This window comes from Pseudopodoces humilis, chromosome 7, assembly GCF_049639895.1.
Source record: "Pseudopodoces humilis isolate 2021_Gansu_Grassland_sample_001 chromosome 7, ASM4963989v1, whole genome shotgun sequence".
In the NCBI taxonomy this organism is placed as follows: Eukaryota; Metazoa; Chordata; class Aves; order Passeriformes; family Paridae; genus Pseudopodoces; species Pseudopodoces humilis.
This window is the reverse complement of record NC_142206.1, coordinates 36,209,861-36,479,764: the sequence shown is the minus strand read 5'-3', so window position 1 is coordinate 36,479,764 and position 269,904 is coordinate 36,209,861. Positions and strand designations below refer to the sequence as shown.

The 269,904-nt window shown below is 38.1% G+C and overlaps 3 protein-coding genes across 12 annotated transcripts; 2 read left to right on the top strand and 1 right to left on the bottom strand.

Moving 5' to 3' along the window:
• Positions 1–83,709: 83,709 nt before the first annotated feature.
• NUBPL (NUBP iron-sulfur cluster assembly factor, mitochondrial) lies at positions 83,710–160,015 on the bottom strand. Of its 7 annotated transcripts, XM_088058353.1 has the most exons (11): positions 159,875–160,015; positions 158,857–159,004; positions 153,356–153,390; positions 142,867–142,957; positions 131,295–131,334; positions 131,111–131,201; positions 111,786–111,879; positions 101,110–101,195; positions 95,458–95,578; positions 91,479–91,561; positions 83,710–84,311 (listed from the first exon to the last, which is right to left on the bottom strand). In XM_088058353.1, exons 1-11 carry the CDS (start codon positions 160,013–160,015, stop codon positions 84,249–84,251), a joined length of 993 nt encoding a protein of 330 aa, XP_087914479.1. In that variant the 3' UTR covers positions 83,710–84,248. The 7 variants fall into 7 exon arrangements, with proteins under 7 accessions (XP_087914479.1, XP_087914481.1, XP_014105202.1 ...); XM_088058355.1 differs by lacking the exons at positions 158,857–159,004; positions 159,875–160,015 and adding an exon at positions 142,262–142,392 and having other exon boundaries at positions 153,356–153,393; XM_014249727.2 differs by lacking the exons at positions 153,356–153,390; positions 159,875–160,015 and having other exon boundaries at positions 158,857–158,994.
• Positions 160,016–170,458: 10,443 nt separating this feature from the next.
• On the top strand, positions 170,459–179,356 carry DTD2 (D-aminoacyl-tRNA deacylase 2). Of its 2 annotated transcripts, none has more exons than XM_088058380.1 (3): positions 170,459–170,590; positions 175,964–176,033; positions 178,064–179,356. In XM_088058380.1, the coding sequence occupies exons 1-3, from the start codon at positions 170,483–170,485 to the stop codon at positions 178,315–178,317; spliced, it is 432 nt and encodes a 143-aa protein (XP_087914506.1). In that variant the 5' UTR covers positions 170,459–170,482; the 3' UTR covers positions 178,318–179,356. The 2 variants fall into 2 exon arrangements, with proteins under 2 accessions (XP_087914506.1, XP_005520366.2); XM_005520309.3 differs by having other exon boundaries at positions 177,992–179,356.
• Positions 179,357–187,219: 7,863 nt separating this feature from the next.
• Positions 187,220–252,042, top strand: HEATR5A (HEAT repeat containing 5A). Of its 3 annotated transcripts, none has more exons than XM_088057553.1 (38): positions 187,220–187,291; positions 196,283–196,359; positions 197,712–197,973; positions 198,980–199,191; positions 201,999–202,107; positions 202,629–202,778; positions 203,043–203,214; positions 205,208–205,368; positions 207,841–208,096; positions 209,204–209,359; positions 210,069–210,319; positions 212,674–212,785; positions 213,653–213,805; positions 215,078–215,177; positions 215,841–215,950; positions 220,086–220,249; positions 220,367–220,542; positions 221,901–222,006; positions 224,244–224,434; positions 224,886–225,045; positions 226,191–226,380; positions 226,959–227,128; positions 230,535–230,561; positions 232,411–232,549; positions 233,386–233,565; positions 234,388–234,627; positions 235,338–235,519; positions 237,191–237,259; positions 237,686–237,865; positions 239,776–240,010; positions 240,399–240,647; positions 242,230–242,357; positions 243,280–243,427; positions 244,089–244,361; positions 246,682–246,906; positions 248,362–248,513; positions 249,894–250,107; positions 250,385–252,042. In XM_088057553.1, exons 3-38 carry the CDS (start codon positions 197,848–197,850, stop codon positions 250,684–250,686), a joined length of 6,168 nt encoding a protein of 2,055 aa, XP_087913679.1. In that variant the 5' UTR covers positions 187,220–187,291; positions 196,283–196,359; positions 197,712–197,847; the 3' UTR covers positions 250,687–252,042. The 3 variants fall into 3 exon arrangements, with proteins under 3 accessions (XP_087913679.1, XP_014105404.2, XP_005520367.2); XM_014249929.2 differs by having other exon boundaries at positions 248,359–248,513; XM_005520310.3 differs by lacking the exon at positions 230,535–230,561 and having other exon boundaries at positions 248,359–248,513.
• Positions 252,043–269,904: the final 17,862 nt, after the last annotated feature.

Here is a 269,904-nt window from a genome sequence, read left to right as displayed (position 1 = left end):
GTAAGGGACCCCTTAGTCTAGCAATTAAGAGAATTCTCAAGTAATCAAGAGAATAGTGATTACAGGTTGATGATGTTTTTATTTTAGTAATCAATTCATTTGATGTGGTGTCTGTGCTATGAAAGGAGCTGAAACCAGATAATACTGTTCTCTGGTCTTAAAAAAGTCGATGAATCTGGCCAATACAATTCAACATCAGAAGATTCTCAGCAATCAGCCACAAGTGCTGAATCAGTTGCTGCAGGAGACTAGAGCAAGTGTTTCTCTGTTGTTGTTTTTACATCCAAAGTTCACCCTGTCAGAATCATATCTCAAGCTTTCATTTCCAGAAAAGAATGAAAATGGAACACAGTGCAGATAGGAAATCACCCAGAAGAATAACAGGTTCATTTTGTGACTAAGCACTAAAATAGTGGCAATAAATATTTACAACAGACTAGTCCTGCAAAGACTTGACAGGCCATGCCAGCTGGAGACTTTGCTTCACAGCAGAGTTATGGAATTTCACACTCTACTTCAATTTATTCATGCAAAAATGACTACCATTACCATTTCACCACAGGACTTCATTGTATTTTACTGCAGATATTTATATTCATTTAGCTTTGTTCATTATTGTGACAGTGTAATGTATACTTTTGAATATATTAATCACAGCTGTAATGGGACATAAAAGAAAGAGAATATGTTCCTGTAATAATGTATTGGAAGTTTAATTTCAATTTAATATGCTCTAAAATCAGACAAATTATAGATACAAAGCATTTAATTAAACTGATTACTCTGGCTATATCCATTCCATCTCTTTTAACAGCTCACAGATGCACATATCATTTGCCAGACTCAGTCCAGTGCCCTGGCCTTGGCAAAGCCCATAATGATGTCCATCTCATGCTTTGGAAGGAGCACCATGACCTATCCCACAGGTCCCTGCAATCTACAAACACAAGCTTTTATGCTACACAAGGTTCAGTAAACTGCTGCCACAGACATTGTTGTGTTAAGAGTAAGGATGACTTTTCTTTTGTGTTAAGAGGAAGAAAATTTGACAGAAAATAAACCCCCTTGCATTCCAGCTGGTCTGTAGATGTCAGAGTGGCTGGGCATCACTGGGCTTATGTTCTGTTCATGTATTCAATTCAACACTAAGCAACAGAAGTGGAGAGCCAGTGTGGCAATGTAAGTCTGGTCATGTTCAATAAGAACTACCCCGATTATGGATGCACAAATAATGTGATGTGCTCCAAGCCTGGTTGTGCCCAAAGGACCCTCACAGCCAGAATAAAAGTCCGGTCACATTCAATATCTCTCATGTCCAGGTGCGAAATAGTGTACTTTACTGAGCAACAGAAATGCAGGTTCTTACTGTATTGCTGATCATATAATCTCTGCAGAAGCTCACATGAATACATGAAATATAAAGAGCAGAGCCAGTGACAAATACATTGAATTGCAAGATGACTATATAGTACTGCAAGTTTGACCACAAACACAAGTTTGCCTTCTGAATTTCCTGAAGAAGCACTCAGTATAACCAAGTGTTCAGGTCCCAGCCAATGAGCACAGGCATTCCTGTGGGAAAGGAGACAGGTACAGCCTTTCAACTGTCCCAGGACACAAAGGTGGAGCCCCCTGTTCCCCCTCTCCACTGAAGCTATATTTATATTGTTTTCTTTGAGGGACGAGAAAATGTAAAAATTTGAAATTGATGTCATTTCATGTTTAAGCGGAATTTTAGTGACTTTAGTCACATATAAAAAACATGTACATGTTTTTACTTCATTAGCATATGCAGGGCATGAAAAGTAACATGTATTTTTGAGTTATTGAAGCAAAATTCAGCACTTGGTCATTCCTCTGATCCTACATTGTTTTAAACAGAACAGGTAAACTGCAACACCTCCATGCTGATCTACCCTTTATTTCATGCCTCTTTCAGAGTGGTACATCAGGCTCCTTCAGTGCTTCTGCCCCTAAAGTGTACAGACACTTTTTCCCTGGCAAACTATAGCCAACAAATGCACTACTTCTTGCCAAATTTCGTTATTTTGTATTGTCCCAACAGACAACTCTTGTGATCACCCCAGTGTGCTTTATATAATCTAGATCTCCTTTTTTGCTGTCCTTCAGGCTCCACCCTAAAACTGAGGGGCAGCCAACACGCATTAGGACCATCCTCCACCTCCATCAGATGTCTAGGCAAAGGGGAGGGATTCAGCATGCCCTACTGATCCATACCTTCTCACAGAGGAAGAGCAGACCTGCATCTCTCTGTGTACCAGGCTTTAGGTATAGCCCAAAGTAGTCCCACCTTTGCAGAGGGCCAGGCATGAGAAAAAAAGGTAGCATGAACCATACAGGGCTCCAGCCTTGCCACGGCCAGAAGTCTTTGTTAGCTAGTGCTGAGCCTGGACAAGGGTTAAACTTCCTCTCTATGGAAAAACTGAGGAATACACTCACATTTCACCACTTTAAAAGGCACATCTACAGCCAAGTTAGCAACCCAGTATAGGATGTCTGCACAGGGTGCTTCAGTATTTTCTCACTTTCAAGCGGCTCAAGTGCCATGAGCAGCTATACTAATCAAGTTCACCTTCTCCTGTCCAGGTATTCTGCTTGTTTTTACTGCACAAAGGTGACACTCCTTTCATGACAGCAGAGAAACATTCCTGATTTCAAGTTACCTGCCTGCCCTGCAGATAGTACAACTCTTGAACTACGGATCATGTGACCCTAACTAGTCAGTCAGGGTCCACACACCAAGTTACCAGCAACACTGCCTTCCCAAACTTTCTTATTCTCAGAGGATATACATTTGTGTGCTAATGGAGTGCTTTACCAAGGACCTGACAACATGAGGAGCTAGGAGATAAGTGGGGGGACATGGCCCTTATCTAAGCCTGGCACATAACCCTGCTGTTGTCCCTTTGCCTGAGATCCCTTTCACAGAAAAGGATGCAGCAGCTGCGAATTTGTCCTGCCGTCCCAATGAGTGTCAGGAAAACCCTTTTTCCTTCCTAGAGTTATTAGATATTGTGCAGAGCCATACCTTGTTTAACTATAAATCAGTCAATGCAGAGGAGAAGTGACCAGAATGTGACCAAAATCATGGGTAGATAATCCTCAGGGGGAGTGATACTGATTTGTGCCTCAACAAGTCCATGAGTTGAGCCAAATCCAGAAGGGGGAGGTGCCTGGGACATTGTCTGCTTAGGGTGGGGAGGGCCTGATCAGAACCAGATCACGCCATGTAATCATAACAGAGTTCTGCCAGGTAATTGTTTACCAATCTGAATGGTGTGTTTGCTTTCAGCAGTTATGTAGAACAACTTGAACATGCTGCCATGGCAGCTAATCCAGGCTGGTATAGGAAGGGGAAGGAAGGCTGTCTGTACAAGTCACTTGCAGATGCCTGGGAAGGTCTATGTCCCTGGAGAAAGAAATGCTTTCCAACAGTGTATTCATAAACTAGCTGGACACAGGACTCAGAAGTATGCTAAGTTTGCTGATGAAACAAAGTTAGGAGGAGCTGCTGACTCCCTCAAAGGCAGGGGGTCTCTGCAGTGAGATCCAAACAAATCAGAGGGCTGGGCAATCACCAACCATATGAAATTCAACAAGGGCAAGTGCTGGATTCTGCACCTGGGATGGGGCAATTCTGACAGTACAAACAAACTGGGAAATGACATGCTGGAGAGCAGATCTGCAGAAAGGAATCTGGAGGGTCCTGGTCAATGGCCAGTTCAATCTGAGCCAGCAGTGCCCTGGCAGCCAGGAGGGCCAACCCTGTCCTGGGGTACATCAGGCACAGCATGGCCAGCCGGGCAAGGGAGAGGATTGTCCTGCTCTGCTCTGGGCTGGGGCAGCCTCACCTTGAATACTGAGTGCACTTTTGGGTGCCACAGTATAAGAAGGACATTAGATAGGATAGGAGAAAAAGGATATTAGAGAGCATCTAAATGAGGGCTACAAAAATGGTGAAGTCTAGAGAGGAAGCATGCAACAAGCATTGTGAAGGTTATTTGGAAAAAATGTAAAATCACTGCTGCTAAAAATGTAGCATGGTTTTCACATGATTGCAAAAAAAAGTCTGACCACAAACTTCAGGTCAGATTTGTCTATCTCTTGCCATGTGCCTGCTGATACCTGTTCAAACTGGGCTTTAGGTTATGGATGTCAGCTGGACAGTAGGAAGAGAGCACATCTGATGCTGAGAAAGGACAGCTTATTTTGCTTTTCTGCTCTCATTCCTCATCATGGGAATGATTTGTGTTTGCCAGAAGGAACTTGCAGAGGTAATGAAATGTTAGCTTGAAGTGAAATAACACAGGAACCTATAGAAGAATGCTGCTCAATCACAATTGGAACCATAAGGACCTTCAGAATAACAGTATTTTGTTTGAAGAAAGCTATGTTAATTTCTTGTCTACATGATAGGCAGAGCTGCAGCAGAGCTGAAGGTAACAAATTGCTAGTCTCTGTTGATGTTATATACTCAAGGTATCAAAAACAACACCAAGAAAATCATGGTATTATGTGAAACCAATCCATATAAATCTTTTATATTGTCTATATCCTCCCCGGGATGAGTAAAAACCATATGTGGTATGTCTAATGTATTGCTGAATTGAATATTCTTTTATATTTATTCACTAGCAGACAGGTAGCGCATACTGAATTTATAAACTGAATTTTGCTTTTCAGACTTGTGAGCTCATAATATGTGTGTAAGATATGTCAGTGTAAAGATACTGGGGAAAAAATTGTAACATCTTAAAACATGGCTTTGAAGTGAAGAAAAGTATGGAATAAAACTGTACCTTTTTCAAGTTCATCACTATTGATTTTCACCAAAGTTTTTTTAAAAAGGATATGAATAATTTTCTGGACATTCAAAAAACTGATATGGCTCAGCTGTACAACATTCCAGTTAGTAACAGCTGTGGCTGAGGGGTGGGGGAGCTGGCTCTTCAGATACTGTTATAATCAGGTAACACATTTATAACAGTATAAGTAGCACTTTTTGTAGGCTAGCTCTAAATAGCTGTCAATTGACACAGTAAGCTCTTGAAGATGATCTTGAAATTTCCTTGAAGTTGGCTCTATCAGAGAGAAAAAAATTTCACAGAAAGACAGGGTTTCGAGAGGGGCTAGAGGTCAGAAACTGAATGAAAGTTGAGCAATGATTGGTGCAGGAATCCTCCAGAAAAGTTAAGTGCTGCATTCACTGGCCTGTTCCTCTGCTTGATTCTTACCTTTTCCCTGAAATGCCCGAGTCTTCCCATGTTTTCTATTGCAAAGACAAAAACCCCCTTAGCTTCTGCTTGCAGACTCTTCCTTAGTAACATCGTACTGCACTCGCAGTACTTTTGTTGTGATAGAAGGCAGCATGAAAATGAAATGCAGAAGAGAGACCAACCCTTTGGACAGGGCATTGTAGATTCAGGACATTAATTTTCTTTTTTCTAAGGAAAACATTTTGTTTTTCAGATGCAGCATTTAACCTTTCTACTGAAATAAACTCTCACAAATTTATGTATTAAAGTAATGTTGAACTTAGAGTTCTGTACAGGATAGTTTTTCTCTACCACATGCTTAATTTTATCATTATGTTCAACTGTTAGTGGTTGAGTTTTAATCTTGGGTCAAATTAGAAAGTTTGATACTATGTATTTTTGATTTAAATGGATTTGTATGACATTATAAAATTTTTTGCTCTAAGTGTTGATTGTGAAAGTCATAGCTATTTCCCTTGGGAAATTTTTAGTACCCTTCCAAATAATCTGTCAATAGGATGTTCTTAATAAACACAATAATTTATTCTCTTCTAGGGATTTCTTTCTAAGCTCTTCATTCAAGATGTTTCCAGAAGAGGAAGAAAGCTTTTAAAGTGTCTACTCCCCCAGCACAACATTTATTATGACTAATATGCATCTCATGCTCTGAATGATAAAGAGCACAGTGATTTGCTCTTTTCTTCTAAAAATATTTGCCATATTTTATTTCTAGTCACCTGTCTCTTTTGGCAATACTCAAACTAGTAACAGTGGTAACCAACTAACCCCACTCCACTAGATATATTTCTAGTGACAATAAAAATTATGCAGATTTCTAATTTAATATACATTTTTGCTCTCTCTACTGCGTAACCACAACACTTCTTTTATTCACATGAACCCTTTTTTATTGTAGTTTTTATTAGATTCTGATGCCCCCCTCCCCCATAAAGTAGAGTGCCACTGTATTTATATTCCAAAATGTATGTAAATTTACATGAAGAAGATAAATAGAATACATATCCCAGGGACTTCAGAAGATTGTATTCAAATAAACTTTTCTTCATTCCAGGATTAAAAAACCTATAATAATAAAATCATTAAAAGGTCCTTCAGGCAGAAGTGTCTTCTAATTACATTAATATATATATTTGAATTGTTTTACTCAAATGCAATCTACTTACATGAGATTAAGTTCCTTAGTTAATACAGGGTCTGTGAAAGATTGCATGTATCTCTTCAGTCCTATTTTACACATTTTCTTTCACAGAAAGAAAATACAAAATAGTACAGTTTGTTTCTGCCACCACACTGTAGACAGGAGAGGTACCCAGAGCTTGGATCTCCAGTGGGAGGGACATTCCCCTCCTTGCTGCCAAGGGTGGCCCACCGCAGGCTGTGTGACAGCTCTGCCACCTGTGCTGGCCAGCCCCTGGTAGTAGCCCCTGGGGCTACAGCTGGGTGGCCTGGCCTCACAGAAACAGCTGGAGATTCGGAATTCTGACCATGACAATACCGTCACACAGGCTGAAGCCAAAGCTCTCTTACTGCTCCCACCCTGGCTTGCCAAGAGGGACAACCCTTGGTTTGTCCTAACACGGGTGGGGAAGATTCCGAGCTCAAAACCAGTGCACCACACACCTGCTGCTACAGTCACAAGCACCAAGGAGCAGTGTACTTTGGTTTAGACACTGCTAATATCAAAAGTGAAGAACAGTGACTGAGACTGCTGTCACACCTTACCTGCATTGTGTAATGTCATTGCTTACCTCCAGCCTACTAGCTCAGTGGCTGTGGGGTGAGTTTGGCTGGCTTACTGCTTTAGCAGATGTCTGCCTCAACTAAAGCAAAACCTAAGCACAAAACAACTAAAATACTGGCAAACCAGTGAATTGTACTAAGTCACTTTTCTGCCTAGATTTCATATGAAGGATGGATTGGAAACATATGGGGCAGGGAGACAAAACAGGACTGTTGTTTCTAGCACGGGATTGTGAGGAGCCGCCTGGTGTGTAGCAGGCAGCAGCACTGCCCACTGAAGGGGCCGTGAGCCAACTGCAAGCAGCAGGTTTCCAAAGCACGGCTCTACAAAACCTCACCACCCACCCAAAATGAAATCCTCTGAGTTCAACATGACCAGAAGTGAAATAGCAGAAATTTAGAAAAGGTATTAGGTTGAAAAATAACAGTATTTACATGACAACAAAAGCAGAATCAGAATAATTCAACAGAGGCTCTTACTAAATAAATAAAGTGTATTTAAAGCCAAATAGTCACTCTTGGACAAAGCTGAAGTAAGCCTAGTAAATAATCTGGTAACACCATCTTCCATCTATGCTGAAATTTTCACAATCTGTTGCAACCTAGAGAGTGAACCAGTGAATTTGTATAGTGACATATACTTATTTACACAAACCACATTTTTGCCTCATTCTAATGTCTGTGAATCAATTTTAAAAAGAATGACCAAGAACAGCAATAAATGTTAAGTATGAGTAGAGCTTCTTTCAACATAGCATCACTTACACATGGCACTTACAGTGCAAGGTGCTCCTCTCTCAGTGTCCTTGAATACATAGGTAAGCTTTCAATCCCAAATACACACTTTGGGTCACATGTGTCCCATCATATTGCTCAGACTTTTGATTAAACACCTCAGTTTAGCAATAAAATCTGGTCACAGCCCTGGAGATGAAAGCAAAGTTCAGTTTTAAAAACAGACCTGGTAGAAGGTTGTTCTCTAGCTACCTTTTTTTCCTACTTTTTGGTTCTTCAGAGTATTTCTTGTAGAAGCGTAGAGTTGTTACAGAAAGGAGCTTGTAATAATTCAGAAGCTTTCAAAAAAGGAGGAAGTGCCTTTCTTCTAAAACTGACAAATTTGGATCATGCAACCTTTTAGCATTTGATATTATCCTTCAGAGCAGTCTTTGTTCTGGAGAAAATATTCCATGAACACTGAATAAGATACTTCTAAAACAAAATAAAAATAAGTAACTGTAGAAATTTGATACAAGCTCCAGAGCCACAGAAAAGCAAACAAAAACATTACTTCAATTCATGTTTACATCCTTCAGTGGCAGGATAAAGAAACTCTCTTAAACATGTGTGGTTTGCCTTTTATTTCTAAACACAGAAATCTTTAGATCCCAAAAATTACACCGTTTCAAAGATGTCCTTGTAATTTTTCACCACAGTGGCTGCCCCCTATGATTGTCAACAACATCAGAGACTGAGCACTAGACCCAGGAAAGCACCTCTGGCAGAAGGTCCTTGACTCACGTCCCACAGAAAGTCAGAGGTGACCTTCACCCATGAGTTCCCCTGTAGATGACTGCTCTTTGGGGCCATTCCATCAACTTTTACCTGGGCAAATCTCCCACAGCTTTCCAGCGGACTCTGTTTTATCTGCATAAGCACTTCAGGCCCAGGATCTGGATACCAATATAATGCTTCACAGTGGACAGTGACCAGTCATCCATTCACGAGTTCCCAGTGTGTCTTTCATTATGATGTCTAGTCAGAAAGTCCAAGATCAATGAAGGTATTTGCATGCCATTCAGTTTTACTGCTATCGTCCTATGAAATATTTACTCTAGTTCCACTAACCAAACACATCTTGAAGAAAAACTGTGTATAGTAAAAACTTCGCTGACATAAAGGATCAATTTATAGGTGTAGATAAAGTTTTAGTTAGTTACCAGAGCATGCAGCAAGGGTTTATGACTGTGGAAGATCTGATCCCAGGAGAAGGGCATGAATGCATTAGTGTGCTTTTGGGAATTACAATCCCAAACTCTTCAGGTTTATTCTGCGAGGCCAGGTGACGTGAGTGGAAATGATCCTGTGATTCAGAACTGCATAATGAGACTTGGGGTCTGTAAGAAGGTATTGCAGACTCTTACTAGCACAGCCTTGTGTTGTCCTGGCTTGGGGTTAGGCTGCCAAAGAGTTTGCTGCAGGTGTCCATACAGCCATGTGCCACAATTGATACAGTGATGAATGTCTTTGGTATTTACAGCCCTTATCTTACTGCCTCCCTTTTGTCCCCTACTCTGTTTGAGCCATGAGCTTTGCATTTTTGTCTTCATGAATACACTAAACATATAATAGATTGCAAATAGTCTGAGAGCCTTTTAAGGCTCAAATATAATTAAGATTGGGGTAAGGAATACCAAGTTTATTGGTGCAGACTATATTGTTAAATTAGCTCCATTTCAAAAAAGAGTGGCTATGCACACTCCTATTTCCTATACATATCATAATTTAAAAATCTGTAATATTTGTGAGCAATTCCTTGATGATTAGAACCATTGAAAAACAGATTGGGGGTGGGGGACTATCATAAGCCCAGATGGAGCTTCCCTTGTGACTGTGAGTATAGGCTCTAAGGACAGATTTTGGAGCCTCCTGAGAGGTGTGGCAACTCCTGTCCTGTGAAACCCCCACCACTGAGAAATTGCATACATTTTGTAGTGTTAGGTGTGCAGCAGCACAGGAAACAAAAATCACTATGGTTTTATGCCTGTATGCCTGCTTCCCCATAAAATAACAGTACCAGATATGCAAATGCTTTTTAAACTATAATAGTACACTCCACAGTAAACTATTTAAGGCTTAAGTACCTGTAAAATCTGTCCCTTCCTGCCCAATAATTTTTAGAAAACCTTTTAGCTACAGAGATGGATTTGACTCGATGTTGTAGCTGTCAGACCAGAGCTCATATTCCAGCCATATTCAGTAAATTTTCCTTAGTGTTAGTCTTCATACTGACACTTTGATAAACTAGAACTCCAGCTCTGATGAGAAGTAGTATGATAGTAATCTCTGGCAAACATTCACAAATGAAAAAGAGAAGTAGGAGCACAGGTGTACAGTATTGCTTCCCAGCATTACACAGAGCTGCTAGAGACAGCTGGGCAGTTCATCATACATCTCTCTCTTTTGCACTCTCTCTCTCTCCCCTACTCTGCTTCTCAAACACACTTTTAATTTTGGGAATCAGAAACGTAATGAGATGCAACCTGTAATTTAGCATAACATTAAAACAGGAAGTCTGAAATCAATGGTATACCTCATTCTTTGGCATAAATCAAGAGTATAAAGATGGGAAATCAGACCCTATAATCACAATGAACCAGGAACAGTGAGCATGATTAAATCAAGCCATATATGTTCAAATTAATCTTATCAGTGATTCACTTGATTTATTTTATTTTATTTATCTCTTAAAATGCCTCTTCTTGTCAAGTCACCTTCACTAATTATGTAGGATTTTTATTGAACCTATTGAACTGAGGACCAGATCTGAAGTTATTTCTTTGGTTGACCACTGGTAATATGTTTTATTAAAAAAATCTTTAGCTGTCCTTTCCTCAGTGTGTGATGCAATCAAGCTTCTCAGGTTGCTTGTAGCTCCAAGCATGCTGTTAATTATGGCATGTCACAGTGGTGACAAACACAGTTGTCCTGGGGTGACTTTATGATACTGGTATCCCCAATCGTCTGGTTTATGTTATATATTAAGTTCTGCACCTTTAAGACTGGCTTTGAGAGCAAGAGAGGGGGAAGAAGAAGCGCACAGTTTGTGTTAAGGAAAAACATCACTCCCACACATCTCGCTCCTGGACTGTGGTGTCTGCAGCACGGACAGACAGCGGGACAGAGCTTCTCTCTGGCTTTTAGTTAGTTTTAGCTAGCTGAGGCAGAGGAGTTCCCTGGACCTTTGTTTGTTTTTTTCCCAATTTTCTTGGATCTGTGCAAGCCTGCTCTGGACTGAACACCCAGCCAAACCCCGGGAGCTCACGCCTGTGGCCCACCGGGGCCTGGGCCTCGGCACTTTCCAGCGCCGGAGGGACTGATAAGAACCTGAGCGAGCCGAGCTACACCACATGAAAAGGACTTTTTTTTTTTTCCCTCCTAGATTTGCCATCTCATCGAACAGCAAGAGGTTTTATTATTTAATATTACTCAATTTCTGTTAAATAAACAGCTTTTTCCACTTCTCTCTAAGGAATTTTTTCTTTTCCCGGACCAGTTAGTGGGGAGGGGCATTTCCCTGGGGAAATCCCCATTTGGAGTTTTCCTTCCTAATTTGCCCTAAACTAAGACAAATACAGTTTTTTTGGCGCCTGAACAGGGGCAAGAGAAAGTGGAAAAACCTGTACTGAGTGTTGGTTGTATTTATTCTGTATTGGGATAAAGCAGTCAGTAGCCATGTTGTTTGGATACATAATGTCTCTTGGGGTGGAGGCCTTCATGTGGACCTGGTCCCTAAAAGTTTTTGAGGTTTTAATACCTGTCTTTGCCCTCTTTCACAGTAGAGGGGCACGGATTAGAATGGTTATTGTGCTGGGCTCGGTGATAATGATTTATAGGAAGTTTATAGAACTACTGAAGTTTCTGTCAGGTATGTTTGGTTTATGGTTTCTTCGCCCGACCCTGCCTCCCAGTCCCAGTAGCACATTTTGGGAGTTTATTGGTAATTGCACACAGTTTGTTAGAGGAAGACCAGGGGATGAGGCTTTTCAGCCTTTTCTTTCCTTCTTCTCCTTTGAATCTGTTATGTCCCTCTTTGAGAATATCCAGTTTCCCCTGAGTGTTAAGGATACCACATTCCTGGTCACTTTCCTGGTAGTTCAGCTGTTGAGCTTCCTCTATATGGTCTGCAACTTCTCTAGAGTGAGGGCTGAGATATCCAGAGGAGCCAACGAGACCCCTGCCCCAGAAGTAGACTCAGGTGTGGGAAATCCTGATTGGTGTAGAGAATGGGAGAGAATTGGCCGAACTCTGAAGGAATTTTCTGATCCCCCAGCCTGGGAATTTTCACGTGAACAAATTCAGAACCCAGATGAAGTAGGGAAATATCTGGAAGAGAATTGCTGTGATGATTCTAAGAAGAAAAATATCATTGCAATAAGCTGGGCCCTAGCGTATGCTTATCGCACGCTGCTAGATACTGTAGGGCAGGCAGATAAATCAGCAGCTACCCCAGTCACTCAGGCTGCAGCCAAGCCAGCAGCCAAACCAGACAGTGAGCCTAAGCCAGTGTCTGTTGCTCCTGCCACGAGAGGCATGAAATTCAAAACCAAAACCGATCGGCCAGTAGATGATGATAATGGTGATGCGGGGGAAGGACCCTCAAGACCAGCAACTGATCAAAAATCAGAAGGCACTGGTGAACCTTTCTCCCTGAAGGACCTTCGTGGCCTGAGAAAAGATTACACTCGACGAGCTGATGAATCTATAATTAGTTGGTTAGTCCGTCTGTGGGATGCTGCAGGTGAGGCTACAGTTCTGGATGGCACTGAAGCGAGGCATCTGGAGTCCCTGTCACACGATCCGGTTATTGACCAGGAAATGATGAGGGGGGCTGACCCTTATAGTCTCTGGGAACGGGTCCTAAGAAGTGTGGCACAAAGATATCTGTGCAGACGATCTCTATATACAGCAAACTCGTTGGAAAACCATAGAACAAGGGATTCAGCGTTTGAGAGAAATGGCAATAGTAGAGATTGTCTTTGTGGGTGACTTAGGTACTAGAAATCCAGACTTGGTGCCATGTACATCTGTGATGTGGCAAAAACTTGTTCGACTTGGGCCACAAGAATACGCTTCTGCTTTAGCAACAATGAAGCGGGATGACCGGGAGGAGACTGTGCTGGATATGGTGAAGAAGCTTCGAGCATATGCAGATACCGTGCATGGCCCCATGCAGGCAACAATTGCAACTGTGAGAACAGATATGCAAAACTTCCAAAACAAAATAGAGGAGAATCTCAAGAAACTCAGGGAGGACCTTCTCCCAGTCTCGGCAGTCCAGACCAGGAGCCCTGGTACTCAACGCAGAAGTTCCCCAGATAGAGAGAAAAAGCTACAAGCTGAGCTGTGGTTTTTCCTACGTGACTGTGGAGAAAACATGAAAAGATGGGATGGAAAATCTACTGCTGCTCTGGCAAAACAGGTGCATGAATTGGAAGACAGTAAGACTCAGGGGGGATACTCTACCAAAAAGAAAGCCGCTCCAGTAGCCTGTAGTCAAACTGACAAGTATGATGATGACATGTCTGACTCCCTTGAAGGAACCTCCAAGACATATACCCAAGGAAAGAAGGATAACCAGGCTTAGAGGGGCCCTGCCTCTAGCCAGGTAGAGGCTAGGGAAAACCGTGTCTTTTGGACTGTGTGGATTCGTTGGCCTGGCACATCAGAACCACGAAAATATGAGGCCTTGGTTGACACTGGTGCACAGTGCACCCTAATCCCATCAAGATATGTAGGGGCAGAATCTGTTTCTATTGCTGGTGTGACAGGGGGATCACAGGACTTTACTTTAGTGGAAGCTGATGTGAGCCTGACTGGGAATGAGTGGAAGAAACACCCCATTGTGACTGGCCCAGAGGCCCCATGCATTTTGGGCATACACTACCTCCGAAGTGGGTATTTTAAGGACCCAAAGGGGCTTAGGTGGGCATTTGGGATAGCAGCTGTAGAGACAGAGGGCATCAAGCAATTGAACACTTTGCCGGACTGTCAGAGAACCCATCTGCAGTAGGACTCCTAAAAGTGGAAGAACAGCGAGTACCAATTGCCACCTCAACGGTGCACCGCCGACAATATAGAACAACTCGAGATGCTGTGATTCCTGTCCACAAGATGATCCGAGAGCTGGAGAGCCAAGGGGTGGTCAGCAAAACCCACTCACCCTTCAACAGCCCCATCTGGCCTGTGCGTAAATCTGAAGGAGAATGGAGACTGACTGTGGACTATCGTGCATTAAATGAAGTGACTCCACCGCTGAGCGCTGCCGTGCCGGACATGCTGGAGCTCCAGTACGAGCTAGAGTCCAAGGCAGCGAAGTGGTACGCCACTATTGACATTGCCAATGCATTTTTCTCCATTCCCCTGGCAGCAGAATGCAGGCCTCAGTTTGCCTTCACGTGGAGGGGAGTGCAGTACACCTGGAACCGACTGCCCCAGGGGTGGAAGCACAGCCCCACCATCTGCCATGGACTGATCCAGGCTGCCCTGGAAAAGGGTGAGGCTCCAGAACATCTGCAGTACATTAATGACATCATTGTTTGGGGAAAGACGGCTGAAGAGGTCTTTGAGAAAGGAGAGAAAATCATCCAGGTTCTCCTGAAAGCCGGTTTTGCCATCAAGAAGAGCAAAGTTAAGAGACCAGCTCGTGAAATTCAGTTCCTGGGAGTAAAGTGGCAAGATGGACGGTGTCAGATCCCTACTGATGTCATCAACAAGATCACAGCAATGTCTCCACCAGCCAACAAGAAGGAAACACAAGCTTTCCTAGGTGTCATAGGTTTTTGGAGGATGCACATTCCTGAGTACAGCCAGATTGTGAGCCCTCTTTACCTGGTCACCCGCAAAAAGAACACTTTCCAGTGGGGCCCTGAACAACAACAAGCCTTTGCTCAGATCAAACAGGAGATCGCCCATGCAGTAGCCCTTGGCCCAGTCAGAACAGGACCAGACGTGAAGAACGTGCTCTACTCTGCAGCCGGGAGCCACGGTCTGTCCTGGAGCCTTTGGCAGAAAGTGCCTGGGGAGACTCGAGGCCGACCACTGGGATTCTGGAGCCGAAGCTACAGAGGGTCCGAAGCCAACTACACTCCCACAGAGAAGGAAATCTTAGCTGCCTATGAAGGAGTTCAAGCCGCCTCAGAAGTGATTGGCACAGAAGCACAACTCCTCCTGGCACCCCGACTGCCAGTGCTGGGGTGGATGTTCAAAGCAAAGGTTCCCTCTACCCACCACGCCACCGATGCTACATGGAGCAAGTGGATCGCCCTCATCACGCAGCGCGCCCGTATAGGAAACCCAAATCGCCCTGGGATTTTGGAGATAATTACAAACTGGCCGGAAGGTGAAAACTTTGGTCTCATTGATGAAGAGGAGCAGGAACAAGTGACACGAGCTGAAGAAGCTCCACCGTACAACCAACTGCCAGCAGAAGAAACACGCTATGCTCTGTTCACTGATGGTTCCTGTCGCATCGTAGGGATGAACCGGAAGTGGAAAGCAGCCGTATGGAGCACCACACGACAGGTCGCAGAGGCCACTGAAGGAGAAGGTGGATCAAGCCAACTTGCTGAACTCAAAGCTGTTCAACTGGCCCTGGACATTGCTGAAAGAGAGAAGTGGCCAAAACTCTACCTCTACACTGATTCATGGATGGGAGCCAATGCTCTGTGGGGATGGCTGGAAAGGTGGAAAAGGGCCAACTGGCAACGCAGAGGAAAGCCAATCTGGGCTGCTGATGAGTGGAGAGACATCGCCACCAGGGTAGAGAAACTGTCTGTGAGGGTCCGTCATGTAGATGCCCATGTCCCCAAGAGTAGGGCTAATGAAGAGCACCGAAACAATGAGCAGGTGGATGAGGCTGCAAAGACAGAGGTGTCAAAGACAGACTTACATTGGCAACACAAGGGAGAGTTGTTCCTAGCTCGATGAGCCCATGACGCCTCAGGCCATCAGGGTAGAGATGCCACCTATAAGTGAGCACGAGACCGAGGGGTGGATCTAAACATGGACAGTATTTCCCAGGTTATCCATGACTGCGAGACGTGTGCCACGATCAAGCAGGCCAAGAGGTTGAAGCCACTATGGTACGGTGGGCGGTGGTCCAAATATAGATATGGGGAAGCCTGGCAGATTGACTACATCACGCTGCCCCAAACCCGCCAAGGCAAGCACTACGTGCTCACAATGGTAGAAGCCACCACTGGATGGTTGGAAACCTACCCTGTGCCTCATGCCACTGCCCGGAACACCATCCTGGGACTTGAAAAGCAGGTCCTTTGGAGGCATGGCACCCCTGAGAGGATTGAGTCAGACAATGGGACTCATTTCAAGAATAACCTTATAAACAGCTGGGCTAGGGAACATGGCATTGAGTGGGTGTACCATATCCCCTACCATGCACCTGCTGCGGAAAAAGTGGAGAGGTACAATGGACTGTTAAAGACTACCTTGAAAGCGTTGAGTGGGAGATCTTTCAAAAATTGGGAGCAGCATCTAGCAAAGGCCACCTGGATAGTTAATACCCGAGGTTCCACCAATCGAGCAGGCCCAGCCCAATCCGAGCCCCTGCATAAAGTAGACGGAGACAAGGTCCCAGCAGTACATCTCAGAGGTTTGTTAGGAAAGACAGTTTGGATCAATTCTACTTCAAGTACAGACAAACCCATTCGTGGAGTTGTTTTTGCTCAAGGACCGGGTTGCACGTGGTGGATAATGCGGAAAGATGGAACAACACAATGTGTACCTCAGGGAGATATGATAGTTGGGTGAAGATCATGAATAAATGCCCTTGTCTGTATATAATGTATGTGTTGTAGGGTTAAAATATATATATTAATTTTGATAATAAGTTGACGATATGGGGATAAGGGGTGGAATGTCCTGGGGTGACTTTATGATACTGGTATCCCCAATTGTCTGGTTTATGTTATATATTAAGTTCTGCACCTTTAAGACTGGCTTTGAGAGCAAGAGAGGGGGAAGAAGAAGCGCGCAGTTTGTGTTAAGGAAAACATCACTCCCCCACATCTCGCTCCTGGACTGTGGTGTCTGCAGCACGGACAGACAGCGGGACAGAGCTTCTCTCTGGCTTCTAGTCAGTTCTAGCTAGCTGAGGCAGAGGAGTTCCCTGGACCTTTGTTTGTTTTTTTCCCAATTTTCTTGGATCTGTGCAAGCCTGCTCTGGACTGAACACCCAGCCAAACCCCGGGAGCTCACGCCTGTGGCCCACCGGGGCCTGGGCCTCGGCACTTTCCAGCGCCGGAGGGACTGATAAGAACCTGAGCAAGCCGAGCTACACCACATGAAAAGGACTTTTTTTTTTTTTCCCTCCTAGATTTGCCATCTCATCGAACAGCAAGAGGTTTTATTATTTAATATTACTCAATTTCTGTTAAATAAACAGCTTTTTCCACTTCTCTCTATGGAATTTTTTCTTTTCCCGGACCAGTTAGTGGGGAGGGGCATTTCCCTGGGGAAATCCCCATTTGGAGTTTTCCTTCCTAATTTGCCCTAAACTAAGACACAGTCCCAAGCATCTTCCCATCTTCCTCTCTAGTGATGCACACAGTTGAGGTACTGTGTCACTGACTGCTTCAAACACCAAAAAGAAAAAAAGAAGAAAAGAAAAAAAAAAAAGGGGGATAAATGCGCAAAGGATTGCCTGCAAAACTGTCCGTATAAGTGTACATTTTGTGTGCTTGTTCCTTCTACTCCACCTGGTAAAAGATGAGAATAAAACCCATGTACAGGTGATATAAGAATCAGTGTTAGTGGGACATAAGACTTATATTCTGAGTTTAGACTAATTTGTGTATTTATGTGTTCATTAAATCAATTTCTAACTGATAGAAGCAACACATCAAAACTGTTAAAAATGGCTGCAGAGTAAAACTTTATGAAAACAGCTGAATATTGACTCAGAGCTGAATTTCCAGCTCCCCAATGTTTAAAAAATGTTTAAACATAACTGAAGATGCATGAAGGCACCTATTATTGAGCTTTTAGCTATCTGCATCTGTTGAGTGTTTTTAAGTACCCCACTAGGGTCCAGATTTCCAAAAGGACCACAACTGTACCATTTCTAACAGAGGAAAAGCCCTACAAAAAAGAATGTTAGTCTGTACATGTGTGCATTCTCAGATGAAGGAATTCTGGAACTGATGTAAGTCTTTTAGAGTGTGTAAAGAAAATGCAGGCTAGTTACAACAGATCTTTACAACTGAAAGATTCACCATAGTTAACTTCACTTAGCCTGATACTTGATCTAAGTAACTTAACCATTCATCACTAAAACAATAAATGACACGAAAAACTACTTAAAAGCTAAGAAACATTTCATACTTACCTCCAGTAAAAAAAAAAGCATTAAAATAACTCAAATCTCCTCTATAATTCTTATGTAATCTTGCTCCATATCTTCCTTGATAGGAAGAAATAGGGGCCTTTATTAATACAACTCAGAAGAAATAAGACATCAAGATCTAAGATGCATGTCTCTCAATTTTGTTTCAAAACAGTTACTTTCCCCTGTCGAATCTCCAGGGTATAAAAGCAGGATTTTTAGACACCTACTGTGTCTCCAGGTTTCAGAAGGAATTGTGAGGATGCCAATGGAGGATAATAGGAAGAAAAGGAGCGTCTTTGCCCCATGTCTACTCTTGTTGCGCTGTTCCATCTCTTGTCAGAGATTCTGATTTTAGCGACGATTCAATCAGGTCACGGTAAGCTCACAATAACTTGTGAAGGGCATGGAGAGTTCCTCTGGATTGAGAATCAGACACACAGTGTGGCTCCTTGCTGGCTGGAGAGAAGGGAAACAAATGTTTGCCTGGCACTAAGAGGAATGGGAATACACCTGTGGAAGTGTCTTTTTGTTAGTGCAGCGACTCCTTGACTTTCTGCTTCCCTCTGAAACTGAGACAGAGAGACACAAGATAGAAAACAGAATAGAAAGGAAAACCATGAAAGTGTCCCCTGTTTTTTCTTTAATTGACTAGTGAAGTCCATTTTCTAATTTTCATTATCTATGTATTTCACTAATACAGGCTAGTGAAGAATTTTAAGAGTAAATGTACAAAATTAGTAAATTTAATTACTCACCAGCTTTCATTTACATTTAAATGCATAATTTTTATTATTTCTGAATAAATGCAGACAGGACTACATTATTTTCTTATTTTAATGTTCTGTTTTAAAAGCCAACAGAAATGCCTTTATTATTTTTAAAAAAATGTTACTATATAAAAAGTACCAAAAGTTATGCCTGTATCTGTGCTATGAAAGTATCTTTGATTGTTAAAGTAGAAACAAAATCTTTCCTGCTTCATTCAGAAGACCAAGGGTTTCTAGCACTTACATTTCTAGCACTGAGATATAGGTTATTAAAAAATTATCAACTTACAAGAATAAAGTGTAACAAAAATATTTATATTCTTTTTATGGCTGGGAAAGTCCTCTTAGCAGTCTACCCATTTACATACGTTTAATAACTTCTGATTTAAACTCAAACTACTTCTTCATTTGTCTTTACATTCCAATAGGTAGATCTGAGCACAGTGAAATAAATTTTTCATATTCTGAGCCTGCTGCAAGGAAGAACTCCACCTCACACTGCACCAGCTCCATGAAGGCTGCATGCTTGAGCAGCATCTTGCTGCAGTGCGTTGCAGCTCATCAGAAGTCCCCATCTCCCAGTCCTGCTAATATGTTAGCTTGGGAGAGACTGAAAACATTGTGAGAAGATCAGCAACTTTTCAGATGTGTGTATCCTAAGCCTTCTCTGAGTAATCTACCACCTCTGAGAAGACCACGCTCTTAACCCGCTGAGCTAACATGCAAAGAGCGCTCCTGTGTTGTTCAAAGGCTGTCAGATGTCCAGCCCTCAGTGACCTTCAGGAGGGTCATTCCTCAACATAAAACCTACTAAGTGCACCTGCTGCAAGAACAGTGTCAGTGTCTTGCCCCAGGAAGGAGCACCTTCCTGCATGGGCATCAGGCAGAGGTCACCCAGAGCTGGAGCCTGACCAGGGTGTGGGACAAGGGCTCCAACAAGAACAATCAGGTGAAGAGGTGGACATGCATTTGCATGTCTTTGATCACTGTGCCCTCTTCCAAAATGTCCATCCACTATATGAGTTTTCTTTAGAGTTTAGAGAGGCCCAGATTCAGAGATGCTTTTTATTTCCAAGCTCTTCCTTGACCTGTAGACTTTCGGCAGTGTTTTAAATGCAGAAATGTGGGAGTAGGGAATGATCTGGATTTTCCCTTCCTAAATACCCAGGATCCATCAAAAGGCCTTGCTGCACCAGTCAAATTAAATAGGTATGCAGTTCTCACTAATATCTTATTAACAGCCATTGTATTTTTGAAATGTGAAAGAATCAGACTAGTGAAACATACTTTCTATCCCTTTTGAAATTTTACTTAATCCTGCTTAAATTAAATTAATCTTGTTTAAATGCTGACGTAAAGGCTACAAAAGGAGCCCCCAAATGCATTTTTATATCATGGCAATTATTTGGAGCAAAATTATAATAATCCTTATTCCTTTTATCATCATGTTAGCAATTCATTATTGCTTTGCTCAAAAGGATTTTAATATAACATGTCGAAAGGGCCCTTCACTTCTACTAAAATCATATTTACTAAATCCACCAGTTACTTTCTCAATTTTATTTAATAGGTTGCATTTTTTTCTCCTGGTTTCAGAGTCCTATTTGCACATGTACTGTACATTGACATAAAACAGGAAAATAACAACTGACAGGCACTGTAGGATTGCAGTAATTATTTTAAAATAAGGCTGATTTGTTCTACTGCTTTTTTCCCTGAGGCCAATAACTAGAGGCTAGCTATACTGAAATTTAACAAGCCAAAGGAAAAACACCTGTTTCATATGATTATTCTCTATTAAGATACAATGAATAATTCAACATGGATATTTTAAAAATTAGCATCCTTATCATTCTTCTCTTTTTTTAGCTAAGTGTCTGTAGAGGAAGAGAGGGGGGGTCAGCCCAAAATATTTGCTGCATCCTACCAGGAATATTAGTCCACCCACTTTCTTACATTTACCAAACACACAATTGGGTTTTTCCTGATCATTGAGATAGCAATGATGCAGCTTCATTAGAACCATAGACTGGTTTGGGTTGGAAGAGACCTTTAAAGATCATCAAGTCCCACCCCTCTGTAAAGAGCAGACAAATTTCCAGCTAGGTCAGGTTGCTCAGAACCCCATCCAAGCTGACCTTGAATGCTCCCCAGGATAGCATTCTGCTGATTTTCTACATTGCATTATTATACACTGAGATGTAAGTGAGCTGAAAATACCCAACAGAGCATGGTGATGGATTTGTGCAGCAGTCATTCCAAATCAGCAATTCCAAAGCTAAGGCAGAGTGATTAAGGTGAATTTTATAGTGATATGATTAGTGTTTCATCTGAAATAATTTCCCATTTCACTAATGTCAACAGGTGGGTTCCTGTTGGGTGCAGTGGAACCTGAAGAGATATTATTTAGCAGGTCAGTGATTCAGCATGTCTTCCAATAATTCCTGTATTGCTAAAATTTCATGAAAGGTAAGGTAGGTCTTGTGCATCAGCACCCCTTTGGGATTACCAAAGCTCAAAAGATTTTAAAGAACTCAAATATGACAATTGACTAATAAAAAATTATGACCATACACCTTAAAGCTATATCAAGACTGCTTAGTAGGTTGCAGCACTGAGCTTCCATGAAATAAGAGAAAATTTCTTACCAGTACAAATATACATTTCTTATCAGTAAATATACATATTTAATTCTTCTCAAACAGCACGTGAGGCAAGTTGCATGCTTTCAGCCTCAAGGATCTACAGAAAGAGAGAAAGAGAAGCTCTATTCATTATTAGCGGCAACCATAACAGTAATTGTTTTACATCCTGTGACTCCTTGAGCATAAGTTAAGCCATCCAGACTCTGTCCTCATTCAATTTTACCAAGCATCCTCCTGAAATTCAAACTCGGCTGCCGTAAATATAAATTGCCAGAACTTCCATTTCTAAAAGCTCATTCACTCAGAATATGACTTACAGGGACAAGTTATAATATTCTTTCTATAGCTCAACACATTTACTGGAAAGACAATCAATAGTACTCATGATTCACAAGGGGAAATAACGCTTTTGTTCAGATCCTGCCTACTGGCAGATCAGGCAATGAACTCAGTAATATTTTCAGTGATTTTTAATATCCTTTCACAAACCAATCATTAAAGTCATAGCCCCAGAGGACGGTCTAATCCTGCTTAGACCTGTACAAAAAAGCTTGCATTTAGGGGAAAACAGACACATTATAGCACTGGGAGTGGTATTTCAAATGGTTTCTATGTTTTGCAGTACTTACAAAAAAATACTGTAAGGAACTAATTTATTTCTGCAAATCAAAATTTCTTTTCAATACCGTACACAAAACTTTCTGCCTTTACAGTTAGGTAGAAAAGATGTTATCAAAATTCTCACTGTGGATCAGCAAGGAAGCTCCTCTCCCCACACCTTCTTTACTCTTTTTCTACAAAACGCTCACAACTACTTAGTTTGCAGGCGGTGTCACAGCACTCCTAAAGTATTGTAGCAGGCTTTGCAATCATAAGTAACTTTAAACCACCTACTGATAGCATCTCTGGAAATGGAGAGTTCTGGTTTTTTTTTAGATTTAGGACTTTAAAAGTTTTCAACATTTCATTTGGGCTGGTGAGAAAGATTGTAGATGGTCTCTATTTTAATTTTCACAGTTTTCTCTAAGACATTTTTGAGCAATATTTTATGTTCATGAACATTGTTAACATGGTTCTTCCAGCAACTACAATTTTCATGTTATCAGCCTTCTCTCCACCTGAGAAATCCATATCAGGTCAAAGTCAAGTTGAATGAACTCTACCTAGGTCAGGAGTAAAAGGAGTTCCAACAATAGATGTTGGATTTACATAATCATGCTAAGAAGATTCCTTATTTTTCATAGATTATTCCAATCTTTTTCTGGATTAGACACCATCTTCAGTTCTACAGCTGAACTCGCACAATTGCACAAATTCCTCTGGTTTGTTTTAAAACCTTATGTCATCAGGATCCCCTTTATAATTACTTTATACTAACTGCTTACTTATTCACTAAGTGTTTCCCATTTTCTTTTCCCATATCATTTATGAAATCGTGGGCATCTATCGTCTCCTTAAAGTTGTCCTACTCTAGCCTCACTCAGAAGGTATGAAAAATATATGGTTTTATAGTCCTGTTCAGTTCTTCTTTTCTAATTCTTCTGCATTCATTTAGAGATGAAATAATCAAACTTAAAGCAATAATCAAGATGTGGGAATATCACATATCCACAAAGTGTTATAATAATGTTTTTGTTTTGCTCTCAACCCCTTTCCTAAATTTAATTAAATTCTCTTTGCACTGTTGTGTTGTTTTCACAGAGAACCCAAGAAATGTTTCAAGGTATTCTCCTGTGGCACTGCAGTTCTGTCCCTTGGATGTCTTTTAGCATCCATGCTTTGGCATCCAGCATCCAAGTCCTCACCATCACCACAGCATCTGCACTTCTGGTGAAGAAAAGCCACATAAAATAATCTTACTTCCCAGTTGTAATATCCTCCTCTGTAGTGACCTCCTCCACATCTCATGAGTTGGTTTTACTGTATGAGTTGATAGGAATATCACCATAATTACGTACGGAACTGTTACCGAGCCATCTTTTTCCACAATGCCATGTGATGGCTGTCTCTGAGTGCCCACCCAGAGCTTCTAATGATACACACACAGCCAGGTTTATTCCTCAGGATAATTCCTCTTACATACAGGAAATTATGTAATTTTTAATTATTTAATTCACCAAGAATCTTAAATTTTGATATTTTAAACAATAAGAAATCCCACTCTAAGTTTATACCTAAAAAAAATGGTATCCCTAAAAGTTCAATATGTTTGAACAGCTTTTTCATAGTGGGTTTCAGCTATCACCTGAATCACAAATTATTTCCATGGCATACAGATGAAATCATCTTATTTCTAGTACTATTACTTTTCCTAAAAAGTCTGACTGGCAAAATACTGCTGCAAGCTGTGAGTTACAAACATGTGAGAAATAAAAAATACACTACATCATTCTGTACTAATCTTACCCTTCCTTTATTAGTTTGTATTTTTATTGCACATTTTGTCATTAAATTATTTTAAAAAGAAACAAAATAATAACAGTCTACCAGAAGACAACATTATTATACAATAATACCAATTTTAAAATAATTTTGCCTTGAATCAGTTTATTTGGAAAAAATACTGGACAATATAAAATAGTGCTTTACGATGAACATTGAAAAATATATGTGGAAGCAGAATTTATCTCCCTAGCATCTGTGAGGTTTACCTTAACTTCCTAGCCACAAAATTCTACCACTTTCAGTGTTCCTCCTCCTTAGCTTAGTGAAATACTTTATCTCTTTTCTGCTCCTCCTTGGTTCTCCTCATTCAGAACATGGCACACATTGAGAACACCATTTGATTTCCTCACACAGTCCAAAGGAAGGGACCAGTCCAGCTTCTCTTAGGGCACCTCAGTGCCCCAGGCCAGAAGAAATGGCATGTGCTTCTTCTTATGCCTTACAAGAAGACAGTGACTACCACAAATTTATTTTGAGAGGGGTCAGTAGTGGTAAATGCATTCCAGAAATACCTACAGCATCAAGTCCTTGAGAAGGAAAATGTCTGCTCTCCAGTTTGTGATTTTGATTACATCTGATCACAAAACTGAGATAGTTTGGAGCTTGTACAAAAAAAAAAAAAAAAAAAAAAAAAACCCAACCAAAAACCTGAAAAGCTATAAATCAAAAGACAAGGATTCTGGTATCTTCAAGATCAGCTGGAAAATTAAGCAGAGATTTTAAGCACTAAAATGTTGGATATAGGCATCTAAAATCCACCAAAACTGTCTAGAAGTCCCTTCTTGTATCTGGCTCCAAACTTCTTTGATTATATGAACAGGAAGGAAGAAAATCAAAACTTCAGGTGCAAATGTATCTGGAAATAGAGCTAATCCATCATATGCACATTATGTCATACTGAAACAATATAAGAAGCCTTCTCTTTGAAGAAATCCCAGCTGCAACATTTTAGCTCTACTTTGCAGGCTTTTATCACAGTTTTAATGAAGTATAGTTGGTTTGGAAGCAAAAGTCTGTCATTTTTTATTAAAAGAATTATATTATATTCTTGCACCACCTGATCAGCTTTAAAATAGGACTTAGTTCTCATTATCCTCTGAACAATATATTTTACAGAAATTAATTGTAGTGATACATTTTAACCTGATGTCACGACAGGCTCATTATCAAGAGTAGTATGCTAGCAGGCAAAAATGGATTACCTAAAAAATAAGCTCATGGGAAGGAAGTTTCAAAGATTAGGATGTCTCCTGGGTAAAGGGTATTTTCACCAAAGTCAAGAGCATTTGGAAATGCTCTTCAGTTGCTTTTTAATAGAAAAGATACCTTATGGTTCTACAGAAATACCACAAGTGTAAATTCTTAGGCCATTATTTATTGGTAGGAGGTAAGCAAACATTGAAATAGAAGGCAATCCAAGAGGAAACTGCCTTGCCTTCTGTGGCCCCAGCACTCCAGCAAGCACCATGCCCTCAGAGTGGGAAGAGGTCAATATTTCCCTTGAAAATTTCACATTTTGATGAGATACATGGAACATATTAGGAGAAGATAAAGAGAAAATAATTAGGGTTTGCTGCCCCTAGTTAGAGCTCTACCACCTCCAGATGTCAGCCTACTGAATTCCTAACCATTCAATTTGCATCGAATCCCACCCTGCTTCATTTGGCAATTTGGCTACTGCATCCTATTCCCTGTCTTTGGCACTTTGTGGCAGAACTCTTTCCAGGGTCTTCTCCTGCAATGGAGATGATTCCTCAGGGATTCTGGCCCCATCCCTCGAGCAGCAGAATGCCTGCCCACCCTGTGCCCAACTGCCAAAGCAGCAGAGAGCACCAACTTGATGAAGTTGGAACTTGAAAAGGTCGTTCCTTAGAGAGAAAGACTACAGTGCCCGCTGTCATCGGTGTCTGTGCACCGACACCCGTGTTTTGTACAGTTCCACCAAACTTCATCTGAAAACTCAGAACCAGATTGAAGGCTGTGAATGAGGTTATTCTTGGCTGGTGAGGGAAAATTGATACCTCACAATACTGTGCAGCCAGCCCTGCAGTCTCTAGTAGCAGTGCTTCTCTAGAGGGGAAATAGGGAGAAACTTTAATGGGAAAATATAGTATTTGCTTTAAACAATCTTAACTGAGGAAGAATTACTGATGCAGTCTAGTGGCTTGACTAAATTGGAAATAGAACAGGCTTGAGAAAAATCTGTCTCAGACAGTTTTTCAGAGAGAGAAAGGAGCATGTCAATATTTTTGCAATCTTTCAAGCGCTGTGAGCCACTAGGAACCAGAAGACTGTTCTTATGAAGATGGAATTGCAGGGAAATCTAAAATCTAATCCTTAATAACACAAAGATTGTTAAATTCAAAAAAATTAAAGTCCTGAAGGAGACAAAAGAAACAAGAGAGAATATTTAAAACATTCTAAAGTATTGTTGAATATGTAGAGTTTTCATAGGAAAAGGAAAAAAAAAAAGCAAATTTAAAAAGCAGGCCACAGAAGAAGAAAGGGACTTTTCAGGAAGAATCTGGAGAATCCAAAACTTCTTATGAGAGGAAGACATGGAATGTCTTCTCTAGAGAAGATTTATATAACAGGGGAAACTCCCAGCAGGAGACCACCTCTATGATTAAAACCAGAAAAAAAACAGTATCAACAAATTCCACTAGTTGCCAAATGTTTTTCATTACTTCCGCAGTGGAGGCTTCTGCCTTGAACTACAAAAAAATGCTTTGACAAATAGCTTCCAAAAACTCAGCTTGAGGAAGCTACAAAGTTGTTTCATTTATAAGCAGAGACTACAAATTACTGGCAAAAAATGTGGCTTCCCAGCTGCAAGACAAAACACCCCAAAATAGCGCACTCAATTAGGTGGGATTTTTGAAGGAGTGGTTGCTGCCTAGCAAAAATAAGGGAGCTGATTAACATAATATATCAGGCAAAGCACACTGAAGAGCCAGCTGCAGATTTTGTAACAGAAAGAGGCAACAAATTTGAAAGGATGTCACTCTTTGAGATTATAAACCATTGAAATATTTTATTGATGGTGGTGGTTAAACCTCTCTACAAGCTCAATGAACACTAGTGGCTTCTGTAGAAAATATTTTATCAGCAATCAAAGCAGAGATTTCTCAACTTTCTGTCTCCCATTTCTCTTTCTCTTTTATTTTGCCTTTCCCTGTATACACATGAAGTGGAAAGAGGAATAAAAAAATCTGGATATGTAGGTAAATGCCCAAGCATGCACGTAAATAACTTGTATAAACTTTGAAGAACACTGCTCAAAAATAAACAATTTTATGGATATTTAGATTTTCTGAATGGATATTTTTCCATTGAAAATTTGTAATCAAACCTCGATTTAGATGAAAATGCATTAGGGTGAATCTTGAACTGTAATTTTTAGCTTCATTCAGAAACGAGTGATAAAAAGAACTAAAATTTTCACAGACATTGAAATAAAACTAGTATGAACATAAATCCTTGTGTTGTATGGTTAATATACTCAGTTACTTTTTAGTACTATGAAGTTCATTTAAACAGTGACTGAAGATCCACTATGTTTTCTAAAACTTAACCACAAACTGTCTGAGAATTTAGGCAAAAAATATCCTGAATAGAGTGACAAAATGTGGAATATTTATGCTATATGAATATGCAGGGAGAATTTCTATCTTCTTGCTTTGAATTTTCTCCAATTTTGCTCCCAGGCACCAATTTTGCACCCTTTCAGCAGAAATTTTGAGAATACTAAATAAATAAGTAAATACCAAACCAAATTCCATAAATAAAGCATGGTGTGCTCAAGATAGTAATTTTTTAATCAGATTTTCATTGAAGGGAAGTCAGTGGAGAAACAGTGCACAGGAACAAGAATGTTGCTTATTCTGTGACCATGAGAGAATTCTCCCCAACTTTCTTTGTTACACTTCACCTCAGCAGTACTTCAGAGCACATCCCTGAAATGCCTCTCTATTACAACTCAGTAACAATTACTCCTCACTTGCCTGCAGATGCTGCTACAGCCAGTATCTTTGCCAGATGCACAGAGAAGTGTTGCAAAGACTTGCTGCCTGTTAGGAGGACACAAAAGGAAATTTGCTCATTAGGATCAGGGCTGATGCTACACAAAGATAATGGTAGGATACCAACCTGCAGCAGAAAGTCCATCCAAAAAATTGCCATCTATTGTTTTCTTTTGGATCTGGGGCAAGAGATATAAATTTCACCAGAGGAGAAATTAAGATATTTAAGAGCAAGCATATCTGATAATTCATATGGTAGAAAAACCAGCAGCCAAAACAGAGACTACTGCTAAGGAACAAGTGACAGAATGAGATCTAGTCAAAACCACTTTTCATCTGACCAAGAATTATTTAGAGGAAATTCTGTGTACATAAAGAGAAATTTGTGGCTTTGGAAGGAGACAAATTGTAAGTGACATTAGCTTTCCAAGCAAAAAGATTGAGAGAAATGCCACTAATAATTCAGAGGCCTACTATTCCCCAGTACAATAACCAATTGATATTTTTACCAAATAACTCTTAAAACAGCTGGACAGAATTCTATTTTAAGCTTGGTTTTGTTATTAGTGAAGACATTCAGGAAAGAATTTGGTCACAGGAACCAGTGAATTGAATGGTCTGAAGCAGATGCCATTTAAATGGAATGGAACAACAAACAAGAAGCATAACTCAGTAAACTGTAATAAACTGGGGCATTAGCAGCGGTTGAAATAAAGCACCCTGGAGCTCAGGGCAGGCTGCAAAACCTACCTAAGAAATTGAGTAAGTTAGTCTAAGCAAAACTAACTGCTGCAGTTAGTGCAGTGCAAGAGTAACCTAAATCAAAGCTGCCACAGATGTTTACACTGCACCATTATTACTGCAAGTGTTGCAGTACTCATAATAGTGAAAGCTCCAGGCTTAGAAGAACAAACTTTAAGGAAGTGAGGGGACTGGTGAAGTCAGCCAGGCAAATCAGCTCATCTCTATCTTCAGGAAGGCGGGAGTGTCATTAAGTCAAAGGTGCCAATCTTATCTGGAATTTATACACTAAGGCAGAGGTTTGTAGGAAAAGGCTCAAAACATTACTGAAGATAAGGAAATGACAAAAAAAACCAAAACAACAAACCCCAACAGTCAGGCAAGAAGCAAATATTTTGCTGGTCAGGAGTCAATATATTCAATATTCAAAGGAAATTAAAACAATGCTCTTTAGTCATAAAACTGGAAAGCAGGGAAAGAGAAAATTAAGCTGATTATACATGAAGGGAGAGTTATTAAAGGACACATAGGTACATTCCTAAAATTAAGCAAGGACAGGTCAGAAAAAGGGTATGAAACTTGTCTTTGAAGTCAATGTCCACATCTGAAGGGCTCAATCATCTCTTTAACTGAATTTCAAAAGGAGAGACACAGAAAATTTTGGATTCAATACCAAATATTAGGAACAAATTTATTCAATTGAATGCTACTAATTAACCAGAAAATCATGTATATGATAGGTGTATGTGAAGTAGCAGGGAAGGAGAAAAAGGAGTGGCTGGGACTATGACAGGCCCATTGGACTGATCCTAAAATAATGAAAGCTGTAGAAAGAGTTTCAAAGGGGAAAACAATAAGACCTGAAGGTGCAATGAAAACAGAATGGAATATAACATGAGCTTACTCAATAGTTAAATACTACCAAAATCGTACCTTCCTTTCCCAAGACAGCCAGCTCTAGCCAAAGGTAATGCAGTACACCTATGCTGATTAGAGGTCAGTAAAGCACTTGATTCGAAAAATCAAATGAGAAATGGCTAGTGGTACTAGAGAAAATGTTTATTTCAACAAAACTAGTACTGTTGATGTGTAGCAATGTCATGTATGCCATAGTTATCACTCTGGCAAGAGCTAAGGAAAGACTGAGAATTTATTTTCTCTGCCCAATAATAATAAGAATTTCATTTATATTGTTTAATATTTTCTATATGCTTACCAATCCTGGAGCAATGTTTTGACCATTAGATGAGAAAGACGCTGAGAAAATGGAAGATCAGCTCATAATTCATGGCAAAGTAGAAAATTATTTTGAAAGCAATGCTCAGCCTGAATTTTCACCATCTTGCTACCTGAATTCCCAGACAGAGAGCAGTTGTCTTTAGCAAAGGCAGTATTTGTTGCTGTTTGCATACTTGTATATGACCACATAAGACACAAGAGGCGAAATCAGACTATTGTGCCAATTATAACAGAGGTTCTGTTTATTTGGCTTCTCCTTCCTCTTCCCATTGTTACCAGAATGCTGTTGAGGAAACTAGAATTTACTGCCAGTTGCTCCAGCTGTTTATTTTCTGTCAAACACTTTAGGGGAAATACATACCCTTTGTTAACACACTTGTTTGGTGCTCTACCCAGATGTACATGATGGCACAGCCTGGCAAAAAGTGGTCACCACTGCCCAGGATTTCTCCAGCTGAGGGAGCTGGCTCTTTGCCACACCATTTAGCCCACCTAGGGCTATGAGAGGAGTTAAGGGTGACTCGAGCTGTCATCCATACTTAGCAGAACACACACCTGTCTCTCACTGAGCTCCCTTTCTAAATGTCACTTACTTATTTACCATTCTGGAGGAGTAATGGAGTGAACTGTGTGAAAACCCTTCTAGAGACTGGCAAAATGTCTCTCTCACCCTTGTATATGTCTCTGTTTGACTTAACTTCTGTGTGAGAGCCACAAATAATGATCAATCCACCAGTGTGGGCACCTTAACAGATTACCAGGCAGGGGACTTCATGTTCAACCATCTACCATGGAGCAGCATATCCCTTTCACAGAGCTTTATGGCATCACATGACTCACTGGATCTTTTAATATAGAAAATGAGCTGGATTTTTTTCTTGAGAAGAAAATAGCTATTCTGCAAAGACAATAATGAATAAATGCTTTGCTAGGTTTTACAGAGTTTAGCTTTTGTTGCGCTATGAGTCTTACCAAGTACATACTTTTACAGTTACACACAAGTTACAATAGCATTCACAAGGGGGCCTTGCATACTGACATTGAGGTGATGCAGCCATTGCTGGCATGAATAAACCAAGTAAGTAAAAGAAACTGCAGATACTAACAAAAATGTAGCTTTTTTCCCCAAAGAAAACAAGAACATAAAATAATACTGGGAAAACCTGGAAGCAGAATATCTCTAAGATAGGAAAATCCTCATGAAAGTCAGCTTCCCATGCGAGCTAACCCTAAATTCAGAAATAACTCCCCAAAAGCAGGAGAATTTAAATTAAAGCCAGTGTAAGATAGAAAGCCTCCGGGATACATTGTCAAAGTGACTCATGAGGTTTAAAGTCAATAGAAGTTGACGAGTGAGACCGAAATTCTGTGTAGTACTTTAAAAATATACCCTAAGGTACTAAGCAAAGAAATCAGGAGCTAATCCTGCATACAAATACCATGCTGCAAACATTACTTCTGCTTTTTTTTAAGAAAAGGTCACAAGGATTAGATTTTTCTGCCTGTCCTGGAGGGCAGAAAATATTTGGAAAGAAGCCTGCCCTGCAGAGAGAGGCAGCCCAAATCTGATGGTTTAGGTGAAGTTTTGTTGATGGCCTTTATTCCTCTCCAATTCAGATTATGACAGCCATTACCACAATATGGTTATCTGTGAAGCACGTGCACACCTGCTGTGTAGGAACTTTCAACCTCTCAGTCCATGTACAAATCTAAGATGGCTTTTCTTCTCACTTCTCTCTTTACTTTTTGTCTTAAAGCAGGGACATGTAATAAAATGATCTGTGGCTGAAATCGTTCTGAAATCAGGACATTTCATTGTTAAACATATGCAAAAAATTATTTGACTTACAACTGATTTTTTAAAGTATTTAGTTTTTGGATTGTGGTACAATCAGGGAACCAAATGAAATTTCAAGTAATAAAAACCCCAGAATGCATGCAAGCATCTAACAAAACCTACTCAATTGTTTGTTCTTCTGAGTCATGCTGCAGTCGGGAATGAGGCAGAGAGAGAAAAATGACCTTTTTATTTACTGAACTCAGTGCTGCTGGTGCTTACTGGAATTTGTATCCTTTTAGTAACTATTTTACTTTAGTATCATTTCCTATGCTTAATTTCTCACACTTTTTATTTAACATGGACAGCAGTACGAAAATGTGACACTTCCCTGTGGACAACTTCACCTGCCTCAGTTCAAGTTTCTCATCTGGAGTCGCAGGACGCTGACTTTTGGCACAGGAATGGCTTTCTGGGCTGTGTTTGGAGATCCCCTGTGCGATAACTGAGCACAGCCATGAACAATGGCTGGCTGCCTCTGCTGGGTGGGACACACAAGTGGGCTCTCTCTTCCCTGCTGAGAGATCCTGACTTGTTTCTCTCCAAGAATGTACTGTGTGTTTAGAGAGCAATTGTTGCAGTGGATAAATAAATAACCACATGCTGTAGACTTTTGGGCAGCAACACCATAAATGGTCACTTCCTCAGTTACTTCCTATAAGCATGGCCATGTTATCCTCATCATAAGGACTACAGGCAATAATAAATTATACTGCCCTTCCAAAAAGCAGGAAAAATTCATTCATCTTCCTAAAATTCACGTCTTTAAACTTTGCCTGGTTATTTTAGCTGCAAATTATTGCTTAAGAGATTGTTCCAGCATGAGGAATCTCTGTGGTTTTGAAAAGCAACGTTTGAAGGACAAAGCCAAGCAAATTACTGCAGGACAGCACTCCTCTAATGGCAACATTTCCATATCTCTAGCTGCAAAGGCACTTCATGAACTGGACAGGTACTGAGAGGTTTTCCAAAGGAATATTTCTAGACAATATTTCTAGCAGTGCTTTAGGATAATGTTTCCTCATAAAGGAAAAGCTTCAGTTATTGTCTTTGTCCAAATTCCACTCAGCTGAGCAGCAGACGAAGCTATTAAGACAATGTCCTTGATTTAAGCTTATGATTTTAGCTGACAAGACTGCAGCATTAAAGTCACAAAGGAACTTCTCTGATATATAACACTCGCATAAAAGCCATTAGGAGTGGCAAATTAGTGAAGAGTAACAGAATATGCAGTTCTGCCCCAGCTCCTGTTGGACATAGCAGCGCATGGACACCCAGCCTCTCTGCTCTGTCATACACCAGGGGTCCCTGGCACAGGTGCTGCCTCCACTGAGGCAAGGGCTCCTGCCTAACACTTTGAACACAGTCCATCCACCTGGTCCCTCTGGAGGGCCACTTAGAGCTGGAGTGGGCAGCTCGTGCAGCGTGGAGCACTTTGATGGGAGCTGTGAGGAGCAGCCATGGGAATAAGCAGGTGCCAGCCGGGGCAGAGCCGTGCAGCTCAGCTCCCAGGGGATGGGCTAATTGAGGACTAGCAGGTGGCAAGCGACACAAAGCAGGAGTGGCCACAGTTAATGGAGTCCAAGCAGGCTCTAACAAACAAGTACTCTTAAGACCATTTTTATGCATGGCTCTCTTTTGGGCATGAGTTTGTTTTGCCCATGAGAAATGTTAAGTGTTGCACAGGAAATTCTACAAAATGCCCCCAAAAATCTATTAGGTAAGTTAAAACATTTTTCTACTACTAATCCAATTCACAAAATAGCATTCTTCCCAGAAGAAAAAGGTGTCTGTAAATTGATTTCACCATATACACTGCTCCTACTCCAACCTTGGTGAAGCTAATCTGCTCTCCCTGACAAGTCCTGTGTCTAGTCTGACTGGAACATGTGTAGCAAGGGGAATCAGAGGTTTGTTATTTGGACAGTAAAAGCTCTGCCCAGGCTGACAGACCAATGCCATGGAGTTCAGGCCTGGATGTGAACTCTGCAAGGCTCTGGGGCAGCAGGTTCACAGAGCCAGGAACCCAGACTCACTTAAACTGGAGTGCAGAGGCTGTTCCCTGTGCAAAGCAAAGCCTAGCCTTTAACAGCTAGAAAGTCTTTTTGTTGCGTCACTGATTAAATGGTAATTGCTGCAGACATGAACTTACAGGAAACCTGGAACTAACACAGTGAATATTGTTGCCTGGAATTAATGGTGAGATTCCTGATAGAAAGAAAAAAAAAATCTATTTTTATCCATATTCTAATCCATTATTTTGTTTCGAGCACTTTATCTTCCTACTTCATTGCCTATTATTAGTGACCCTTTTTCTTTCTGCTCCATTCAAAATGGAAAAATGTTTACACTGATTAAATTCTGCCAGCAAGATTTTGCATACAGGGAGTACTTGAGGCCAGCTTTCACTTATCACTTCAACAGAGCTGTTTCTCCTGTATTCAGGCAGACATTCAGCCTTTCCATACTACCTTTATGAATACTGTAATCATATATATATATATATATATATATATATATATATATATATATATATGTCTACATGCACATACATAACTTTTGTTTTACATGTAAAATGACTGAATGGAATTTTACTTTTAAACAACATTAGCTTTCATTCACAGTGAGGCCTTCTATCACGCCTGGTACATAGGAAAAGGAAAGAAAAGGAGACTTACAGAACAATCTGCAATATCTGCAAAGCTACGATAGATTACTCTATGCTAATGGATGTGCTGTGTGTATAGAGATATATATATTTATATGCTCATATAATGTATATGTATAAGAATATATAAATATATTAGAATAAATAAGTTTATGAATGCTAGTCACCAAGTTTTTACTTAGATATTCATGATTATGATGAGAATCTTTAAATAACATTTATGACAATTAACTGCCTAATTATACAAATTAATGTCTCTCTTTTCTCATCTCTAAGTGAATACCAGCTTTGTTTTCAGCTATCTTAGAGTTAAATTACACATTTCAAAAGTAGCTTTGTATACCTTTGTATTTATTTACTTAACGCATTTAAGAGTAGACTACATTTCTTCCCCTGCATTTGAAATGCAAACACTTTAGTGGCAGTCAAATATTATTGTGACTTTGTGATTAAAAATTGACATTAGTTTCCCCACAGACCGTTCTCCTCTATGAAAAAAGTTCATACAGTCGGTTTTTTCTTCCCTGCACAGTGATGCTCTTATTTTATCTGACATTCGCTAAAAATAAATGCGAGTGAATGAAGGATTTAGGTCACCTAGTGACATTACCGGTGCTAGAAGAATATTCAAGGAAAAAAAGTTTATGCTGGTGCACCCTGAGCAGTGTCGTTTTGTGCCATACAAGGGCAGGATGGGCACGGTGCTTGGCTCAGCGCTGGAGCACAGCAAGGGGTGCGCGGTCACCGGGGCCCGTCCATGCAGCTGGGCCTTGCTGCCGCGGCCTGCGGCACCCACCGAGGGCTCTTCACTCCCAGCAGCTTTCTGACACCAGCTTCCCTGTCACCCTGAGAATCAGGCCTTTAGATATTGTTTCCATCATTTCTAGCCACTTTCCCAGGAAAGTAACTATAAACATAGGTGTTTATACATTCCATTAAAGATATGCCTTTTGATGGTCATCTCTCACGGCCAGTGTGGTTGGGAAGGTGGTACCCCGACTATCTAATCCCTGGTCATTATCGAAAACCTACAAACACTGAAAGAACAAATAAACTTCTCCTTTCACCACACTTCGAGCTGCATCTGTGTGAATCATTTCGTGTCCGACAGTGACACTGCCCAGCTCCCTGCTGGATCTGCAGCTCCCTGCCAACAGCAGGGCCCTGTCAGAGCTCAGAAACCCCTTTGTACTGCCCCAGGTGCTTTACCTGGTGAGAGGAATGAGCCAAACCGGGAGCAGACATTGAGACAGCAGTAGCAGTGCACCTGCTTCTGTCATGTCACTTCACTCCCCAGGTTTTCAGCCAGCTCCATTCTCAATTTTAGAGCTTCCTGTGAAGTCGGGAGCTGTGCAAACCTGAACATCTTTTTATCAATAGACAAACCTGATATGGACATTTTACCTATTTGGGGAAGCAAAGGCTTCATCATAAAAAATAGCAAACTGTTAGCTATGACACTGAGCCCAGATGGGGGAATACTGATGAGCCTTGACCTTCGTATCTATGATGGCTGAGCAGTGTGTGAAGACGAGCCTGTTCCCTGAGTGCAATGTATTCTTTTTAATAATCCTTGCCTCCTTACCCAACTGGTCTTTTATCATGACAACATTCCCTGTGTTTGAGAAGAATCCTTATGTTTGGTGTTCCCTGTCTTGCACCTCTGACTCCAAAAGCACAGTGTTCTTGCTAAAAGACCAGTATGTTCTCTGTGTAAAACTCACACAAACTCTTCTGAGTTAGGGAACAAGTTCAACTAGATCCAAATCTAGTTTCCTGTACATACACTCCTGTCAGTGCTTTGAGGAAAACTTTTCCCAATTGTAATGCTTGCAATGCTTTCACAGACATCTCAGGATTTATACCATCGCATTCATCAAAGCTGCAGCACACTGAGTTTGTAGGTGTGGTGGTAAAACAGCACACACTAATATCTCACATTGCTAGAGCTGTCACGCCAGCCACAATCAGCCCAGCTCATATGAAGCATTATGCTGCCACAAAACAATCAGAGTGACCCAGAAAAACTGCACATACAGTAGTCTTTATATAGCCATTACACCGGATCTGAATTCAGCCTGTTTGATAAATGAGGAGCTTTATATTACAGTGTTTGATTCACTGGGATGAGAGTCATGCGCTGAAAAACTCTGTGAGTTAAGAATCTTTCAGTGCAGTGAGGAAACGCATCAATAATGAGAGAGCAAGGACAGGTCACTTGTAACAGCAATGTGGGACTTCAGAAACTGCAGCCAGGATGCAGAGCTTTTGCCATGGTATAGAAGGGGCAGGGATCCTGTGCGTGCTGTTTTGCACTGGTCCAGCAGTATGAGAGACCACATTTTCTTTAGATATGGAACTAAAGTGACTTGTGAAAAACTGGGAAGGGCAGGCATTCAGCAAGGAGTTTTCTTTCCTTCTACCTTTCACACTGTGGAAATCCAAGAAGGAATTAAATCCACTCACCATGGGAATCGTTTGTAGCTCTATGCCAGCCAAATTACTGTGAGCAAGACAAGTGAAAGCTACACATGCAGATCTGCTTACCTCGATCTGCTTAGTGGGCAAAGGTGAAGAACCCTCCTCATATCAGGGCTTTCCAGGACCCTTCCTCTTGAAAGCAACAAATTTCACTGAATATACACCAACAGGTTTGGTCTTCCCATACCCTTCTCAGGAATTTTACCAATGAAATGCAAAAGCAACCCCAGAGAGGGCCTCAAAGACAAGTTAAATCCACTGAAGTCTTTCCCCCTTGTTCCTGTTTGTGTGTTCCTAGCCTTGATCAGCTTGACCAGAAAGCAGATCTAACCATGAACTAATGACTTTTCCTGTAGGATGAGTTTTCATCATTTCTCTGGAACAATTTGTTCTGCAACCACATGAGCACCAGGGCAAACACAGGACTGGAAGTGAGGACAGGGACTCAGCAAGCTCAGTTTATCAACTGAGATGATCTGGATGGGCTTATTCAGCATCTTCAGTTTCCTAACACTGTGTAAAGCAAAGTCATAACCCATCTCAAAGAAATTATTCTCAGTTGTTGCAGTTGATCAGCGCTCATACACATGAATTATTCTGAGACTGTTCTCAAAAAGTGAGTCTATTTATGAGCTGGTTGTCTAATGAAGCTCACATGAAATTCCTAAAAACACAAAACATATACTCATCACAAAGTTGACTTACTTTTGCAGAAGAATCTAATTTCTTTGGCCATAGCAAACTTTGTGTGCTTCCTGGCCAGCTTTATTTGTGTCTCAGCTCTATGCACAGTGATCTTTTCATAGCACAGCAGCTGCCATGCTGACACGTGCAATACCCTGGCCACCAAAATGACTGTCTGTCCTACTAAAGTGCTCTCACTGCCCGTGAACGGTTCATTGAATTTTGATGACACAAGATTTTATTGTGATCCTGATGGACTGTGTTGATTGTTTTGTTTTTCACAGAGGTGGAATCTAAAACAGAAATTCTGTTCTGAACCTCAGATAGATAATAGCAAAAGATCTGTAGTAAGATGTTATATTTCACAAAACTGAAGGCTGTAAAAATGAATCTTTAGAATCCTTCTCTTAGGCATATAAATTCCTGCCTGCAGTTTTGTTTTCATTTTAGTGATCCAAACAAGGATCCTTATCCAAAATAAGGATAAAGCTGAAAACAGAGTGCTTCTGTTTCATACTGCAGGCACCTGCTAAAACAATGGCAAATATCATCCCTGCACATGATCAAGTTTCTGGACCTAACATTGCTTTAACTATCAATACTTTAACCATGAAAGTATTTGGTATGAGAAGAGAAAAGAGGAGAGACAGAGGGCATGAGGCCTTTCAGAGAAGAGACATTATACATGTTAATGTAACCTGGCTAAGGACATGGAAAGCTTCCCTGAGTGACAAAATTTTTTACAAAGTTCAACCTTTTGAAAATAAATTACTACTGTGCTTCTCTTTAAATGACATACTTTATACATAAAGTTTATAGGGATGATTTAAAGTACCTTGTTCTTTTTTCCTGTGGCAGTAAATGCCACTTCAAGAACCAGAAAGTAAAAAAAAAAATCTTGGCAATTTTGCCTAAGGAAACACTGCTTTTTATCCAGCACACCGCTAGAGATGAGTGTAGTCTTTTCTACTGTATTTTAATAGTGCACAGGCAGGAGCACATCTACGAGGGCTTTTTAAACCAGTTTATACATTTAGAACTAGGTGTGCTAAAAGTCTTCAAATGCAGGTATGTAAATGAAAATACCCAATGGCACATGGACATGAAGATCTTTGACAGGTCCAGCTAAAATGACATAGCCTTCTTACTGCTCAGCAGTGCTCTTCAAAACAAACTCTAAACCCCAGGCCCTAACAAAGCATCTACCTTGTGGCTAAGAAACCACAGCACCACGTCCCACAGCCCCTCAGTGTGTTGGTGTTGAGCAGAAGCTGCTTCTCACTTCCACATTCAGTGGAATTGAATTTCTGAATTTCTGAAACTCCCCTGCTAAAATTGCACCCATTTCTCTGTCCAGGGTAACAATTTGTGTTGCGTGTAACCCATTTTACTCTCTTCTTCTGTGTATGTGTCTGAAGCAAGGCCAGGCAAGTGGAAAGAAAATGTATCTTTCTCCTGACTGAATCCATTTACAGCACTGGAGAAAGCAGAAAGTAGTTTAGCATCTCAGCTATTTTCCAAACCCTGAAGAACAATTTCTGTGTTGGAAGCCCTGTTTGCTTTCTTTCTGTTCTTAGACTGCCATAGCTGCAGCAGCAGCATTACTACAGCAGGGCAGACATATCATGTACAACGTAAGCACACACATAGAACAACTAACTGCACTGAAAGGAGGCAGTCTGAGAGGCATCCATTAGGTCCAAATACCTCCCAATAATATTAATTATATTCAATAACAACATTCATACAGTTCTTCAGGGCCTGTGTGTGGGAAAGCATCTATAGAAACTCAGAAACCTGAATGTCTAAAATCAGGTATGTGGGGTAATATTTATTTGCAAGTTTGTTAGATTTCTTGCAAGTTTGGAGGGCCTGAAAGGACAAAGCTGCAGTCTTGCACAAGTGTCTAAACAGCCTGCAGAGCAGAGGAGGAAGAGACCCTCCCACAAAGCCACAAGACAGCTCCTACACCCTGCCCTGACCTGCCTTTCCTCCCTCTTCAGCAGGGAAGGAGCTCTGCCCATTGCACAGGGAAGGAGCTGCTTCCCAGAAGCAGAGGGTCTTGGCAGCACGGCCAGCCCCTGCCTTGAGGGACCAGAGGGCACAAGGGCAGATTGTGTCACCGCTCAGGTGCAGAGTGTTGTGTCTGAGTTGCTGCCTACCGTTCTCAGATACACATGCATGGCTTCCACCTCTTTCATCTGATTTGTCTTTTATGAGATGGGCTGAAAATAGCTGAAAAATGTGTGGTTTGGGGTTTGCATTGAGGCTAATATAGATTTCAGCTTCTGAGAAGTTGAGGAGAGAGATTTAATCTGTACCCACACAATTCATGCACGAGCACATACAGATACGATATAGCATGCTGACACCAAATGTCAACATTTAGCTATTCCACTCGTAAAGGAAAGTATCAAGCACACAAAAGATCTTCTTTATAAGCTTTTTTTTTTTTTCTTTTTTATGAGTCAGTTAAAGATGTGATCAAATATATTTGCTTTCCTTACTCTCTTCCTTCTCAAGTACTGTTCTTATTACCAGTGTTTCTCATTATCAGAGCAGATATGAAGGAAGCCCTGTGAATAAACAGAAGGGAATTTGGACTTCAGGACACACTTTACTGCAGGCTTTTATCATCCAATATAGTTTGCTAGAAGGCATCTTTTATGCCACTATTCTTTCCCCAAAGACATTCCTCATTACTGAATGCTACATGTTGCCCTGTTGGTCTGGAAGAAACATTTCATTAGCTACAATATCACTATAGATTGCATCTAGTTGCCATAGAAACTTTAGAGAAGAAGCTTGAGTTTAACCCTTGGAATAGACTGGATTTTTCATTCTTATAGCATTATAACTTAAAAAGATAACATGTCTTTTATTGACCTATATTTTTCAGTTTAAAAGCTGACAGCTGCTGATAATTCATATAGGGTTGATGACTGTGAAATATTTTTATTGCAATATATCTACTACTTACCTGGGACAATGCATTGAGGGACAAAATTGCTGTTGACTTCTCTGCAACTGAGATTTCAAGCTCAAGCAGTCAAGGTCAAAGGCAGCTGCAAAAGTGACATAGAAATCTCCTTTTACTGGTATGTATTGGGGTCAGAGAGAGAGAGAGAGACAGTATATGTGGATGCTAGGCATGGCTTTGCCACAATTTCTGTTGGTCACTGCCTATTTCTGAGGTGCTTAGAGATCCTCAGGTGGAAGCTTATGCACACTAGTTCATTTTCTTCATGTAATAGAGGACACTTAAAGAGATTTTTTTCTTCTGCAAGTAAAACCAGCCCTTCAGCCCAAAACTACAGATTAATCCATACATCAGGCTTTTGCAGCTCCCTAAGCAGCAGCACTGCTACTAAAATGGTGCTTTTTTAAACCAAGACTCTTTCCCAGTGTGCATAGAGACACTAAACCTCATAGTATTTTCACATTGGAGCAATGCACTGCCGTGCTCCAGATCACACCACTTGATCTGATAGCTAAATAGCTTGCTCAGTGGAGAAACATCAGCTCTCTCTGAAACTGGAGCCACAATCCTGTATCTGTCTGTACTTCAGACCTGAGCAACAAAGCATTTTTTCTTTACTGGTTTCACCCCTGTAAAATGAAAAGCCTGAAGATTATGGCACACATACTCACATAAGTGTATGGGTAAATTGTGTAGTGGGTGCTATTATCACTCAATAAAGAGTTCCTTCTGCCTTACCAGACTACATAAAAATGTGAAAAGCCTAGTCTCCAAAAGGTCTCAAGTTCTCCATCTCCCTCTTTCTTGTGTTCTCGTTTCCTCTCTCATTAGAAATACACCAACATCAACAAATGATAGTTTAAGGTTACAGCAGTGGAAGGGCCTGGCTTCCTCCCCTGCCAACATTCTTTGCAGGGTGGCTTCTGCACACTAGCACTTTTGTTCTTTTTGCTACAAGCTCCTTTCAATTTGTAAAACTCAGACTCTAGTTACAGCTGGTTTTGTTCCGAAAGAAAAACTGGAGGGGGATGTGTGTGTATGTGTGGGGACAGGGGAGCTTGTGCCCAGGCAGTTTTGTGACTATTCTATGGCAGGGTTGTGGTGGGGGTTATATTTAGCTTGATAACAGAGGTTTTGTTATTAAGATCCTTTTAACTACATTGCACAGCACTTACTCATGTTGGTGGACCAAGTAGTATCACTGAAGTCAATGGGCCTGTGGTGCTTTATTATTTCAAATCACATAAAGATCACTGAAATAGGAATGATCATAATGAAACACTTTCATCATGAAGTCAATGGGTCTATTTGTACAAATGTTCACAAGCATGAATGAGAATTGCACAATTTAGGCCAACACATACTATTTTCTGACAAATTCAGTATCTTTTCTTGATAAAAACTCCATGAATAGCACTGTCTCACATGTGCAAACTACACAATGAACCTGGTTCTGCTTGGAATATCTAATTTGTCTCAGTGGCATTGCTCCAGAGGAATGTATTTAACTCTTTGGAGACACTATTGGATTAGGACAAATCTGATGCTTTTAGCTGATTCACTGGGGATGATTCAAAATAAAGGATTTTCTGTCCTTGAGAAACACTGGCTTTAAATAGCACTTTGTCATTTGCAATGTCTCACAGCTGAAGCAGTGCCTTAAAATGGCGCACCTATGGAAAGTCACATGAAGGAAACAAGATCCAGAATGAGAATTCCTATTAGAGGACAATTAAATAGCTTGAAATAATGAGGTATATCACAGTGAAAACTGGCCAATGAATACAGAACCCATTTGCAAATAGCTTCATATTTAATTAGCATTCTGTGTTTTGAGGAAGGAAGAGGGTTTTCTACCCAGCTGTACATTCAAATTTAGAATTACAAACACCAGTAAACCTAGTAAGTGCAGGAGTTCTGTAGGGAGCTATCCCATTGGAGGTAGCCCCAGCATCATGAATAGGTAATTTGGCTGTGACAGCAAAACTGTAAACAGAGAGCTGCTTATCAAACATCCTACTGTGGATGAGGCAGATTCTTAGGTTGTGACAGATATACACCTTAGTTTTCCAACAGCACTTCCCATTACACATTGGATAATTCGATGTATTTCCTTTCTCCTTTTCTACTGGCAGATAGATTTCATCCATCTTTTTTACTTTTTCCTAAAATGACAAAACTTGAACAGAAACTCATAGTTGCAAAAGGGAAGGACAAATGATTGCAACGGGCTTCATGTTTTGAGCAAATAACCATCTGAAAGGGACTGAGGCAGCTTCACACCCAGCCTGGCTGGAATGGGAGTGCATGACCCAAAGGACTGAGATTACAGAGGAGCAAGCCCTTCCACACTAGTTAAGGGGATTCCTTCTTCTGCTGGAATGTGGCATATAGTGGCCTTGTTTGCTTTGGAAGGGTGGCAGCATCAGTCCATGCAGAAAAGCATGGCATTATTTCTCACCTCTGACTGCAGGAAGTCCATCTAAAGAGGTTCAAAAAGCATGAGAAAACCACATGGTTTCTTTCATGAGTGAGCCACAGTCTCACTCTTTGTCTGGCTGCAGCATGTTTGAGTTACTCTGGACATGTTTGGATGTAAAAGGAGGACTTAGGCTACTTTTCTGGATATCTGGTATCCTGGTTGGAGCAGATAAGAACTAAATATGACCAGGTTGACTCTAAATGACTCTAATGTCTAAATGTATGCACAGTAAATCTGACATATCCCATATCCAGAAGCTGGATTTATGGCACATGGATGACATAGTGGACACACACAAATGTATCCCTTGTTGAAATCCTGGACAGAAATATGAAAGCCTCACATTTTGGGAGGAGGCATATTCTGTTGGGTGAAACTTGTATTATCTGGAAAAGTGAAAATACTCCAATGGTCTGCAGATACCAAAGATAACCAGATCAGTATTTGTGATACTCTGATTCAAACACAAAAGCATTCTCTGAACCAATGGAAGTTCATCCCATTATCTCACTGTGTCATCCTAGTGGGACACATAAGCACTGATGTGACCTTTCTCATGCTCATCCATCCCTACAAAATCACCAACAGCCCTGGAGTGAGTAGTCTCACAGCCAGGCAACTGTAAGTACTTCTAATACTGCTCCCTATGGCTCAGGAGTTCTCCATTTTGACTTAAGTCTCCTAAACTCCTGAACGCAGATTCTCAAGAACTAAATGTCATATAAATTATAAGATTAATCTGTCCTTGTACTTTCAAGATGCAGCAGAAACATCTAAGAGAAAAATCTGAACTGAAAAGTTCCTAAATTCTCACACTCAGTAGGACGTACATTTAATACCATTGAGGATTTGTGAACTTATAAATCTGTTGACTGCCACAACTCTAAAACTTAGTGTACCTCAATTATCTAACAGATGCATTTCTACAGCAATTCTACCTGCAGACATCCTTCCACAGAGAGGCCAGATGTCAGTTCAACATCAGAAGGAACATCTCTGAGCCCCAGAAGTGCAAATAGCTCTTATACAGAAAAAGGAAGAACATCTGTCTAAACAATCTTATAAAAACACTAGAGCATTCTAGAAAAAATAGCCCAAAAGCATGTAGCAATTACAGAATTCTACTACAGAATATTATAGGCTATTATTTTCAAGTTACTACTATTTGTGTTTTCTAAAACCTGCACCTTTCGAAATATACTGAAGCATCTTTTCACAGAGCCCATGCTCATATCCATTAAAGCCTGGTACCCCAAACTGCTATCAACCAAAATCAAGCCATTTGTGAAAATCAATTGCTTCTAGTATTTCTTTTTCTTCAGGATAAAATTCTTTTTATGTACATGTGTATTTAAACTAATTTTAATGAAAAATTGGTAGTTCCCTCTAGGATATGACAGAAGAGCTTGTGATGATGTCTGAACTGAATTTCATTTAAGAACAATATACACTGAACAGTGTAGGCCAATATCTGTTGAATGGTGGGGGTCCTGACTTTGTACAGGCTTGCAGGTGTGCCTGCAGCAGAGGGCACTCAGATCTGTGCTCCCATTTCCCATGGAAATAGGGTGAGGTTTAGTTTGGAATGCTCACTAAGGTGCACGAATGAGAGTGTACAGATGAACACCTTCCATAGAAATGAAGTACATTAGAACTAGAATTGTATTAATGCTGCTGAATTGAATTAATGAAATTTTTTCACTCAAGATATCCCCAAGTATGGAACAGGTCTCACCCCAACTTTAGACTTGGACTCTGACAGCTACACAGAGCAAGTATCTCAAAAAGGGAAATTAAGAACTTGTTAATAAATTCTAAGAGATGTAAATGCCACAAAAATGGGTATCTATGTGTATTTTCTTAGAAACTGAAAAACAAGTAGTTAAAATTGAATCCTCTTTCCTTTGTCTTTTGTTAAATTCTCCTTTAATTGACTAATTTGCACAGCATAGACACCCAACTGTTGTTTGTAAATAAATGGTTAAGGGACTAGAAACATACAGCAGTCACCCTGCCAGATTTATTGATGAGTCCTCAAACACACAAGCCCTTGTAGAAGGATTTAAGTAAACAAAAAGCATTATGTATCTATAGAGACTGAGACAAGAGCTAATTGCACTTGCAAGATTGCAAACAGTACCATACAGAGGAAATAAATATGCGTTTAATTTCTAAAGGTGACTTGGGTTCAACATCTTAACCATCCTGCTGCCTAGTGACTCCTAAGCTCACTGCTTCATGTTTCATAGAGAGAAGGAGGTGCTAAAGAATAGGGTTCACAGACATCAGCTGACAGTGCAAGCAACAGCTTCAGCTTTCCAGCAAGAAACACTGCAAAGGCTGGGGCTTGAGAGCTTGAGCGCTCGCGAGCTTTCTAAGCTGCCATAAAGACTCACATTTAGATCCTCTTCTAGACATCAACATCCATGTCACATCACGCTGTCTTGCAAAACATATCATAAAACTGCTCAGGCCTTCTGATATTTCACAGTGGGGTTGAGCTCAGGTGAGCAGTCAGCAATCCAGAAGGAGCAACCAGGGCAAGGGCAAAGGCCCTTGCTTTTCCCTCTGCCCTCCATCACACACTCTTCATATCAAGCTCTGCCCAAAGAGTAGACTGAGAAGGGAACAAAGAGCAGATGGAAAAAAAAATGGAAAGCAAGAGTAGCTTCCACCTACTTATTGCTACTACCTACACTAACTACCTCCTTCCTTCTCAAAGCCTTCCCTGGCTGTTTAACAAAACTGCTTCCTGCTGCTAGAGGAGACTGAATGAAATAGTCTGAATAAAGCACTTAAATGTTCAGTGAGACAAAGAGCTTAAAAAACCAGTCTAATAGCCTTAGTCAAGACACATCCTGGGAAAAAATACGCTTCAGTTTCTCTTCCACTAGGGATATTTATATGTAGAAAAGCAATGTTCAAAGGAAAGTTCAACAGGTCTGTCTTGGACTATAGATGTACAGACAAATGACATTCACTCCATGCCTCTTCACAAGCCAAAAGAAACCACAAAAATTAATGAACAGATTAAGCAACATCCTCAAGTTTTCCACATGGTGAAAGATTGCACTGAAATCCTGTCAGAGATGTAAAATATCCATTAGCAATTCCTTTGGAGCTTTTCCCTGCTGTGAGAACAGCTCATCCCGACTGCAGCCGCAGGCTGTCATGTCGTGACAGAGGTTGTTTTCCAAGGACATCCTTGCTCTGGCACAGTCCTTGCTCCAACAGCTAGCAGGGGACTGTCACACCCTGAGTGCTGGCAAGCAGCATCCTGCAGGAGAGCTCAGTGAGAGCCCACAGTGCCCACCAGATGAGCAGCCACTTCTTTGGGTGGCACAAAAAAGGCTTCTCTGTTCCTCTTTCTTTATGACTGGGTTGAAATTATCCAGTAAAATACCTACAAATCTTGAATCTTGATTCACCGGAGGGGCAAAGATTTATTCTCGGCGTTAGATTTTGTTCCATGCTTCTCCCTTCGTCGTAGGGCAAAGAACCATTACCACTCTTGCTAAATGATGGAATTTCCTGTTCTGGTTAGAACTACAGTTAAGGCTTTAAATTAACCCTCAACTGAATGTTTTCCTGGTTTAATTGCCAGGCTTTGGAAAGAGGCCTAGCACCCAGGCCCTGACAGGAGCACAGCTATGCAATATGCATCTGGCTGCAGTCCCAAAGCAGTTAGAGCAGCCTCTGAGGAGAGATATTTACACCCCTGTGGGATGAAATAGTTGTAACTTCTCTTGCAGAGCTCTACCATCCCCTGCTACTGTAACCCACACTTTCCAAGTGACTGGGGTTTTTTTTTAAGTCTTGCCAAGCCTTGGGAGAGCTGGACGGGCTGCTGTGTCAGTCTGCAAATGCTGCTAGAGGGCTGCATAATGCTGGGATCTGCCCTACATGCAGCCTTGCCTCATGCTGGCTGAAAAATCTTTGCAGCTGAGTTTCTTCATGAGGAAGGGTGCTGGAGAACAACAGTTTCTGGTTTTCTTTGGCTCAGACAAAGTATTTCCACTGCTACTAATGCATAGGGTTCACTTGTTAATCTACATCCAGAAAAAAAGAATTCACTTCTTATTAATGTCAACGTGATGGCTAATGTGCATTCATTCAACTTGATTATGATGATAGTATAAAGCCCCTGTTACTCTTTTCAGACTGTTGCTTTTTAGGCACAGCACTTAATTCTGTCCCCAGATCATTTGATTACTGTTATTTTACTCCTAAGCTGAGACTGAAGTAATTATTAGTGCCCATCTTTTATTTTTGAAAAATGCACAGTAATATTAGTCTCCTCCGGCTTTTTTTGCTTCTCCTGGGTTAGAAGGGGTGACAGAGAGAATAAATTATTCACATGAAAAGGCTGTACCAGACTCAGATGTTCCTCTGTAGTGCATCCAGGGCTGCTGTGCCAACATTACCCATGTCCTCCTGGCCATCATTGCACTGCCCCATTTCCTGAGTACTTTCCTGGGGAGTTTTCAGGGAGATACTGGCAAAAAATCTTCTGTGCAAACTGTGCTTAGTACAGACCCCAGGTACAAAAATCAGTTCCTAGTGATGTACACCCACTGCCAACCACCCCACTGGTTCATGAGCAGATCCCTATAGGGTTAGGGCAACAATTCATCAGGTACAGCGATGGTCACAGCTGTTCTGGGGGCCAGTCCCATCATTTTCCTGGTGCTCACACAGACTGTGGCTATTTCCCAGAGCTTTACCAAAGAAGCTGCTTGAATTTTATCATATTGACAGGGCAAGAAGAGTTGATGTCAAGTGACTTAAGCCAGAAGCATCTCTGGTCTGCACATCAGTACTTAGGACCTGGGATTGAGACCAGATCTCCAAAACACTACACCTGCAGCCATGCAGCTAAGCCAGGATGCCTTTTCTCCAACAGGCAAGGAAGTCTCTCAGCCCTCAGAGGGCTAGAGGCCCTTATTAAGAGAATCTGACCTTCTCTTCAAAGGCAGTACGAACGGAAAAGTACAGGGGTGTCAGTGCCAAGCTCCTCAGTTTGCTTGGGAAACAGCTGTAGCAGTTCAAGAAGAAAATATGTCACGGCTGCTCCAGACAGTAAATTCCTAGTGTTTCAAAGTGATGAGAAGCAGAAGATGAATGCAGGAAAACATTTTAATATATTAATACATTTTAATTTTATATAATTTAATTTTATTTAATATATTTTAATATATTTCACTACAAAGTTTAACCAAAATGACTTAACCTAATCTGTCTGACTTGGCATTGGAGGAGGCTAGGAGGACTAATCCTCAGCTGATGGCCAGGAACCAGTAGCTGAGAGTTCAAGGACACAGCTACGAGGTAACTGCAGTCCACACAATATGCCCTGAAGATTTTAAAATAGAAGTATTTCCCTGGCTTAGATTGTTCTTTTAACCATATGTTGCTCAGTGTGTTTCAAAGGATGATGGAAATGCATGGAGGGCATTAAAATGATCACTGTGTCACAGCCCTAATCCCAGACCTATGGACATAATAATGTCTTTAGGTGTTCCAGATTTATGTCTTTTAAAGGCTCTTATCCAGGTGATTAATTAGCCTACAAGGTTAAAATATATTACAACTGAAGGTTAGGCTTTTAAAAGAAATATTTTGGGCTAAGGCATTTAAATTGTATTGAAGTTAACATCTTGGGCTTTATTAAACTGATTATCTGACATCCAGGCAAAATGTGGACATGACTGAAATGGGCTTATGGCTATCTGCTGTTTGCTGCATATGCCTTTTCTTATGAAAAGAGACAACCAGAGATTTCTTCAAAGAACATGGAGTGTGAATAAAATAGAGGAGATCTTGCTCACCTCAAGTTGTCTTAATTGCTGAAGACACTTCTGGTGAATGTTGTCAAAGAAAATGGCACAGAAGATTACAGTGAGACACAAGATGTCCCAGAGAAAATACTGACAGATGGGAACTCAAAGTTTTAGAGACGGAGCAGAAGCAAGCAGCGTGACTTGCTATTTGTGCATTACTGATTTTGAAAAGCAACTTATTGACTTTTTTTTGCAGGCCACATTGTTGCAGGCTGTTACCCTGACCCTTGGAAAGCCGGGTAACTCAATGAAATGCCACTGCAAATTATATTTTTGTCAGCTCTCAAGAACATTGCATTCTTAAAACAGGAACTGGCAGAGTTCAACATGCACTTAGTGTGGGGGAGGGCAGAAGCAGTGTCCAGAAGGGAAGTGTCTTCAGGCACTGTTTCTAGGGAAGAGCCTGATAGAGCATAAGAATAGAAAGCAAAACAAAGTGCACCAGAAGAATAAAGCTCTAGGCAGTGCCTGCCAGGAGACAGACCTCTATTGCTGAAATACAGGCTTTTTGCACCACTGAAGGAAGATGTTCTTCATTTTACCCCCTGGCTGCTCTCTCAGAGAAACAGCAATAGATAAAACAACATACATGCATAGGAAGAAAGAACTTGGATTCCACCTTGGAATATTTCTCTTTCAGCTTTGATGCAAAGTCTTATATTTGGCAGCAACATAAATGTGGTTCAGTATTTAAATCCATTGAGAAAAAGAAAACCTCTGGACAAAGTAACAATTTCAAAGAAATTTTACCCCAGTTGGCTGAGTTTACTGTTCCTCATCAACATATTAGAGGAACAAACAGTGTTCTACATTTTGCTTAGGTGGATTTTAGATGTGCATAGAGCAAATATACCCAATATGTTCATTCCTACTTCAGTATTACCACAGCCCACTGTCAGCTGGGTCAAATAACTATTACTGAACTACTTAGCCTGCATCAGGAAAACAAGAGAAGGAGAGAAGGTGAAGCTTAGAGAGGTCTGTGCCTGACAAAGCAGTGACCAAAACACAACTGCATACAGAAAGCACACTGAGGAAAATTTAAAGATTTATAGCTTTGGGAAAGGATGGGATGGGAGAAATGGGATAGTGTAATTGAAGAAGGGGAGTGGGGATCCTTTTCTGATAGTGTTTGGCTTTCATGGGGAACAGTGACCAACGATGTATGCTCAGGGAATCCTGTATTTCTCCCAGCTAAACAAGGTGATCAAGTGTAATTAATACACCCATTAAGAACAAATACAGCTGACTATACTGAGAAGTTATGAAAAGTAGGAGTGACTCAGGCAGCAACCAGAAGGCCGTTAATCTCATCCTTGCACAAGCCAAAATGCATGATAAATGAGCCTCCATGAAAGGGAAGCAGCTGAGCAATATGTAGTGCAATATAGACTCTAATGTTCAGTGATAAGAAAGCACAAGCATGCAGGATATACACAATTCGTGGGGAATGTCTGTGATATGATAATAACTTTGGCAGCTCTGCACATCACTGAAAAAAGAAGTTTCTCTTGTTTCTGTTACAGCTTGTGCAGTTAACACATTCCAGGACTGATAGTGGGCAATTCATTAGGGAAATGGATATTTTCTGCACGCAGCCTTTGCACCTCATCACTTATGCATTTAACTGTGATCACTTCTGGAGTATATGGCCAAAATTCCCCAGGAAGGCAGTTCCCAGTAACCCTACTGATTTGTGTGCTCACATACTCCTTCCCTTTTAGTGAAAAATGTTACTTACTGTGACTTTTTGCTCTCCCTGTTCTATCTAATGCAAATGAGGTCCAGAAGCCTGTGCTATTAATGCAGCTCATCAAATCAGATCAATCAAGCTAACATAAACTTCCTGTGATGTGTAGAGTCAATGTTTTGGCACCAAGATTGTTGCATCCCTCTTATAACTGAAATATGACCGGACACAGACCATGTGCACACATTTACCAGTCACAGGCTGTAATATTTCACATTGTTCTTTCCCTTGCCTGCTATAAGCAGTACAAGAATGAAAAAAAAAAAAAAAGGGGCATGTAAAGCATTGTTCCAGAGACAAGTTTGGTTTTAACTTCCTTATCTTTGTCCTTAACTTAAAGAAAAGATTTCATGCAGGAGACGGTTCTGAAGATTCAGGAAAGTCTCTGTTAGCTCTGTGACTACTTCATTATTTTATACCATTCTTTCATTACATATTATTATAAAACATAAACTTTAAACCAGAATGTAAGTATTTGTACAAACAGAATGATATCTACAAAGAAAAACCATTTGAGTCTTTTCTATTCAGTGGCATCTACAATCATTGTCTGTAGGAAAACAGCTTTGTGTTTATTTCACAAATCATTTCACATTTATTGTGAAGTTACACCTGCTTCAAGTTAGAAAAACAATTATGAGAATATACATTGGGCAAATGTACTGACCTTTAAAAAAGTATTTATACTATGTATTTCTAATCTTTAGTCAAAGTACATCTGTGTGAGTTTCTCCTGAATTAAAAGGTTTTAATATTTTTTTATTCAAAGTCTATGAAAAAATAATTTTTGTTTAATACTTTTTATTATGTGTAACAATGGAGAACATTCTCTGCTCAGCTTTCTCAGATATCAAATGGTTGACAATTATGTTCTTGCAATGAACATAAAGTCTGCCAGTTTTGATGCTGCCGTCACTGTGGGCAGGATAACATGTTTGAGCCTGTTTCCATGAGAGACAGTAGAGAAAACTTCCCTGAATTTTCATGGCACAGAATGAAGATTTTTGAGGATGATCCACATTGCGTGGGTGTCAGATCTTTATTCAGAAGTCTCTGAGAGTTTGAAACGGACTGATTTGGTTCAATTGATTTGAATCAATTCATTAGCATGTATTCCAGTCAGAAGTACATACCCATAGGTTTTTTTAGGAGAGGATATCCACTAGGATAATGTGACATTTTGGAGGATGCCACCTTTTCCCAGTGACCAACTAATGGTTAGGATTGCAAATATAACACTTTAAGAAACACATGATGCAAACATCTCATTAAGAACACAGTGTCTGCAGCAGCTTTCTCATTTAGATCCTCTAATGGCAGCACATTATGGGGTTGTTTCCTTTAGGTTTTGTGCTTGTTTTCTAATTGCTGATGCAGGCACTGCTATTGGGCCAGTGTTTGAAGAATTGGTATGTCCAAGGGGAGAGAAATTGTAGATGAGAGAATAATAGATGAAGGGCACTTGGATTCGTGCTGTATTATTTTAGTGAATTCCAGTCTTACAACAGGTGACATTGCCTAATGATTGTAGGTGGGAAAAAAAAGGGAGTTTAAGTGCAATTGCTACAGGAAACATTTGTAAAAGTACAAGCATTAACATCACTTGTGGAATTTAACCCATGCTCTGTTTATCTGTTATCAGCACTTATTCCTGTTGATAGGAGAAAGAAAAACCTCTTATTAAAATAATGAAAGCTAAAGTGGAATTTCCCATACCCAGTAATATCATCTGTGGCTCAGAAGGGGTCTTTTCTGCTTATCTGACAAGAAATTATCAAAAGGCTTTTTACTGATAAAAGCAAAGATGGTAGTAAAGTGGAAGTAGTGCAACTGCACCAGAGAAACAACCCCTGTGACATACTAGCTTCTGCATTGTGCAAAAATCAAGATTAAGTGAAATCTGCTTATAGGCACCTTAAAACATCTGCTCATAGACAGCTAATTAAAAGCAGATAGTTTAAGTAATCACAGCAACCAACCTGAAGAAATAGAAGATACAAAGGAAGCTGTAATTACAATAGCTGTGAGCCTTGGCAAATTTGGTAAAATCAGCTATTGATAGTAATTCGTGATAAGGTAAAGAAAGCATCTATTCCAATGAGGAAGAAAATCTCTGTATTCCCTACTGGCTCTCAGCTTGCTGGTTGTGGATTGGCAGATCCTTACAGACAGGCCAGAAGTACAGAAGACAGCTTTGAAGTGGAATAGTTGTTTAGGTTACTGTATTTCTCTCTAAATGCAATCCAGTGGGTTTTCATCAAGTGAACTTCCCACTGTCATTTCTACAAGTTTGTAACTTGTCTAGTATATAAAAAGTGCTGCCATACATAATCACAGAAAATCAATTTTAATCCATATTCTTATTCATTCCTAAAATCTCAGCTTATGCAAATTTCTACTGAATTTAATAGAACTTTCCCTTGGGTAAAGGTAAAGGCACGAAGAGATCATATATCAGCTTAATACCAAGCCATTTTTCCTCTGGCTTTAATTGAATGCCCATACACCTGCAGGAGCTGGATAAAGAAATGTGCTTAACACACCACAGACACAAAAGTCCCAAACTGTTTCTTGGGGTTCAGGTGTCTGCAGCTGAAAGCCTGCCAACACACACCTCACAACACCTCAGGACACAGCTGGGCCCGGGGGCAGAAGCTGCAGGACTGCTGTGAAACTGGGCAATCATCTTCTGCTGTATTGTGGTACCTTTTGAGGTGCTCTGGCTGCAGCTGCACAAACAGATCCCCAGCAGAGACCTGAAGGACCATGCCCTGACTCCAGTGAAGAACCTTCCTCTCTTTGCAACCATTGTTGTCTGCCCTCTCCACAGAGGGGAAACCAAGGAGACTTGCTGCACAGAAGTGCAATCTTCTTCATGTGAAAAGACTTTGAGTGGGAACATGGTATTTCAATGTAACTGCTAGCCAGGATGGCAGCAGTCCTATTCTACCAGCAGGAAAAAAAGGAAAGCTTTCATCTGACTCTCTCCAGAAGACATGTTTGAAATAGTAATTATATCAGCATTGTACTTTTCTGTATTGCTCTGCACTGACTTCCAAGGTGGTCCTTTTTTCCCCCCATTTCCTGACATTATTGAAATTTTGTAGTATTCAAATAGGATTCAAAAAACCACAAAGTGGGTTTTTTTCCCTCTGTGCACTCAATTGTTTTCTGTTTGGGAACCTTGCTTGCTTTTTTGTAAGTGCTAGAGGTTCTCCTGAGTTTCCAGATCTCTGATGTTCACCCTCAGGTCTGTGTCCCAGCCTCTTCTGGCAGAACAAAAATGTCGATGGCTCCTTAGGGGCTCAGAACTGAGCATCTGTCATTGAGAGCAGCCATTCCTGAGCACAGAAGGGCTCCATAGAAAGGCAACACAGAGCTTTCAAGGTTGTTGCAAACCTCCCGGGCTGGTGGTACTACATAACATCTTGCACTACTTCTCCTTTACTGATGGCCAGGTGCAGGTTAGGGTGAACCGAGGGAAGTTGCACCATTCCTCCCGCACTGGGAATGGCTGGAAATAGTCTCTTGCTCTTGTCCTGGATCCTTTATGTTTTCATCTTATAAGAATATGAGAATGAAGTCTCCAGACGTGACAGTGGAATCAGAAACTGGGAAAAACAATAGTAGTGAAGAGAAACCTATCCAAATTGGGGGTTTGCACATATTAGCTTTAATGCAGAAGCCTAGAGCCATGAGGACACATTGCATTGCCTCCTTCCTTTCTCAGTTTGTTCTTGGTTTGTTATTTTTCCTGACTGTTGCTGCATCAAAGCACTCACAGTGAAAAGGGCCTGGCATGACATGTCAGGAACAAGATTGTGCTCAGGCATGAGGCTTTGATCTTGGAGATTCTTCAGCTGTGTACAGTGCACAAAGGTGCAGCCTTGGTACAGACTAGCAGAGGGAAAAAATTCCAGTGGGGAGTTTGTCTGGTGAGTGAAGAGTTAGTGCAGGTCAGTAGTAGAGACTGTGCATGCAGTTTTTTGTTGTTGATGCAGTTTTAAAACAGTGAGCATATGCAGAGGAAGTCCTCACATGGTGGTAAGTTGCTGCATGCAAACTTTTTTCTTATCTTTCTATGTATTTTTAGATATGTTCAAGAAATTAAATCTTCAACCAGTAGGATGTGTGAAAATAACTTTCGTTGCAATATGTGTTTGTAAACCAAATATGTAGAAAAAAATAAATAGATAAGAGGTAAAGAAAAATTTTCATATTTTTTCCAGACTCCTCCACATGTATTAATATCCAACTCACACTGAGGAAATTTTCTCTACTCACTGTTTCAGTATGCTGCGCTTTCAATACTTCTTTGATCTCCTGATTTACAGCCACGGGGATGAAAACCAAACAAATACTTTTCCTTTGTTTTCTAGAACTCCTTGTTTTGTTCCATTATAAAAACTAACCTGACAGACTTTTATATCACAGAGATAAAAAAGGAGATACAGAATGTACTGTGTGAACTGTGAACTTCTCTAAGGATAGCTGATACCTATGAATACTGTGAAGTAAACAAGCACACATCCCCCAGGGAGGTGCGGTATACTTAGGAAAGGCTGGAACCTCACAGAGAATTTTTCAGTAGCATGAGCCTGATGCTATCTGTCCTAGTTTAGGGCAAATTAGGGAGGAAAACTCCAAATGGGATTTCCCCAGGGAAATGCCCCTCCCCACTAACTGGTCCAGGAAAGGAAAAAATTCCTTGGAGAGAAGTGGAAAAAGCTGTTTATTTAACAGAAATTGAATAATATTAAATAATAAAACCTCTTGCTGTTCGATGGGATGGCAAATCTAGGAGGAAAAAAGTCCTTTTCATGTGGTGTAGCTCGGCTCGCTCAGGTTCTTATCAGTCCCTCCGGCGCTGGAAAGTGCCGAGGCCCAGGCCCCGGTGGGCCACAGGCGTGAGCTCCCGGGGTCTGGCTGGGTGTTCAGTCCAGAGCAGGCTTGCACAGATCCAAGAAAATTGGGAAAAAAAACAAACAAAGGTCCAGGGAACTCTTCTGCCTCAGCTAGCTAGAACTAACTAAAAGCCAGAGAGAAGCTCTGTCCCGCTGTCTGTCCGTGCTGCAGACACCACAGTCCAGGAGCGGGATGCGTGGGAGTGATGTTTTTCCTTAACACAAACTGCGCGCTTCTTCTTCCCCCTCTCTTGCTCTCAAAGCCAGTCTTAAAGGTGCAGAACTTAATATATAACATAAACCAGACGATTGGGGATACCAGTATCATAAAGTCACCCCGGGATATTCCACCCCTTATCCCCATATCGCCAACCTATTATCACAATTAATATATATATTTTAACTCTACAACACATACATTATATACAGACAAGGCTATTCATTCATAATCTTCACTCAACAATCAGATCTCTCTGAGGTACACATTGTGTTGTTCCATCTTTCTGCATTATTCACTATGTGTAACCCGGTCTCTGAGCAAAAACAACCCCACGAATGGGTTTGTCTGCATTCGAAGTAGAATTGATCTAAACTGTCTTTCTTAACAAACTTCTGAGATGTACTGCTGGGACTTTGTCTCTGTCTACTTTATGCAGGGGCTTGGATTGGGCTGGGCCTGCTCGGTTGGTGAACCTCGGGTGTTAATTATCTAGGTGGCTTTTGCTAGATGTTGCTCTCAATTTTTGAAAGATCTCCCACTTAACGCTTTCAAGGTAGTCTTTAACAGTCTATTGTACCTCTTTACTTTCCCCGCAGCAGGTGCATGGTAGGGGATATGATACACTTACTCGATGCTATGTTCCCTAGCCCAGCTGTTTATAAGGTTATTCTTGAAATGAGTCTCATTGTTTGACTCAATTTTCTCAGGGGTACCATGCCTCCAAAGGACTCGCTTTTCAAGTCTCAGGATGGTGTTCCAGGCAGTGGCATGAGGCACAGGGTAGGTTTTTAACTATCCAGTGGTGGCTTCTACTATCGTGAGCACGTAGCGCTTGCTTTGGCGGGTTTGGGGCAGTGTGATGTAGTCGATTTGCCAGGCTTCTTCATACTTATATTTGGACTAACGCTTACTGTACTATAGCGGCTTTAACTGCTTGGCTTGCTTGATCATGGCACACGTCTCACAGTTAGGGATAACTTGAGAAATACTGTTTATGGATAGGTTCACCCCTCGGTCTCGTGCTCACTTATAGGTGGCATTTTTACTCTGATGACTTGAGGCGTCATGGGCTCATCGAGCTAGGAACAACTCTCCCTTGTGTTGCCAATGTAAGTCTGTCTTTGACACCTCTGTCTTTGCAGCCTGATCCACCTGCTCATTGTTTCGGTGCTCTTCATTAGCCCTACTCTTGGGGACATGGGCATCTACATGACGGACCCTCACAGACAGTTTCTTTACTCTGGTGGCGATGTCTCTCTACTCATCAGCAGCTCAGATTGGCTTTCCTCTGCGTTGCCAGTTGGCCTTTTTCTACCTTTCCAGCCATCTCTACAGAGCATTGGCTACCATCTATGAATCAGTGTAGAGGTAGAGCTTTGGCCACTTCTCTCTTTCAGCAATGTCTAGGGCTAGTTGAACAGCTTTGAGTTCAGTAAGTTGACTAGATCCACTTTTTCTTTCAGTGGCCTCTGCGACCTGTCGTGTGGGGCTCCATACAGCTGCTTTCCACTTCCGGTTCATCCCTACGATGCGACAGGAACCATCAGTGAACAGAGCATAGCGTGTTTTTTTTGCTGGCAGTTGGTTGTACGGTGGAGCTTCTTCAGCCCGTGTCACTTGTTCTTGCTCTTCTTCATCAGTGAGACCAAAGTTTTCACCTTCTGGCCAGTTTGTAATTATCTCCAAAATCCCAGGGCGATTTGGGTTTCCAATACGGGCGCGCTGCGTGATGAGGGCGATCCACTTGCTCCATGTAGCATCGGTGGCATGGTGGATAGAGGGTGTAGCTCGGTTCGCTCAGGTTCTTATCAGTCCCTCCGGCGCTGGAAAGTGCCGAGGCCCAGGCCCCGGTGGGCCACAGGCGTGAGCTCCCGGGGTTTGGCTGGGTGTTCAGTCCAGAGCAGGCTTGCACAGATCCAAGAAAAAAAGGGAAAAAAAGAAAAAAACAAAGGTCCAGGGAACTCCTCTGCCTCAGCTAGCTAAAACTAACTAAAAGCCAGAGAGAAGCTCTGTCCCGCTGTCTGTCCGTGCTGCAGACACCACAGTCCAGGAGCAGGATGTGATGAGGATGTTTTTCTTTAACACAAACTGCGCGCTTCTTCTTCCCCCTCTCTTGCTCTCAAAGCCAGTCTTAAAGGTGCAGAACTTAATATATAACATAAACCAGACGATTAGAGATACCAGTATCATAAAGTCACCCCAGGACACTATCTGTGACTGAAAACTGGCGTATATAATCCTTTTTTCTTCTGCTTTTTATCTTGTGGTCAAGGATGGACAGAACCTCAACAGGTGTTTTTAGACCATCATCAAGAAACCAAATTAAATAGCTACAAATGTCACTGCGCACATCACATTGGTGTTTTTGTCAAAAGCAGATGCATACAGAAAACAACATAAGTTTACAGCATGAGAAATTTGGTCCTGTACACTTAACTCTGTAAAGGCCACTACGTGTGTCTTAAGACTCAGAATAACATTTTAAAAGGTAAGGCGTCACTCTACTTTTGCATTGGACAACTTCCACCTTTACAGCTACAGTTTTATGGTGACATTTTCTAGATTAGAAAACATTTTACAAGTTTGAAAAAAAGAGAGTATAGCTGCTAGAAGTGACAGTGTGTTAATGTCGACATCTGATGAATACAAAATGCAGGGGGAATAGCTTGTTGCTGAAATACATTAGATCACAGCAGCAGCAGCAAAATGTAGCAGTGAGACGCCACCATCATCATTTCAACGTTGTTCCATATAATTGCAGAGTGACTGCGAGCTAGCAGGGAAAGCTATCTGTCTTTGGGAGTCTTGTAAATGACATACTATTTAAAATAAAACATCAAGACTGTGAAAAAAACATTCAGAGGCTCTTCGACATCTACTGAATTGTGTACAGTCTTTGTGGAAAGTCATAAATGCAGTTCTCAGAGGAAGTAAATGGTTGTCTGAAGACACATCGCTACCAATGCCATTAACACAACTCATCAGCTAACAAGAGCATACTCATCTGTCTAGACACAGATGATATTAGAAGAGTAATCACTATAGATCATATTCATGTCCCAGCCCTGAAGGAGCTTTGTGTGGTTCATTCTGTCCCTGGCTGGCCCACAGTCTGAAGGCAGCATCCTCGCTCAAAGCCAGTGTCAGCTATCCAAGCTCTGCATGAGCAGCAGAGCTCCTGCAGTCCAGACCTGATGAATTATCTGTCTGGTGCAGATAGAGAGCTCATTGCCAAAACAAAGTTTAAAATGCTAAGGAAATAGCTCCTTGTCTCTCCTTCTCCTGTGACACTACAGACAATGTTTAAAAGATTACCTTAGATTAAATACACAGCTTTTTGAGAGGTAAAGAAGAAGGACACGATTTTCATTCAAGCTGTTTAAACTCTGGTCAAATACAGGAGCACAAATACTTGGTTTTTTACATAATGCTCTGTCAGTCAACATCATCAAGCAATGTATTCTGCTTGAAATTAATTTATATGTTTAATCCCCTTCTTAATTTTTTTTTTGCCTAATTCTGCACTTTTCCTTAAGAGTCCCAAAATCACACAGCACCTTGGTAAAAAAGAATTCGTTTTCATCTGGTTTTTTGCCACTTTTTTCCCTTTTATCTGTGCTCTATTGTGAATATGATCTCTATTTAGTGATCATGAATATAATTTTGGCCAGTTTTCTTAATTTTGTTATGCAAAGTATATCATCCATAACAGAGCACATTTGTCCTGCCTTGCCATATAATGTAGTAGATTCAGAAGTGGAAATAGTCCAAGTCTCCTCTTGAAATTGAATCTCTAGTATGGGCAGTAGGACACTACCTTTGTTTCTATCAAATGCACATAATAGAAACAGAAGTGATTCAGAAATTGATTCAAATTTATTGAGGACCAGATTCATTGTCAATTTTTTTTTATGACTGCGAGCTTAGCCTAAGGACAGGAGCCTTGGAAGATTTAAAAGCAAAAACCTAGAGACAGAAATTATGTTGCTTAAGCAACTTCATGTAACCAGCAAATGGAATGAAGACTTACATTTCTTTTGCTCAAAAAAGAGAAACAATTGTCTCAGTATCTGAGATACTGTAATGGTTTTGGGATACTCAGTCTGTGAAATGTCTCTGACATGTTCTGTTAAGACACATGCTCATCCCACAACAGCTTAAAATAATAGATTATATCATGTCTGCAAACCTTCAAACATCGTGCCAAATATGTTAAAATGTAATAGTGGTTCTAGTGATTATTTGTTTGAGTACAGCTTTGTACGATAGCAGACCAAGGTAATGCCATGTGAATATAAAACATGAATCGTGCACAAGCAGTGCCTTTTCCATTGCCAAGTCTTATGTTGTCCATGAATAGCTATGGTCAGAGTACATTTCATAACAGTCTCCTGTCAGTTTTGGTTTGAAAAGCACAAATACCATCTTATATATATGGAATTCATTCAGCCTTTCTTTTTCGTTAGGACTCAACTTTTTTTGGTTTTGTTTTGTTTTGTTTTTTCCCAGAAGTTATTTCAGTAGTATTTTGAGAGATAAAATATTTACAGTTGAAAGACTTATTTTCACTTAAATCATGTAGCTTTGTAAATAAGTATGACATGATTTAGTAACATTTCCATAATGGGGCTGGAGCACAAACAGATGATTTTGACACCTAGCTTTTTAACATCTGCAGGGTGAATATTTCAAGTGAGTTACAATAGAGAATGGTAGAGGGTAATAGAAGTTTCTAAACAAATTATGCTTGTTTATTCCAACTGTGGAAAGATAACCATACAGTTTAAACACACCACAGTGCTTGGGGTGATTTTGTGTCTACTGAGTCACTGCAACAGAGAAAAAGAAAAAGAAAATGTTTGGAAAAAGAGCAGACTGGGTCCTCAGAAAACTTCTTCATGCAGAGCTGCTGATGGGTAACTGTATTTTGCTCTCAGCTGAGACTCAGAAGGATGGATGGAAAAACTGTACTCTTAAAATCTACATTTTATAAAAAAGAGGAGAAATATAGGTGCCTAACAAATCCAAATTAAATTAAAACATGTTTAATAACTTTTTCTTTGGGACAATTCAAGAACAATTTTCCAAACACAGCATTGCTGCATTACCCAGATCACAGCACCCCATTCGGAAGGAGGCAAGCCAAGGTATATCCAGTCCCATATGGAAGTCTGAGATCCAGGAGCAGAACTAATGAAAGCTGGAAGTACAGAGTCTGCCTTCAGTGTGTCTGCCATCACAGGAACCAGTCTGTGAGCCACACAGCCACACAACTCTGACTTTAGGCAGGGAAGGAGAACTGAGACCCAGGACAGCCCTTCAGCTCAGCACCAGGGTCAATAGGACAGCTCTAGTTAAGACCTCAGTAAAATACCAGTGCTACGACTCAGCCAGGATGTTCTCTCCAGCTCCATTCAGAAAAGGTAAAAGTAACAGAGCTCTTGTGAGGACAGGAAGTTTAAAGAAATCAGACTCTGAATACCACTGATACATTTCATATGCTTCTGAAACTCCACCTGCTCTGTCAGCTACTAAATTTCTGTCATTTTAGGATATTGTTCTTCTAATATCCTTATTACTACCTCAGAAAGAGCCTGCACCTGTTCCCAGATCTGAACTTAACATATCCCATAGATTTCTCCCTCTCCTGCATTTAAGAGTCTAGACAACTATGTATCTACTCACCACCCAGAACAGTATTCTCTTAAATCACTAGGATTTTTCCATAACAGGAGAGAAACTAACAATAAAAAAATAAAAAAGGTTCCAAGCAGCCAGACTTTGAGTACCACAGAAATCTTTTATTGGCAGACAGCACAAAACATCATGCACTAAACTTGAGAGTGAGCACTGAGTCTGCCCCCAATGGCATTGATCTCATTATCAAACACACAAAGCTGCTTCTGGTTCAGAGCCAGCACAAGCTGCACAACATGTTCCCAAAGTTATTTACTACATCAGACCAGAGAGCAGACAAAGATGGACAATGCTGTACTCACCTTCTCCTCAAATACCAGATTTCAGGCACACCAGGTGAAAACAGCTTCATTACAGATCATTTATTTCAAAGTAGCATTAGTATATCCACAGGTAAAGAAACTGATTCCTTTTGCATTGTTGGTAAAGAGCCCGTGGGTTTGTCACTTTAAAAGATTTCAAGTAAACAGAAGCAACTGAGCTGCCAAAGCTCCTCTCCTCATTTGTGTCCCTAAAATTACTAAAATTAGTATAGGCATACAAGATTCTGTTGCTACATGATAGTCCTGCTGTGCTCCTGATATCACACAAAATGCCAAGGAGGACTTCACAACACACCTCATACACTAGTGCAGTTTCCAGTGCTCTGGTAATAAGAATCCCCAGTTCCACCATCATCTCCAGTGCCATCACAAAAACCTCATAGGCAGTGGCTCACCCTCAGCCTACCAGCAGACACCGCAGCTGAGGGCACCTGCTGACTTCCCAACACTTTCTACCTTTGCCTGGACATGCTGGGCTTTCCCTGCTTCCACATGCATTTTCACAGTGTTCTGACATCTCAGGATAGACAAGAAAAGTGAAATGTGAGAACAAGAAGTATGACAGAGAAAAATGAAGATGGTACAAAGAATCTGCAAGATGAAAGATGCCTCCAAGTTTATCCTGCAGCTTTCTTGTACAGTGAGAGAGTCTTCTGTTCCATAGTGCTGCTGCCTGATCTCAGTTCGTAGAAATCTCCCTTGAAATGATAAATCACATCACCAGTCCCAAGTAACAACATGCAGCAAAACCAGACCTTAACTACTGCACAAAAAAGACCACTCCAGTGTAGAGATCACACATAGCTCAGGAAAACTTTCTCTAACTCTGGTTCTGCCAAACCTGTGTCCACTTGTGCATCTGAAGTCCTGTGTAGTCATATATTTACACATCTCACATACATGAGATCTCAGGTATCTATTCAGAATACTTCAGTATAAAGTGCTGCTTACCTCCTCATCTCTCTGTATCATAAACTTCACTGTTCTCATGACAAGGAGGAAACATACTCAAAAGTGTAAAGTTAGAGCACAGAAGAATGGTTCTAAAATAAAGGTGGAGCAAAATCAGAAAAGGGATGGATGAGACACAATTAGGAAGAAATATCCCAGGCAAGAAGAGTATATTTCTATAAATAGGTTATTAGTAGAAAGAAGACCAAGACAAGTGCTGCTCACTGGGGAGAAATCTGTCAGTAGATATGTAAGAGGCCAAAACATTGAATTAATGTAATCAGTTTGCTAACATTAGTAGTACCAATAACAGATGGGTTAATACAGCTGCCTGGAAGAGCAAAAAAAGAGCAAAAAGAGAGTAGCTGGACATTTTCAGTTCAGCTGGTAAGGCTAATTTCATCATGAGATACTTGAAGGAGTAGGTGAAACAGTGTCACAAGTATTAGCAGCTCTCTCTCAGAGCTCATGAATATCAAATTATTAGGAAAAGGGAAAAAGAGCGATATCATGCTCTTATTTAAAAGAGGTGAATGAAGGAGCTAGGGAATTTCAGACCAATATGTGTAAATACTGTAGCAGCAGCAGGGTTTTGTATCTTAGACTCTGTAAAGATACATACCAGAAAGGGTTGATAGGGAGATGTAATGAATTTTATAAAGATAAATGACGTAATACATAAAAAAATCTCAGAGATGGTTTCAGGAGGAAAACCTTTTTAAAGCAGTCAGGAAAAGCAGCAAATAAACAAACTGCTTCAAAGATCTTAGAAGAAGAGGGGGGGAGAGAGAGAGAGAGAGAGAGAGAGAGAGAGAGAGAGAGAGAGAGAGAGAGGGAGAGATGTAAAAGCCAATAATGGATTTGCCAAGAACAAGTCATGTCAAGGTATTGTAATTTCCTTCTTTGTCAAAGAAGCAGACATGGCAATAGAAAAGAATAAGTGCACATCATCTTGACTTATTAAGGCTTTTCACACTGTCTCTCAAGATATTCCCTAGCACAAATAGGCTAGGGAAATACAGTCTAGATGAAACCACTGGAAGACGGGTACAGAACTAGTTGGGAAAAAACCTACACATTCAAACCCAGCAGAACGTCACTGTCAGAGTGAAGGACACAAAGACTGGGTAGTGAGATTTCCAACAATCTGGTTTCACCTCAGTGTCCTCCTGCTGAATAATTTTCTGGGCAGCCTGACCATGGGAACGTGAATTTACTGCACCCACAGGTGACAGAACTCCAACAGGGCACAAACTGTTTGGGGAACAGAATTAATCAGACCCAGACCACAACCAGTAGTTGGTGGTATGTCTTAGCCATCACTTCCAATGCCAGTCTCTTCCAGGTCCTCCTTGAAGGGCTTAGCAAGGCCCTCTGAGCAAAAGGTGGGGAGGAATGGGGGGGACAACAGAGTTGATTTATGTGTTTGAAGTTACTCTAGGTTCAATGAAAACTAAAACATATGGATTGCATTTCAGAAAGAGGTAGGAAAAGAAAAAGAAAATGGAAAACTCAACCAGACTGTATTTATAGCGGTCATTTTTCCTGTCCTATCCCACCCAAAATGTATGATGGAGTTCTCCATTAGAAACTGAATAGCAAAGAATGGACTGCAGGTAAACACAGTTTATTTGCTCTTATCTATGCAAAATCATAGAGCCATTATTTTAAAAATATTTTTATTTGTCTGGTAAAAGGTAAAACCTAGCCTCAGTTTATTAAGCAAGCGAGCTTTGCTCACCAGTAGCTCAGCTGAATTTTAAAAGTGAAACAACACAGAAGGAATTTACTTCCACTTAAACTTGGGCAGGGATGCTTATCTTTAAAGAACACATTATTTTATTATGATTATTGAACTGGTGCTTTACCTGCAGCATTCACTACCCAGAAGCCACTGCTTGTCACAAAGGAAGAGTCAACACCAGTAACACGGACATGTGCATTTTGCACTGGGTTTGGTGAAGCAAATGAAGGAAGCTAATCAAGTCTCCTGCCTCAAGATTGCTTTTACTGTTCACATCCAGCTGAGTTTACAGTGCAGCAGCAAGCAAAGGGTATAACAAAAGACTTTCACGTAGGCAATTTGAAAATGTAATTGGTTGGAGTCATTGTCGGTGCCAACAGGGGCACAAGTTTATGGGACAATTGGTAACAGAACACAAATACTACTTGTGTGAAAACTACTGTGCGTTTAACTACATGGAAATTAGCGTGTAGTGGCAGGCTGACAACACAGTGAGCACCATATCATTACAAGATTATAGCCTTCCAAACCACAAGGCAAGAATACAGGTTATATGCTAATTAGTTTTGGATCCTCTAAAGGTAATTACATGGTAATCTCCACATATTTACATGGTGTTTAATAGGAAACCCTATTAAATAATCATATAATTAAAGAGTAATTGCAAGATACTCCTTCCTTGTGACATCCATGGTGGCCAGATAAATTAAAAGTGATAGAACTGCACAGCATAACCTGTTCCTGTTACCAGACTTCAGGGCAATATCATGCCTCTCAAGACACTGAAGTAGGTGGGAAAATGTACCAAAAGTCCGGGTGTTGATCATTCGCTCAATACACAGAAAATAGGACCTCATACCCAGAACCACTGTTTGTTTCCACAAAATTACTGGGTAGGGAACCTCACCATGTTTTTGGTTTTTTCCTCACTTGATTTTCTTATTTCCTTTTTCTCCCCACTTTTGTCTATGATTTCAATTTCTGTAGTTTCTCAGTCGCAGCCATCCTGCCTTTTCTCTCAGAATGTTTAAGACACATGGAGACAGCTCTTGTTCCATTACCTTCACTTTTCCCCCCCTTTTCTTCCTCTAACAAATTTTCAGTGCTTTTGCTACTATTTTTTTAATGCGAAATCTCCAGCAACTTTTTACTTCTTTTTTCTTTCCTGTCTTCTGCTTTCTTTTCCTAAGACTCTCATTGTTTCCTCTCCTCTTTGCAGAGGACACTGTCATGCAAATGACAAATAAAGTTATCAAAACTCTCCCTTCAGACTTTCCAAAGCCAGGACTGCAGCCAGCAAGGCTCCTCCATCTTCGTTTCCTTATCCAGGCATCTTTTCTGCCTGGCTTCAGCAGAAGTTGCTCACTGCTGCCACAGTCTTTTCTCCAGACTGACACTCAGACAACCTTCCTAGTGCTTCCTGACAGGTCACACCACTGACCACAGCAAAAGCTGCACAGCACAGCCAGCTGGAAAGAGGTGGACAAGCAGTGCAGACCAGCACGCAGTGCTGGCCAAATTCAAAATGCCTCTCACGTGAACTACTGAAGTTGCAAAAATGGCTTCATTCCAGCGTGGACTGAGAAATTGGAATTTCCTGCAAAAGAGCATTAAAAATCCAGTAAATCAAAGCATTTCATTCTTGTTTTCACCTTTTTTTTTTAAATTCTGCCTTTTATCTTGTACCAACTAAAATTAGAATTGTATAATAGCATAATCAACAGCAAAATACAAGTGAAAAAAAAATAAAAATAAAAATCCATGTCCCCAGCACCATTCAGTTTCAATGAACAAGCACTTTTCCAAAGAAAAGCATCTGTCCAGAAGTTTCCAACCATATGCAATACTAAGCCTGCTTCCAGGACTTCCCCAGCCTACTGGGGATGCAGAAATCACCATTCAAAAATGTGAAAGCAAGTAAAATGTTAGACTAATAAACTGCTAAGAGCACAATGTACACTCTTCCATGACTGTGAAAGGACTACGGACTCTGCTTAGTTTAAAAATACCAAGTCCCATTCACTGCTTTAATGAAGCCCAAGCCTCAAAAAGTTGCCAAGCCCCCCAGTAAGGAAATAAATGCCCCCACCTTTTTTTTTTTTTTTTTTTTTTTTAACAGAATTTATTCTGCCTAACCAGACCACAGCACCAGCAGTGGATGCTGTTCCATCCTCACAAACAGGGGAACAAAATAAAGATGGGCATGAATTCCAAAAGGAAGGAAAGCTCCTGCAAGCTTCACCATGGTGTAACCCCACACTAAGGTAAGCAAACTATTGGTGAGTACAATGTTACAGGAACACTGAGAGACAGGATTAAAATTCTGTCTACAAGATCAGAGTAGACAAAAGAGAGCAAAAGTGATGATCGGTGGTGTGATTCAATACAACAGATGTTCTGTTCTCACCTTTCACTTTTTCATGTCACATTTGTCCATTGCTTTTTATACAGGTCTGGAGCTGGATTTATGCAACAATAACCAAGGACCCTGGGGAGTCTGCTGTTATCCTAGAGCTGCTTGCTGCAGCCGTAAGAGCGAGCTGTGCAGAGAGGGAAGAGAGACAAGGTAAGCGCGTAGAAAATACAACAATTTGGTCTTTGTACTATGCTGAGCTTCTCTGACAGCTTGGTGGGGAGATACATCTACTTCTGTCCTCCCATTTGAGGGGGTTTGAAGACACATGACACACTAATTCAAGTCCATTGTGCCAGTGAACCAGTGATGCTAGGAAGTGCCATTCCTTTCAGTAAACTTGGCCCACAGGCCCTAACTGTGTAGCTCCTAGCAGGGAAAATGCAATGCCTGAAAAGTCTTGTTAGACCAACTGGTAGAGCTGGAAAGGCTGGACAAGCTTTCGGGTTTCTTCAGTTCTACAGCATCATCAGAATGGTGAGTTCATACTTGAGCTTCTGTTTCTTGATCAGTTTTGCACAGCACTCCCAGCTGACACCCTGAGATACCCCCTCCACCTGCAAACTTCACATTGCTTAGATTGCTGGTCTAGCACAACAGCAACAGTCTCAAGCAGAGGCAGCCTCACGTGGCACTGCCATCACCTACAGTCTGAGACAGCCGTATGTGCAGCTTGGTACCCAGTCAGGCCCAGTGAAACCCCCTGGATACACCCCACTGTGAATTACAGGTCACAGGGCAAGGGGCCAGACTTTGTGTGAGGGCATCACACACAGGGCATTGCACTTTTAGCATGACAGATTATGCCATCCGACCTAGCTAAAGGATTTCGAGGGGGGGGGCTTGCATTTCTTTTTCAGCTAAATTTATCTATATTTCAGCCCTACATCTCCTAGTATAATCCTTCAAAGTATAGGTTCAGAGGGCATTGTGAAGCTAAAGAGAAGGGGAGGAAAGTGGGAAAATAACTGCTTTCATGGCCACTGCTCCCTTGGCATGGGAAGGGAAGGGAAGCAATGGGTAAACCATAGAAAGCCCTCCCCAGTCTCACAGCAGGTTTTACTTGCCGATCTCTGAGCACCTCATGATTGTTCAGAAAGAAGAAAACAAAAGCCTGCATCAGGAGAGTTCCCTGAAAGGGAATGTGACACTGAAAAATTATGTCTGATTGTGAGGCATTCTGGCAGTGAAACAAGTCTGCTGGGCCAGCACATTCACACCACACAGCCGTTCCCACGTGTTCAGCATTACACGGGCAGCTTGCTAACTAAGGGTCCCCTCAGAGCAGGGGAACCTATTAGCACTGGGACTTGGCATCCAGGTTAGTCAGTGCTGACTCAAATGTCTGCACAATTAAGTAAAGCTAAGCAGGAAGCACGAGCAGCTCACTGTATTACTTCAATTTGGAGATAACAAAGACTTATTAATTAAGAACAGCAATTACTAGAGTAAAAGAGGTTATGAACTCTTTTTTTAACTATAGAAGTCTGTATACAAGTCTGCATGCTGTGCTGACATTGACACTTTTAAGAAAGGCATTTCCATTTTATTAGCATACAGAAATAAGCTTCCGAAGCAGATTGTGGCTTAGTAAAAGACACTGGAGTGCAGAGATTATTCTATCACTGCTTCTTTCCATAAGCATTGAGAGCATGATGACCCAGCCTCACAACACTCACTTCAGCCCAAAAACTATGACATTGGTGCCTTCTTTCTCCTCGCCCCGTGCAGCTGTGGAGCTCTCAGACAGCACCCCAGGCTATTATTCCAGATTCAGCCCAGGAGGGAGCAGAAGAGAGGAGCATCACTGCTCCTCACAGGCACAGAGCATGTCATCCCCTGAGCTCCCAAAACAACTTTTACTCACTGAGCTGATTAATTTCAAATACCCATAATCTCATAATTTATCAAATAGTTACAAAATCTCCAGAAACTCTGGGGATACTGTGACTAAGGAGCAGCCAGCAGCTGGTGAAATGAAACAAGTAAGGTCAGAACCAGGTGTATGAATGTCAAATGGCAACCTCCTGGAGATGTGGAAAAACTGGTGCTTTTCTAGTCTGTGTGAACAGTCAGCCACCCTGGGATCTCAGGCTGGAAGGGACATACATGCGAAGGGTACAAGAACCTGATGATGAATTTTAAGAACTGTATTGAATTTAAGATCACTCTGAGTCACTATCAGCTCTTGATTTTTTGCTTGCACCTTAATTTGCCTAAAGAGGCAGTCACATTAAGAAATATAAAATGTGTTTTAAAATATTCACCTTTTCACACATATCAGCTGCATTTTAGCTACTCTGACCTCTTTTCCCCCCTAGAAATGAATCCAGAAAAGGCCAGTGAAGACTGAATTGCCTCTTTATAGCATCAGCTGCTGCCAGCTGAAGTGTGTGAGAGCTGTTTGAAAGGTGTCACAGGAGAGGAACCTTATGGTGTCTGAAGTCATCTGTTTTCAAGCTGTGTAAAAGTGTTTTGCTCTTCACAGTAATTTCTCAATTCTTGCTTAGCTTTAATTATCCCAAATTGTGCAAACACACCAAAAACTCACATGGTCAGTTCCTTTGTCACTCACTCAGATCCCTATTTTGATAATGCTCCCTCTGCAATGCTGTGCAAACCAGCAGGTTAGAAAAGAGACTTCAGGATTTAAAACTTTCCATTTATTCACACTGTGCAGAAGACTCAATACTCACAAAATGTCCAAGTGCCCTCACTGGCCATATGCAGACTGTGCCAACTTGGTAATTACCATTTCTTTAGTAGAAATGCCATGCATATAAGGAGGTATATCATGCATGAAAGCATATTGGAAACACAGAGGCTGTAACTTCCTCATCAAAGCTCCAAGTCACAAGAAAGTAACCTTGAAACACAAATCCAGGAGGTGAAAATATAAGTGCTGAAAAACCACATCTCAGCATGAAAAAGAAAAAAGTATTGGTAACAGACATCAGAAAAATCTGGCTGCAGGCTAATGCCATCATTCTAATGCAAAATCATAAAGCAAATCTAGGTACTGGTTTTGACTCTTTAAATTATTCACAGTCAATGCTGACCTTCCAAGATTGGGCTCCCTGTTCAGCATTTCACTGTCTCATTGTATTGAAAAGATATTTTCCCTAACCTTTGCAAAGTTTGTCCACTACCTGGTATCTTGACAGAAAATATACCTATCTACAGCAGATACAAAGAGGAAAAAAAATCAAAGGTATTTTCTCACTTCTCTGAAAAGAAAAAAAACATATCTCAAACATAAATTCTTAATTTTTTTAAATTATGTATTAAACAATATGTGCTTATTAATAAGTTACAAGGCAAACAGATGTAGAAGTCACTTTCAATGTGCTGTTGAAGGTGTTTATGTCAATGAGACAAGCAGAAGAATTTTTAGATGATTGTTTGCATGAGATAAATACTAAAATAACGGCATACTAAGCAACTTTGAAATAGAAGTGATGGATTGTTCCCTGTTGTTCTGAAAGAACATCTGGCAGTATCTGTTCATACACACTAAAGGTGACCTTTCCTCATTAGAAGTGATTTCTACTCCCAGTTTCCAAACCCATTGCTTGACAGACCCCTACTCTATACAATTACTTGAGTCATACCTAGATAGCTGAACTGATACGAACATGATTTTAATAGAAGGAGTATCCTAATTGTTCTATGAAAACAATATTAAATCACAAACTTATTTCTTTTACTATCTCTCACACATCAGAAAGAGCATTCTGATTCAACTGAGCATTCAACGCACAGGGGCTTACTGTCACAATGGTGGTGAGAAGAAAAGAACCCAAAGGAACAGGAAACTAGAACTCTTCAAAAGTGGTGAGTTTTGATTTACTTATTTCATCTGAAGAAGGTATCTCTTTTGGAAGTACATTTTGCTCCCCAAGACAAAGTCAGGGCTGCCAGGGGGGAGTGTGAAGGGCACAGAAACCTGTGCCACATGTGGGGCTGCAGGCAGTGCCACCAGTGATGCCTAGTGCTGGGGCAGTTAGCAGGGATGCACTGTCAAGCCTGTATGCAAAGCAAATATGACAGCACAGAGGCTCCAGGTGGAGCATTACTAGACACATACATAAGTAAATGTACCAAGTACTGTGTCCTTATACAGAGGTAGCTCCACAAACACCTTACTGCTGCTGTATGTATGCTGGAATTACAGACACAGAGCAATCCGGGCTGAAAAATCATCCCATTTTGGTAGCATGGTTTGTATTCCTTCTTACAGACAGGTTTACATCTCTTCACAGGCATTCAGTTAGTTCAGACCTGTTCGTTCCCTGGAGCAGAGACTCTTTTGTATGCCAAATTTGAGTGCGTGGGTATTTTCGGTAGAAACATTATACCTTCAAGATATGCAGGCAGCAAGTATTCAGGATGCAAATGAAGATTACATCTTTGTACAAACTGTATTCAAGGCAATCGTACTGGAGACCGAGATAATTCCAACCTTTTTGTGTATTTTTCTTAACATTGTAAAATTGGGCTAAAGCCCAATTGTCCTCCTTTGAATGACAATTACCTGAGCCAAGCCGTGATCTGTGCCATCTCCTCGTATTTCATTTTAGCAACATACCAGAGAGGATCTCTCAGGCAGAAGTTTCCTTGCCTCTGCTGTTAACACTTGTGGCAAACCTATTTGTTCTGTAGATCTTGGAGGAAGACCCCAGGGCCACCTGATGAAAGCCACCTCCAAACTGGACAAAAAGAACAAAGGTTGCAAGGTAGACCACTTATTCAGTGCCTTACCGAGCCACACCAGGTGTGCTTTACAAAGGGGGAGGAGGATTACCCTCCTCTCTTTTCCTTTTTGAAATCACACTATTAATATAAGCTGGGTCAAAATAATGTTATACATGTATACAGTGTTCCATGTTATGTTAATTGCAAGCTTGTAGAAGAGAACATTATATAAATATAGTCACAATCAATTAGTTGGATTTAGAAGCAACTATATGTGGTATATATCCTATTACTATACACTTAGAAAAAGATCTGAGGTAATTGCACATCTATTTATTTTTGTCACAGCATTTTAAAATAATGCACAGAATTTTAACAATAGCCTGGTATACAATATACCAAAGTTTAGAACTAAAATCCTTATAATATAAGATGCAATTCATTCCCGTTTGAAAACCAAAGCCTTCATATTATCAATTCTGTTTTGAAAATTTAAAGAAAATGTGTATATATATATATATATATTAAAAGAACACATGAATGTCTTGAAAAAAGCTTATTTTAACATATTGCATGGGTAGGCATATAAATATGAAATTACCAAGGAACATAAGTTTCTTGTCATCTGTCATGCAGATAAAGCCAAGAAAAATAAGGGTATTTTCTGGTAAAGAACTAAATTAATGGAATCTACCTCAAATGACTATACTGCTTGGGTTGGTACATTCTGAAGTTTTCACCCAAATGCTGCTGCCAGTTCCAAAGCCTCCTGCTGTTTAGAACTTAAGACCTAGCTCAGTGTTCTCTGTTGAATAATTGAGGCCTTTAAAGCAGGAAGAGTAAAAACCAGGGAGGTTTAGCTGTTTGTTTTTGTTTGGTTTGTTTTTTTTTTAAATAATGAAAGGCAGAAGAACAGTCAATGAAAAGGAAGTCACTGACTTTTCATGGGGAAATTTTTTTATGAACAAAACCATTCATGTCTCATGTATCTGCCTCTCGGTGAATGCAGTTTATATGTTTTGTGTGGTTAGCTACAAAAAAGCACTCCAGCAAATTTCTAAGAAATATAATCTGATATTTTTTTACTCCTATTCCTATCAAAGATAATCAAGAGATAAGCTGCTATGTGTTACTTCATTCTGTTACAGACACTTAAAGAAACAATCTCGTTGATGGACCAGAAGAACCAGGCAATGGTAGTCACCCCTCCACAAAAGTGCATGTGCTGAAGAGTTTTTTTGTGACACTGTGACTTTACTCTGATGTTAAAAAGGTGACTCTACATGACACAACAGCTCAACAGCATAACTCTTATTTCTAAGGTGCTTGCAAAGCAGAATGACCCTTACAGGCAAAATCCCTGCCCCAAGTCACTTACTTCCTTTTATATTAATAAAGGCTGTTATTTCATCCCCTAATGAAGTAGTGAGACTAAAATTATGAAAGGAAACATCTCATTTTGGGAAGTTAGAAGGGTGATTATCACAGTCATTCTGAGCAAAAGAAGTCACATTTCTCTTTGAAAGGGAAAAACTAGGTCAGATTCCTGACTCAGAGAATTACTGCATTAGTTACATGCGTGAGAGCTTCCCCATACAACCACAACTTTGCACTTTTGCTCTCCCTCTTCCTTGCCTCCTAATGAGAAACAGACAGCTACTGGGACATTTTTCTTTAAAAACCCCCTGCATTTAGTTTGCAAACATACGCACAGACTTCTGTGTATTTCTGTATTTCTGCATATTCCTAAGTACTCAGCTGTGCATGCAGAACTTCATTCCCTGTTGAAACTGTCCCATGTTGCACTTTGGTGCAGTGTGGCACCCAAACAGACCATACCTGACACATACATCTTTTCCCAGTTCCAAGGAAGGGGCAGGAAATACTGGGCAGGACACAAATGGGATCTGCAACACCTGGATTTGATTTACAACCTCCAGAGCATTGAAGAGTGAAACCCATATGGAAGCAGCAGGGATGGGCCAGGCCCTCACCAGGGGCTCTGGGAGATGAGCCTTGCTCAGCCTGTCACTGAACCCCAGTGCTGTGGCCCATTCCCACAATCTAATGTCTCCCAGGGGATCACTGGGTTAGGAAAATGTCTCATACCAAGGAACACTAGGAAAAGCACCTCCATTTTATAGCTCTTTCCCAGTGAATTAAGGAGGCTGATTTTCCCCTTTCAGGAGGAGGTTTTGTGTTTTGAGCCCCTGTAACACAAGGGAAAGGGGTTGGTCGAGGTGTATACAACAAACACTGATGCACACAATGTCTTGCAGTCCACATGAGTGAGCCTTTAGTTGCTGCCCCCAGCTGCGAGGAGCCAGCAGGGCCCACAGCAGAGCAGCACTGCCCACATGTGCTTTGAGTGGAGCTAGAAATACATTTCAGCTGCATCTGACCCCCCAAAAGCAGTGTGATCTTCTGCTGTCAGATCACTTGACACTGCTTGACAAAACAGCAGAAGAAAGCAAAATAACACTGGTAATGAGCAGTTAATACAAGCTCCTGGATGAAGGCTTTGACAGTATTTCTGCTCTTGTGGAACCTCTGTTTCACAAAACTATCTTCCAATGTAGCTCATTGAAAGAGTGAAACTCTCAAAACTCCCTTCAAGGGAGCAAGGCAGTGCTTAAAGTGAGCCAGGCAGAGGTTTCCTGGGTATCGAGATGATGAATCAGTATAACTTCGGCAACGCATCCTTCCCCCATGCACACACAGAGCTGTGCACCTCTGGCTGGAGGTCAGTCAATGAGTTTTGGACCATGTGCCAAAATAAACTCCCAGATGTCTTGTGGGAAAAAAATCCCTGGAGGTTAAAATTCAGCAGTTTCAAGGACTGAATTAAATAGTTTGTGTACAGTCATGACAAAAGATTGATCTTAATCAAAATGAAACAATCCTCTTGAAGAGTTTGGCATTTATTGTTAGGAAACTTCACTGCTGTTGTCTTGTCAAGCTGTCAACTGGCCCTCTACAGAAAGAGACTGATCCAGTTCTCCCCAGCACATCACAGGAGTGAAATGAATTCTTTTTTACAACTAGGGATTAGTAATCATTGTATTTCTAATTTGCAGAAAGATCATTACTAAGAGCTTGGCTCTGAGATCCAGGCAACTTACCTTCTCTATGTTACTATGCAAACAAAAAATCTACCTCTCTGCAATTTATTTGATGCCTTCTGCCCCATGGACACCAGGGTCTATTATTTTATACTTTACTGGCACTAAGATGAGCAGAGGTTATAGCAAATATGCATTTCATCTGGCCCATCAGAAACTATAAAATTGTATCATAAACAATGTTCTGAGTTTTCTTTTTAAAAGTTTTTTTAAAGATTATGAACACACTTTCAAAGTAACTTGAATACCAATAGAAGTGTTAGAAACATCTTCACATTTTGCTCCAAGTCATGCTTGACAAGTGCACATTAGAATAGTTAAGGTTTATTCAAACTTAAGAGACACTTCAACAGAAGCAAATCAAATGTGTACTCCTCTTTTTGCAGCTGAACCCCAGTGGAAATCAATGTTTCCAAGATGAACCTGCTTCTGGCCATTGCCAAGCTGTCAGCAACAGCAGTAGCACCTCTGGGATAATGTATTTAAGAAGGGGAAAAAAGAATTCTTGGGCAGAAGCAAATTGCATCCAGAGAACAGAGGACAGCATGTGAGAAGAACGACTCTGCAGACACCAAGGTCATTGAAGAAGGAAGGGCAGGAGATGCTCCAGGCACCAGCACAGAGATTCCCCTGCAGCCCGTGAGGAAGACCATGGTGAGGCATCTGTGACCCTGGACATCCAGGGTGGAGCAGAGATCCACCTGCAACTTGTGGAGGTCCCCAAGCAGGAGGAGGTGACCCTATGGGAAGCCCATGCTGGAGGAGGCTCCTGACAGGACCTGCGGTGCCATGGAGGACCCACACTGGAACAGCCTGTTCCTGATGGACACCACATGGAAGGGATCCCCACTGGAGCAGTTAATGAAAAGCTGCAGCCTGTGGGAAGGACTCACTTTGGAGAAGTTTGTGGATGGAGCAGATGAAGAATGTGCAGACTCGTCTTCCTTACAAAGAGCAACAGAGAGACAGCATGTGATGAACTGACTGGAGCTTCCATTCCCAGTCATCCTGTGTGGCTGCTGGGGAGAAGGTAGAGAATTCAGGAGTGAAGCTGACCCCAGGAAGAAGGGAAGGATGAATGAAAAGTGCTTTAAGATTTGGGTGTATTTCTCATCATCTTATGCTGATTTGATTGGTAATAAATTTAACTAATTTTCACAAGCTGAGTCTGTTCTGCCCATGACTGTAGCTATGAGTGATCTCTCCCTGTCCTTTTCTTGAGTCACAAGCTTTCCATTACATTTTCTCCCCCATTTCATGTTTGAATATAGTATGGCAGGCTACTTCCTCATACCATTTTGTCGACCCTTAGCTATCTCAAGCTGTCCCAAAGGCCCAAATAAGTCATTAATGAGAGTGGGCAGTTCTGTCACAGTCTCCCAGCACCCATGCAGAGTTCTTTTCTAAGTGATAGAGTCACAAGGGTAAGGTGTCATTTCCAGAGGCCATTCTCAGGGCAGGATTTTATCTTGGGAACGGTAACACTTGAGAATTACAGGGTCATGCATTGCCTGCAAATAACATAGCATTAATCAAATGTAAAGCAAATCAAAGCAGAGATCAGAGCCTGGAACAACTGCAAGGTCTGCTGCAGGTGCAGAACGTGAACATGGTTCCTGAGCATTACACACAACAACTGTCCTTCTACAAACGGAACAGCAGCAACTAACAAACACTGATCAGCACCAGCCCTGGCAGGTGCATCCTACAGCCTGGTAAGAAGCACCAACACACTATGGAGTAAACAGATCCCTGTTTTGCCAGGGAGAGCAGGTAACATGAAGAACAAACATTTCAGTGAGTCATTTCCTGTGTTAGCGACATGCAAACCTATGGGTCTAAAGGTTCAATGCTGACACAGTTCAGGGTGTGACTTTTCTCAGCAGCAAATCACAGAATGAGTTTGAGGTCATTATAGAGGCAAAAACTGCTGCCTGAATCCTGCTGGCTCCTCCAGGGTCAGCACAAGAACATGCTGCATCCAGAACCTGGGTTCAGCAGGTGTATTTTCATGATCCTTAATCATGACCATTTACTCATGCGGTTTTCAATTCTAAGGACTGCGTTTTATCTGCCACAGTTCTTTATTTTTTCCATGACAATGACAGTAAGGTTAAATAAAGACATTCATATACTCAAAGAGAAAGACCTTTATGTTTCTTGTGGGTTTGTATTCTCAAGGTATGATTAGCAACTGGTTAGAAGAGTTACAATCTGACTATCCAAAATTATGTCTAATTGGTATCTTTCCCCCTGGTGACTGTCATTCTTCAAAACTAAACAAAAAAATAAGGAACAACCCTAACACTGACCATTTTGTTTTAAAGACAATGATATAATCTCATGTCAAAGCACAAAATTCCCTCTAGGAGCCCCTGTACATAAATCTTTTTATCTTTATCAGAGGCATCAACCGTAGTGAAGTGCTGGAAATGGAAATGTGAAACCTTTCTTATAGAAAAAAAATATAACTGAATAGAATGAAACTTCAAGTTACTGCATATTAAACTCAGGTACAATAATTCAGCAAGATATTCAAAGTTTTCCTGACACCTGGTATCACCTAAGTGTAAGACAAAGTGCTTTGCAGAGATTATATATCTTGTTATTGCATTCAGCTTCTGTGGTAAAGACAGCTAAAATGCTACCTTTAATAAATGATCACCCTGGGATGGCACATTATCTGATGTGAAACAGACTGACCAAGAACTGAGACATCCCATTCCTCATGGAACATTCTGTATCAACTTGTTTCAACTATTCACTTGTAAATACATTTTTCAGTCGCTTCCCTAAATTGCAGAAAGTGTTGTAAATGAGAGCTCCTGATGCTCTGCTGAGTCCTGTCACCTCTCTGAAGCACAATAGGAAGGACTAATACAACCCCAGAGTGCCAGGCATCCCAGGTCATATGGCTGTACTTTTCTGGCAGAAGGGGGAAAGATACATTTCCCATTTTATTTCTGACCGTATAATGTTTTATTTCCTTTTATATGCCAGTCACATTTACCAGCTAATAAAACATCCCCTGCTTTGCCCTGACCCATCTGCCTTTCCTAAAAATGCAACCCTGCTTATATTTTTTGCTGCACCAAACCAACTCCTATTGCTTCTCAGCACGAGGTCATTCCAGCAAATACTGGTACGTCATCTCTCTTCCCTGCTGTCACCTGCTACTGCAGATTCATATTTAAGATGATTCTGTAGACAGGCACTGATAGGGAATAATACATAATTTGTCTGAGTCATATTCCTTGTGAAAATGGCAGACCTTTTCAAGCAGTGGAAAGCAATCCATTTCAACAGCAAAGCCCTTGTCCAAACATCTTAAATACTACTACTTTCTTAGAAAAAATATTTTTAAAAAATCTATAAATGGAAGTATTTTAAATAAATTTCTCTAGAGTGTGGTATTTTTAATGCTCATGAGCTGCAAGCTCTAAATAATTAACAGGCATTTTATCAGCAGTTTCATTTTGTTTTAATGAAGATGTATATCCCATCAGAGTAACAAAAACAACAATTCAGTGAGACAGTGACTATAATTTCCTATATTAACCCGACAGGGAAGAAGGTATTCAGCATCAAACAGCTCCGTCATTTCTTTCTCTAGAGAAGTAACTTTTTGGATGCATTACCAATAGGAAAGGAAAACTGCTTTTAAAAAAAAGATGTTTGTTTACACTGTCAAGGAATTAAGACAAAAGTGAAGTAGCACTGTCTGTGTTAATAAGAAATGCATTTCTAAAAAAGTTCTGCCAAGCTACAACTCCCAGACTCTCAAAGTTTAGGATATTAAGGCATTACAAAAGAGATGCCAGTAGTGCTGGCACTCATGAACAAATGTGGGGTTGGTTTCAAAGCCTAGATGCTTACAAGGTGTATTTCCCTTTTAACACTTTTAACCTTGTTAACCTTTTAACACTTGTTTTAAAAACAAACTCTCCACTGTGTTTAAAAACTCACTCTCCAGAATAGCCATTGGGCCCCATTACCCTGCAGAGGGAAGCACAGAGTGCAAACCCAAACCCTCCTGACTCCCTCTGAAATGTTGATTTATTAGAGACCACAACGTACCACAGACAAAAGCCTGTTTATATGGAAATTCCTTCTCTAAAAAGAGGTATGTAGAAACTTCCAAATTCAACAGATAAGTCAATGTGGAAACTCATCCTTGCCTGTCTGACCAGCTACAGACTCATCTCTCATCACCCTCAGATGCCTACTGCTGAGCAGGAGTGTTCTGGCTCCTGAACTTCACTAAGCACTTTATTTTAATGAGATTAAAAATATTTGCAATATTTACACAGCGGACAAACATTCCAAAATTACATCTAGCAAATCTGGCTAAATAAGACAGTTTCTCACCCTGTTTATTCTTCCTAAACATGCAGCAAAACTGGGCTTTAAAAATACATTACTGCATTTTTTCCATAATTATTTGGGTAAAAAAAGTTGTCCCTAAAAGTAAAAAGTACTTATAAGAATCATTAGAAAGTCATAAGCTAACTTTTCAGAAAAAATTACCAGAAGTTTGTATTTTTAAAACAGATCTTGTTTAGTAACAGGAAGCATACACAGGGTAGGCAAGTATGGGGAGTCTCCTGCCTTTCTCTCAAAGAAAAGAGAAAACCTCTGGACCACAGAAAATAACACAAATTTTAGAAAATCCCAGTGGTATGAGGGAAAACACTTCAAATAAATCTGTAAGCCCTCAAAACAATGTTAAAGGACAGCAGATGTTCTTCCCCCCCACTAGCTTGTTTGGACACTCCCTAGAAGTCCTTTATTTGCATTGATTAAAGTGGGTATTCAGATCCAGACTCATATAAATAGAGAAAGTGAGACAAATAGGTGCATGAGGAAGGACAGGCTGTGCCTGTGCTCTTCTTGCTGAAGAACACCCACCCTCTCTGAATACACAAAGACAATGGAAAAATACAGACCTTTGAATATACTTTTTCTTCAGACTTTATAATGTAAAACAGAGCCTGGGAAGAAAAAAAAAAAAAGAAAAAAAGAAAAAAAGAAAAAAAGAAAAAAAGAAAAAAAGAAAAAAAAGCAAGTCTTAAATTTAGACTGAAAACTACTTTGGGAATTAATTTTTTTCTTTTGCTGCTTTGTGATATGTGGCTGACAAACCAGTGCCTTGGCTGAAATGCTGCAAAAATAAAATGTAATCATCATTGTAACTCCTACCATTATAAGTCAATTCTGAAATTAAATCAGCAATTCAGATTCATCTTATGGTCAACTGTTCTTAAGCAGGAGGCTTTCCCCCAGCCATCTCCACCAGGAAGCATTTCTGTTAAATAAAAATGACAACAATATAGGCCCAGATGTGGCCATGAGAAAATAAGATGACATGTGGGTATCAAAATCCAAATGCAAAACCCCAGAGCTTTATCTCAAATCTGTAAGCACCTAAAACGCCAGGCATTAACCTAAGAATTCATAATTTTATTCATCACCTCATTAGGTAAAAGCAATCAACGAGGCTGGGAACAAGGATCAAAGAAAGCCCAGCCCAAGCCCTGAAGCCAAAAAAATCAGCTGTGATTGGGACTATGTTCTTTGCTTAGATACAGCTTTACCAGAAGGAGTTATGAATATTCCATGATGGTCCTGAGCAAAGGCTAAGCCAGGTGACTGAAGACCTCTCTGAAGTTTAGGAGCTAGGGATTTGAATCCTCTTAACCAAAGCTGGGTGTTGAACAAATTTCTTGTGTCTTGAACAACTACTGCAAACCTACTACTGCATGTAGGAAAATAAGCATGAAGATCCTATCCCCACCAGTACCTATCTGGAAGGACAAGCATGGCTCCTGTGACTTGGGCAGCTGGGTACTGAGCTCATGTGTCAATGTCAGGACTGGGAATGCTCTGCAAGAACCTTTGCACCTAAGTACCAAAATCCCAAAACGTAGATTCTCACACAGCAATCGCTCAAAGTGAAACCCACACTTATTATGGGAAAGATGTTAAAAGGGGATTTCACTTGCTGAACTGGATCTGAGTCCAACTGTTTGAAATAAGTTCAGAATTACAGGAGGTGTTCAGTTAACACACTGCCACTCCTCCTTTGCATTAATATTAATTCATAACCACAATCACCAATCACAGCAACTAAAACAGGCTGTACTTTGAACTCTAATTGAATTAGTAGACAAAAACTAACCTGCAAACTACTTTTTCCTCGTAACTTCAAATAACAATTATTTTTGTTGTGAGGATCTAGCACCTAAGTATTGCACAAACCATAGTCTCAAAGGTTGAACAATTCATTAGCTGAACATAGCAGTAAGAATTTTATAGAAAAATACTTCACTGGCACAAACAATTCTATACCTTCTTTCAGTTTCATTTTTACTGAAATCAGAAACTTCTGAAAGCCAAGAAATACACTGTGTTAAGACACAGCCCACAGGCTCCTCACCCAAGAAACTGCAGGAATTATCTGCAAACACAAGATCTGTGGTCACTATACAAAGGGTCATGTTGTGAACACAAAACTAAGTCTGACAGCAATGCAAAAGGATCTTGGAAGTCTTGGGAATCTTGCTGTTAACCTACACAGAAGGTAAACTGGGACTGAAAATTGCCTCTGTCCCCATTCCTGCCTGTTTAGTCCCGTGCCTCCCTAGCCTTCCTCTTTCTTCCTCTTTTCTCCTCCGAGGGATTTTCCAGTGTAACTGAACTAACAGTGCTAGACTTAAGTAATTCTGTGCTGGTAACCCATGAGCACAGTAACTCTCCCTTGCTGGTGAGCATACAGCTTGGAAAAGACAGGCCTCCTAGCTAGGATTAGCATTTTTAGAACAAAAACATTATTACACTAGGAAATATCAATTAGAATAAACTGAAATATTGAAGCTGAAAAGAGAAAACAGCACTGTGTGACAAGTTTATGATTTGTATTTACAGACTACAGTTAAATACCACCTTCTCCTGCTAAATCTCTGACTGATCCAACCAAACCCCCATCCAACAACTTACATCAATGATTTTGTGAATACAACTTCAAATGTCGTATGTTAACTGGAATTCCTCACTATGTATTTAACAGTGTACTGTATAATAAAAAAATACAAATATGTGTTTCTATAACATTAAGAAGCAATAACACTTTGCCAGTGCCCTTCATTTACTTTGCAGGAGAAGGTCTGGGAAACAGTTTTCCACTCATGAGAATGAGGGAAATAAAGCAAATACGTTCTCAATTTAAATTTGGGTTGACTGTTGGTATCCTTAAACACAGAAATGTCCTACCAATTTTGTACAATTATATAAATATATATGTATGTACATATATATATTTAAAACTATTGACAACTTGAAACCAATAAATCAACTACATTGTGTAACCCTTCTTCCAGAAAACTGTTAACTAAATATGATTTTTCAGACTGGTGTAGAAAGTACGCTTAATCATTATAAAATAATTTCTTGATAAAAGCATTCAAAATAATTCTGCAGCTGAAAGATTCAACAGAGCAAAACCACAGTACTTAATTAAAACAGGGGAAAAAGGTAAAAAGGAGTAAAAATAAAACTTGAAAGCAAATTTCATCCTTCAACTAACCCAAGAAATAATGAGAAGTAAACAAAAGGGGAGATGAACAATCAGTTATCTGCACACAGATTGTTCAACCAAGCTCAATATGAACTGGGTGTCAGACATTCAAAACTTCGAATGAATGAAAATTACAAATATTAATATCCACATTATATCACTGCCTTTTGTTAAAAACCAGTCATAAATCCCAGGTTTTCCACTGAAATATAAGATTGTATGAGACAAAACCACTACAGGATACAGACATGTATGTCAACAATTATGCTATGTAAAGCAAAGCTAATAAATATGTAGAGACAAAATTTAATTTTAAAAAAATTGCTATCAATAAAGTATGAAAGGGCAGAACATTCAGCCAGTTTTAATTTTTGTAAAATATATCAGACAAACTGATATTTTGTCGATTCTACAGACCACAATAATACGCTACTGAAAAAGCTGACCCCTGATACGAAATTTCATGGGGGAGGCTGCAGGGACAGAGGTTCAGAGACTGACTTGAAGCAAAAAATCAACGGTTTTGGACTGTATGATTTACATATTTAGAAAATCACCTAAGTGTGAAATTTAACTCATCACTTGTGTCTAGACTTTTCATGTAAACTCTGGGTAAGAATATTACGTAATGCATAAATGTAAAAATGTAAAATATTCTTAATGTAAATGTATACCAATTTTTTATGTTTTATCATTTCAGTAAGAAAACACTACATCCAAAATTCTGACTTAAGTACTTGGAATACAGGGAAAACCTGGGTCCCACAGAGGTCAATAGCAAAACTCCCTAGAATGGTTAAATTCACTCTATTGGTAGAGTTACAATACATGTTTAAGATATTGATACTTGACTGTGTAGATGGAAAAGTCTAAATGTCAACTCAAAGATATAATTGTACATGAAAACTCATTCCCTGAAGGCACAATCTTTTAGTTCCACACACCAACACAAAAATAAAGATCATAGGCAATGAAAAAATAAACCAGAAGGCCATGCAGTTTGAAGACCAAATATTTCTTTACTTCAAAAATATATCTTTATATTCAAATTCCAAGTTTCTGCACCACTGTAGTAGGAATATGCAATCATAAATTTAATTTATCTTGATCATTTGCATTCCCTGGCAAACTGAGCTCAGGAAAAACATCCGGTTTTCAGTGAGGACCTCTGTTACCTTGTCTTCTGTCTGGGTTCATTATAATGTAAAACAGTTGAGAATTAAGCTCCAGGGTCACGTAATCCGTTCTCCACTAAACTGTGAATTGCCTCACGATCGAACTTTATACAATAATGAATGAATTTGATCATCATCCATCACAAGAACTCTTCAGAGTATATATGGAATTTTTAATTTTCTTTTAAGATGAACACAAAAGTACAGCAGTTACAGAACTGATTTTGCTTCTTCAAATCTTGCAGAACTTAAGGTCAGTTTGACAGCTAACCATGTGAAAAGCTGAACAAAAATGGAAAGAAATAAGAGTATTGAAAATGTAATTTTTTAAGCAGGACTTGTATCTTGGTATATCTCTCATCATTCTTGCACGGAGAGGCTGTTTTTCATTCTTGACCTTAAAACAGAGCACAAGTAAAAAAATATACTTCATACCTTCTTGCTTGATGATGTTACAACTCAGCAGTTAAATACTGTCTATCATCATTTGCATACTTGAATCCTTTTGGACATGGCCAAACAATGATGTGGAAAACAGTAATTACCACAATCATAATTTAACCTCTGGTAAATTAATTCCCAAAGAAGTTCTTAGAACTAACACATGGCCTCCATGTAATAAGGTAGCAGGACTCTTCTGCATTGGCTGCATCAAAGATCACTTTTTTGCTAAGTTTCAGTGGAACATGCTTCAAGCAGGAGGTCCTGGTAGTCTTCTTACTATTTCCATAGCTATCTTTAGATAAGCTTTAGCCTGCAAAAACAGTAATGTACATTGAGCACTCAATTTTCTATAAAAAGGAGTATTTCCACAACTAATTAGGTATTTGTTCTTTTACACACAAAGAGAAAATCAAAGATGTTTAAATAAATGGGTTAAATTTAGCCTGTGTTCAGGAAAAACAATGCATTAATACACAGAATAAGCACAAGCATTATATAAAAATATTGGTGGGGGAATTTAAATTTAACTGAACAATTTGTCTTTAACAACAAACAGAGTCAATAATCTTCGGGAAGAGAAGTGATGAGGAAGACAGACTCTTTAGTCCCACAGGTACTATTAATTATAAACTTCCCTCATCCTGACAATCAGGATGCACAGGATAGAGAATCAGAGAAACAAAAAAACTCAGAAAAAAAAAAAAAAGCATTAAAAGATTTTTTTTTTTTAAACAAATAATTTATTACAGACTAGACTATCACTATGGAATTTCCTATTCAGACATTTAAAGTATATTAAAAAAGACACCTTTCCAGAAGACTGAAGTAGGTATTGGAAAGAACTAATTCCACAACACTAGAATCCACACAATTGAAGCTCCCTTTCACACCAACCTGTGGTATCTGGTCAGACGCCTGAAGCTGAAAGGTACAATGGCACAGAACTGCAGGACTGCGGAGAGCAACCCAAGTAAGCACACCTATGTTAACATCTCTAAAAACCATGACAGAGCTAGGACCATGATCAGTCCACCATCAGTTATTAACAAATTTAATGTCAAGGGACTTATATAAAAACACTGTATAAAGTCCAACACAGAACAAACCCCAAAATTAAACCAAATTATTCCTGTACCAGGTGCAACAACTTGAAGTCAAAAGAGAACATCTTTTAAAAATATCAAAGATTGATATAAGAATGTTTACTTAAAGTGGTATTTCTGTGTGTATGTATATATATATATACTGCACATTGTTCCAGAGGTTGATTACTTCCATTATTAAAAATGTACACTATCTATAATTTGAATTTGTCATACTTCAGTTTCCAGCTGGTGCATCACATTCTGTGTTTGTCTAGTATACAGCAAACTCCTTTCCAGGTGGAAAACCAGCAGAGAAAGCATAAAGGATGAGTTCTTATTCATCACCCATAACCTTTTTCATTTTAACAGGATAAAAGCAAGCTTCTCAGGTCAGTTACTCCCTCAATGTTTGAAAGCTCTCAATGAATGGTTTATAGACTTTCTGGAAACCATTTTTTTGCTGATGGACAACTTTATATTTAACAACAACATACAGGTTATCATTCTTCCCACCTCATGAGGATGAAGAAGTACACTGAAAGACAGAATGCCCTAAAACCAGACCAGACTTGTTTATTATGAACACTGCATAGATGGGGTCAGAGAGCAGCACCAGAACAGGCAGGGGTAGAGGTGGAAGGTGATGTTCACAGTCAAAAAAAAAGCTGTGGAACAGCCACATGGAGAGGCTGCTCACCTCTCAAACAGTGGCACAGTCCCAAAAGGGCAGAGCTCTTAAGACCTCAAGGGCACAGCTGATGATGAAGTGACTGATGACAGCATAGATGGTGAAGTAGGAAACAGAGAACCTGTAATGAAGTTCACCGGGAAATGGAGTGAAAAGTCCTACTTAGCCTAAATAATCAGAACATCCTGATTCATCACTCTGTAACAAATCTGTTTTATCATGGGCTAATAGATGTGGGGTAGTTTTAAACTGGAAGACTTTTTACAAGTCCTACAGTAACCCTAGGGAAATATGAGCCTTTTGCTTACGGCATTTCATTCTCCCTAAAAATCTTACCTGTGAGGGAAGTATGCCTCATTGCTAAGATTACTGCAGACTGTACAGGTCATGGCTGACTCTGCCCTGGTATCATGGATTGGATTGGTTTGGCTTGACCTGCTGGTTTGCTTCCCATGGAGAGCAGATCCTAGCCTGCCAACAGCTCACTATAGCAACTGCCAGTACCTGGTGCAATGGCCACACAAAACTTACAATCAACGAAGTCAGGGCAGGTAGGAGCTGATACCACATTTTCCTTCACCCAAACCACTGCATACAAACTTTAGACCAGCAACTCAGAAACACACACTGATCCCATGACTCAGCTGTAAGGCCTCATACACCATAGGATATAAATCCCAGTACTGACATGGCTTCTAATGTCTATTTCTGATTACGAGACTCCAAGGCCATTAAGCTGCTTTATCCAACCCAGCAATCCAAGGAAGTATCTGTGCAAGTCCTGACTGTCTGGAATATCAAATGCTGTGGATGCTAATACACTTGTAAAGAAGGAAAAAAGGAATTTAAATCTGCTCAACTGACCTGTTAGGGCTTACAATTTATTAATTGCTGAAGGAAACTAGCCACCATGAGCAATTAATCAAATAGTGATTATCACAAACACTAGTCTTAGCTAGCATCTACATGAAGATAAGTACAGCCAGACAGTCATTGATAACTTTGGTTCTTAGCACTTGCTGCACAAGCACGTTCCATTTGCCAGTTCAATCATATTTTTAAATGGCTTTAATGGCTTTTTTAATTTCCATGGAAATTGCTTGTTACTTTGACACAACTCCAGCCTTCAGTGCATGACTGGAGCTGCCTTCCAATGTCTGTATTTTACTGTGGTCAACTCAAAGGCACTAAAAACATGATGACAAACACAGCTTTAAATGAGTCTACTTCAGATAAAAGCTTCATGTCACCCAGAGAAATTCTTGGTTGCTACAAGAGGTCCAGAGACTATCCCACTCTGTCCTCCTCTGGGCAGTTCTACCATAAGATTCTTCTTTGCATGTACTGGCAACTCTTGCCAAATTACAAAGTCTCAAGCCAGAAAGGTTTAAGGTTTTTACTATCTTAATAAGATTGTAAAAGTCAATCCATACATTATAACATGAAATGGAGGAGACAGGTAAGTAAGCTGGATTTATGAAACTAACATCGCCAAGAAAAATCCTTACTGCTCATGGGAAACTTCCTATTAATCCTATATAACAGCAGTTGCAACAGCCAAACCATTTTTGGAGGCAGTCCCACCTGGGTAATACTGCTATCCCAAGATGCCATTACAAACATCTAAAAACACATCCTGCCCAAAAAAACATGGGTAAGGAGAACAGTGCAAATCAGATGCCTCAGATCCCTCAAACAGACTATCCTACACTCAGCATTTTCTTCAGTAGACAGAACCACAAATGAGGGTCTGATAATGCATTGTACTATCTACACCCTGAATGAAGGATTTGAATCTACATGTATCAAATGCTACTGTGATGATTCAAAGGAAGCCTTGATGATAAACGCAAATTATAAATCATACCATGCAACCTTCTTTAGGGTTTGCTTTTCTTTTAAAAATAGCACACCTGGCACTGACCGCTCATTACATGGAATTACTGATGACAACTAAACCACAAAACAGGATTCTATGACTATTTGCTACCAGTACTTCAATTTTTCTCCAACTACTTCTTGCAATCTTTAAAAGGCTGTATGATTTAACCCTACTTATATATCACCCTTTTATAAGTATTCTACAGAAAAAGTGTTTCTGAATATAAATTTGAGTTGTCTCTTTGGGTGGCACCACAGGAAGGTTTGTAATGTTCTGATTTAATTGAAAAGGGATTATTAACCAGATTTATTTTCTCTGTTCCATCAAACTGCTAATGCCTTCTGTCCCTGCTTTCCACCTAACTGGGCTTTTTCTCTTCCCTTATAGATCAGTTTGCAATTTACTGGACTCAAAACCCTCCACCTGTATATACAGGATGTGAATGGACACACTGGTACAGCAAACGTATTTTGTACTTGTTTGAGCTGCTTCTTTGACCTTAAAACAGGCGGGAGTTTGGAGCTCAACAGACAGATAGCCTGTCTGTTCTGCCAAAGTACTGATAAATCCTCTGTGCCATCCTCTGTGATATACTCAAAGGTTTCTGGAAGGAATTCCTCACAAGATAACCACAAACTGCTCCATAACTCTCTGGACTTCACACTCACAGAAGGAAGAGCTCTCAGGAACCTCTACTTATCTTTCTCCCAGTGAGATGGAGAGTTCACTGGGTGTTTATAAGCAGCTCCTTTGGGGGAAGAATAACTCCACTGCAACTGATCATGTTCTATATCTCTTGCTGTTCCTCTAGTCTTCTTATCTGCAAGCTTCAGGATGCCTCTTCCCAAACACATGTTTTGCTGCTGGCTCCTTTCCCATGGTCCATAGGAAGTTCCAGTACATCTGAGCATGATCAATATCACCTGGTTTCAGTGATTCCTCTACAGTTTTCCTTATTCTACCTTTTCCCCTATGCTACCATTTTAGCAGCATTTCTGATTTTTGTTTACTAGCTTCTGATGTCCAGTGACTCATGCATCTGTTTGAGTGAGAAAAAAAAATGGAGCCTTGGCCAGCTAATCTACCTCCACAGTGTGATGGAGGAGAATTAATTAATCTCAATTAATTAATTACTCAATCTCCAGAAGGGTCTCACTCCAGAAGGTAAGCCCTCACTGTTGATTAAAGCAAGAAATCATTAGCTTCATGTAGCGGATCTTGGGTCACTCTCAGCTGCTGCATATAAGTACAGCAATATTCCATTTCTACATCACAAAGTTTTATCTATGAAGAGTATTAAGAAAAAGCCACAAAAAAGCCACAATTTAAACAACTAAGCTGACAGAAACACTAACATAGGCAATGTTATACCAAGAGCAAAATCATTTTACCAGCACTGTTATTTCTCCCAGGGGACTGCCTCAAGCTTCACCAGAAAAGAACTCCAGTCATCAAACCTTCCTATCCTTGAGCTATATTGTCAATACTTTCCATAAGTAGATCAGTGTTGTGTATTCTGTGCCTTCCCTGAGGAAGAACTTTCTAAGTTCACACATGCACCATTCTACAAGTAATTTTCTTTTTTAGTTCTTAGTAATTTCCTTGTCATTTGTGAAAAAGGAAACCCCTTTTCCACCAACTATATCTAAGCTTTAAAATAATAAATTTAGTTAAGTTTTCTTAGACATTTTGAAATTCTAGTGTGAAGTCAGAGATATACTTTTACATATCTGCAAGGCAAGACAAACCCCATGGCAGATATGTAAGCAAAAATGTATTAAGTGACATATTTTAGAAACCATTTTATTCTAGGCTTGACAGAGCTCAAAAGCTGTGACAACATGCTGGGTTTCTAAGAAGTCAATCACCATTCCTATTCCCTACTGTTTGAATCTGCTAGGTATTATTTCAGGTCTATGATTCTGTATTTGATTTGTGTGTTCTAACAAAATCAGCATAGAATTTTGTATGAAAATCCCCTGCCCATTTAAACGACAAGAGTAGAGAATTTCAGCAGACATTGTTCTCTATCTGAAAAGTTGTTAATGCATGAATAGCCACAATTTCAGTTTATTTGAGAAACATGGTGATGACTGTCATGTATTAAAGATTAGAATCTGACCTTATACAACCTCTCGCACCATCAGTTATGTGTTAAGAATTTATTTTTTCTTTGAAAATATGAGAGAACAATATTTTTTCTGTCTTTAAAATGAGAAGACAACCAGGGATAAAGGAAATTTTTTTTTTTCATTCTGTAGAGATTACTGACATTTTAAAAAAATGCATTCTCCAAGGAGAATGATTATCTCACAGACACAATGGCAGAGAAGGATATTAAGAGTTTTCCCCAGAGTCACACATATTTGTCAATCTTTATTCCTCTGCATATTTAACTTAATTGCCACAAATGGTGATTATAACCCATCCTTTTGTTATCAAGAACATATTTCAAGGAGGAACAGATGGCAACACAACAGACTTTCTTGTCTTTTTATTTTCAGAATGCTATCCTATACTTGCCTGAATTCTTAGATCAGTAGTCCAGCAGGCTACAGACTCTTGGTTATTATTGATTTCAGGTACTGTGAGCCTTCCGTTTTAGTTTCCCAACCATTTTACTTCGGCTTTGACCAAAACTATGCATCCATTCAAACCTTCACACTGCTGATCAAACTTCCCAGAGAGAATCCCACATATGGATTATAGGGATTCCTTTTCAAATAGACCTGGACTCAAGATCATAACATTACTCCATAGCACAGGTCTTGCCCAAACCTAGCAAAAATATGGCATTCAATTAGAAGTCAACACACCATAGTGCTGCCCCCTCTCTTTCAAAACAAAATTACAATTGTAAGACTGCCAACATTCTTCCAGAATCCTGTTCAGTATATATTAGTAACACCAGATTAACAATGTTAATTCTCTCCTCCTCCTTTTTTTTTTTCCCCCTTCTAAAAGAATAGGAAGGAAAAAACATATTTGAGCATGTGCCTAGCAATCACGATAGTGAAAAAGCTACCAATATTCAAATGTTCCACAGGTACAGTCTACCTTACTGTGAATTGATTCTACCATCTGCTCTCAGCATTAATCATTACATCTTTACATCTAAGCAGCAGTCAAGAGTGGGGCTGCATTATGCCATATACTGTGCACAGTACCCTGCCCTACAGAGCCTGGCAGACAAACTCTAGCAGAGAAAGAAAATAGCAGACAGGAAAATCTTACACTACCCACATTAAGAAACTCTACATGTACAACTACTTTTCTTTACAGATTTGCGTATTTGAGTCCCACCACCTCACCAACTTGCATTTTCCACTGACAGTAAAATGTTATGGTCAATACACTGAAAAATCCATTTTGTGTGTAAATTGCTCCACTTCCTGCTGAAAACAACCCAGGTACTGACAATAAGTTTTGCTCCAAACATCTTTGGATAAGACCCTTTGACAGTTTCCAGGCTCAGCTACCAAAGGCTTAACTGACAGTTTTAGAGGACCTAGACTAGCTGCAAGGTCTCATGAGGCTTGACACTGACCTTCCTTCTCTTAGTGTGCCAGGACCTGGATCAAATCTTCTCTGTTCTGAATGATTCAGCCTAATTAAACAAAATCAAACCTACAGAAGCAGAACAAATGACCAGCATTCCAAAATCAAGGGCCTGAATTACTCACTGATACTACCTTCTTTCAGTTTATTTCCTTACTTCATTCAAGCACACATTTCTTTCCAAACAGCAGTAAGAAGCAGCACTCTCCATTCAATTTCAGAGGAGAGCTTTCTGTTGCTCTAAGTGCAGTGCACCAAACTTACAGCATCACTTTGAGGCTGCGAGATCACAACAGGCTGTCCTGAATCACACGTCTCCCGTATATTAATGTGCAGCGGAACATCTCCTGCATCAAAAATACCAAGACACACATATGTGAAGACCCAGTATTTCTTAAGTGTTTGCTTAAAATAACCCTAAAGCAACTTGAAATCTAATTTCCATTCAGTATACTCTTTAAATTGCTTTATCTCCAAAAATTAGCATTTTAAATGAAAATTGGCTGCAGTATAGTTCCCTTACATCCATAATGAATAATGCCAAGCATATTTTGGATTTTTCATTCTCTGAATAGAAAGGATCATGCTTTAGTCATTTATTAGAGAAGAAAGGGCTTTTTGCCTCAAACACATAGAAAAATACAGGCTGAGATGCAAATTATTTTGTTTACGTGAAATAAATTGCCTGAGTGTTAGGCAACTGTTCATCATGCAACTTACTGTTCAGCCTATCTCCTCATTGTAAGCTCTTTTCAGTGATGTTTTAAGATTTTAATCACTGTTCAAAGACTTCTTTGAATATTTAATTTCTAAATAATAGCATTTGTTATTGTCCTTATTAGGCCTTGGATCCAATTCAAAGGTGGAAAGCTATTCAGTTCATTCTTCATTCCAACAGAAATCTTCTTTATATTCTGCTTTTATAATGAGCAGGGAACTGTCAGAGAGGAAAGGAACGTCCTAAAGGACAATCAATTAGCAGCCCTAACCCATTCTGAGACATACTTTCTGAAACACAGATTTCACTTCTACAAAAAATCTGGAGATTCCTATGTTTAGTTCACTGTGACATAAATAATTTTGAAGTGAACTGAAGACAAACTTTTTTTTACTGCAACACCCAGCTACAGTTTATATTATGGATAGATGAAGACAGAACAGGCTATCTTAGTTCAATCCTGACATTATCAGAAACTGTGCAAGTTTAATTCATACATTTTAGCATCCTGATTTAACTCAAACCAAGGCCAGTGTAAATTACTGAGATTCAATGTATTCAGAAAAAGTTAAAAAAACTGTATGCAAATTAGCAAAGTTTAAGAAATAAAAAATCCAGAACCCAAAGCAAGTAGGAATACAAACAAAAACAAACTAATAGTAAACACAAAAGCTGTGGCTTCATGATTATTGTGCTAAATCTTTGAAGAACCTTATTATTATTTAGGATAATTACAGTCCATTTCCTTCATTTTTTTTTTTCTTATTTATTTCAGTCATGAATAAATTTAGGTATAATAGTCTGTTCATGTATTCATTTTTAAAAAAATTCAGGGAGTCCTCTGAAAGTTTTCTAACCATAAATGTTCTTATTAAATAACTAACTTTGTAAATCTCCCTGACATTCACTTCCTACTCTTATTTTATGTAGAAACTAATCTTCTCTTTTTTCATAGGGATGTTTTGTTAAGGAAAAAATACTTCCTTACTATCAGCTTGATAACAATCTCCAGTAATTACAAAATAGCCTCTCTCTTTTCCTCTTCAGACTTACAAACATGTGCTGGTACTACAGGAGCATAATGGGACTTGTAAGAACAGAAGTGCAGTCAGAAGATAAAGAAAAATTCATTAAAATTTTAAAAAATCAAAAAATTATAATTTAAGCAGAAGACATCAAAACCATCTGCACAGCTATTTGGGTGATAAGGGTTTGAGGAAGACAGAACTTTTGCATTATTCTTCAGTACCCAATGTGATGGGAACTTGTCACTGTAAATTTTTCTGATATTAACAACTACTGCTGAGTGCAAAGAAAATAAATAATTTAATTTTACTGTAGGAAGAAAAACCAAAGAATTTTAAAAATCTGTTAGTCATAGCTGATGGTCAGGAGCCAGACAGTCAGGAATTGCAAAGTCAGGATGGAACACACCAATTATTATCTCAGTATCACGTATACCAATGGCATAGCTTTCTGGTCACGGTTACAGCCCTCAAACTCCAGGAAAAGTATGTCAGACAGGGAGAGAAAAATCAGCAGCACAAAGTCTCTCTGACAAACCTTGTCACATTTTCCTTTAGAGAACAGTAAAAATACAAGACATTCACAAGTATATGAAATAATGGACTACACTTGAGTCTCCTGGCAACTGCTAATAGTTTTCTATTATGTTTGTCATAAACAAAAATAAGGTATTCGGTAATACTAATGACAGCCAACTCTGAGAATGTGGAAGGATGATACTTTTCAATCCTGCACACTTTTAGCTTGCAGAACTTGACAGATGTTGGGTGACAAACCTCTTGGTAGGTTTCCAAGGAGGACTAGGTGCTTATATAAACTAACAGAACAGCCACAGATATCAGAAAACATAGGCAAAATAAATTTAGAATTACTGATTTTAAATATATACACTTCATAGATATATATGAAAAAATATGTTAAGGTTTTTGGGGAGAATTCAAGTAATACTGAAATAAAAGGTCCATTTGGGATGGATTAACAAAATCTGTAAATAGTAATTCTTACAATACCATATGATTTTATTATGTAATGGTCATCCCTGGAAGGAGGAACATACTAATCACATCAAGTACCGTAATTCTAAATTTAACCCTTGGGCATTATTCTTAATCTTATTCTGGTTTTGCATTAACAGTTTAAAGTTAAACCTCACTCTGCTTTATTTTATACATCTCATCTATCCCCTGTTAAATCTGTACATCTCTCATATCACACCTAATTAAATCCAATCACAGTCAGTTCTGCACTCCTAGGAAATAACAAAAACCACCTATGGGACCAATGCCATGGCACATCATTTGTGCCTGCATATCTAAATGCGTGTTTGATTCCACTGCTTGCAGAGCATTTGCATCCATCCACATAACCCAGGGCTGGAGAAGTCCCCTTGGGCTCTGATCACAACTCATTATACATTCAGAAAACTAAAAGATAGCCCAAAAGCATGTCTTTAATTATGTGTTGCCTTGCTATCTTAAGTCTATGTCAGACCTTGATGTTTGTGTTGATCTTTCTAAGTGAGCTTCCTGGTTCTTTTTAATGAATTAGCTATGGAAAATCATTGAGATAATTAGAGTAATACATGGAAACATATCATTAGCACATGCAATTACCCCATTTACCAACTTAATTACGCTGTGTTATATTCTTTACTTACAGCGCAGGTTGAACCATGCCTTTTTAAATCAGTAGTGTATATTTTAAAGATCCATGTATATTTCAGCCTTCAGGCATGACAGATATCTTAATCATAGCTAATCACATGGTTTAAGTCAGAAGGGACCCTAAAAATCATTTAGTTCCAACACACCTTCCATGGACAGGGACACCTTCAAATAGAGCAGGTGGCTCAGAGCCCCATTCATCCTGCCCTTGAACATTTTCAGGAATGGAGCACCCATAACTCTGGACAACCTGTGCCAGTCCCTCACAGTAAAGAACTTCTTCCTAATATCTAAATCTAGCCTCCTTCAGTAATTCTCCATGGCCCTACCATTGCCCACCTTTGCAAAAAGCCTCAAACTTTCTTTTAAGACCCATTTAGGTACCAGAAGGCTGCCATAGAGCCTCCACTGAGTCAATAGAAACAACTCATTTTATTTAAATGAAATAAATAAGAAAACATTTATTGATATTACTGGACAGAGTTTAGGTCTGTCCTAAGACTAAACAGAATTCCTGATTATTTGTAAAAATTGCTGTACAGTCAACCACATAATGAATTTCAGGTAACACAGCACACTGATATCAAAACAATTCATGCTCTGGATTGTTTGTAAATACAAAGATTTAAGATGCAATTCAAGAATTTTCATATGCAGTCAACATCACCATTACAAGACTGACAAGGAACAGAGCATACTCCTTATTATTTCCATTATATCTGAAAACAGTCTGAATACAAAATAATCTAGGATTATGCAGTTTCATCGTTCAGTTAATGCTTCATGCACAGCATTAAGTTTTTCTTCAAAAATAAACACATTTCCATATTCTTACCCAAAATATCTAATCCAAGGGTTTTTGCCAGTTCTCTTACACCATCGGATCCAAAAATATGTGTCTCATGCTTACATTTGGGACATTGGAAAACACTCATATTTTGAACCAGTCCTAAAACCTGTCAAAGTAAAGGAAAGGAAAGGATGTTCAAACCTTCAAGCACTGGTATTTCCATTATTCATCTCTAATAATATAGAATAGATGATCTAATAAGAAGCAACACAGAGTGGTTATTTAAAATAGGAATCAAACTCATTAGTATCATTATCAGCTCTTATTAGTCATCTCAGTGGCATCATCGTCTGTGCATTATTTCAATTTTTTCACATTTATACCTCTCAAAGACTAACAGCGTTATTTGTAATATAAAAGTACTTCTTGCACAAACCTAACTTGCCAATAACTAACTCTTCCTGCCAGTATTTCATTTTCAAACTGAATACTGAAAGAATTTTCATGCTGTGTTTTACAATTTTGTACTTCGCAGTTTCAGGAAAGACAAAATAAAAACATACCGTTACAAGAAATTACACAATCAGACATGCTTTTAAGGTCTTTTTATAAGTTATCCTGTAGGGAAATGTTTTCAAAAAGAACCATATTTGTTATTCTTCTGAAGAGCAGAAATACGTTTTAAAGATCAAACAATAGAAAGAATTACGTGAAACTAAGTGGCAAAATCCATAGCATAAAAATCTAATACACACATCCTGGGTACCTTTCTGCTGATGCCAGGTTTTCAACATCATCCTTATAAGATACGTCAAATAAAAATTTGACAAAAAATCTTCTTTCACAATGTGAAATAATGCTAATGATCTCATTTTATCCCCATAGTAAACAAAACTCTTCATTGAAGCAGCATAAAATTTCCAGAAGTGATAAATACAGTGTTCAAATGCTACAAGGTGGAAGTTTCTACCACCTGCTAATGAACAGAGCACCTGCTTTAAGAGATTCAATGTTATAATATTTCACTTTCAGATTTATATATTACCCAGATACGTCACACACACTCTAGCTGAGTTTTATAATATACCATTTATATTGTTATTTATTTTGCAGCATTTTGTACTTCTACTATTTCCTGAACCTTCTAGTTTTGTGCTTGAACTAAGTGGTCTCTAGTTATTACAGAAGAAACATATTCACTATGCTAATGAAGCATATTTAGGGGGAAACAGCAGTGTTCAATGCAACCAACAAATATGTTTAATTAAAAGTGAATGTACAGCTTCTGGCACTGAACTTAAAATAAAAAAGTATGTTATTTACAATATCATAATAAAGGTTTCCTTAGCTATAGACTGAAATTTATCAAAAGATGGTCATCTCTTTTTTCTGTAACATCATAAACTATATTTACTACATCTTCCTTTACTTATGTAAAACTCTCAGATGGTTTAAAGCAAGGAACATTTTAAGAAATACTAATGTTTAAAAAAATTTTACCTACTTCCAATTTAATGTCTCAAACTGACCTTCCCCCTTTTCTACTCTCTCCAGGGAAGCAAGAGGAACAAGATTCTATTTACTGGCATATTAGTACAGGTAATTTTATCATCCAGTTCTGAAATTAGTACAGACATGAAATACTATGTGTCTGAGGGTACAAGGTGCAGGGACAGTAAAAAGGGACCTGTACAGCCACAGCCTTCTATGGATGCATTCTAAGCAGCATTCATCCTGCTCTCCCCTAAGGTCAAGTCATGGAGTTTTTACTCCGTTGGTAAACTGGAGAACACTGAAAAGAATATTTTTTTGACAAAAGTATTATTTTCACCAGGATACAAGGAGGCCGTTTTTGACAGTACATGGGGGGAAAAAAGCGCCATTTGAAATTTACACTTTAATTAATTAATTTTTAGGTATCTCAGGATTTGAACTTTCTGTTCTCTTCAAAGTACGTTTGAACATTTTGAACATACAACATCTATGATTCAGCAAATTCATCATCAAATAAAAATTTACATAGTCTATTAATGTTTTGTGAATAATTAAGCATTATTACAGATGTTTTGTTCATATTTTAATAACCTAGTAACTAAGAAGTCATTCAGCCAATACAAAAGCAAATGCTGAGATACAGCTGTATCTCCAATGCTAGACCAGTTTTAGAGGCCTTATCCACTGTCCTTTTTTGCTTCCATTTAAACAAACCTTACTAAAAGCAAATGACATTTCAGCATTACACAATAATTTTAATTTTTCAATGTTAGTCCTGTTTGTCACCCAATAAATACTGCACATCTAATAATACATAATTTACTCTTCTGGAATATGAAGATGCCACTTAAAATACTAAGTATAATATAGAGTATTTGGAAACATACAACTTTACTGCTGCAGTGCAATTTTTACCATGCATATTCCTGCACATGTATTTACAGAAGGGAGCTCCTATGACCTTCAGAGCTTTTAAATCTACAAAGTAATAGGTTTTGCTAATGAAGTCAGTAATAATCCTCATTTCCCTGCTCAAATAATAGACTTGTAATGGCTTCAAAGCAGCTGTTACTGTCTACACAAACTATTCCATAAGTATGTCTGAATTCTATTCCAGTCCTTGTTAAGCTTGGCAAACTTGGCTGAGGAATGACATGAAAACTTGTATACACAATACAGGAGCTAAGCTATGGCAGCAGCATGGAGCTGCATTCCATTTAGTCTAATTGTTATTTTAAATGGTGAAGAGGCATATGGCAAGAAATAACAGGAAATGAAGAGCCCTTTCATTATGAGCTATCTGCACACAGTTTCTGAATGTTTACGTATTTCTTGTGCTCAGCTAACCTTTTGGTTACACAATAAATCATGCTTAAATCCAAATATACATCCTTCTAAGCTAAAGAAAAAACAGTGATGAAATGAAAGCTTTCTGTATTTACATCAGGAGACAATTCCTGAGAAACCTACTTCAGTCATTCACTGTAGTTAAGAACGGAGGGTGCTGAGGCCTGACTTCAGTCTGATGGGGACTCAAGTGACCGAGCTTACAGTTCCTCTGCCGTCAACTTCAGGCATCAGTCAGTCAGACACTTCACACTGAAGTGCTTCAAGTAAACATGCACAATATTTCTGTCTTCCTACCTTTCATCTTATAATGAGCAATTTCTGCCTGTAATATCTGCTCCCAACATGAAGCCATAATCATAGATGGTTACTCTGGATGCCTCAGAAATACCAGTAAGAACAGAGCAAAGTAAGCCATTTTAGTACAACTCAGAAGGAAATACATAGCTGAGTTTATCTAAGCAGTTTTTCAAAACCTGCAAAATCCATGGCATAACCTTCCAATTTAAAGAAACTTCCAGAAAAGTTGCAGATTTAACTAAAACCCTATCTTTTCTTTCAGGGATATGATTGATAAGATAAACTATAATGAACTGAACTCAGCCTCAGCGGGTGAAAACAGGCAGTTTTTTTCCTGAGTGCTCAAAATTATTCACTTTGAGTCACCCTTGGGAATGCAAGAAAACATTGGCCAAGACAAGAATCTTGAAACTTGTGATAGGAGTCAGCAACACTTTGTGAATTCCTTCTTCACTGTAAGTGTAGGCGTGTTCCACAGCACAAGAGATGTCACTCCTCTTTTAATGACTATGTCCTAAGACTGAAAATACGATTTTTGCCCTGTAATCCTGTTTTTAATGCTGACTCTCCTTGCCAGAATTTCAATAGTTCCTTTCAATCATTCTACTTCAATTTGAACAAAGGACAAACAATATTAGCAATTGTGACTTTACTGTGATAATAACTACATGTGTCATCTGAGTCTTTGATAACTAATAGCAGTGAGGGCAAGGGGAAGGTGGAATATATAGGCCTGTATGGACATGGGAGAGACTGCAGTTCATTAAATATAAGAAAGCATACTCAGAGTTCAGCAACCTATAGACACTCTGCTTCTTTGAAAAGTCAGCTCCTTGCAAGCATTTTCTGAAAGATTAAAGGTTTTAGACATTAGAAACTTAAAGATCAGTAATTATGTAATCAGGATATTTAATTTTAGCACAGACCTACAGATTCCACCTCTGACGTAAACCTAAGGTTCGTGAAGTTGTCCATGAAATATTATGCCACTTCACTTTCTTTAGACCCTCATTTTAGTTGACATTTAGAAATGTAGAACATAGACAAGCTGCTTTAAAACTCAAGTAAAAGACACATTTGTACACATGTACATCCAGGGCAGAATAAAATGAAGCAGGGTAGACTAAAATAAAGCAGTGTAATGAAAAAGGTAAGGCCTGGTAACTTGTTAACACATCTAAACTCAACATGTGGTGCAACAGCTTTATTGTGACTTTTCACTTGATTTGTCAAGATCTGATCATTCCAATGAACCAAAACAGATCATCTTCCACTAGTCAAATCAGTATTAGCCAAGCCCATCCTAGAATGCACCATTTTCTTGGAGGCCATCCTCTTCAAAGGACATTGAACAAAACAGGTTTAGAACAAAATCTTGGTAATTTCTCTTGGTAAACAAAAGGAAAATTCAATGAAGTACTAACTTGAACGCAATTTAAATTGAAGGAAATAATTGTACATAATTTGAGCAAACTGAAACATAAAACCAAAACAAAATGTTATGTAGATTATTCTTCTTGTTTTCCTTCTGGCAGCAAATTATAAATGTTACAATACTTTCATTTTTATGCAAATATGCTTAAAGAATAGTTAGTAATAAGGAATTCATCAAAGTATTTGTTTTGTTAAGCCATCCTGTAAATTAAAAAAAGGGAAACCATTCACTTCAACTTTCTGATGACTTTTTTTAATTAGGAAAAGATTACCTATGAAAGAAACTTCCTTTTCTTAAGAAAGAGAAAAAGTGACCTTCACACAGATAAGCAAGAAAAACATCTTTTTTTCCTTACAGTTTATGATAAGGAAGCATTTCAAATAATTTTCTTTCATCAACTGCCCATTTCAAAGTAAAAATGAATCTCTACATAAACATATTACATTCAGTTACTTAGCAACTTGTAGCACCCAGAGAAAATATCAAGTCAAGGATGTTAGCCTGTTTAGTATTTTCTCCTAATTGTGGATATTCTTAAATTTTTTATTTCTCAAACAAGTAAGCTAAGCTATAGACCTAATGAAAAACAGTGATTAGACAGCCTTCTACTTGTCATGGAAGTTACAGGGCCCTTCAAATGGCAAAATAACTAGATATACACATAATTTCCACAAAAATTTGAGTTTGCTTCTTAAAAAATACCAATAAATGATTTTTCTGTATTTCATGAAATTTTACGTCTCAACACAGGCAGTGCTGAAGAAGACATGTAATGAGGACACACAGTATAACTGAACGGCATGCATTACTTCATAAGATATTCTGTTCAGCAATCTGTTCCATTCCAAATGATTAAACAAACAGATTTAAAACAAACCATTTATTACTATGGCCTCAGCCTGAGAAAACTCTCTCCTTTCTGTTTAAACAAGTTCCTGATACAGATATAAGATGGACTCTAAGCTTTTTGTAAAAATTTATTAATTTTTTTTTTTTTTAAATTTATTAAATTCAAGTGATTTCTGAATGTTCACCAATTGCTGCATATGGATTTCTCTTTTTTTTTTTTTTATGTTCTGGAAAAAAAAAAATCTACTGGTGTTTTTCATGCAGAGACTTACAGGTACATGGACTTTCCTAAACATTTCAGCTCCTTTGCGTGCATCCAATAAAGCCACATCTTGTGGAGTAGAGACAATCACAGCTCCTGGGAAAAGAAAACATGAAATGCTGTTAAAATGTATATTATTAATTATTCTGCTAAATATTTTAAATATTTAGTACATGCTACTAAATTCAAAGTAGTAACACATCTATATGCTTTTAAGGAAGAAAATTATGCCAGGTTTTTTATTATATAGTGATCAAAATAACTGAGATATGATATGATGGGAGAAAAATATTTCAGATACTTTCACCATAACTTTTTCTATGTAGAAACCATTTATACTTTCTAAATGAGAAAAATTATTTGGTATCATACAACCATCCACATGCTGACAGATTGCAGTGGTGGTACTCCAGGAATACTTACACAGTAACAGTCCCATACCATAATTGTATTTGAAAGCTTCTAATTTAACAACAAGCTTTGTTCTAAAATCAGGAGGCAGCTGCTTGTAATCAGACTGCTGTTTTCCAGAGATGATACACTTTCTTGAACCATGTCACACTAGAAATCAGTGCATTTGTATGAGTGATACCACAAGGGAAGAGGCCAACTGATGCATGCTTGCACTAGGTTTGAATAAAGTGTTGCTCACCGTTCAGACACGGCTCCAGGTTACCTGATAATTAGTACTCCTGAGAGCTATTAAGCATAAAAAACAGCCAGAGCTCCTTGTCAAAGTTAGATTCTAAAGTAAAGTAAGCCTACAGGTTACTATCCCATATTGTTATTACTTCTTGATTAATATGGCATGAAAAACCAATATAGACATCAGAACATTTCACATCACAAAGAGCATCTTTTTCCAAATGCTCAGGGGTTTCAAATGTTCTTTCCTCAAAACTTGCAACAAAAACCAGTTCACGCTTGTCCCTATTTTATAAAAATGCCATATACAAGGGAGCATTACTGGTCAATTGATTAGCTTTGGTTTCACAATGACCATCTAGTGCCAAAAGTCTCTATTACAAAAAGATTTCTGTACAGCCAAATTACACCAACTATGCACAAGAAGTGTGTATCAAGCTTCACACTAATAGCAATTACAACAGATAATTCTAGATGCTTGGGACAGTTTCTTACTGGGCCAGCAGTAGCCAATCCTCAGTGTACATGGCAAAAAGGTGAGTAGATTTCCAGAGACATGCAACCCTGGCATCACTGGCAGGGACCAGAGCACCAGAAGCCCCTGGCACTGAGAACACCCCTGGCTTTGGCAGCACTGGGACAGGGAGCTCTGCCCCTTACACCATCCTCCTTCTGCCGGGTGGGATCTTGCCTGCTGACAGCCAGCCGTTTCCAAACACCGCCTGACAGCGTGCTTAAATGTTTTCAGCCAGCATTCTTAACCACTAATTTGTGAAAGAAAAATACAATCTGGCACCTCACTCCTGAAAAGCTGCCAATCCCTGCCTTACACAGTATTATACACAAGTCCAAAAACTGAATGGCACATGTAATGTACCAAGCAAATGCAATTTCTCTATTTGCAAAATCTCTGGCATCCAAATAATTTGCTGGTATTCCCAAACGAACCTGTCTCCAATGGCATCACAAAGAATAATGTGTAAGCCTTTCACCTTACATCACCTTAGCTCCTCATTTCACCAAACACAGGGTTACTTTACAAGCAGCAATGAAATGTAGGGTCAATTACACCAAATGAATGCACCTTTCCCTAAAAGCATAGGCCACAAGTAAATAATTTAGGCTGTGTCCTTGAGATTTTTGTATATTTGTAAAACAAAAATTTTTCAATACTTGAAAAAAATGCTTTCTTTCAAAGCAAAATTGGAAATATATGCCTTGTGTGTATACACACTTTTATTCACACTCTTCTCTGAAGACGATGGCTCAGCATTTCCTGGATCTTCCCACAGAACCTAAGATGCAAGAATCTAAGTCAGCAAGATTAAAGTCTACATTTTCTGGTTCATTATTAATTGTTTCAAGAATCTAATAATTGGCATGGCATGAAGGACAGACTATGCACAACAAAGAACCACAGAGAGATATTTTTTATTAAATTCTCATCCAAAGGGGAAAAAAAACCCTAAAACTGCCAAAAAGACCCAATGGCACATTACAGAGTTTGGGCTTCCACAAGCACTGTCTGTACAAAAAACCTCTGGTTCCTGAAATACATGAGTTAAAATTATGCTTGTGGATAATTTCCACAGCTTCTTCCATAGAATGAAAGCCAACATGCTCAAGAAGCTGCTGTCGAAGGTGTAATAGTAGTTCTCTCCTATTTTACTTTTTTACTCTGAGCTAGTTACAGGCAAAATTTATTCACAGCCAGCTTGTACTGACTTACACCAACACCCTAGAAAACAAATACCTTCTCTCTTTCTCTGGTACATTTGCTAGTCCAACAAACCCAACCTGAAGTTCAAGAATTCAAATTATTTGCAGCATTATTTCCTTTACTAGCAACCAAACATGGCAAATGAGACTTTTCACTGTGCTCCCCTCCCTGTATAAGTTTGCATATGTTTAATTCAGATAATGATTCAAATAATAAGCAAGAAAAAAACGCAGCCTACGTTTTCCTTGCTATCTTGACTCTACACAGTTAACAGGAATATCAAACAGTAAAGAGTTATTTTGATCAATAAAGTAATGAAATATGATGGAATGCACACACACAGTATGTCTCTTGAAGCAATAACGTGCAATGTTTACACAAATGTCTGAATGAGACAAACTGAGGCTGATGAATGGAGAAGCTGCAGAAACTATAATGCTGTAACATCGCACATTGAAACATACTAAAAATTCTGTGCTTGCAGTTGTGTGCAGAAAAATGCAGAAAAATTCTGTGCCTTGAGCATACTAAGGCTATCTTAAGTATCTTATCTAAGCAGAGCACATTTATGTTTAATTGACTTATCTACTTACTCATGCATTTAATTTTTTTTTTTTTTTAATTCCTATGTATTTCCTTTGACAAAAAGTTGACGCGTGTTCACTGAATCACCCAGAATCCGTGCACAAGGCAAGCTGGAAGGCACCACTGCAGGTCATCCAGTCCAATCTCCCTGCTCAAGCAGGGTCCCTTGGAGTATATTACTAAGGATTCTGTTCAGAGGACTTTGAAGTATCCTCAGTAATGGAGACTCCACAACCTCTCTGGGCAGCCTGTTCCAGTGTTTAATCACCTGCATATTAAAGAAGTTCCTACTTGTGTTCAGGTGGAATTTCCTGTACATCAGTTTCTGCCCACTGCCTCTCTTCCTACTGCTAAGTACCAGCAAGAAGAGCCCAGACCCTTTTTGATAGCCTCCCTCCAGATACATTGATAAGATCCCCTCAGTCTTCTGTTCTCCAAGCTAAACAGCCCTCAGTCCCTCATAAGTGACATGCTGCCATCCCCTATTCCTCTTCCCCTTTCTATTTTCCCCTCTTTGCTGGTCTACCTACATGCTCCATGACTCTCTTGTACTGAGATCTAGAACTGGACTCGGCACTCCAGGCAAGACTGTATTAGTAAAAACTATGTTAACTGTATTTTCAATCCTTAGGTCACATTAATACCCTGTAACACTGATGTCTGCCTTTCTATTTCAACCCCAAGTCCTTAATCCTCAGTAAAAGAGAGATGTGCCTACACAGCACATTGGTATCCTTCTGGTGGACTGGTGTTGAGGAAATTACAAGCACTGAAACAGCCTATAATTTCTGTGTATGGAAAATATCACCTATATTCACTGCATCATTAGAGCTTGCATTAGATGCTTGGAGTTACAAAGCATAAGGTGAAATCTCACCAAACCTTAGCTATAGTCAATTTGTACCCAAGCAAAAAACGGAGCTCTAAAAAGAGGAGATCAGCAGCAGTGTAAAAGGTCCACCTTAGGATGAAAAGGATGCCCTTAATATATTCTTTTTTTCCTCCAGTGTCTTCATAGACAGATTTCAGAATCAGGCTGCGTGTTTCTCATCCAAGACCGATGATTAAGGATCCCACCACAACAAGTATAAGACCATGTCATATATCTGCCTCTTAGCAAACCGTGCCATATCAAAAAGCTGTGAAGTATAACTGACCAGGGAGACTGACAGAGTTCTGGAGGATAAAGACACAGCATAATCATATCTGCTGACTGACAGGCACTGAACACTCTTGGCAAGGAACCACATTAAGGCCTCAGTACAGCTGTAGATGGACTGATCTGACCACACCACTTACGCACATCTTGTAGGTTTTGCTACCTTTTCCACTGCATTAAATTCAAACTTTTAGGTGACATACTCCAGTCATAAATAGCCTTATTAAGCTGACTTTTCTCCACTGTGGATCTCTTCAGGGCCCCTCTGACTTTCTGTTAAATTTGTCCCTTCATAGATAAAATTTGCCTGCAATTACAGATACATTTTTGCAATTGAAGATGCAGAAAAAGGTCTTGCAAGAACAAAGACTTCTGTCTTTGCTGTTATTTCAATTGGCAATGATTTGAGATAAACTTTCCTATAGCTTTTGTGTGTGAAATCTCATTACAAACAACTTAAAAGAACCACGAGTGTGATTTTGCATTACAGGACCCTCACTTCAACCTCATAATGTAGCTCAGAACTGTCCTGAAGGCTGGATCCTGGCTGCATCACACCTCCAACATGTTTGCTGCCTTCTTCTTCAAGGAGTCATTGAACAACTGCTCAGACAGGGGATGTTTCCAACAGCCACACATCCTCTTCTGCCCAAGAAACAGCAGGTAATATAAAGAGATCGGGACACTACCAACTTGCCCACGTGAAAAGGGAACAGAAATCTTACAGCAATATTCTTCCTCCTGCTCAGTGGAATTGTAAATGAAACAACTGAGCAGAGAATTATCACATGCTGGATAAAGCTGTCACCCTCAAGCTAAACTGCCCTCATCTACACTGATCAGGAAGTATTGTAACATCCATTTCATACCAGATCACATGGGGAAAGATGTGGAATAACAATTCTCACAGTAGTAAAATGTTTGGTTTTGGTCATGGCAAACTGAACACATATGTCACACTAACACAATTTACAATTAAGTATTTATTCAGTGAAGTGAAAACACCGAAAACATTCATAATAACATCTGTGAACAAGGACTATCTGCCTAAAACAAAAAGCTAATCCCTCACAGACACTGCCACATTGCACTCCTTCTTGGCTATCTGAATTAGCATTTTTCTGCTCAACTCCATTCCACCTCCTGCTTTGAAGGGCATTTTGCCAGTCGTGTCCAGATTATTATGAGATTTGAACTAGGCAAAAGCGAAGTCCAAATAGTCTCTCTGACAAATGAATATGATTTTTTATTTATTTTTTTTTAAGACATCATAATCCAAAGAGGAAAACTGGGTAAAAGAGTAATTCTACTGCAGAAAAAAGACAACAGTGAGACTTCAAAATCAGCTCCCCAAACCATTCTGTTATTTACTTTTTTCCCCTTGAGGTAGGGATGGTAAGGAGCAGATTTGAACATTTACTTTTTTCAGAAGAAATAGCTAGAGGAGAAAATGCAGTACCATTATTCATATGAATTTCCCTGAACCTTTAGCAGTCTTCAGCAGTACACTAGGCTAGTTTGTTCCTCCTATTCAGAATAATTGGTCTAAAGACCAACAAGGCAATTGCAGTTAATCTAGTACTTAGCATACACTTAGCCACTGCTGCCAGACCTCAGAAAGGCCAGTTTGCAAAGCCTCTATTCTTCACAAGTTTTTCCTGAATACCTGGAAACTATTTTTCAGAAACAATAAAACGTAAAGAACTTGTACTAAATACACTATCAATTCAGCTTCAACAGATAATGTGTGTTAAATCAAACTCCATGAGACAAGAATGAAATTTAAATTTATATTGAAAGTGTGAGGTATTAATGTGTAAATTCATACTGTATTTTGATCTTTAAATTAAGTTTACAGCATCTATTAATTCTGACAGTTCACAATGAAGCACCAGGAGTGTCCAAAGCTAAGATAACCCCAACAACAATTTGCATTTGTCAGTTACATTTATTTTGACAACACAAGCAGACTATTTCAACATGAAAATTATATTTGGATAAATACAAAGAACTGTTTTAAAATCCTCACTGGTGCAACTCAGGGTTTTTTTGTGTTTTTCAATCTATGCTAAACCCACTTTCCTTTCCTGCAGCTATTTTAAACATCAAAATACAGCATCAAATGAAAAGTAAATCTACATCAAAATCTGATATTAAAAATATTTGCCATTCAGAATTAGAACAAGTAAAATTTACTATTACCCAAATGGCTCTCATAAAACAGCTTCAAAAATTTACTGCAGAAACTAATTAAGTATCTTCACCATAGAAGAAGAAAGGAAGCTCAGAAATGGAGAAAAGGATTGTATACTACCAATAACTCAAAAGGAAAGATCAGATGCCTTTCATCGGTGGTGTGCACCAGAGATGTGCAACAAGAGGCAAACAAACACTTATACAAAGAGCAATGACAGAATACAGATATACTTCTTAAACTGTATGCTGCACACAATTTGTACTGTAGCACTGGGCTTTTTTTGATCACTTCTCCTCAGAAAAGACAAGAAAACAGCATCATACCTACTCAGCTTTCAATTTCAGATAACTTAAAGTCACAATTCTTTTCCATGCTAAATCATGCACAGCTTTAAAAAACAGTATTTTTTTAAAGCTGATTTGAAATTCTCCACTTTGTTTAATGTTCATATCTAAAGAGACAGTTCATCACCTGGAACTCCCTGTTCTTCTACAGTATTATATACTGAGCCAAGATCTGGTTCTGTTCATTCCCCCACACTGCTATAAAATAGTTGTGCACAAGGCTACACCCTGGTCTGTGTGACAATGACACATATATGAGTAAATAATTTGGTTTGCAGGTTTGGTGTGTCACACGACAAAATTTTAAAATGCCAAATGTTTTCAAGTTAGTGGCATCCCTTTACTTTTTCCTATTCAATGTCTATTGAATAGAAATAAGATTTTTAATGTTTAACCAGTAGAGACAAAAATATGCTTTTTGGTTTTATTTAAAATAATCTATCAAAACACTGCTGCCAAAAGAAATTTCTTTAATAAATATTTCAGCCCTACTAGAAAAAGGCATTTAGGAGATAATTAAGAAATGCATATTGCTGCAAGAAGAAAACATTCAGAAAAAATTACACCATTTACAGGATAAGGCAATTTAAAAATGGTAGGGACTCTGTCTTACGTTGATTGTAAATCTGAGAGGTGACAAAATAATCTCCTGTATGACAAGCAATAACAATGCTTCTGCTTTAATAGAACTTGAGAAACAAAATAGTATTCACATTGGTTTCACTTTGTTTATCTTCACTGTCTTTCTGATTTGTATTAACAACCTTTTTAGAGCTTATTATTACAAAGATTATAATATGTGTTCTGTATGGAGGGAAAAAGTTACCTTCAGAAGGTGGGAAAATTAAGAGCACTGAAATAAAACCTGAAGCCTTTTACCTCTCGGTCTCCTTAGCAAACACAGTCAGTTGAATACTAATTACTGTAATTATTAAAAGATTGCCCAGTAAGATGTGAAATTATTTGTTAGTCTCAGTCAGCTTCCCACTGGGTGGATGTATACTTCTAACAGTTTTCACTGCTGTGGCACCTCAATATCCAGAGAAAAGGGTGATACGACAAACTTCAGCAAATGGACCGATTCCAGTATTGACCTGGAGCTGGTTCTGCCAGCTGAGGCAGGATAAGTCTCCAGAGCTGTCAAGCTGTCACTGACACTGGCTCCACTTAAACATTAATAAGGAGCAGGCAGCAGCCAGCCTAATTTAATGGTCAGCCCCCACAAGGCAGCTTCTCCACGAGGCAGAAACACTTGTGCAGGACTCTGAGACTGCCTCTTGAGCAGAGATGCTCTTGCTGCTGCCCACACAGCCCTCACACTCTGAAGGGAGAGAATAATAAACTGCTCTCCCAGTCTTTAGGGAGGCTAATTATCCATCTCCAATTATATTTATTAAATTTATGGCTCCTTTAGATAAATGATCAAACAAGTCCACAGAATTAGATTACTCAATTTAGCAACTAGGTAATGCAAAGGAATCACAAGCCTTATCTTTCATAATATCATTAGTTCATACTGTATCTTGATAGCAAATACCATAATGTCTATCTGAAACCCTCTGCTTTTAAAATGTTTAAAAAGCTAGACGGCGTGTAAGGATTTTTCTAACTTTTCTGAGCATGCATGCTCATTTCTGGAAGTTTTGGTCATGCAAGAGATGGAACAGACTAATAAAATAGAAGTAAGGAAGCAGAACTCAACACAAATTAAATAACAATGGACATGAACAAAGCCATTTTCTCCAGATTGACCCTGGATTTCTATTTGGAAAGCAAACTTGCATCTAAAGAAAGCAGTGGTGTTTATGCAGAAATAGGTACCACATTTTCAAACTATCACATTTCTCACCTACAAGTTTGTTGAAGAATGACTGCAATATGAGCAAAGTTATAGATGATTAAATAATAACGTGCTAAAGAAGATGTGTTTCCTTGTAAGGTGACTAAGACTAATAAAACCAAAAGTCACCATGGTTTCCTTTTCCACCTTCTTTTAAAGCAGGAAAACTGCTGATCCAGCCAAGGTTGTGTTAGGCTAACAGTCTCTTTAAAGACTACTGGAATTATAAGACATATCTTGTTGTGTTGCTTTTATACTCATTAGGTATTCATCTAGTCTCCTTTTGACTCAAGAAAGCTATGGGACCTGTGATGCAGGAAAAGAAACCTGTCTTGTAAAATTAAAACCCAATACCATTTCACACATCCTATCAGTGTCTCATGCTCAGATGTTGCAAAGCTATGGTTTTTCATGGCCCATCTGGGTAAACCCACCACAAACAAAACGTCTTTACCAGTGCTCTTTCTCCCACTCACAGAAAATTCTGTAAGGGGCTGGTGTGTGGGTTTTGTAAATTTATTTAGAGGCAAAATAAAAATATTCTACACTGCCTATCCTGAGGAAGCCACAGATTAATAATGAAAGAATCATAATGCAAATACTGTATCTCACATATGCATGAATGCAAATCAAAGAACAACTTTCATGCAAATTAGATAATGCACTTTAAATTTACTAAACTAAGATACGTATGTTGTCTCTGAGGAAAACCAGAGAAATTATTCCACTAATACCATGACTGTTCAAGGCATCTTCAAAGGATAAAGAAAGAACAAGAAAATCGGAGAGGGAACAGAGTTGCACAACACCAAATACTTTCTGTACCAAAGTGAAAGACAACAGAGTGCTTAGAAAATAGGAATTGCAAATGAAGATGGAGTTCCCAAACCAACAGAATTCTGTATACTGCTCCAAAGACACGATCATCAAGATCTGTAATATTTTCTTCCACACTCTTGAAAGGAACCAAGTTGAAGATAATAAAAGCATGCTAACCAATGTGATGGACTCTTTGAGAGAAGAGACAGAAAGCAAGTAACGATCAAAACAAGAACAAAGAAGAAAGAAGACTAAAGAAGTAGTTCAAGCTGTAATACACAAAAATATGTCCTTCCAGTGAAAAATAGCCACAATAAACAAGAGAGAAAACTCTTCCTAAATCACAAATTCATCAAGTAAGAACACAGATAATTACATATCTAATCTGCTGTGTGTCTTCACTAAAAGCAGAATGCATTCTTTTTTTTTAAACTGCAAGAGTCAAATTCAGCATGGTCAACAAAACCAACTAATGGGAAATACAAATATAAAGTGATGCTATCACTCCTAGTTTTATGAAGTTAGGATTGATGAAAAAATAAACTGAACTGAACAACTGTAGGAACAAAGTGAAGCCATTTCAGAATTCAAATAAAAATCAGACATCAGCAATACTTATAAGACATCCAGGACTAAACTAATTTCCATCACCTCTCTGTCCCAGAGGGCCCAATATGCACCACCATAACAACTCACACTCCTGAAAGCATCGCCAAGTTCTGTGGGGAAAGGGCACAACAATCCTTTGAAAATCAAGAGTCTAACGACCTTTTCTCTGTTAAATCAGGAAATTTAGGTGCACTGTAGTAAACAGAAATTATCAATACCCATTCTACTTTAAAAAGCCCTTAATAAAGCCAAAACTCTTTAACTGCATAATTCAACTGCCCTTAAGTACATTATTCAATCAAATTCTACCTTACCAAAAACTTCCGTGCCAGTCATGTCTCATTGCTTAAAACCCTGAGAGTTAAACACCTTCCTGCTTTGCTTCTGACACATGCAACCTACTCGGCATTGTATCTAAACAAATGGATATGAATCACTATTTTATTTTATTCTCTTTACTGTAAAGTAGGTGCAAAGAAAGAAATTTTCTACTACAAAATATGGCAGTTTTTGGAAAGACTGTCTTTCCTTCAAGAGTTACAGCTGACTTCTTCATCTTTTCAAAACTTAGCTTAAAAGAAAGTAACACAACTGTAATGCTAACATGTTAAAAATCACTGATAATGTTTCCAACACCACACAACTGATAAAAACAATTTCTTAGCATGCTGGAAAGAAAAATAAAAGTAACTTTTGACTGGTGTTTTTTCCAAAGTTGTCAAACTTAATTAACCACAAATCTCTGAAACAGTCAAGCAATACACATACCTGCAATTGGAATACTCTGTGATACTGACAGCTGTACATCTCCAGTCCCAGGTGGCATGTCAATCACTAAATAGTCCAGTTCACCCCAGTCAACCTGGAAGACAACAATATAAATTTACGTGGAGATTTACGTGATTTTATTTAGGGCACTTTGTTGACTGCACTGTTTTAGTGCAGTCCTTGTTTCTTGTAACACAAACAAGTGAGTCGAGGACATCTAAAAGAGTAATTCTGAGATGCCCTCACACTTTCAGCACAGGATCAAAACATTACTTTCCTGAGATACAATCTTTACTAACCACTCAGAACTATGAGTACAACTTTGGCATAATTATTATATAATTATTCCCCCCCAAAAATTAGCAATATCTTGAAATGTTTACTTTGCAGCTGCTTAATCACGGGTTAAAACTAAATGTTAGGTAAAAGGCTAAAAACAAGGGGTTTGTGCAACAAACGTCACTTAGGAGTTATTTCCATTAATTTAAGACTACTTTCCTTCCTTCTTATCACTTGTGGAGACTACATAGTTTATTTACTACACAGATATTTAGCCTATTTCTTCTGTTTTGTTGTTACGAAGTTAGAGCTATCGGTATTGGATTTTTTCTGAGGAAAAAGATACTTGGATATTTAGTAGTTTTCAGCCCTTTTCTCCATGAGCTCAAATTCAAGTCCTTTTTGATACAGCACTGCCTTATGGAGTAGTACAAAACAACCCAAATCCCACCCTTATCAGAGTTAACAGGAATAAAAAGTATTTTCTCCTAAAGCTAAAAGCTGTCTGGTTTTGCATATACTTGCAAGCCCTATAGCTCCTCCTGTGAAACACGGTGACTTTCTGGGCTAGAACTAGAGCTATTCTTTTTAGCCTTACCAAATGCTTTGCTCCTCTGAGCTCTTCAAGTACCAGTGTCCAAGTTCCATGTGATCGTCCAACGTACCAAGCATTACTTGTGCAACACTGCTGGAGGCAACCACAAATGCCAGCAGCTCAAAGCCTTTCCTAGACATTCAGATTTGTGGGGATACACGAAGTTTTGCTCTAGAAGTTACTTTCAAAATTTACTCTGTATAGGAGTAGGGGTGAAAGGGTCCTGAAATCGGAGGACACCAGAGCTTTCTGTCTCAAGCTTCCCTAGGAAGCGACCCCATATCATCCAACATGCACTTTCTGGATTGTCCTACAAATAATGATTTTTAATAAAGCTATAAACCTTTGAAAACAGAAATTAATAAAAGAGTCTTAAGCACATGGTGAATCTCATGGTAAATCTCATTGCTAGGCAACAGGAAAAATACTCTGTTAACACATAGTGTAATTAAATTATAATGCTTTATTTAATTTATGGCAGTGTAAACATCTTATTTCACATATTTTCTTCAAATTCATGGATTGAAAAGAAAAAGAAATGAGCTGCCTATCAAATTAAGTGTACTCTGTTTTAATGCTTACAAATTTGAGAACAGAAGAATGGAGAAGCTACAGCATGTCAGCAGCAGAGAAGAGGACATCTTGTCACTGTGTAGAGTAGGAGGAAGACAGGCTTTTGTCCCAAAAGTTCAGAAAGAGTGCCACAGTAAAGATGCCAAGGTTCCTAAGTCCTGAATATATAAGAGAACTACCCCCCACAAACCTCTCTGAGCCATGCCACTGCTGGTGGTGCTGAACTGGTGAAAGTCAGGTGGCAAACTCAATTGGTAAACCATTCCTAATTAAAACTAACCTTTTTTTTATGCTGAATGCAGTCAATTAATTATCCTCACAATTTTGTTTTTTCTTTTTCATTTGTAATTCAGAGCAAGAAGGGAGAGCTGCACCAAAATGATACAGCCATAATTTCTGGAAAGAACTGAACTATTTGCCTAGTAGTGAGCAGTATTTTCTAGACATGTAGGTTTGCTCAGACTTGGGCTGGGAAACGCAGCACATAACCCCATTCCTCACTGTGGACTTCCTCTTATTTGCTTCTATTCTGCAAGGATTGGATGACATTCAGTTGCTCCTCCATTACCCTCCCACAGGAATACAGCAGTATGAAAATCTTTTATTAAACACACTATTGAATGTAATTTGGATAATTTGTTATGGAAGTGTACACTTTATTTAACAGGAGAAGAAATTCCAGGTCTGTTACTAAACTGCAGCATAGTAGAAAGAAAGAGGGGAAAGACATTTCTAATTAAATTTAGAACTGGAACATAAAATCAGGAGTAGCTTTTTGAAACCTACTATTGCCATTAATTCAACATTATTAAAATGGAACACACAATCAGGCTGTGATATAAAACACTAATTTGAATGCAAATCCTGTTTATATGAAACAATTTACCAAATCAGGACCACTGTCCTCATGTTCTCATTGAGTTCCAAGGAGTGTCTGTATGCAAATGTAGTTTCACACAAGAAAATGGACTCAGATTAACAGAACATTACAGTAAATGAGTTCCCTTCAAAAGCAATAGGCAGACAGGGCTACAAAAGCCTGCCTTGTACCATCTGAAATCTGTCAGCACCTTTGCATGTACAGAGGTGTTAATGTCTTTGCCCCTCTAATGTATACAGTGTGTAAAACATTTCAAAGCATAGAAATGAAATTGCATTTTCCTTAAGTACAGCATTCATCTTTTTTTAAAAAGGTTTAACTTGACATTTATTGTTAAGCAAAGTAATTAAGTGCCATGTGCTTCTGTGTATTTTCCCTTGCTCAGAAACCTCACCAATGCTTCTATGTAAATTACTTTAATCAATCATTCTGTTTATGCGACAATCCATAATCAAAATACCAGATACACATTTTGAGTAGAGGTTCTAAATAGCAAGTTAAAACCCAAGGTAGAACACAGAGATATAGAGGACATTTCTGCTGAGGAATGAAGGCTGAGCATCGTCTGTGCATGAGGCAGAAATGAGAGAGCATTAGAACAGAAAAGGGATTGCTACTTATGACTCTGAAGTAATGCTCGTGTTTGGTTGTTTGGTAAATAACAGAAGATAATATTCATTTGTACTTAGTAAGAGGAATACATGCAGAGTTACAATCAAGCATTATGCAGGTGCAGACTTGGCAGCAGCCAGTCAAACTGCGAACACCAGTATTGGAAAAACAGCAAGAGCTACACTGCAGGCAGCTTAAGTTCTATTCATTCCAGATCCATCCTCCTCTCCTAACTACTTTGTGTGCACGTTAATAATTAATGTTGAACAAAGTAAAGGTAAAAAATTGTGCTCCTAAATGAAGATTTATATACCTATTCACATGTACTTATGTGTTAAGATAAAACATGCTTTTAAAATAAAAAACATGTCTTTTAAGATTAAACATGTATTTAAAAATAATTCCCTTAAAAATTACTTACAAGATGCTGCTTAGACACACACATACATTAGGAATAAGAAAATAGTTTCACAGTGTAAGCAAACAGATAATTTAGGAACAGTATAATGAAGCATGGCAATTTAATCTAATTTTTAGTGTACTTCAGAAGTGTTTTATAAAGGAAGGAGACATTCCCCAGACATAAACCAGAAGATTTTTAGCCACTACAGAAACTTTCTCTTTAGTAGTATCTAACAGGATATGCATAACACAACTAATGCTTAACACAACTCGACACTTTCTGAACAAACACAACTGCCCCTTTGACTTGTCCTCTGATGCTTAACCAACCTCAAAGCCTTGAAACGTAACACCATGAAAAACAGATGCACTGCAACAGTTCAAATTCCCTCTAAGGTATTTATGAGCAGTCCCTTCTGCCAAGTTCAGAGAGAAACTGAGGTGAAGCATAAGAACAGTTCGCTACAAAGACATCCACAAGGAGAATGAAATTCTCCTAGTCTCTCCCTATATGGGTTAAGAGTAACTTTTAGAAAAAAGTGCCTAGGAAGAATGCCAGAGAGCTGTTCAATTCAACAACCAAAACAGATACTGGTCTCCTCCTCCCTGCTGGCTTTTAGTAATGTTAAGAACTGAACGCAAACACAGTAACCTAAAGTTTTCTGTCACCTTCATTTGTATAACCAACAAAACTAAACACCTGCCAGAAAGCAACAATAAAGAGATTATTCTCTATGTGGTGTTGCAGGAGACAGGAAGGCACTCAACACCAAGCTTCTTCAGGAAGCCCAGTCAATACCACATCAGCTTGAAGGGGAGACAGAATGCAGCTGTGGGACAGTCTGGAATATCCCCAAAGAGCCTGGGGATGATCTCTGGGGGTGACTGACAAGGAATGATTCTGATCAACACTGTATCAGCATTACCACACATAAAAGGCTCTTCCTCTAGGTTCAAGCTGTTACTACAAAGAGCTTTTGTGAGCTGTGATTCCCATTTCCCAGAGTCTGTTCTGTAAAAGATGACAGTTTGGAAAGAAAACTTCTATTATTCAGTCTTGAAATTGATCACTGGTCTGCTGCTCTCCCTACCCTTGAACCACAGTCTGCAATACATAATTTCCAGAATTTTTTTTTCAGAAATACACCATGGGGTTTTTTTCCCAGTACAGAACTGACAGTAGTTCAGCTGCTGAATAACGACAACAGGAAAAGAAATACGGAACACGAGTGTCTTTCCCTATTTCTTTTTGCAATAAAACTAAGCACAAAAGTTGAGTAAAGGTAAACAAATCAGAAGAAACTGGGCCAGCGTCACATCTTCTAATTAAACTAATCATCAGGTTAATATAGCCATGTTAAAAGTATCATCTAAACCACAAATTCTCTTTGAGTTCTCCAAACTAATACACAAAGGCAAAATCATTGTTTAGCCATCAAACCCAAAGAACACATTTTTAAGGCAGCATTATCAGGACCCAACTTAAGTTTATAAGATTTATATAAGCTTTCTGAATCAGATTTTCCCTAAAACAACAGAAGGAAATATTACAAGAGTTGCCAACAAATATCAAAAGGGAGATGCTTAATAGGCCCACTCCCCACATGTATTTCAGCCAGTACTTCTGTAATGATGTTAAAAGCTGATATATAATTTAAGACTGAATACTTAAACTATGCAATAGAAAGCAATGTTTCTAAATTGCTTCATATGTTATTTCACTTTCTTAAGTTTCAGTTCATTTTCTGGTATATTAAAAAAAAAAAGTATAAATTCTTTATTGGGGTACCAACAGACTATTATAGGTACTGTTTCATGACCATCACTGAAACAATGATTTTAAATCAGAACATAAATTAAAAATCAGTAGATTAAAAATGTCAGAAAATTCTGTTTCTTAACTACAATGTACAAGCTTTCTTTGTACAGTAAAGGGGACTTCTACAGAGGCCAGTCTAACGCCTTCTGAAAAAGGATTACAGAATAAAGTACCACGATAGGTGTTATTCAAGTAACTTAAAATGCTGCTGAAGAAAGCCCTCCAGTATTACCATAAATAGTGCAACATATAAACTAAAATAGAATCAATTAGATGTAGACCACTGAACAGAGGCCGAAAAACAGTAAATCTCAATATAGAACTTAATTTTCTGCTTGGTGAGAAGTTATCAGGTTTTAAAGTAACTAGTCTTGAGTTGAGGTACGAACTTAAAATAATAAAATGCTGGTTTTCTTTTTTTCCTTTAAACAACCTGTTTTTCACGAATGTGGATTAAAATTTGTCCTCCAAAATTTCTATACTTAAATTCAAAAGCATATCTTCCACAGTCACCAAATCCAAAAAAGTCACCCCTTACAAATGAAGTCAGTGTTGGAGAGTCTGCTTGAATTATCTCAAAGCACAAAAATCAATACTTCCAACAAGAAGTAACAACAAGGCTGCACAAAATATAGAACCTTTCAACTCTACATGAAGATTTAAGAATATGAAAGTATGAGAAAAAAATGTAAGCAAGAGTATGTATGAGAGTGAACAGAGCAGATTCATGACCATGGGACTGTGACTGTGAAGTTGGTATATGTTCTCTGTCAAAAACTGCCTTTAGGTCAGAAATGTGCAAGAAAAATTGCATATACATTGTCCTCACAAACAGTAGAACACAGAAAGGGCATTAAAGACACAGACAAGATGTAAAACCAAAACCAAATAAATTTTAAGACTATATATATATTCTGCCATCACACACATACCATAGCCACAATTTAAAGATCCGCCGAGAGTCATGTTCCTGGAGTACTAAGAGCATTTACTATGAATTAGACAACAGATAATCTGTTAAAGTGTCAGATTATAGATTGCCAAAATAATTGATATGCCAACAGAAACATGCTTTTGCATTCACCAGTGTCCTCAATTACAAATCTGCGACAATAAAAGTTTTACTTGTATTCTAAACCTAATTAAAATAATTTGCTGAAGGTGCTGATACCATGAGTCTCAGGGACATCCAGAGATTAGTGCCAAGCAATGGAGAGTCTTCATATGTTTATTCACTTATTAGCTTTTTCTTTAGCTCCAGTTCTTATTTAATAGTTTTTTTATAAAGAATAAAAAATCTAGCAGAAAAAGAATTTTAAATGGGTGTCCAGTTTAGTGGCATAGTTGGACCCAGATTCCAAAGGCAGCATTCTTCTAGGAGAACATAATCTTTCTTTTAAAAGATACTATTGATGGAGCAAAACACAGTAAGAAACGAAACATCATCTACAGCTTCATAAATAGTACAGAAAAGCAGTTTTTTCTTTGTTAGGGAGGGGGAGGGGGAAAAAAAGCCCCATGACACTAATCTCTGGTACCTTAAGCACAATTACTTTATGCTTGTGTCAATCACTTGGGATGTGAGAAATAATCACTTTCTACAAAGAATACTGGTACAAAACCTGCTGCTATTCTTGGATATCTGCAGTTATTTTCCAGGAGCAAAAGAGATACGGGAGGATGGTTTGAGTGAAGGATCAATCTGTCAGCTTCCAACAGACAGAATGCAAGCTGGATTATTAAAAAGAAAAGAAACAACTCTGTGCAATAGGTTTAATATATATTAATTTAATATTAATTTTTAAAAGCTGTTTATACAGTTATATTCATACTAATTTCATAAATAAAATTCATGTGTAATGCTAAATAGTGTGTCAAAGTTCAATCAATATTCCAAGGTAGCAAGGCTCCACTTTTATTTTGATCAAAAAGATGAAAAAGAAAGGCTGAAAAAGAGGAAAAAAAGACATGCTCAAAAAGCAGCTTTCGTGAGCTCCACCTACACATTCTCCCAAACATCTTGACTGCACAGAAAGGGAAATAAAAAATCTCCATTGAGCATAAAATTTCACCCTGAAGCCCATTTGGGATTCACTAATGATACACAGATTTGTGGGAAAGGAGAAAGTCTTACAAGCCCAGTCTAGCAGGCACTCTCTAAATGCACCTGCCACTGGCAACACTGAACCTAACACAAAGCTGAGCACGTGGCCATAAAAAAACAAAATAATCAAACCAAAATCAAAAAGCCTGTGGTTCTGCTGTTGTAATAGCGACTGCTTAATATCACAGTTAGACATATGAGAGGACCTACCCATGAATGGAAAGAAGTCAGTTTTCATTTCCCAGGCAGGTGGCACTTAGCTGGATAAAGCTGTGTAAGCAAAAATGCAAAAGCCACAGAAGCTACCATGATCCTATATAAGGCCAGCCACTAAGGTATTCACCTGGAAAGCTAAAGCTTCAGGTGAACTGAATGTCCTGCACCCCCTGCACATGTCTATCCTGGCTTCAGGAATCCTGCATCTCTAGCTGTAGCACAGAGGGTTATGACTGCTGCATGCGATTGCAGGGCACTCTCAGGGTAGCATTAAATGCTGAACTGCTAACGCAACCAAACTTGCACCTCTCACGTCCAGGCTTCCAAGGCTGTTATTATGACCAGAGAATAAGCCTGTGAAGTTCATATCAAAGAAGGATCTTTGATATAACAGAAGATGCTCAGTTTTGGCTTTAAATCTTCACTCCACACAGCTGTCCAATAAGGTTACATTTAGGTGCTGAAACACAGGACAGACAGAAAGTGAGTCCACAGGCTTTTCCTTATAGCCCTCTCATTCAGCATCTTCAGCACCACTTAATTCCACTCGGCAAACCTACTCCCATTGACTTACACCATTAATTTCCACTTGTTGCACACCAAGCTCTGAACTTCAGCACTCCCAGATACCGCACCTATTCTGCCAAGGCACTGCCAAAGAGTCTGAAGGTACCTCCAGGGGACAAAGTAACCCCTCAGTACCACTGAGAATGGCAACTGATGTATTCGCACCACTCCAGGTAAGCAGTGACTCCAGGCTAAGCTTTGGTTTAACTTTTCATTCCTGCAGGCAGGGCACCAGCCTCTTAGGCACAGCACAGCCATGCCCATGTCCCTTTTTGCATCTAACTTACAGCAGCTAGAAACAAAAAACAAACCCTCTTTTTAGTGGAGGAGAAAACAAAACAAGCAGTGCCTTCTCTTCCCCTCATTCCTCTACCATCACTACTGCTACATAGCAAACACTTCAAACCCTGCTTAAATCACTACCTCTTTCCAAGACTGATGCTGGATGCCATTTAGGCACAAAGTTCTGAACTTTGCTGCAGAGAAACCTTAAACCTCAAAACACTTTCCTTTAAAACCTTGAGGGGAAAAAAAGAAAAAAAAATCTAACCCCAGCACAGTCATTTTGAGACACTATGAGCTCTCTGGTATTTCTTCCTGTCCAGTCAACAAACCCAGCAGAACAGTTGCATTTTTTGCATTTGTTTGTTTGGTTCTTTTAATGCAAAGGAGTGCAGACACATGCATACCCCTGTGCCATGTGTATGAGAGATGAGACTACTGGAAGCACAGCAAAGGAAACACTCTCCCAGCCTGTTCCCACAGCAGCAGTAACTGCACAGTCATAACCATGACAGCTGAGGAACCAGGCCAATAAATGTTTGCTGTAAATACATTCTCACTACGCTGTTAGGCTTTTTTTTTTGCTTTTTTTTTAATCCTCAAAGACATTTAAAATACATTTACTGCAAATGCCTCCAGTTCAGCAGTAAGATGTTGGCTAATGTTTTTCAGGCTTTCTGGTTTTCTTAGCACTTCTTTCTATGACTGTCAATTCCTTTCAGCAACTATAATCCCTTTTCATATCAGCTGCTAATGCAAGCCAATAAAGCAACAGGGAGCTGTATGGATCCTGCTTCATTAAGGGAAGAAAGGCAAGAGAACAGGTTCTGTAGCTTCAGCTGGAAACAAAAAGAATCAAGCCCATATTCCTTCAGTCACACCCACTGCAAAACACACAGGAACATGCAAGACAAAGGGTGACAAAAGAAGTACTCTAACTGGGGGACAAAGCAGTGGAAAGAAAGACCTTTCTGTTATCTCCCACACTTCTGGCTACAGTACATCTCTGCATCAACATACATCTTCTGATCTCCAGGAAGTACCAACATTTCCTTTAAATATGCACATACTGATCGGGACTGGTTAAAGCAGTTCTCTCTGGATAGACAGGACCTTTCAAGGTGATTATTAACATATGAGCAAATTAGTGATGATTATACAAATTCCTGTGGCAGGCTTTTCTAAACATCAACATTACAGCTAAACCATGGTGTAGAAAATAGTGTAGAGATTTCTGTTGACTTAAGTTGGTTCTGAAGAAGAAACTAGTTTATTTGTCCTTTTGTTATGTTTATTTTGCTGAAACTAAGAGTATAAGTATTTTTAAAAAAATTTTTAAGGTATGAATGGGTCATCTTATCTTGCCCTAGAAACACTTTCCTTAATTTCAGTAAACAAAATAAAACAAGAGAATGAAACTTGACCTTCCTTGATTTAAAGGAAAGCTTACTAAAGACTTAAGAAAAATCCCACAGGCATTCAGAGTTATTGTTTACCATCTTCCAGCTGTAGGTGCAGTCTTAGTGGCATATCCTAGTGCAGTTGTAGCACTGGCAGTTCAGTCACTATTTATTACTGAGTGTTGTTTCTCTTTCCAAAATACCTTCAATAGCAGAGGACCTTTCTAAATAGAACAAATACATAATATCAGTGATCTTTTGTTTAGGGATGAAATGCCCAGATTTTTCATTCTCAGACTGTACATCACAAAAATAAAAACACAAAAGCTTTCCAATTCCCTAAAAATGTAATTGCTCCTATTCCTTTGATTAACTTCTTCCTTTTGCCAAAACTATAAGGTGACAGACTTTAGCCTGAACTAACCATCTCTATGTCCACCTCAGGCTGAGGCACTTCAAAACAGAAGAAATAAACAGAAGAATTATTTTTTTAATTGTGGAAAAGCTGGCAAATTTGCCACTGTGGTGACACTGTGAGTACTGTATTTTAGCATTATGCACTCAAATATGCAAAAAGCTACATCTTTGTTGTTTATAATATAAGCATATACATATAGCAGCTTTATTTTGTTCTAAAAAATGTAAACTGTAAATATCTGCTAATCACTATCTGCCTCAATTACTTGGAGATAATTTGGATAAACACATGAATATTGTGAAACACATGTCAGTTTTGAAATTAGCAAGTATCCCAAGATGGATGGATATTTGCCAAAACACAAAACATAGAAAGAGGGAAATAGTATCAATCTGCACTAAGCATATATATTTCTGGTATATATCTTCTGTTTATACACAAATAAGTGTGCATAGACTCTTACATTTGTACTAAAACACGAAAACACTACAAAACGTTGAAAAACAAAGAGCTATTTATGCATCTTGCCCCTTTTGCTAAAATCTCACATTGCACCATTTCACTCTTTCCTGTCTTGAAAATTTAGTACCATCATGCAAGTTAAATGCCTTCAATGTTCATCTTTTGATAGACTTCCCTTCATAAACCAAAAAGTGTTAAAAATAAAATCCACACACAAAAAAAAATCATCTGGCTTCACAGCAGTGCTCCTTCTTCACTTGCTCTTTACATTTACAATAAGAATAATTTTCAACATTGATTCATTATTCCTATTCTGGGCATCCTTTCAATTCGCTGAAAATATAGCTACAAAAAAATCAGAGCCATCAAATTGTTATTGTCTTCCTCCTGACCCAATATTTGCCATTTTCAGTTAATTCCCATTTCACTACTTCCTTCCATCCACCAATTCTGTCTCACTAATTTTGTACTGATAAGACAGTTTTAGCCCACAATAATAACTTCATCTTTGACATTTACCATGTAAGTGATAAATCACAGCAAAAGCAGAACTCTCTGCCAACTTGTTTAAGAAATGGATCTAAAGGATGAAAAGTTTTTGCTATCCTCAAAATCCAAGGTTTATCAATTATCTTAAGTGCCAAAGAGCATGGAGATAAATCCAGGAGGGGAAAATAATCCCTCAAATAGTGCCACTGGGAATGACTATTGATGTATTCCCACCACCCAGGTATGCAGTAGCTCCAGACTAGGCTTTGGTTTAAATTCCCATTCCTGCAGGTAGGGCACCTACCACTGAGGCACTCCAATATTCAGTGCAGCAATACCAACGTCTCTTTTTGCATCTAACTTACAGCAGCTAGAAATAAAGAACAGATGCCTTTATTAGTGAAGGGGGGGGGGGGGGGAAGTGTGGCATGAGGTTTCTCCTGTAGTCCACATTTTGAAATTTTGCATATCAATAAATGCCACCAGTATTCCTGTTTCAAAAACACTTAAAAACATGGTAGCCTTCCATTCATGTCTCCCGGGTCCACTCCTGTGCTCATCCCTGCTTGTCTTTCATCTAAAAAATGCTGACATAAAATATTTATTCTACTTGCTTTTTTAAGATGACTTCTGCTACCATTTTTGAATTTTTCCTTGTCCAATTAGGCTTTATATTACTCAGGGCTGATACTGATGGCAAGATTAAACAAAGAAACAAAATCAACTTAAGCTTCTCCATGCATGACAGAGAATGGCCAGATCTCTTAATATGAGTTTCATAGAGGCCTGCATCCTAGACAGTAAGCTACTAAAGCTAATGCAAAAAAAATTGCTAGAAGTCTTCAGTGAAATTTCTTTATGCCATCCTTACTCAATTCTTAGTGCCTGATATCAATGTGTGCTTCAAACTTCTCCAAGATCATGGTACTTCTATAAAAACAAGAGGTATGATAGGAAAACAAAAAATTTATTTCTATTTTTTTCATAGTTAATATTAAGGATGTTCAATCAAGAGATAAGGCTATTTGAGTTTGACTGTTATGTCTTCACATCAGCACCTTTACAGTCTAAAGAGACAAAGGCTACTGAGTAAAGGATGGCCTCAATCATTATGTTGAAACATGCTCACTTGACTGCAACACTTAATTGTGTGACATCCTCGCTTAGTGGTTAAGACAGTCATATTAGAGAGACATCTATATTCAGTTTAGGTTTTGACTGAGTGCTCTAAGCAATGATTTCTGATAGGCAGAACCATTTTCTTCTCTCTGAGCTTTAATGGAGTTACAGCCCGACAGTCAAATAGGCAGTGGAATGCCCATTTTAGAACTAATCCCAGATTCACGGAACTTAGGTTTGAAGGATCTCAGGGGCCTCTGTCTGCACAAAGCAGAAACAACTCAGGGCAGGTTACCCAGATTCTTGCCCAGCTGCATTCTTACTATCTTCCAAAAGAGAGTTTCAAGAATCTCTTCTGGCAACCTGTTCTGACATGCAATTGTTTCAACTGTAAAAAAAAACAAACCACCAACACCCCCTCACATTTCTTACTATATATTGAAACATACATTCATTACCTCTTGTGCTATTAATGTGCATGTCCACAAAGAATCTGCTTTCATCTTCTCTGTATGCATCTATTAGATAGTTCAAGACAGCAGTTCATGTCTCCCTTTAACTGCCTCAAAACAAAATAAATCCAGCTGCTCAGTATCTCTTTGCACATTGCATGCTTCATGCAGTATCACCTTGATGGCTCTTTCCTGGAGAATATACAGGCAAGGTAGCATGTGCAATCAAAAGCTAAGCAATTCGCAAAAGAGATTTAGGTTCTGAAGAACACCAGTCGTGGTGAATGCCGGTGAATGCCAGTGATATATTTACACTGATCTCAGGCATTCTTAACAGATATATGTCATTCATATGCACAGACACTGAGAACCAGGAACACAAAATGTATTGTGCTCAAAAGAGAAAAGGTTTTATAAATTTATTTTATAAATATAAAAAGCATCAAAGAAAAAAGGTTTAAATGTATTTGTAAATCATAAATACTAGTCTTTGTATGTCTCTGCATCTCTCACAAAAAATGGTAACTCACTGCAGTGCTGATCAATGCATAAACACAGAATGAGATTTCCATGGTCCCAAAAATGTCAGGCAAAAGACAATACATGGTCACAACCTGAAGCCAAAGGACAGCTCTTAGGAAACCATACTAACCGATCAGGCAGCTGGCTCAGCATGTAGTATTTAACTACTTCAGTGACTATGTTCTCGCTGTCTATTGCTTCAAATCAAATACACATTGTTCCTCCTAAAATGGAAAGCTTTCCCCTAGTTTTTCAATTGCTTTGTTGATAAGAAATGCATTTATATACACAGACAGATAAGGCAGTGCAAAGCTGAAAATTTACAGGCTGAAGAATTTATGAGCTATAACACAAGAGTGTTATGCACATACATGCCAAACAAGATTGGACTGATGTCTACAGAAACCATATACAGCATATTCTGCTGCCTAGAATGTGCACAGTAAAACAGCCAATGGCAGCATGTTAGCTATTTTACCAGGTATAAATACATTTGCTCTCAATACCTTATTTATTTTCGTCTTCAAGTGCAGCATTAACATACAGCTAAATAAACCACACTTAAAGAAATTCTGGCCCCAATCCATACCTGCAACCTCCCCAATGTAAATGGTGGAAAGGAGGATACCAATGACTATATACACACTTCTCAAATAGTAGCAATTGCATGCAGGAATTTACTAAGTAATGTCACTCAAACAAAAATAGTATTGATTATCTATAAGCTCCTCTATGGAGATTAGTCACTTCAGACTGATCAGAAACCCAAAACAACATAGCCTCCATAGTATCTACTTTCCAAAAATTAAATACTACTTTTTTTTCCAAGTTACCTTAATCCCAAATCTTTAAAAATGAGTTTTTGCTCTTCTATCCACACAATGGTTGCTTTCATGGCAGCTTTCCCATATAGACTCTTGAAATAACCCAGACCTCACAACCCATGGTCTGCTTAGTATTTTAAAGACTATATATCTGTCTATGTCTTCCCTATAATGTATGTGTGCTGGTTCTGGCTGCAGTAGAGTTAATTTTCTTCACAGCGACAACATTATGTATACTCTACAACTACCTATGATAACTGAGCATCAGAGAATTATGCTACAAAAAAGGTCCAAGTACATATACATACACTCACACACTCCATTATATGGGTACTACCACCACTACCTCTGGCAGTATTTAAAAGTATTTACTTTTAAATAAAGTAGCACACACAGTGCTCATTGCTAGCCAAATTTTCAACATTATGTACAGATTAAATAATCACATAAACCAAGTTCAAATTTTTTTTAAAGGATAAGGTGGAAACTTTAAACTACAGTCCTATTCAGCTCTGAGTTAGCTGATAAAATAACTTTGATCCTTCTGCTTAATTTATGGTTTTCAACATGAATTTACAGGGATAAAGCCTGTCCAAGCATCAAAGTGCAAGGCTTCACTTCCTTTTGCTGATGTGCAATGACTCTGCATTGGAAGTTTTATTTAATTTCCTTTTTACTAACTTCCCTGTATTCTTCCTTTCTAATTATATCCTTCCCAGTGAAACTCTGTTTTATTTTGATTTCCTTTCAATACATACCTTGACTAAAACATAAGCTAAACTGGTGCTAAAATAAGCAGGAAGAAAGAGCTGGAGGAATTAAAATTCAATGATAATAAGAGCATTTTAGGGACTCATTAGAATTAAGCCACTGCAGGAAAACCTTCATCTTTCTGGGAACACAGCTTCATCCTTATCAAGTACATCAAAAGCACCTTTAGGAGTCACAAATATTTAGCAGCGCCATGCTTCTTCTTTATAGCCATAATATACCAAAGATGTAAAAAAAATGTTCTGGGTACTCTTGAAAACTATGATAAGGAAGAAATACAAGAAGTCCTGCCTCTTAAGATCTGACTAGATCAAAACTAGGCAAAAGCATAGGTTAAAATGTCAAGTCAGGGTAAGAAGTCCTGTTAAGAGTGTTAATCAACCTGAGATTCATGTCTTTAGATTTCTAGGCTAGTTTCAAGGGGACTGTTTACACAAAACAGAATTGCTGGTATCTATAATCCATGCTGTGTAGGCAACACTTGCTTCCAGTAGTGATATAACTTTATCTATTGATAAAGCAAAGATACAGGAAGAATATTACATAATAAAATATGCACTTGCATTTTATCTTTAGTCCCATTTTTATTTATTTTTTTTTAAAAGAGAAGCAGGCTTGTGTGCAGAATATTGAATTTTTTTCCTTCTCTGCTGATAGTTCAACTAGGTAACACACAGTGTTCAAGATCAGAGAAACCAACACTTGCTATCTTTAATATTAAAAGTTTTACTGATTACTCCCTGAAGAGGAAACCCCTCCATTTGTATTGCTTCTATGACTATAGCAGGTATTAAATTGGCAGTCAGCACAGTGCCACTTCCTTTCTCAGAGCCTTTTGGCAGAGTAATTGCCACAACATATTCCAAGACACACAGCAGGTTTGTATCTGCACCCTTCCAATTGCTCCTTCGCCACTCAACTGTCAGGATGTCCTAAGACAGAAAAGAGAATGGTGCTAGAAAACTTGCCGTACAGACTGAGACAGTGGTAATGGTATTTGAAACCCCTGTCGAAAAAGTAGTTCAAATCACAGAGCAAGTTTTGCTTGCCTTGTTGGGTTTTTTAATAATCCTTGTATGTCTAAGGTTCTTAGCTACCTACTTCATACTTATTTCAACAGCTTTTCAGACATACTACTGTTCAAGTACAGGCTTTAGGCAACTCTCAAAAAAACTCGTATCTTTACTGTGCTTAACCAAAAGGTTAATCATAAGTCATTCCCACGACAAATATAGCAAGACAATGTGTTTTGAGGTAGGTTGTTTAATCTGAACCAAATACCATCACTGACTTCATCATCATCACTTGACTGAGTCAAGATACACAAAGCAAAGGAACAAAGTAAATGGGACCAGATAGAAGAGTAGGCAGCTTCTCAAGCGTGGTGAAAACTGCATAGAAAAAGCCCAGTGCTGTGGATGACACTGGAGAACTATTAAAGCTTCCTTACCTGGACTTTAATTATACCTTTAGAGAAAAGAGTGATCTTTTAAACTTAAATTTTCAAAATAAATACTCTCTTCTATCTCACCTACAGGGAAGCAAGATTCAAAAGAGGTGTTAACAGCGGTGGAAGACTTTTTACATGAAGATAACTGTGACAGGGAAATAAGAGTTAGAAGAGATAAGTAATAGACCATCCTGAAGTGTAAATGGGCCTACAGTATATCTTATTATGTTAACAAAGAAGTCACTTCTCAGCCACAACAAAATTGAGTAATTTCATGACATATAAACTAAAGATATATTTAACAGAAAGAGTTATGAATATGTTTATAAAGATCAAATGTTCCATTACTGTTTGCAATTCACTTTCACTACAGGTGAAAAATAATTTCCCTCTGTATTTCTTGTTCTTTCAATAGCTTAAAATCATCACTTTCCTTCTTTTCTATTGACCAATTCTTTTCTTATAGAATCAATATACTATATATTTTCATTTATATACTATTTTGATACACATACATCAATATATAGGTAATGTAAGGAATATAGTATCCTAAACCATTTACTTTGGTATTATCAGGCACATTTCTTTCAAATTCTGCTAAAGGAAAATATGATGTGTTGGTTGCAGAAAACCATCCTTGCTCACAAGATACACATGACCAGAGAAATACGAAGCAGTCACTACTCAATACTTCACTATTATTGCCTGTTATCTACTAATCTGACAGTATTCAACCAACCTGTATTACAAACAGTGAGATCACATGCAGTAAGTACATACAAAAATCATTATGCATATATTTAACAAAGTAAGAATTCCATAAATTTTTTAAAGTTCCAAGTGTAAGAGAAGCATTTAAACCCTCATTACAGGCACACATACTTATGAGTCAACTAGTCCCCATTACAGAATTTGGAAACTAAGTAATTCAAATGCTTTACTGCAGTATCTGAAGCATGATAAACTCTGGAAAACAGATTTGTTCGTATGGAAAAAAAAGAAAACACATCCAAAATTATTCACAGAGTGAATGCACAGTCTTGATGCTATCAAACAAATAAAAACCTCTCCACCACCTAACAGTAAACAAAAATATGAAATACCACCAGCACTTTTAGGGCAAAAGTCTGGGAACATCTGTGTTTTCTGTCAGGCTGAATTAATTATTTTAAGAACTTAGTACTTTATCAGCTTGTCTGAATGCACAGGGACTTCTTACACTTACATTATACTACAGATCTAGATTAGGGAGCTAATTTAAATGGTTTCTATGCAGCTAATGAGATAAGCTATTTCTTAAGAATATGGTTTTAGAAAGTTAAATACAAACAGAAGTAATTTACTCTTGGAAGCAACCTTTTCCTGTTAAACAAGAGGTAATAGCTAAGACCAACCAGAACAGATAAAGAGAAAACAAGAAAAAATTTTGAAGTCCCCAGCAGATCACAAAACTATTTCTAATATAAAATAGAACGATAGCATCTTTAAAAGGATCATCACATACTGTGGTTCTCTCTTGTTTAGGTGTCCAAGGTTATCAAACTTTTGGCCTTACAGTTAACCTGTTCTTGACACTGGCTGGTAACTACAGAAGGGAAATTACAGTTTTTAAAAAAAAATAGCATGTCTCCGTCTGGAAAATGCATTCTTCCCTTTCTTAAAGCCACCTGGACATCAAACAGACCCACTGATTTTCCCTGTGACCTGCAAGCTTCTCTTCAAAGGAAAAGATGCAAACTTTTTCCAGCTCAGATTTGAGACTATCCTGGTCATCATGCAAAAGTAAAATGCATGTGGGCAGGAGAAATTTAGCCATAAAGCCTTCCTCTTTCACAGCTTAGGTCTCACTGCCAGGGAAATCAGTGATGCCCTGAGCATTAATGGACTTGTCTCGTTCCCACAGCATGGTTGGCCAGCATGTAACTGCACTGGTTGCTAGGGAGCAGCGAGCTCATTACACAGCATCACCCGCACCCTGCGCAAGGATGCTGGCACAAGCTTCCCATCTGGGGCACACTGACTGAGGAACAGCACTGCAGTGCCTGCCAGCCTCCAGCCTTCTAGGGCAGAGCATGCCAATACAGCAGGTGCTAACTTTAGCTCCACTTTCAAGGTTTTACATTCTAGTTTCCTGAGCCAGCCAGCAGAATGCAGCACACAAAGAGGTCAGAATGGTCTGCACAGATATTGGCATGGATACTCCTTACTTTTAAAGGTCAGTGCTAGACAAAGATGTTCTTACTGAATTTTTGACAGACATATGGTTTCTTGTAACCAGAGCAGTAAGTGCTACTATTCTAAAATCCATGTTAAAGGAAAATTCAGTAAAAATGGGAAAAGTCTGAAAAAAAATTATTCTTTTCAGTTGTTAAAGGAGCACAATATTTGGAAGCATTTAAAGAAGACGTACAGAAATCTTATGATCTCCAGGCTGCATAGAGTAGATCCCTAGAATGGATGTCAGCTGTGAACAATCTGGGTCACTTCAAAGACTAAACATGCAACCTTAATGCATTTTTTCAGCTGTTTGTCTCATTAGCACTTCACAGATCTCTTCACAATAAAAGAAAAAAAAATCTGCCACAGAAAAAAGAAGTCACCCCACTTCTACATGCCAGAAAATTTATTAACTAACAATCTATCTGCATTACACAGAGATAGTAGCTAATGATTTTCCTGTACCTGTCACGTCAAATGCCATCCAAGAATTCTTAGTGCTTGTGAATTAACAAGCACATAAGGGAATACAGCTGTAGATATGCACAGCTATCTATATATTCAAATCCTTAGGCAACTTCAAAATGCCTTTTTTTTTTTTTTAACAACTGCATAAAAAAACATAAAAAGGAATGAGAAGGAAGGCAAATTGGGATAATTCACTCATCAAAGGCATAGAACAACAGCTTTGTTAGAGGAGGATAGGTAAACACAAAAGTATCAACTTTCCCCCTTACCTGGATCTAAGAAGACCAAGACACAAAAATGCACACCATTAACATAAGAAGTAATGCCATGGACACACATGTATCATTAAATGCATTTTAAAGTAACTGATTACTTTGAAGCAAAATTACATAACTAAGCCTTACCTGTCTCAACAATTTTTCAACAGCTGACATGACCATGAGCCCTCTCCACACAACCGGGGCAGTCTCTTCTATCAAGAAACCCATAGACATACTGAAACAACAACAAAGCAATATCTTGAGCTTTACAGCACAGTACCAAGCACATCTGAAAAGAAGCTTGATTTAAATAAAAACATATGCTCACCATGCGATTCCATAGTTCTTAAGGGGCCTCATTAGATTTTCTAAAACAAAAGCAAACAAGGGAGGTTTTTTTGGAGGGGAGATGGTTTTAGGCTATTTTAGTGGTTTTTTTTTTTAAGAAATGAGCTTACACATTTTTTATCTTTTAAGGGCAATTTTTTCCCACTCTATTTAAACAGTTGTGTATTTTCTCCCCTCATCTCTTCATTAAATGTATACATCTACCTATTCTGCCCAAGAATCTGACTCCACTCCTTCTCAAGTTGTTATATTTTACTAATACCATTCATCTTTTGCCAGAATAACAGTGTATTTTCCCATAATACAATGACACTTTTGCTGCCAAAATCAATCTATTTTTATGAAATCCCTATGCTGGAAGGCATAGATTCCCTATCAGGAATCACTAAAAGCTGAGTCATTTATATTGGAACAATACCAAAGTCATACAACATGGGATTTTAATTCTTTTTTTTTTTTTTTTTTAATCTATCCTATTCACTAATCTCATGAATCAGAAGAGTATTCCCATTAACATACCAGAGTGTTGGAGAATTTGTCTCCTTCTGCTAAACATGCTACAGAAACCCCAGAGTAGAGATACCAAATAAAGCCACCCCTAAACTATACATTAACAGCCCCAGGTAATTAGTTCCAGATTTCTTCAGGTTGATAGAAATCTGCAGGACTTCTAAAATTTCTGTGGGAACAAAAGATGCTTGTTTGCATATTGCAGAGGTATTGTCCTTGTCATGCCTGTTATTCCTATGCCCTCCAGTGTCAAGAATAAAAAGCAGGGGGGAATACTGCAATTGTTCTGATGGCAAAGGGGCATGCAAGCAGAAAGCAAACAAAACAAAGAAAAAGGTATTCAAAACAAACATTTCACAATATCCAAAACTCTTCTTTGTGGTTTCTACCATCTAAATCCACACCTTATCTCAAAATGGCACGCACACACACAAAAAAGAACAAATGGAATACTACTTGGTATAGCTGATGTCTTGGAAGAGCATGCACTAGGCAGAGACCAGCAGAAAATAGGAAGAATACTTTAAGCAATATACAGATTTTGACAGAAATCCTTGATGCACCCAAAGTAAAACACATAAAGAGAGTAAAATAAAAACAATGTGAGTAAAATAAAAACAGTGCATTCAAAGCTGAACTCCAAATTCAGACAAAATAACAACCAAGAGCATACAAATTAAATAGCTAAACTGTGCAGATGAAAGCTTTCAAGCAATCAAGTAAGTGAGCATTCAAGCCATGTAATTTTGTAGAAATATGGTGAAGAATAAATTGGATGTTTTGGTTTACAATCAAAAATAACAAAACAGGAAGACAAACAAATCACTTGTATGACTACTGCACTCAGGAATGAGTTGGGAGCTATTACAGAAAAAGAGATTGGCTTGGACTGATACACTGTACACTGTACCAGTGCATACAGCTCTTCTTGATTTGTGCAGCTTTTCGGTGTTGAGTCAGGGCTTACTTTGGTGGCATTATACTGTATAACAACATTTCTAGAAATCACAGTCTTACTTCTCCCCCTGCAGTAAGACTGTTTACTTATGAAGAGGTTGATGACATTGGAACTACAGCCTAGAGCCATCTCTAGGCACTGTTTTGGTGTCCTTGCAAACAAGATAAATACAGCACCACAAGTTAAAATACTGTTAGAAGTATTGAGAGAAATTACTACAGATTTACCTAAGAGAGGGCTTTAAAAAAAAGAAACAGGAAGAAAAGTATTTGCAACAGAGTCACTGCAGACTCAAGGTTTCCTTCATTTTTTATCACAAAGTAGGGACAATTTCATGACAAAACAAACCAAAGAGGGGAGGCCAAGCTTTGACTGCTGATCATGAGGCTCAGGAACTGGAGAGTAAGATGAATTTAAAAGATGCATTATTCTGGGAAGGTCACCAAAATACTAAGCCACCTCTCAGTTCAATCCAACTGCTCTACACTAAGTCAAACACAGACATCTCAACAACCTACAAGGACAATTTCCACTGCACAGAAACCAAGTACACAGGTGAAGCTCACACACCTTCCAGCATCTCCCTCTCCTTCACAAAACAGGAGAGTTGCTGTGAGTAGATAAACACTGACCTACAGAGCAGCAAAAGGGGCCTCTGTTTTTAAAAATACATGCACAGTTTATTTCTCAACAGCAGAGTTAACTTTTATGAAAACTGCATCTTATTTTCTTTGGTTAACAACAAGGACTATAAAACGCTCCGAGCAGCAAGATTTAATCAAATTTATACAATGCACAGGAACAATTCACAACTTGCTGTATATTCTAGCTATAATGTTCTTCATATTTTCAAAGTAATACAAAATACTGCAGAGCTCCCCACTGTTTGCCTACTGCTAAAAATCATTCTTAAGACTAATCTCAAATCTAAAGTGCTTCAGTGAGCATTGGTAATCACCCTTGCCTCATCAAAAGCAACAGGCCCTCCTTCTCTTTCGCCATGGGTCTCATGTAGATTTTCTAAAACATAACATATAAAGAAGATTTAGCTTAATGAGATCTCAGTAACATCTCTAATTCCCATTGCTCTTGGAGTATGCTTTTCTGTTATCAGAAGCCTACCATACAGCTCCAAAAATTCAACACACAACAAAACAGATAAAATCACAACACACAGCAATACCATACCACCTATTCCAAGAGATAAAATAGCCTAGTTTGCAATTTTGTAGTAGGCTTGATGGCCCTAAGTAAAAGACTGCTGTGTTTTCTCTGAACATACAAAATCAGATCAGTAAGATCAACACAGTACCAATGACATGTCAGTAAATGCTTTTTCTGATAGAATACAAATAGGGCACTAGAAAAGGCAGATGTGCAAATTCATGACAGCATTATAGCAGACTGCTGATTAAAAGAGTTCTGGAACTCTTCTGAAGACTGAATTGTTACTCACATGGGGAAGAGTAACATTCACGTAATGAACATGGATCTTCATTACATCAGTGAAGATCTATTTTCTAATTTTGTACTAAGCTTTTTCTCCCCAAACAAATCAAGCCTTGCAAACAGACTATCCTAACAAGGTATATGAGTTACTCCACTTTTTGTCTAGAAAGACTGACGCAGCTGTTCAATGATCACAGGGACAGTACAGCACAGAAGGCATGTGCAGAACTACATATATACATATATATATATATATATATATATATATATATATATATATATATATACATATACATATATATATATATATGCCTATGGTTTTGGCTGGAATACAGTTACATTTCTTCACAGTAGCTTGCATGGTGATATGTTTTGGATTTGTAATGAAAACAGTGTCAAAAAAGTGCTTGGTTTCTCACACCACATCACCAGCAAGCAGCCTGGGGACACACAAGAAACTGGAAGGGGACACATCCTAAACATATGACCACAACTGACCAAAGGGATATTCCACACCATACAGCCTCATGCGCAGCATATAAAGCTGAGAGACAAAAAAGAAACGGGAGCACATTCAGCATTATGGCGTTTGTCTTCCCAAATAACAGTTACACATGAAGGAGTCCAGGGTTAAGCCACAAAGAGTCATTCCAACTCTTGGCTTAGTTTTTGGAAGTGGTCTGTTGAGCGATATGTTAGCGCAAGCAAAAGCTTACATTCAGTTTTACCCCATCAGGTAAGCAAAAACTGTTATTCCAGAAGATTGAGATCTTACACTACATCTCCTTAGAAGACATTATACTGTTTAAGAAAAGCAAAGGTAGCTTATAATTATTAAATATTAATGTAGTGGATCATGCAACACCCGAGGAAGGGGAAAAAATGGTTGGGCTTTACTTGTGTAAACATAGATGTCTCCTGACACTCTGGATGCCTTAAGGGGCTGAGATTTGTACAGGGCCAGCAGATTTGACAGAGGGCATGGGGAGAGACATACCTTATGAAGCAGGAGCTAGAAGCTTGACACCATACTCCAGGCATGTTTAAAGTAGTACTGGTTTCCTAAGCAAAGGCAAGTGAATTCCACCCACAGAATGGTGAAGAGGAAAGAAATGCCACAGTGGGGAGGAGAATGAATAGCAACAGGGCCCCAATGTAACTTGAACTAAAATAGTCACACCTATCTATGAAAGAGGGTAAAGGATACTGTCACCAAAAGGTTAGTTAAAGTCATAATTTTTAAATCCTGGCTTTAACTCTAATCATTGTTTTAGCTGCTTATGCCAGAAGTCTAGAATATTCCATGGGAAGTGACAGACTAATTGAGACTTCAGGCTTGATTTCACAGTGTTGTAAGTTTATTTGCAGGATTGCCCCAGAAATACTACAATTTGTATTTTAAGCTTGAAGAGCTCCACACAAGGAAGACTGTGATTGCCCATTACATCCTGCACTAATAGTGTTATCTAACCACGAAGACTTCCCAAATACTTAACCAAAGCAAGCTAGTAATGAGACTTTAAGAGCATAATTCCATGCTCACCATTCTATTTCAAGAAATACATGCATAATGAAATGCAACTTTTCCCAAGAGATTTGATTCTCGTATTTAGAGGGTCTACCAGTCCCATTACCTGAAAAGGTTTTATACTTTTTTTTTTCCTCCAGACAGACTGCAGAGGAAACAAAGCTCTGTAAAAGCTTTGTCATTAACAGAACAGTTTTGCAGATATGACTTCATCAGTCCTACCTAAAAGCAAAAGAACTAATTGCTTGCTGGAAGACTGTACTTCAAAAGCAAGTCTGGCACAAGAGCACAGTGATTTAGACACATCTTTGTTACATTTTAAAGCAGCACTGACTTGTTAGGTTTAAAATAGGTTTAAAAAACAGGACTAGTTTTAAGCATCATGCCATTACCTTCCACCACAAATGTCTTCCTTGAGACTGCTAAAATAACCCACATTTTGAAATGCCCTCAGATCCCTAAAGAGACAAAAAATTATTTATAGTGCATCAAAAGCTTTATTAGACTAATTTAGGTGGGTTCTTTTAGTTCATTATACCCACAAGGAATGAACTAGACTAAACCAACATTCAGTTTAAGGCATCTGTCCTGACACACAAAAACCTCTGGGAAAGCTCATGTCATTTGAAGCAATGACTTGCTGTTGTGACAGGGGGACTGCCCTGGTCAGTCACATATCAGGGTGCCAGACAGCAGAGCAGAACAGGGAGCAGCAGGAAACCCAGGGGCAGTGATTCACTGCACATCAGCTTTAATTTAAGACCCAACTTAAAAAACATTCCCGTTAACTAGGGATGGTCATTGTTTTCAAAGCAAAACTACAGAACACAATGCATTTGTGCCAGTCAATTCAGCCTTTTTAGGTTCAATATTGTAATCAAGACAGCCCTCCCACCCCAAAAAAAATTAAGGAAGTTTAGGTGAAAAGACATAGGAGAAAAATAATTTTTCAAAGGATTATGTGTAATTGTGCTGATTTTGGCTAAGATTGAGCTATTCTTTTTCATAGTAGCTGGTCTGGGGCTGTGTTTTGGATTTCTGAGGAAAACAGTGTTACTAACAGAAGTATGTTTTCATTAGTGCTAAGCAGCGCTTACACAGTCCATGTCTTCTCTGCTTGTCACCCCACCCCAGCAGCAAAGCAGGTGGGGGTGTGTGAGGAACTGGGAGGGGACACAATCAGAACAGCTGATCCCAAGTTACAAAAGGGATATCCCACACCATACAGCATCACAATTAGCATATAAATGATTAGAACTATCAACTAAAGCAAAGAGATGCTAGCTTTTAAACTCTCATTCTCACTTTTGGCTTCTGGGCTCTATAGGGAAAGGATTATTTTTTTTCCTGTTTTTTATCTATTCTGCTTCATTTCTCTATTACGAAAAGTCACTCCATTGTACTGCAGAGAAAGAGAAGGGTGAGAATACAGCAAGAAGCCCACAGAGGAAAAAGAAAGCACAAAATTAAAACTGCAAGGTAAAAATATTGGCAAAATTCAGAATTGGGTACAGTCCTTCATTTTTTCTTCTAGCGGAGAAATGGAAACATTTATTCCTCTGAAATAAACAAAAAGATAAATGTGTTCATACAAAAACATTATTAATTTATTTTATGTCTGTATAATGAAAAGAGTATTTATCATGTTCCTGTAACAAAGCCATTCTGCAATTTAATTCCAGTTTTTATATCAGTTGAACCAAAAAAACATTTGTATCTCTAAGAGTAAACTTTATAACATAGTAAGTAAATATCTGCTAGCCACAATTCAAATCAAATCATTTGGAATTACTGCACTGCAGGATTAACAACATAAAGAGTGATACAAATCTGCCTTCAAGTACTTCAAATGTATTATTTCAGGTTATAGTGTTTCAGTAATTTATACTGGAATGGCATTTGGTAAAATTTGATTTGCCATTTATCCAAAAAGACTGCACTCAGTAAGAGGTTTTAATTACTATACTACATTTCTCATCTTATACTTTTTGTAATTGTATTAATTTATGTATAATGAAGAATAAAATTTTAATAAATTAATTCCCTAGGGATTTTTTTCCTTTTAAACAGCAGCTAACAACTGTATGCCTATAAATAATTCCTTGCAGAATTGGGTATCCTCCATCTCCTTTCCCTTCCAAAGTCTTTGATTTTTTTCCACAAGTGAATGAAACAATAGCTGGACTAATCCACCTTGAGGTTTATTGTTACAGGTTTGAGGGTAATAGTCAAGGTTCAGAATAAATATGAAACACATAAATATGAATTAAGTGTCTTCTCATTTTCAACTACTTGATCACATTTGAAAAAGCTTCCAAAATATAAACCACAATTAATTACCACATTCTCAATCATTATTTTGTCACATGTAAGACATAGTACTACTGCACTTCCACCATCCAGATAAACTGGGGTATGACATCAAAAGTAAAACACAACGTTTCAGTTCAGGCTACTTTCAAAATAGAATCAATAAAACATATCATTAGACTATATACAATCTAAAAATCACTTGCTCACCAATCAAGAGCTAGTGTCAGTAGCAATTTTTTTTTTTTTAAATAATCACATATAGTGTTGGGGTTTTTTTAGTTAATCGTGATGCAGTTCCACTGATAAAGCAAGATAATTACAATTTGAAACTTCAAGGCTTACCTTTAAAAAGTTAAATCCTTAGCAAAGATCAAGAAATTTCTTCATGGTTACCAAAATAACTATGCTACCTACGTAACATTTTGTCTATTTCACTAGTCCGCTCCAATTTTTCTATTTATGGCCCTCAAATGAATGCACCACAATCCCTTAATTCTATTCCAGCAGACATCTCTAAGCAATCACAACTATTTTAAATTTTCACATTCTGTTATGAGAGTCTGCTATCACATTCTTAAGATATGTGAAAAATTCAAGTGTCCATTTCTATAGTTCCTGCAGTCTTAATAGATTCAATGCGGCAGCCACAAACACTGTTAGCTTTCTCTAAGAAATTACATTTTATTCTAAATTGTGAAAATAGATGTCTACCACCAATCTTTTGAATATACTATTTTATTAAGAAATTAAAAACACTGAAGCTATCATAAAATGGCAACAAAGCTTTGAAATACTAAGAGTAGAGTCACCTATCAAAGATTTACCCACCAAAACCTTTAGAATCAAACTAAATAAAGAAACTTTATCTATCTGGTAAAATGGCAAATGTTTTTGGCAATATAATAGTTTTTAGTCTCTGCCATCTAGTTTAAATGGCAGATTAAAAAGGAAAAAAATTAAACCATGCAATTCACTAAGCCAGAAAACCATTTTTAAGTACATTATTTGGGGAAAGAAGTAATGCTTTTGTAACTTATGCTATTAGCATTGCCCTGCATCTATATTGTAGCTGATGTTAATATTAAATCCATAGTTAGATAATCCTCCATTAGCTAATTAAATTCAGTCATGAACTTATTAACCAATATTTCCCTGACCATTCAGTTAAAGTATTTTGAATGACAGCCTATTAAATGTTAGCAGACTTTTCAATGTACTACAGTTTGCAAAATTAAATTAATGTAGTATCTTCCATTTATACAGACTCCTCACTAAGAACTCTTAATTCATTCTAAATGCTTAAATTATAGCATAACCATAATAATTTCTGTTCAAAGTAATAACTGCTGCATGGACTTATTTTGTATGCTACTGGGCATCCCTAATCCCTTTTCATGTGAGAATAGAAATCAAAGATTGCAAAAGTACTCAGAACCTCCCAGGATTGTTCTACAGATTCATTTTCAAATCCATGCCTTACACTAAAGAAAGCATTAGACTTTAAACATATAATTTTTTGGATTGCTATGTTATGAAAAATCTCTAATTGACTTATTGTTATGTAGACAGTTTATGCACTTCTGTAACACAGAACTGCCTGGGCTCTCTCAGTTGCTATGCAATATTTCTTCAGAGCTTGCTTTACTCTTGAAAATATAGTAAGAAACCAGAAGATAACACTAAACCTCTTTATACCAAAATACAATAGTCATATATGTTTTTATATCAATATATTTATATACACCTATATATATACATACATACACACCTATGATTGATCACTTCTTTGCAAGCTTATCCCATCTGTCACTCATTAAAGGAATCCTTGATTAAATTTTAATTAAAGTTTCCTATGTCATTCCTATTTTGCAATTAAACCATCTTTGACAGTACTTCTCTTGCTGTTACTCTTCAGTTTCATCAACTCAGTAGTTAAAAATATAGAGTAGCGAACAGAATCCCTGAAATACAAATTCTGTCTTGTTTTCATACCAAATTACTGTGTCTTTCTCAACAGACTTGTGTCATCTGTCAAGCTTTTGAAATATACAAATTCATTTTTCTGTCTGTTAAAAAAAAAAAGGTATGTTCTTTAAATCCTGATATTTACTTGTGCATTCCACACAGAACTAGAAAGAATATATTTCAGTGATCAAAATGTTAGTGCTTACAAGACAATGGCAGCCGTTTCAGTTCAGGGAAATCTTCCAATTTTTTTCTATTACATTGAATTCCACAGTTTTAACAATGCTTGAAACATGTTCAGACAAAGCTTACAGTGAGCTCTATTCAGTTGTTTACCAGAAATATCTAGCCACTGAAACAAAACTGAGCTGCTCAATATCTGAGTGAATGCAGTCTTATGTTCTTGCATTCCTAGCAAGTTGATTTGTACAACCACAAGAAACAGACTGGGCAATTTTCTTTTTAATTTGTGGCTCCAGACACGGATTTAAATTAGGTAAGGATTGATAAAATACATAGCAAAATGACCAAGGAGTTCTAAATTATCTAATCCATTTTTCAGACAGCAAGAAAAAAAATGGAGAAACAAAAGTCAACATCACAAAAAAATGAAAAGAGGAGAGGTATGAACACCACAACATAGTCCCTTTTGTGTTCATATTGCGCAATGTACTTCAAATACAAAATTCATAGCAAAAAAAACCTGTTACGGGAAAACACAGCCTGTATGACATACATCCTCAATGGAGGTCAAATACAAGTGAATGCAAGAATTCTTCTATTTGTATCAGGAATTCAAATTATACAGATGATACATGAAAAGGCCCAGTTATTTATTTATCACTCAGCAGCCTTTTGACTTCAAAAGATATAACAAAAATCCAACAAATAAAACTAAGTTCTCTCCTCTCTTAGGAATTTATCTAAAGAAAACCTGTATTTGTAAACTAGGTACTTAAATGTAGGAAGTACTCAATTTGATAGCTGTCTGTATAAGCACACGCAGTGCATAAGTACATGGAAGTATATTACTTTTTTCTTTGTCCAGAGTACAGGGCATAATTGTAAGGAGATAGAATTTTAATTATATAAGAAATCCTAAGTTTGCCACATTAAGTTTTCAGCGGCTGATACTGCAAGCTTAGTAACAAACCTTTAAAGATACTGGCACGGTTTCATTTTGCATGCTTTATATCAGGTGAGAATACATAGATCAACAACCATAACACCCATATATATGAACAAATCAAGATGAGTTACAAATGAACATTCTACAACAACATTAGAGTAGATATAGAGGGATGGAACACTTCTCCTATGAGGAAACACTGAGAGCATCAGGGCTTTCAGCCTAGAAAAAGGAAGGCTCCAGGGAGACCTCAGTGAAGCCTTTTAGTACTTAGAGGGGACTTTGTAAGAAAGGTGTGGACAAACTTTTTAGTAGGATCTGTTGCAATAGGACAAGAGATAATGGTTTTAAATTAGAAGAGGGTAGGTAGATTCAGACTAGATATGAGGAAGAAATTCTTTACAATGAAGCTGGTGAAATGCTGAAACAAGTTGCCAAGAGTAGTGATAGACCCAAAACACTCAGATCAGGAGCTCTGAGCAACCTGATCCAGTTGAAGATGTCCCTGCTCATTGCAGGAGGGTTGGACTAGATGACCTCCAAAGGTTCCTTTCAAACCAAACCTTTCTATGATAAAAACAGAGATATCATGGCATGAAAAGAAGCAGAAGGAATATTTAACTTTCCTTTTACCTAGCAATTGCTGCCCACAAACACAGCAGTTGATTACTCCACTAAAGCCCTTTTAAGTCCTGTTTGAACTGGTAGCTGTCCTTGATCCCTCCCTGACAACACATATGGCCAGTCTGCAGTTTCTTCAGAATGATCCTAATACATTTAAATGCATTGACCAGCTGCTACAGCGTGCATTGACCAGCTGCTACAGCGTGCAATTAGTTTTGTATGTGGTTACATGTTTTAAATTTTTTTATTTACATGCACTCTCTCACAGGATAATCAAAACAAAGCATTAAAAAAATCGTATCACCCAGTATCCTTACCATCCTAAAAAAACACGTTGCCTTACACTCAAACATTGTATGAAGAGGGTATCAAAATAAAGCCATTATTCACTTTCATCCTTGGTTGGCCTGGATGAAAGTTAAATTTCTAAAAGGTAAACAGACTCAATGGGATCTTTCCACTTTGGGTCACCTTATTTCTCTGAAGACTGTTCTATCTGAATTTATATTTCTCCAGAATTCTTCCCAGTAGAAGGAAAATTAGGAGTTTTGTCTTCACCTTCTGGTAGGGAAGTGACCACCACCGTGTTCCTAAACACAAAACTTCAAATACAAATGAGTCAAAAGGTGTGGCACATTTGGCTGAAGAGAAATCAAAAAGAATCATTTTAGTAACACTTCATACAAGCTACTATAATGATCCCTCTCTTATTGGGTGTTGTTTTTAGTGTCTCATTCCCTAGATTAGTGGGTTTTTTTCTTTAACTGAAAGACATCTATTGTAGGATACTATACAACAATTTTAAAACTACTGATAAATAACATCCCCTTCCAGAGTCCCTAGTAAAAATCCATGAGACTGCATGGACCAAGATTAATGAAAAATAGGACTCTGAATATGCTCCTAGTTGTACAAGGCACCTTTGAAAGTAACCTCAACAGTAGAAGTTAATAAATGCGTACATACACTCACGCTATCTTCTGTTTGTATCCCTTGCCACACCAAGGAAGCACCCATGAGTGGACTGTGCTCAACCCCCTGAAGCAAAGACAGCAAGAAAAATCCTTTCCACTTACTTGGTGTTAATTCTGGGTTTCCTTTTAAGTTCATCATCTTTGGAATTGAAGGTCCATATATGTCTGCATCAAGTAAACCAACTTCTTTCGTCTGTGTAAGGAACAAAAGAAGCAATTGTCAAAATGTCTTTCTTTCTGTATTATTAACTGAACATAACTGAATACTGTTTAAAGAAACAAAAATAAGATCTTGATTTGAGACATCAGTTATCACTGTTTCCTTTCTCTCTAGATAGCAATTGAAGAATGAAATATAACAATGTCTACAAGTTGGGTCAGTTGCCTTTACAAGAGCTGTATTTTCCATACAGAGAGAATCCTCACTTGTACAGTTTCTTAATTACAGTGCAGACCACAGACTTTATATTAACAAGCATTATAAACAACATTCTCTCTACTCCAGGCACTTTGATACAGAACTAACTCCTTAACATTTTAATCAAGGTATCAAATTTTTTAAAAAACAAACAAAAATAGCAGAACAAAACAGGAGGTTTGTAAGTACATGCAAATGAATGCAGTTTAAATCATACTACTGATTACAAAGAATGTGAAAAAACATAGAAAGCATATTTTTATCTTCCATTTAAGTGACCAGAGTACACTTTTGCAGACATCTTGAACTTACTGAAATGCAAGTCCCTGAAGCTAATTAAGCAGGCATAACATTTTAATCAAATGCATTTACACAAAAGTATGCTAAAAATGGGTTTATTCAACTACATATGGTACATTAGGCAATAAACTTTAAATAAAAATTATTTCAACTATGTAGTCTAGACTTACAAAACTCCCTTCTATATTCTTTTTTTTAATAGATACACACACATATTTTGTGGAAATTAAACTATTTTTCCTACAGATGGCAAGACACAGTACCAATTACCAAGTTCTGCAAATTAAGTAGTAAAGAGCAAGCCCTTTAAAGTGCTGAATGTCAAGTTTCTCTAATATAGAAAGCTAACTGCATTCAACATTTTGCAAAATTGCAAACAAGTATGTTTAAGAGCTTGATTGAAAGGTTAAAGCAGCAAGAGGAGCTTTTCCAACAATACCAAATCAGACTTTCACTGTCAGTGTTTCAAACTGTGTACTTCATTTTTTGGATGATACTTTCCTAATCTGGTATCTTATATTAAGCCATTTTGTTATCACAGTTTTGATGGGAAAGATAGAAAGACAAGTAAAAAAAAAAGCATTACCATATTTGATCTACTATGTACTTTGAAAAAGAAGTTTTTACTGCAAAAATGAACCAAATTTGGATTCAGTTTTCCAATATACTTTTTATTAGTAAAACAAAGCAAAGCATATGTAATTATAGGGATTCTTATTTAGATTTTTTTTAAACACTTCTTTGTAACATGAAAACTGTTAGACAAAAGTTAAGGAGTGATTGTAACGAATTCTTCTCCTTCTTGCCTACTGTTGAAAGCTGCAATTTGAAAAAATTTTGAAAAGACCCATCTTTATGTTAAAGACATGGAAAACAGACTATTAGAGCTTCTTTGTTCTTGTACAAAACACATATTTTAACAGATTAGAAAGATTCATGACTCAGTCCCTTGATCTGTGTCAGCAGCTAATCAAACCAATCAAAACATCATCTACAGGCTGCTCCACCTAAGTCCTTCCCAAATGAAAGCAAGTAATTGCTGAAAAAACTACACAGTGTTTTAAACCTGACAACATATTTCCCCTGAATTTTTTGAGGATTTTCCCCCTCTTGCAAGGATTATGACTATTTATTGATTGCAATGATCTGACAACTCACTTTCACCCCAAAGGGGCTAAAGATTTAAGATGACCTAAATTAATTAGAACGACTTCATGATCTCCACAACATAATCAGGTATTCATCACTACAGGCACTTGTTCCTAGGAGTCAGCAGCACTGTATCTACTACATCTATATTATCTAATCTAAGTGTACAAAATTTCCTGAAATAAAGAATAAATATATCCACTGGAAAAAAACATCCTTCAACTATCTAGAGGACTTTACAAATTCAGCTTCTACATTGAATTACCAAGCTTATAAAATAAACCTGACCATTTCTCTAAAAAAATTTACACACTTTTTCAAAAGTAAGAAAAGTGCCTTTTCTGAGATGCACTCTTTTTGTTCATGCGCATGAACAAAACAAAATCGTTGTCTTCAAACAGAAGAATAACTAACAATCTCAAGTTTCTACGATTCACGTTAACTTAAGCACAAGTGTTCCTGTAAGCATGGTGCTTTCTCCAGGATTATAGGAAGAAGGCCTTCTGAAATCTTTAAATCGCTGACAGAACCTCACTTAAGACAGCCTAAGGCAGGGGGTATTTCTTCACCCAGCAATTAAACACATTACAAAAGTAGAGTTTACAGCATGTAGAAGTAGCAGCTTATACAGAAAGCATTAGCCCAACTATCTCTGCTTTTGCAGTATGTAAACATCCCTAGAATACCAATAACCCTTTACTCAAGGTTTAATTATCTCAGAAAAATATTGTGGTAGCTACCAAGGGATTTTTTAAGACATACACAGTACAGTCCAGATAATTTCTTCCAGCATTTACAATGTTTTATATCCCCAAAAGAAATAATATGCACACACCTGGATGCTACCACATGAAACTGTTAATCAGAACTACCAGATACTTCTCATGCTAAGTGAAATATAATCCAGATGCATGAGTTACAATAATTAAAAAATTAAACTAAATTTTAATTTATTTTTTTCCCATACAACCCACACCTCATATAAAACAGCACATCTTTCAAAGCATGGCTGTATTAGAACAAATCCTAAGAAAACACACATAACATCACACAAGGTTAAAAAAACCCAAAAACGGACACTAGGAATAGATTATGGGGAATCAAAAGCACAACCAAAACAGCAACTTAGGAAAAAAGGAGGGGGGGTAAAAGCTCTAAGACTTCTCTTACATCCTCTGACATTATTTTGATATGCAAATACTTCTCATACCAATGGAGCACCTTTTTCTTTTCTTAAGTAATACTCATTACACAGACAGAAATGCAATACTTAAAGAACACCCAAGCACACAGAAGTCCCCCTGCTACTAAGTGTTTTCCAGAGCAGAGCACACACCACTGCTACAGCTTTCCTAGGCACTTTGGTAGGAAAAGGATTCAGAAAATACAACTTCACCATCTCCTTATGGCTGTATTTTGTCCTTATAAACATATTTCTCTCCTGTGTTATTAAACAAACAGCATTCCATCTCTCCAGATGGCACTGCAATAACCAAGTTCAAAACAGCTGTTCTCAAGTTAACATTTGTCCTTTTCCTTTCATCTGCCCAGCTGTTAAAAGTTTAAATCAATCGTCAAGTTTACTACACTTGGAAAATATTTTCTAGAAACCTTATTTTTTGGTTGCCTTACTGCAAATTCTGCAGCTTAAGCTCTAAAGATGCAAGTGACCATGTAACCATTCCGATGTGATTTGATCAGGTCACCGGAAGCTACTTTAAAAAAATATACAAACAAATGCAATATCATTGACCTCTTCATGCAGCATAAGATCCTTATCAAAATTCCATCAGGCAGAGACCATGAAATTAGAAATAAATATACTGCCAACATATGAAAACACCAAAGTACTCCCATGTCAGCAAAAGCTGTACTTAAGAACTCATAAAAGTTCACATTTACCTTCTTATCAATGCTTTTAAGGTTGCCCCACTGCAGCTAAACAGTCTCCAGCATAGGCTAACTACTGCTAGGATTTAATATTTCTGCAGTACTGGTACTGTCATGGTCTCACCTGATCCCTGGTGACCTCAAGAACACACGAAAAATTTACATAATAAAGAACTTTAACTCATCTTCATCTTCTACTTTTACATCATTGACTAAGTAATTCTTTCTACTTCACTATCATTAATCTTCTCAGCAAAATTTTAGTTTGCCCATTAGGTCTCTCTAAAGAATTCTGACAAACATTCTTCCCGAGGTTCTGTAATTTACATAATCACTGCAGCTCTTAACCAATTAAAAATACAGGGAAGTTTTCATTCTAATTTAGAAACTTCTCTCACCTACATGAAGAATCAAAAACTAGTTTTCACAGACACCAGGTACAGATTCTATATTTACAGAAAAACCAAATGCTACATCAATAGACAAAGAAGACATTTTTGCAGATATCCCCGAGAGATAAGAATTCTACAGCTTCATTTTGCTTGGTGTACAAATTACAGGCACAGATAACCTCCCTAAAAAGATCATTTCCCTTTACTTCTCTGGCAAGATTCTCTACATAATTAAATTTCAGCTCAGTCCTTGAACCTGGCCACTGCCTTGTGAGTAATAGAAATCTGGAAGACAGCAGCATCCTAAATTAATGATTTTCTGAACTTAGTTGTAATTCTTTTGGGGGAAAAAACTAAAATGAAGTTGTTGAAGGACGAAGTCCTGGCAGACAGAGGTCATGTAAAAAACCAATAAACTTTGCTTCCTTTTCTTTTCCTATGCAGATTAGAAAGTATTCAATTGCTATTATGTTTGTTCTCTTAGGCAGGCAAATGTTACTGTACATAATCCTTGTTCATAATCCTTGTTCAGGTGGCATAAACTAACGCTAATGACAAAATGATCCATATCTTTCCTCCTCAGCTCTTTGAGCAGATCCTTAAGAATGGTTTTGTCCCTCCCTGCACTTTCTTAATGTAGGTTCCCTTTTCTGTTTTTCAGGGAATATTAACTACAAAATCAATTATATTTTCCAGTAACAAATTTTCAACCAAATGCAACCAGTTTCATTTATGTATCACAAAAGACCCCCCCACACAATTCTGTGTGCAGACAAGAATCTGGTGATATTAATTTTTCCCATGTTGCCAAATGCTTTATTGAGGAACAGACCTGATTAAAGACTTCATACCAAGAGAGAAAAAAGGGAGAAAAAAAAAAATAAAAAAAAGCAGAGAGTTCACAAAAAGCTTCTACAAATAGCTGTTAATTAATATGTACATGTGTTTATGTATATAAACATATAGTTTATGTTACTGCTAAACATCCAGAGACTCTTTGACAGCATTAATTTCATTTTTGCTCATATTTTCTGAGACTTTTTCCCATACTTGGTAGGGCATATGTATCTTCACTGGATACTAGTAGATACTATTTTACTTTGAAGAAAATACTGCCAAACACCAGAGTTCCCTGGTGTTTAGCCTGAGAGGGATAAAGGCACAGGTTAATGAGCTGTTATTGTTCTATGCAGTGGAGAATTTCCTACAGTAGTAGTGCTCCCAATATTCAGCAGCTGCAGTCCATTCCAAAGACAGAAATTCCAGCTTTGCCAAGTGAAGGTGCCAGTTACTTTAAAGCTGGTGCTCTTAATCCACCACCACGACTCTCAATCTACCCTTTTAATGTCATTATAGATTTAGAGCTAATCCCAAAGTTCAAGCAGCAACACATAGGACAAAAGGGAACTTTAAAATCAGGATAGGCTATGGATTCCTCATTTGACATACTGACACAATGCATAGCCATCTTTTAATCCTTAATTCTCTAATTCTTTCAGCTACACACTATTTAAGTGCCTAGCTGTAAACTGGATTAAAGCCAAAAAATGTACCACGGCAGTTTCTTTACCCTATCCTAGAAATGCAAACTTGCTTTAAACACTCAGTCTGCTGCTGGTTTAAAAGCCATTTTCCTTTATATGAATGGTTTCCAGTTTTCTGCCAGCCACAGGACTTCTCCAGCACTTCTTTTCCATAACAGCCTGCAGTACCAAAACATTACCAAAACAGAATCTCCAGCATTACCACATCTCTACAAGATGCTTTTCCACTTTCACAGCATGTCAAACTATTATAAAACAGGGTCTACCTTTCACATCAGTCTCTCTGGTATCCGCACTGGGCTTTCAATAACTTGAAGACTAAGGATACAGCTATTTAATTTCAAAACAAACAAACAAACCTTCAAATTAAGCATACAGTTATCTGATTTAAGTAATATATTTTAGGAGGTCTACATTAAAATATGTTTTTAATTTTGTTTAAAGCTTTATTATCTCATTTTTTTCAAGTGATCTAGAAGCTAAGCTATCATTGCAATTAGAGCAAATCAATTCTAACTGGCATCTCTAGCTGTATTGAAACTTTTCAGCATTAAGAAACAAGCATGAAGACCTTAGCTACCGTAATTAAAGTCTTCCGATTCTCTATGCAACAGAATTAAAGATGCCTAGAAATCAAACCCAAACAATTAGAAAAGCTGCATAGGAAAAAACAAGTCCAAACCTGCCTTCATGCTATGATTACTCAGTGAAGGATCCCATTATTGTCTAAATTCTTCTAGACTTGTTTTCCCACATGGCATTTCTCCCTTATCAGCAAGAAATGTACATGCATTGCAAAGTCATCTACGAATGTAGCAGTGAGATATCATCCTGTGGATAAATAGCCAAATTTTAAATAAATAAATAAATAAAAAGAAAAAAGCTGGAATGTAAAAAGAGTAAGCTGGGTGGCTTTTGGGTCGTTTCAAAATGTCAGGGTTTTTATTACATACACGGTCTGAAGAAATTTAAATTAATTTTATTATCGCAGCAGTGAGTTGGCAGGAAGAGTCGGCTCCCATCCGCACGATTACCAAGCCGTACCTTGCCGTACCGGCACGGAGCCCCCTCCCCGCCGCTGTGTGCTCGGCCGGCTCCGGCGCCGGGCGCGGGCCCGGCCGCAGCCGCACGCGCAGAGCCCCGCGCGGTGCCCGCGCAGCGCCCGCGGCCCGCACGCCCCCTGCCGGCGCCACCCCGCGCTGCGCACCGGCCTTGCGGGAACACGGGGAAACCCGCTCCCGGATAAAGAGCGCCCTTCAGCCGTGAAGAATCTCCTCCGGTCGGCACCGCCTAGTAACCCCCGGCGCCGGGCTACAACAGGGAAAACTACTGCCCTGCACCACGCGCCCCCAGCACTGCGGGCAGCAGCCGCTTGCCTATGCGTACATCCTAACTTGGTCCATATGGTTCTACTTCTTGCTCCTCTGTCCTCCACATCGCAAAAAATATTTCGTCCTATGGTGAAAATGTAAATCTTCCCGAACGAAAAGGCGAGCCAAAGGAAATCTGACTGGGGAGCCTGCCTCATAGTGACAGCACAAGCATGCAGCCTCCCAACTGGATTTGTGCCATCCTTAGTCATGCACAGCTGGTGTTTGCTCACTAAAATACTCTGTTCATAAACAAGCAATCCCTACTCTATTATTGCTGCCATCTATTAATTCAACTTGTTTCTACTATAATAAATTGTCTCTGGCCAGGCAGCTTTCATAAATAGTCATCCTAGTCTGAATATGAATTGTCCTGGCACAAAACCCAAAAATTCTTCCCAAGTGCTCCAAGGGGAGTACAACTGACTGCTGGTACATCATGAAAAGAATCAGCTGTCAAACTAAGCAAACAATTAACAATAGGACACAAGGGTAAAACTTTAAGTTATTTCTTAACGCAAAAAGAATACTGTATAGATTTACAGGTCTTGGTACAGGCTCAAGAGCTTATATATATCTTAACTAATCCATCTACAACAGGTAACCCAGGGTACCAAAAAAGCTAATATTCTAGGAAGGCATAAGAAGCTGCCCTGCTTGTTTTCCCTGGATCTGAATCAAAAAAAAAAAAAAATTTACCCAGTCTTGGACATGGTATCTAGGCATCTAAATGCACTTCTGTCTTGAATTATTTACTCTGTAACCATGAGGTAAAAATATGCAAAGCAGACTGAGCTCCAGCATGGAAGACTTTGAACTCTCAAGTTCTAATCCTAGCTCTGCCAACAACACTGCGACCGTGACAATGTCCAAGGCTCTGTTGATGTCTTAGTATTTCAGACCATCACTACAAAAGCTTCCATATTAAAAAAAAAATTAAATACATATATCAGTAGAAACAATAGGATTTTTGTTTTGTTTTTTAACTATAGAAAGTAGATTTTTAAGATAGAAGGATGTTTTCTTTTATCAAGAGGATGAAAAATCCTTTATGCTTTGACTGTTAATCTTCTAACTTATGATACTCCAAACAACAAGATGTCACAGCTGTTACTGAAAGTAGCAAGAATCTACTCTAATCCAATCTCCTCTGAGAGGACAGCATCATTCACAGATCTCACTCACCAGAAAATAGTTGTTTTCAATAGTCTGTAAGCAGTTTTATCTTAGAAATAAGAGCACCAGTTACAAGCATAGAACTTGTAACACAGACTAATAAAGGAAGCACAGACCTTTATAGTCATGGTGATCTATTTTCCTCCACAAGTCCTTTCTTTCCTCCTTTAAGCAGTACATCAAGTTCAAGTTTAGATTCTATAAATTTGTATTTTGTTTCTAAAAGACATAAGGACTGTTAATGAAGTTGCAGGGGCCTCCTGAAACTCTGATCTACTAACAATCATTACTGCTTCTTCTGAAAGAGATGAACTTACAATAGCAGTGAAGGAAACAAAAACCATGACAAGGTGAGGCACAATCAGTAGTTATTATGTAACTACTGATTAGTTAAGATTTACCTTATAGATGTAAAATAAAGGCATTCATTGCTGCATACCTGATGACAAATTTACTATAAAATACAGCAGACTGTATTTCAAAGACCAATAGACTCTGAAAAAAACCTCCTTATTTACTTAATTCGCCACTACAAAACTGAAAATTTCAGTGATTTCTAAAATTCAGAGCACTGGACAGTTCCAGCCTGTAACAAGGTCACAGAGATTCTCACTTCAAAACCTTATATCACAAAATTAATGAACTGAAATCAATGTGAGTACACAAATGAACAAACCAGCAACTTCAAGCCCAAAGGTTAAACATAAACATGATGTATGCCATCTTCATCTGAAGGAAAATAAACCACAGAATAAAAAATATATTAATGCATGAACAAACAAGACAGTTGTTTATTTAATCCACCTTAATTTCATACTTTCTAACTTGTAACTACATCAATGCACAATTTCACGACAGTAACAGCTTGCTAAGCTGTGACCACCAGTTCACACAATTCACAGCTGCTTCATCAATTTCAGCTGCTCTTCATTGATTAACATCCACCAGATGCTGGCCTCCAACTTCACACAGTACCACATAATTGTAACATCAATGTAACAACAACTCCTAATACAAGGTGTAACCACAAAACTTGTGTATGTCAGAATTACTAAGAGATACTTTATCTAAATACATTTTTAAAATGCATAAAACTGCATGTTTGAGAAGTATCATACACCATCTTAAAATCGCGTAAGCTGGTACAGAAAGTTATGTGCAATTTGTGGACATGGTTTCCATGGAGCTACTCAACGACCATCCCACAACACAGATCACACTGCAGACTGGTATTTGTTTTGCAGAAGTATTAGAGCAAATGCCATGTTTTAAAGTTGATTAGAAGGAACCATTTAAGTAGTTTTGCTTTTCAAAATGACAGATTTTTCTCTGAGATCCAATTATTCCAACAGCCTATTCAAAAACAGCACTAAAGACTGTGAAATAATAAGATCAGTTGCCATCACAAACAGTACATATTTCATATAACAACTTCAAACACTCTTCTTATTAAGTGTGACTGAGTTTATGGAAATATTTTTAAATCTTTTACAAAACTCCTCCGGGAAGCTTGCAGATGGCACGTAGTCCTCGCTCCTTCTACCTGTTGATTTTCGTTTTACTTGTCTTTTACAACAAGAAGATGCTACATTTGCCTGATAAAAGCACTTGAGGATACTTTGTATTTAATGTTTTATGAGTACAAAGCCTGCATTATACACCCTCCCATTGCAAAGGAGGCTTGCTTCTTAGTTTATCTGTGGCAATAATGTGCACAATGGAAGTACTCCCAGTCTACAGCAGCAGGTGGACATAATGAACACCTGTGGTTTTTACTCTTGAATGATTCCTGCTGTCTATTTATAGTGCAGGCAACAGTTTTAGTAATATTGAGCTGGGAAATCACTCAAAAATTTTTATTTCCAAGCTTTAGGGAAGATACATAGCTTTTGGGATTTCTTGCCTTAGCTGTTTATAAAGTATTATTATACATAATTTCTCCAGAAACAGTAAATCCGTGGAGCTATTAAAAAAAAAGTTTTGGACACTATTCAGCACTGACTCCTATTTCTTTCAAGCCAGTGTTCTGAAGAGACAGAATTTAATTATTTATTGTCTCCAACATACAGAAGCATTCTCTACAACATCTACACATCCTTCCAGAATTGCAGTTCAACTCAGTGACGCACAGGGAAAGGACAGAGCCAAAGCCAGACATAGGATAAGATCTACTAAGTTATTCATGGTACTGATAAAATATAAACAGACAAACTCAAAAGCCCATCAAAAACAAATAAGAAATTAACTAAATAAAAACATTAATTACATTAAACATATGGGACTGCCCAGCAGTAGCCATTTGATTTATGACACACATTTCACGTTAAAGCTGATAACTAAATATTCACCTACCGAATCATTTGCTGCTAGGGCAAGGGCGATATTTACTGTAAGAAAGAAGAAGAAAAACAAAAATATTAAGTGTAGGAAAACTTAGTTCCTAAATATTGAGAATGTTATCACTGCTAAAAAGAGAAAATATAAATACATCACACTTATTTAATAATTACATCATTGTCTCAGTTCTCAGCTTCTTGCATCTCTACAACATTTGCAATTTAAGTGGCAGCAGCACCTACGTTTAAGTCCATGTTTGTTAACCAGCAAACAAACTCAAGCTAATCTGCAAAAACTTGCAGAGTTGCAGTTTCTAGAGGACACTGCAAAATAAAAATGCAGTCTCAGTATTTTGCCAAAGAATAACATTAAGAAAAACTTTTGGACATACCCACTTTTTGGAAGTGGACACCATACTATAAAACCAAATTAACCCTACCATCAGTAATTTTCACCACACTCTCTAATGAACTTTCATAAAACTAGAAATTAGGTAAGCACTGACATAAACTATTAAAAGAAGTGACCAACATGATTATCATATCCCTTTTTTTGTGTTCTTGTGATATACTGAATAGAGATGTTTTCTGGAAGATGGTGCAATGCATGCTTTTCACTTAATTTTTATGTCAGAAAACAAAGTCACAAGTACCTGAAAGTATCCGTAACTAAAAAAAAAGAAACCAGACAAAAAGAGATGAAGCAACTAAAAAGCATTTGTTTAAAGCTTTTACATTTCCATCAGCACTTAACTCTCATGTGCAATAGCATGTGGAAATAGTATCTTTAATGGTTCACCAGCTTCAGTTATGTTGGGAGACCTCCTAGAAGCTTTTCTATAAAAAAATATTAAGTTTTATAATACAAAAAGTCGTATGTTTTAGAAAATAAAAGAAAAAAGCCAGGAAAAAATCCAACACACACAACCCTTTCTTGGGTAATATCTTTTGTTTCCTTGACATATTGCTGTTTGCCACTCTTTCAGGAAAGGTAAGCTGCAATCAGCCTTGTGCTGCTGGAAGAGTACAGAAGTTCTGAGAAGGTGGGGAGCCAGATTCCTGTCTTGAAGAACTTAACACCAAGAAAGCTAAGTTCCTTCAAATAAAACAGTCAGGGGACTAACAAGGACAACTGTACAGCTTTCTCAAAGAGGCACGCAGCCTCTTTCCTCCTAGGCTAACAAAACACATAGATTTTGTTCTTCAATTTGATATTTAAACAGATGCTCAATTAACCATTCCTTGAATCAGAGGAAAATTCACCCTCTGAAATGTGAGGGAGACAAGACTTTTTAAAAATCACTTTGCACTTCATCTTCTTAAACAGCTTTCATGAGTGAAAATTAAAGTATGATCCACCATGCTTCTTCAGTAAGGGGTATTTGACTACTGAAGGGAGACACTGGGAACAACAGAGCATGCAAACCTAAGGTATTGAGTTGGATATCTAGCTGAACACTTTATTTTGAATCCCAGCTGGATCTTTCATTCCCTTGTTTTTGTATTACTATCAGTTCTAAGGGGGCATAAACATGCAGAATAGGACCTAACCTGAGCCTGAACATTCATACTGGCCCTAATTAAGTTCCCATAACCAGGAGTGCAGGACATCAAGGCAATACATGCCAGAAATTCCATACAACTTCACAGCAGGCTCCAAGAAAAGCCACTAAGGTCTCTCCAACCATGCTAAACCTGCCAACCAGTATAGGGAATGCCACACAGAGTTTGTCTAATGCAACCTAAACATCTAATTAGTCTTATCTAAACTAAACCTCCCCTGACACAGCTTCAATGGCATGAAGTCGAGTCAGGAGAAACTTAGGTTGGGTATCAGGAAAAGGTTCTTCGCTCAGAGGGTGGTTGGGCACTGGAACAGGCCCCCCAAGGCAGTGGTCACAGCATCAGCCCAGCAGAGTTCAAGTGTCAGCATTTGGACAACGCTGTCAGCACAGAGTGTGACTCTTGTGGATGTTCCTGTGCAGGGACAGGACTGGGACTTAATGATCCTTGTGGGTCCCTTCCAACTCAGCATATTCTGTGATTCTATGACTCTATACCTCTTGAAACCACTACAAGTCTGGGAAGGTTTATAATTTGTAACTTCCAACTTTCTAACTTCGAAATCCAAACTGGCCCTAGGAATAGTACAACTGAACTCTCTGAGCACTCAGCTAACAATACAACTAAAACTTGATCCAAAATCAGACAAGTACAGAGCCAGCTATGTGTCTGTACCTGACATGGTTAATATACATCATCAATAAAATACTTATAGACAATTTCGATAAACTTAGGAAGGAAACTTTCAATACCTACATCTCAATGTAAGTGCCATTTAGAAATAGTGCTTATGAGAATATTTTAACATATAAAGAAGGCCCCAAATCAAAAAAGTTTCAATAACAGTACATCCTACATGCAGAATACAAGTATGCAAGAGGGGAAAAAAACGTTAAAATGCAGTTAATATGACTGAGATATAGTCAACACATGGTCAAATGTATCAGCTTCCCTAAACAGTAGTGAAAAATCTCAGCCTCAGCCTTCGTTAAAAATGTATGAAGGTCCATGTAGTCAGTTTCTGTATTTTCCTCAAATAACAGGATTAGCAGAATGTGAGCAAGAACACCAGCCTTTAATTCTGTCCTACTTCCACAGCTGAAAACAGTAATATTTCCAACAATTTAGAAATTTCCCCTCTTTCAAGACTACTCTTTAACTTCTTTTCATGCCAGGATCGATTTTCTTCAGTACTCACATCTTTAGGGTAATGCAAAAAGGGAACAGATGAAGAGGAATTAAATAACAAACAAACAAAAGCAAAAAGTCCCAGACTTTGGACAGATGCAGTAAATATATAAGAACGCCATTAAAAAACAAGAAACTTGACAGGAAAGTCACAAAGAACATAGGAAACAAACAAACCAACATATTAGACAAATAGAAACAACAAAAAACAAGCAAAGTATCTAAATATGGATTGAAAAAATATTGTTTCAGTAACATAATTTCTTCTAATCATTGACTACACTGATTTCAGAAGACCAAAAAGCACTGAAAGCACCAGAAACTACAACGTGAAAGCCACATGCAATAAACAGAATGAGTTATTCAACAGGTTAGGGAATGACCCTGACAAACTTGACCAGAATGCAGATGCTCTTTTCCCGAAATGGAGATCCAGAGCAACTGAAACACAACTATATTGGAGAAAACACAAAAAACTCCAACAGGCCTTCTGATATACACACAAGACTGATGATATTTTCAGTGATGCTTTAGGAATTAGAGGTGCTTACTAGTCTTCTTTTCAATTCCTGCTCTCAAAATATATCAGCAGAGCTGTCACCAAACATGCTCCCCCACAAACTTCAAGCAAAAACATCATTTTAAGTACATAATTCAGTAACGATGCCATGCAATACTTTTGTTTATACAAGTTATCTGAAATTCAATTGTTCATCTGAACCATGAAATTTACCCTCATTGTAATAAACAAGAATATAGATTTCCTTCTCAATATTATGAATTAAAACATTAATTTTAAAAGGCTGTCCATTACCGATATACGTAAATGCTTCACTTACATTTCCAGTATCTTATCTAATGCTTGTTGAAACCATATTTTTTATTTTTAAATGCATAGGAATGAACGTACAGCTCTAAGTATTTATACATTTAAGTATTTATACATGTGTTATGTAGAAATTGCACACAGATGCCAGTTACAAAAACTTAAATTCAGATATTTGTTTGCAGACATGAGGAAAATAATCTGACTTTACTTTTCAAATTTATGTTCATTTTGTAAACTGTCAATTTATTAACAGGTATTTGGTATTTTTAGTAACTGGCAACAACCAGTCTATGCATTATAATGATATACCTTTTGATGGTTAAGAAACTCAAATTCTAATTGTTTTACATGTCTTTGTATAGGTAGGTATATCCTATGTATACAACAGATAGAAGATAAATAGAAAAAAAAATCCTTTTTATTAAAAACAGCTACTTTAAGTGCAGATATCATGTTAGTCTGTTCTAGAAATTATTAGACAATCAGTCTCTTTCAAGCATGGCTGAAATACAAACCCCAAAATGATACGTTAAGACTTATATCTATGTGTTTATTCACAACACATGGAGATGAACAGCAGACATCCTTCAACTAAAGGATGACTTTTCCAGCCTAGATGCTAAGAAAGAGATCTTTAAACAAATTTCTAACACTTTACAGAGATCTTTTCAGAGAAGTTTACTTTCAGTGTCATAGAATCATAGAATGGTTTGGGTTGGAAGGGACCCTAAGGATGACCCAGCTTCAAACCCCTGCCATGGACAAGGACACCTTCCACTAGACAAAGTTGTGCAAAACCCCATCTAACCTGGCCTTGAACACTTCCAGGGATGGGACAACCACTCCTTGTCTGGGCAACCTGTTCCAGTGCCTCACCACCCCCACAGTATAGAACTTCTTCCTAGTAGCTAATCTACATCTCTCCACTTCTAGTTTACAACTATTCACCCTTGTCCTATCTGCTCACATAAAAAGCTCCTTCCTTTTCGTAAGCCTCCTTTTAGTACTGGAAGGTTCTCTAAGAGTCTCCCCAAAGCCTTCTCTTCTCCAGGCTAAACAACCGCAACTCTCTCAGCCTGTCTCCAGAGCAGAGATGTTCCGGCCCTCTGATCATCTGTGTGACTTGTTGGACACACTCTCCTTCCTATTCTGGGGACCCAGACCTGGATAAAATGCAGCCATCCAGCCATGTACTAATCCACCAAGTGGTCCATCCATCAACTCCCGATCTCTCCAGTTCAGAGGCAAGGATGCCATGCAGGACAGTGCCAAATGCTTTGCAGAAGTCCAGGTCGATGACACCAGTCACTCTTCCTTCATCCACCACCACTGTAAGAAGGTTACCACATTTGTTGGCCCAAGTATTTTTCCACCAAGAAACAGGTGGCAGAGAAAAAAGGAGAGAAAAATTAATTCAAAACCTAATGGTGGAGTTGAGAGAAGGTGCTTCACAAGGCTCTGATCAGCTTGTGTTATTTTTAAATACTGTTTCACTTTTTCTTTATAAAACACCTACATAAGTAGTTGAGAAAATTGAACAGTCTTGACCTTAAAACTTTCTAAATATTTGTATCCTCTACAAAGAACGACTATGCTGACATCGCACAGAAAGGCACTGTATGGGCACACCTAAGCAGCCAGGGAAGGAGGAACAGTGTCACTGCACTAGCATATGATCCCCTTCACCTCAGCCTACATCAGCTCTTAACATGTCTCAATGTCTCAAGACAACACTGCACTACTACAAAGATTTATACCTAAATTAAAGCCAAGATTTCTGTATCCATGTAGGTTCTCAGTGGCTGCAACAGGACTTGACAGAGGTGAAGGGCAATGTAAAGGAACCAAATTACAAGGTAATGACACAAGCATCTAAATATTCCATACAAAATACCAGAAAATGTGCAAAGGAAATTATTTAAAAAAGAAAACCTTACCTGCTGTTGTTGATTTTCCAACTCCCCCTTTTCCAGAAGCCACGACCACCACTTGCTTAACCCCTTCTATGGGCTTTTGCTTTGGCAGCCCTCGTGACAGGAGCCGAGCACGTCTGTCCCTCAGAGCCTCATCCCCAGAGCTCGAGGACTAACAAAACCAAAAAGCAAGTGAATGCGTGTGCACCAGTCTGCAGTTTCCGCAGAGAAAGCTGACAGGAGTGAACCCACCTGTACACTGAGATATTTTCACTACTTGTCTAAAACAACATTCCGCACAGGGGCTCTCCCAAAGGGAGTCTGCTTCACAGGCAGGCAAGGACTGGGCCAACTTAACGGCAGTCACATCGTTTTTTGACAAACACTTAAGCATGACTGATCTTAACAGTCAAAAGAAATAAAAAGTTTGTGTAGAAATAAACCAAACACTGCTTAAAAGTCGGAAGCTTTACGAAACAGACTAGACTTGGCGGTCCTTTCAATACAGTTGTTTCAGGCACAACAAATACAGCAAAAGCGAAGGAGCAGGAAGCCGACGTGCTGAGGACAGGCGGTGCCGGACCGGCAGCTGTCCGAGGGCTGTCGCTGGCCTCAGCCGTGCCTGAAGAGCCACACTGGGGGCCCCCACGCTGGACGGACGGAGCAGCCGAGCCGAGCAGCCCGGCAGGCAGCGTCCACCTGCTCCCGGCTGGCACAATGGTACCGCCACGGGCGCTGAGCACCGCGCACTGCTCCCGCGGAGCTCCCGCGAGTCCGGGTAAGAAGCGGGCAGATCCATCTTCCTCTCCTGGACCGGCCCCACCGCCAACGCCTGCCGCGACCGCATCCCCTCCCGTAGGGACACTGCTACTGAGACGGCTGCTACAGCACACGGCCCGTCAGGGCACGGACAGACCGTCCCGCCCGCTGCCGCCACGGCACAGGGACAGCCCAGCCCAGCCAAGCTCGGCCCGGCCCTCGCCCGCCCCGTTCCGTCCCGCTCCCGCCCCTGAGGCCGCGGCGCGGCTCCCGCCTCACTCACCGCGGAGCTGGCTGACGGAGCGGCGCAAGGGGTGGGCGCGCGGCCCGTGCCGCCCCGCCGCGCCGCCGGAGCCACAGCCCTGCCGCCGCCGGGTAGGAGGCGGGCGGAGAACAGCGACCCGCGCCAGGCAGGACCCGCCATGCCCGCGGCCGCCCCGGGCGCGCTGAGATGGCGCCGTGCGGCCGCGCCTCGGCCCGCCCCCCGCGCCGCGCCGCGCCCCGCCCGCTGCCCCGCCGGCGGAGCTGGTTCAGGTGGGCCCGGAGCCTTGGGGTAGCCTGCACCTTGCCGGAGCTGAGAGGTGCCGTGGTTCCGGGGCTGCGGGAAGCGACCCGCGCCCTCCCGCCTGGCGGTGCCAGTGGGAAGCAGCAGCACGGAAGGCAGATCCCCGCCGCTGTCTGTAAGGAAGCCGGGGCCAAGGCATCCCCACCGAGTGACAGCACGCATTGCAAACTGCCTCGGGCTAATTCCTCGTTATGCTGTAATTGTCCCCGCAGAGGCTCGTTCTGGCGCTCGCTGCAGTGCTCCTTCGGCTCGTCGGTGCCTTCTGAATTCTCATCTTGGCCCGCATAATGGTTGGCCAAGAGTTCTGTCCCGTCTGGGTTTGTATCCTCTACAAATATAATAAATATATCCCATTTCTTCCTTTGGATTATTACGTAAAAGAACAAAAAGAGCTGTAGCCGAGACGGATGGCACCTGCTTGGTTCGGTTTTTTGTATATTTTGATTTGGATTTTTTGGTTGGTTGGGGTTTTTTTTAATAATACTAAAGCACAGAAGCACAGAGTTAGTCAAGTTGGAAGGCCACCACTGTGGATCATCTAGTCCAACCTCCCTGCTCAAGCAGGTTCATTCTAGGTCATGTTAGGGAAGATTTATTGCCAAAATAACCCCAAAACTTAAAAATGAAATAACATTTGAAAAATGACTTGGTAGAAAATTAGTTTGGTTTGTGTGCAGTAGGATGTAAGTGGCTTTAGAAAAAGAAAAAGAGTACCTATTCTCATTTCTGGGTGTCTGCATAGTACCACATTAATAATATAGTAACTGCAAACTCATGACAAAAGAAAAATTATTCAGAACCAAGGAGTCATTTTATCTTTATGACCAGACCTGCAACCTTTGGCCACAGAGGGATAGTATACCACTGCATACTAGGGTGAGTGTGTGTGGCATGGGAGTCTCAGATTCTGGGGTTTTTGTCCCCTCCGGCTGGTTGGCCAGCCCTTGTACCTTTAAGATAAATAAGGTTAAAGTGATGCTTTTTAATCTTGTTTTGTCATGTGGTGATAATTACTTGGTGATTATGAGCATCAGGCTCTTAGCATTACCTCCTGGCTCAGCCCTTGCACTGTGTCTCAGGATAGCTGCCGCTCCTCCCTTTGGCAGCTCTGACACCATGCTAGAACATGCTCTTGCCAAAACAGCATTCTCCTGTGGGGTAGACAAGCTATCAGGTTGCAAAATAATCCAAGCCAAAATGCCTACCGGTGTGAGTTCTTTGTATTATCTTTGCTGTGCTCTTCATGGAAGTTAAAGCAACTTCTACGTTGCTTTACTTAATGCTGAAACACTGATCTGGTCCTACACAGAGCAGCGTCAGTTTGGCAGAGCTTGTGCACAGGGGCACAGTGACATACCTGGGGGTTACAGGCCAGATTTATCAATAAGGCACATCTCAAAAATATGTAAATAGGGAATAGGCATTAGAGGAGAAAACTGCAGGTGTATATGAGGAGAGTCCTACTGTATCGCGATATTACCTCTATGTCATTCACTGGAATTTTTCCTCTACAGTCTTCTTCCTGCTAGGCTTAGACAGCAAGGTCAACATCACTTACATCACTGCATGGAGGCAGTTATGCCCACTTGTTGCAAAGTAAATTTGGATCAAGGGATTTTAAAAGATTCTGATTTCAAATATCCATTCAAAACAAGGCAGGTTTACATCAGTTTTCATATAGACTGTTAAGTAGTTTAAGAAAAAATTTCTGTTTATTATGAATGGCAGTACTTGAAAATGCAACACCTTTAACAAGCACAAAGAAAACACACAAGAAATTTAATAATTTTTCTTTATAATATGTATTAGTATTGTCAATAAATATAACACCACATAAGTAGCTTCATCCAGTGTGAAAGCTTTGCCAAACCTTAATCTGAAAAAGAAGTTGTTTGCTTTCATTCAGTTTCACTAAATCAGGAAGAAGGTCTCAAAGAATTGAGACCAATTTAGTTTATATATTGCTTTCCTGTGGAATTTTAAACAGTGCAATACTTCACAGTCAAGAAGAGATGAAAACCGTATTTAAATTGTCACTAGACTCTTCTGAAGTCAGTCATCAAGTTCTTCAGGTTAATATTGCTTCCTATAGTAACAATCACATCACAGTGAAGATGCAGCTTATATTACAGCGATTTTTCCAACCTTTAGGAAGTGGTGCAGAAAATTAAGGGATTTATTTTGTTGAATATGCCCTTCTGTAACAAAGCCACATCATTTTTCTTAGGTACCTTACATATATAGATATTCCTTGCATGAATGGAATTAACACATATTAACAGTATTTCCATACCTGAAGATAGAAACAAAGGTTTTGAAACTATTCCTAATCTTTGCCATATATTTTACAAACATTGAAGGAAGACTGGCATTTTCTTTCTTTTCTTCTTTCCTATATATTTTGTTTTTTTCAGTAATGGACATAAATTGCAATTGTAAGAATCTTAGGGGCAGAAGGACTCCTGTTGCTTTAGACACTGTACAAATACAGAATAAAAAAGATGATGAGTTTCCTAAAAGCTTTAGTAAACCATTTGACACTATGGATCTGAGTCATAATGACATTCACAGTTTCAGTTTCTGAAATTATTTTAATTCTGCTCTTCATTAATTTTTCTCAGTAACAAGCTTGTTTTACAGGAAGCATTTTTGTTAACATCAGACCTGAGCCTAAATAAGTTTTATGTAGCCAATCAATCTTATTTGATCAATGATGCTGATTGATACATCAATTTTTACTGGTTTTTGTGTATAGTAATTATTTTTAAAATCTGGTTAATGTTCTAAACTAGTTCAGTTTTGCTCCATAGCCATTCAATACTTACCTCATAAATCCCTGTAATAGCAGTGCAAGGTATTCCAGAAGGCACCAATAAACTTTGGGTGTATATGGACCACTTAGACAATTACGACAACCTTACACAATTATAGCACTCTTCTCCAGAGGTTTGTGTGCAAGGACCAATCTTGGCTGAAAATAACTGAGATCCAAGAACACTTCTTGTTGTCAATGTACACTGTATGAAGCACTGTCATATAGAACTGCAGGGCATCATTGTGAAGCCAGAGCACTGATTCTTGGAACACAATCCTCTGGTTAATCCTCAGCTGTGAATGTTTTACACCACACCAGATGTTCTTAACTGGTTCTTAACTGCTGAACCAGGAACAGAATATTTTTGTTAGTGAGCAAACCCTGGCTAAAATTATGTCAGGGAGTAAAGATGAGTTGCAATGGCAAAGAGTATTTCCTGCTGTGGATTTAGCCTAGAGGTTCACCTGAAACTGAGCTGAATTATTCTCTAAGCTCCAGAGTGCATTATTTAGATCTGTGTTTTCTGTGCCAGGAGCTAAAATTTGTCATATTTGTGCTGGGATTTATTTGTGGGCATGAAAAATGAAGGAGTTTTTAATCTGGATGTGGCTCTCATTGGGACTGTTACTTTGAAGATATGATTATTTTTTGTCCTATGGGCAACAGAGTATCCAATTAAGGAAAGATTAAACTGTAATTGATATTAAAATATCCCAACTTACAGAGTAATTGTTTTAGTCTGTTAATCATAAAAATGTAAGTCTCCAGCAGTTCCAAGAATTATCTGTGAAATAAAAAGCTCTGTAAGAAAAAGTTAAACCAAATACTATATTTCTATTCTTTTATAACATCAAATATGGAAGATAAAGTGTTTCACTTCCATTCTTGAGCAGCAATTTAGCATCTTTTGTAAAAGAAACTGTGACTCTTCGACAGCTTAAAAAAAACATAAACCAATCAAAGAATATGTTAAAAATCCGATCATTGCAGTGCTTCTGAGCTATCAAATAATACACTAGTAGTATCATCCTAAATCAATTCAGAAACATGCATTAAAAAAATTGGTGCTATGAGAAAGTGTGAAAATTAAAAATTAAAAACCAATTTTTGACGCTACTCTTTGAAACATGTTAATCTACACTGGAAGTCATAGCAGGAAGCCACATCATTTCTTGACATGTTTATTATCTTGACTACATGAATATTCATTAGAATTTACAATCTTTTCTTATTTAACTCACTGAATTAGACATTTGCTTTTTCCTCCCAAGATCACGTTTTATGTATGTGGGTTAAAAAAAATTAAAGGATTTTATATATATATATAGCTATTGTATTATATTACTATTGTATTACTGAAACAAACCATCAAAAAGCCAAAGGCTGAATGATGAAAGCCTTACATTTGTTTACTAATGTTGTTACAGTGTTCTAAGGGAAACAAGTTCCCAAATTATAATTTTAAGAAAAGCCCATAGATCAACATCACTGTATCAGTATATGATGCTGTACTATGGCAAACTGAGGTACCAGTTTGTGTTGTAATGCAATATTCTTTCACCAAAGGAAATAAAATGCCAAAATCTGTCAATCCCTGCTTGGCTCACTGTGCTCTGGCAATCTTGCCAAACTATGCTGGAAAAGAGGTTGCTGTGTCCTGGAAACAACAGCTCCAACAACTCATAAATGGCAGACCAAGCATATAATTGGTGCCTCCTCAAAACTCACAAGTTTTATCATGATGCATGGCAAATAACACATGGGCTGACTTCAGAGGTTTGCCATTCAGAGAATTTCCTAATGACCTATCATTTGTGTGCATGCTTCCCTGACTAGCTAAGGATCAGTATGCCTGAGGGCGAAAAATGATAGGAGCTGTGACTCAAGGAGAAAGCTTTTGGCCTGAAGCTGTGGTGAGTTTTACTTCGAAAGTCATCCACATAAATGCAAAAAAATGACATGTAGCCTTATTATGCCTGCATACTCAGCAGTAACTGGAGGCAAGGAGTCCTCCAGGTACAGAGAGAATAATAAATGACTCTCATACTGTTTGTGAGAGGAACAGAAAAAGCCACATCTCATTTCATGTCCATTTTTAGTAACATGAGGCTTTATGTCAATACTCTGATGTTACACATGGCAACTAGTGAAAACATGGACAATCAAGTTTCTGATGCTAGAAGATACTGATGCATCTTCGTCTATAGCAGCAACATCCTTATATTTTCATCAAAATTTGTCACTGAAGATGAAAAAAAAGTGGGATTAAGTAACACAACCACATTCAGTAGTACTAATTCCTATTGCAAAAGTGTTTATAAGGTGAAAAGAGCAGTGATGCAGCAATACTTGGACAGAACAGACTTTAATTCCTTTACAAGGCAGGGGTAGAGGAGTATCCACCTTGGATGCAGCAGACCAACCCTGACGGTAGGAAAATAATTTAGGAGCTGTGCTCTAATGTGCCTGTTCTAAATACCTCCTCCATCAGGAGGAACCCAGTTTGCAACACCCATCTACATCAGCCAGGCATGGGTTAGCTCAGGGGCTTGAAGCAAACCGGATCCCCACCTGCCAGAGCAGTGCCAGGATCTGAACTCATGTGTGGTCAGCAGCTCCATACAGAGAACAAGAAGCAGAAGCTGACTTTGACTGGTCAAGGGTGGCCTGGGTGGCCCTACTGAGCTTGCTCAGGGATGGCAAACAGCCTGTACAGCTGTTCACTGTCATGAGCTCTATTACTCCCACCCTGTTTGCTCCAGGCCCTCTGACCAAAAGGTTACCCTTTTCTAGCTCAGTGCTGGGTGCTGCTTCCCTCACCATTGAGTCACTACTGTCCTGCACCCAAGCTGTTGACATGTGCTCCTGCTGTGTAGAACCCAGATCCCAAACTCAGGAGACTGGAGAATAACGTACCTTTGGATAAACCTGCAGGGATCAACCTGGGTAAAGCAGAAAATTGCTCACCTTTCAGGGACTCCTCATGGAGTCAGCTTCACGACTCTGTTCAGCCTCCCTCTGAATTCCAGAATTAAGAATGAGGTTCTCAAGACTGGCTCTGCACAAGAAAGAGCACATGGACATATGGAATTAGGTCAATTCTGTGTAAATAAAGAATAAACATATTGCTTCTAACCAGTCTGCCGTGTTACAGTGAGACCCCGGGTGCGTACTGCAGGTAGGCCACCCCCACTGCTCAGTTGATTCTACTGTAGCACGATACAGAAGTCCTTTTAACATTAATGCCTGTCAATCATACAAAGATTTGCTTCAGGAGACACCCAAGCAGGAAAAAATAGAGTAGCTAAATGTCACAGGCCCAATGAGAAAGAAACTGACTAATATTGTTCTTCCTTCCTTTAGGCAATCCCAGTAAGCAAGTAGATTGTGTGTCTTTTATCTGGCCACTTTTCTCCCCCTAATAGATGCAAATTTCTGCTTCTCACAATAAAAAACAGTAATTGTATCTGACACAGCTTTCATATTGAATCTGCTATTTTTTTCAGAAGTTTAATTAACTTTTGATTGCTATAACAAATTTCAGCATCTGTTTTGTAATTGTATGAAGGACTAAACAAAACACTAATCTATTTTTAATCATGTATTAAATTTCTGTTGCTTTCTTTAAACACAACTAGCGGATAAAATCAACTACTCAAATCACAGAACTGTACTTCCACAACAGGAATACCAACCTTCACTGCAAACAATTCTGACATTTGTGGGGACACTAAATTGGCTCTGCTGGAAGAGCTGGAGGTGGACCAATTCTGATGCTACAGAACTGGAGCTGAAGAAGCCAAGACCTTCCTCAGAGGTATGGTGCAAAGCACAAAGATAAAAACCACAGTACCATCCTCCTCTCAACTTCCCCCAGAAGTCTGCAATGGTTCTTTCAAATGCTAAACAGACCTAGGGGGCAGTTTGGAAGGCAAAGTGTATGACAGTCTTCATTCTGTGTCTTCTCTGGAAGAGCTGTTTCTGGTAGTCTGCACAGGCATTGAGCAATAATTGTGGTCTTTGACTGACAGGACTGTTCATTTCTGCTGTCTGACTTGTACTAGGGAAATTCTTTATGCCCTCTTTGCTTTTCTTATTTAAATACCTCTGGAGGAAGGAGGATGATGGTTGGGAGGCAGACATAGTCCTAACCTCTGGACAGTACTTTGAATAAGTCAGTACTAAATACAGTCATCATAACATGTCTTAGACAGTAAAATTATTCTAACACCACTCGCTAATCCTCTCTGCACCCACACCACTGTTGAGCAGTACCTTGTCTCTTCTAGCTAATCAGCATTTCAGCTAACACTTCTGAGGCTGCAGTAGGCTTAACTGGGTCTTGAACTAGACTGTGAAATAGGCTACGAAAAGTAATCACCAAATATAGGAGCCAGAGAACCTATTTGTGCTATTTTTGATAAGGCAAGTAGCTCAAAAAGAGAAACAAAATTAGTAAACTGGGAGAAAAGAGGAAGAAAAATAGGTCATCCATCAATAGAAAGCAAAGGACTTGACTCAGTTCAAGATGTATGATCATAAAGATCACTTCAGAAATAAATCACACTAACATTCTGAGCTGTCCTATGGCAGTTTAAACATCTTGAACTAAAGATAAACAATATCTTTTTTGATTTCTTTGATCATTGACCTGTTGTTTCAACATGGCCAAATTAAAATTGTACTTTATTTCAACATTCATCTTAGTTTACAAATTATTTTGTGGAAATATCTTTACCTTGTGATAGAAATTTGCAATTCATTGTTGCAAATTCCACTTTCCAGGACATTCTCTGATGATGAATCTTTTAACAGCAATCTTTAATGGCTGGCACAAGGACATCCATCGATTCTGTCTCACCCTTCACACCAGTAGTGGCCCCCACCCATGATTTTTACTAAATTATTCTAAGTGATTGAAATTTTTTGGTTTGTTTTGCAAGGGAAGAGTTCCACATTTGGAAATGGAGAAAATGAAATGTTGAAATCTAATTTTTCCCTTGACACTTTCAGCTACATCTGTCCCAAAGGAGGTAGTTCTTCCAAGGCATAAGCCTTGCCGGCAACCTACTTTGTATCTTTGCTATCCAAGTGCCGCTGCAGCTTTGTATAGTTTCTCTTCAAAACAGATAGGGCCAACTCTGTTGATGTGATAGCTGCATGAAAGACCACTGATCATGTTTCAGACACCATAAACAAAGGAAACATCTTGTCCCTTCAAAGGTCCAGTCAACTCCTGCCCCTGCCAAATGGTATGCAACATCAAACTTAATAACAACAAAAACCCCCAAAAAACATCCCCAGGGAAGAATTCAACCACTTGAGATTATTTTAGTAATGAAAGAGAAGGAGAAAGCCAAGTCCCCGCACAGGCAGAACTTCCTTCCACCATCCACCCACCTCTTGACAAAAGGTTTTGTTCCAAATATGCATAGAATCACAGAATCACAGGATATGCTGAGTTGGAAGGGACCAATTAGATTTTCCAACTCCTGGCCCTGCACAGGACACCTCAAGAATCACACTATGTGCCTTAGAGTGTTGTCCAAACACTTCCTGAACTCAGACACCTAACCATTCCCACAAAGGGTAAGGGAAAACACACCTCCACTGCAATTTGTGAGACGCCATCTGCCCCTCTGAAGGAGAAATGATCTGAAAATAACCAGAAATGTATTTTGGGTACCATTCTCAAAATACTTACTTTCAGATCCAGTGACAACAAGCAGAGAGGATACAGGAAATATTCTGGGACAACTGTCAAATCCAAAACATGCAGAAAAATGTCTTTCTATAGTACTTGATAAAAATACCAGTATATTTTACACATGGATGTATTCTTTAGATGTCAGGAGATGAGATTTTATATAAAGCCCACAGACAAACCCAAATCCACACCTAAATTTATCCAGTAAATTTACTATCATTCTTTGGCATAAAAAGAGAGGCCCTTAATCTAACAATAGGCCATTAAGATTCAAGAAATTCAAGGTGCAACAGAATTATTTGGCTTCCCAAGGAAAATACAACATAATTCCACCAAGAATCCACAAATAAACAGTGATGTTGTACCAATTTTTCCTATGCAATGTTTCACAGGCATTTGTATTGAAACTTGCACATGAATAAATGTTCTCCATCAAATCTTGGTGTAAATAATGGCACAGCACCAAATAACAATCAATATCCTTATATATTAGTATCTCTCTATAATCTGCTGATTATAATTTGCTCAGACCGTAGCAAAATCCATTTTCCTTAACAATCAATTTAAATCACAAATATATATGGAAAACCCTCTCATTTTAAATGGATTTCTACCTCATTAGTCTTTTTAATGAGTCTGGGGATACTGCTTTCAAGTAAATAAACAGGAGGTATTTTAAATAAAATTAGCTGAGTTTAAATAAAAATGTATTTTACAATACCCTACAGCTAGCAAAAATAAGCAACTTCATACACTAACAACCTAGTGCAATTTTCTGTTCTTCCAGGAAGAACAGAAGAGCAACCTCTTAGAGCACACATCAAGAATCTTCTTTTAAAATGACAGACAGAAGCCAAACATATCCCTATGTGTAACACTGGTTGTTTGGAAGTGCATATTGGCCCTTGCTGTTCAATAGGGATCTTTGGTAATCTTACACTATGATTGACTCCAGGTACTAAAATTCAGCTTCTTACACTGCTATATATTAACTCTTTTATTTTCTAAAAACCACTATTTTTAAAACACAGTTGTAAAAATAAAATCTTCAGTCATAAAATTAATTTGGAGAGAGATACTGAATTCCATATCATTCTATCCTGACTTGAATGAAGGCAGAATTGTTCAAAACTTGTCTTTGTCATAATTCATGTATGGGAGAAAGACACAACGCTTTCAGTTTTGGAGCTGTTCAAGGAGTATCAGGTTATATGGCCAAAAACCTGGAAGATAATAAAAGAACAACTTGAAGTATTTTAACCATCCCCATTAGCAGTGGAAGTTCATTCCAAATCTATGCACTTCTTTTTCCCTGATGATTTGGATCACTAGCTATCCAGATCCCTTTTAACTTTTCTTTCCCTCTGCTCCAATGCAGTATCATTGAAGAGAAATACTCCAGCTTGATAGACTGATCTCAGCCACCCGAAACACAAACAAGTAATGAAATAACAAACAATATTCTAATTTTCTTTTCCGTGCATAAACTATACAGCATGCTGCTCTTATCACAAACAAGTAACATTTCCCCACCAGAAGACAAGGAGATCTTTAATTTCTCACTAAACTAAGAAACCAAAGCCCGCTTCCTGCTAGCTACTGGGGCATCGGTAAGTAGAGCTGCGGAAACACTTTGTTTAATTCTGTTCCAAAGTTTGTATTCAGCCCCCTCCATAAACGGGGCAGATCAGAAACCCCCGTTTAACCATCCGCACCAGGTCCCGCCGCCGTGCCCCGCGGGCTCCAGCCGCTGCCGCTGCCGGAAAGGCGTGGCCCGACCCGCCCTCAGCGCTGCGGACCCGCCATGGCGGCGGCGCGGCCGGTGCGGGCCCGGGCCCTGCTGCAGCAGAGTCTCTCCGCCCGCCTGCAGGTGCGGCCGCCGGAGCGCGGCTGCGAGGCCCAGTGGGTGGAGGTAACGTGAGCCGCCTCTGCCCTCGGCATCGCTGCTCTCCCCGCGGAGCGGGGCTGCTCGGGGCGGCCAGCGGGAAAGCGCTCCGTCCCCTGCGCGCGTGCGCCGGCGGGGAGAGGGTGGGCGTTCGGCCGTCTCAGAGGAACAGCCTCTGCTCCTTTTCCGGGCTACGCTGCGCTTCGGGCGGGTTTCCAACCTCGTCTCTTCAGCTCCAGGGCACTCTCCTCGCCCCCCGGTTATCTGCAAAGGTTGCGGTCAGCCCCTTCGCCAGAGGGACAAGCAGTAGGAGGCCGAGGTCGGCGCACAGCCGTTTCTCTCTGCTGCTCTTTCTCCCTGTCGTCTGCAAGAGTCCTCCGTAGGCAGCAGTCTCTTCAGGAGTACAACTGCTCCATGAGCACAACTGCTCCATGAGCAAACACTTCCCTTCTAACTGTGTTGTTCCTTCTTTTCTTAAACACACTTTCACAGAAACACTGCAACCTTGGCTGGTGGGCTCAGCTGTCGGCCTTATTTGTTGTGTGGTAGTGTTAACTTGAGAAGAAAGGCCAGGTAGGGCAATGGGACTATGGCAGCAATAGTTCTGATGTTGTTTGGATTGTTGGTTTTTTTTCCAGGACCCTAAGTAAAAATTAAATTTAGCATGTAGACCACTACACTAGTTAAAGAAAACATTGTGGTTTTCCCCGTTTCCTCTCACAGTCTTCTGGGGAAGGTAGGTAGCTCTGCAGGCTCTTTGGTCCATGTGCTGTGCATGCAGCCCAGGGCTCTTTACCAAAGCATGAAGGCTGCCCTTTGGAATGCACTGCCGTGATGTAGTTGTCATTATTTGTGAATCACCTACACTAGAATAACTTATTGCCACTGTCAGCTATTTAGCCCATGGGGTTTTTTTTGTTTCATCTTTTGACCTTTTTAAAAACTATTACGACAGAAGGGGCTTGCATAAATTTTAAAAAGTAAAAGTTCTAGCATGGTTAAAGGGTTTATGCATTCATTCAACAGATCTGAAGAGAGTTCACTATTTGCCTTTCACGTTAGCCTTAAAACATTTCTCTCCTTGTTCAGAAGGGGCAGGTGGATCCAGCAGAACTAGTTTCTGCAGTATGGTCTGGGAAGCCAGAATGTTTTACTGGGAGGAGACAGGTGTCGTCTCACAGATACTGTTTTCCCAGACGTAGTGGGTCTGTGTATATTGCATTATTAACCTATCAGTATAAGGTTAATTACAATAAAATTCACTGAGCCCAGCATAAATTAAGTATAGGAGAAATAACCTATTTCTAGCTTGCTAATCACAGAAGTAATTGTAGATCTAGTAAAGAAAAGCAGAAATGCAATTTATCTTAAAAGGTACATGTTGTGGTTGAGAGATATGAATAACTTTGCTTCAAGGAGGTTATGTATTTTATCTCTCTAATTTGCAAAATCACTAGTAAAGTAATAGCACTAAAGCAATCTGAAAAAGATTTTGGTGGTCTCCAGCAGATATTTTTGAGACATGAACCTTACTAATATTTGTCATGGGTAGTTGGGAATCTTTCCCAGGTACCTGGGGCTTTTTGACAGAAGTCTGTTTTAACAATAACTAGTCACCATACAGAAAAAAAGGCAATTGTAAGTTTATACTTTCTCTAGTATGACTAATTTAGAGGACATTGGAAGGAAATTTTGCTGCTGACATTTTCTGGTGGGGTAATTTTCCTCCCTATTTTTGCATGTCAACCCAAAACCACAAAAATAATCCTCATCAACTATTACTTACATCAACCAGTGCATTCCTGATGTTTTATGACCAATTAAAAGTAGGACCTCACCTTGAGACATTTCTAGCATACTATAAATGGCATATTATGTGGGTAGTTTTGAACAGCTTCTGAACTGTAAGAGACCCCTGTAGGTACTTTAGGAACTTCAGAGCAGATGTTCTTTATCTGCAAAAAGGTTAGGAGTGTAGTTAATACATGAATCTCTGCCTTCATTGTGTTTTCATGATTAAGTTTTTTGGCCTGTTGATGGTTATTGTGCATAGGATGTCTTATTTATGGAGAATTTTAGTTACATACCCTCCATAAAAGGTTTAGGTATACAGCAAAATAGGAAGAAAAAACTGAATTATTCTTGTAAAGGTAGGGGTGAAATAAGGTAAGGTTTGGTGTATTTCATAACTGTGGGAGAAAAGTAAACATAAAATGAATATTCAGCTAAAAAGTATAAGTGCCTACACTTTATGCAAGGAAAATTGTCTTTTCCTTATCTTACTTCCCTTGACTTGTTTTCTGGTTACTATGGCAAAAAAGAGGTGCAAAATACCAGGCACAGACTTGTTCTGTGACCTGTGGCAGATGATGTAATCTCTCTTTGCTGCACTGAATATAAGAAATATGAAGAAATCTTCCCAGGGGGTAATAAAGCTGAACTTGAAATGGAAATGTCACAGAATAATTTATGTAAATTGGTTTCACAAACTGACTTTCTAAGAATTACAAAGTACCACTGTTTTTATTAGCCATTGCACTTTCCTGGAGGAAAAAATAGTAAAAGGTAGAGATAATATTTTGCAGAATATATTTCAGTTTTGCTAATGAAATCCTGAGAAATACAGATTAATGTATTTAGTAAGGAGGGCAAGGAAGGAGTCAGTTGTTTGTTTTTTCCTGCAAAAGAGCTAAAAAGCATCGTTTGGAGGCAGCATTGCTAGGCTCTCTGTATGGCATTGGGGCCATACAGTACTTCAGCACTTCATGGTGCAGGTTGCCTGATCTGAGGATTACTTAAGCCAGCTGAATAATAAATGACAGTGTTGCAGAGTATCTTGCTTTGCTGGTTTGTTCATTGTAGGCATTTAACTGCTCACAGTAGATCCACATAGAGCACAGCTTTCCTGTTCTGTCACTGTTAAATTCCTTGCAGTGGCTGTTTGCACACCAGCATGTTGAATTTATGATCTTGTGTTATTTTGCTCGAATTTTTGTGCATTAAATATAGGTATGAGTAGCAGTCAACTAGGCTTTGATAGGTTACAGAGGACCTGCAGCAATGGCAATGGTTTTGCTTTGGTTCAAAAAGTTTTCACATTACATTGACACTGAGCACGGGTTTTAGGACACCTGGAACACTCATATAAGGTCAGACTGACATATGTTATTAGGTTTGGTCTTGTAATTGCATTCAATTTTACATCTTCTATTCAACTAAGAACAAAGTAAGACTTAACAAGGGGTTGAAACATGGCTGCACATGTTGAACCACAGTTTTCAGTCATAATTGAAACCGTAAGTTTCAGTTTACAAATAGTTGCATAGCTTTCAACTATATCATGGTTGTAAATGTTCTAGAAGACCATAAACGTGCAGTATAAATAGAAGCATCCTCTATCAGCTTTAACTTATATCTGAATTGTTTTCTCATTTAATCTCCTGTCCCTCTATTTTTCTTCAATATGTATGTCTCATCCTTATGAGAAATCGTTTATTCAAAAGCAAACATCAAATAAGGGCAGAGGCTGGAAAAATCATGATTTATTTTACTTAGTCTGTATCTGTCTGGCCTTCAGACTTGCAGGGGTCACTTTTTAGTGTCTTTAAACGAGCTGCCTGCAGAATGTCATTACTGCTGTGAGACTGAACAAAAAAAAGACTCACAACTCTCAGAATTAAAATTATTTTCTGTGATGTGTGCTGTATCACAGTCACTTATTTCTAATGCTGGAGTTAGACGTATGCAATATAAATAAATTCTGCCTATTTTATAAAAAATATTTTTATTAGTAGCTATTTGTGCATTATTGTTACTTACTAATATCCTGACACGGTCTGTTTCTGAAACTAATATTTAGCTAAACATGTAAGGATATCTAATGTATGTCAGTCTGCATTTCTCTCCCTTATTTGAACAGATGATTTGAAACGTCATTTGAGGTTCTGGCCATCAAATTTCTTACAGTGTTTATTAAATATGGCTATCATTTGGGAATCTGTATAATATTCTGCAATAGTCATATCGAGTTTTGAAAGGAACCATTTAAATCTTTTGAAAGTTCTCAGCATGTGACATTTTGGCCACAAAGAGCATTCTCTTTTTTCAGAAGTTAGTTATTAGAAAAATAGTTGAGAAGGCATAGCTTTTCTCAGTCATTGCCTTGAGCATTTAATTTAATCTCTGCAGTAACAAAGGGAAAAAATCTCATGTGTATAGCTAAGATTTCTTCACCAAAAATCTTTATTGTGCAAAGAACAGGGGAAAAAACAAATAGAGGAAATTGTTTTTTAAAAAAGTGGTTTTTTAGAAACTATTCACATTTTCTATCATTTTGCTTTGACAGCATTGATAGTAATACCTGTCCCAACCTATTTAACATCTCTTCAGTGGCATTTCACAAGTTGACGTTTATGTTTCCTCCAACAATATTAAAAATATACTTATTCTTGACAAAGAAGCGGGGAGGTTTCTTTATGTCCACTGTCTGTGGATACTTTGGGTTTTTTCCCAGAGAAGTTAAGCCATGCAGGTATAGTTTTGCGTGAGACAGTTGCTGCTGGCTGCAGAGCCTATCAGTTTGGCTTAATAAAGCATGGGTTGTTGCATGTGCATTCCTTATGGACTAACCAAGTGAGCAGAAGAACTACACAAGAGTTTTCTTATGCTTTCTCCTCAGCAGAGGCACAGTTCTTTCCTCAAATATATAATTCTTACAAGTAGTCTCTGAATGCTGAAGATGTGGCATATCCTTTATACCAATCAGCTGAAAGGTTCCATTTTGCCAGTTAGATTTTATCTAAGCTGATAAGTAGTATTTTGAACAACTTTATCATATTCTGAACAAGTTCACATTTGTTGGTCGTCATATTTAGATATTTAATTACCAGACTGTGTTTTTTTCAGAATTATATTGTACTAGATTACTTTCAACATCAAAATAAAATGCAGTTCTTTGACAAGTCCTGTGGTGTTTTTCATGTTTCGTAATTGGAAATAATATCATAATTCACACTGAAAATTATTTTAACTGTACATTTGATAGGAAAAAGTTTAAATTACTTCTTAATTAAATTATTTCTTTACTGCATTTAAGTATACTAATTCATCTTGTCACCTCATCTATGTTAATACTGTATACTTTACATTCCAGCTAAATTTGGCTTCACATGGAGCTAATAAATTGTCTTAATTGTATGTAGAAGCATTGTGCAGATAATCGGTATATATCTTCCACAGTGTGGTGTGTAAACTTAATGTCTGAAGTTATTCTAAACTAAAACTACTCTTTCAACCTTTGTCTGTTATGTGGTTTTGTCATTTTTTTATACCAGATTTAATGATAAGCATGCATCATAGATAATGAGAAATATTGACATAGTTTTCTGTAATCTTTTGTAGATCCAGAGAGGGCTTGTTATCTACATATGCTTCTTCAAAGGTGCTGATGAGGATCTTGTCCCAAAAATTGGTATGATATAATCCATATACATTATTGTATTGTTTGAAAAAAGAAGAAAAGCAGTTGAGGCAGAGAAGGTAGCAACCATTTGGATAAACCATGAGATGGCATTATTCTAAGTCAATAACCTGGCTGAAAGAACAGTTTGTCTGTTTCTTTTGACAGTTGTCCATGCCTCTTTGTCTATCTGTTCATTACCAACCTAGAAAAGAAATTTCCCTGATCACTTTATAGGAAACGAAGAAAATGTTGCACCTTCTGTTTGTGGCAATAGGTTCAGTCCAGGACAGAGCTGAATTTCAAATAGTTCATGGCTTGATTTGATAGTATTTTAACACTGATCTGACTGTATGTGCAGGATATTTAACAGCCGGTAGAGGGAGTTGTATGGATAATGAAACAGTGTCTTTCCCATCTCACTTCAGCAGTGCTTACATACACTGTTAGCCTGTGCAGTTTTCTGGTTCAGAAGCAGTAACAGCAGCATCTGCAATTCTTACCTTCTTCTCCACATGCACTTTAACATTTACGTTGAAGCAGAGAAGATGCTGTGGATAAGGTCAAATAATAGCAATTTTTGTCTTTACCCAATGCTGTTTTGGCTTGATTTTTTTGTTGTTGTTCTGGTTTTTTGGGTTTTTTTTACTTTTATGTCATTTCTTCTCCCTCCTTTCCTCCATCAGTAGCACTGGTTCCCCTGGGAAATTCTGTGATTCCATACATTCCAGATAAAAGTGCCCCTTTTCTTCCCTGTGGCTGGCTGGTACTAGTGATTTGGCTAAAGGTTGTGTAACAATATTTCACTATTTCAGTCTGTTTCAGGCTACTGACTGGGACCAGTAGTGCACAAGTACAGGTGCTATTAAAAATTCTAAGAGCAACTCCTGGGGGGTTCTGTCTTGGTCTTGGGGGGCACAGTCCTTCTGTAATGCTAAATATTTAAATCTATGATATAAAAATTTAGTTTGTGCTAGTAAGATTTTGATGAGAATGTTGCTTGAGAATAATTACATTTTCAGCTGTGGGGCAGCTAAAACAGGCCAGAAAAAGAAAGTTCTGTTTCCTGTCAGGAGATTCCTCTAGGACCATCCTCCTTGAGTGCCTGTTTTAGAGAATATTGTTTCCTAAATATATTTTGAATCTGTTTAAGTGTGTGGGTCTGGTTCTTAAATGACAACTCAGCTGTTTTTGCTTCTAACAACATTCCCCTGATTCTAAACATTTGTGTTTAGAGTTTGGAGGTATGACTAGTATCCTCCCACCTTTTACAGAGTCGGGGTAATGATTTGACTTGATATAGAAACATGAGAAAAACTAAAGTTAGTAAATGCATTGATTTTATTTGCAAGTTTATATGTTCTGGCTTATAAACTAAATTGCATGTGACCTTCCTGCCCACCTCCTGTGTCAAGTGACAAATTGGTTGCTGCATGTCTAAAAGTGGAGAGCTGAAGGACACTTGCTCTACTTGAGACCAAACCGTGAAGCTGTGCCTTCAACTCGGCTCAGTGCTGGGTCCTGCTGCAAACACCTGCAACCAGCATGAAAAGAGAGTCAGGGCAGAACGCTCTTCAAAGTGCACTGAGGATGCTGTGTGCTGTAGTGTGGAGTGTTGTGCAAATGCTGCCTTTTTTGAATATCAAGCAATTAAGGAAGGCTCACCAATTGCATCCTGGGTTCTTTTGGGGGTGTCCAACTAGGATCAACTTTAGGATTTTAGACAGCAAATCGCTTCCCCCCAAAATAGAACTTCAGACATATGCTGTTAATATCCTTCATATTCCTCACAATACTCAGACACATTAGTTGGTTAAGTATTTATTGATTGTCTACATTCCAGTTCATTAATAAACAGTTTATTTTACTCAGTGGTTTGTCACACATCAAAACTTTTGTTGGATCTTGTTCATGATGTCCTGTTTAATTCACTTCAGTTATACTAACTCTTATTTTGTTTTTATTTGCAGTCGATACACTATTGAATGTTAAATTAAGTGAAAACGAAAATGGCGAGTTTGTCTCTGTTCTTGATTTACCAGGCGACGTACTCATCATACCACAAGCTACCCTAGGTGGTAAACCAAAGGGAAGAAGGATGCAGTACCATGCAAACATTGAAAAAGAAAAAGGGTTGGAACTTTATTCTCAGTTTGTGACTTTGTGTGAAAAAGAACTGGCTGCCAGTGCCAAATGCATGGAAGCTGGTGTTCTTGTCAAGCATGGCACATATGGAAACAGGCAGGTGTTAAAACTGGATACAAATGGACCTTACACTCATCTGATTGAATTTTGAAAAAGTAAATTATATCCCGAATACAGTACTGGTGTCTTTTGTTTGTTTTTGGTTTTTTTTCTCCTAAGCATTAAAGTGCTTGATTGCCTTGGGAGATAGTTTTAAAATTACTTTCACTCATCTGCACTGGTTTTGCCAATCCCAGTGAATTCCCCCTTGAGACTGCCTTGCTGTAATGGGTACATGTTTGTTATTCATATGCATCTGAAGTGTGCTCAAAATATTTGTTAATATTGATCCAATAATTCAAAACATCAACAAAGATGGGATAATGCAATCATTTTTTACTAAATAATAATGAAAGAAGTATTACATGTATAGCTTGAAGAAGTGGTTTATAGGTGAAAAAAGAATACTTTAGATGTACTTACGTCAATTTTTACCTTTATGTTTTCTATCTATAAAATGACAGTGCTTTCTAACTAACTAATGTATTGAAAACAGATTCACTGAATTTTAGCCTCTTAGAGAGTAAGTATTAAATAAGAAAATCCATCCCCCTCAACCTGAGTGTGTAAGGGTGGAAGACTTAAGGTAGTACGGGACTGATCATGGGCTATGCAGGGAAAAATAAGTGAGGCACATCTAGAAACCAGTATCACTGAATTGCTTGCTTGAAGTTTGCATTTTGAAATCTCTGATGTGTTTTGATAGGCTGCCTGCTATAGCTTGGTCTATGTCCTTGTTACTGTGGTCTTGCTGTCTACTCAATTCTTTCATAACAGAGCCTCAGGAAAAGAACATAAACATTCAAATGAAAACAAAAATAAAGATGATACAATGTACGCTGCCATCTCATTGTTCCCTCTTCCCCTATTGCTTCCTTCCAGCTTTTTGTCCATTGAATCTGCTAGGCAGAGACTAGCTTTCCTTTTATAGAAAAATGTATTGGTACATTTGGGGCCCCCTTCCCAGCTGGCCCCCTATGCAGTTCTGTTATAAACATTATTAACAGATGGTGTTAAGAAGATACCATGGGAAATTGTCTTGAAAGGAAGAACAGAACAGCTATATTAAAATGTGGCAAATTCAAAACTGATTCAAATGTGTTCATCCTGTGAATCAAGTTTCTTCAAGTTTTTAATGCAGCATTATGGTTTAGAAGGGTTCAAAATGAAATCAGACATTTATATGGTTTGCGGCAATTTTCCAGAACTGCCATTTGAAGAAGTTGTTGTTCTTGAAGATATGTAAAAACTTATGGTTAGTGAGGATGGTACCTTGCACAATCCTAAATTGTAGGCCGGTAGTTACAAATACTCTGTCCTTATCTTTATTTTGTACAAAACACTGAATGTGTAATCTGTAGGCTCAAACTGTGCCATAACAATCACTTTTTTTTAACAGAAGAACCTTATAGTTTTGGTAAGAGAGTAATGAGATTTTTTTTTAAGGTTAGCATAATATATGGTTAATAATTATCAAATAAAAAAGAATATTGAATTCCTGGCAACTGACATTCTCACAGTTGAAAACAACCATTTACACAAATGGCCTGGACATATTAACTTTTAGGACCCAAATGACATATTTATTCATTAATAATTAACATTTATGACAGTCACAATATGAGTCATGTTCAAAGTTCCTACTAGCAGCACTTAAATGATATTGTCCTGATGCAAATGACTAATACAAATTCATTATCATCTGTGTGCTTGAAAAAACATTGTAGTTCCTCTTTCTGTTGGAGGTCAAATCCTGAAAAATGCTGAGTAATACCACTTTTCACTGATCTTACAGGAATTGATCCTTTGAGGTATAATACAAGTCTGCAGCTTTTCATTTATTTCATGTCTCCAGAAAGATCTTTGGCAGCCTGGCAATTAATTCTCTATATTTAAAAGTACTCTAATATTCTATGAGGGATAAGCTTGAAAATGTTTAGTGAAAAACAGACTTCAAACCAAACTCCATTTCATTGTGGTCTGTCATATAAAGCACATAAAAACTAATGTGCATTTCAGTCGTTCTTAGGACAAGTTGGAACTCTGAAATGGTTGTAAAAAGATGGATATTTATTTATTATCTGCACATTTTATTTGTGTATCCATCTTGGAATACTGACTTCTGCCATCCTCTGCTCCAGGGATTGGCAGCTTGTTGAATGTTGGTGCCCTTTGTACTGCTTTATTTATAACTACTATTGATTCACAATCCATTTACTGAAGAAAGCCATTTCTGAATAACATGCTGGACCATACTGATAAAAAAGATTGATTAAAATGAGTTTTTCAAAGCCAAATGCTTATTCCCTTCAACCATGAATATACACTTTAAACAAATGACTTGACTCTGCTTTAAATAGTTTCTGTAATATGACTAGACAAAAACTCAGATAATTATCCTGTTCTATACTTAGAGAATATCTATTAGAAGATGCTTAATATTTCCCACTTCCTTGAAATAACCTATAAAGTGAGGAGTTGTCCTTATGCTATTATTTTTCCAATTCAACTGACATAGAGGAATTTGCAATATCGGGTTTTTGTGACCTTGTTTGCAGCACACACGCCCTGTGTGTTGAAGCTGAGCATGTGTGGACTATGAACTGGGATCATAAACACTCACTAATGAGTTCAGGGGCAATAATCTGTTTTCTAGTCTCCTTCCCATGCCCTTTCTGGAATTTTTTTACCTCTGCTGCTACATAGAGTATGCAACATATGAATGTACAACATACAAATATTAATCCAGAACTGGAAGTTAACAGCATGTAGACCAGTAATACTTGCAACTGTATTGCTACTCTAGTGACAGTCCACAGGCCTTGTCCCAAGTGTTCCAAGAGCTCAGGATGGAGGTTTCTCACAGGAACTTTCCCCAGGCTTCTCAGAGCTTTGGTTTTATTTGATTTGGCTGTAACAATTTTTTTTCTAAGAACAGAAGACTACGGATAATTTGTTTTCCTTTTATGTATAACCGCAGTTGTTATATAGATATTAATAATTAGTATTTATTCTGTGTAGAATTATATATTTATGACTAACATAGTGTTACAGTGTAAAGAAATACAGGCCTATTAAAACAGCAGGAACTTTGAGAAGCAAAGACACCAACTGCAGCGTAAAGTAGAGGCATGGAATAGTATGAGATGGGGCACTGGCTGGCACTGGAGACTCCAAGACTATAAGCAACTTGCCAGTGGTCAGTTGAAGAAATACAAACTTAGATCTGGGCAAAACTGGACGATTATTGTTGTTATCATCATTATGCCTGTTATAGGTATCTTATTACTTATATAGGTATCTATCTTAGGGATAAAAAAAGAGAAGAAATAATGAGTATATGAGATAAGCAAAAAGCAAAAGACTTAAGATGATAAAAAAAAAAAAAGTAACTGCAGTCCAGCGAAGAAAAAACAAGGAGTAAAACTTCATTAGAAAATGTATAAAAAGAACCCCAAGTGAGAGATATTTACAAAAAAAAAAAAAAAAAGAGAAAGAAGAAATCATAAACATCATACTCCTGCAGGCACAGGACTCCAGATGCTGATGGTCCACCGTGCTCCCTGTACCAGGTGGAAGCCATGAGGAGGTGAAAGGGCAAGCATGACACCAGGAAGAGGGGTAAGGGTAGGTACTAAATAGTGCATGCTTAACAATTTTTACTGTACTATTACTATTGAGACCTTCTATACAGTTTCTTTATTTTTATTTTCTTTGTTTTTCTGCAATAATTAGATTTGGACTGATAATAATTCTTTGATTAAATCACTAAGGTTGCAATTAAAATAAATTTCATGTGACTAAACATTGGGTGGATTTCTTTTTGGCCATAACAAGATTTTTCACGTAACAGTTTCTGCAGACAGTTGCTTCCCCATGTTAAAATGGCAGCCACTTGATGGGCTGCTGGATATCAGCCAGCCTTTGTGGTGCTTTTCACCAGGTCTTTTAATGCATCTGTGATGTCTGATCTCATTTACCACAAAAGCTCCACAAAAAATCTTCATTGTGACTCAATGCAACAACTGCTCCTTAGCTCCTCTTTGAGAACGAACTTCCATATCTGCTTGGATTTAAAAGTACGATCTGCTGAACCTCAATTTTACCTCTGGTATAAAAATAGCTTCTTTGGAGAAGGAGGGGTGAATCTTTTAAGCTTCTGTCATTTTTTGGTTTTGGTTTCTATTACTGTCTTCTATATGGACTCCTTCAAACACGTTGTTTCTCTTTGGAAGCTGGAGTAGCAGTATGCCACAGAGGGCTAGAGTGCTCTCCACAAATGTACAGGCATTCATTACCTGAGGTCTGCTACCAAACTCTATTGTGTCTGGCTTTGTTTCTTAAATTCTTTGCATCTCAGTTCTCATCTAATAAATGGCTATCTATTTTTGTTTTCAGTGTCTTGATTCTTAAGAACATACATTGAACATACATTGTATTCTATGACCATCACTGGTTAATGTAGTGCACAGCATGAGTGGGACAGGACTGGATTGTCTGGGAGATCCACTAGTTGCTTTATTCTAAACATCAGAGTCACAATTGCTGGACAAGAACAGAAAACAGAGCTTCCTCCTTAATGTTTTCCTTGGGATAACAGCACCCAAAATTTGAGACACTCTCTCAAGAGTTTGATGAATTTCATATTTCCTATTTATTACTTCTTTGTTTCTTGAAGCTTCTTGAAAGCAACTCACAATTTTGGAATCTCCCTGAGATTCCCAAAAGATTTTGTTACCAGAAGTGCCATGCAATTACAGCTGAAAAGTAAACAGTGTATGTAGACAAGAGAAATAAACAGCAGTTAGAATAGCCCAAATACTATGAATGTATTGCACTTTTTCTATTTAAACCAATGCTGTCTTCTAGTTCAATTACTGCCAGTGTGTGGCTTTGGGCAAAGCAATTTTCTGCTCCACTTTTTCCATCTGTGATACAAAGAAAGAGTGAAAACAGAGGAAAAAGAGGTTTAAAACCACTGGGTTTTCCCCCTTTCACTAAAAGCAAAAAATCATCTCTGATCCTCTTTTTCCATTAGAAGGCAGTACGCTTTCACCTCTCTTCACCTTTGTTGGAGCTACAGGAAGTTGCCTTTCACTACCTCCTTCTTTAGCCTCTGCCTCACCAATGTGACTTAAGCTAATGTTCACTGAGCATTTTGAGTACCTCAGTGCACAGTGTCGTATCACTACAAATTACACCTCATAGTATTTCTAAAATAGGAGTGATCCAGACAGCAGGGGAAAGCAAATAAATGGCATTCCTGTCTTTCTGTTCTAGTTCATATGTATTTCATTACTCTGAATTTAAAATTGCTTTCCATTCCCTTTAATTATATTTACTGGCATAAGTGCCACAATAGACGCCCCATTACATTAGTATGTGTTTAAAATGTGCAAGAAAGGAGCTTAATGCTATTTAAATGTGTTCCATTAGAAAAGAGACTGGGAATGAAAGTTTTGGATTAACACTGAATGTAAAAGGTTTTTGGGACGCCTTCGTATTTAGCTGGCAATCCATCCCTAGATCTTTCTTATTTCCCCCTTCCATTTTGGTAGCTGTATCTAACATTATCTAGGCCTGCATAATACTTTCATTTGCATTTTAGGATTTAAAATAACAGCAGGATTGTGTAATTGCTTGGTAGGAATTCAGGCCTTGGATTTTGTGATAGTACAAAAAGGAACTGTGTTGGGAATAAAAACAAGCCTAGCAGCATTGAAGCATAAATATATAAAGTATAATGTATACATAATTTTTGATATTCAATGTGTAAAAAAAGAAGATTGGTACTTAAAGCATTGCAAAAGCTAGGACAGGCCAAAATGTATTGGGTTCTAAATGCCTCCAGAAAGTAAAAGTAAATGGTTAATCTTATCCTTAATTTAAAGACATCCCTTCTTAATGACTTCAAAATATATTGGAATTCGGTATTTTTGCCGTGTAATTATCTGGTGATGTAACATTTGATTCAAACCAGGCCTCTGGTCCTGTGATTCATACTCATGTGTGGACAGTCCCACAGAATTCAAAGGCATACATTCTTTTTTCTTCCTCTAGAGTCACTGAGGATTATAAAGCTGAAAGAATGAAAATATTTAGCTCAGAGGCAAATATGACTGTATAGATATTCTACTATGTCTGGAATTTGTATGGCAGAACTGACTCATGCTCTAAATCAGTCAACCCACTTTACCAAAATAGACTAATGAGAAGACTGATCAGTAGGTTTGAGCATTTCAATTATTTGCCAGTTGCTTATTTTATTAATTTTTTATTGAAGCACAGTCAGGACTAATGGGGAAAGGAAAATTTGAATTAATACATGGTGGATGCATCTAATTGTCCTATTTTTTCTGTTTTAGAACAAATTACTATAAATTTGCACAACTTTTTTTTAAAAAAAATTTCACATTGAAAAGGGGCGAAATAAAAATGGCATGCATAACTGCTAAAGTAGATGCTAATTTGAATCAGTGCATGGTTAACAGTCTGTTGACCAATTTAGGGAAAAATAATTGTAAAAATCAAGGTTAGCTATAAATCCAATGAAGACAGACTCTTACCTTTATGTAAGCACTGTTGGCACAAAGCAACCCTAAAGCTGATGTACCCAGAAACGGAAGGAGCATCCTGCATCAATATGCCTTGTTATTCCACTTGATTCATATCATTTTAGCATTAACAAAGCATTACTTAGATCTGATATCATGTGTCCTGGGGGGCTGGGCAAGATAATTCTTGGGGAAAACTGAGCAAGTCTTCTTAATGAATGATGTTTTGTCTTGTCCTGTGTTCATGTAACACTCAGCATTTTGAGATACTAATTTGGAGTGAGTCTCTGCCTGCTACCATAACAGAGTGAATAATAGGTATAATAATGATAATAACAGTAATAATCTTCCAAAAATTATTCTAGAATTGGGGTTGTTTATCTGCTCCTGAGTTGAACTGAACATGATCAATCCTTCACAAATATTGACAGGAGTTTCTGTCAGCCCTTGTTTTTCTGGAGTTCCTTATGGAAAAAGTCATAACAAAACAGTCTTCGAATATAAATTGTTCAGCTGACCCTTCTCACAAGTTATTTGCAAATCACTGTATTAGTAACAGCAATTCAGCTCCTGATCAAAATGAGGTTAACTTAGCAAATAATTCTTTCCTGGGAATGTATGTGATTTTTGAAAAAAGGTTAACATCTTTACATCACTATGAGTTTATGGAGTTGATTTCCATGAAACATAAAATGTAAATAACTTCCCGCTTCAGGTGTGAGGCATATTCTTCATTACCACATCCATTGCCAGAATTTTTTTTTCAAAAGGTCATTGCATCAGTGCTCATGTTTTTTTATCAGTCAGTCTAGTAAAAATGAAACCAGTGTCCATATATGGTAATACAGCCTGGTGCTCAGGCATCTACAGCACAATGTAATCAGGCAGCCCTGCATGTGCTCTTTGAAATATTTCTCAGCAGTATCATCTGCATAACTGAGTATAGATGTTCACAGAGGATCCCCTGCATGTAAACTTTACATATTGAACCTAAGTGAAGTCGCATGTACAACTTATGCAAGGTTTAGACACAATTTCTGCTCCTGTGGTTTGTGTGCCGGGCATTATTGCCGCACCACAACGGTTCCCTCTCTACAACTGCCTGGAGGGAGGCTGGAGCCAGCTGGGGATTGGCCTCTTCTCCCAGAAAACCAGTGAAAGTACAAGAGGACATGGCATCAAGCTGTGCCAGGGGAGGTTCAGGCTGAACCAGGAAGAATTTCTCTATGGAAAAGGTCATTAAACATTGGAATGGACTGTTCAGGGAGGAGGTTGGGTCACCATCTCTGGAGGTGTTCAAGAAATGTCTGGACATTGTGCTCAGTGCTATGGCTTAGTTGACATTGTGGTGATCATTCAAAGGCTGGACTCAATCTTACAGGTTTTTTCCAGTCTTAATGATTCCAAGATTCTGTTTGCACAAGTTAAAAGAAGATAGTCCCAGAAAACACAGGCTTATGGAGAGAAATCTGGGTCCTGGATTCCAAACATTGCTAGGCATCATCTGGAAAACTACAATAAGATTATTGTTTGTTTATTTTAAAACTAAAAAAATACTTTCCTCTGATTAAGAGAGAACTTAAACTGATCGCAGAACACATTAAAGAAAATACCTCCAGTGGATATTTTCTCATGACCAGTGAGTTCGCTAATGAAAATTTGGAAGGGTGGAAGTAATTCCCAGAGACAAAGCAACGTCCTCCAGTTAGTCCACCTAGGTAGTAGGAGAAACGAGGTGAAATTCCTGGAGGAGTTTCAGCCGACCTTGTCTGTAAGACGCAGAATTACTCCTTGACTTGGGATTCCATATCGATTTGGGATCACAGCTTACACTGATGAAACCCGGGAGTAACAACTTTTGCAAACATTTGGTTTGACAAACGCTTATTATAAAGGGCGTGTTCCTGTTACTGTCCTGTTACTGTGCAGCGCCCAGGGGCCCTCCCAGGGAAGTACGGACGTGGATGCCTAAGGGGTGGAATGGTAATCAGAAGCCATGGCAGACGCTGATCACAGCCAGGTACAAATCCCAGCAGCGCCAGCTGACCTACCTCCCCAAAGCATCACCAAGAGGGATCTTTTGTTGCTGTTTTTGGTGGGGCAGCGCTGAGCGCGAGCCCCCGGCTGAGCCCCCCTAGCGCAGAGCCTCTCATCGCCGCGGAGGCTGCGGAGCCTCGGAGCGCCCCCGGGGCGGTGACTCCGTCCCCTCCGGCACCGCCACACCTCGCCCCGGGCTGCGCGCTCCCCGGGCCGCCCCCGCCCGCCTCGGGCGCTCGATGGCTCCGGGCCCGATTGCACAGTCCTGAGCACCGGAGTCGCCCTCATACTCCTCCTCCTGCCTTTCCTCCCCCCTCCCGGCCGGCGGGCGGCGGCAGCTCGGGCGCAGGACCCGCCGCGCCCCCGCGCCGGAGGAGGGCGGGCGGCTGACGGGGCCGAGCCCGCAGAGCGGCGCGGGAGCGCGGTGGCCGGCAGGTACCGCGGGCTGAGGGAGGCCAGGGGCAACAGGGGCTCTGTGAAGCGGCAGCAGGGCCGAGCGGAGCTGGGAGTCCTGCGGGGCTGTGCTTGCCCGAGGCCTGCGCCCGAAAAGTGCTGGATCACCCCCGGAGCCGGCAGGCGGGTCGGTGGGTGACACACACACAGCCAGCTCTAAAGCCGGCGGCCGGGCGGCTCCCGGGCTCCTGCACCCCGTGCCGTGCCGTACCGTGGTGTTCCGTTCCGCGGGGCAGCTCTCGGCCCCGTGAGGGAGGGCAGGGGCGGCAGGCCGGGAGCCGCCCGGGTGGGACGGGAGCGGCGGCCGAGCCCCCCGGCCCGGGCTGGGCGACAGTCCGTGTTCGCCTGGTGCCGGGCGAGACGGATCCCGAGGCTGCCGGCAGGCGTTCGGCTTTCGCTTGCACCGAGGTTCCATCATTTGGAGGTCCGGTTTTATATTTTGTTATAAACCTTGGTAATTAAGAATATTTGGGGAGGGGTGGCAATATTGGACATTCTGATATCTGGAAATGTTATAGTAAGCTTTTGAATTCCTGGTTGTGTGGATAGGACGATGACTGAGTTTACACCATATAACTGGTAAAAACCTTGCACAGGGACGTAAAACGTGTAAAGTTGCATTAGTGATGACATATTTTTATGTGGGAAAGAGTAATAGGTTTTGTAAGTTTAGTTAAGAGTAAAGTTTATTGAGATATGGGTGGAAAGATGACAGAAGATGAGAAAGGCAGATAAAAGTTGAGTCCACTTCTGTGTTTCTGTAAGTGAAATTTGATAGCTTTTGAATTTTGGATTCATTAATTGTAATGATTCCTTCTTTGTGGTGCTTGATTTAGTAGGATTGGGTGTTTGCAGTTGTGACCATGAACTGTACATGTATTTTAGTCGCACATGCCAGAGATATTTTCCCTGTCTTCAGAAATAGTCAAGCTTTAGTGTTTTGCTACAGGATAGGTAATAGTCTCAATTCACATATGAAATAACTGTTGAGATGTAGAAGATAGATTACTTCTGGTTGTGTGATGAATGGAGCTTGGGTTTCTGTTCCTGATGGTTTGACACAATGAAGAGGATGTACGGGGGAGGAAACCAGTTTACTGTTACACTAAGTCTAGCCAAACATTGAAAACTTGTGCTTGATTATTGAACATAGGATTGTTTTTGTAGTTAGTAAAATATCTGACTTACTGACTAGTTCATGATGCTGTATGCCTACACTTCAAAAACTTAATTAATCAGTGCAGGGTGATCTTCTGTTTTAAGATTCAGAACACCCTAATGAGGCAGGAGATTAAAAGCACCTTCTCACAAAAACATTTTCAGATTGCAGGATGTTTGTTCTATTCAGCTTTTGCCTATGTGGCTTTTACTGGGTTCAGGTAGCAGAACCTTTAAAAAGACATGGAGTGTATCTATATCTACATTGCAGACCAAAATGGCTTGAAACCTTTAGGCAGTTACATTTTTTGAGCTGTTTTGGAGTTTTCTTTGGGAAGCAGCCACGTAAAATAGCTAGAGAACGAACCATTGCAGTGAGGTATGTCAGTAGTTTGTGCCCAGATAGTGATCTCTGATCTGTCAAACAAGTCTCCTGCAGAGTTTGCATCTGTGAGGGCTTCTGCTGCTGCTAAATTTCTGTGTCGGTGTTTCAGTGCAGTTGAAGTCTAATCATAGTAAAAGCTATAGTGATTTTCAGAAAAAATATGTATCTTTTTCTGGATTTCAGTATATATTCAACAACATTTCCCTGTGGCTTAATTTTATGTTAAGCCAGACTGGATTCAGCATTTACCTTAACAGAAAATCGGTAGCTAAAATCAACCCGCTTTTTGGATAATCCATATACATATATGCATATATATGTGTATGGATATCCATTTCCATATACCTACGTATCACCTACTCTCTAAGGTAAATTTACTCTAAGTCAATTTAACATTTTAACAGATAATTTAATTTCCTGAAACTTTTGTCATTGTGACAAAAGAAAAACAAACAACAAAATAAACAACAAACCCCACCCTGTCAGCATACTTAGTTTGGAATATTTTGTCTATATTAGATAAACAGTGTCATCTACAACATTCTCAGGACTAAAGCTATGTTCAGACATATATTGAAATTGTTATGTATTATTGTTAATAGGTGGATGTTTATACTTCTGTGGTTTTCATGCACTTGCCTTGCTTTGAAAGACCAGCTTTCAAATCTGCAAAGAAATAAACCCAAAGCGTTCTATGCATCTTTATTCAGACTGGAGCTAGTTACTGATTTTTGAAATTTACTTAGTCCAGTTTTGGGGAAAAAGAAAATGTTTGAAACTCACTTTGTCAGTATCAGATATAATACTGGTTTTCTGACTATTAGAAGGTTGGTTAATTATTTATATGCAGTTTGCCTGGTTGACTGTAAGCAAAATAAGGTTCTGAGATCCCTATAGTGGAACCAAATTTATCTTTTGACTGAAACTTTAAGAAATTTACCTAAATAATATTCAAGAGCTGTGAGGACAGAGTGTGCCAGTAGTGCCCACTGTGGAGCCCAGGAAATGGCTGTTTATATTTCTCTGTAACTGAATGATGCTGTTTCTTGGTTTCCTGGAATAATTCTCATGTGGAGATAAAAATTAAAGTGATAATAAGAAACATGAAAGCAAAGTGTATGGACTTTTTAACACAATGAATGAATGAATGTCTTCCAATTTATTTTTTTTTAAATCGTTAATATTTTGCATTGCTAAAATAGCTATTGCACTTTCAGGCACTTTGTTCAGGGTATTTTTTTTTTCTCTAATTATGTCAAGCTTTGTCCTCAAAACTTCACAGGAATCATTCAGCATTCCTAGAAGACATTGTCTTGTTGTTTCTTTCACACTTCAGCAAATGTATATTGTGTGGTAGTTCTTTTCAATGTCACTGTTGTGTGTGAGGATTGTGGGTGGTCACATTCTTTGAGTGAATATTCTTAAAACCAGGAAGCCCAGTGCAAAAATTCTGATAGATTTCACATGGGTCTTTGTTGCCTTTAAGCTTTATTGCACTTTCAGATATAGGGTAATTCCTCCAAAACTTGAACATCAATAACATTTGATAAGCATTTTGGTAGGAAAACCAGTCATTTGGAACTGTTCCTGTGGGAGTAAACAAGTACTTTGTGTAAGCATCATTGTTCACAAAACGTCAAAATATAAGCCCTTTGTTTTGCAACACAAATGGAAGTAGCTTAGAAGTTAACAGGAATTTTGTTTGGGCTGCATGATACTTGTTTTTTAGTAGAGCCTGAAACACTGTGGGAACACGGCAAGACCTACATATGTGGAGCATGCAATATATGAAGATGTACTTGGCTTACATCTTTAACCAGTCCCTGCATAAATGCTACCAAATTTTCAGTGAGAGAATAGACACATAGCATTTCTGTGGCAATCTTCAGATGTGGCAGTCTTCATCCAGAGCACTATTAAGAGGAAAGACTGAAAGAAAAGTGTCTTGTTTCAACATCTATGATTTCAGAGTTGTGTTTCTAAGCAGAGTAATTGCATACAAAAAACATGATGTAAGTGGAAGTTGTCCTAGTCTGAAATCTTCAGCAGTAATTAGAGGAAGTGGTTCTGCAATCATCTGTTATTTTTTGTTACTCATAGTCAGACAGATTCTTCATTGCTTTTTGCTGTTTGGGATAAGCATGTGATACAAATGTGTACATGTTTTTATTTTAAAAGGAAGATTTGTGAGGGAAGCTGAATCCCACTGTAGCATAGAATATACAATAAAGCGTACTCATGAGAGTACTAACTATAATAACCATGAGACTTTTTTGCTGTGTTTTTCACATGCTAATGCACTCAAAATTTGATATTAAGAGTTATAGTTCTGCTTGATTTAAAAGCCTCCAAGTTTTGGACCTTCTCCTCTGTGACCTGGTTTTCTTTTCCATGTGCTCTGAGTTGTGGTCTTGTGGTGACTTTCTCATGCGTCTTGTTCTTGCAAACTGCTGTCAAATGTTCCTGTTGGTCCCATCTTCTCTGTGCTTGGCTTCATATTTCTCTACTGCTGACCAGTGTAACATAACACTGCAAAATACCTGCATTTTTTATGGCTCTCTATTAATTTTGGATGAAAAGCACTTGTCAGTTTGATGCCAAGGGTAATTTGGCTCAAATTGATGAGACCAATCAGTGACAAATTCAGGTATGTGTGTGTATGCATTGAAGGACTGGGCTCTGGTTTCGTAAGTTGTTCTTAAACCTCTTCATGAAGTATTTAATCAGTCAAACATACCAGTGTTTCTGCTAAATAAACAGTTCTCAGGAGAGTTAAATTTCTCTTTTTCTCTTCCGCCCCTCTCTTCTTCTTGTCTTGGTGCTGAAATGTCCTGCATTTGCTCCTATGTTTCTTTGAAAATACATACAAGAAAGCAGTAAAAGGGCACATGAAATTCCCAGCTTCTTTATTTTTTGGTTGAACGAAAGGCCCAGAGTGATAAGCACTACTGAACATAAAATATGTACAGAGGGGTCACTGTTATGTTGGGACCAGCAGTTAACTGCTCTTGCTTCATGTACCTCTGTGGAGCAAAAATTTAAAGCTTGTGTATATAGAAAAAAGGCATAAGTTGCCTGACTGATGGGGATCCTGCCACAAAAGGATGTGGAAGTACTGATTCATTTGCACTGATGCTTCTATTTAGCTTTGCCTTCTTTAACTGAGGATTTTGAGGCAGACTTTGCTTCTGTGAGTTAGTTGGTGATAGTTTGTAGAAGTCAGTAAGCAAACAAAAGCTGCTCTGTCTTTCCAGTAATTATAAACATATTTATGTGTTGAATATTTCCATTCTGATATATTTCCAGTGTCTAAACTGCAAACTCATTTAAGCTGAAATTTTAGTTCTTTTTTATTCCTTATGCAATTGCTGAGATTCTGTAATTGTTATTTATTTAAATCAGATTATTTCTGTGTGTGCTATAAATTTCCTGGGCAGTCATCTCTCCCATTGGAAGTTGCTGGCATTTGAACCCGCACTTTTTGCCTTCTCCAGACCTGAGGGCCTCTTTATTTTTGTCTGCTAGCATAAACAGTACCGTGTAACTGTTGGATTTTGGTCTATGTTTCATTCATTAGTAGCTGTATTTGGCTGGTGCTTTGAGGTTTTTCCTCCCAGATGGCAAAGACCATCATACTCAGTTTCTCTTGTCAGAAGCAAGTCCAGGGGAGCTGGGCAGGAGTTTTGTTTATGTTTGGAAGGCACTAAACAGGTACGTGCAGGGGTGTAGCAAAGGTTGGAGCATCGATGTGTGTCCACGCAGTCAGCTCAGATGCACTGCTAACGATCATCCCATTAAACTTTTAAACAGTGCTGCAGGAGTAACATTGATCTCAGCTGTTAATGGCTGGAATTAAACGTGTCAGGCTGGAAGGCTTTCTCTTAAACGAATTGGTTCACTTGTTAGGCAGATGATAATAAATCTTGCTTTCTGAAGAAAAGAGTGTGGATTTGAAGTCAGTTAAAATACAACAGCAGTGCAGTGAGGGTCATCTTGAAGCTAGCAAATGTGCTTCAGCTCTGTTTTTCAGCAGTGGGATGGTTATGGCATTGATTGTGTAGTCAGCCCAATGGCAGCTGTTATGAAAACACTGGTTGTTATTATTACTGGTCATTTTTCATCTTAATCATTACTATTATTCATTATTCTTTTTTTACTGTTACTCATTACTGTCAATGAGTAACAGCAGTTACTTAGAGGAATAATACGCAGTTGTGTCTCTACTAGATTAGTCATTGGTACAAAATTGAACCCAGATTTACTGCAGAATTATGCTAATACTTTTGAAATTAGAAAAATATAAATAATTATTATTAAGGTAAGTGGCACTTTATTTTCTTCACTACAAAGTAGGTGTAAAGAACTTAGACCTTCATTTAGATTGTGCGTTAGGTCCTCGCCTGAGCATCATGCTCAGAGAACTGAGGTTGATCAGATTTCTGTTTGAGCAGCACTTGTTTGTGGCAAAGAGAGGCAAACTGCTGGAACAGAGATTAAATGTGAGAAGTTTTAAAAGCAAGTGAATTCATAAGTATGAACTTGGTCTGTGTGGTAGTTTCCATTACTTGTGCCGATCTTCATTAAAATAATGAGCCCTAATTCTAAGGCTGATTTTTTAGTGAGGGATCAGTTAGGAGTCTGCTTAATTGCAGATTACTTTTTTTTGGTACTCATTTTTATGCATAAGCAAAATATGCCAAGAGTTGGAAGGAAGAAGAGGAGTGAAAGTCATTAAATTGCCATTATTGCTCATAGCTTTTTCATTGGTGATGCTGTAATTTTTGACTTAGACTTCCATGTGAAAGATAATACAGCAGTCTATTGTCTGCTTCCCTCATCTTTTAAAGCCTGAGGAGATTACCTAGCTTGGAATGAACTTGATCCACATAACAGATCTATTTAGGTTTTTTTACTCTGTTATAACTTTATCATGGGTGGTCTATTGGTTCTCATATTTGAAAGACAGTTGCTAAACACAGCTACTCAGATCAGTCTTACCCTGGATAAGTCACCTTTTAAATTAAGACTACAGATCCCTTTTTTCTCAATGTGGTTTGTCAGAAACTTCAAAAATACGATTGCTGTTGCCTTTTAATGCTTGATGTACCCTGTATTCCTTTCAATTTACAGGGTGGCATTCCATCTAGTGCTTGCTCCAAGAGCTTTTCTGGGCTCTTTTCTGACCAGTCTTAAACAATACTGCTTGTCAAATTGGCAGTTGATAAATCAAAAAACATTTTTTAAGTAGTAAGTAGGAACAACTTCTGCCTTGGTCAATAAACATTGGTGCCAGTTTTGTAGCATAGTGTAAATTTTAAATAAACTTAGCTCACAGGAAGAAAAAAGAGGGTTTTTTGATTGATCTGTTCTTGTAATACTGATGGGAAAGTAGTTCTTGTAATTGCTTCAGTTACCTAAAGATAAAACCAGAAGAATGGTGCATCATGTTAGTTAGCAAATGAAGATTTCATCAGGCATGTATGTCTTTTAATTTTGGCTGATGGCATAGTATACATCTCAATTAAATTTCACAATTTTTCCCCAGATTTCTTTTTCATATTGAGAAGCATAAAAATTATAACACCAGGAGAAAAGCACTATCAAATAATTCAGCATTTCTAAACGTGGGTCTCTTGTAAATAGAGGTGCATCTTTACATGCTTGGCTTGTACTTGCATTGGTTTACTGGTGCTGATGATGGCCAAGGAGCTTCAGCTGCTGAGAGAACATCCACTCTTTCCTGGTGCTTGACCAGCCCAGAGAGTGGCTGTGCCACACCTCCAGTTAGAGCAGAGTCTCACCCGTGTCTGCACAGTGTGGCTTTGGGTTTGATGGTTTCTTCTGCACTTAGAAATTGCCTAGAAACATCTTGTATACATAACAAGGACATATTTATTGTTATAAAATGCTGCTAGTCTCCAAGTTCTGTGCTTGTGTTCAGCTTTGCACTGTGAGCACTGTGCCTTTTGCTCTGTTCTCTACAAAACCAGCATGCTGCAGGAGAACTTGATGCCCTACATTCTTGCCCTGCTTCTCCCAAGTTTGTATGCATGTGCCCTTCTTTTATCACTACTTTTGAAACTTCATAAGTATCCCTGGTGTGCAGGCTTACAGCTTATTGAAGGGAACCTCAATAAGAGTTTGGAATGAGTTTTTTGTATAGGGTAGGGAGGACGCTGCTTTCTGTACAGGTTTGTGGAATCGAAGTTTGCTTGTTGATCAGCAGTGGAAAGAGCAGGTCTGGGATCTTTTTAATGTTTTTCTTTTTTTCTGCATGGACAGTTCTATTTCTACAAAACTAATTCTTGCATAATAAGCAGGCAGCCTTTGTAATTCAGTCCTAATAGTCTTTTCTTTGAGAAGAAGTGTTTCTGACCGTGTTAGCATGTGTTCATTATAAACATCAGCAACTACAGTAGGACATTTTTTCTTTCTTTAATTTAGGCTAAAAACAAATAAATACATTTTTATTGGTTTTGCAAATGTGTGTTTATACAATTAAAGTGTTTCATTTAGAAACAAGTTACAATAATAACTTGAGATGGTGTTGCTTAGGGCTTTGTCCAGTCAAGTGTTAGAAACCCCTGAGGGTGCAGGTTCTGCAATTCTCAACATCAGTACCAGTGGCTGATAATCCTTACAGTGGAAATATTTTTTGTTTCTTTATCAAGAAGGAAGCTTCCTTGTTTTAATTATGAAGTAAAGATTTTGTCTTCATCCTCTTGGTAACAATCCCTTTTGAAGGGAAGGTTATCTTGAACCTGTTCTTCAGGAGGCTGAACAGGCAAAAAGAAGTTGGATTACTCTGATATCTACATGTACTTTTTATTTGTTTTCAACATCAGTCTTTTGAAGAGTGATTGAAAAATGAATACTTTTAAAATAACATGCAACCTGTATTTCATGTCCTACCAGAATAAGTTCAAGTTGAATGAGTTTTGAAAGGAAATGTTTTTGCCCATGAATTCTAATATTAAAACTATATCTGGAGGCTAGGAGAATGGATTGATAATCCTCATGTCTTGTATTGTAGTGTTGTACATTAATTTTTCAGAACAGTTGAATCACCTTTGCCAGTTCTGCTTGTTGTTGGATAATCTTTCTAGAAAATTATTATGGTTATGATGCTGTTTGAACTTACTTTTTACTGGTTTAGAATTAAACTGAGTTAACAAAACAGAAATGAGAAAGGTGATTTCAGTAGTTAAATGAACCCAGTTGTATGGTGTATATGGTAGGTCTGCCAAATTTAAATGTAACATAAAAAGAGCTAATAATATTCATGGAGGTCCAGTCTTTTTTGGGTGAGCTATTACTTAATAAACATTGTTGGTATTGCAAGACTTCAGAATTCTTGTTTTCTGTAGAAACACTTGTATCTTATGTGCTTTCATTCCTAACATTGATCTTTGTATTAATTATTTTCCTAGAAAATTGAATTCTTAACATCCAAAAGCCTGGAGCAGCAGAGAGACAGTTTTTACAATGAGGAGAAATTATCTGCTAGGTAAGTTAAGTGCCAATGTCTGGCAACAAACTGTGATCTTTTCAGTTAGGGAAAACACCTGTGAGTTGTAATCCTGAGATGGTTATGTAAATTGGATAAGTCACTGTGGTAGGTGGTTTAGAGATGGTAGACATTAGAACAGGGGCAAAAAGGAGCATTTGTGACCTATACATGTAATTTTCATGCTGAGCAGTGATGAAACTCTACACTTAATCCTACTTTTTTTACGCAGCACATTATGCTACGTGTGTTTAGATCTTCTTGTTGTTTTCTAGTGTGATGCCTTGTCAAGCTGCTTGGTATTTCAGGTAGATTTGAAGTGACAGTTCATCATAATAACTTATATGTGGCTAATTTTTTTTTGTAAATTTTACATAAAAATGTGTAGAAAGTGGTAAAGGTAACCTTCTGCTCTGTGTTTGATGACAACCTGAGTACTGAATTATTTACCAAGGCTTTATATTTCACATCTACTATTTGAGGGATCATTTTACACTGTAATATTGTTACTGCATAAGAAAAGCTGTGTTCAGCAGTCTTGGTGACCTCTGAAAAGGATAACTTGCATGGGAGTTTAAAATATGGTTGACAATTTACCAGAATCTCCCTGACTGTTTTTATTTGTGAAACCTACAGAATATTCTATTCTTTGTTTTGAAGCTATGTGGCATTTAGATATTGGGGGGAAGATATCATTAGAAGTATTTTCCATCTTGGTTTGCTTATCCACAATGTGGAAATTCCCAAAATAGTCAGAGAAATGTAACTAAAACATAACTTCTTTTGAACTTTGTGTTTTGAAACAATCTTTTCAGGTTTGGGTTGTTTGTTTTTTTTTTTTCCCAAAGAGATCATTAGAGGTTTGCTCAGCAATGAAATTCTGGGGGCTTTTTATGCCTTGCTTGGCACTGGGAATACCTAAAGTGTTTGAATAATCTGTCAGCATTTATATTTGTGAATATAATTAACAGGAGTTTGTTAATTGTTGGTTGCAGCTTTTGCTGCACTTTGTTCTTGATAACAAAATCATTATGTTGAAGGTCAGTTGGTCATTACTTTCAGGTAAATGATTAAGGACTAGAAAACCTCACTTCTTGCAAAACAAGATGAAGGAAAATCAGTCCTGATATATTTGGAAGTATATTTAACTTCAGCTGCCATATTATATCAATATCATTATCTCATTTTCAAAAACTTTTAGTATTACTAAGGACATCTAAATAAAACTGCTAATAATTTCCTCTTTATATTAGGCTTTCCTTTGAAATTTTCTTTTTAGTAAGTCAAGCGTGAATATTATATATGGTATGATTGTTGACTTTTTATTAACTTTTTTTCTTCTTTCTGTTTAGATGTTCAAACTTCTGATTTGCCAGATACTAATGAAGAAGAAAACTGATTAATATAGTTTTGGTAGTTTGTTGGATTTTTTTTTATTATTTTTTTTTCATTATCCACTGTTGGGAGATTTGAGGAAAATTTCAAGGAATGGAGTTAGCTCACAGTTTACTACTTAATGAAGAGGCATATAACCAGCTTGGTGAATTTCAAAAAGCAGAGTTCATTTTTGAATGGTTACAGTTTCTGGAAAAACTTTTACCAGTGACTAGCAGAGTAAGTGTAACGAGACTTGAGAAGAAAAGCCTGTCTTTCTGTTATTTTGTGTAAATCAAAGAGCAGTATGTAATGTTATTTGCCTCATGTCTTGTATGTACAAGGAGTAAAAGTATATTCAGTGTTAGCAGCAGGTTTCTAAATGTTCTAAGTTCTTGGTCACAGCCCTTCTAGTGACAGAGCCACTTGTCCAATGAAAGGAATTTTAATTATTTTTTAACTCCTATTATTACTGCAAGATTTTGCAGCCCCATTATGAAGAATGTCAGTAATGCTTCCATCTAGTGTTGCACAATTATTTAATGCTTCTCTACCAAGCAGGAATGTAACATCTTTCTCTTTGTTGTTTTTATAAAATTTTCCTAGTCAAATGATAGAAGATCTGTTTCCAGACAACTCTCCAATTGTTTGATTCACTGTTTGGTATTATATTATTATATAATAACTAGGTTATGTAGACATGTTTTGAGCTATTTAAGTGTTGTTATTTGTGATGAAAATACGTAAATGAAAAACGGTGCCAGGTTCTTTTTTCGTAAGGGTACTAAAAAAAATTATATAAGACTGGATAATTGTTTTAAGGGAAGTTCTTTTCTAATGCTCAAGTTGAAACTCAGCTTCTTCCTCAAAGTTCTTCTTTGCTACTAAATTTACTATATATCTATGAATTCTTTTATTTTAATGCAGACATAAAAAAAGAAAGAAAAGGCAGCTGTGTTTGAGAAAGGTTTAAGTATAGACATGCCACAGGGAAAATACACTCGAAATGCTACTAGCAATGATTGTGCTCTGAAAAAATAGTTGGGTTTTTTTAAGAAGAATGAAATAGTCAGATCATTGAAAAGTCTTTTCATTAAGTATAAAAATGCAATAAAATGTTCATTTGTAGCTCAGAATGTCATTGTAAGAATAGTAATAATGAAAAGTAAAGATAGTTACAGATAATTAATGTAAATTAACTTTTAAATTTAACTGACCTTTAACTGGTTACTGATTTTATTTCCAGGCTGATATAAGGGAAAACCAGAAGAAACTGGTTGAACAATTGACTTCTTTATTAAACAATTCACCAGGACCTCCTACCAGACGGCTTCTTGCCAAGAATTTAGCTGTACTTTATAGCACTGGAGACACTTTTTCTGTTTACCAAACAATTGACAAATGCAATGAACTCATTCGGAGTAAAGATGACTCACCAAGTTATCTGCCTACAAAACTGTAAGTGTGTTTTTAGCCTCAAGCTTCAAATCCTGTAATAACAACACAGGTTTAAATGGTGAGATGCATCTGAGTTCACTGCCACAAAATACTTAATAAAGCAAAGATTGTGCTGGTAGTCCATGTTGTATATGTGCATTGGGAACCAAAAGAGTAGAAGAAGCTCCAGCCAGACAATTGAAAATCAGGCCAGGGAGAATACCAACAATGGATAACAGAGTTAAGAGAAAGCCTTGTTCAAAAACAAGGAAAAGGTAATAATAGTGCTGAGAAGAGCAGTAGAACAGACAAGTAAAACTCCAGGTATAAGAGACAGTTGCTGAGTACATTTCTTAATTCAGCTGGGAAATTGGATATAGTAAAAAACACCTGAAATATTTGTAACTAAATACTGAAAACCTAGGCAGCAGAGCAGTGAAACATGAACTGTTATTTCAGAATGTGAAGCCAAATCTTTATGTGCAGAGATGTTATGAATAATCTTCATTCCTGAAATTATGCACAATTCTCATTATAGTGAAGCAAATTAAAGGTAAAGGTAGTCAAGATGAGATAGTAAAATATCCATGTGCATTAATGATACGGTCTTGAAAGCAGAGCAGGATGTCTCTTCCTCCTTTACTTCACATGCTAAAACTGTTTCTGGCAACACAAGAAAAGATGCCTGAAAACAGATTTTGTGAGGAGTCAGTTGTATTTTCTAATACTAGTTTTTTGTTTCCTTCTTGTTCCAGTTGACCTCTTGTGCAGTCTTTTTACTTAAGAATAAATTTGGTGTAAAGGGTCTTAGTCTTGCAAAGTAAATTACTGCTTTACTACATTCGTAACAATGATACGCATTAACTTTAGAGTTGAGGTGTAATATGGGACAGAGTTCTGCAGGGCTTCCTGCTTCAGCTCTGATGTGCCACACTGGAGGAAGTGGGATGATGTCAGCACAGCAAGGAGGGTTGGGGGAGGCTGTTGGCAGTAATGCAGAAATGGGAGATAACCAAAGCCAGAATGCAGGGTAGCAGCTGGGGGAGAGAAAGAGAGGTGGCAGTGCACAGAATGTTCCTGGGTATGTAAGCAGTGGTAAGGAGAGGAAAAAAGAGGTAGAGAAAAAGGTAATTGTGAAATATGATTTTCTTCAATAAAGTTTTGGTTAAGGGGTTTCTGGTAGAACTGACACAGATACAATAGACTACAGAAAATAATTGGAACTACAGAACTGTGTATTGAGTAAAATCTTTCATCCTAGGCTGCAAATATATGAAATAGTTGGTGTTCAGTGTAGAAAAACTGCTTGTTTTGTTTTGTTTTGATCTTGATTAAAATGTTGTCTTTGCCATCTGTCCATATTTAGCATGCATGTTCATGTTGTCTCGTAGCAACACTTCATCATCCGTGTTCACAATATGTTGATACACCTGGGAATTCCTTTAAATACAGATTCCAGTGAATTGGTCCCTTATCTCATAGATTATCACTTTTCTTCTTTCATATAAGTGGAAGATGAAAATGCTTTAGGCAAGCATTTTAAACACAACCTTAGTTAGGTGCTCATCTGCTGCTAAAACTCATTGTGATGTGAATGCTCTATCAAATCAGTTAAAGAGGTCATGCAGCATCAATGCAGCTTATTGCTTTATTAAGGAGAGTACCTGTGACCATCAGATGCTCAATTTAGAAGGGAAATTGGAAAATTGTCATTTTATGCCAAGGCACATAATGAAAAAAATGTAAATCCAAATTGTTGATGTGTACTGATTTGGATAAAAGCAGTAACAAAAGCAGTAACAAAACCAGGATTTTTGATGAAAGTAATATTGTGGTATGATAATAGATAAAGGATACTAGGTTTTTATTACTGTGCATTTAGGGAATTACTGTAAATATTAAATGTATTTTTTTAATTAAGAATATATTCAGTGTGAGAATTTAAAATTAAATATGTGGAACTTGTATTCATTTGGGGAATAAGCAAAATGTTGTTCTGTGGAAGGGGATGCTGAGCAATGTCTGCATATTTAAGTAGGTCTGGAAAAGATCTGAAAGCTGATTAAACATATAATTCTTTTTCTCTTTGCATTCAAGAAATTAATTGGTTTAGTTATAGATCTGTCAATACAAAACCAAAGTGTTTTCATTAACTAATTATTCAAAGGAAAATGCTCTTTCATTAGGCACCTCTTTCTTGATTTCTTTTTTTTTTCCCTAAATATTAGCATTTTTTTGCCTTTGCCTAAAGGAAAGGCCAATGAGCACACAGAGTCCAGTTATCAGGTATTTCACCTGAATATTAAATTCAGAATCTGTCTGCAGTGAAAAAAGTACATGGGTTTATAGTCTTGTTTCCTTCAAGGTATTTCCTGTATTGTGATACATAAAATACGGCAGAATTATAATTACTAGACCATTTGCAGGCTACTGTCAACCATCAAGTTGTAAATAAACCTGTCCCTGACTACTTCTGGCAGCATCTGCTGCAGCATGACACAGAGCGTGCTTAGTAAAAAATGAATGTTAAGGTTTAAAGGTGGATATGAAAATTGAATTCCTCTTGTAAAATGTACTGGAAGATTGTATTATCTGAATTCTTGTATTACCCAAGTTACTTTAGTAACTCTTGTATCTGCATTTCTTTGAGAGGGTATGTGCCACATACAGACCATTTTTTTTTTTCCCTTTTGATGACCCACTTACATTTTTGGGACATTCTGATCACTTATTTTGCTGTTTGCACATTGATTACTTCAGTTGTCTTAATCCCTTTCATCTCTTACTGCATCCATTTTCACGCGTCTTTGGATTTGCTTTTGTTTTAGTGCTGCGGTGGTATGCTTGGGCTATTTATACAAAAAATTGGGAAGAATTTTGGGAAACAGTTTTACTGACACCGTTGGGAATGTGCTTAAAGCAATGAAGAATGCAGAGGTATTGGAACAGCATGTTTAAAAAATGACTGGAAAAATAAAAGGATTTTTACTGTTGGTAGCTGGACCAATGAATAAGAGAAAATGCATGATGCCAAAATAAAAAAAAAAAAAGTTGTGAAAAGTCAGATAAAAATCAGTGTCTAAATTCTAAAGAGGTACTGAAGTTAATGGATTATGACTACAAAAGGATGGAGCACAGCTTTTCTTTGTCTGATTTCATGAAAGTAATTGATACATTTTCTAATCTAATTGCATTATTAATGAAAACATTTTTTTCTCTACCTCATACTTTATGTTTTGGGGTTTATACTTGTAATTATTGCTTTTCAATAGAACACAAAATTACTATTTTCATTTGCTTGTAGAGTTTTGGGCCAAGTTATCTGCTTTAACTTATTTCAGTATAACTAGATCTCTAAAAGACCCAGCCATTTTTTACCTATTTCAGTAGTTGGTGTTTTGTATTTCCAAAGAGCTTAGGGTTACAAAACTTTAACAATTCTCTTTTTCATTTTTCAGTCTCAAGGACGTTATGAAATCATGCTTAGTTTACAAAATATATTAAATGGTTTAGGAGCTGCTGCTATCCCCTGCCATAGGGATATTTACAAAGCTGCCCGATCGTGTTTGACAGATCGATCCATGGCTGTCCGCTGTGCTGCTGCGAAGGTAAACTGCTCCAAGAGCTGTTTGAAGTAGCTCCCTAAAACATAAAATTCTGTTCTAATGATTAATGAACGCAGAAGTAAAAATATTGTTTGCTTACCTGTGTTTCTTTGATATTAACTTAGCAGAAAAAAAATCAAGTAATTTTAGTATGAAGTAAGGTGCTTCTCTTTGTTAGGGAGAAATCAGTGTATTATGTAGCAAACTAAAATTTTTACTGAGTGCTTTTCCATGTCAAAACACTTTTATTTCCCTTTTTTTGTCTAGTGTCTTCTCGAACTTCAGAATGAAGCAGTATTTATGTGGAGTACAGACCTGGATAGCGTTGTTACCTTATGTTTTAAATCCTTTGAAGGTTCCAATTATGATGTACGATTAGAGGTTTCAAAACTTCTAGGCACAATATTGGCTAGAGCTCTAACATCTAAGCAGATAACAGGTAACATATGTGCTTTCTTTGCTGATTCCTCATCTGTAAAAATCTGTCAGATGGTAAGAAATTTTCTAGTTCTGCTGAAGCCTGAAGTAAAATCACATTGTAAGCTTCTTCCGACTGTTCATATCTCTGGTTTGGTCTTTTTTCTTGTGAAGTGCTGTGCTTTTGGTTCTATCTATCTATCTATCTATCTATCTATCTGTCTATCTATCTATCTATCTATCTTTATAAAATAACAGACAATGGAAAGTAGTAAAACTTTTTCTCTGCTATGAGATTGTTGTTGTATGGAGAGAAATTAGTAACTTCAGGAATTTAAGAGCAAGATTAATTTAAGCAGTTTAGAAATAACTAAGATCTGAGGCAGTCTCTCTGTCAAACTAAAAAGTTAAGGATACCTTCCAAGTTGTTTTTCTGCAGTAATTGATGCAACATCTGGATTGTTGGTGGATAGCAGTATAAATATGATCAGAAGCAGAAATCAGCAGGCAGTTTTGTTCACACAACAGCCATGTAACGTTTTTTTTCTGACAGACAGTACTTAACTGAAGCATCCTGGCACAAAGATACCATGTCCAATACTTCGTGTGATTCAGACTGAGTGGTTTTAGTCTTAGAAGCCCCAAGCTAAATATCTGACTGTAATCTAAGCAGATTATGCAGGATGCAGGATAGGTGTGATTCAGACTGAGTGTTCTGTTTTTAATGGCAACAGAGAAGACCTTCAGTGCAGCAACCAGCAAATGACAAAATGATGTGCCTTTAAGCCCACCTTCCAAAGTACTTGAGGCTGTGTATTTGCATTGTAGACTCTGAAGTCTTTGTTTACAATGTGTTTCCCCCAGAAGTTTTGGGAGAGATTTACTATGTTACAGGAAAAAAGATCACTTATCTTTTCTCAATAAAATAAAAAAATTCATATTCTGATCTCCTTATAGACTCATTAGTTTCCTTTAATATATGTAAGCAATGTACTTGATATTTCTTAGGCTCTAAGATAAGGTTATATAAGAAGCTTATAAATTATTTGGTTGGCTATATCAAGGAGTTTTGTCCTTATTTTAGTTATTTTTAGTTAAAAAGAAGTCAGAGCTAAGTGGGGCAGAAGCTATATGGGGACTAGAAGGGACTGGGGGGATAGGTGAAGGGAGCAGTACATGAAGAAATTTGTAGTCCTGAAATTTGTGCATTGTGTCTGATAAACTGCTGATGTGGAGGGGGTTTTGTTTAATTTTTTCTTCTAGACATCTTTATCAAAAAATCCTGTCATTCCTGTTCTCATTTGTATCCTTGATAGAGAATGAAAAATGCAGTGAAAATTTTAGGTCAGTTTGCACAGTGTGCTGTTATCGTGCTAAGTTTACATGTTCTTGTCCCAGCATGTATTTTAAATGAACTTTCTATCAAGAAATAAGGCATTGGAATAGGAATTGGGGATGGATGATTTTCCTAAACTACTGCAAGTGTATTTTATTTTTTCCTCTTTTTTAGAGAACTGTCTTAATGCTCAGGTAACTTGATATTTTTTGTAAGAGACCCTATAGCTGTGCCCTTACATGGCTAAGTGTAGCAGAGAGGGATCTGCCTGAGGTTTGGAATAGAGGTTGTCTTTGCTTGTAAGCTGGACTATGTAAGAACCAGGGCTTTCATGAAGCTCTGGGTGGTAGGAATAGACCTTACCAACCTTTTTGCAGAGGAAGCATAGATGGTAAATAACTGAGGGAGGATAAATGTAAGTATGCGTATTAAGTAATGGTTTAAACTACTTAAAGGTAGTTAAAATAGAAAACCTTAGGAAATATTGTGCTTTGCTGGAGCAATGAGAGCTAAAATGTCCTAGTTTCTGTTGTGAAGTTATGCTCAAACAGTATTTGGATTTGATTGTGCTACTGAGTTTGTGCAAATTATTTTTACTATAATTAAGAGAGTTGAAACTGTTTCTAAAATGTAGCAAGATTTTTGAACTATTCCTCTAAAGATGTGCATCTATTCTTAGCCTCTACCAAGCAAAACTTCCGCAGAATCTCTTTGGAAGATGTGATGGAGCTATTGGGAACTGGATTTCTGCGTGGAAGTTGTGGATTTCTACGAGCCAGTGGTGATATGTTGAAAGGGACCAGTTCAGTCAGCAGAGATGTTAGAGTTGGAGTCACACAGGTTTGGATTACCTCAGTTATGATTTTCTGAGATTGCTAAACATTTGTATAATTGTTTTTCTCTGTGTGTATCTCTTTTTTTGTCCTTTTTTTTGTATTTGTCATGAGATGTATATATTTGAAAATAAGGATTTACATCTTGAGTCAGGCTAGAAAGAAAGGAAAAAAAGATTTCTGATGTTGCTTATTGTTTACCCAAGAGTTTGACATTTTAAAAATTAAAACTTCACATGATATGAATTTCAGATGACTGATATAAATAACTTCTTCAACTTTTTAATTTAAAACTGATTTCTTAACAGTTGAAAATTAAAGGGAGAAGTTACAAGAAATGTTTGAACTTGAAATAGTTTCCTTCTGTGTAGGGAATTCCCAGTCTAGTTCTGAAGGGATGGTTCTGCTTTGAGTAAGTGCATGAGAAGTAAGGAAAACAGAATTTAGTGGAAAAAGCCCAGCATCTGTTTTGCTGTGTTCCAGGATGCTCAAAGCATAGAATCTTGTAAACTGAACAAGGCTGAAGGCAGACCATGTAGTGCCTACTGGTAAAAACAGTATAAATTTTTCAGATAATATCAGGTTGGCTTAATCCTGTAAATCTTATCTTAAATGTAAACATGCTGAATTGTACATATTCAAATGTGAAACCTGTGAATCAAGACTAAAGGTAATGAGCATTTATGTATCAAATAGCTGTGATTATTTTAGTCTGTTACAGTCCCACACCTCTGTGATAACCACCTTTGCCAGTAGGGCAGTTTGTCAGTACATTACAACTTCTGTGCAAAAGATCATTAAATTAGCTTGAATTACTGATACAAGCTGCCAGATTTTGCAGTGAAACAGCTACAAGGTGCTACAAATTCTCTTCTGTGCTCAGGTCATGCTGAGTGGAAGCATAACTTTTGGCAGAGAGAGCAGAAAAGCTGGGGAATAATAATACCTTGACAGTTATACGCCTAGAAATTGTATGCCAGGGATTTCTAGGGTGTTCTATATACATGACAGTTTTATTGGTTTTCCAGGAATATATCAGATATCTCAATTCAATGTTTTGACAATAGTTTTTGGAAGTTGCTCCTTTTTCAAGAATATCTATGTTAACACAGTAGTACCTGTGCTAGATGGTACACTCAAACTGTACCAGAACAGTTTAAATAGTGCGATGTCTCTACAAAAAAAAAGCTTGAAAAGTTGTGAATTTATCGGTAGTTGTGAGTAGAAAACGCTTGCAGATATAAAATGTATTAATTAGTGAGTTGCAGCTTATTATGAATATAAAAATAAGAAAGGCTCTGAGATTACTTCTTACATATGGAAGATTTTATATTTGTTCATGCCAGGTTCAAGACAGAGTTTAAAATTAAGCCAAGGCAGTATCACTCTTCACAAGTCTTTATCCTGTTAAATTCGTCAGGTTTCAAATCTATAAAACCAGGGTAATGTACTGATGCATGATGAGGCTAAAGTAGTGTTTGTCAAGACCAGTAAGGTGCTAGCAGGATCTAATAGTACAATTATTTTGTCTACAGTAGTGCCCTTTCTTGTACGTGAGTAATTTTGTTGTTAATGTTAGACACAAGATAAAGTATGTTTGAGGCAAATACAGAAATGGATTGATATAAGCAGTAGTTGTGAACTACTAATGAGGAATTCTGTGTGTTCATTTGCATATTCTCATTTTTTGTAATTTGTTTGCTTGATCTATTCCTTAAAAAATCCAACATATGCACATAGAAGGCAGTTGTAGGGGAGCTTATTATGTGGCAAAATAAATGGTCTTGTAGTGATTAGATTTGTAAAGTGATTCTGCATTCCTTCTCTGTGTGGTGACAAACATAGTCTTTTTATGGTACCGCCATTGCAAGGCAAGCTATTAAAATTCATTGTAGAAGAGTGCTTGGGGGCTGCAAATATTTCCTGATTCAGACCCTTTAATAACCAAATTTTCTCTGGGTTATGGGTTATAGTTTTGTAACATAGTAGTTCTTAAAATGCATTCATACATTAAATTTGGGCTTCATGTGCAGAATGTTAAATAGCTGGAAGCTGTTGTTCAGTGAGACCAAACACAATGTTTTACATAACAAGTGCCTGTGCAGGGTAAACTGCCATTTCTCACACTCTGCAATGAGATGAGATGGGCAAGCAGCTTGAAATAACTTACAGTCAAAGCAGGCTGCAATATTACTAGTGCAGAATCACAGAATATGCTGAGTTGGAAGGGACCCATACCAATTTTGATAGTAATTTAAATTATTTTTAAAAATTAAAATAATATATAGATATAAAAAATTGCAGATACCTTATAGGGAAAACATATGTGATTTATGGATGCAGAAATGTATAAATCATTTCAATTTAGTGTTCTAATTGTGGCAATGTGAAAATTTAAAAAAATAAGCATGTAGGATAGTTAGCAGTGAATTTCTGGATATTTTGCTCTAAAATATGTTTATTTTCCAATCTCTCTCAGGCATACGTGGTATTTGTCTCTACATTAGGAGCACAATGGCTTGAAAGGAACTTCTCTGCCTTCCTAGCCCATATTCTACATCTTGTGTCTCAGTCTCACCCTAAGGCTATTCAGAGTCCCGTGGATGCTATCGGCTGTCGCCGCTGTGTCTCATTCATCCTTCGAGCTACAGTAGGAGGCCTGCTTGGGGAAAAGGCTCAGATTGCAGCTGCCAAGGAGATTTGTCAGGCCATCTGGAAACTGAAGAAAGTTGTAGGTATGGGTCTAACAAGATTATCCGTTTGTGCCTCTGCTTTTCCTTTTTTAAGTGATTGTCCAACTACCTATTCCAGAATCTGCAGAAATAGAATATGTAGTGCTGCTTTATTACCATGATAATGTAGAGGGCTTTTGATGGGCTGCTTTGTTTTTAGCTGGGGCTGGTTATTTGCTTGTGTGTGTCTTTGTTTTCGTACGTGTGTACCCACACAAGTATTTAAAGATCTTTTAACACTCCATTCCTGGCAAATGTAATTTTAACCACTAACAAATGAAATAAATGCAGTAATAACATACAGATAGTATTGTAAAGTAAGTTTAGGTTGGCAGATAATGCATGTCTAGTCAGATCCTGCCTTCCTGTTCAGAGCAGTTGACACTACTAAAGGTTCAAAAAAGAAGCATTTGTTCCTAAATGACAAATGAGCATTTCTTTTGGAGAAAACAGATATCTTGCATGATAAGATCTTGTACATTGCTTCCAGAAAAAGCCTCCGATCTTCCACCATTGTCCTTCTGGAGGAGAAGAAAGAATCCTGGACATAACCTGTTGTCTTCTGGTGTAGAGCTGCATGTTGTATCTGATTTAAATATGTAAATGTTTTGTTGTCTAAACAGACATAATTATTTGTGTCTCAAAAGATAAACTTTCAAAAAAATAATACTTTTCCCTCCCTCTTCATTCCACATCTCTGCCTTCTCTCTCGTTGCTCTTGCAAAATTTCATTCTTTTCTTCCTTTTCTTTTTTTTCATATGATGCAGTAAAATCTGGGAAGTTACACTGAAGTTTGTCTTCAAGTTACTTTTGGTAGGGCAGATGATAGGACTCTTCTTGCTAGCTACTGTTCTCCATCATGTAAAGATAAGCAATTTAATAAATTTTCCATTTATCCACACTCTTACCCTCACAGATGTTACTACAGCATCCTTTCAGTAAAAGAAATATACTTGTCTCAGTGAAGGTAACCCTTTATGAAAACAGTAATAAAAATGGTAATGGTTAAAGCTCATTTAGTAATATAAACAACTTATCTTGGCAAAAGGCTTTCTCCCATCTGGTTTTGGTAATGATTTCATGGCGATTTTCTTGTACTGTGTTATCAGATGCTGCAATGAGTGACGGTAACTTGGAAACAAAAATTAATACAACAGATGTAACAGCAAGTCAGCATGTGCTTGTGTGTGCACTTCAGGAACTTGGAAGTCTCATTCATGGCTTAGGAACTACAGCAGCACCATTACTGCAAGACTCCAGTACAGGTACAAGCTCTGAATTATTTTGTGAGCCAAAGTAAAAATTAAATTTATATTCATTTGTTCACTGTGATCTTCTTTGATTTCTTACGGCTATTCTTCTGGTGCTCAGTCTCCTAACCAAGATCCTCCATAGTTCTTGTATTATTTTCTGTTTTATTCCAATAAACTTAAAAAAAAAAAGGGGGGAGGAGGGAAAGTTGACTGCCTTGCATGCTGTAGGAAGATTTCCAATATTGCCTAGAAAGTTCTGTATCTTTCCTAACCTGTACAAGTATGTCAATTAAAAAAAAAATTGTCTGTCTTTATCAAATTTTACTTCATTAAGGGTTGTATTTAAGGTCCAACACTTCATAATGTTTATAATAAAACAGTTAAATTGAGATGGGTACCTTTATTGTTCTCATTTAGCTGCATCCATGACATGGATCCTTACAGAAGCTTACAGCTATTTTCTATGCATTTTGGGGGATAACTGTGCAATATGTTAGGTTTCCTCCATAGTCCTACTTTTCATCCAGGATAGATTTTTCTAAGAAGAACTTAATTACTTCAATTTGTTACAATTACTTAAAAATAAAAAACAATAGTACTTTTTCAAGAGAAATATAGAAATTGGATTGTGTTATGTTTGCCAGTCCAGCATATACATTTTTGCTTCTTTGACAATCTGTTTGCCTCTTTCTTAAGTGTGTTTATTCTTTTGATTTTTCAGGCGTTCTGGAAGCAGTAATTTCTGTCATTCTTCATCCCAGCGTTTCAGTTAGACTGACAGCAGCTTGGTGTTTGCGCTGTATTGCGGTGGCACTGCCCTCTTACGTGTCCCTGCTGTTGGATCGTTGCATTGAACGACTCAGCACATTGAAACCCTGCCCAGAAGCAGTAACTGGCTATAGTTTTGCTGTCGCCGCTTTGCTGGGTGCAGTAAAACATTGTCCTTTAGGAATTCCACATGGAAAAGGGAAGGTATGGTCTGAATACTTTACACATAGGCTGTTATATTTTTTTGCAGTGGTATTTGCATGTTTTCTTTGAGACATGATCACAATACCCAGTGATACTGATGAGATACTTTGGTTCCTCGAGAAGAGGACTTTGAAGCATACCATGACCCAAATAAACATGTGTTTTTCTCACATGTGTCAGGAGCAGAAATTCCTGTTTCTTGGGAATGACTTTCAAGTGTACAGCTTAGTCAGTGCTTACAGCAATGACTACAATTACTATCTTGAAAATCTTTGGTCAAGTCCAACAAATGCACACTTTAATTTAGTTATACAGAATATAACAGAAATCAGCTTCTTGCATTAACTCAGTCTAAGATGCCAATCTCCTCACTAGTGCAGCTGTAGAAATAAAGGCTGGGGGAAGGAACTGTTTCCATCTTAATGGAAACTTTATCCACTGAGTTACTCATGTTTGGAAAACCATGGTGGATCACAAATATCAGCAGTACATGCTGATTTTTTGTATAATGTAGAAACTTGCATTCTTTCTTCTGAAAATAACTATTTCAGTGTCAGTGGATGGTAAGAACTTTCTGGACGTTCAGAGTCCTGACTCATGAACTTTTCCTTGTGATTGCTGAAAGATCATGTGGAGAGAACAAAATGAATGTAATTTGCCCACTTCAATAGATGAGAAGTGCCATTCAAATACTATGCACCTAAGCAGAGCTGAATTTTCTGTTTAACAGGGAAACGTAATTCTTAACAAAGATTTCTTTTAGTGGAATATAATAGGATGAAATTGGGCTAGGGAGGAGGTATGGGAGGGCACAAAAAATATGGGAGGAACACTGTATTCTGTACTAAGTTGTCAGGGGGAAGAACAGAACAGTTGACAAAAGCCCTTTTCTGCTCTCTCCTAGGAACACTGCCAGATTCCAGACTAGCTCCTCTTCTGAGGAGTGGAAAGAGAGCAGTTTTGAGAAGGAAATATCAAACATAGACAATAGTGATGTGTAGAGAAGTTGTTTTATATTAATGGATTATCCTTTGAGAGGGCAATTAGAGTTGCAGGTGGAATGTAAAGAAAATAAAATCAGTGACTTTATGTATATTTAATATTCAGTCCTATTGCTTATAATTAAGTTCTAAAAAAATTTTCAGAATAAGGTATTCCTCCTAGTATGTGGAGAAAAATTGTCAGAAATCATTAAATTACATCCTTTGTAGCATGTATGCTTTACAGGTAGTTTAAGTATACTAAGTTTTTAGTGATTTTTAGGAATAAAATTTTTAAAAGGTACTGTTTTATTTTAGAATCAAATGTGTTAACTCTATCAGGAATCTATACAAATAGAGATTTGGTATGCATTATGGAATTGGGGAAACTAATACTTTCATATTGGAAAAAAGACTTCAGATGAAGTTTTGGAAGTGTAAACATCTCAAACATTTATGAAACAAACTTGCATGTGCAACCTTTCACAATTTTCAAAATTTAAGTGTGAAAAAATTTATATAATGATATTTTCTATACTGAAGCTTTTTAATGATGCTTTTGATAATGGCACTTCTTACTTGGAATACTGACTCATGAGCAGTTTGTTTTGGAGACTGGACATAATGCACGTAGTAAGATATTTTTTAGTGATATTTATGTGAGAAACATAATTGAAGCCAACTACATGCAGAATACTTATAGCATTTGTAGCCATACTGTGGTAATTGTGCATGGACACAAGGATGTTCTTCCATGTGAGTTGTACCATGTAATGTACCTTTTGGTAACAAGCAGACTCACCTTGCATTTAGCATATAGTGGGCATGTGCAATTATACTGGAGCAGCTAAAATAGGATTAATTCAAACTATACTATTTTAATTTATTTGTCATTTATACCATTTGTTGATTTGAAAAATGGTCAGAGTGAATTATAGACTTTACTCTTAGACAAGGATAAAAAGATAATTATCACTCTCACCCCTTCTTCTGAGCTGTAATTCATAGATGTCATGCACACATTGTGACGTAAACATACTATCAGAACACTTCTATCCTTCCAGTGCAATTTCCTGTGAAAATTATCAGTTATCATTTTACTGTTAATAAAAGAGAGGGTAAAAGCAGCAAAGTAACCTAGTACTCCAGAGAACTGCTGAGGCTGTCCCAGACTAATACTGAAGTTAGGAATTGCAACTTCATGAGCCTGAATTTGTTGCCATAGTATAAGAGGAATATGGCATTCTCCTCTGGGAGCAAGAGAATAGGATTCTCTCAAGCATTACACCAAATAGTATAGAAAAAAAATTGGTAGCTATCAAAATGTGATGCTCTTCTTTTTTACTTTTTTTTTTCTTCTCTTTTACTTTGAAGGTAATCATGACAGTAGCAGAGGATTTGTTGTGTTCTGCTTCTCAGAACAGTCGCATTTCACTGCAGCGAATGCAGGCTGGATGGCTCTTGATAGCTGCTCTCATGACATTAGGTAGTAGCTTTCTACATTTTTTCCTAATCTACATTAAGGTGTTCAGTGTTCTGTCTCTGATTTTTAGTTTGAGATTTTGTCTAATTTACTGCTGCAAAATAATTTAAAAAGCCCCAAATGTTGGAATATTTGGAAAAACTTTCTGAGATAAAAAATGTTATTTCTTTCAAATTTGCTATCAGTTCATTGAGAACAATTTCTGAAAAACAGTGATTGGAGTGGGACTGCTATTAATTAAATGTAGATAATAAATTTCAAAATGAATCTAACCAAATCTCCTAGTGGTGATGAAGAATTTTAAAATATTTGTCGCTGGAAAAATGAGCTAGTCATTTATATTTCCCTTTTGTCACGCATTTGAAATCTTACAGAACTTTCTAAGATGTATTAATGGTCAGATTATTGACTGTGATCAGTAAATTACTAATGAAGAATATATTTTATTTGCTTTGGTCGTATTTTTAATGTTTTCATGTGCTACTGCTGCCCAAAAATTTCCCCTTCTTTTTTTCTTTCTTACATTGTTATACTTAATTAACCTAAAACAAATGTTTGCTTTTCTAAACAGCACTATTGATCCTTGCATCTCTTTTTTGCTGGTCATGCACAGGGTCTGTACTTTGTAGAACAGAGATTGTATTTGTTTTGGTAACACACTAGTAAATGTGTCAATGGGTGTGTAGTTTTATATGAAAATGAAGTATCAAACCAGTAAATATTTGAGAAATTACGTATGAGAAGGCTGGGAAAGTAGCATATGGTTTTGTTCATCCTGCAAAGATTTTGTGAACACAATAAAAAAAAGAAGGAAAGAAAATTTAGTTTTATTAATCCTTGCATTAGCATAACAACTGCCAAAATTTACAGGTCCTGCAGTTGTCCAGCATCATCTACCACGAATGCTGTTACTGTGGAAGTGCATCTTTCCATCATCTCCTAAAGACCTAGAAACAGAGAAAACACGAGGAGATGCATTTACCTGGCAAGTAACACTGGAAGGTCGTGCTGGTGCCCTCTGTGGTAAGCCAGATTTACTGTCTTTCTCTGCATATTTAAAACTGGGCTCTTAGTTAATTTCCCTTTTGAAAGGACAAGGACACTTCATATTGATTTTTTTTCAGTAGATGGTAAGGGTTATATTCAATTCCCAACATACTTGCTTATAGATCAATATTTACATATATGTTTCATTTTTGTGAAAACAAACAAACAAACCGACAAACCAACCAAAACAAAAGCCCTAACAAAAAAATTTAAAAAAACCCCAAGAGTTTTTCCTCTACTTCATCTAATCAGTTGATTTTCAAACAATAAATGATAATCGGGAAGGTTGCTTCCCTTGTTTAGCAAACAAATCACGATGATTGAAGATCCAAAGCAGGGTATGTTCTGTTGTTTACACAGTCTGTTACATTTGGAAAATAGTAGTTCTGTTGCCTAACAGGTAACTCACTATAAGCAAAATAGAATTGTGGGTCATGCAAAAAAGTTTGTGAAAGTGGAAGGACTTGGGTAAAAATTACCATTAGGTAGTTGCAATTCTTAGGCAGGAAAGAGCACTTTGAATGTGGCTGCTCTCTGCTAGGTTGCAATTTTTTTATCATGAAGTACTGTGAATTTAGGTTTCCAGGAAATTGCCCCAGTGATCTTCAAATACTTAACGTGTTTCAGTCTTTTATTCCAGAGTACTAAAGGGTACTTGGCTTTCTGGAAATGTGAATGCTGTTGTAGTAAGCACCCCTCTCTCTCGCTATTAAGATACATCGCAAAGCGTGGAATTCAATAGTAATTTCATTTTAGAAGTACCTAAACAATTAACCTTTAAATATTTTTTCTTTAGAAAATAGGTCTGTTATATGGTATATTCTCTAGATGCTTTTGGAAATTAAACTCAAGTTTAGTTTTCTGTAAATTATACACATATTAATAGGTTCCTAGAGTACAATAATTGAACTAAATTTTAATGGGAAATTAGAAAAGTAAGCGCTAAGTCACTTGATCATGCTTCTGTTTTCTTTTTATGATTGTTGTTATAGAATTATCATGAAGTTGAATTACATACCATCACTTAGTTCATAACAAAATTTAAAAAATAATTGCATTTATGTATGCAATTAAAAGTCAGGATATGAGTGTCTGGGTTAAAACACTAAAACTGTGCATCTGAATTTTTTCATTTCTACTTTTATATATTATTAGTGATGTAGTAATGTAATTACTTTGCTAATGTGATTTTTTTTTTTTTTCAACTTATCTCACACTAAGTAAATTGAAATCCAATTCCTTTTCTAGCTATTAAAAGCTTTGTTTCCCATTGTGCTGGTCTTCTTACGGATGAAGTTGTTGAGAGACTTCTTCCTCCTCTCCCAAGTGCTGTTGATTTATTGACACAGTAAGTGTCTGCATACAACTGTTATTTGAAAAGCTAGAATACTCTGTATTTGATTGGTGCACTTTATAAAGGGAGTTTGTGTTTGCAGTTTCCAGTGTCATGTGAAAAATTTAAGGAAGACTTTCTTGCAAGGTGTTTTTTTAAGTTAGTTTTTATGTACTGATTTTTTAATTAAAAATACACGTTTGCACTTATACACCATATTTTTTATTAAATAAGAAACTAAGTTCTAGGACATGCTTGATAAAAGCTCTTTTAGACATGGATATTTTTTGTATTTAATTTCAGATCTAAGCTGGAAAGGGTTTTATTAAACGTTTGCCTTTTGAATATAGAACAATTCAATGCATTTGTGTTCTAAGCTCTAACTTGGGGAAATATAGCCACAAAATTTTGTTGTCATAGACATAGGTAATTTCAAATCAAAGGAAATATAAAGCTTGTTTATTTCTCTAGTATTAAATGAAAATTACACTTGGAAATGGACAATAGACATTCTGTCACAACGTGAAATAAATTGGTTTCCTTTTACTATTAGTTATGCAAATCAAAATGTACTTCTAATATGTATAGATTTTAAAGGCATGTGGTACAAATGAAACTGGAGTGTTACATAAAATTTGAAGTTCCTGCTATCTCTGACATGTTTTTTTATATTTTAAGGCTTTCTTCAATATACAAATCATATGGAAATTCCTTAAAAACACCGTCAACTGTTTACAGACAGAAACTTTATGAATTACTAGCAGTATTGCCCCCAAAGGCCTATGAAGGTATGTATTTACATACAAGGAGAAATCCAGTAAATATTCTATGGTCAGTTTTTAAGTTTTTGTTCATCGTGTATTCAGCCAGCAAAAATTAGTTCCACTTTTTCTAAAAACCAATTTTTATTCCCTCTATTTAAGTTTGATGAATTGTAGCGAAGTCACTGTGGTTTTGAAGAACTAGTGTTCATGGTCTTGTTTCCTGTCTAATACTAACACACACCTCTGTTAGAAACAGACGTTTTTGCTACATTTTCGGTTGAAACTTGACAATGTTTCAATTTCAAACTAGTTGAAAAATTTCTTTCCTTTTATGCCTAATTAAATTCTAATTGCCACAGCTGTAACTTTAGCTTAAACTAATTGTAAGACCGTTGAAAGAATTCAAATTAATTGATTTAACAAAGCGTATGTTACAGATATATTAATCTGATCCTGTGCAGATTGTGGATAAAAGGTTTGTATTTAAAGAACAATTTCAACAAAATCTGGGGATTGACTTACTTTTTATAGGAGCACATAACAAAAAGAATCTAGGCCTCTGATCCATTAACTATGCACTGTAGTTGGATGGGTCCAGCTTTCAGCTCAAATATTTAATATGTTTTTTGTCTTTAAATCGTTTGCTGTACAGTAGTTTATGGACTACAGTAAGGAACTGAAGTGTTTTTGTCACCTGTAAAGAGTTCAGGACACAGACAATATGGAGCAACAATGCTCTAAATTAGCTGTGTCCTTGGAGGGAATCCTTACTCAAATAGTCTGCTCCATCTAGTGGTAACTGCTAAGAGAACTGGGACAAATCCTTGACCTGTGCCTTAAAGCTGTTGTCACGTTAGAAGTATGTATATAATGAGGCATAGTGTATAATACTCATTTGTGGCTGAAAACTGCATCTCCACCCCTAAGAGCAAGTTATTCCTTTTGTTCTTGTATTGCAGGAGCAACATGTTACAGAATACAAATATATGGGTATGGCTGGGTTTGGCAGTTTCTTGGTGTGTTTGGGATTTTTGTGTATGCTCTAACTTCATTGAAAATACGCAGTGTTTTAGGGTGTGACCTGCAAAATGAACCTCTTGTGAAAGAGCAGCCTAGCTGAGGATGCTGCATTCTAGTCCAATAAACAAAGAAAAAGCATGAAGAGTTTGTTATAAATAAGTGAGCACCCTGCTGAAATCTTGAAAACAGCCTTAGAATCAAAACATGTGTAGTCTCAGAGGTGTCCACTCATGTGTAATACAGGAGTATGAGAGTGTGGAAGGAATGGAAATGCGTACATTGCCGAAACTTATTTTTATATATCTTAACATATAGGTATGCATCATTTAAAAATGCAATGAAAAGTTTCTAAGGTAAAACTTGAAACAAATGCCATTCTTTCCATATCATTTCCAGTATGCATGAGACTTCATGCAGAAACTGTGTCTTTGCAGCTACTGGGAATTTTAAAAATAAATTATTAGGGAAACAGTATCACTGTGGAACTCAGGATGGTTTTTTCAATGTCTAAATGTAATCATTTTAAACAGGGACAATATTAGGAGTACTCTTGTGTTGCACAGCAGGGCTCGTTTTACATGGCTCAGAGCAACACGCTAATTGAGAAGCTCTCACTAGTTAATGGTTTTATTTATTTAGATTTTTTTTTCTTCAGCCCAGGTAGTTGCGCAGATGATAGAAATCTGTAAATTGTTTCTTTTTGAGAAAATTGATGATGGAAACATTTACCAGGAGCTGTAACTCAATATTTTCATATTTGTAAATTATGCATACAACTTGTTTTCTTTAGTACAAGGGGAATAAAACAAAATAGCCAGGAAAATAAACAGCTGAAAACAGACTATTCATATATCCAAGCTCATTTTTCAATATGTGCCTTTAGATTTCTGAGGCCTGAGATACTGTGACTTGTTTTGGCTCTGCTTGGTCCTTTCCTGCTCACTTTCTGCCTCTTTGATGTTTCTATTATTGTTTTGTCATCACTAAAAATCATATCTGATCAAACAGCAGAATTTTACTAAGTTTTACCATGAGTGTGCATGAATCATAATTGATTCTTTGCATTATTTCAGCAGTGACAGATGTGAGAAGAACATATTAGGTAAACTTGAACATCAGTGAAATACATTAAGCATGCTTTAGTTGCTGTCTTCCATTGTGTATGAATTGTTAAGACCTGTAATTTATCTGGTCCAAAGTATGAATTTGTTAGGCTGAGGAAAGCTGGTTCTAAGATGACAAATCATATTTGTGATCATTTTCATGTGTCATTAGTTTTGGATTATAATGTACTCATGTTTTCAAGACATTTTTTGTGTGTTAATATAAAAAGTCTTATATTGTCCAAATAGAATTCAAGCTACTGAAATTATTTTAGTGAAATTTTCTATTAGATTTCTTGATGTTTGCTGTTGTCTGAATTTAATATGTTTTGTCAGACACATTATGGTTCTTTTCATTCTTCAGCTTTTTGTGCTTGTTATGCTCCACTGTTTAAAGCATAGAATTGAATACAGGCATTCACTTTGCCTTTTTAATAGGATGAGATGAATAGCTAGAATGCTGAAACAGCATTCTGGCTTAAAATTTAGAACTTCTTTACATTGGGGTAATACTGTTTGAAGTGTTGAGGATTGTCAGCTGTCTGGGACTAAAATAAACCTTTAATTAGTTAAAAAATTCTGGGTAGCTCCATGAAATTTTATTTCAAAAGCTGATATTTTTCATAGGAAGGAGATTTAAAAAAAAAATAAAATTGTCATGATGACTAATAATGAAAGAACTGTTTCTAGTTGTTACCTGTCAGTGTTTTTTTTTAAAAGCTCCATTTCTATTCCTTTCACATGTTATCTGTGTACCTTGCAATATATTTGATAGTGCAAATATTTTGCATTTAGATTTGAGGAAAGTATTTTGGAAAAATTACATACTTGCTTAATTAGGGAAGCAGGCAAAGCAACAGATAGATATCTGCAGGGGAAAGAGGCTGATAGGGCCAGGAGTTAGATGGGTAGGAGAGAGAAAGTCAGTTTCTCAGAGTAGATTCTGTTTCCAAGAAGGGTTAAGTAGCTGGTTGCAACTACCAGCTCTAGCTGTGCTAATAACTTTGTTTGTGCTCATGAGGTGCTGAAAACTCTGTTGTCCCACTTTTTGAAACTTCCATGTGTTGAAAACTTATAAGCAGCTTTAATGCAAACATGTAACTGTATGATCAGCTAACAAAACTGAATGCAAGGAATCGGTTATATGGTGTTAGGTGCCCATCTCTCCCCGCTCCCCACTTCTTAGTGCTCATAATTCCTAATTCAGGAGGACTTGACTTTTCAGTCTTAATGCTCTGGAGGTAAATTATACATAATATTTGTATAAAGACTGAGTACTTTCTTTAAGATCAGTTTTGCAGTGTTTTTCTACACAATTGCAAACCAGTGTTTTCTCATTATAAGTGATTGAGCACTGGAAATGTTCTCTCACTACAAACGCTATTTTAATGACCTAAATAGTCTGACTCAAAATGCTCAGTGTTGTTTTTTTTTTTTTGTATTATGTACAACCTTGTCAGAAATATTATGTGAAAAAATATGTGGAAGTTTTAACTACCAGTGAAATTTAGCATGATATAACCTACAATATACTCCTTCTGCCTTGGTTTTTGCATGCAAACTCCTAAAACAGGGGACTGCATTCATCAGCTTTTGCTTATTTATCAAACCTATGGATGTTTTAAATTACTTCTGCTTGCCAAGTTCAAGTATTCCTTTGTGATTACATAATACATTCCACAGCATTAATTCTCAGGAAATAGAAGAAAATATATCTGTGTTCATAACTGCCATTTCTCCTCTACTTTCTTTGCAAATGTAACTAATTTACTGGCTTATCAGTTGTATGGCATTATGCCTTCTGTAAAGAAAAGAGCCTGTGTTTCAGCTTCTAGATTGCTGTGGGTGCTTAGCTTGCTTATGTCAGGTACTGCTCTGTGGTTCCCCCTCTAACAGTGAGTCTTCTCTAACTATTTGAAGATTAAAGAGAAATGTTACATGGATGTTACTATTTCAGTATAAATATATTGCTTCCTAAGTTGCTTGTGGCAAGTAACTAAGCCATAGTTTTGAATATTTTTTTCTTTAATTTAAAGGAAACTTCAGTGCTGTTCTAAAAGAGTTAGTGACTGACTTGACTGTCACAGATAGCCAGACTGATGCCTCTGCATCTTTGCTTCCATCCCTTTGTCATGAGAATGATCTCCTTTTACTCGGTCCCTTACTGCAGGAAACTGACCACCGATTTATTGAAGAGCAGGTACTTTTTGTTCTATTATAAAGGTATTATTGTATTTTCATACAGTTGTAGTTATTTAGGTCAGTGCTCATTTAGACTTGGTCAAAAATATGTCTATCACTCTTTTCCTTCTTACAGCTCCTTTTAGGTAACAGCATAGCTGGTGGCAGCCTGGAGTATGACCCTTATTCAATTTATGAGAAATTTGCAAAAGGGGATTCAGTACCTAAACCACTACCTCCTGCATTATCTGTTATCAGTGCAGCAACTCGACTTTTTGGAGTTGTGTTTGCCCACATAACAGAATCTCACAGGTAAAGTAGTAACTAGCTGCTGGGGAATTTAGGAGATGTTGTAAGATGGTCACAGTGTTTGACATTGGATGCAGAAGGAAACTGTTCTGAGAAAATAATGAATTTCACAAGTGGAGTCTGTAAACCATCTGAATAGCATAATTCTGACCACCAAATTATTGGACTTTTCTCTTTAAAGTTGCTGACAACAAAAAGGCTCATCCAGCAAGAGGTTACTGTCATAGCAAATCTGTGGACGCAGAAAAAGAATGTTACATTATGATTGCCAGATCAAAATGGAGATATTACACAATTTTTGTGGTGCTTAATACGTAATACATTCTTAATAAAAAGTGGGTGGGGAGAAACGAGTGCATGTGTTGCATGTCTCAACACAGTTCTGTCAAGGTACAAGAATACTCGAAAGAGATCAAGACCTTCTCATGGGTTTTGTCTATGTATTTTCTCATGGCATACATGGCATTTTGGTTTGTTTCACATTTATAAGCATACTGATTGCTAAGGCATAAAATTCCTGAAGATATTTTAATGAGATTTCCTTCTTCTGTGTGCTTCTGTGTGATATTATTTTTGAATGCAGCTTTAGAGCAGATGAATTATTTTAAAATTAAATAGCTTTATATTTTCAAAGCCTACTATAGTTAGACCTCAATTGTTAGATTATGATCATTGTAGCTGGTGAAGGTTTTATGGTTTCCTGTGTGGGGTGAATGTTTAGTCTTGATGAGTCCAGAGTCTTAATGTCTTCACAACTTTGAATGCTTAGGGTTTAGTGTAGGTTCCAGGCAGCTGTTTGTTTATGAGAATACCTGCCAATAAAATTGCCAAATGATTTATTTGTTCTTCTAACCTGTCTTTACTTCTTTATTCTGTCTTCATTGATTGCTTTTATTGCAGATTTTTTTTCGTCTTTTTTTTTCCCCCATCTGTCACCAGTTTCCTGGTTGGTTTTCTCCATTTATTTCTCAAGACCTGAATTAATTGCTGCAGATATTTTCTTTTTCCTTTGCCTCTTCCTTTCTCAATTCTAAGTCCAAAATGCATTATTCCCATACATAGTTCCTTTTAATAATGTCTGTTCAATGTTACTTAGATACAAGTGATTATATGTGAATACATATAAGGTAAAAAATGTAAAATGTTCATGTTCATGTATGGAAGTTCATATTCTAATATGAAATACACAATTTTTTTTGTAGTAGACAGGGATGCCAATTGAAGGAAAAGGCTTGAGAGTTAATTTGCTCCATGTCTAGTTTTATATATAGACTTTGTTATGAGTTTTAAAATGAAATTTAAAGGCTTGATTTATTTCCTTAATTGTCAATTATGTGGTTTCTTTTCTGTTCTTGTTTAAGGCTCCAGGTGTTAGAACAGTTGTTGAATTGCATAAAACAAACAAAAGGATCTCGACAACAAATAGTGCAACTACATGTTTTGTCAGCCTTTTCTACTTCCTTAAAGGTAATCTGCTTTCTCTCTCTCTCCTTTGTTTCTCTTTCTCTCTATGTCACTAAACCATAGCATCTCTTGGTTCAAATACATCAGTTGCTGTGGTTTGAACCCAGCCACACAGCCACTCGCTCACTCTCCCTATAGTGGGATGGGGGAGAGAACTGCAAGAGTAAAAGTGAGAAAACTCCTGGGTTGAGATAAAGACAGTTCCAATAGGGAAAACAAAAGCCATGCACACAAGTGAATCTAAACAAGAAATTAATTTCCTACTTCACATCAGCTGGCAGGTGTTCTGCTGTTTCCAGGAAAGCGGGGCTCTACCATGCCTAACAGTCACTTGGGAAGACAAAAAATCATCACTCCAAACATTCCCTTGCCTCCTCCCAGCTTTATATGCTGAGCATGATTCCATGTTAAAGGAAGAACTGCTGTCTGAGCATTCTCACACTGTTCAAGGAGCAGCACACAGATCACCTGAGATTAATTGCTGAGACAGAAGCCTCTTTGCAGTGCCCAGCCCCAGTGAGCAGACAGCTGTCCCCTTGGTCTCTTCATTGTCATATACACTCACTCTCTGGTGTGCTTCCTCCTTCTTCCAGCTTGACTCTGGATTTCCCATAGCAGAGTGTCAGGTATCAGATTTAAAAAACAAGGTTATTTAATAGAGTTATACAGCAGCAGGTCAGCTCAAGCTGGAGGCTTCTGGAGAAGTACTCAGAGCAAAAATCCGTAGGCAATTATACCCTTACGATTTATGCAACTACCTTTCATATGCTCTTTATGTCCAGTGGTGATTTTTGGTAAGGGGTCTTCTAATATGTTATTGGGTTTTTTCCCTGTGTCTGTGCCAAGTGGGTGGTTCTTGAAGAACTGCAGCTTCTGCTGTCCTGATCTTCTGGTGCCCCTGCTCTCTGGCAGAGCACAGAAAATTTAAAAAGCCCTAGACTTCAGATAACCATTACCTAGCAACAATTAAAACACCAGTGTGTTATCAGTGTTCTTGTACTAAAGACAAAACACAGCATTGTACCAGCTACTAGGAAAATTACTCAGAAAATTAACTCCATTCCAGACAAAAAACACCTCTACATGTAAGTCCAGAACTGTCGGCCTAAGGCTTCATCTAATCCAGCTACTCATGTTGAGCCAGTAAAGCTGGGCAAACAACATCCTAAATCACTGAGTATTTTATCTCTGTGTAGCTCATTCTACTTAGAACTTACTTATGCTAAACAGCTATCGCTTGACAGCCATGTGGTATGAAATCTGGTTCCTTGGGGTCAGCTATCCCAGCTGTGTTTCCTCCCAATTCCTTGTGCATCCCCACTCTGCTCACTGGTGGGGTGGCACAAGAAGCAGAAGAGGCCTTGGCTCTGTGTAAGCACTGCTCAGCACTTACAAAACAATTCAATATTGTCAACCCTGTGTTTAGCACAAAGCCAAAACATAGCACCATGCTAGCTACTGTGAAGAAAATTAACTCTACCCTAGTCCAAACCAGCACAGTACACAGAAGTTTTTGTTTTGCATAACAATCAAGGTGATCAGTCTTGTTTTCTGTGGTAATATGTTATTTTGTGATGTCATAGCTTTCTTGAGTACAAATGAATCACTGTTGAGTATTTCCCCTTTTTTTTTTCCCTTTTTAGGGAAAGCTGTTCTTGTACATTCTAGTGTACTAACATCCATACTTATGTCATTCAAATGGGAGAGCTATGGAAAAATTCTGTTTGTATAATTTCTGTCTTTGTTACTGTCTTTTGTATTTCTTACTGTATAAATAAAAAAATATCAATTGATAAAGTGATCTCATAATTATCTGCTATTTGTTCATTTTTCCTGATGCTTTATTTGTATTTTCCTCTGTTCATATGCAGTTTTCATTCTTCTCTTCTTAGCCAGATGTTTTGGACTGAGATTTTTTTTTGTGTTACTCTGTTCTCACTGGTTTTCTTCTTGATATTATTTTTTGAATTTTATGCTAATATGTTGATTTATTTGGTTCTACGGCAATCTATCTAGTATTTCCTAAAATCATAATGTTGCTACTAAAATGTTGTGCTGTGATGTAGAGTTATGTAGTGTTAGACATCTAACTCTTGTAACAGCAAATTGAAAGAGAGGAGTTCCTCAGACAGAGGGGAAGAAAGTCAAAATTCTTCTGCAGTTCTTGTATTTTTTGCATGACTGACAGAAAAGCACACTCTGATTACTGTCTCTTTAATATATTTAATGTTTATTTTTAGCACTTGGCTAACTGCAAGGGAAGTTTAGGTTCAGAAGAGGTTAGAAGATCTGCCCTGATGTTGGTAATGGGTGCCTTGGAAAGCAATAATCCACTTCTAAGATGTGCTGCTGCAGAGTGTTTGGCCAGGTTGGCACAGGTGGTTTCTGACAGTGCCTTCACTGCTGGATTAGCGCAAGTCAGTTTTGACAAGTAAGTTCACAATAAGCATGAAAAGGTACTGCTTGAGTTTATAAAAATATTTGAGAAATCTACCTGGCACCTATTATGATAATTGTAAAAAGCTGGTTTCCTTCATGAGCTTGATGTCATTTCAGAAATTAACAGGAAAAAGCACTGCCTGAGTTCTTAATGTGTTTCTTAGTGTAAGATTATCTAAGTAAGCTTTCCTTTACAAAATAAGCTAAGTAGACTTTCATATTAATTAAATTAGCCGCTGTTCTAGCAACATCATTTAAGTGTAGCTAAATATTTTGATGCTGTCTTCAGATAAGAGACTATATATGAATTTGGAATTTTGGGAATATAATAGTGTCTAATAATTTTTATTTCTGATTATATACCGGAAATTTCATTTGTAGATGTGCTTATTACATAGTAAGAGTCTTGGTGATTAAACTAACAGCTTTTTTCCAATTAATAGGCTAAAATCTGCTAGGGATGTGGTATCAAGAACAGGTCATTCTTTGGCTCTGGGATGTCTGTATAGGTACCTAGGAGGAATAGGTTCTACTCAGCACCTGAATGCATGTGTTGGAATCCTTTATACTTTATCTCAGGACAGTACTTCACCTGATGTACAGGTACTTGTCATTTATATAAAAATATTATGTTGCAAATTAACTGAATTGTATTCTGGAGTTTAAGGTTCTTTTTCTTGTAAGATTAACAGATTCACAACCTCCTAGGCGTACCTCATAGGTAATGGCTGGAGCAGCAAAGGCAATGTGGAATACAGCCCCTGCTCAAAATCAACCTTCAACAACTTCCACAGCAAAGAAGTATGATGGGATGTGGAAGGCTCATATTCAATGATTTGCAAGACTGATAAGGCTCACTTTAAAAACAGTATCTGATGTTTAAGGGATTGATTCATTTCACATTCACCTATACTTTGACTTTGACTAGATAGTACTTAGGATTTTTTGTCTGAGGGATTTTTATTTTGTTTGTTTGTGTCAGTTTTTGTCCCTTTTACATTGTTTACCTCACAGCATATTTTGTTGAAGGGTCATATAGTAAATAAAAGGGATTTGTAGCCTGAATGCTGTAGAATTTGGTGGATATACATCGTTGAGTAAAGCAAGAAATTTTGAATACTAATTAATGTTGTTTCTCTGTGGCTAAAACTGTTACCTATCAGAATAGCTTTAAGAGACATTGAGTGTATTTAATGTATTTGTCTAAATATCAGTTAAAGAATTTTTAAAGCTTTTTCCACATTATCTTTGCACAAAGAGGAACTATTTGTTGAGATGAAACAGATGTGGCTATTTGTACAAAATAAATGTGGCTACAATGATGGGTTATTTCAGAAAAATTCAGAAATTTTTTTTCAGAAATTTTCACAATTTTGTTCTTGCACAAGGAACTGTAAGAATTTTTTAAAATTATAGAATAGAATAAAGGAATAATAATCACTGTTATTCCTAAACTAAATTCCTAAATCTAATTTACTATTGCATTCAGTTTTTCGTTTATTAACAGTGACACATTTAAAATGATTGTTTCATTGCACAACATACAATTTCTTGTAAAATATTCAAAATGGCTTATTCAACATCAGATTCATAAAGTTTCTTTGTATAACCCCTCTATTTATTCCTTTGGAACCTAAAAGTGCAACTACTATTACACTTCATCACTGAATTTCACTTTTAACTATCAAATTTTTTAAAGGTCTTATGTATATCATATAGAGTTTACATTACTGCTTCTTACTTTACAGGCATGGGCTCTACACTCTCTGTCACTAATAGTAGATCAGGCTGGGCCCTTGTATCACGTGCATGTGGAACCTACCTTATCTCTTGTTCTCATGTTGTTGTTGAGTGTGCCTCCGGCTTACGCTGAAGTTCATCAAAGCCTTGGTCGCTGTTTAAATGCACTTATTACCACTCTGGGCCCTGAGCTGCAAGGTATATAACATACAAATGTGTCAGCTTTGTTTGCTGTAGCAACCAAATTGCTAAACGTTGAATGTGTGTGATTGCAGTTGTAACAAGTAAGCAGATCTAAGTTTCTTTGTGTAGTTGTAAGACAGTATTTCATAGGCTATGACTTTATGCAATCAAGATGACATGACAGCTAGTTTTCCAAAAATAGCCTCTTGATATCATTTCCTTTGTTTGAACTGGTTCTCTGAGCCTTGCCTTGGGCTGAAATTTCTTACATGAATTTTATGTTTTACATTTCTTACATTCTTACATCTTCTGACTCTAGCATGAGAACAGAAGGTGTTCATATTTATTTCAAGAGTTAAGAGCCCATCTATGTCTTATTTATGATATAGACATTTAAAATTTGCATCTAAATCACCAGAGAGCAATGTGATCACTATTCATCAATAGCAAAGTATGACACAGATACAAGGATCATCCTTTAGGAGATTGAACATCATGGCTGACTTGGGAAAAAGACTGGTTATCATGTTTATTAGAAATAAATGTATGTTTTAAAAACAAACAAAAAGTAGCCTTCTTTATTCTCAATATAGGCAGCGGTACAGCAGTGTCAGCCTTAAGAACTTCCTGCCTCTTGGGCTGTGCAGCAATGCAGGATAATCCTGACTGCCTTGTTCAAGCTCAAGCCATCTCTTGCCTTCAGCAGCTTCACATGTTTGCGCCTCGACACGTCAACTTGTCTAACCTTGTAAGCTGCCTCTGTGTGAGTATATATTTACTAGTTTATATCCATGTATTTTAAAATTTGTTCATATTTTTCATAAACACCTAAAAAATGCAGATGTTTCTTTAAGCAGAGAAACTGATCATTGTGTAGGCGTGAGGTGTTTCATGTTCTCTTACAGGCAAGTATTCTATATATCTTCTTTTATTTTTCTTCAGTTTCTGCTTCCCCTTTACAAGATGAGCACATTCTCTAGAAATCTTGGCCTTCTGAGCTGCTTGCCAGGTGCATTCTGCTGTTCTTACTAAGGCCAGTTGTCTGGAAGGATATACCATTCATTACAACTTTTTGCTGGATTTTTACCAGCTAGTTTATGTTGGCCAGTTTTTTCTCTCTGCTGCTTTTTATGCCTTGGTTTAAGGATTGATTTTTTAAAATTGTGTGTACTAATTACTGGAATTGCTTTGTTTCATTTTGTTTTTTCATGATGCTGAAAAATTGTAGATTTGTAGATTGGTAATTTCTGTAGCATTAATGGCTCAGTGTACTGAAATTTTGAAAGTCAGTAAAAAAATTTCTAATACAAGCTATAGTCAAAGCAGGTCTTTGGATGAAATAAACAAGTTTTTCAGCCCTATTTGAGAAGAGGTGGGGGAATTTATTTGTTAAGTAGGGTTTGTTTTGTTTTATTTTGACCCAGTCTCTCTCTGTCTTTGAATAGCTGCTGTTCTAAAGTACTTACTTCTATTAAAAAAAAAAAAAATAAATAAAAACAAAAGCAAGATAATTTTCTAGTAGCTATTAGCCTTGGTAGATTTGGGAGGCTCACTGGGGGGGTTGGTTGGAGGTTTTCGAGGGGTTTGTTTTGCTGGCTTTTTTTTTTTTAGTACCTTCTTGTCTCACTGTCAATCATAGAGAAACAAAAATCCGTAGACAGTAAAGTTTTAATCTGATCTATTTCAACACAGTTCTTATTCACATCTTCCACTGGGTAGCACTTGTGTATCCATACTAAACATATATTAATTTTGTTTACAGTTTAGATTCCTTACGTTTTCTTTATTTACTTTGACTAGAAACATGATTGTGGGAGCTAGGGAAAACTGAAGGTTTTTCTGCCCCACACTGTGGATCTGCTAGTTGCAGAAGTGCTGGAACTAATCTGGTGGTGTTTTAACATACACTAGCAATTATTTTCTCTTTTTTGGGTAAAACATAGTTTTTCATACATTGATAAAATCACAACAAACTATGTCAGTCTTGCTTGGAGAGTGTGTCAGCATTTAGGAGCATTTGTAAGTCCATGTACAGTCTGCTTCTATCTCTCTACTCATATCAAATACCTACTAATAAGGAGGATGTAATGACGAAGTTGTCTTGTCTATGTAATGTTACTGATTTTTATTGTTTTTACAAGTTGTCTCAAAGCACTTCATACAGCAGTTTATGAACTTCATAATAGTAAATTATTCAATTAAGAAGTAGAGGTGAAGGCTTGAGTATGTGTGTTCATGCATCTGAGTGTGTTCCCCTCCATCCTAGAAATGCCTGTAGGCTTCCTGGGAGAGGATTCCACCAAAATCAGTGGCCTCACATTGGTGACCTTTTCACATTCTCATGAACTTGTACAACTAAGGCAAATATTGTTGGCACTGACAATTCAGTAACGTCACTATGTCTTTGAAGAGTGTCATAAACAAAGTTTTTTGAGTGTGTGCGTTGCAGGTCTGTGAGAAGATGATTGCACAAGCAGAATTCTGCATTTGTAAAACTCAACACCCATCCGTGTAGCTTCCACCCACTAAATCACCATCTCATTAGGGAGGCAGAATGAGTTACTGGATCTGAAATTTGCACTTCACTGTGCTGTTTACTTGCAAGGTGACCCTTAGCTAGTTATTTTTCATGAGTTTAAATGTCTGCAATTTGGAGAACAAGGTGTGATGGTCCCCCTTTGCATTGCATTTTGAAGTCTTAAGGGGAAGTAGCATGCAAATCTACACTCTAGATCATGTGGATATCCACCATTGCATTCTTTATTTAGGGAAGAAAAGCAGGAGAGGCAAAGAATCTGTGGTCAGATGAGTGATCTTCTCCCCTCCATCCATAGAAAGATGAACATTCATTCAAAATCTGGAAAACAAATGTGCAAATTTTTTTGTTTTTTTAGTATCATTTGGTCCAATGCACCTCTCCACCCTCTTTGCCCAAGGATTATGTTAAATGCCTGTGCCTTTCAACTTGCCTTTTTAAAATTCTCAGTTTTCTGCCATTCCTCTCCACTTCCTCTTCACCTCCTCTATTACCTCCCTCTGCTCTCTCCTCCCTCTCCTCCCTCTCCTCCCTCTCCTCCCTCTCCTCCCTCTCCTCCCTCTCCTCCCTCTCCTCCCTCTCCTCCCTCTCCTCCCTCTCCTCCCTCTCCTCCCTCTCCTCCCTCTCCTCCCTCTCCTCCCTCTCCTCCCTCTCCTCCCTCTCCTCCCTCTCCTCCCTCTCCTCCCTCTCCTCCCTCTCCTCCCTCTCCTCCCTCTCCTCCCTCTCCTCCCTCTCCTCCCTCTCCTCCCTCTCCTCCCTCTCCTCCCTCTCCTCCCTCTCCTCCCTCTCCTCCCTCTCCTCCCATTTCTTTTTTCCATCATAAGGCAAGCTAACAATTTCTTGTGCAGGCAGCTGCAAGCTGCCTCCTACACCTGTCTTCCTACAGCATGAGATGGTTCAGGTCTTTAATGTATTTAAACAGTTCCGTTTGTAACTGTGCTAGCACTAGTAAAACATGACTTAAGCAATGGACACACTGCTTCACTGGCTCATGTTTTGTGGTTTGTTGGTTTTCTTTTGGTTTGTTGTTTTTTTTTTTAAATTGTGTACATGTGCTTGTCATTATCTAGCTTCCCTTCAGCTTCTGAGAGTGTTCCCTGTTTGGATTGTTCATGGGGCTTCTAACATATTTGTATGCAATATGCAATAATGCATATTTGTCCTGCTATTAGAATTCTTGGCTCCAGCAGAATACAAATCATATGCTTTTAATCATGTCTAAAATTACCTCTAAAACTAACTTAGGTGAACACAGACTTCTAAAGAGCTTATCTCTGTAAGCTTGTGGTGTAGTATTCTCAACACAGTGAATACCAGTTTTCAGCTCTAAGATATTAAGAATAAGATCAATATTGAAACACAATAAGTATACAATGTTAATAGCATTGCTGTGCTGTTCTCTTGGTACTGTTTAAGTATTTATTTTAGGGGCAGTTGGATTGGAATTTAAGTGTGTTCAACATGAAAAATAAGAGAAATTAACTAAGCAAATTAGGCTTTTGGTATGTTTGAGATAAGATTCTGAATTTTATTATATGCTGAACTTACATGTTACAGTCTCCATGTGTGGTTGATATCACTGTGATATCTATTTTGGTTTTGTCATGACTGGTTGTCGTTTGTTTTTGTGCAGGAAATCTTGTTGGATAATTCTGTGTTGGTAGGTCCCTGTGCCTTGTTAATCCTAAACTTTTGCAGTTTGCAGTGGTGTTTTTGTTTCATCTTTTATCTTTCTTTTTAACCATTTTAATGTAAATTCTTTTAGCATGTCAAGTGATATTTTATTGTCATCCTAACCAGAGCCTTCCTAACTTTCTGCAGATGGCAGGAATACATTTATGTACTTAGTTAGAGATAATTTTGTTTTTAATGTGTTAGATGCAGACAGGGAACTGTTTGTACGTTTAAGTTTTAATGTGATGCTTGCATTTTATGTCTATCATTTAGTCCTGTCCCCTGCTTAGAATGTGAGAGAATACAGAGATAAAAAATATGCATCTTGCGTTATTCCAGAAGCCTCAATTGGGCCCTCTGCTTTTCCCCTATTAAAATTTTGCACGGAATTTATGCATGTCCAACTTGAAGTAGACTGTGTAGCCTGCTTGCATAAATGTTGCATTAAAAGTCTCACTTGTATCTGAAGTCGCAATAAAAGTACCTTGCAGACATAGCTATTGAGTCAGGTTCATTTCCTTGTAAGAGAATTATGCAGAGAGTGTATCTTTTTGTGTATAATTACGTAATTCTGAGTATTGTAGATTCATGTGCATGAATAGAAATTCCCATGAATTAAGATGAAGCTTAGTTTTGTTAATCTAACAAAGCTAAAATTCTGTATTGCTTGTTCTTTTTGTCCTTCAGTTGCTCTCTTTAAGCATATATTAACTAATATATGTTAGTCATTTTGACTAACATATATTGGCTTGTTGCTGACAAATGAGGAGCACAGCCTAACATAAGGTTTTCCTGCAGCAGACACTCAGCTCTATCTATTTTAAGGGTGGTAACAGCTAAGGATACACAACTGCTTAGTTGTAGAGCACAATTTTTTTATGACAACCTAATCTTAATTTAGAAGATGATGCATAGATATTGGTGTAGCCATCTTGCCTGACCACACAGCTAGTTTATCATATCTTTGGGATTCCCTTCAAGATTGTCTTAAAATTGAAAGAAGCAAAAAAAAATCAGAAAGCTCCACTCTAACAAAAACCCTTTGAGGCTATGGCTTGGGTTTTTTTAAGTGTTTTTTATTGTTCCAGTAATAGTGAATCTATGATTATATATTTTCCAATAAAATAACCCTCATACTGGCCTGTTGGTGTTAAAATATGATGGTGCTATGAATTTTTTGCTAGAGACTGCTCAGGACGGCTGACCTGTCTCAGCATCATACATTCACCAATAACTCTCACCCTTTCTCTCAGCTTTTCTAAAACATAATTTAATGTAAACTGAGTATATTTTTTTTTTCCAATGAAACTGCAGCAGTATTATCTTCACCCTTTCTTATAAACTTCCTTTCATGCATGGAGTTTTGTTTTACTAAAGCCTGATGGACTCTGTCACCCTTGGTTTCACTGACATTTCTCTAGTCATCTGATGATGACTTGTACTGAGTTTTCAAGCTTGTTGTATGCATATACCCAGTAGTCAAAGCGTTAGTTGTTCCTTGAGACCACAATTCACCAGGCATTGAAGTTAATGGTGATTTTTGTACAATATTGATTGAGAGGTGGATTCAGCCCCAAACCAATATTGTAAGTTGCCTTTTGAGAGAAAATGTTAAAAGTAGTGATATTTTTTGTAAAATTGACTACGGGACTTGCAAAACATTTCATTTGGAGGTGTAAAAAAAGAAAAAGAGCTGAGCAAAATGACCATCAATTACATGTTTACTGACTCAACAGATTTGACATAGCTGCAAGTGTTCAGAAAATACCAGCCTTACTGAGGTATTGCCACAGAGGTTTGTTAGCCATCTTACTGTATCTTATTGCATGTTTCAGATGAATCTCTGTAGCTCATACTTACTACTGAGACGTGCAGTGGTAGCTTGCTTACGTCAGCTTGTGCAAAGAGAAGCTGCTGAAGTATCAGAATATGCTGTTGCACTAGTGAAAGAAAGCAAAGAAGATTTTACTCCAGGTAATGTATTGAAATTTTGAGATCAAAGAGCTCAACATATTGACAGTGAATTTTAAACACACTTTGCTATGAGTGTGAAAATTTGCTACACTCTTGAAATCTTAAACTCAAAACATTTTCTACCTCATTTGTCTGTATAGTACCAAATAATGATAAAATAATGAAATGCAAGGGGAGTTCCAGGGAAATCTAAGCCTATCTAGCCAGTAGCTGTTGTATTAACTTTTTTCTAAAAGTGATCACTAGTTCATCCTCATGTGCCTTTCTTTGAGTGGTGTTAAAAATTTATTTCACTTCAGCTTTCAATTCAAGCTTATTTGGAAATTTTCAGAAAATATAGACTACAGACATTTTTAAAAACTGCTGATATTTAAAATTTGTAATATTGGCCAAATAAAAATTGGTCTTATTAATTTAACAAATTATTTCCATGTGTTTGGTTTTGTGCTTTTTTGGATAATAGTTTTAACTTCCATTTCAAGTTGAAACATTGTTTTAGAATTACCTTATGAAGTAAGGTAAGTGAAATTTTTTTTTCAAGAGCTAGATGCTGTGGTAATGGTAATGCTGTGAAATTCAGAGTAGGATTCTTATTTTTTGCTAGGATAGCTTTCTTCCTGTTGTTACTATGTTTCTGTAAAAGCTCAACATTTGTTCTGTGTTCATGTGTTAGCTCTAGTGTTAAAGTGAAAAATATAATTGTTTCAAAAACATTTCAGGGCTAGTAAGTACTTGTTCACAAGATACCCTGTGTGCAACCTTCAGTGGGGTTTCTGTTGTCATTAGTGCAGTTTTGTGATGTACAGTGCTCAGCTCACAGACTTTGTTCTTAGCAGATGTGAACATCAGAGAAATAGGCCTGGAAGGGGCATTGCTGGGCTTGCTGGACAAAGAATTGGATCCAAGATTGTGCAGAGATATCAAAGAGACTCTGACTCATATGCTTACTTCAATGGCAGTTGAGAAGCTCTCATTTTGGCTGAAGCTTTGTAAAGATGTTCTTGCTGCTTCTGCTGGTAAGTCTTAATACACTGTAGTTGAGAACACAATCAAAATAAGGCCTGCAGGAGTGTACTGTGTCACTGAGGGAAAGTGTTCAAGTTTCTTGAATGTTTGCCATTTATGAAGTGTATAATTGTCATTCATATTGAAAGACTGGATCCTTTAACTTAGTTCCTTCAGAGGAATATGCCTTTCTCTCTGATTGCCCTTTCCCCATTGAACAAATTCTTGTAAACATTTTAGGATGTGTTGCCTGTTCATATTCTTGTTGCTTTATACTCCTAATGTTACTTCATTTCCATATGGAAATACAGAATAGGTTTGAGCTCATGAGTCCTGTGCAATTACCTGCAAGAAAAGTATTCTGATCAATTCTTCTATTAGTAATAGAACAGATGCAGGCCTATTATATCATAATGGAACTCTTGAGCACACAAAATCAATTACTGTGCTGAATATTGGCGGGGGTGAAGGAAATTATTTTACCTGCAGTGCAGGAGGAAAACTTCTTGCATTTAGATTTTTTGATTTGGAACTGTACTAGCTAATGCATCTCACTTATTTTAAAAGGGTTTTTTTCTTTTGCTTCTTTCTCTGCAGCTCTTAATTTACTTTCGTGGTATTGATCTTGTCTTCCAGCAAGTAATATCAACCGAACATTGACAGTTTCATTTTATTTGAAATCTGGCATTTACTTTTAAGATACCAAGATTGAAGGGAGTCACCATGAATTTGAGGCTAGAGATAGACTTTGAAGAGATTTCTTTCTGTAGGTTTCAGTTACAGTAAGAAAGAATATTATGTTTGGTTTTTTCCCCTCTGTGTCCTAAATACAGATTTCAATACAGTAGCATCAATAGATACCACTCAAGAAGAGGAAACTGCCAAAGGGGATGATGTATCTGTATTAACATCTGACAGTGATGACAGGTTCCATCCTTTCCGAAATCCACGATGGTCCACCAGAGTTTTTGCTGCAGAGTGTGTTTGTAAAATTATAAGCCAGTGTGAAAATGCAGGAAGTGCACATTTTGACATAACTTTGGCTCAGGAAAGAAAACAACGTGATTCAAGAGGTATGTGTTAAGTGCTGCAAGAATTTCATAGAACGCAAAGTATGCTTAAAATAAGTATTAGCTCTTTGTATCTTAATGGAATTCATCATAAATTTTTTGTTTGTGATCAATGAAGCCTCTAATTACTCTGATTGGAAGCCTATATTCTTTAAGGTATAGAGAAATTTTTATTTCCTAAAGAATGGCATCTTGCACTCAGTTTCCTGGTTATAGTACCATGGTGTATGCGTAGGAAGACGTTTCTGTATAAGCACTGGCAGTCACAAGTGATAGCTGCCACCAGCCTACATCATCACAGGTTGGTGTCTGGGAATATGACTTAAAAAAAAATGCCACTTTTTTTCTTTCTATAATTTGCATAATCACCAGTAGAAATACAGGTCCATTTTTTACTACCTCTCTGTGTTTATCTGGAGGTGTTTTCCTCAACATTCATTTTTAGAAAATCTGTCTCATACATAAGGATATTTATACTTTATTCTAAGTACTTTCTTTCTACATTTAAATGGAAAGCAAACTAGACCAGCTAACATAAGGTAGCCAAGAACAATTGATCTATGTCTTAGCTGCCTGAAGTGAATCCTTGATATGTATTAAGGTAAAACGTAAAATAGACATTTTGAAAACATTTGGAACAGTCTTATAAAACACATTATGTCTGAATTTAAATGTAATAAAACTATTTTTTTTTTTTTAATTTCTGTTTTCAGATGACTTTTTGGTATTGCACTTAGCTGACTTGGTCCGTATGGCTTTTATGGCTGCCACAGATCACAGTGATCAGCTTCGTCTTGCTGGGCTTCAAATGTTGCAAATTATTGTTCGGAAGTTTGCAGCTGTTCCAGAACCAGAGTTTCCAGGTCATGTAATCCTGGAGCAGTATCAAGCCAATGTAAGCACCACTGATAATAACTTAGAGAAATTTAGAGTTACAGTCAATTACTAAAAGAAATTTGCATTTGCAGCATGTAGGTACAGAGGTGGGTTTCAGTTATTTTGTTACAGATGTATTGTTAATTTATTCAGACTTAACTTCCTTAGAAATCACCTCTTCAGTTGGCATATAATTTTTTAGCTCAAGTTTTTCAAGTTTCAGTATTTTTCCCTCTTGAATACAACAAAACCAAAATAGATCATTGGTAGGGTTTTTTTGGAAAGCATTGGTTTCAGAGTGTGAAACTATTGCAAGTATTAGGAATAACTATAAATTTAAACTCTGCTTAGAAATAAGTAGCCATTGCACTGCAGCCATCACACTTGTAGATCTTGGCCAATAAACGAGCCAGAGAAGTATGGATTGTATTCATAAGGTCCATTTCCATTAACTCTTGGTTTAGATTAAGAGAAAAGATATCCTAGTCATTTAGCATTCCAGACCATACCTGTGTTAAATGTGACAGCGGTGTTAAGACTCATATAGCTTCAATTTCTAGCAGGCACTGAATAGGTCAGATCACTTTCTCTCATAGAATTGGAGAGACACTGAAGACATCCTGACCTACTTTGATCTTGTTTTTGCCATTATAATTCTATTTTTTTGGCACTCCTTTGTGGGAAGGAAGTGCCTTGGTCTAGTCTGAAGTTATCAAGGTTAAAAATAAACCATCTGTCCTTGCTGTCCAAAACCATCAAGCAGGTCACAAGTAAAGCTAATCATTTTCCTTTTAAGCTTCAGTATCTTTCAAGTGTTTTGCTAATACTGTGCATAGATCTCATCAGCTGTTTAATATACGTTTAAGAAATGTGAAACTGTTAAAAATCAAGTCTACATTGTCTGATTTTTTTTTCCCTTAAAAATGTCATAATAATCCAGAAAAAGATGGATATAAATTTTCTGGACTTAAGTAATGATTTTCTAAAATCTTGTTCAGAAGTTCCATAAATGAAGTCTCAGCTTTAGAGGGTCTTTAAAAAATTGTCATTAATTGCCATTAAAAACAAATCCACTTATTTCACTTTCTCTTCAGGATGAAAGTGTAGTACATCAAACTTAAATATGGGTTTTCAAATACATGCTAAAGCAGCTAGGGAAATTAGTCTTTTATTAGCCTTTAGTGAAGTGGTTTTCAGCAATGAGAGTAGGTAAAACCTCTGTAGCCCGGTAACTTCGTGTTTGTGTATTCTTTATTAGGTAAATGGGGTTTGTGCTCTCCCTTTTTTTCACTTTATAAAGTTGACCGGCTTCAGTTGGTTGTTTTCTACAGTCTGCATTCTTTCTGAGTAAGGAAATGTCACTCACTACTTGTCTTGCAAGTCTTTCATGGTTCAGAGCATTGCTTTTTCTTTTGTGGGCTCCTCATCAAGTCAAGGAAGGAAGACATTACTGTTTGTGTTTTAGACAGTGCAAAAAATAGAGTCAACCTTGAAGACCCCTCTCAAAGAGAATGATGTCCTCAGTGTAAGCAAAACAGTAAAAGTTGACTGAAACTGTTTCTCTGCTCTTTAATCTCACTGAATCAGTCTGTGAAAAAATGACAAAGGAACTATGCTTCATAAAGGAAAACTGCAACAGTCCGATTATGAAAAATAAGCCTTTAGTTGATTGTTCACTACTTCTCTTTAGGTTGGAGCAGCACTTAGGCCTGCCTTTGCTCCCGAAACTCCTCCTGATGTCACAGCAAAAGCATGTCAGGCAAGTGTTGAAAGTCAGAAGTCTCTTAGGTAATAGACCCTCTGAAATTTATCTTTTTTTTGCTTGATACGCAACACAAGAAAAAGGAAATAAGTCCTCTAACTTTAAAGCCTCCATTCACAAAAAATAATGTCACTTATGTTATCTCTATATTGTGGCAACTCAAAGATTTTTGTCACTTTAAAGTCTTTTGAGAAACTTTGTTGCAGTTGATATTTTGGCTATTACTTGTGACAACCCACTGATGTTTTGGTTTTCATTACTTAAGTGTACTAAACTGGGATGTCATTTAACATTTGTTACTGTCTGAGAGTAACTGCCTCTTGATAGAAATTAAATCCGTCTTTCATAATTTTACAGATGGAAAAAAGATTATTTAGTGGTGTTTTTTCCTTGTTCCTCATTGTTTCTGTTTCTCAACACTAGGTATGCAGTGCCTGGATAGCAAGTGGTGTAGTAAGTGATCTGAATGACCTTCGAAGGGTTCACCAGTTGCTTGTGTCCTCTTTGCTCAAAGTGCAGGCTGGGAAAGAAGCACAAAATCAGCAATATAATGAAAGCACCTCAACTATGGAAGTACTAGCTGTCCTTAAGGCTTGGGCAGAGGTTAGTGTAACAGCTCTGTTACTAGATAGTATACTACTATCGGGGAGGTGAGTTAGAACCTTTCGGACAGAATTTTCAGGAATTTCTGATATGCTTCTTTAAATAGAAGCTGCTGACCCTTTGCTTTGCTTTGCTACCTCTAAAAGTAAAGCTATTTTACTATGCATTAAGAACAATGTATCGTACTTAAAAATATAAATTCCTTAATATATTTGAATAGTTCAATATTGATTTGAAATTGTGTGTTATAAATCGTTATGGTGATGATCCACTCAATGTGCTATTTTAAATAGGTGTCATTTTTCTCATTGCCTATTGGCCTTCCATATCTTGGAATTAGATCTTTTAAATTAATATTGTCAGTTCACTACTGCTTTAGTTAAATTAGTCAGCTCGTGTGAACACTTGTTTTAATATGTGTAAATGTGAGGTTAAATATTTAAAAGTCAAAAATGTGAACCATGTTCACCATCTCCAAAAAATGTGCATTAGAATGTAGTGATAATGGCCTTGGATGCTAATGGTTGATAACCAGCTAAAGTTGAACATGTTATGAAGATGGGTATTTCAGTGTACAATCAGAAAGGTACTTTGGAGGAGAAAGTAGGGAATAGATAGTTTTTATGTAAACATTTTTAGAAAATTATACCAATGTTTCATGTGCATATTTGAGAACAGATATTGATAAAATAGCAAAGACCTTGGAGACAAGCTAGCAGGTGGGAATAAAAATCTTGAAAATATGCTTACATTGAGAGATTTAAATAAATTGGTCTATTTAATCTATTCAGGAAAAGATCAAGTACTGTGATCATTATAATAATTACATAAGGAAAGGTTTTAATAGCATATAATAACCTTTCACTGGTCAGAAGCCAGGACAAAATTCGGACTAGATGTGAGGCTCACCTGTCAAAAGTGAAGATCTGTAAATTGTTCCAGCCTATAATTAAGATCATTAGAATTCTTCAAAGGAAACTCTGTAGAGCTTCCTTTAAGCTTTTATGACTGTAATTTACAAATATTTCACTTAAGCCCTAGGCAGTTCCTTCTCCATTAGAATCTTACCTATTTCTTGTTTACAGAAATTGAAAGAATTCCCCCATCCTGTTGCTGCGGGAAGGTGTGAGACAAGGGCTTGGTGTATGTGTAGTTGCTGGTCTGGGACAACCCACTGCAACTAGTGAACATGAAAAAGATGTAGAAATCCTAATTGTAGGAGACTGGTATTCAACAAAGCTCACTGAGATACATTGAATCTAAATGTGCCCTTTATAGTTGAGAAGAGCTTCCCTCCAGGGGCATTTTGGAGAGACTACAGAGAGCTGTTTGTCTGAAACATTCTCAGTTCTACTTTTTTGATAACCAGAGAGGTATCTAGGGAAATTAACACTGAAATTAACCTATAGATGGTAACATGCAAAGTATGCAAGATTGTGCTCTTCATTCTTTACTACTAACATGAAGTAACACATAATTTTGAGAAGTCAGTTTCAAGTGCCATATAGAACTTCAGATAAAAAATATTTAGGAATGGCTTTACTGTTGTTTCCGATTCATTATTATCGGTATATTATTTGGTAGTTCTTTAGTCTTGTATCTATAACAGGATTTGATGGTTGGAAGCAGAAACTGGACAAATAATACATCTATTTTTAAGAGCAGAGTACTTAATTCCAGATAGGAATTTTTGTTGTTTTCCCCTTTTGGGGGATTCTTGCATCGTGATTATCTGGGGAAAGGATTCAGAACATTTAGAGAATAAGTGCTTGTTCACCCAGGCTTACTGGACTTGAAACGGAAATAGATTCTAGGAAATCTCATGCCTCTTCAACAGGCAGTCATGTTTGTGATTACAGTAGTTTTCCAAGTGTTAATATTTGTAACTCTCTGTCCAAATATATCAACAGGTTTACATAGTTGCCATTGAAAAGCAGAAAAATCAAAGTGATACACACAAGCATTGTTTAAAAATTGCAAACTCCTCCGAAGAAAGCCTCAGAGATGTAACATTTTCAGCCAGTGGTCTTCTGGACTTGGTACAGGCAGATCTTGGAACACTGAGCAGGCTCTGGCTTGCTGCACTTCAGGATTTTGCTCTCTTAACTTTGCCTCCAGAATATGCATCACAACTACCTGCTGAAGGTAAAAAGGCAAATGAGTTGTATTTTCCCAATTCGCTTAGCAAACTGACTTGTGTTAAGATTATAGTAGGATTAAATTGTATAGAGAGTAAGCCTACTTATGGACCTATTTAAAGATCAGGACTGCCTTTGAGAACAGAGGTTTCATTGATGTGAAGAGTGGTTTGGTATTCTTATTTGTTGACTATTTTTATGGTTGAAAGAAGAAATAGGTAATCTTTTGCATTCTGTCCAAGTAAATCTAAATCAAATGCCCTGATTGGCCTGAATTTTAATACTGGGCATTAAAAAAAAAAAGCCGTACATAAAACACAATCCCATTTTAAGAATGAGAAAATACACTAGTTGAAAATAAATTACACCCTTGAAACTAATTTCTTTTCTTGTAGGTGGTACATTTTATACAGCAGAGACAATTGAAAATGCCAGACCTCATTACTACAACTCCTGGGCACTGATACTTTATGCTACAGCTTTATGGCTCACTAGCACAGGTTTCATTGTTGTTGATCCAGATGAAGGAGTTACAAATCTCTCCAGACCTGTTACCCCAACTACCATGTGTCAAGATTCTTCTACCAGGCCCTTGGTGAAATCTCCTGAGGATGTGAATACTGACAGATTTCATCTTATCTTGGGTTAGTAAGTGCACAGTCTGCCTAGATGCTGTAACTCAAAATGTAGATAAAGCTGTTAGCAAATAAATGATTAATCATTCAAATTTAACTGCATCATTCAGTGTTGCATCTTTTAAACAGACAACAGAAGAATTTTAAGTCCTAGTGAGAAAATTGTAAGGTACTTTCCCAAATGTGGTGCAGAAAACACTGTGAGCTGAACAAGCCCTAAACAAACTCTTATTGCTCTGCTCATAAAACATGCAAGTTCAAGGGTGGATTTTACAGTGTTTGTACCAGTACACTTACAGAGTGTATGGATAAGTTTCACTGAAGTACAATTTTACATCACACAATAGTTTCTAGGTTGGAAAGGACTTGAGGAGATTATTTTGTCCACCTCCTGCTCAAGCAGGGTCACATAAAGCAAGCTACCCAGGACCATATCTGGACAGCTTTTGAATATCTGTGTGGATGGAGACTCAACCTGTGCCAGTGTTCAGTCACCCACACAGAAAATAAGTGTTTCCTCACATTCTTATAAAGCTCTGTTAAGCCTCCACTATGCAGGAGCTAATCAGGTAGTTGAATTCAGTCCCAGTTTTCTTAAGTTTACACAATTAGGCATTCCTGGTTATATATTTTTTTTTATCTCTCTTTGGTATCCTTTTGTTATCCCTCTTTGGAAAGAGTTTGTATGACTTTATTGCATATGTCTTCTTTTGAATAGTTTTTCTGCAGAGAGACAGCTCCCTTTTGAACTAGATTGCTCTTTCAGTTAGAAGTGGGACTTTTGATACAAAAGCTGCTCATTTCCCCCGTTTCCTCTACTGCTCAGTGCATCAGATTTCATGTACTTGACTGTGGGCATCTGGCTTGTATTCTGCTTTTGAATAAAACAGCATTTTAGTTTTCATTCCCTACAAAGAAACCGAAAGAATTTAAAACTGCTGTTGCACAGCTGTTGTTCAGTGGACATTGATTGGTTTCCCAAGTCAGCACACATTTTGGAATTACAGCTGTACAACTAGGATGAGAATATGGATTGAAGTTTATACAAAGGTTATCTCAAATATTTTGAGGAGTCCTGAAAGCTGATAAGAAAGACAGCTCTTATCTGATCTAGGATTTACAAGCTTAGGCTTCATGTAAATTACTGCTGGTTATCTAGCTGTGGTAATTAGCATTTTTAGCATTTTTTTAAATGGGAAGATAATGCCTCAGCCTTAGAGTTTGTGAACTACTATTATGTTCAGCGTTTCCTTCTAGTACATAAAGCAGAATGATTAGAAAAATATTCTGCTATATACTCATTATGAATTGTCATGTCTGTTTATTAGATCTCGTGTTTTATTCAGAAATTTCTGGGGTTGTATTTATGTTAGTAGCCAATTATAATTCAGTCTTATATTGTCTAGAATGTGAAGTTTCTTTCATTGTTTTGATGGAAATAGAGGGCTTGCCCCAAGATATTTGCAATAGATGAATTCACTTAAAATGCTACTTCTGTGGTTGATCAACCTTCTGTGAGGTTACTTAGTAGTGGAAAAAGTACTTCTTAAAATTTCAAGTACACATGGAGGTTTTTTTCTGATGCTTGCAGGAATTAGTGTGGAGTTCCTGTGCTCTCCTCGATCAGATGCAGCAATGGAGAACATTATTGCCTGCTTACGTGCCCTGCAGGCTCTCTTCGATGTTCCATGGCCAAGGTCTAAAATAGGTGGTGATCAGGTAATGCAGAATGACCAAATGCCTCCCAGAATTAAGGCATAGTTTTAGTCTGAACAGTATCTTTACAATCTCTTGTATTTTCAGGAATCTTCAGCATATAAGTAGTAGGTAAATTATATGCTTTACCCAAATCCAAAGCTGTAGATGGAGGAGATAAAAAAGAATACAACATGGAACCTGTAAGATGAGGGGCAGAGAATTTGAGGACATTTCGTCAGGAAGGAGTAATTAAATGAGTAGGATGAGAGCCAGGTAAAGGCAAAATTCTTGAAAAGAGAGTTCTCTTACTCTCTCTCTGTCAAGACATAGTTGAATTAATTCTGTTGTAGAAATCAAAGTTGGTAAAAGAAGATTGGACAAAAGCAGTGATACTGAAAAAAAGAAAAAAGGCAAAAAAAAAAAAAAAACCAAACAAATAATACCACAGCAGTGATCTTGAAAAGAAGTAGAAATCTGAAATTATTTCTTTTTTTCTTTAAGTTAAGATTTATACCATCCCATGTGCTATGCAATTGTCTAACCCAGTGAAAATGATAAAACCTATGGACATGGCTAAATTCTACTGATTGTTGATGCTCTGTCCAAGGAAATGCATATAGTGTAGGAGGGATACAGTGTGGTGTCCCCACCTTCAAGAGTTGAGATGCCAGAAGATAAAGATTACTTTGGCTTTTTTAGTTAAGTGCCCTATATCTTAAGTAACTGTGATAACTGTTTTGTTGGGAGAATTGATAGGGACTGCTGTTCTTGGGAGCTAGGAGCTGTATGGTGAAGAAAATGCCAACTCCTATGATTGAATCAATTACATTGTGTTCCTTAGTGAGATCAATCAGATGAATACTGTTGGCTTTAACAAGTATCAACAAGTTCCTAAAACTCCTGCATTAAAATGAAAATGTATTAGATGTTTTTCTTACTATAGGAGTTGGGTGTAGAGCTGCTGAATGTTTTGCATCGACTGATACTGACCAGAGAGTCACCTGATATTCAGCTTGCTGCCCTTGAAGTGGTTCGCTTGATTCTGTTTGCAGCTCAGGAACACGTGAAGGAAAAGCGGAGAAGTGCAGAAGGTACAGTACTGTATGAGATGTTTGAATACTTGTTATCAGGATTGAAACAATTCTTTCTTGGAAAACTGAATTCCAAGATGTGTCTTAATTGAAGTGTTTCACAGTTGGATTATAATTCTAGTTTACTTAAGACAGTCCAGGTTCCTGACATAAGAAATTCAGGTGGTAGGATAGATAGCAGGTGGTTTAGGTGTTGAACAGAGGGCAGATAGTAAGGAGAAAAACTGCAGCTGGGTGGTGTCAGGAGTCCTAGTGAAATCTGGGGTCAGCTGCAATTGAGCAATGGACAGACTCAGCACACACAGCTGTTACAAGCCAGGTTACAATAGTTATTCTGATTCCAACTTACTAAAATTCATTTTCTAAAAGGAAAAAACTGGGAGAAGAATCAGAATGCTTGTATCAGTGACATCATATTGGCTTGGTGCCTCAGGATCTTGTATGTCAAAGTCTACTGTGCACCCTTTTGCCTTTTGGCAGTCACTGATAGTTTGCTTATTTAGAGGGATGGGTGTTTGCTAGTAGAATTTTGGATACATACCCATGCGTGTATATATTTGTCAGGATTATGATTTGGTGCTGAAACAGTCTTAAGAAGTAAACCTTTTGGAAACAAGTCACAGCCTGCAGACTTCTGCCATATTTCTTGTTTTTCTTTCAGTTGATGATGGTGCTGCAGAAAAGGAAACATTACCAGAATTTGGAGAGGGCAAAGACACAGGGGGTCTGGTGCCTGGGAAATCATTAGTCTTTGCAACACTGGAGCTGTGTGTTTGTATTCTTGTCAGACAGCTTCCCCAGCTCAACCCTAAATTAACTTATAGCCCTGCAGTTCCACCTGGAAAACATCTGTTACTGTCAGAAGATGGAAGTAGATTGGTAGCAGCAGCATTAGTTATTCTCTCTGATGTTCCTGCAGTCTGCTCTCCTGAAGGTATGCTATTTCATCACAAGAAAAGATAAATTAAAGAATATTAAGCCCTTCTCTCCCTTTGTTATTGCCTAATTTTCTTAGCTAGCTAAGTCTGGCAGCAAGTTTTGTTGATTTGCTTGTGACAATTTCCTTTTCTAATTATTTTTGGACTGTCAAATTGCAAAACAAGTTACAAAACTGAAGCAATTAAATGAGTAGTTTGTCTTTTCCTCCCACCCTATAGCACTGCAATTAATAGATTCATTTTGTACTGGGAAGTATACAACAGCTAAATGATTATATGCTACTTAAATGGGCTATTCTGGAATTCATAATGCTGACATAAATTAAATTTAAAAGGGAAATGTGTGATGTGTGATGTTACATTTCCATCATTTGAACATTAACAAATGGCTGCAAGGAGTTATGGTTGAATTCTCAGATTAGTTGACTTTTATCCATGATTCATTTTGGATTCTCTCTAAAGTTCAGGATGTTCCCCACCACCAAGCCTCAATATCATATTCATACATATAATCTTTCAGTACTGTTACAGCCACACATACAAACCATTTCTGCCCTATGCCTCTCTTCCCACTTTAAGTATTGTTGTTACACCCTATGCAAATTTTTGGCATTTACCACCCTTGAAAATTTCTCCTTTTTTTAAAAAAAATTGTTCTCTGTTAAATGATTCTTCTGTGGGGAATGACACTCCAAATGAAATAGCTGGCAGCCCTTGCAATCCTTGTATGTTTTCTCATTTCTATCTGCAGCCTGTTATTTATCAGTTCAAAGTGAAAGGAAATAAACATAGCATCACCTACATCTGAGGACTATTTTGTATGAAAAATAATCTGTGATTTTTTTTTTTCTGACTGTAGTTGTTTTTGTCTTTAGCTGTCCATGTTATTCCACAAACAAACAGCTTGCAGGATCAGACTACAGGGAATATTTGCACTAGAGAAGTTAAGCATTTTGTTCAGGTGGCTAAAAAGAGGAGCTTAAGCTTGCTTATACAGTCAGTTGAATAAGGAAGCAGCTCTAAAAGTCAACTCACATTATCAAAGAGATAAGAGTTCCTCCATGGAATTACATCTTTTTTTTCCCCTTTATTAGGTAACTGAAGTTACAGTCCTGTGACTGTCGTGTCTCTTACTTCAGGCACCTGTCATGATATGTTTGCATAAAAGAATTTGCAAGTAAATTATATTCATGACCTATATTTCCTACTGAATTTCAACAGTAAATTTTCAAAGACTTGGCTGTACAAAAATAGATGTCCTCAGCTTCAGAAAATACTTATGCATAAGTCAGAGACCCTCGTTACTCAACAGGTCTCTCATGAATATCAGTGTATTAAAATCTTAAATAAAGCATTTTGCTGTTTAGGGAACGAGATAAGCATGTTAAGCCATCTGCTTACCTCTGTGCTTTGCTGAGTCAAAACTTAGGACAGGAGCAACATATAAGTATCCAGGTTTCTAGATTGCCTCTATGTCACGTTATTCCTGTGAATTTTAAAACATTTTTAGTGGACTCTTATTATGACTAGCCAACTGTTAGATTCTCAGACATGAAAATTTCTTTAGTAGCCTATGGAATAATCTGCTTGTCTCCTTAGGTCTTCTGTTTTCAAAGATATTTTTAGAGGCTTCTATTTAAATTCTAGGGGTTTCTATACATATATTTTTTCTGATTCTTATTACTCTTACTAAATTCTTGACTTCAGTGATTTCCTGGAGCAATGGCATCCTTAGCTAACTGCACATATTATGGTAGTATTTCCTCTTGCCAGTTTTGAAATTGCCCTGTTAATTTGCTTCACTGGATTGTCTTAGCGTGCAACATATACTTAGATGCTTATACTTTGCTTTCTACTCTTCTTTCCATTTAGTAGTATATACAAAGAACATACTATGTACCAGTATATATGCAAGTATACTGTATTCACTAATGTGTACACTTCCATGGCTTCTCTTCCATGAGAACCACCTCCTCAGTGGCACTAATTTTTCTTACTTTCTCTGAATACGGCATAATTCCACACTTAATGTAGTAAAACCATCAAGGAAAAGATATACAATACTTATTTTAAAGGGGAAGAGGTTTAAGTTCATTTAAGCAGTCCAACTCCCTGTTTGCTATAGCAGGTCACATGATATTTCAGATCTTTTCTTCAAATTACCAGTGCCTCTATTCATAGATATGCTTAAAAATGGTAAATTATAAATAAAAAAAGAGAATGCACGAAAACTGCCTCTTTTTTTTTTTTTTTTTAATGTAAAAGGTACCTGCATTTTTTTAAATTTCTGTGAAATTAATTTGTATTGTTTTACAGGAAGTGTTTCAGTTCTTCCTACTATTTTGTACCTAATTGTCGGCGTACTTAAAGAAACTGCTGTGAAATTACAAGATGGCCAGTTACCTCTGACAGTTGCTGCATCTCTACAAGCTCTTAAAGGACTCTTGTCTTCTCCAATGGCTCGAGCAGAGAAGAGTCAGAATGCTTGGACTGATCTTCTGCGTAGTGCTTTGTTCACAGTGCTTGATTGTTGGGATCAAGGTAAACACAAATAATGGGTTTGTGGTTAAAAACTGACAAATGTTTGTGTGAAATATTGTTTTATGTAGATTGAATTCATGCACATCTAAAAAAAGACTTCTCTCTTAGTTACAAGAGAATTAGCTGGTTACCAAGTACTGTTGAAACTATAGTGCAGTCTTGTCCCTACAGTCCATAGGAGAAGTCATCTTCTGTAAAAGTAGAAGTGTGGATGTCATGATTTAAACTCAGCTGGAAATTAAGCGCCACACAACCACTTGCTCATCCCCCACTCCCTCTTCCCCTCACCCTACTGGATTGGGGAGAAGAATCAAAGTAAAACTTGTATGTTGAGATAAGAATAGTTCAGCAATTGAAACTAAAGTAAAATAAAGTAATAATGGTAAATTATAGTAATAATGATAACAAAAAGAGAAAAACAAGTGATGCACTGTACAGTTGCTTACCACCCTCTGACCAATCCTAGACCCCCATTCCTGAACCCAGATCATCTGCCCTTCCAAGTAACTCCCCCCAGTATATTTACTGGGCATGATGTGTGGAATATCCCTTTGGTCACTTCAGGTCACCCATCCCAGCCATGCTCCCTCCCAGTTTCATTTTCTTATCTTCTTACTGGCACGGCATGAGACTAGGGGAAAAGCCCTTGACTTAGGATAAACACAATTTAGCAAAATCCAAAACATCAGTGTGTTATCAGCGCCATTCTCATTCTGAATCCAAAACAGCACTGCAACAGCTACTGAGAAGAAGTTAGCTGTACCCCAGCTGAAACCAGGACAGTGGGTTTGCAGGCTTACTCTTGTGCTGTGTAGTGCCACAGTGTAGTTCCATGGTATGAAGGCATAAACAGGAGCTATGGCTTCAGTGTACAGCTCAGCATAAAAGATAGGTTCTCCACTAAGAGTTAGTGTCTCTAGTGAAGCAAGAGGCATTAAAACAGTAGTGCAAGGAAATAATTTTTTGTCTTGAATCACTGTGCTGTGTGCTGCTGCTTCAGCTTCCTGAGTTTGTAGTATTTTCCTTGTTCCTTACGTTTAATCTCTTATGTTGTAATTTGTTCTTGGAACTTTTCTTTACAATGTTGTGTAAAGCTTTTAGGAAAAGAATATATATTCTAAATAGAAATTCTATAATATTCTCTAATAGATTGTACTCTAATATGTCATACCAGCTCTTCAGAGATATTTATTGTACTTTATACAAAGAAACAATGGAATAGGAGTGTGCTATAATTTCCAAATACTCATATGATCACCTCTGAATTCCCATTTTGGTCTTGGCTTTTATTGCAGTAAAAGTTCATCTCACTGTATCAGAGGATGTCATGTGTTGGAAAACAGAGATTCCTAAAGAAATGTAGACATTGATATTTCTATTCCACCTCTTTGTACCACTTAAACTTACAGCATTTTTAATGCAAATCTAAAAATTTTATTACTTTGTTGATAGTAGATGGCCTTCTCCAAGAACTCGATGAAGTCAGCCTTCTCACTGCTATTACAGTATTTGTTATGTCTACCAGCCCAGAAGTTACTACTGTAGAGTGCCTTCAGAAGCGTTGTATTGAGAAGTTTAAAACAGCACTTGACTCAAAAGATCCTCTTGTAAGTACTGGTGAAGTTATTAGAATGTCACTACCATACTGAATGAATATTAGCGTATCTGTTTTGCTAGTCCTGTGTGTTGATGGAAGCTAATTCTCTCCTGACTGTATCTGTCGTATTTTAAAGTACAGTTTGAATAAGTCAGCAAAAACATGTCCAGCAGTGCATTCCATCATTGTTCTGTATGCAGTTCTGTACTCCTAATTTTTTTTTACTGTGTAAGACTCAGAGCTTTGTACATTGATAATTACACAATACAGTTGTGTAGTGTTTGAGGCACCTGTCAAATTTTATTTATTCATTTTATCCTCAACACACAGACAGTGTCTTTTGCACAGGAAATCCCTCAGCTGTGAGTCTTCGGGAGCTAGAGCAAGTACCACTACAAAGCCATTACTGTCTCATAAGCATCAGCTCCTGGCCACTGCTGGATGCAGCTTACTGAACTAGATTAATGCTTTGTTCTGACCTAACATAAATATTTTCATGTAGTGGCATTAGATTGTAGTGTCACAGTTCATATATTACTGTCCTTCACCTAAAAAATATAAAGTATCAGGGAAAAAAAGGCATTTATACAAAAGACTTTTTTAGGGGTTGGAACTACCTCACTTTCAAAGGTCAGCACTGAAAATAACAGGCATTAGATTTCATATTTTTTAGAATTCACTGTAAGCTGTTTTTCTTGCATCTCCTATATATTTGTGTATTTGTGTAGTAATAAAAAAATTAAAGTTTCATTTACTTGAGAAATAACTGTAAGATAATACTTTTTTATGTATCAGTACATTCCTAATATTGTAAACTTTGGTTTTCACTGTTAGGAACTGAAAATGCAAAATATGACCACAAGGAAGTATTAGCATGCATTTGCAAATTTCATCCAAGTATTTAGGCATCAGAGCTGTTCAGAAATTATGTAGGAACTTGGCAGTTTCAGCCATATTGACTTCTAAAGAGATGCAAGTTTAAGGCATTTTAAAATTGTGCCTACAGTTTGGTAGGGATATTGCTTATATTTTAAGCACCGCTTCTTCAGTATTACTGCATTTTTGCTAAGAAGAGAGTATATTCAAAATAATACTAATCTTCAAACAAAAATAGTATTTTTCCTTAACTCAAAAATATTGGAAGATATAAGACTTGATGGAAAGAAGCATAATGTGTGATCTGATTTCTACTAATAATTGATTCCAAGTTATAGAGCTCCTATAAAGTATTATACATGAGCAGCCTACAAACTGATGAGTTTTCAAGTTGAGAGGCACATTTTTCCCCCCTCCCAAAATTTTTTTTTTACAAGCTGTTAGATTTGGAACACCCAGAGATGAATTTTTGAACTGTAACACTTTGTAACTGCAAATTTTGTTTTCCCTTTAGGTACAGTGTAAATGCTACCAGCTGCTGCACTCCATCTTTCAGCATCCAAACAAAACTGTATCATACCCTTATATCCATTCTTTAGCACCATCCATTGTGGGGAAACTGCAGGAAACAGAAAGAGCAAAACCTGAAAATGCTGCTGAACTTCAAGTCATTCAGGAGGGAATAAAGGTGGTTACAGCTCTGACAGCTGCTGCTGAGGAACAGCACTGTAAGTTACTTCCATTTCTTGTACCCAAAGCATTTAAGATGCTCAGAGTTGCCATAAATAACAAACTAAAACCAAAATGACCACCAGGAATTCAGTCCTGAACACTAATTGCCATCAAAATTGCTCACAGGAATGTTGGGATTTTTACCCTACAGTTCAGCTAACATTTGCAGCTTTACAGTTTGGATTAAATGTTAATTTAGAGAAATACTTCCAGTTAGAATTTGACACTATTTTTAAAAATTGTTTATTGAAATTCTCTTTTCAATGTCTATAGGTGCTCACTTGGTGGCCTGCTTTCTTCCCATCCTCATTTCCTTTCTTTTGGACGAAAATGCACTGGTTTCTGCTACAATCTCGGCAAAAAATCTCCATGAGTTTGCTTTGCAAACTCTGATGCAGATTGGTCCACAGTACTCATCAGTTTTTAAAAAAATAATGGCCTCCTCTCCAACTATGAAAGCCAGGCTTGAGTCAGCTGTTAAAGGCAATCAAGAAAGCATCAAAGTGAAGACTACTAAACATGCAAAAAATCCTGGGAAAAGTTCAAGCATTCAGCTAAAGACCAATTTTCTTTAAAGCCCCATATTGTCATTTTATGCACTTTGATATCAACAGCAAAAAGTCCCTTTAAATTTCTAATCACAAATGATTGTCATGAGTTGATCTCGTGTATTTCAGTTTGTGCTGAAGTATTACAGAAAGTTTTTAAGAGATAGCAAGTCTCTAGATAACTTTCTCTTAGTGTGAGACTTCTTAAATATCTCTAAGAACTATGAGTAAATCAGAGGTCATCAGATCTGTATTTTTTTTATTATATTGGACTAAAATATCAGAAATGCACATGCCTATATTTAAAAAAAAGTGAACTTTACCATAGATATATTTAGGAACATCCCACACATAGCCATTAAGCAAAGTTAATTTTTTTAAAATCAGTATTTGTCAAAAATTAGTTAATGTAATTGGTTTTTGGATTTAACAGGGACATAAATTTACTTACAGATTGTAATCTGTGCTAATTACTAATTTAACACACTGCATCATTCATTAAACAGATTAAATATCCTTGTAAGCCTTACAATAGTTTATTGTTGATCTCAGAAAATTCAACTCAATAAAGGTAATATGGATAGCTTTAATCCTAATGACATCTTGAGCTGGCCAAGGTGTAACAAATGCTGTGAAATACAGCTCTCCAATGCCTCTCTGGGGACTGTGGTTCTTTCCAGAGTGGGACTGTCATGCATATGTGAGGATTGACAGGCTCAGTGCCTTGCTGCTTGACACAGTCTCACTTTTCAGGATGTGTACTTTGATAAGTTTGTGGTAGGGGAGCCAGGCAATAGCTTACATATCCTGTCCAGGACTGGGCAGCAACTTCAACATACTGTGCCTCAATTCAGACCTCTGCTCTATCTGGATGGATGATCCCTGATCTTTGAATGATCACTGATATATACGTTTAACTTAATTTCTGTGTCTCTGCAGTGAGAGATGGAAGTATTTGAAGTCACCTTGTCTTGTGTCTATAAATAGAGTGCAACAAACTCATAATAAGAAGTATGTAATTAACATTTTTAGCAAGGAACCTATTTTAATATAGAAAAATAACTATCAAAACTGCAATGGCTGTGAAGTATTTTTTAAGTACAATGTATTGACTTCTTTCTTAATACCAGTATTACCTAAACCAAACACTGTCAACCTGAGGATACTATTTCCTTCTTTAATCTAATTGCTTTAAAAGGAAGAAGAAAAAAATATTTACAGAACTGAGAAACACACCGTGACTCAGGAAGAGTGATGTACTGTATTTTATTAGAAGTTTTGTATATAAATATAATTGTAAATTGTACAGAATTAACAATTTGACCAAAGTTCTAACAATTCTTTTTTTTAATTTACATAAATAAAGCTAATTTTCTTCATTTAGTATTTGTCTTCGTTCTTTTATCCAATAGCAGAGGAGCTCTAAGGACTTGTGTATTAGAAAGAAATCATATGCTGCCTCAAGGCAACTAATAATAAATGTTTGGATTGGATGCATCAAGGTCTGTGACTTAACATTGCAGGTCTTCCTCTGTTGTGAGTAGCACAGGGAGTAAGTAAGTAGGACCAGGGAGATTTTTCATGTGTAAATCCCTGTTTTGTGCCAAGTGCTGAAATGTGTGAACTGTGGGAAGGTGGTTGAGATGCCTTCCATCTTTCCCTGGAGAACCGAAGTCCTGTGTTCCACCTCTTCATTGAAGTCAAATCTGTGGTTGCTGGCTGTGTTAAAAGGGACTTACATTAGCTTTGGCAGTTACTCATCTTCATCTCTGTAGTATTTTTTTATCATGTTGCTTTACTCTTCCAAGTTTACTGGTGGGGTTTTTTATTTTGTTTCCCAAGGCTGCTTCTGGAAAATCATAGATTCTTATGTAAATTAAAACTTTTAAATGAAATTCAAATCATGTTTGCTGTCAAAATGGCCAAGTATACTGCTGAGGAAGTTAATTGTACAAAAGATATTTGTGGCTACTTTTTTTTTGTTTGTTTTTTGTCATGCATAGCAATGTACCAACATTTTTTTTAATGTTGATGAGACAATCTATTGAAAACCTACTTCGCTCAAAACCTTGTAAGAAGCATATTCAAATTGCAAGAGCACCAAGGAAAGCTGCTAAAAGCCAAAAATTAAAGTTTAGTGCAGGTTAGTCCTAGATTTCTTAGAATGTTTTGTTGCAGTAGCTCACAACTGAGCCATTGAGAAATGCTGTGATTATATGATTTGACATTTCTTGATCAAGTCTTGTGGCCACATGTGGAAAAGTACCGTTTTCAACATATCTCTGTATTGCAGAAGCAAAAATTATTCCAGTAAAGAGAGCTGCTGCTATTTCTTAGTGTCAGTTGTAAATTAGGACTAACGTGTGAGCTTTGTTTATCCAGATAATTAATTTATTCACATAGTAAAATTACCTGTGCTCTGAGTTCTACTTTCTTACATACACATAAAACATTGAGTTGGATCATATGAATGATACTACTAATTTAAAATTTTATAAAAGAATCTTACAGATATTATCTTGTTTCAGTTATAAAAATATTTTGGCCTTTAGTACCAGGTGTCTTTGATGCAGTCTTACAAGAAACTTGCATAAGTCTCTTTTCCTGAAGAAATAAGGAAGACCACAGAGCAGTTTTGGTTTTAATTCCCCTCATCCTTTTTAAGCATTGCTTGACATGCAAGCTCTCATGTTTAGCCAAGGAAAAAGAGCCAAACATATGTTTAGCCATAAACCAGAGCCCCACTTCTGGCACTCCTGCTTCCTGTGTCCCTTGCCTCCTTTCTGATTGTTTTTTGTCCCATTTCTCTACAAGAACCAATACATTTTTTCCAGTAAATTGTCTTTGCAATGAAGTATGTGGCCTGCATGCATGTTTACTTTGTATGTTTCCACTGTTTATACAAGAAGTTGAATGGGTTTGTGTGACAAAAGATCCTGTGTCTAACCTCAAGTGCATAGATACACGTAGGATCATGGAACGTACTATTCAAGTGCTAGGCAGAAATTATTTGCAGACAGCTTTCTGTTGACTGCAGTAAACCAGAATTGGTCAAAACTGTGCAAAAGCATCACACAGCTGGGATGTGGTGGGTTCTAACTGGATACAAGTCTGTAGCACTGCAGCTGAAATAGCAGCTTTTCTGTTAGTGTTGCTTAGACTAGAATGAGTCTGAGACTGACCCGGAATGTTCCAAAGTGCAGCAGTCACCTTCAGGCTGACAGAGGTGTTAGTCCAGTGATGCACATATCACCATAAAATAGGATTATCAAATGCATAGGAAGCATAGCAGATTTTTCTATTAATGAATGTCAGTTACTAATTGGAATTTCCAGAGATTTTTCCCTCAAGACTGCCAAAGCAGTATCAAAGTGAGTTGTTGCAATTGCAGGAGTGGTGGAGAGATCTAGGATCATTTGCTGTTTTATCAGAAGTAACAGTAATACTACTTAATAGGGAATCAGGTGGAAAATTCAGCAGCATTTCAATATAGCTTTAATTTGAATAAAGTTGGATGTGTCTGTGACAACAACAATATGAGGGGTCACTGTGACAGTGTCCTCTAAAGCTTCATTCCTAATCTCAACACTAGGTATGTATACATGTTTTGTTTTCAGGTTCCTGAAATATAACTCTCTTATCACTAGACAGTCAGTCAGAAGCAGTTTCCAAGAAAAGCATGATGTTTCTTGACCAGTACTGGTCTACTAATAAACCACTGTGCTTCCTGACAGTGAAAAACCTAGCCAATGATACTTCAAACTAGGCAAGAAGGCAAGGGGGAAAAACCTTAGACAATTAACACTTCCTTTAGGAAGAACATACAGCAGGGTGAATTACTTGTCTACTTCTCTGCTCTGCAGTGTCAAAAACCACTGGAAGAGTCACTGCACGCTGTCTTGAAAGTAAAATTGCTTGGCCAGCCCTGATCCTGTGGGTGTTCCTAGACACTGCTTGTTGCAGAACCTCTAATGCAAAAAACTGGCTGATAAACTGACTTTCCTGCAGCCAAGTGTTAAAAGAAGTGCTCAGATTTGTCCGCAGCACTCGAGTGGGAGCAACCCTGGAGCTGTTGCAGTAGATGACATTTCACAGAGGGCTCCCATCCAAGTAGCTGAAGTATGTGGCAAGCAGTTCAAGCTGTTTAGTGACAGTGGCTATAGATTCAAATACATAAAAATTAAAAAGCATACTTGGCCACACATGACATGCTCTGCCTGCTTCTAACATACTTAAAGAATACTGAAAGTTGATCAGGCAAAATGAAGTAAGGCAGCTGCATTTGATAAATGATGTTACCTGCACAAGGAAACCCTAAAGATGTCAGTGCTATGGCATCAACTTATCCAAAATGTGTGGTTTTCACTTTGATTTTGATGTACAGTTGTGGATTTTTGAACCTTTTTTTTTTTTTTTTCCCTAAAATATTCTCTGGATTCTCTGGGGAACAAGTGGTTTATTCCATATAACAATGAAAAGGGAAGTTACATCTAAATATAGCAAAAGTAGGGCTGAAGATATTGTCTGAGAAACAGGTCAGTGCAAAAGAAGGCCTTTAAAACCTCCTGCAGGAACCTGTGGTACATTAACCCAAATTCACTCACTCTGCAGCCAGATATCTGTTTTGGTCTATGGTCCTATGTCACTTCCATACTCCTGTTTATCTCAAGTGCAAAGTCTGATTCTAAAAGAAAGAATGTGGCATCAAATCCCCCTCCTCTGTGCTTGCATTCCAGAGCCTGATGTCTGTGTGCATATTAGTGCCTCTGCCAGTTTGCCTACTTATTGCACAGAAACACTTATACAGATAAAGAGGTTTGCAGATGAAGAAAATCTGTTTTTAAAAGTTGTTGATAAGGAGCTAAATTTAGGAATGATGAAGATTGATAAAGTTCCATTCTAAGCTACACCCTTATTGTTTGCAATTGTGTAGGCAAAAAAAATGCATTTTTTAAACTAATGTTATTATTAATGTATTAAAATTTATGTGAACTATCTCACTGCCAGTACGGAATTATTGAGAATCCCTGTTGCTACTAGTGGGAATTTTTTCTTATTATAACCTTCTCTGGGGACGATTTTGTTTATGGTATTTTTGTAAGCATTTTTTTCTTCCCACTGCATCAGTTCTCTGTGTCCTTTTCCACAAAAAAAGAAGGTTTTGTATGAGACACATTTTCTGTGGAAGTACGAAGTACAGGCCTCAGGGATTCTGGAAGCAATTTTGATTTATCTCTAAAAATAGAAATATTATGCAATTTGAAAATACAACCTATCATTATGAAGGCAAATGCTCCTAACCTCATCTTCCCTCATGTAAAATTCATGTCAAACACCAAGAAAAAATTGTCACAGATGTATGCATGTTTTATGGGAAACACAAGGATAACTGGTTCAAGCTGCTGCCACCAAATTAACCTGAAATTCAGTTAGGGAATAAAAAAAACTTGCTCATAAGAAAAAATCAGGTACTTCTTCAAGTGCATTTGTTAAATAATCAAGGTTGGGATGAAGAGGGGAAATAGAAGAGGCAATACAAGTGAATGTACTTTCCCCTCCTTTTTGAGGCACAAGGCAAGCTGGTATTCAGCTACCAGGCCACATAGTAATGTGGCCAGGGGGAGGGTGGGAGGGTATAAAAGTTTAATTTTATTCCATTCAACCCTGTTCCCTTCTGAAACCAACAAATCCGGATAAAATTTACTTTCCTAGATTGAGACTCCTTAAGCTGGTTGGAGAGTCTCAAGAAGGAGTGGTCTTGAGCTGGAGCCATAACCAGTTGGAGCATAGTTCTAGGCACCCTCTAAACCATACAGTAAATGCAGATACATGCAGACCCTTAAATTTAAGCAGGGGCTTAAATAGTATTCTATCCTGACTTTCCCACATAATTTCGGAGATGTGTCCCTGTCTGGTACAAGGAGACAGTGAGCATCGTATGAACCACCAAAGTAGTTTTCTCTGTGTGAGGGCAGCTGCACCTGGGGAAGCTATGAGTTAATTTTTTCTGAGAAGGCAGTTTCCTACCTTTCCAGTAGGTTTTCTGTAGCCACCTGCTCCTCACTCAGGCACCTCTTCTGGGATGCTGCTGGTCCATGCAGCTACCGCTGCTCAGGGGAGCTGAGCTGTGTGTGGGTGTGCGTGGGTGTGTGTGTGTTACTCAGTCACTGACAGTGGCCTGGATCTGTGCTGAGACTGTTGCTAGCCAAGTGCTACCAGACTTCGTGGATAAAATCAAGTGATACATGGAAGTGAGCTGCTCTTCACATTGGTCTGGGCCATGATGTAAGCATGTCTCTCCATGAGACCCCTGAGAGCAGCAGTTGCTGAAGCCTGTCAACACACATGTATTTATCCACACAGTGTCCTGCTCGTTCTCTGCACTTGCAGCAACATCCAGCACCATGAACTGCAATGATTTAGGATAAGCAGCAGTCAGTCCTAAAGACTTCTGGAGATTTTCCTGGCCGAGACAGAAGAGAAATGGATGTTGAATGTAGTGGCTATAGAGCAGAGAGACTACAGAAGCAGCTACAGCCTGGGGAAACCGACTGTTCCAGGCTGTGGTACATCTTGGCTGGATCAACTTTACATTTGGTGGGCAGGATTTGAAACTGTATTCTTCCCTGGCTTGTTCTGGACTTTACCTAAAGGAATGGCCTTCAATGCCGTAATTTTCTCCTTCAGGAGGTAATGAATATATTAACTGTCAGGAGTTCTCTCTCAACCCTCTAGGTTTGTGAAGCTGTACCTAGACTACACAGAATCCCCCAAAACAACTGAATATTTTTAATCTTTTTATCTTTCTTTTACATTTTTTTTTCTTTTTTTTTTTTTGTATCTGTGTTGTTCTAGTAAGTGGACGGACTTAGGCAGACATGCAAGTGTCTAAAGTCCAGTTCCTCTTGCTGAAATCCCAGAACGAGAACTATGTGCAGCTTGCTGTTAGAGATCTTTTCTGGTTGCATTGCTTATGTTCAGGTAGCCAACACCCAGCCCATGACTTGCTGAGTGACTTCTACAGGGTACAGGTACTAGAGGACAATGTGCTCCAGTGAACCAGGAGAGCAGGAGAGATGGCTGTGGGGACGGGGCAGCTCAGAGGAAAAAGCAGCAGGAAAGGAGCAAATACAAAGGCTGCTGAGGAAGCAACAATGTTCTAGGCAGATTTTTCAAATCAAACAAATGCTGAAGGATTAGGACAGGACAGAAATGAAGGAATGAGGAAGCAGAACAAGAGACACATGCCTGGGTAGTAAAAGAAAGAAGAGAAAATAATAATTAAATCAGTCACCCTGTTGATTCATTGCTTCAAAACAGCTTGTGTGAAATACCATAACTTAATGGTTGACTGGAATCCTAAAAAAATATATTACAAATTAAAATGCTCTGATTTGAAAAGTTCACACAATTTTCTGTTACATGAGGTTTTCTTGTTCTATTTTGTACTGCCTATTACTTAGGGAGAGACTGCCAACCCATGTAAATCAAAGCAAAACACTGAGTAGTAGCAGCACAGGATAAGACAAGTTAACAACATTACTATAAAAAGTAACAGAGTTACTTGCAAACAATACTGGGAGTCTCTACCTGTTACTAAAATAAAGCCGCCGCAACAGGATCCCATTCTGTACAGCTTCCAAGTAAGCCATGAAAACAGCCCCTGCAATGATGGAAACTTCATCAGAAAGCACTACTTGTTACACACACACAAAAGGGAAATTTTATATATTATACAAAGTAGGAGGACAAGTTAGCAGTGATGTAACTCGTCAGCTGCAAGAGCAGCCACACGCCCTGGTTTCCATTGCCTTTTCAGTACTGGTTACAACACCTGTGCATATGCGCTTTGGATGTTGACCTCTACAAAGTTTGAAATTCCTTATAAGGAGTGAATTGAATGGCAAAATTTTCACCACTCTTCTTAGATCAGGATTTTGACTTAAACGGGTGGGTAGCTTTTGGAAACGTAGACCATTCCTTGGTGGGTGTTCAGAGGCCAGAGGAAAGGCAGAGTTGGGAAGTGGCACTGTTCAGTGGGAGAGGAGCTTTTCTAGGGCAGATAGATGGGAACAGAGTGCACTTACTGGTTCCTGGTTACTGTGATCCCAAGGAACTGCCAGCTGCCTGTAATTGCTGGCAACAGCTCAGTCCCTCCAGGGCAGGGAAGAAAGAATAAATACCTTCAGCCTTTAATTATAGCTTGTTCTTACTCCCCGGTTAAGAAGAAATGGAAGCTGCTGATAACACAGTCTGCACAAAGTAGGCCTGAGATGGGAACTGGTTTCTATAAACACAAATAAATGTGCTTGTTGTTCTTTTAGGGGGAGAGAGGCACTGGAAACAAATCATGGAGGTGCCAGAGAAAACATTCAGTGAAAAGTAAATATTGCTGTGCCCTTTTTTGTGCCTCCCCATCCCAACCCCACAAAAGGGTCTAGTTATTTGCAAAGTGCCAGCCTTATCGACCTTGGCAGACATGCATTGAGGCCACATGGAGCACTGTCATGCAAATAAGGTTCTTGCTGTACAGGTTATCTGGTTAAGAAGTCCTAATAGTAGCTGGTAGCAAATGCTGTCTAGAAACCAGAGCCTCTGAATTTCTTCACAGCTACAGCAAGGCTGATAAATTGGCATTGGTGAAAGAGTTGCTCCATGGCAAAATAAAATCTGTAGAGTGGTCAAGGTTTTAAACTTTTCCCACTTTGAAATACAAGATTATCCTGTGTTTCAGCTGAACTGTCACTGTTTGTCACCCTGAAAACTAAAGCCTTCTGATAATGTTTTCATAGTTTTAGTTACTTTCCCATGATAGTTCTATAACCATAAGTTGTTTATCACATTCCTTCTAAGAAACATCTTTTGATGGAAGTTTCGCATGACCAGTGTGATTGGGAAGGTGGTAACTTAGTTCTCCAATCCCTGGTCCTTGTTGAGAATCTAGAAATACTGGAGTCAGAGAACAAAGGTTGGTTCTTTCCTGTTCTAATGCTGCAAGGTGTTCATATGAATCATTTAATGTCCTTTAGCAACAAGTGTTGGCTCCTGTTCTACTAACTAGATCACTAAAATTGGTGAATAAATTCTCAGTAATTAACATTGTACCAAGGTAAACATTGTACCAAGTAAGACAGAATCCTGAAAATAAAAGAATCCTGGGAAAACCTCCAAAAATTTAATAACAATTTGGTGTTATTTATAAACTTGAGAAAATTTACTATTTATCACTACGTGGTAAAATGTTTATATAAGTGTAGGGAAGCTTTTTTTCCTGGTTTGTTTCTGGTCTAAAATCAGATTACTCCATCTCTTCAAAGCAGATTAGACTCAGAACCAGCTGGGATACATTCATGAAAGGGTGGTGATGAGATTATCTTCATCTTTTTCATTTTGGTATCTGATCAGTCACTGTAATTTTTTGGTTTTCAAGCTGGAGTTTGTAGGTTAGTACAAGTTACAAATTTAAGTTTTACAAACATGCAAGTTTTACGTATTGAAACATACAAAGATATGTTAACCATTATTTTTTTTCCTGTAGATCCACCATTTACTGCTTTCCTCAGACATTTCCTGGTGTGATCTGAATTTTGATGTAAGGCTGAGCTTAAGGTTATCCTACAAAGAGCATTCTGATTCCATGGTTTTGAAAGCTGAAGGCAACACTTAAGCACAATTTAAATAAAATTCAAATGTTTTGATAGCCAAACCTTGAGTTTAAATACTGGAATTTCCTGGAATTTAAAGTAATTTTTTGACTAAAGCCTAGTCTGGAGAGAAAATGGGAGGAAGAGATGAAAAAAGATTGGACAGACTGTCAAGGAAAATTTAGAATTTACTCCAAATTTGGTTTAGTCATGGCATCATTTCTGGGGAGAAAGAAAAATAGTGCAGGAGGCCACTTTTCAGAAATACTGTATCAGTGATATTGAGATTTAGAGGGTTTTTGAGGAATGTTTGCACTGGCCTTACTACCCCCATCACCAGGCCTGAATGAAGGTCCAGGGGGTTCCTGCTGGGACAGGGGGAAAGCAGGAGCTTGTGGGTGGGTGGCAGAGGACAAGTGTACTTGGGCGTGCCTGCAAGGTGCAGGGGGTGCCCTGGGACTCCCAGCTCCCTCCTATCTGTTCTACTTGATCTTAATAGAAAAACTTTATGTATAGGATATGTCTGTCATGTGCAGGATGAGGTGGGAGAGGCCTGTTTGAAAGATGAAAAAGCCAATGAACCATTTTTTCCATGTAAACTATAATTTTGGGAAATTATTTTAAGGCACTCTGGAGACCAGAAAGTGTTTCCTTGAAAATCCTTTAACCTTCAGCGACAACTGCACCAGAGGGTTGGTGTTAGTGGTATGGGAAAGGGGAGAGAGAATGGGAAGCTCTTTCAAAGGATTGCTGGGACAGGAGTTTCTACAGTCCCAGAAATTCTCTACATATGACATGAAAGGCCCCGAGGAACAAAATATTTTATCATCCAGGTTTGGCCTTAAATTGACCTTGCTAGATAGCTCTGCCAATGGGGGCTACCTGAAAGGAAACCCAGCAACATCACTGTGAAGTGATACTGAAACTTTCATTCCTATCTACATAATTTATACTAATAAAATTAATTCTAATATTTAAATTGTCTGTCTTATTTGTAAGTACCTAAGGCCAGAAGGAGAATCAGAAGAGACTCCTTCTCTGATGCAACTGCCTATTACAGATCAGTAGTACAAGATAGATTAGTTTTGCACGATTTTGTATTCTGCTATTCTATGTTTTTATAAACCACAACTTGTACTGGCAGGACTGCCCTTTAATATTAAATATTAAGCTTGCTTTTAGTCCTCATCTGTGATTTGTGCTTACTCTTGACAGCATAAAGCCTCACAGAGCTAAGCCAAGAAGCGTCAGCATACACCAGCACTGTGTTGGCTCCTGCCAGTGCAAAAAAGCTGATGAATTTAGCTACAGAAGCAGAGTGGAGGTAGGGAAACAAGCCTGGAGTTAGTGCAGAGCCAGCACCACCATATTAATGACATACTTACTGAGGGTGCCATTTTCTCTTGTTTTAAGCTAAATATGTAATGTACCTCATGTACCATTTGAATGCATGGTACCATTCAAACAAGCTACCTTTTCATTAAAAACAATGAATGCAGATGTGTGGTAATGGTGGTGGTGTTTTCAAGTCCTCTTCTTTTGGAATGTCCCTACTAATGTCCCTAGTCAACTATGATTTACAGAATACAGTTGATAATGACAAACTTTCTCTACCTTTCAAATTCTGCTTCACAGCTAAAGCAGCCATGTGGGGTGTCTAAAACTGCTGTGTGAGAGCACAACGTCACCTTAGGTGCAGTTAGGTACAGGTTAATACTGGAAGGCAGTAAGGAGTCAGATATTTAGCTTATAGGAGACACAAAACTATCATTTTACAGTTGAGAATGGTTTGATGGTTGCATCTTCTAACTGTTTTAGGAGACACCAGGGTATCAGTATCTACCACAACTGTTTATCAAAGTACAGAAGAAAAGTAGGTAGGGCTACATTCTTAAAGTCTTCATTATATTTATGATCTTTATTATTTAAAACTGGATATTCTATTGCTACAGCAGAGTTCTGCTAAAGTATACATGAGGCACCAGACACTGAACACAAAGATCTCATCTTTCTTGCCTAACACCACAGGAGGAAGTCTCTCAAATGTCCTTTTGGGTTAATTTCTGCCCACATTTACATGCACAAGCACCTACTGATTGAATTTCATACATTGGTGGGGTACAACACTGTTATGGAGGGCACAATTTACCTCCAAATGTCAGTCTTAAGCCTGCTTCCTAAGGTTACCTGTTTGAGATAACTTGCAAGTATATTTTCATATAACTTCTGTGGCCAGTAATGAACTGTTTTTCTCAAAACATTGCTTACTGCTTTCCTATCAAGTTACAAGTACTGCTAAACGTTGGGCAATCTTACCCGCCCTGCCTCTGAGATGGGGCTGGATTCTGGCTTTGATTTGTGTGTAAGTTTCCCAATAAGGAAAGAAGCCCTGATTTGGTGTGACATTGGGAAGGCCAGCCTCACTCCAGCTGTGCTCCCTTTCTTTCCAGTGCTGAGACAGAATCCTTTCCTCTAGGTGCATATTCCTTTTCTTATGGAAGTGCAGGTTGGCTTGCAGCCATGATCCCTATAGAAGTGCAAATGCAGAGCAGCTTCTGGTTTCCTCTTGGCTTTCTTTGCACAACCAAAAGAGTTAGTGCAATAGAGTTGGGAGACCACTAATATGTAGACTTTGGAGTTAAACTACTGATCATCTTATCAGCATGGGCTGTATTAGTCTCTGATCTGTTTTGTAGCCTTTGTCTGAATTTTCTGTTTACTGTTAATTCTGAGGTGGAGATGTCTTCTATCTCATATGTACAGTGAGGCCTGAATCTTCACTGGGGCCTTTCAATATTTAAAATGTCTGTCGATGACACTGGTCCTCCGCTGTGAAATAGTTGGGAATTGGGAATCATTAGCATAAGATTCAGCAGCTCCAGGCTATTCCTTCTCTCATCAGAGTGGGGACTGGGACATAGACTAATTGTTGTATGTGAAATGTTACTGCAAAAATGACATAGACAAATGTTTCTCCTCTAAAATAACTGCTGACGTTGTCAGTGCAGCACACCACTTACTTTGAGAACATGTTGTAAGCAGATAACATTTCTCTATCAAAATAACTGTCCAATGCTCCCTTTATATTAACTTGCAAGAGGCAATCTCAATGGTGCTTCTCTCTGAAATACAAGCAAAAAGTCTATCAAGTCTTTGCACTCTTTTGATCTGCAACTTGCTGCTTTCTAAATGAACAGAACTGCCACTACATCTGGGTCTGGGTCTCACCTTAAAATGTCAAGCCAGCTAAGAATCTTGTACAAAACTTTAAATTTCTGTAGACTCAGTTTAGCTAAACTCCTATAATCAGTGCTAGTATTAGGGCCCTATTGGCTGCTGGCCTAAACTGGTGAGGCCTTACTGACATCTGTAGAATGGCATTTCTTTACAAAGATAATTTGGCCTGCTGATCTAAAGGGTGGCCCTGTATGAAAAAATGGGTAGAGTACATTCTTGCTTTGATGAAGATTGACACACAATACTTCATCATTTTAATAAGTTACCTCTGTCCACTGAGACCAGTGTTTACACAGAAATTTTACATACAGAAAAGCCCCAAAGAGCTAATGTTTTACAGTACAAAAATATAACTTTGTAACACAGAAAACTGACTGAGAGAAAAAGCACATGCAATATGCTTGGATAAGAAAATAATGCTAGTGTCTTACTTTATATAACTTAGAGTCAATCAGAACACTGGTATTAAAAGCTTAGCTGCAGCAACTTGGGCTGGAATTGGACTGGAACTACTTTACAGCTGACTCCATTTTTTGAGGTATTGGTACCAGGGGCACAGGAACTGAAATATCAAATCCTGTGCACTCGTGGGAGTAATCTGTGACCTCTTCATGGATATTCAATTTTACCAGCATAAGTCAATGGGTCCAAAATGGGTAAAATGTTGGGTACAAAAAGAAAAATGGATATGAATAGTTCCTCCTGTGCTACTCACTCATCAGGTGGATCTCTGAACTCCTAAGGAGTTAAACACAGGTGATGAAACTTTAAAAAAATATGCTAATAGCCATGCCTTTAAAAAAGAAGTAAGTTGTCGTTTCCCTTATGTTTGTGTTAGATAGTTAACTGAAAGCTCTTAGGCAAATGATCTGATAATTATACCAATTTTCTTCCATGGCCACTTATTATTCTCTTACAAAAATGCAGCTCTACTACAAAGCTATCCACTATCAGATCAAAAAGGTCTCCTTAATTGGCCTGGGTCATAGTTTGAAATGTAGTGAGCAAAGATGGTGTTTGGAACATTCATAACTGTATATCCACATCTTTTCTCCCACTAGAAGTGCTGTTTAATCCAGTACAGCTTACTCTAAGGACATCTGAGACACATGAATTTCTCTTTCACAACCTGCTTCTTCTAAGATCTTCCCTAAACAGGAATGTGTCAATTTGTTTTTAATGTCTTTGTTGAGTTTCTCATCCTTTTCCTCACATTCAACATAACAGAATGAATTTCAGGGCTTTGATCTTTAGGGGTTATTTCTGGTCTTTTAAAAAAAATATTTCTGTTAAGGAAGTTTAAAAAAAAGAATCAACAAAATGAAAACAAAAGCTAAGAAAATAGGAGGAATCCCCACAGCATCATTTACTGCATTCACTAGCAATGGGCAGAGAATGAAAATCAACCCTGTTTTCAGAATCAGTACCCCATTTTCAGCCAGTTCTATTTAATACAATTTGAAGCCTGGTAGTAAATTCAAAGGTTACAACAGAGGGCAAATCCCAATATATTCACAATGTGATCTTAATTTATCAATAAAAATTAATGAAGAGAAAACTTGGTACACAGTTTATTGCCTCTAATAAAGTCCTTAAGGAATGTGCATTCTTTCCTTGCAGAAGTATAGACTGGAAGATCTGCAGAAACCTGGTTTCACATTGCTAGAACAATTCTAAACAAAGTATAGATTTAATTTGTTTGAATGGCACCTTTCATACAAACCCAACTGTCCAAGCTCAATTGAGATTGCAGAATGTTAACTTTCTGATCAAACTATCAGTGAAATACACCACTTTCCCATTTTCCCTAAATGTCATCATCGGGGCAAGGAACTTTCCCTCCTTACAGTAGTAAATGATAACACTTTCTTCTTGCGCCCTTCTCATGTGCCCTAGGACAGTGCTATTATTGAATTTTGCCATGCTCTACCACACTATTCTGATTATTTTTCCTGGTTTGTGTGATGACATAGCTCTTTTCAATTAGCAACTAATCTAGAAATGCAGATTTTTAAAAGCTTGAGACTGTTTCTTTTTGTGTGTCATGATATTCAATGGTGGTGAATAGGGCATAATTTCATTACAAGAATAGTGAAAGGCATTAGTAAGCTTTTAAGTATGTAAAACCTACAGTCTTTTCAATAAAACTCTAAGATGGATTTTTTTAATCCCACAATACAGAAGAATCATTTTGTGATAAATACACTTTCTTCTTATTTTAAGTCTTCTCATCAACAAAAATAATTCAAATTAATTAATATTCTTCATTGGACTTTAGGGAGATCAAATGCTTGATAGGACTACATGTGTTTTACTCTTGTAACTGAGTAGAACTATGAGAAACAAATACCAAATCTTAATTAACCTTCTGATTCAGAAAGTCACAACATTATGTGTGCCATTAAAACAGCAAGAAGTCCTGTGATCTGAGTCACTGATCTTTCCTTCCACTTGTCTTGGATCAAGATTTATTGCTGTTGCCTATGGTACCTGGAGACAAGGTAGAGCTAGCAGCCTGAAATAGCGAACTCTTGCCTAACTTCTGTCTTCCCTTGGCAGTTGGAGGTAGAAGGGCCATGAGTAAGGGCAGCTTAATTTCTTTTTTCTGTCCCAAGTAGTGATATAACTGAAGCTAAACTGAGGTAGAAAGTAGTTAACTGCTACAAAGTTTACTTGCTTCTCACTCTTCAGCCTAGAACATCAAAAAAGTAAATTTGAAATAAAAAGCATTCCAAAAACAGACAAAAAAAACCCCACATAAGTGAGTTTACTTAGGAAAAAGCACTGTAATGAATATGATTTTGAGCAATAATTTCAGAAAGAAGATAATTTCAGAGTATTTGCAGATCTCTGAAAAACACGGTCTTCTGTAGTCAGTTCTGAGGGTAGCTGACTGAGGAAGAAGCTTCCAGGAAGCTGAGGCTCTGCTAAGGAGGAGTCCTCCAAGCTGAGCAATGACTCAGCCCCGTTCCCAGTAAACACCAGCATGTCACTGGCATTTTTATCACGTCAGCGTCACTCGTGTGCTCACCACACGGACGCGTCATTGCAAGAGCTGGCCTCCCAAAGAGGAAACCTCTCACCCAGCTCCTGCTGCAGGCTTGCGTCAGAACCACCTCGTAAACACACCTGGCTGTGCAGCAGCACGGGAATGTTTGCTGATTGCCGGGCCTGCAAAGGCTGGCACCTACTTTTGGAAAGTCAAGACGCTGACACTATGTTTGTGCTCCCCAGGCTTGTGCAACAGTGGAGTGCCTAAGAAGAGACTATGGTAATGTAGGAGGATTTAAATCCAAAAAGCTTTTCACGATTGCATTTTATTTCTGAAAAAATAAAAAATAAAAAATAAAGGTTTTCTGTAAGAAAATGTTAACAATATACTTAAATTCTATAAAAACTAAATTTTACCTGATACAGCAAGAAAGCTTCTGTAATATTTTACCTCATTGCTTTGAAATATGTAACAAACATTTAGTAACTTTTTTTTTTAGAAGTATAGTATTCATCCAAAAAAAAGAAATGTATGGAATTATTCATCTTTTGGGTTTGGAGGAGTCGGTACTTTCAGTGTTTTCATCTAGGTTGTTGTGTGGGTGGCAGAGATAAGAGTGTTAAAGCAAAAAAATAAATAATCCATAAATAACCTAACAGTTTTATTTCACTGGGCACAGCCCTGGTCTTCAGCATAAACTACTCCCTTAAATTTATGGAGGTGTTCAGGGCCTGCTTATATCACACTCTGATCTATTTACTACAGAGGAGTGATATTTTTAGGAACATCATCTTGGCATGTACACCAAAGTAGGCAGATAGCTAACAAAAACATCAGTTATCCTGGCTTCTAGTTGCTGTATCAATTAAAAAAATATGAAGGAATCCGAGTCTTCTTGTTTTGTTTGAATTGTAGGTGTATTTCAGCTTGATTTTTGGTCAGTTTTGTATTTTCTATAACAAAAGTCCAATTATTCCAGTCTGAAGCTTTCAATCCTTACTATCACACAGTGCTGTTAAGAGTGCCCATGGCATTTGTCCTGCTATCAGCTAAAACTGTATAGAAAACACCAGCCTGAATATAATATAAAAGCAGTAATAAATGTTATTCTTTTTGGAGCTGTAAGTGAAAAAACACTTAGGATTTTCCCATTGTGAGACAATTTTGTGGAATACTAGCTAAAAGTGACTTCTTTTCCAAGAAAATGAAACCCTTTTGAGAACACCTGCAATGTCTTCTTGTTGAGAAGCCGTCTCAAGCAGCTTTTTTTCTCCTTTACAACACATCTCAGAATCTCTGTGTCTGCAACCCAATCCCTGATTCTTGCTACCCTTGGCACATTTTTCTGTTGTCCATGTGTCCCTGACATTATTCTAGTAATTGTGCTGACATTTTCTCTTTTTAAGCCAGGTTTTAATTTTCAGGTAAATACTCAGCAAAAATGATGGTAATTGCTCAATATAACACTCTACAAAGATCAATCTGTGTTGACCCTATGTGGCCTAATTTCCAAAGGCATTGTCAGTCACTTACATGTGTGGTCTACTCAAGTGTAGTCATAAATTTATGGCATTATTTAAGACTTAATATAGTAACATGCCTCAGCAACTCACAGTTCCATAAGTGCTAAGACATTTCTGACTCCAGCATTACTATCTTCTTTTGTAAAGGAGGAAACAGAGACACACAGTGATTAAGGGATTAGGCCAAGGTCATACATGAAGTGCATGCCAGCTAGTGCTAGCATTCAAGTAATTTTCTAGCTGAATGAAAAATATGTACCTTGCACAAGCACGGGGAACAGGAGTTGTTTTTGTAAGTTTCACACAATGCTCAGTGTGGTTTTCTTCAAAGCAGCTACGACTGTCAAACTCCATTACTTGTCATTTCAATATATGCCATCACTTGCCTTCCCCATCTGGCTGCAGTAACCCACAAAAAGTTCTTCCTCAGAAGGCTTAGGCTCAGCACTAATGGAACGATAGTCATGGGCTGGAAACTTGGGGGTCTGAACAAACCTTAATTCATGTGAAATTTCAAATGAATGTGAGTAATTCCATGCAAATGTGATTCTAATGTCTTTCTTATCTGCTAACTGCACTCTTACCTGCTAGTGATTTCCTTCTTAGTAAGTATTATAGAGCAGCCACTTTTGAAGAGGCAGTTCTAGTCTGGTGCTGTATGCAGAGGGAGTTTGAAACAGTAACTTCAGGGGCATCACTTGCTGCGTTGTATTTCAACGGAGTACTGCTTGACATAGAGAGAGTAGAAAATAATTTGATTGCCCATCAGCACAGGCAGTGGAAAAAAGTATTAATCAGTCAATGAACATACCTATTGTAAGAAGTATATAATCAATGAAGTGGAAATGATCTGGTCAAGATTATTTTCAGATTTGTTCTGGTGAGAAGAAATCACATAACAAGGAGCAAAAATCACTAGCACTCTTAAGTATTGTATAAATGAAAAAAGATCCTGATTCCTGATTGAAGCTGTAATACTCAATGTACTTCTTTAAGTAAAAAAAAAAAAAAAAAAAAAAAGGGTGTATGAAAATATGAAATTGGGCAATTCATGCAACAGGACATTGAAGTATTTATGTTTCTCCTTTTAGAAATAACTATGCAACTGAAAGATATTTCCAGCATTTGAGTTTTGTACTCCTGCTTAATAATACTTTAAATCCATGATTCACATTCTTTCCAAATACAATATTTAAAATTTTGATTTTGTTCCTAAATTAATCTGTATTTTTATATACTCACATTGTCCACAAATAACCAGACACCTGAACCAGAAACTGCATTTTTTGTGAAAGGAGTGAAATTTTTGTTTGATTTCAAAGTCTTTGGTCTTCAAAAGAAAATATTATTTCTTTATCTGAAAGTTTTCTTCATGAAAAAAGTGAAGGCAACTGTTCTAGCACCATGCAACAGGACCAGGGTTACTTAGTAGATGCAGGTCTCTTAAGAATGGCCTAATTCTGCTGCTTCTGCGCTGGTGGAAACTTAAAGACCGAGTTTCTAAATTAAAAGGCTGCAGACTCAGTCCTCCTACTGCCTTGTGTCCTTAACTTGAAGCATATCAGAAGTCTTCCTGGCCTCTGAAGGACAAGCACAGGCAAAGTATACACATGTGAACCTCGGCTCTGCTGGAACAAATTGCAGTTAAGAGAGATGTAATGTGGTAAGACAGAAAGGCTAAGCTGCCTTAGAAATCAGAAACAGAGACAAAAGAACTACTGTTCTTGTCTTCTGAATAAAACCTGCACCAATAAAGATAACACTTTCTAGAGGTGTTATTACAATACAGACCAACAAAAATGTTGGCATTCGGCAAGTTTTAACCAAGCATGACTGCTATTGCCTTTTT

Bases quoted from the DNA above. Each gene is read 5' to 3' on its own strand.
- NUBPL (XM_088058353.1), bottom strand. From the start codon at position 160,015: ATGGCGGGTCCTGCCTGGCGCGGGTCGCTGTTCTCCGCCCGCCTCCTA. The intron at 142,958-153,355 runs GTAGGTGAATAT...TTCCTTACACAG, and splicing joins CCCTAGCAGCAAATGATTCG to ACGAAAGAAGTTGGTTTACT. The intron at 131,202-131,294 runs GTGAGCATATGT...TTGTTGTTTCAG, and splicing joins AAGAACTATGGAATCGCATG to TATGTCTATGGGTTTCTTGA.
- HEATR5A (XM_014249929.2), top strand. From the start codon at position 197,848: ATGGAGTTAGCTCACAGTTTACTACTTAATGAAGAGGCATATAACCAG. The intron at 233,566-234,387 runs GTAAGTCTTAAT...TCCTAAATACAG, and splicing joins TGTTCTTGCTGCTTCTGCTG to ATTTCAATACAGTAGCATCA. The intron at 250,108-250,384 runs GTAAGTTACTTC...CAATGTCTATAG, and splicing joins TGCTGCTGAGGAACAGCACT to GTGCTCACTTGGTGGCCTGC.
- DTD2 (XM_005520309.3), top strand. From the start codon at position 170,483: ATGGCGGCGGCGCGGCCGGTGCGGGCCCGGGCCCTGCTGCAGCAGAGT. The intron at 170,591-175,963 runs GTAACGTGAGCC...AATCTTTTGTAG, and splicing joins GCGAGGCCCAGTGGGTGGAG to ATCCAGAGAGGGCTTGTTAT. The intron at 176,034-177,991 runs GTATGATATAAT...TTTTATTTGCAG, and splicing joins GGATCTTGTCCCAAAAATTG to TCGATACACTATTGAATGTT.